Raw genomic sequence first — 288,358 nt, forward strand, 5'->3', positions numbered from 1 at the left:
GCCTTCAGAGAGATAGTGGAAATTGTACTATTCTTTATCACAATACTTGGGTGTGGGGTGGGCCAGGGAGGTTAGAATTAGGAAACGGGGATGGAATATATCAGTCATGGTTCAATCAGGGGAGCAGAACCTTTATGAGTTATGGGGTAAGGGATTTTATTATATAAATTAGACCTCATGCAAAGTCTTATATGATAATATATTTATTATATAAAAAAGACCTTATGTAGTTCCAGCTTAGCAGGTTGGCACAGTACAAACCAACACGTAGAACTGGTAGGAGGATGATCCAAGAGTAGAGCAGAAGTTGAAGGTTATAACTTGGTTCTACATGGGAGGAAAAGAGGCCTAATTACAGTGATTAGGGGGAGAACTGAAGGGATAAAGACCTAGGGTGTTGAGTATGAGAGGGTAACCATGAACATAGTGAACCCAGGTAATTGCCAAAGCACAAACTGTTTTTGATCAGTGGATATGATGTGCGTAGCCCTGGTGGAGAAGTCAGAATCTTATTGAATCCTACTTCCTATATGGACACTTCTTCCTCATCCTCTCTTTAAATGGTGGTGGCCTTAGGAGTTCTACCCATGGCCTACTGCTTTTCTTCCTCAAAACATTTTCACTGAGCCATTTCATTCATAGCCATGTGTTCACTTACCAAATTACTAATTTTCCTAAATTTATATTTCCAGATCTTTTTCCCTAGCGCTAGTGATAAGTTTACACCTGCTTACTAGGCTATATGTGCCATAGACGTTTTAAATCCAACGTATCTAAAATAGAACTCTATCTCTAGCAGCCACCTCTGTTGTCTCTGTATTAGCAGCTGACATCACCATGTATTCAGTTATCTAGGCCAGAAACTTGGGAAGTCATCTCTGATTCCTTCTTCATGTCTAATATCCCCCAGTGTGTCACATGGCTGTTATGTTGATCATGTCTCCTAAATATCTCTTCATTTATTTTCTGTCCATTCATATTGTCTTAGTTCAGTAATTCTGTATTTCTTGCCTGACTGTGGCAATGGTGGTCTTTGTTTTCCCTATAGTTGAAATCTTACTTTCTCTAACTTGTTTCACTTTTGAGTAATAATGATCATAATAGTAGTATTGTCCAAATTTATAAGTTTGTAAGTAGTAGAGCCATGATTTGAAATTTTTACTGTTATTGTGCTTCAAAGGCTATGGGTGAGTTTCTTTTTCTTTTTTTTTTTTTTATTGCGGTACGCGGGCCTCTCACTGTTGTAGCGTCTCCCGTTGCGGGGCACAGGCCCAGCGGCCATGGCTCACGGGCCCAGCCGCTCCGAGGCACGTGGGATCCTCCCGGACCGGGGCATGAACCCGCGTCCCCTGCATCGGCAGGCAGACTCTCAATCACTGCGCCACCAGGGAAGCCCATGTGGGTGAGTTTCTTGCCTCTCTGAGATTCAGGGTCTCCATCTATAAAATGGAGGTAATATTACTACCTACCTTGTAGGATTGTTATGAGGATTAAATGAACTCATACATGTCCTACAGGTGGTACATGACAAGTAGAGATAAGCAGGACTCAATCATGCTGGAATTTCAGCTGTATTAGAGCTGGAATTTGAACCCAGTCCTCCTGACTCTAGAGCTTGTACTCTGCCTGTTATGCTAATGTGCTCTGCTGCTGTTTCAGAAGTGGGAAGTGCTGCCAACAGTTTCACCTTTCTCAAAACAAATCTGATCGTATAATTTCCTTGTTTAAAAACCCTCAGCAATTCTTTAATTCCAGTAAGACACTCCTTCACATGGGCCACAGCCATCACGTTTTGGTCTGCTTATCTATATTACCTCATTTCTGCCCTCTTCTTATAATCCTAATGCATGGCAACCCCAGCATATTTTTAATATCTGGAAATTTCCATGCTCTTTCATACCTCAGCACTTTTGCACATGTGATTCCTTCTGCTTGAAATGTGTTGTCTTCACTCCTGGAGAGCTCCTGATTGCCCTTTGAGATTCAGCTTAAACATTACCTCTTTTGTAAAACCGTCCTGAACATATTCGATTTTGATGTGCCTGTCTCTATACTCTCAGAGCACCTACTGTGTTTTAATTATTTGCCAGTTTCCTATAGGCTGTGAACTTTTCAAAGGTACTCATCTTAGTGGTCTTAAATCCTAGCTCAGTACCTGGCACAAGTGCTCAATAATTCACATGGAACCATTGAATACATTTTAAAAGAGTATGTATTCTGTTCCCATGGTAGTCTCCTACTTTAGTCCGTGGTAATGACTGCCTCTTGGTGTCAGGATTCTGTTAGCATTTTCCTTCTCTACTTACTGATCTACCTACATCTGTGATTTGTAGAGTCAGGGTATCAGTGTTGAGTGTGACCTGAGAGGCAGTGTCTTCCAGTAGTCCATTAGCTTAATTTATATATTTTATCTTTAGCTGTGCATAGCCACATTTCCCATTGTGTCATACAGCCTCTCACCTTTCTTTTTGTGGGAACCTGTCTCTGTATCAGGCCAAGAAATCTCCCTTGATCTCCAGGAAAAGAAGTTCTTCCCTTTTTGTCAGTGACTTGCCAGGCTGTAGAGTATTAGGGAACCACGTTCCCAATACTGGCAGATTTTGTGGCCTTCATTCTTTCTAATATTGATCCTTCATGCTGAAGTGCTAGCTTATTTTTCTGTTTTCTCAAAATATTTGAACAAAAATGCTATTTTTTTTCTAAGTGAAATGTATCATTTAGGATCACTCTTCCTATAATCCAAAATCACATTTTCAATTTCCCTGTCACTTGGTTGGTTTTCAGCACACCCTCAGCTCCTGGCAGATTTGCATTGACCAGGCAATCATGGGGAAATTCTCACAGAAAGTTGTGTGTGTATACGTACATGTGGATGGTGGTGATGGAATGGGGAATAAGTGGCAAGATACAGGAGAAAGAAAACTGTTCTGTCCTGTTTACCCAACATGGGAGGCAGCATTATACGGAGAGAGAATTGGATTGTGGTTTTCTGCTCCCTAATTGTAACTTTCTTTTTCGTTTAATTTCAGGAAATTATATATACAATAGTGTAAAATTACAAAAAAGCTAACACAAAAAAGAAAGCCTCATTTCCATTCCTGACCCCTAGTTCCTTTGCTGTAGTAACCGCTCCATTTTCTTACATTTTGTTCAAGAGATATTCTATGTATATATAAGCTTAGTGGCATATCACTTAAAATATACAAATAATACTGCTTTTATGCTCTTAGATCTCTTGAACTTCAGCATTAACTTTTAAAAATTCCTAGATGAAAATACTAATACATACCCGACAGAACCCACAGGGATTTTGTTTGTGACAATCACTGAAGTAGTATTTGCGAACATGCTTGAAAATCATCAGGTATTTTACAAGTACAGGGTGGAGGGGAGGGATAGTGATGGAAGTAGTATTGTTCTGAGTGACGTGTGATCTGATTTGACAGAGCAGTTCTGAATTGGCAGCAGGTCTGTTGTGTCAGCAGCATCCTGCCTAACTTTGGGGCATGTTTCCCTGCCTACAGGTCCTGTCCCTCTTATGGCATGGTCTTGGGGTTTTGTGCATGGCTAATCAAGAGATTCCACTTGCGCTTTAATTGTCAGGTCTGTATTCACTTGAGATAAGCAGTGGAAGCTGCCAGAGTGTGGGACACCTCTGCCCCCCTCCTTCACCCCTCCCCTTTGCTTTCTCTTCATGTTCAGGGAGTTGGTGCTGGAACTTGGCTGATGCAACAGTTTGAATCACCATCCCTTCGTGCTGTGGGATCCATTCACTTTTAATTGGTAGTTGCTGGAATCATTTCTCCCTCCCTCATCCTAACTTCCTTTTTTAATTGGCTCTCAGGGGCCTCCAACTCCTGCTTTAATCAACCAAAGCAGAGCTGCTGCAGAGAGTCTTAAACTGGTGCCTGGGGACCCTAGGTTTTTCTGTTATGACTCTCCTTCAACTTTTTTTTCTAATATGTTAAAACAACTTATCTTTGGATTAGGCCTGGGGGTATAGGGACCCTTAGAGCATTGGTTTCACTGAGGCAGCTTGAACAGTGCCAACTTCTTCTAGATTTTACCAACTATTGTGTGTGGCCTGGAGCTTTTTGTTCCCGCTAGCAGAGAGGGAGCTTTCTGGCTGAGGTTCCAAAATGGGCCTGGTGAATGATGGGAGTAAATGAAAAACTTATCATTTGAGGAGTGTGAGCCTTGACATTTTGGTGCACAGACTCCTCTATAGCAAAAAGCCTTGTGGAAAACTTGCTGTGTCTGCTTCTGTTTGTCACTGCCCAAAGGGGAAAAAAACACTAGTTGTACAGTTTTTGACAATAATCATTATTGGGTTACATTTTTTTTAAGTATTTTTATTTTATTTATTTGGAAAAATTTTGTTTATTTATTTATTTATTTGGCTGCTTTGGGTCTTGGTTGCTGGGTGCGGGCTTTCTCGAGTTGTGGCAAGCGGGGGCTACTCTTCGTTGTAGTGCGCGGGCTTCTCATTGCGGTGGTTTCTCTTATTGTGGAGCACAGGCTCTAGGCATGTGGGCTTCAGTAGTTGTGGCACGCAGGCTCAGTAGTTGTGGTTTGCAGGCTGTAGAGCGCAGGCTCAGTAGTTGTGGCGCACGGGCTTAGTTGCTCCGTGGCATGTGGGATCTTCCCGGAACAGGGCTCGAACCTGTGTCCTCTGCACTGGCAGGCGGGTTCTTAACCACTGTGCCACCAGGGAAACCCTAAAAGTTTTTAATTAGGCTTTATTTTTTAGGGCAGTTTTAGGTTCACAGCAAGACTGAGTGGAAAGTACGGAGAGTTCCCATATACATTTTGCACACACACACACACACACACACACACACACACTTGCTCCTCCACCATCAACATCCTGCATCAGAAGGGTGCATTTGTTACAGTCAATGAACTCACATTGACACATCATTATCACCCAAATTCCACAGATTACATTAAGGTTCACTCTTGATGTTGTACATTCTATGGGTTTTGACAAATGTATGATGACTTGTATCCACCATTATAGTATCATACAGAGTAGTTTCACTGCCCTAAAAATCCTGTGTGCTCCACCTATTCATTCTTTCCTTCTCTCCTAGCCCTTGACAACCACTGATCTTTTTACTGTTTCCATAGTTTTGCCTTTTCCAGAAAGTCATATACTTGGAATCATAAGAGTATGTAGCCTTTTCAGGTTGGCTTCTTGGGTTATATTTTTAAATGACATTTAAAAATTATTTTTAGTACAGTTTTAAAGCTATGATAGAGAATAAATATATCTCTGGCAAACACAAGCACATTTGTGTGACCTCTTTTTTAACAAATGGATAATGCTAAAGGAAATTGTCCTTGTACAAGCTCACCTTTGGAGAAGCAATGCAGTAGTAGACTTGGCTTTGAGTGCCTTATTACCAACACTCTTTGACCACGCCACAATTATGGAACAGGTTGGAAAACACTTGTTTGAGGGTTGAATTGTGACTTTTATACTGAATGATAGGTAGCTGTTATCCTACAGATAAACTTGCTTACAAGGCTATGTCTTGAGACAAGACCAAGAAAGACACAGAAATCTGTCTATACTTTCAACAGTGTTCTTTGAGAACTGCATTCTAGATAAAGCAACCATATGTATATATTTGTTATCACTATGTAATATATAAGTGATTTGTAAATTATTATATATATCTCCCAAGAGATTGTGAACTCTTCTGTGTCTTTCTAGAATGTGTCCCTAACTCTACCATGGTGTCCACTTATAGTACACACTCAATAAATATTGAATGAGTAAACATTCTGATGTTGCTTACAATTCTCTGAACACATTTTGTTGTTGTCGTTTATATTTAGGAGATCAGGTTCTTACATGTTTGTTCATGTATTTTATGTGTTTATATGGATAGAGAAGGTAAACAAAATGACTATAGTCCTGCTTCTCTTTGGTCAGGGCAGGATGGCTGTAGAAGATGTTAACCAGAATTCCATCAGATGAAAGTAGAAGTAGATCCAGAATGCTGGGACTTGAGGGTATGGCCCCACTAGATGTGAGAGTATGTGGTTTACCAGTGTGGTCAGGGAAAACTACGCATCCCAGGGGATTATGAATCTTAGTCAGGGTGTAAGCCTACCAGTCTTTTCGCCCTGTCCAGCTTTGCTTCTCTTTGTGCTTCTTCCCTGGCGCAGGCCATTTCCTCTGCTCTGCCGGGTGGTTGAACAGTTGGGAGGGACGGCTATACCTTTTCTTTTATTTACTTGCTTATTGCTGTAGCCCAATTCATAATTTGGCAAGCAAAGAGGAGGTCTCTTTTACTTCTTCACTGGTTTCTGCTAGACTCAATTCCTGATTAAGTTCATAAATGTTGACTGAACACCTACTCTAGTATTGGATATAGCAATATGAGAGTTTTAAGATGAATAGGGTCATACAGCTAATGAATGGTAAATCTGGGCTTAATCTGGGTCTACTGACACGAAGTTTACTGCTTTTGACACTATACCAGGCTGTTTTGTGGGGTTCTTTTGTCAAAGTAAGAAAGTGAAAGGAATTATGTGTTCTTATTTAAACCCAGGAAGAGATAATGCAGGAAGGGCTAAAATTGTAATAGTTAAGGTTAGTGTGTAGAGTGCCTATTCTTCTTAGGTGTTTAGATTTAATTTTTAAATGTAGTTTTTCATATACTTAATGTTTATACTTGCCTGTTTTAAAGAAAAATGTATAATTGAGGATAAAACTGTGTTAATCCATTAATCCAAGTAAAGCACTTCTGTTAGATGTCTAGTTGCTCAGATACAAGGACATAACCAGTGTGATAGTTTATTTTAACATTAGTTATCCTCCAAGTCTCTAGGAAGAAATAAGAAGCCAAAGTCAAACCTTAAAATGAGGGCATACGTTATTATAAGAAATATGAGAAAAATATTATTAAACCGAGGAAGACATTGAGTTAGTGGTTATAGTAAGTACTGTTATCAAGGATAGAGAAGATTGCCTGGGAACAGTGTGTTTAAAGAGCTGAGGAGAGAAAAGAATTAGCATCATATTGACAGGTTGTATTGATGTAGAACCAACCTTCTAGAGTTCATAAAATTTCAAAGCTATAAATATATTCATCTTCTTGAACAATTCTGGGAGGAGGAACTAAATTAGAATAAGTAAATTTCCACAAGGTATTATGGAGAATTATTGGCTGAACAGATTTGCTGTCCCTTAAGGCAATGCTTAGAAAATGATACATAAGAAAATGATGTTTGTCTGACAGTAGAATAAACATGAAGGAATTTGGAGGCATCTCTATAGATTTTGGGAAAAAATTATTATTTTCTTTATGTTCTAAGAAAAATATGTAATATGATTAAAATTATAACAACTTAAAATATAGCAAATATTGAATTTCCGTAACATTTCTAAATAATATATTTTCCAAGTTTTAAATGAAAACTTTGAGTTTGTTTCTGTGTATGGAACTTTAAAATATGGAACTTTACAATATTAGTTTTTATTTATTTTTTTTGAAAGGAAGATGGGGAAGGTCATTTGATTTCATATTTATTTTTTCTCATTTAATGAACTAATATACTCTCACTTGTATTCAGTGTTGTATGGTCTTTTTTAACATTTATTTGAATTTTATTTTATTTATTTTTCTATAGAGCAGATTCTTATTAGTCATCCATTTTATACACATCAGTGTATACAGGTCAATCCCAATCTCCCAATTCATCACCCCCCGCCCGCGACTTTCCCCCCTTGTTGTCCATACGTTTGTTCTCTACATCTGTGTCTCAATTTCTGCCCTGCAAACCGGTTCATCTGTACAATTTTCCTAGGTTCCACATATATGCGTTAATATATGATATTTGTTTTTCTCTTTCTGACTTACTTCACTCTGTATGACAGTCTCTAGATCCATCCACGTCTCAACAAGTGACCCAATTTCATTCCTTTTTATGGCTGAGTAATATTCCATTGTATATATGTACCACATCTTCTTTGTCCATTCATCTGTCAAAGGGCATTTAGGTTCCTTCCATGACCTGGCTATTGTAAATAGTGCAGCAATGAACATTGGGGTACATGTGTCTTTTTGAATTATGGTTTTCTCTGGGTATAGGCCCAATAGTGGGATTTTTGGATCGTATGGTAATTCTATGTTTAGTTTTTTAAGGAATCTCCATACTGTTCTCCATAGTGGCTGTATCAATTTACATTCCCACCAACAGTGCAAGAGGGGTCCCTTTTCTCCACACCCTCTCCAGTATTTGTTGTTTGTAGATTTTCTGATGATGCGCATTCTAACTGGTGTGAGGTGATACCTCATTGTAGTTTTGATTTGCATTTCTCTAATAATTAGTGATGTTGAGCAGCTTTTCATGTGCTTCTCAGCCATCTGTATGTCCTCTTTGGAGAAATGTCTATTTAGGTCTTCTGCCCATTTTTTGATTGGGTTGTTTGTTTTTTTAATATTGAGCTGTTTATATATTTTGGAGATTAATCCTTAGTCCATTGATTCTTTTGCAAATATTTTCTCCCATGCTGAGGGTTGTCTTTTCGTCTTGTTTGTAGGTTCCTTTGCTTTGCAAAAGCTTTTAAGTTTCATTAGGTCCCATTTGTTTATTTTTGTTTTTATTTCCATTACTCTAGGAGGTGGATCAAAAAAGATCTTGCTCTGATTTATGTAAAAGAGTGTTCTTCCTATGTTTTCCTCTAAGAGTTTTATAGTGTCTGGTCTTACATTTAGGTCTCTAATCCATTTTGAGTTTATTTTTGTGTATGGTGTTAGGGGCTGTTCTACTTCCTTTTTTTTTTTTTTTTTTGCGGTACGCGGGCCTCTCACTGCTGTGGCCTCTCCCACCGCGGAGCACAGGCTCCGGACGCGCAGGCCCAGTGGCCATGGCTCACGGGCCCAGCTGCTCCAGGGCACGTGGGATCTTCCCGGACCGGGCCACGAACCCGTGTCCCCTGCATCGGCAGGCGGACTCTCAACCACTGCGCCACCAGGGAAGCCCCTCTACTTTCATTCTTTTACATGTAGCTATCCAGTTTGCCCAGCACCACTTATTGAAGAGACTGCCTTTTCTCCATTATATATCCTTGCCTCCCGTGTCATAGATTAGTGGACCATAGTTGCATGGGTTTATCTCTGGGCTTTCTATCCTGTTCCATTGATCTATATTTCTGTTTTTGTGCCAGTACCATATTGTCTTGATTACTGTAGCTTTGTAGTATAATCTGAAGTCAGGGAGTCTGATTCCTTCAGCTCCGTTTTTTTCCCCACAAGACTACGTTTGCTCTTTGGGGTCTTTTATGTCCCAATACAAATTTTAAGATTTTTTGTTCTATTTCTGTAAAAAATGCCATTGGTAATTTGATAGGGACTGCATTGAATCTGTAGATTGCTTTGGGCAGTAGAGTCATTTTCACAATGTTTATTCTTCCAATCCAAGAACATGGTATATCTCTCCATCTATTTGTATCATCTTTAATTTCTTTCATCAGTGTCTTATAATTTTCTACATATAGGTCTTTTGTCTCCTTAGGTAGGTTTATTCCTAGATATTTTATTCTTTTTGTTGCAGTGGTAAATGGGAGTGTTTTCTTGATTTCACTTTCAGATTTTTTCATCATTAGTATATAGAAATGCCAGAGATTTCTGTGCATTAATTTTGTATCCTGCTACTTTACCAAATTCATTGATTAGCTCTAGTAGTTTTCTGATAGCATCTTTAGGATTGTCTATGTATAGTATAATGTCATTTGCAAACAGTGACAGCTTTATTCTTCTTTTCCGATTTGGATTCCTTTTATTTCCTTTTCTTCTCTGATTGCTGTGGCTAAAACTTCCAGAACTATGTTGAATAAGAGTGGTGAGAGTGAGCAGCCTTGTCTTGTTCCTGATCTTAGTGGAAATGCTTTCAGTTTTTCACCACTGAGGACGATGTTGGCTGTGGGTTTGTCATATATGGCCTTTATTATGTTGAGGAAAGTTCCCTCTATGCCTACTTTATGGAGGGTTTTTTATCATAAATGGGTGTTGAATTTTGTCAAAAGCTTTCTCTGCATCTATTGAGATGACCATATGGGTTTTCTCCTTCAATTTGTTAATATGGTGTATCATGTTGATTGATTTGCGTATATTGAAGAATCCTTGCATTCCTGTGGTAAACCCCACTTGATCATGGTGTATGATCCTTTTAATGTGCAGTTGGATTCTGTTTTCTAGTATTTTGTTGAGTATTTTTGCATCTATGTTCATCAGTGATATTGGCCTGTAGTTTTCTTTCTTTGTGACATCCTTGTCTGGTTTCGGTATTAGGGTGATGGTGGTCTCGTAGAATGAGTTTGGGAGTGTTCCTCCCTCTGCTATATTTTGGAAGAGTTTGAGGAGGACAGGTGTTAGCTCTTCTCTAAATGTTTGATAGAATTCGCCTGCGAAGCCATCTGGTCCTGGGCTTTTGTTTGTTGGAAGATTTTTAATCACAGTTTCAATTTCAGTGCTTGTGATTGGTCTGTTCATATGTTCTATTTCTTCCTGATTCAGTCTTGGCAGGTTGTGCATTTCTAAGAATTTGTCCATTTCTTCCAGGTTGTCCATTTTATTGGCATAGAGTTGCTTGTAGTAATCTCTCATGATCTTTTGTATTTCTGCAGTGTCAGTTGGTACTTCTCCTTTTCATTTCTAATTCTATTGATTTGAGTCTTCTCCCTCGTTTTCTTGATGAGTCTGCCTAATGGTTTATCAATTTTGTTTATCTTCTCAAAGAACCAGCTTTTAGTTTTATTGATCTTTGCTATCGTTTCCTTCATTTTTTTTTCATTTATTTCTGATCTGATCTTTATGATTTATTTCCTTCTGCTAACTTTGGGGTTTTTTGTTCTTTTTCTCTAATTGCTTTAGGTGCAAGTGTAGGTTGTTTATTCGAGATGTTTCCTGTTTCTTAAGGTAGCATTGTATTGCTATAAACTTCCCTCTTAGAACTGCTTTTGCTGCATCCCATAGGTTTTGGGTTGTCGTGTCTCCATTGTCATTTGTTTCTAGGTATTTTCTGATTTCCTCTTTGATTTCTTCAGTGATCACTTTGTTATTAAATAGTGTATTGTTTAGCCCTCATGTGTTTGTATTTTTTACAGATCTTTTCCTGTAATTGATATCTAGTCTCATAGCATTGTGGTTGGAAAAGATACTTGATACAATTTCAATTTTCTTAAATTTACCAAGGCTTGATTTGTGAACCAAGATATGATCTATCCTGGAGAATGTTCCATGAGCACTTGAGAAAAATGTGTTTTCTGTTGTTTTTGGATGGAATGTCCTATAAATATCAATTAAGTCCATCTTGTTTAATGTATCATTTAAAGCTTGTGTTTCCTTATTTATTTTCATTTTGGATGATCTGTCCATTGGTGAAAGTGGGGTGTTAAAGTCCCCTACTATGAATGTGTTACTGTCGATTTCCCCTTTTATGGCTGTTAGTATTTGCCTTATGTATTGAGGTGCTCCTATGTTGGGTGCATAAACATTTACAATTGTTGTATCTTCTTCTTGGATCGATCGCTTGATCATTATGTAGTGTCCTTCTTTGTCTCTTCTAACAGTCTTTATTTTAAAGTCTATTTTGTCTGATATGAGATTTGCTACTCCAGCTTTCTTTTGGTTTCCATTTGCATGGAATATCTTTTTCCATCCCGTCACTTTCAGTCTGTATGTGTCTCTAGGTCTGAAGTGGGTCTCTTGTAGACAGCATATATATGGGTCTTGTTTTTGTATCCATTCAGCCAGTCTGTGTCTTTTGGGGGGAGCATTTAATCCATTTACATTTAAGGTAATTATCGATATGTATGTTCCTATTCCCATTTCCTTAATTGTTTTGGGTTTGTTATTGTAGGTCTTTTCCTTCTCTTGTGTTTCTTGCCTAGAGACGATCCTTTAGCATTTGTTGTAAAGCTGGTTTGGTGATGCTGAACTCTCTCAGCTTTTGCTTGTCTGTAAAGGTTTTAATTTCTCCATCAAATGTGAATGAGATCCTTGCTGGGTAGAGTAATCTTGGTTGTAGGTTTTTCTCCTTCAACACTTTAAATATGTCCTGCCAGTCCCTTCTGGCTTGCAGAGTTTCTGCTGAAAGATCAGCTGTTAACCTTATGGGGATTCCCTTATGTGTTATTTGTTGTTTTTCCCTTGCTGCTTTTAATATGTTTTCTTTGTATTTAATTTTTGACAGTTTGATTAATATGTGTCATGGCGTGTTTCTCCTTGGATTTATCCTGTATGGGACTCTCTGTGCTTCCTGGACTTGATTAACTATTTCCTTTCCCATATTAGGGAAGTTTTCAACTATAATCTCTTCAAATATTTTCTCAGTCCCTTTCTTTTTCTCTTCTTCTGGAACCCCTATAATTCGAATGTTGGTGCATTTAATGTTGTCCCAGAGGTCTCTGAGACTGTCCTCAGTTCTTTTCATTCTTTTTTCTTTATTCTGCTCTGCAGTAGTTATTGCCACTATTTTATCTTCCAGGTCACTTATCTGTTCTTCTGCCTCAGTTATTCTGCTGTTGATCCCATCTAGAGTATTTTTAATTTCATTTATTGTGTTGTTCATCATTGTTTGTTTCATCTTTAGTTCTTCTAGGTCCTTGTTAAATGTTTCTTGCATTTTGTCTATTCTATTTCCAAGATTTTGGATCATCTTTACTATCATTATTCTGAATTCGTTTTCAGGTAAACTGCCTATTTCCTCTTCATTTGTTAGGTGTGGTGGGTTTTTATCTTGCTCCTTCATCTGCTGTGTGTTTTTCTTTCTTCTCATTTTGCTTATCTTACTGTGTTTGGGGTCTCCTTTTTGCAGGCTGCAGGTTCGTAGTTCCCGTTGTCTTTGGTGTCTGTGCCCAGTGGCTAAAGTTGGTTCAGTGGGTCGTGTAGGCTTCCTGGTGGAGGGGACTAGTGCTTGTGTTCCGATGGATGAGGCTGGATCTTGTCTTTCTGGTGGGCAGGTCCACGTCTGGTGGTGTGTTTTGGGGTGTCTGTGGACTTATTATGATTTTAGGCAGCCTCTCTGCTAATGGGTGGGGTTGTGTTCCTGTCTTGCTAGTTGTTTGGCATAGGGTGTCCAGCACTGTAGCTTGCTGGTCGTTGAGTGAAGCTGGGTGTTGGTGTTGAGATGGAGATCTCTGGGAGATTTTCGCCATTTGATATCATGTGGAGCTGGGAGGTCTCTTGTGGACCAGTGTCCTGAAGTTGGCTCTCCCACCTCAGAGGCACAGCACTGACTCCTGGCTGTAGCACCAAGAGCCTTTCATCCACACGGCTCAGAATAAAAGGGAGAAAAAGTAGAAAGAAAGAAAGAAAGACGGACGGATAGAACCCTAGGACAAATGGTGAAAGCAAAGCTATACAGACAAAATCTCACACAGAAGCATACACATACACACTCTCAAAAAGAGGAAAAGGGGAAAAAAATCATAAATCTTGCTCTCAAAGTCCACCTCCTCAATTTGGGATGATTCGTTGTCTATTCAGGTATTCCACAGATGCAGGGCACATCAAGTTGATTGTGGAGCTTTAATCCGCTGCTCCTGAGGCTTCTGGGAGAGATTTCCCTTTCTCTTCTTTGTTCTCACAGCTCCCAGGGGCTCAGCTTTGGATTTGACCCCGCCTCTGCGTGTAGGTCACCGGAGGGCGTCTGTTCTTCGCTCAAACAGGACGGGGTTAAAGGAGCCGCTGATTCGGGGGCTCTGACTCACTCAGGCCGCGGGGAGGGAGGGGTACGGAGTGCAGGGCGAGCCTACGGCGGCAGAGGCTGGCCTGACGTTGCAGCAGCCTGAGGCGCGCCGTGCGTTCTCCCGGAGGAGTTGACCCTGGATCCCGCGACCCTGGCAGTGGCGGGCTGCACAGGCTCCCTGGATGGGGGCTGTGGATAGTGACCTGTGCTCGTGCACAGGCTTCTCGGTGGCGGCAGCAGCTGCCTTAGCGTCTCCTGCCCGTCTCTGGGGTCTGCGCTGTTAGCCGCGGCTCGCGCCCGTCTCTGGAGCTCCTTTAAGCAGCGCTCTTTATCCCCTCTCCTCGCGCACCAGGAAACAAAGAGGGAAGAAAAAGTCTCTTGCTTCTTCGGCAGCTGCAGAGTTTTCCCGGACTCCCTCCCGGGTAGCCGGGGCATTAACCCCCTGCAGGCTGTGTTCACGCCGCCAACCCCAGTCCTCTCCCTGCGCTTGACCAAAGCCCGAGCCTCAGCTCCCAGCCCCGCCCGCCCCGGCGGATGAGCAGACAAGCCTTTTGGGCTGGTAAGTGCTGGTCAGCACCGATCCTCTGTACGGGAATCTCTCCGCTTTGCCTTCCGCACCCATGTTGCTGTGCTCTCCTCCGCGGCTCCGAAGCCTTCCCCCTCCACCACCCGCAGTCTCCACCCGCGAAGGGGCTCCCTAGTGTGTGGAAACTTTTCCTCCTTCACAGCTCCCTCCCACTGGTGCAGGTGCCGTCCCTATTCTTTTGTCTCTGTTTATTCTTTTTTCTTTTGCCCTACCCAAGTACGTGGGGACTTTCTTGCCTTTTGGGAGGTCTGAGGTCTTCTGCCAGCGTTCAGTAGGTGTTCTGTAGGAGTTGTTCCACGTGTAGATGTATTTCTGGTGTGGGAGGAAGGTGATCTCCGCGTCTTAATCTTCCGCCATCCTCCCAATCCTACATTGGTTCTTATACTAATTCAAGCCTCTAGAAACTTGTTTTCCTCACTGCTCATAATTTTTGTGAATCAAGAGAAATTCCAAATTTTGTTTAATTATTATGTGATTGCTTCTTTACAATGAGTAAGTATTAAATAATTGATTTTAGAAGGATTATCACCACAATTTTGATCAGAATAAGAATGATGATGTTTGATCCTACGTATTATTAAGGTGAAGACATAGATAAAGGCATAAATTAGTGAATAGTAACTTAGATAAGTACAATTTTGTATATGAACTGTTTTATGTGAAGATTTTTGTATATTGATAAGGGCCTGGGAAAATGTGATCACTGGACTCTGTTGCCAAATGGAAGAAGTTCTTGGTAGATGCTATCTTTTGAACATGATCAGACTCTTTATAGACATGTTTCCAAACTTAAACAATGACCAATGAAAGCTTGCTTTTCAAATGAGCTTTTAAACAAAATAGTTAAAGCAGAATTGACGAGAGAGCTGAAAGAACCCTCTTCTCTCCCTGTGTCTTCCCTATTACTGTTTTGCATGGTGATTTTTGGATGCATGTATCCAGGTTGAAAACGAGGAGGAAAAAGCAGCCGTGGAAACCTAATTCATGGGAACTTCTTGAATGTACTCTCAGATGCCAATAAAATCCACTGAGCAATTTGACAGTCTTTCTTATATGCTCCTGTTATGATGATTAATTTTGTAAAGATCAGTGTACCTTTTTGTTGTGAATTATGTTTAATGCTATTAGTTATACTGTGAGGTAAATATGCACAACTTATGCTGGAGTTAGAAGGACCAACATCCGAATAAGTTTGGAACTGTGACATGGATCATGGGTTGATGTAGTCTGTCTGTATGATTGCTGGTATAACTTAATTGACATTTTATCTTTTTCTTTCTGATTTTTTTTTGTTAAATACATACATATATACATACACACATACATGCATCCCAACATCTTGCATTTACTAAAATATCATGTTTGTATTTTTATATTTTACTCTGGTAATTTACACTGCCAATGTAGGGAGAAGATGTATACAAATTTACATTTACTATCTCTTTAAAAGTTACTTTGTTATTAAAGAAAATGTTTAGGTCTAGAGGTTCCAGGTTTTTTCCCTTCCCTCATAGCCTTTTTGTGGCTACTAATCGCTAGCCTATTCTTGATTTGCCTAACTTTGTTTTTTGCCTTATAATTCTGCTAAGATTCTGAAGCCATCAATAAAAGTTTAACTTTTGCCTTTTACTCATCTACCACCACCAAAAGGAAGTTGAAAGGAGAAAGTGTATCTTAGACTGAAAATACTAGTGCTGGAAAGCACACTTAAATTAGGAATTTGTTTTTACATTATTATGTAACTATCTCTACTAACTTTTTCATCTTGTCAGCATATAATTATATTGATTGGCCTTCAACGAAGAAAACAGAAACCACTGAGTTTATTAAGCAGACTTAGCACAGTGCATTAGATGCTTACAAAATCATTGGAAGAGCTAGAGAAGTAGGACTTGGGGGCTACTACTGGAGTTTCTGGGTTCCAGAATAGACCCCAGCAGCAAGATTTTAAGGTGGAAAAGCCTCGATGCTACTGCCACTGCCTCATACCCTCAACAACCTCGAAGCTAGTGCATAGTCACTGGAATATGGGTCAGGCTGCCAAAATTACTTCTCCCTTGCATCTCATCATCTCTCATTTCACATAGGCTTTCACAAATGGAGAAAAATAAGTCTGCACTGAAGCAACTAAAATAATTATTGTGCAAAGAGATTACATGGCTTTTCCTTACTCTAAAGGAAAAGAAAGGAAATATATGAATATATTATGAACTAGCTCTCAAGTAAGGCAGATTGAGACTGGCCTTTCTTTGTGCCTGTTTTACCTAAATCTCATTAGTAAGGCACACATACCCAAAAAGAAAGGGGAAAGAAACATTTACACAGAAACATTTACTCAGGATTTTCCCTGAACCAGATCACCACTCCTTTATCTGTGGTCTAGGGGGATAGCTATTTCTGGCTAATTAGATAAGGCAATCTGCTCACATCACAGGTTTTGCCACTTGGACTGACAGTTCATTTCCTAGTTCACCTGCAATAAAAATATTTCACAATGAATTAAACTTTCAAACATTGATTCAGATTAATGTTCTAACCTGATTGCACTCTAAAAATGCCTGCTTTAAGAGGAAAAATGTTACCTTCTTCCTTTGAATGTATTAGTCAGCACTTCCAATTCACACAGCCATGCCTCCATCTTCTCTATAAACCATCTGCCAACAACAACAAAACAACAATGGTAATGTAAGCATTAATAAAAATGCCTACTTTTCACCTTTTTCTTAATTTCCAGTGACTATGCAGATTCTCTTAGCCTAAGCTGCTGTTTAAACACATTTTCTCAATAACTTACAAATCAACCAGTCCTCCAACAACTGTTGTAGAAAAAGATTTGCAAAAAGATTCATCTAAGGAACACCAACACCCCAAAATTAAATAGTGTGTGCTCTTTCTGGGAATTCATGTAACATTTACAAAAACATGATTAACATACAGGTCTTAGAGTCTCAATAAATACCAGAAACTCTATTATTATACAATGCATTATCTAATTACAATGCAATAAAAATATGAAATGATAAATAGTCCTCCCTTACCCAACCCTCTTCCCCTTCCAAAAAAAAAGAACCCTGTGTCTTTGGAAATAAGAAAAAGAGCTTTGTAAATAAGTCATGAGTTAAAAAAAACATAATGACAATGATAAAAACATTTAGAACTGAGTAATACAAATAAAGTACATACCAAACTTTCAAAGAACATTTTTTAGTCATAAATACCATGTTAAAATAAAGAAAAAATTGTAAGCTTAGTGTTCTACAAAAGAAATTAGGGAAAAACAACTGAAGAAGAATAAAAGAATAAAAGGATAAAAATTATAAAGAAGTAAAGGATAAAAATTAAAAGGGCAGAAACTAAAGAAATTTTCTCTGGCTTTCTCTGTGAATCTAGCTTAAAACCAATGAGGATACTAGAAGAAGGAGGGTTTTGGGACAATTTTGTTCTTGAACATAGCATATGTAACAGTTTGGATTTGGTAAGGGTAGCTGAACTACTAGGAGTGACATGGAATGAGGGATTAATTATAAAGATTAGACTTTATACAATAATGAGAATTAGTGAAGAATACTATGGAAGGTAGGTTGTTGCTTTCAAAGCTGGTGCTGAATCTGAAGTTGCTGCATGTCAGCAAGACTGATGGCTGAGAAGATGTGGAATCTAAAGTCTGTTGACGGCATAAAACTGACAGCATAAAATAGGATCTTCTATTTTTCTACTCTGATCATCTCTTCACTTTGTTTGGAGTGTTCAATTAACTTGCTTTTACTGCAACGATTGATATGGTACCTTGACAAGTTTGTGATTTGATTTCTATATGTCCCATGTCTGTCTTATCATGCTACTCCCTTAATGATGCAGTGCTTTCTTCCCAATAGCTTTTTACTTTTCTTAGGAGAAATTCAAAAACTATGTAATATTTCTTGTCTAGATAAATCCCATATACTCCAGGTTTAAGCCATATTACATTTCATTTAGTTCAATTCACACCTTCACCAAATTTTACCTCTTTAAGACACTGGTGCACTTTTTTTTTCTGATTAAAAATGTCTCTATCTATCAGCTAACCTGGCTAACTCTGGCTCATCCTTTATGTATCAGCTGAAACCTTGCATACATTTTTTATATAAGATTAAAACCTTCCATAATGTATTCATACCACTCTCTACTTCCTCTGTGGTAAAAGAGGTACAATTTTACTTTAGTTACTTGTTAAGGTAACTGCTTTCTGCCTTAGAACATATGTATATCCTGTGAAGTCAGGAACTATAGTATCATGTATTTCTAACTTCTAGTTTAGGAACTGGAAAATAATTAGTATTCAATGACCATCTGACAAAGGAATGTAGTAATATATTGTCATGAAATGATTTCAAATCAACGGGGACTTCGACTCAAGAAGCTTGTAATAGGACAACAAAATAAGCTGTACAATACAAAGAAGGTATAAATACAGTTAAAAGCAGAAGTCATTTTTGAACTTTTTAGTAATTGAACACTGAAGAAATGTACAAAAGATAAGAAAATGTCCACATGCTCCCCTCCACGCATTTACTACCCAGCTTCAACTCTTATCAATATATGTCTGTGTTTTTTCCCCCTATGCTTCTAAGTAAAATGGCTAAGTACAAGGGTCAATGGTGTGTATAATTTTACAGACACTGCTAACTGCACTTCTATAATAGTTGTTGCATTTTGCATTCTCACTTGCAGTATATGAGAGTGCCTCTAGTCTGGTCAAGAGAGTATGTTGTGAAATTTTGAATTCTTACCAATAAAATATATGAGAGATGATATTTCAGTGTAGTTCTACTTTTAAAACAGAAGTTCTTCAAATAAAAACAAGTAATTTAGTGCAGTTATCAGTGAAACCAAAATATAGTTCTTGGAGAGGCAAAAAAAAAAAAAAAAAGACAGGGGGCTTCCCTGGTGGTGCAGTGGTTGAGAATCTGCCTGCCAATGCAGGGGACACAGGTTCGAGCCCTGGTCTGGGAAGATCCCACATGCCGCAACTAGGAGCAACTAGGCCCGTGAGCCACAACTACTGAGACTGTGCGTCTGGAGCCTGTGCTCCGCAACAAGAGAGGCCACGATAGTGAGAGGCCCGCGCACCGCCATGAAGAGTGGCCCCCGCTTGCCGCAACTAGAGAAAGCGCTCGCACAGAAACGAAGACCCAACACAGGCAAAAATAAATAAATTAATTAATTAATTTTAAAAAATTCTTACTGTGTTTATCTATTCCCTAATTCAGTTAGCATTCGTATTACTAATGTTTTGAGCTCTTTATTTAGCAAATTATTTACTTGTTTCATTAGCTGTTTTTTTCAGGGGTTTTCTCTTGCTCTTTCAGTTGAGACAAATTCCTGTCTTCTCATTTTGCTTATCTTTCTCTGACTCTATGAAATTAGATGAAACAGTTAACTATGTTGGCCTTGAAGTGGGTCCTTATATAGGAGCAACACTATACAGTCTGTTTGTGCCCAGTGGCTTTGGTGGGAGAGCTGGATTTGACGTCACATCTTTCCTCAGGGTGTGCTGGCAGCTCTCACCTTGGCAGGAGGTGGGGCTGGACGTGGGAGGGCTAGGGCCTGAGCCAGGTGTGACGTGGTTCTTCCCCTCTGCTTTGTGGCTGTCACTGCCCTATTGGGGTGGAGTCAGGTCCCAAGTTTCTGGATTTGAAACCATGAGGATCTGGTCCTAGCTGGCTCTGATCTCTTTAAGTGTATGCTCTTCCCCCTCCCAACACCAGCACCCTCAGCCTCAGGGAGGAGCAGTGTTAGAGCAAGAGAGGGCAGTGTGGGTATTTGGTAAGAGTGGGCCATGGGGTATGGCGGTCTAGCCACCATCAGAGATGTGGTCTGGCTCTGATGTGCTTCCTGTGATCACCAGCAATTGTTGGCGCCTCCCTGTTCAGACTCTGCTTAGGGTTTGAGCCACCACAGCATCTCATGGCCAAGATTTTTCCTTGGTTATGGAAGCCCTCATTCCAGTGTGGAGCTGCAATGCAAGGCAAACGATGCTGGAGTGTTTAGTTGGCTCAGGCTGGGGTACATGCCAGGGCAGTCGCCAGGGAACCAGTCAGCCAGCCACATGGTCTCAATCTGTCCTTTCCACCTGCTTTGTTTTATTTTATTTCTTTGCCACACTGCATGGCTTGTGGGATCTTAGTTCCCCAACCAGTGATTGAACCCAGACCCTCAGCAGTGAAAGCAAGGAGTCTTAACCACTGGGCCACCAGGGAATTCCCCCACCCTGCTTTGGAAGCAAGCAAGCTTTCTGCTAGTTCCCAGTTAGTTTTCAGTAAGAATTGTTCCACATACAGATGGATTTTCTATGTGTTTGTGGGGGGAGGTGAGTTCTGTGTCCTCCTACCCTGCCATCTCCATTCCTACTCTGCTAATTCTTTGATCCTGTTTATATTCTATTTTATGTCTTCTGATTGTGAGCCAACGAGAATTTTGTGAACTCTGGCATAAAAAAGCAATAAATATTACTATGCATTTAGCCAACAATAATAATTATGAAGTACTTACTTTCTGCTAGACACTGTGCTAGGCCTAATGGAGATGATAATACTTGAATACATGCTTTGCTTTGCCTCTTTACACATTCCACCACCACCTCACACAGCCCCTAACCTAGTTCTCTCCCATAAATCACTGCTAATTCTTAGATAGTTCATCAAAATTTAAATGGTATTTCTTAGTGAAAAAGCAACAGAACTTTTTGGTTGTCACCAGAAAACTGGAAAGCTCAGGATGAAGAAATGGTAGAAGGGAGTGGCTGTGGGGGCAGCTAACATTAGACAGAGGGGACATGGGAAAGAATGGGTGGGTATATGCCCCAAGCAAAGGAGTTACTGGACAACAGTTCATGAACTATTTTGTGGTGCCAAATTCAAGACTGTTTACTTTATTCTGAACCAATCTCACTCTAGCAACTCAAATTCATACCATTATCTCCAGGAAGGATTAGTGCAAATATAATACCAAGGCTGGGGCTTCCCTGGTGGTGCAGTGGTTGAGAGTCCGCCTGCCGATGCAGGGGACACGGGTTCGTGCCCCAGTCCGGGAAGATCCCACGTGCCGCAGAACGGCTGGGTCCGTGAGCCATGGCCGCTGAGCCTGTGCGTCCGGAGCCTGTGCTCCGCGGCGGGAGAGGCCACAACAGTGAGAGGCCGGCGTACCGCAAAAAAAATAATAATTATCACATTGTACACATTAAATTTACATATATGTCAATAATATCTCAAAAAAGCTGGAAAAATAAATTAAATTTTAAAATTAAAGAGCCATGGAATCTTCTCTAAAAACTTTTAAGAAATAAATCTGACTAGGATATCCTTTTATTTCTCTGAATGCTGGCTGCTCTCTTAGGGATATAGGCAGGAATATAAGTGGGTAAATTATGGGGCAAGGAAGGAGGGAAGGGGGTCTAGATAGAAGTAAAGTGACTTCTGACTTTTGCCTGGTCCCCCTTCCAATAAAACATTAATGGTACCCAATGACCCAATAGCCCATTGATCTGCCATTGTTCCCATTACCCTCAGGAAATGGTGACTGACAGGGATGCAGAAGAGAGAAGTAAAACAAGGTGAACTAAAGGCAGCTTCTTTCCACAAGCAACGAGGCTCTTATCTCCTTTTTGTCACTATTTCTGATTGTGTTACTGGCTGTGGATCTCAAAGCTTAGCCAGTTCCCTGATCTCACCATGGCCTGACGACCAGGGTCTCACCAGTTTATGTGCTGTCTAGGACAGTTTGGAATTTGGGGATGAGGGGTATCACTTTGTCCTCTTACACACTGGAGCGAGGGAGAGAAAGAAACAGAAAGACAGAAAAAAGGGACTAGGAGGAAAAAGAGGGCTGCGTCCGGGGTCATCCCAGATTTTCAGGTTCGCACTGCCCGTCCAGGCCTGGTTGAGCCCTGGTAAATGGATGACCAGCGTCTTGATGGTTGCCGGTACCTCACTCCTTGATGGAGTCCTCACACCAGAACAGGGAGCCCTGTCTAGCTCAGGCAGGACGCGGATGCCGAGAGCTGTTAGGCACAATACGGCCGCCAGAGGGCGCGAGCGCCTCAAGTCCACGCGCGATGGCGTCGACCCAACCAGGAAGGAAAGGTGGTCGGCCTCCGAGAGGTGGTGGGCCCCGCCTCGGCCGCGAGCTGCCGGCCTCCGCGCACTGCGTGCCCGCCCTTCCATTCTCATCCGCCCGAGGGCCCCACCCCGATTTGTGCTTGACAGGGTGACCTCGACGCCCGGGCAGAGGCTGAGGGCGTTCTCAGCTCCACTCGCTCCTCGCCGCCCCAAACTCGCTCCGAGCCGGAGGCCTGCGGGGAGGTGCGGGCCGCGTTTTCCGAGAGGGACGCCCGGAGGGGCAGGCCCGGGGTCAGCCCGCAGGCAGGCGCCGCGCTCCAGCATCCGGCCGCCTCGTAACAATGGCCCGAGGGGCTGCGGACGCTGTGGCGAGCGCGGAGGAGAAGGGGCGCCGGGACGCTGGAAGCCCCGCCCCTCGGCCGGCTCCTTGACAACGCGGGCCCGACCGCGCAGCCTGCTCCCCGCCCCTCGGCGCCCCGCACCAGGCGGGGCCGGGGCTAGATCGCCGCCGCCGCCGCTGCTGCAGCTGCAGCTGCTGCTCTGCAAAGAGGGGCCCGGGGCCGGGCTGGGGTGCCCTCCCTCCCACGTTCTCCCGCCGCTATGAGCCAGGGAAGTCCGGGGGACTGGGCCTCCCTCTATCCCACCCCCGGACCCCCGGCGCCCCCCAACCCCTTCGTGCATGAGTTACACCTCTCCCGCCTCCAGAGGGTTAAGGTAAGGTATGGGCGGGGGGCGTCGGGAGGACTCGTGAGGATAGAAAAAGGAGGCCTTTTGGAGCCTTAATACAGATGGGGATCTGAAAAGGGGTCGAGCGGGGTGGGAGTCAGGGGGTGCGCACGTGGGGGCGGCAGGGGGTGGTCGAGGAGTCCTGGGGAGGACGCGGGCTTGGGCGACAGACAAGCTGAAGGTGTGTGAGAACTGACTAGGTGAGGATGGAGGATTGCAGGGGACCCACGGGTAGGGGAGGTGGAGGACGCGGGAGACTGCGGATTACATCCTGCGGAGGCCGATGGGCTAGGATGGAGGTAGAGGCCACGGATGGGGGGGGCGGGCAGGGGCGTGCTGAGTGCTTCTAGGAGGCTCTGACTTGGAAGAGGTTTCTGGGCCCCGGAGCCTGAACCCCCGTGCTCTTCCAGCAACCCCTCCTTTCCACTACCCACCCCACCCCGCATGCACTGCAGCACCTCCCGCTGGGGTGGGGGGAGGGAGGTGGAGAGGGGGGTTGGCTACAGGAAGTGGAGGGCTGCGCCGGCCTGGGGAGGCTGGGGAGTGGTATGAGAAGGGAGTGTCCGAGGTTTCTGTTGCCTTCACCTCCCCTGAGGCCGGCTCCTGGGGCTCGGTTTGTTTACCTGCACTCTCCCCAGGGCAGCCCATGGAGTCACCCTGGCTCCTGGCAACCCCTACCCTGTGGAGTAGGGCCGATCTCTTTTCTCGCCTTTCCCCCAGTACTGGGGAAGTGCTCCTGGGCAGAACTAGAGAATGGCCTGGGTCTGAAAAGTAGACCTCTCTGTGTTTCCCAACCCTCTGCCTCCCAGACCCGAAGTGGACAGGACGATGCACCTGGTTTCTGTTAGACGTAGGAGCTATTTATGGAAGGTGGTGGTGGGAGGAGGAACCATCTCTAGCCTACCCTACATCAAGCACAGTGCTGGGCGCTTTCACACTAGTTATCCTTGAATCCTCTTAACAGTCTTTCAGTTTTGTTGGTGTGATGGGCACCAGCTGAAAGACGGGAAAGTGAGGCCCCTGATCCCATTCATCTTTTATCCTCTTTCCCTCATTGGTGTCTTCATCCCACCTTGGGTTCCAGTCCCATCTCCTGTTCCCACACAACTCGTCTCCTGGTATACGGGGGTGATGGCCCTCTGCTCCTGGGTCCATCCTTGGGGGAGAGGGGAAGCCTGGGGGGAGCATCTCAACCCTGAAGTGGCCTCCTCTCCCACCCTCTGCAGTTCTGCCTCCTGGGGGCACTGCTGGCCCCCATCCGAGTGCTTCTGGCCTTTATCGTCCTCTTTCTCCTCTGGCCCTTTGCCTGGCTGCAAGTAGCTGGTCTTACTGAGGAGCAGCTTCAGGAGCCGATTACAGGATGGAGAAAGTAAGTGAGGAACCAGCCCCCGGAGACCCAGCTTCTCATTCCTCTTCCTTGCTATCCATTCTGCTCCCTCTTGAAGGAGAGGAGGAGGGAGGGTTCCGGAGCTCTCCTGCCCAGCCTGGGTAGGTGAGATGAGTCAGCCAGGCCCAGTCCCTGGTACCCAGGACCTCAACTCTAAATTTTGCACCCTGATATGTCCCAAAGTAACCAGAGACTTTAGCCCCTTTGCCAGGTAATAGAGGGCAAAAGAAGGACACCTGCTTTCCTTGGTGTCTGAGCCTGGGGGGTGAGTGAAGGTCAGGATCACGGTCTCCGCTGATGCCCAGCCTTGCCTTGCAGGACCGTGTGCCACAACGGGGTGCTGGGACTCAGCCGCCTACTCTTTTTCCTGCTCGGTTTCCTCCGGATTCGAGTTCGGGGCCAGCGGGCCTCCCGCCTTCAAGCTCCCGTCCTGGTTGCTGCCCCTCACTCTACGTTCTTTGACCCCATTGTTCTGCTGCCCTGTGACCTGCCCAAGGTTGTGTCTCGAGCTGAGAACCTTTCTGTTCCTGTCATTGGAGGTGAGAGATTAAGAGGAGTCAAGAGGGGAGATGACCACTCTGGGCGAAAGAGACAGGAATCAGAGACTCTGGAGAGAACTGGCCCCAAGGGGGGAGGGAGAAGTTAGAAGGGATATTGCCTGATGCTGGCAAATGAAATGCAAATTAACACCATTTGTGAAAAGCAACCTCTTCGACTCTGAGCTCTGTGCTTAGAAGAGAGCAGGGAGCTCTGGTCAGTTCCCTAAAAGGGATAACACACCAGGAAAGGAGGGTCCCCAGGGCAAAGAGATAACCGGGAAGCATCTCCTACCGTTGAGGAAGGGAAGGCTGCAGGTGTTACTACCCCTGGGGGAGAACCAAGTGACTCCTTGTATCCTCTCCGGACCCCAGCCCTTCTTCGCTTCAACCAAGCCATCCTAGTGTCCAGGCATGACCCAGCTTCTCGGCGCAGGGTGGTGGAGGAGGTCCGAAGGCGGGCTACCTCAGGAGGCAAGTGGCCCCAGGTGGGTAAAAGGGTCTTTAAACCTCCTCGCCTTTTATGTCCTCCTGAAGAGGCTTCTTTTTCCTCTCGTCCCCTTCCACCCACCGCATTCTGGTCTCTTGATTTTTTTTTTTTTTACCCAGGTACTATTCTTTCCTGAGGGTACCTGTTCCAACAAGAAGGCTTTGCTTAAATTCAAACCAGGTGAATAAAACAGCAGTGGATGGTAGGGCTGTAGGAAAAAGGAGTCCAGGGTTTGGAGAGGGACTCTGGAATAACCCAAGAAGTGGAGGGGTCGGGGGGTGGGAGGAAGACGGGGAGCCTCCTAGCTGACACTGAAGAGTCTCCGTGAGTCAGAGAAAATTATAAATGAAATGGAACAAGCCCAGATCTCATTGTAGAGCTGATCCAGATGCCTGTACTTCATGCCCTCTAGCTACCTCCATTCTCTAACCTCTGCCTGGGGGGTGGGGGTGGAAACGGGATCTAGGAGCCTTCATCGCGGGGGTGCCTGTGCAGCCTGTCCTCATCCGCTACCCCAACAGTCTGGTGAGTCTTAGTTCGAGAGGGGGGAGGGGGAGCACAAGTCCACCCTGAATGGGAATCAGTGAAAACCCCTAATGCCACCATGGGATGTGCATGTGGGGTGGGTCAGGGTCAGGGTCAGGGTCAGGGCCTCTGCTCCAAAAGGATTGGCCAGTTCCGGGGAAGAAAAATAATGCCTTTCTCCCCTCACCTCTGCTTACCACATAGGATACCACCAGCTGGGCATGGAGGGGCCCTGGAGTGTGAGTAGTGGTGTTCTTGGGGTGAGGGTGGGAAGTGGGGTCCCACGGAATTCCTGGTACATCTTCCACCTTCCAGACAAGGTGAATAGCCCTTCTTCGTCCTGGGACTGAGAGAACTCTAGCGAAGGGGAGGCCCCTGTCCCTCTGTTTTGTTCCCATCTCCTGCTGTGATCTGGAGTGCCTTTAAGCTGTCCCACCTAATCATTCCTGCTGTAATCACAGTGACTTCTGACTTACTTGCCTAGCTTTTCTCGCTCGGTGGTCCGCACCACCCGGCTTGCCTCTTTTCCTCTGCCGGTTACTGAAAACCCTCGCCCGCACGTCTTCCCCTGGCCTAGACCTGCAGCGTTCTCTCTCTTATGCTGCCGCCTTTCTGGCCCCTCTGCCTCCCAGCTGTGTACTCATCCAGCTGACTGTGTGGCTAGTGGTTTATTCTTACATCGGTGGACAGTACTTTGCCACTCCATCCTTGGGGTGCGGGGAGCCCGTAGTTAGAGATTGCTGAGCCTCTGAGGTCTCTTTTCTCTTAGACTCAAAGTCCTCTGGCTCACAGCCTCTCAGCCCTGCAGCATCGTGGATGTGGAGGTATGACCCCCGTGGGTTGGGTGGGAGAGTGGGCATCTGCTGAGCCCGGAAGCTTTGCGGAAAGAGGGTGGAAGTGGTCACCCCTAGGTTCGAGGTCCTGATGAGAGGTCTGTGTGTGTGTGTGTTTCAGTTCCTCCCTGTGTACCGCCCCAGCCCGGAGGAAAGCAGGGACCCCACCCTCTATGCCAACAACGTCCAGAGGGTTATGGCACAGTAAGTGTCCCACAGGGTATTTCCTAGAACAGATATACAGGGCAGAGGGACCACAGGAGGGGAAGGAGGGCTGGGGTTTTGAGGCACACATGTGGGGAGGGGAATGGCTAGGGCAGGGGGAAGGGCTATTGGACAGCTGAGGTGGGGGAGGGGAGAGTGAAAGGGGCCTGATCTCTCCGTAGTCGGCAGGCCAGAATCAGTAATGAACCCACAGGCGAATATTCTGCCTCATTTCCCCTGCTTTCCATCCCTCTTCATCCTGTAGGGCCCTGGGCATTCCAGCCACCGAGTGTGAGTTTGTAGGGAGCTTGCCGGTGATTGTGGTGGGCCGGCTGAAGGTGGCCTTGGAGCCGCAGCTCTGGGAACTGGGAAGGGTGCTTCGGAAGGCTGGGTAAGTGACCTTGAAGATGAGGGTATGGGCAAGAGAAAAAAAGAAGAAAAAAGAGAACGGGTAGGAGGAAGAAGAGTCTTGAAAAAGAAAAAGTGGGAAGACAGGAATTTTTTAAAAGATAATGGGGTAAAAGGAAGGAGGAAAAAAGAAAGATACGTAATAACCCCAGTGACAAAAGTAGGATTGGCTCTCCGGGGACTATGAGTCAGAGTACATCTTAGAAAAACACCACATGTACCCGCACTGAGGCCAGGATCCTGCTGGGTGATGCGTCCAGAAGGAAACTGAGTCAGCTCTGCACCTTCGACAATTCCCTTGTAGGCTGTCCCCTGGCTGTGTGGACACTGAGGCAGAGCCAGGCCGGAGTCGAATGATCAGCCAGGAAGAGTTTGCCAGGCAGCTACAGCTCTCTGACCCCCAGATGGTGGCTGGTGCCTTTAGCTACTTCCAGCAGGTAAAGGGGCTGGGATGCTCGAGATTTAAGTACAGTATCCGAGGGGCCGTGTGGATGGCCAATATGGAGTCTGGGCTGGACGCTCTAACAGCTATTGTTCGATGGACATCTTCTGAGGTCTGCTGGGAGATTCATTTTTTATATAGAGAGTGTCCAGTGCATAGCACAGCAATGTTTTACTCATTGTGGAGAAGAACAATTGAGAAATGATGGTCAATGAGGTCCATAAATTTCTGAGGCATTTTGGAGATCGGCAGAGATGGGGATCATATGACCTTGTGGGGCACTGGGGGAGGGTTAGGTGGGAAGGTGACATACAGAGGAGACAACATTGGACAGGTTAGACAGTTAAGGGTTTGAGACCCAGAAGTATGTGTAATACTTGGGCAGATTTTTAAACATATCCCAGAGCTTCTCTGGGGGATTCCTGAACCTTCTCAAGAATCTTGGTGAGCTGTATATTTCCTGGGATTTAACCAGGTTGTCTTGTCCAATTATAATAACCCCAGAAGGTTCATAATGTTTATGAACAGCTCCCAGTGGTCCCAAGGACTTCTTTTTGACCTAAGATGCAGACCATGGTTCTCAACATCCTCTCAGAGAACAGAGAGTGATCCAGGTGTGCTGAGTCCTTGGACTGGGGCAGACAGTCCCTGAAAGGAGCTTCCCATCATAGCCTGTAGAAGAACAGAACCAAAACCCAGGTGCCCCAGTCCCACATAGCTCTGACACAGCAGGTATCCTCAGGGAGTTTTTTGGTAAGGAATTATGCCAGTGGCCCCCTGTTAGTTTGTTGGACCCGTTCTCCCACATAGGCCAAGTCAGAAGAGAACCAGTTTTTCCAGCTTGGGGTCCAGAATGCCCTGATAGTATATCAGAAACTTGATGGTAACTTCAGCATACCTGAGGGATTCCATCGTTCCTAGGAGATCCCTTTATAGGAGAGCTTTGTCACCAGGCAAACCCATGCCCCGAGAGGACTGTCCGAGATCCCGGAGAGTTTAGGGCTCACGGTTCTGAGGGAAGTGGACACAGGCAGGGGTCCCCCCCAGGCCTGACGAGAAGAGGGAGGAGCTGAGATCCAGAGCAGGAAGGGGCACACAGGGTTGGTCCCTGCATCGCCCTGGTTTATCTTCCACCCTCCAGGATGCCAGGGGTTTGGTGGACTTCCGAGACGTGGCCCTTGCGTTGGCGGCTCTGGATGGGGGCAGGAGCCTGGAGGAGCTGACTCGCCTGGCCTTTGAGGTATCAGGACGTTGGGGTGGGAGGCACGTGGAGGCTGTGCTCACCCTGCCTGGAGGCCTGTGCGGTGTACAGTCTCAGGTGCCTCCAGACGGTAGGCGCTCGGTGTCCCAGGGCCACGCTGTCTGAACCGCAGAGCCCCAGCGTCTCTGCCGAGGCCTCGCTGGCAACGGGAAGAAGGCAGCAGCCGTGACGATTATATTTCGAAAGGGCCCGGGGTGGGAGGTGGGGGGCAGGAGGCCTGGGCTCCACACTCTTGGAAGAGGAGGAACCTGTCAGACAGACATGCGGGGCGACGGCACGAGGAGAGAGCTTGACCTGCGTCCCTTTCCCTCCCAGCTCTTTGCCGAGGAGAAAGAGAAGCAAGCCGAGGGGCCCGGCCGCCTGCTGTACAAAGACGGCTTCAGCACCATCCTGCACCTGCTGCTAGGCTCGCCCCACCCTGCTGCCAGGACCTTGCACGCCGAGCTGTGCCAGGCAGGAGCCCGCCAGGGCCTCTCCCTCTGTGAGTCATGGCCTCCCAGGCCCCTCGCGGGCACTCGGAGCGCCCCCGGCACTGGGCTGGGAGGGAACAGGACCGGCAGCCAGCCTGTGGGAACAGGACGTCCGAGGGGCAAGGCTGGGAGGAACCAGCTGGGGAGGCAGAGGATGTCAACTTGGATTTGAGACAGTGAGGCTGAGATGCGAGGAACAGGACATACCAGTTCTGAGAAGAGGGTTGGGGACCACTTCCTCTCCTCTTCAGGTCTTTACTTTCCCGTCTCGCTCTTGCCATGCAGGTGAGTTCCAGGACTTCTCCGTTCACCACCCGCTCCACGGGAAGCTCTTCGGCACCTACCTGCGCCCCTCGCAGACACCAAACGCCTCCTCCCCAGACAGCGTCCCTGCTCTGGCCAACGGGGCCGTGCAGGCCCCCAAGCAGAAGGGCGACTGAGCACCTCGACCTCCCCAGCTCGCACCCGCCCACAGACTCAGGGCAGCGCCAGAGGCCAACCCTGGCCCTCAAGCCCATCTCTGTCCTGCTTGACTTTTTGTTATCGTTGTTGGTTTTTTAAGTTGGTTTTCATTTTTTGTTCGTTTGGTCTTATTTTGTAAGAAACTATTTTATATATAAATATATATCTATATCTATTTAAAAAAAAAAAACGAAGCTCAGTCACATTGGCGGTATCATTAGCTGGGAAGGAAAGGGACTCATGATTGCAGACCGCCCATGGGAAGATCCCAGAGGTTCTCAAGGTCAGTCCTCTTGGCCACAGCCGATGAGTCCTCGTCACTTCCAGACGGAGCATGCAGATCTCATATCCTCCCTCCTGTTGTCATACCCTCTAACAAGCCTCCTCACAAACCTCTTTTCAGCTTATTCCCTCTTGTTCTGTCCTCATTAGAGGTTAAAAAATAGCTAATTACCATTTCATGTTTAATAATCCTACTGAGATTGGTTTCCACCCACCATAGTAGGGACAGAGACCTGTGTTTGGAACTAACCGTCCTGCCTGCAGCCCAGGGGGTTTCTGCCACAGGATGAATTGAGGACATATAAGTCCCTTCTGTCCAGCTGCTTTTCAAGGAAGAAGAAAAGGCCCCCCCCTAAAGAAGGTGCTGTGTCTAGGCACAATTATGGAAATTAGTTAGATTTAGAAAATAGATACCTATCCCAGAAATCTGACAGGTTAAAAAGAAGGGCTTTTCCATCTATGGACTTTTAAAGAGAAACAGATACTGGTAGGATATCCAGAGAAGCCCTCCGAACACCACATCCAGGCTTCTGATGCGGGAGGAATAAAGTAATCATGGGGGACCCTCAGCGCCAGGGCTTATCAGAGGGCCTAGATGAGGCTGGAAAGTCACCTGGACCCATCAAATCCGAGGCCGCCCTCACCTCCTTTCTTCTTTTCAGCATCTTACCACATCTAGAGCAAAGACGTGATACAAAGGGGCACACTGAAAGCATTTTCCAACAACAAAATCTTTATTTTTGTTTTTTTTTCCCCATACAACTTCCAAAGGTACTCCCCCCAACCTCTCACCAAGGGGACCACCTCTAGCCTAGCCCTTTCCCACGCTTGCCACTTTTGCAGAACAACAAAACAACTTAGGGCTGAGAACAACAGTTGGTGTGCCCCCAGGGTGAGATCTACTCTGGGCCCCCCAGCTGCAGGGACTGGCAGGTGGGACAGGATGGTCCCGCTGCCCCCTACTGGGTACGACATCGTTTCTTCCTCCTGCCTGTGAGGAAACCATCACGCCTTCTTTTACGAGGCTGTGCGGCCCGAACCACTCCCAGAGGCAGGGGTTTCTTCCCAGGTGCCCCAAGTTCAGCTCCCTGGAAGGGCCTCTTTTCAGCAGGGGCTGGGCCTCCAACTAGAGCGCGCTTCCCAGACTTGGCAACAGGATACGGAGGCTGGCTGAGGCCTCTTGCCTCAGCAACGAGGGAGTGGGATGCTCTCTGGGCCCCCCGACCCCCTGAAGAGAACAGGCCTGAGGCAGGGCGAAAACTGAGGGGAGGCCCCCTTGATGAGAGGCTAAGCTTAGAGGCCAAGAGGTGGGCAAAGTTGGAGAATTCCTCGTCCTCCTCGTCCCCCCACTCCTCGCCTTTGGCCCCATCTGCTGAGCTGCATGTTTCTTTGACAGGAGAGGCTTCTCTCAGAACTAATCTAGGGGAAGTGCTTCTAAGGCCCTGGTGGGGAGCCGTTGATTTGGGCGTCCCATGTGCGTAAGACTCTGGATCCCCTGGTAAGGGAGCAAGGTCTTTAGGCTCAGATAAATCAGTATCCTCCCTGCCTTCTCCTTGGGGGTCATAAGAATTAAAACTTAGTGGGCAGGTATCCTTACTGACCCCTAGCTGGAGGCCACCAGCATCCCTAACATCTAGTATGTTGACCTGATCTGTGGCTTCCACCAGGGGAGAAGTGGAATTGCCTCCGCTCCCTGCCTCTGGGCTGGCCTCAGGGAAGGAGGAGGTATCCTGGGTCTCCAGGATAAGGATGTTGCCTTGATTTGCAGGCGGGAGGGTTTCTTCAGAAGGCCCCAGTGTAGAGGCACCAATTCTGCTTTCTAGCAACGGGGGGCAACCTTCAACCCACAGATGCTTGGGATCCCACAGAGTCTCAGGGCTCTGCTCTCTATTTTCTTTAAGGCTTGAGGCCGGGCTGTTGGCCCTCAGAGGTCCTGACGAGCTGCAGTAGTTTCTCTTTTCTAGGGCAGCTGTGGCATCTGTGCCTCCACAGCTAACTATGCTGCTTCCCACATCCCCAGGTGCTGTGTTTTCTCCGGGACCCAGAGAAATGTTGCTTCTGGAGCCCAATGCCTGGCTGCCCTGCTGGTGCTCAGTGACACATTCCCAATCATGGAAGTTCTCTATGACCTCCTCGATCTGTAAGGGCATCTCCAAGCCTATGGCATCCATCTCACTGCTGAGCCAAACTCCCAGACTGAGGGAGGCCCCGTCCCCGCCCCTATCCCCACCTGCTCTAGGGGAAGGGTTCTGGTCGTAACTCTGAACCGTGGGAGGACCTCTGTCATCTCCCCACATGGCCCCTGGAGAGCCTTCCTGGGGCAGTGCTAATGGCTCCGTCTCCTGGGGAGCCACTCCAAGACCCCCTATCTGTCGTTCAGTCTGCAGCCCCAGGGCCTGCTTTTCTGACCCCTGTCCTTGCAGAGGAGCCAGCTCTGCAAGTCCAGCATCCAAACTGAGAACTATCTCGAACTGGGGGCCTTCCTGCCAGCAAAGGGGCAGAGCCTCGGAAGTCCTATCACCCACCAGGGAGCACCCGGGGGATTCAGCGCCTCCCAGGTGGCCATCCTGAAGTGGGGCTATCTGGTTTGTAACCTTCCCAGACCCTCTTCTCTCTATACGCAAGGGCCCTTGCGTTCCCTGTGGAGCTGCAAGTTCTAGCTGCAGGTCCCAGCCACTGGGGGATGGCAGAGTGTTCCCATCCCTGCACATCCCCCTCAGGCCATCTAAGTCCTGCTCCTGCCCAGCAGGCACTTCTCTTGCCCGCTTTCCCAGAGAAGCAGCCTTTCCAGCCACCCAAAGCCCAGGTGAGGGCCGAGGCCGCCCAGCCCCATCTTCATCCTCATCAGAAACAGAAGGACGCGAGTCCAATAGAGCTCCACTGCAGCTTGGAGGTGCCTCTGCGTCCTCCTCCTCTTCCAAGGGCAGGAGTCGCTCCTGGACCAGCTAGAAGGAGAATGGACAGATATTGTTCTATATGTGGTTGTGAGAAGGGGTGGCAGGCGGGGTGTTGAGTAGATGATACTTGGGCAGGGCAGGGAACACAAGCAAGTAACGGCCTCAAAGCCAGATAACCACAGCTCTTCTTTTCCACCTTCTGGGGTCTTATTCCCATGCTTTGAGCCCTTACGCTTCCCATTTCCATGGTCCCTTGCCTACTTGTTCTGCACCCAAAGCTGACTGCTGAAGCTGTTTGTCTCTAGGAGCGATACCATCCAAGACAGTGTAGGGTTAGGTAAAGCCACGGGAGCCTCTCATTCTGATATTCTCTACCTCCCAGGTTTACCTGGACAAGACCGAGTCCTTCTTCTTGTTCCAGCTCCTCAGTTAAGGCCAAGGGATCCCTCTGTTGTTCTGGGGACAGCAGATCTGCCAAAAATTGAGGGTGAATGACGGCCTCCACCTGCGGAAATGGAAGGAAAAGTGATGGGAGTTCTTGACAGGAGATAACGGGAGCCAAGAGGCTCTAGAGAAGCAGCCATGCACCTCCCTACTCACCACCCTCTCCCTGGGCTTTTAGAAAACACCAGCTTCATGCATCCACGTGTGTGCACCGATGCACACATATTCCTCAGCACGGAAGACAGTCGAGTCGCCCACTGCCTCGGGCAGAACCCTAGATTTTTTATTCCCTGGAGTTCCCACCCCAGGATCTGCTAGAAACCAGACACCCAGGGCCAGCCCACCTTGGAGACAAAGGCCTCCTGAGAACACAGCTCGTTGATGTAACTCAGGAGATCCGCATCTGGATACATCCCTTCCTCCTGCCGCTGCTGCTCCTCCTCTTCCTGTTTTCCATCCGACTCCTCGGTGGCCAGATGGCTCGCCAGCAGCCCTTCCATGATGTCGGTGTACTCCTTCACCGCCTCTGGTGGGATCTCCTTGGGTGCCTCAGGAGCCGGAGGCCTCTGGGTCTTGCGCTGCCGCCGGCGGGGCCCCCGCGCCTTGGAGGCCGCCTTCTTGGGAATGTACACTGAGGGGTGAAGCAGGAAGGAGAAATGGGAAGCGGCACCAAGGCCTCGGCTTCTGCCTCTCACCCGCATTTGTAATGGCAACCTGGGCACGTTGAGACAGTTCCAGACTGGAGCAGGCAGACCTGACACACGGTACCAGCCAGGGGAGGATATTTAGGAGCTGGAGGGTCTGAGAGAGAATCTGGATGAGGAATCTCAGAACCCCTGAAACTCCAAAGAGCCCCCTGATCCAGCCCCCATTTCTTGGGTGGATGAGGTATCGTGTGCCTCAATTACAGTCTCTGAGAGAGAGTAGTTGGTTTACTTAGCCAAGATCAATACCTAGCTTGGGACAAAGGGAACCTGAGAACTCAGTCTCCTATGTATGTCCTGTTTGGAACATCAAATGCCCCTGCCTGGAGGGAAACTGGTAGAAGCACAGGCAATGCCTCCCCTGATCCGTGACTGGTTTCTGCACACCTCCCTTTGAGCTTCTGGCCCACGGTTCCTGTTGGAATTGGGCGGCCTTACCTGCCTGCTGGCAAACCTCGGGGGCTGGGGTCCCTGGAGGATCAAGCTTCAGAGGGGCTTCAGGAGGCACGCCCTGGGACCCATTCATTAGCTGTGTGTTCTGAACCTGCATCTTCTCCACGGCCTCAAACTCCATGAACCTGCAGAGGATGCCGAAGGCCCAGGCAGTGCTGAGAAGACCAAGACCCATTTGAAACCCAGACACAAGACCCCGGGGTATCTACTCACAGAGGGCCGAATAACAGTTCTGGGGAAAACTCACAAGGTCTCCACATAGCCCCCCTACCTGCAATCGTCACTTAGGAAGCTTGTTAAGAACACAATCTAGAGCTTGTAAGCTTCACAGGACAGAGCCACGCATGGCTTTTTCATACGCTGTCTCACCCAGCCTCGGTGAGGGTATACAGCAGCGATTAATACAGGTTTGTTGAATTCAGTCAGGCCTATGCCACAACCTGGCAAGATCCCACACGTGGGCCGCTCCTCAAGGCCTCCTCTGCCCCTGCCTACAACCATAAAGGATGCCTGAAATCCCAAAGCAGGGCCTGGGTTGCAATTTAAGGCAGGTTCCCACCAGGAAGCAGTGCTGAGATCCAGGAGTCCTGAGGCTGGGACTGGGGTCCTGGAAGGGTAAATCTAGGAGGTATGGGTCCAGATTTGGGGGAGAAAGTGATAGTTAAGCTTGGAGGGAAGGGTTCATTTTCCTGAGTTACTTTTTTAACCGAGGAGATTATCATGGAGAAATGGGGGATATGAACCAGAAGACCACTCTGGGCATCCAGGACCTTGCCCTGACAAACCTCTTCAAGAACCAGCCCCTCCCTAAGATGACGGCCTAAACGCTTTCCAGAGGAGTGGTGGCCCCAAGGTCTGCATCAGTAGTCACTTGCTACCTGGTCAGCGAGACAGGAAAGAACCTGCCTAGTAGGGCTTACCTCCTCATTGCTAGGTTCCCTTCAGCATGGACTTTTGACACCAACCGGGCTCCAATCCCATCCTAAGGCCCCTATACAACTCAAGGTCTGGAGAAGGGAGAGCTTCCAAGAGGAGATAGGATAGAAAAGCCCAAGAGTCAAGATGGTGGAAGAAGCAGTGAGGATCCAGGAGACCCTATGCTAGTCTACACCTCTCCTCCAGCATCCCTTATAGTAACCATCCACAGCCCAGACCCAAGCCTCTCTTACCTGCTCCCACCCCTCAGCCACGCAGCCCCCCTGGGGAGGATGAGGGTTGGTGGGACTCACTTTTCTGCCATCTCATAAAAGATCATCCGGTCAAAGTTGCTGGTACGTTCCCACTCCTGCACAGCCCTTGGCAGTCCCTCCTCGATGGTCATAGTGGGCTTCCGCCTGGCCGGGGAATGAAGCACTGGGCTAAAACCCCCATTGGGTCAGTCACAGTCTACAAGTGTACCCCCCCTCCCAGCTGCCCTGACACCCACCTCAGTGTACACCCCCTGCCCCTCATCGGATCAAACATGCCCCACAGTCCCTGTCACATCCCACTGCTGATTAGATCCCAGACCCCCAACCTCACATCCATCCATTCACCACACTGGCCTTTCTTCCCAGTGAAATTTACAAACCTCGCACAAAATCAGACTGTTTGTCTCCCCACCCTTTAAAATCAACTACCCTGAATTCTCACAGTGCTGTCCTCAACAAAACATGAGGAAGAAAGCGCTCATGTTACTCAATTAATGGGATTCATTGTAAAGTAGGCTGAACCCTGCCCAATGGCTCTTACATTTTTAAAAAGGCACTCCCTAACCCAAATGAATCTAATTAAAGGCTGTGTGGTGTTTTTATTTGTTGGTTTTTAAGTGTTTTTTTGCCTCTGGGATACCCGTCACAGGCAGATATCAATACTCTTTGAGCTCTTTATGATGCATTTTTGCCTTTCTGACTTCCCATGAGTCCTCAATCATTATTGTGTAGAATCACCTGGGGAAGCTTGTTATAACCATGGATGCCAGCGCCCCAGAATCCCAGTTCTGAGCGTCTTACCAGCCTCCCGGGTGACTGTGGCAGAGGGTCTGGACTGCACTTTGGGGGAGACCCTGCCCAGAGCCCCTGAACGTGGAGAACAGAAATAGGCCAGGAGTTAGAAATTCAGCCTGCCAGCCTCCAAGAGAGAACCCAGAGCTGTCTGCAGAAAGCGGGAAGTCGGTACGGTGATCTACACCAAGGACTTTGGGGGAGCCTTTTGATTTATTCACTCCAGAGTCAGGATGGAAGGGGGGATTCCTTTAGGGGTTCAGCCACTGGAGGAACAACAGGTACAGTTGTTTTTTTTTTTTAAGTCCAGTAAGATGTGGCAGGCGTTATATGGTGGTTTACACAAAATGCTGAGAGTACAGTGCAGTTGAGAGAGACGGAGGGTCTTGGTGGGAAGAAAATTCCCCAGATGGTCAATGACTTTGCTTTATAAACATAACAGCCTATGACCTGGGCTCCCAGGCCAAGCATCCGCTCACACAGACATTTTGGCCCTTTGTGAGTTCTTCTCCTCTTCTAGATTGCCTTTTAATAATAACAATAGCAGCTACCACTTAATGAAGCATTCTCTGTGCCAGGCGCTCTGCTGAGCATTTCACATACATTAACTCATTTCATCTTTTCAGCAGCCCTCTGAGGTGGGTATAATCATCCCCTTTCTAGATGAGAAAACTGAGGGCAAAGAGAGTAAATGCCAGGGCCCAGGATGACAAATCTAGTGAGTGGTGGGGCCTTGGTCCTCGACCACTAAGCAAGCTCTACCATCTCCCTATTTCAACTTGAATTCTCCTGAATAAAACAGGGGGCAGTGTGGGGAATTCTCTGGCGGTCCAGTGGTTAGGACTCGGTGCTTTCACTGCCATGGGCCCGGGTTCGATCCCTGGTTGAGAAAATAAGATCCCGCAAGCCGCGAAGCGTGGCCAAAACAAAAAAAACAAATAAACGTGGGGCGGTAGAGAGGGTGGCACACAAGCTCCTCAGCCCGGCCGCGCACCACCCTCCCCTCCCAGCACTCCTCATCCTGGCCGGTTTGGACAGCTCAACTCCATGCCAAAAAGGTAGTAAAATAGAACGGGAGGGCCCTGGCACTCGGTATCAGAGACCCGAGTTCCAATCACTGCTCTGAGCTGCAGTCTTCTCATCCCTAAATGAGGATGACCATAAAAATGCCTGCCTGAACTCACAGGGTTGTGAAGATCACTTGAGAGGAGACACCTGAAAGCTCGTTATCATCTGGCACGTGGGTAAAGAGGCTTGTTATGGTTGTGGCCGTCGTCGTTATTATTTTCATTATCATAGCATCTCCAGCACCCTCATCACCTGCCCTCAAGTATTCCTAAATAGCCTAACCTCTTTTGTCCATCCCCAAATCCTTATTTAAAAGCCTCTAGAATAATGAATCTCAGGTCTCTCCACTTACATAAGAAAGCAGGACAGGGCCTCTGCATCAGGACTTTGGGATAAGTGCCTCCTTGCCAACGCTCTGTAGCGCTGCCAGCATTGGAAATTCTCATAAACACCCTTGGAGGTATAAGAGAGGTCATCCAGTGAGGGCTTGGATTGGGCAGCCGCAGGACCTCCTTGCCCAGTTGCCCCATGCGGCCCTGGCGAAGCCTTTTCTGGGGGCACGATGGGAGCCAGTTGGGCAGCTGGTAATGGAACCTGAGTAGGAAGGCCTGGGAGGCCCTCCTGGCTCACCCCAACTGCCTTCGGGGGCAGAAGGGTCTTCACATTAGAGGAATCCGGGGCAGGACTCTCAGGGCCCCCGAAGGGAGCGCCTGAGGCAGTCCAGTTGAGGGCGGCCTGAGTAAGGATAAAGTTCTGAGTTTGGGAGGGCTCAGCTGGCCCTCCTTCTGTCTTGACTTTGACAGTGACCTTGCCAGCTCCAGCTCCACTGGGGCCAGGGCCCCCATCCCCTGTCACCAACAACGGGCTGGGGGAAGCAGAGAGCACCAGAGGGTTGCCTGGAGAGAGTGCTGAAGGCATGGGGTGCTGCGAGGGCGGCCCCCAGGGTGGTTGGTCTGATGGGCCAGGACCAGGCTGGGGGAAGGGAAGTGCAGTGAAAGGAGACAGGGCAGCGCCAGGTTTCATGGTCATGTCGTGTCCTGGCAATGGAGACGCTGCAGAGACAAAGAAAATGAGGGACTGGAGTAGGAGAAGAGGAGACCAGAAGCTAGGTCATCTGAGTTCCACTCTAGTCCCTGAAGAATCAGAGCCCTGATTCTCAACAGGTGAGGGAGGGGGGACATGTATAGTTTGCAAATGTCCCCCAAGTGTTTCTGATGTCCCTTACTCCCTGCTGAGAATTAGTGCGCTAGGGAAGCAAGCTGCAAGGACCCTTGGGCCCACGAGTTCATACCCCGTAACACATGCCACCCAGCATACGGGTACATTCCAAACACCCTCACACCACCCGGATTCTGCTCTCAGCTGCTCTGTGGTCCCTGCCACCAGACGCAGAAGCACTGTTCCCAGGAAGGGGGTGTGTGTGCATTAGATGTTTTGTTCCCAGGAATTTTGTTACATAACAGCCAGGAATGACTAGAGATAAGAGCCAGGAAATGGGTAAGGGGAAGGCGGTGTGGGGAGGAGGTTTCCAGAGCTTTAAGGAGATGCGGGACCTATTAAAACGTTATCTGTGATCCTTCTGCTTGGAACACCTAATATCAGAAATTTAGGGTCCACTTTTGAACAAGGCACTGACAATGAAGTCTGAAACATAGTTCAGGGGCTATGTGGACTCTAGTCAAAGACACCAGGGATAAATACATAAAACGTGTACTTAATTAATCAGGATGTGTATCTCCTAGGACTTTATTTTTTTATGTTTTTTTATTTTTTAAGATGTTGGGGGTAGGAGTTTATTAATTAATTAATTTATTTATTTTTGCTGTGTTGGGTCTTCATTTCTGTGCCAGGGCTTTCTCTAGTTGTGGCAAGCGGGGGCCACTCTTCATCGCGGTGCGTGGGCCTCTCACTATCGCGGCCTCTCTTGTTGCGGAGCACAGGCTCCTGAAGCGCAGGCTCAGTAGTTGTGGCTCATGGGCCTAGCCGCTCCGCGGCATGTGGGATCCTCCCAGACCAGGGCTCGAAGCCGTGTACCCTGCATTAGCAGGCAGATTCTCAACCACTGCGCCACCAGGGAAGCCCAGGACTTTTAATAATAGTAGCAGAAGATCATCTGCCTAATTTCATGCTACTCTCCTCCCCCTCTTATAAAGAATATTCCACTGGCAAACTAACAACATTCAGCTTCCGCTGCTTCCTGACCATGAAGGAGACATGGAATACGAGCAAACCCTTCACCTCAACCACAGAGCAGAGGGCCAGGAATACTCCCCGAAGTATGGAACACAGTGAAATGGGTCTGAAGGCCTGAGTTCCACAAAAGGTAGAAAGACACAGCATCTCAGGGAAGCCCCAGTTCTCATCCCTGCTGGAGTGACTGACTTCCCCTGGCCCTGGGAAAGCAAGGAAAACTGCTCCCTGAACTAGAAGAGAAGCCCTCGCTGGGGCTGCAAGGAGCCAAGAGGCTCTAAGCAGAGGCACTTACAGCACCTTCTGGTCTAGCTTCCGAGAGGACATTTCTCTACAGACTTGGCAACAGATGACCCCACTGAACAGTTTTCTAGCAAAGGCTTCCGCTCCCCCACACCCGATAAGAGCGAGAGCAGCCCCAGCTCAGTTCTCTCAGGGCAAAATTCTAGAGCAGCCTCCAATTGCCTAAAGAAGACACCAGAACTGGGGTCTTCCCTTTGAAACCCTCTGTGTCCCTCGTAACACACACCCCTGCCCGTGCCACACAAACACATGTTGAAGGAATCCCTCTTCCAGAGAAGTAAGTTGCTAACTACCATCCCTTCTCTCTACTCAGCACTTTCCTCTGAGGTACTTTGATCTGCCACCCAGGAGGCCCTCTTCCTTCCCCAACCCATAGTCTTAATGGCACGATCTCCTTCCCCAGTCTCCCCAAGTGTGATGCCTTTGACGGGGTCTAGTGTTCTCACATCCCTCGAGGTCAGCCCAGAGAGCTGGTCCCCACGTAAAGTGTCAAGTTTTGAATCTCCAAGGGGGGAGCAGGTGGCAGGGACCTTCCCCCCACCTGCAGACTCACCTCCATCGGAAGACATCCTCTCAGGTTTGGGCACTAACCGCGGCTGTCTGGAAGCCTCCAGAATGAGACAGTCAGGTACAGGACCCAGAGAGTAACCTGGCTCCAGTAGATACACAAGGATCCAAGGAAGGGAGGGTAAAGATCAGATCAAAACAGAACTAGAATCTAGGACTCAAGGCATTCTGCAGTGGGGGAGGGGAGGGGGAACATAGGGTGAGGTTAGGGAGATATTCCATGAAGGGCTCTGGTATGTAGGCAGTAACCAGGAATTCCCTCCAAACCAGAGTATGGCAACCCAATTGTTGTGTATCTCTTTAGGACAACTTGCAAATTCTTTCTCAGATTCCCAACCGCATAGTTTTACATCCCTGTTCCCTATACAATTCTTTACCAATATATCTAGTTTTGTGCCTTTCAATTACACCCAGTTCTGGTACCTGACTTCCTATTAATAGCAGGTTGTGGCGAACTCTTGACAATTCAATGTTGGCTGTATTTTCTAAACCAAATTCAGAGTACCTAGTCTGTATATTTAAGAATCAAGGGAACAGAATGCTTAAAATTAGGGTTGTCTCAGAAGATCAAGGGTGTTGAATTACTGTATGCATATCATTTCCTTGGAAAGCTGTCCTGCAGTTCCCAAATAAACCACTACCATCAGCTCTGCAGTCCATAGAAGGCTTAGCCTTACCCTTGGCTGAAAAGCCTCCCCCACTCTATCAAAAACTGCCATTCAGCCTAAAATTTCAAGACCAAAATGTCCTTCTTTTCATCTGTTAAATAATTTTTGTTGTTTTAAATTTTTGTTAAATAATTTTTTTCTTTCTTTTTTTTTTTTTTTCCGTTACTTGGGCCTCTCACTGTTGTGGCCTCTCCCGTTGCGGAGCACAGGCTCCGGACGCGCAGGCTCAGCGGCCATGGCTCACGTGCCCAGCCGCTCCGTGGCATGTGGGATCTTCCCAGACCGGGGCACGAACCCGTGTCCCCTGCATCGGCAGGCGGACTCTCAACCACTGCGCCACCAGGGAAGCCCAATAATTTTAATTTTTTAAACGGGTAATAATACATCAGCACGGTTAAAAAGTCAAACTATGCAAAATGGCATACACAGCAAGTCTCCCTCCACTCCTTTCCTCTGGAACCGAGTTCTTTATCCCAGAGGAAACCAAATTTCTTCTGAATCCTTGCAGAGGTATTTTATGCAACTACAAGTAAACAGAAGCTATACTCTTAAAAAAAAAAAAAGCTTTCCGGTTTTTCTGTTAATAAAATTAATATATGTTACAATGTTTTTGCCGTTATAAATAGTACGGCAATGATCACCTTTCTAATGATATCTGGGTTCCAATTTTCATTTCTTTAAACTAGAGTCCTATAAGGAGAAATTGTACGTTCTTTTAAAAATTCGCAATACCTCTAGGAGGTGCATCTTATTATGCTATTATTAGCTACTCACCACTATAAGAAAGAACGTTGAATTTGTGGTAGAGACCTGAGTTTGAATCCTGGGTCGACCACTAAAACATACTTCACGAGTTTCATAAAATAACTTCACGCTTTCTTCGTACAGAATATTGAATACCCATCATGCACTCTTTGCCGCCAATACTTTGAAATAGGGCGAGGTAACCGGATGTAAAAACGGGGAGGGAAGAAAACCTTCTTCTTTCTTCCCTGAGGTAAAAGGGGCTCTGGATCCTGGAGTCCTGGTTTCTCCAGGTGCTAAAAACCCATTGCCTCTGAAATGGGTGTGAATTTTGAGATAAAGACAGGATTCTATTCATTAATGTTCAATCTGTGTCCATCCCCACCCCCCTCCAATGCCTAGAAGTGTCTGGCACACAGTGGGCACACTCCACGTGTCTTAGAACGCCCGCCCGCGAGGTTGCGACTGGGTTGCAACGGGCCAAGTCCTGCGCTAGTGCGCCCCCATTCTGGCCTGCTGGAGAAAGGCATAAACTGGACTACATTTCCCGGCGCGCTTTGAGAGCGAGACTTCCCGGCTATCCCGGAAGGAAATTGACACGTGAGGCCTTCAGTTAAGAGGCGCTGCAGACTGAGAAGCTCACGCTTCTGTGTGGTCATGTTTCTCCAGTATTACCTCAACGAGCAAGGAGACCGGGTCTACACGCTGAAGGTGAGAGGAGGAAACAGGTTGTATATGGACATGGCGAGAAATGTCGTTGGGAGGAACGGTCGAGACGAGCCCGTCAGTTGCCGAGGTGGGTGGGGGGACCGGAAAGCCCAGAAGCCTGGCGTGGTAGAGGCAGGAGTGTGTGGCTTCTTGATCTGAGCAGTCGCGGCTCCTGTCTTCATGTTTACTCTTTTCGCGCGGCCTCCTCCCCATCCCAGCCTCCATTTCCCTCACGACGCCAGTGATTGGGTTTTCCCACGACTCCAGTACTGAGATTATGTTCTGTCTTTCCTCCTCGAGCAGAAGCTTGACCCCATGGGACAGCAGACCTGCTCGGCCCACCCTGCTCGGTTCTCCCCAGACGACAAATACTCTCGACACCGAGTCACCATCAAGAAACGCTTCAAGGTGCTCATGACCCAGCAACCGCGCCCCGTCCTCTGAGGATCTCTTGAAATTTCACGTCTCTTCTGCCGCCTACTAGCCCTCAGGAGACTTTCTGAAACCAAGCTCTTCCATCTGTGAGCCTTGAAGTCTTGCTACGACCCTTGCTCCTTGCATCCGGTCTCATCCTTGCCTTTGATCATGCTTGTGGTGAGGCCATCATGGTAGCATCCCCTTTAAAGGGAAGATGTTTGAATCTTCTTTGCATACTTTGAATCACTGCCAGGTTATTAAAATGATTTGAAAGAGCTCTTATTTTGTGTGTTGTGGGAAGAAAGGAGTGGTTTAAAAACGAAAACGAGGGAGATGAGAGGGAAGAGTGCCCCAGGGGTACCAAAGACCACTTGGAAGAGAAACTTTGGTGGTTTCTGTAGCAGGAGCAGTGCTGTGCTTTGAGTCTTAGAAGCGTGCTGGGGATGGGGAAGAGAGCTTGAGAAAGACTCCTGTGCAGCTGTCAGCATCCACTGAAAAATACCCGTGTGCTCACTTAAGTAAGTTTTTTGTCCGTTGAAATGACATCTGACTGAAAATGGAAGAGTTGCTTGAAAAATAACAGCAGCTATATTGTAGAGAAAAGGCATTGAATTGGAAGCCAGGAGACCAGGATTCTCCCCTCTCTGTATACCTTTGAGAAAGTCAACCTGTTTAGTTCCATTTTTCTCATCATTTCTAATTGCTCTTCTAACTCTAATATTGATAGGGTTCAGTGGTGGAGCTTAATGTACCTACAGTGTTTGTCCAACCGTTGTGAATAGGAATGCCTTTATTTACCGCCCCTCTGGAAATATTCCCAGGCTTTTAGTTCTCTCTTCTTACATACACCTAACTTTATATTCTTTCTGGTAGCTAGCTGGTATGTGGAACTCTACATGGATTTTAATTTAGAAGATGAGGTATGAGAGATTCGAGCAGGGATTTTTGTTGTTTTTCAAGCTACTCTTGGGGGTTAATTTTTTTTTTTTTTTTTTAAATCCTGGAAGATTTCTTAGGACTTGAGCTTCTATTATGGGGCAACCATAAATTTTTAATCCAATTACTTCATATTAGGGGATGATGAGGCAGAATATCATATATAGGCATTCAAGAAATGCTAGCTTCTTCCTTTCCTTATCAAGTTAATCAAGTCAGTATTTCCCAATCTTCTCATTCATGGCCTTTGACATTGAATTTGAATGTTTGCTTAGTGCCACTGATTTTAAAATTGCTTTGTGAAGTTTGCATTCCAATGATACAATCTTCTTTTTCTACAATATCAAAGATTCTAGACTCCAGAAGCAGATGTAACTTAAATCAGCACAAATTTGATTTATCAAGACTGGCCCTGGAAAGGAGTAAATATGTTTCTCATGGACTCTGATGTCTGACTGTCCCAGCAGAAAAGTTCAGGATAGTTGTTGACTGCTGAGAAAAAAACATCTCTAGACTTGGGTCATAGTTAATAGAAGACATGATTTTCAATCAGTTACTTAAATTTATGAGAATGGTGAAATGAGATAATTATTTCCTGTCAAGCAATTTTTTATTTCTTAGCCTGTTCACTGAACAGGGTTCTTAGCATAGAATCTGAGGGATTTTAAAGAGTCGTCCTCTCCTATTAGGGGTTAATGATCGAAGAAATGTTAGAAATTCTGCAAATGACTAGGAAAAGTATCTGCTATGGAAGTTTTTTTAAGAACTAAAGTCAGGGGAGTTCCCTGGCAGTCCAGTGGTTAGGACTCTCAGCTTCCACTGTTGGGGGGTTCAGGTTCGATCCCTGGTCGGGGAGCTAAGACTGGCATGGCCAAAATAAAAAAGAAAAGAACCAAAGTCAGTAAACGAATGCTATCATTTTTTTAAATGTTGACTGTGATTCTGTCTTTATAAGTTACCCTCCCACCAAAAAAAGGATTAGCATTTTCCATGCTACTTACTGTGTAGACTGTAATGGAAAGGCAAATTGGTGTGAATATACCGAAAATTTTTTTCCTTAAGAGATCTCCTAGGTCTGAGCACATTGTGTGATGTGCTCAAAAATGGGAGAAGAGTCTTAAGAAGTATAGTATAAAGTGAATGAAAATACACTGTGGTATGAAACAAAATTCGATGTTGTAGAAATCCAGGATTTTTTTTTTAAATGAAGGGAAAGTCTGTAAGATTTGAATGAACAGCAGGCATGCCTGAGGAGAAAACTGATCCCTCAGTAAATTTCTTCCTTCCTCAAGTAAGAAAGCTGTAAGCCTGAATGAATAATCACAGGCTTTATAAAGAATCAAGCTTTGAGGAGATTTACATTTTAAATAGGAATTTAGTTTCCATTCTGTTACCTGGATCTTTTAAACCGGACATTGGACTTGGTGTGTCATTTGATAAAAGGGAATTTACTGGCTCACATCTTAAATACAGTTGTGATCTATTACTAGGGATGATCTTAAACATTTCCACTTGTGCTGAGCAAGGACCCAGACAAAGCCAGGGCCCAGACAAAGCCAGGGCCCAGACTGTTGAATTTAAATGTCTGGGTAAATAACAAGGTCCTGTGGTATAGCACAGGGAACGATATTCAACATCCTGTGATAAACTATAATGGAAAAGAATATTAAAAAAAGGATGTCTCTATGTGTATAACTGAGTCACTTTGCTGTACAGCAGAGATTGGCACAGCATTGTAAATCAACTGTACTTCAATGAAAAAATAAAATTAATGTCTTGATCAAAGCTCTAGGAAATAATTTTCAAACAAAACATTGATGAGTCAAATTTATTGAACACCTCTATTCATGCATTAAATAAACATTGTAAGAAAAATATTCTGGTGGCAGTAGTAGGGAAAACACTGAATGGAGTCAAGAGAAAGTATCTCAATGGCTTCTCCAGGTCTAAAATTAAAGACGCTTTCTTTAATGAAGCTTTCAGTCTGACTAGAAAATGAATACAGCATTTTTTTCCCCAGTTTTACTGAGGTAAAATTGACAAAACTATATTTAAGGTGTACAACTGTGATGATTTGATAGATGTATACATTGTAAAAAAAAACAGCACTTTTTTAAAGGACAAGAAAAAAAAGGTAGCCCAAACTATGTATAAATTTGAGCATACAATGCTTTATAATAGACCACTACGTAAAAACTCCAATGAGGGTCATACCCAATATATACCATATATTGGAGATATATGGTATTGAGAGGTTTGTAATTTTTAAAGAAATTATGAGTGGTATTTTCAGGGACACTCTTAGTAAAGAGAGATGGTTTCTGAGGGTCTGAGGGGCATCGCGTACCTCCAGAATGAGTTTGTGCAACACAGCAGGACCACAACTCAGCAGGACCAAGAGCGAAAAGCGTTTGTTTTCTCAGATGCAGGCAGCTCAGGACCCCACACCCAACTACAATTCCCGTCATGCTCCGGGCCTCCCACGCTCGGCCCCGCCCCTTGTCCGCCAGTCCCGCTGCGACCCGGGCGAGCGCATGCGCGGAGCCCTCTCCGCCACTTCGCGGGCTGCAGAGACTGGGCGGGGCTTTCGGGTGCTCGTGGGACTGTGACGCCCTCCGACCGCTCCCCCAGGTTTCTCTTCGGACCGTTAACCTCGAATGAGGAACGAGCGGGGAGGAAAGGGAGGGGCTGCGGCGCCGCCGGCACAGCCCGCCGGGCCCGGGGCCGGCGGCGGCGAGGTCACGTAACTGCTGCTCTGGCATCTGACCGGGGAGGAGGCTCCCTCCCCGGCAGCCCAAGCCCCCCGGCGCCCGCCGCGGCTCGGAAACAGTTACCCTCTGGTAAACAACAGCTGCGCGCGCATCCAAATCAGCTGGCGCCGGGATCCCGCACCTGCGACCTCCTCCTACCCTCATCCTCGCCGCTCCCTCCTGCTCAGCCAGGGCCAGCCTGCGAGGCCGTCTCCTCTTCTGTTAGGGCCCGAAGGAAGAACAGCGAAGGGGCTGACCTTGCGCCGGGGCCCTGGTAGGGGAGGAAAGCGTCTCCGGCAAAGGGGTGGCTCGTCCTGTCACACGCAGGAGAAACCCAGCAAACCGATCGGGGGCTCGATGGACTAGCAGCTACCTGCCACGACCCTGAACTGCAGTCCGCGGAGTCTCGATCCGCTAGCCGCCTCCTCCCAGATCCCAGGGACCTTTCTGCCAGAAGAGCGGGAGGGCCACCCCCGCAGACCTCTCGGAGGCAGAAATCCGCTTTGCCCCTGCAACCTCCTCTCCTCACCCTTGTCTCATTCTCCTCCATCCATAGTGTGCGATATTTTTCCCGTTATGCATGCTCACCTTTCCCACCAGACCCAAGTGGATTATCGGCCTCAAAAACATCGGGTGGCTCTACACACATCTCCTCCCAGCCAGACCTGTGGGGTATTCACCTGATACACAACAGGTGGTCGGGTGTACACCGTTTCGCAATCTGATCTATACTGTCTATATTCGCTTGATAAGGGTGGGCCTCTGCGCACTTTGCTCATCTAGCCGTGGGACATTTACAGATAAGGGACTAACTACCTCGGCAGAAACCTTAAGGTAAAGGAGAGAAAGGCTTCGTCACCTGCTTCTCTGAGACCATGGCTGTCTGCCCGCATCCCTGGACCAGGGGAGATGACTAAGATAGCTCTTCATTCTGAAGGAACGAAGTTACACGAGATTGTCATCGTTTGTCTTTTTTTTTTTTCCCTTAAATATTTTTCAGCTGCTGGTAGTGCACTTTTTAGGACAGGCGGCTTGAATTCTGAGTAGAAGGATTCTTATATATAGTGGCTTTTTGTGTGGTGTAAATCAAGGTAATTGAGAGGTTTTTTTTTTTTAAGTTATCTTTTCTATTTTTGCAACCAAAATTGCTAGCGTAGGAGGAAGGGTTTTGCAGGGTTTTTTCTTTTTTCTTTGTCCTTATAAAGGAAAAGAAAAAGAAAAATGCATCCTTCAGAAAACACCACCAAGATGGCTTCAGTTCGGTTCATGGTGACACCAACAAAGATCGATGACATTCCAGGTTTGTCAGACACCAGCCCGGACCTCAGTTCTCGATCCAGTTCCCGGGTAAGATTTAGCTCCCGGGAAAGTGTACCTGAAACAAGCCGTAGTGAGCCTATAAGTGAGATGTCTGGAGCCACCAGTTCACTGGCGACTGTTGCACTGGATCCAGCTAGTGACCGGACTTCTAACCCCCAGGATGTTACTGAGGGTAAGTAGAAACACAGACAACAAAATATTTCCGTTACTGGCTTATTTGTCCAGGATGACAATATACTGGGAAATCATTTTTCCATTGTAGAATAATCATCAGGAACCAAGGTACCTCTTTTTGAGATGCTTAGGAACCCTTTGGAATAATGGCTAGCATAGTGGATCTCTGCAATAGTAATTTGGTGTGTGCGAAGGTATATGACAAGAAGGAAAGTAGATGTATGTTTTGACTTCCTCATTCTTGTATTCTTAGAATTGAAATGGGTATTTTGGTTAAGGATGAATATCAAAGAATTTAACAATTTTCCAGCATGGAGAATCCTAAATTGTAAAATTTAGTGGAGAGTTGTCTTTGGGGCTCCAACTGTTACAGTTTGCTTTTAAGGCCAGTTATGAGGAGTAGTTATTGATCATATCTTAGTTACTGGCTTTCCTGTAAAGACTTCAGATACTGTATCACAAAATTCTTTTTAAAAAATTATATTTTACAGAGACAGTGGTTCGAGTAGCACAGCTCACTCAGGGTGAGGCTGAGTAGATCTGAGGGGGCTACCCTGTCAAATGGAGATTTCTGATTCCCACATAATTTCTTCACTTTGAAGTTTAGATGGAATGTACTGAGTGCTGAGACTTTGTAGTCAGGAAGTAGCACACAAGCTACTTCTGACTTATATTGACCACTGCAGATGTGCAGCTTCCTAAACCAATTTGTGTCTGCGGGCTTGGAGGTTTTCATTGGGTTTAGTGAGAAAGAGGTGATGAGATAAAACAGAGAGATCATAACATTTTTCGGATTCTGAAGTAGAAAAGTTTGAGAAGTGCCGTACTGCTTTATATATTTAGTTTTATGCTATGTTCTAACTAACGTAGATCTGTCAGGTAATGAAAACTTCTCTTAAGAATCTTCAAGGTTCTTACAATGATATTCTACCCACATTTGAAAACCGTAGCTTCAGCCACTGAATTGCCATTTTCCGGTGTCAGGAAATATTGTTCCTCCTAACCTAAAGCGTGCAGGAAACCAGAATGATTTTAGTTCCTTATTTCTGTTTTTTAATGTCTGGAGACAAGGTAGATTTGGTAAAGTTTATAGTCCTGGAATTCACTTATCCTTGACTAATCTTTTTTTTTATGAAGACATTACAGGTCGATTCTTGGACTTTTAACAATTTTCAACTTCTTGACAGACTTTACACTATGTACCATGGTGTTAAAATTACATTATGGAATAAAAAATAATTCATCATTTTCTCTTCTTACAAATTAATTCTAAATTGTAGTTTTAGTTTTTACACATCATACTCTATTTAGGTTGTAAAAATACCAGATAAGACTGTAAGTGTTAATTTTTTTAATGCTGTAATTGTCATTAGGTAATTTATAGTTAAATGTTGTTGGGTTTGTGACTTATATATTATGGAATTGTATTTTTATTCTGTTTTTAAAAGTGGACTTATTTCAGTAATGTGTTAGTTAGCCTTGCAGAAACGGGATCCTTGTCCAGGCTTCTGTCCTTATCTATAAGCATTCTTTAAGGTCTAGAGTGGTATTGCTTTACACCATAAGGTAAAACTGGGGACGTGTGTAGGTAAAATCTATCTCGTTTAGCTGGGTACAGAAGTTAAAGCTTGGTTCTCTACCTAACATCTTCCTTAATGTTTAAATAGTCTCTGGTACTAGAGAAAGGGAAATTAACAATCCAGCCATTAGATCGCACTTTTCTCTAGAGTATTCTTGGGAATCGAGTTTCCTACTTTCCCAATGACCTATTTTTCTCTTATTGTCTTTTAAAAAATTTCTTATGATGATCATCCTGTGATATAGTTTCCACACCATCAGAGGGAACTGGTTAGAAATGTAATTATTTCACCTTTGGCCTTGTAATATGCAGATACCCTTACTGGACTTAGATGTTGATCTTCAAAGGATGCTGTTGTCAAGAAAATCAAGGACGTGCTAATCTACATTTGTCTCTGGGTTGGATTTAGTATAGGAAAACAACTACTTCCTCTTCTACAGTGGACTCTAACTTTAAGTTCATAATGTATTTCAGAACTGTGTTTGCTATTTTACCATTTAGAATTTTGTGATTTTTTTTTTTTTGGTGGGGGGACCCTTTTTACATCCTTCAGTGGTTGTGACATTGGTATCATTCTCTCTCCTTTCCCCACAATTCCCATGCCTCCTACATTTCTTCCCACCTTAAGTTTCTTATCGTGTCATATACCTTTTATTCACATTACATTGCACAACCAAGGTGGGGTGACACACCAAATTTTAAATATTTATTTCTATCTGTGTTTTAATTTTTTTCTACTGTTGGCCTTTTGAGTAGTAATTATCTTTCTGCTATCAAAGTGTTTATAGTTCTTTTTCATTTTGTCAAGGTTCCATTAGAACTTATGGGACTGTCAAGTTGGTAAATAAAATCAGCGATCTTAGCACTGTACTTGCTTATGCGTGAAGAATGCCTTAAAGGTACAGAAGGAACTGCTGAGAGTGGATACCTCTGGACAGTTATGAAAATAGGGTGGAGACTGGGAATTTTCCTTTATCTAAACAATTCAGTAGGGCATGTACAATCTTTTATATTAAGAGTGTATCACTTTTGTAATTAAAAAAATTTTATGAGCCATAGCATGTTAGTTAGGGAACCTCAGATGATCAAGAATCGAATTCTGGTCAAAGCCCATTTTAATAAATGAGGAAACTAAGGCTTACAGAGATAGTTATTTGTAGATCATGAGTGGCAGAGCCAAGACTGAAATGCAGGCCTCCTGACTTCTGTCCAGGGCTTTCCATTACATCATTTTGCCTCTGCCATGATGAACATTGTTTACATTTGCCTCATAACCATTTGGTTAACTTAAATGATTGTTAAAATAATAATACCAAAATAGAGAAGAGAACATATTTTTATATGTCTTATACATTTTCTAATAACATTTCAACCTTTTACAATTCAACAAATGCTCCCTGAGGCTCTGATGTGTGTGAGGCCCTCCAGTAGGAACTATAGGAAATGCTCAGGTAAAATATAGGTTCTGCCTTTGGAGCGCTCATGGCAATAGTGGTGAAAATGACAAGAACACTTGCACCAACATTTACTGATGAATTATTATGGGCCAGGCTCTGTTCTGGGTGCTAAGGATGTAGGACTGAGAAAAAGAATCCAATTACTGTTCTAAGGAAAGTTATGATCTAATAGAGAAAGCAAACAAATTTTCATATAAATTATAATGCTGTATGATAAATGCAGGAATAGAAGTATACGTCAAAATACAAAAAAAAGAAAAATACAGCAAATTTTAGAATAATACAGTAGAAAAATATAGCTAAGGAAAATGATGAACTGAGGTAAAATGGAGACACCGAGAGACTGGAGGACTTGATGAGGTAAAAGTGATAGTGAATGATGTAGAGGGATTGAAGACTGTGATCAGATAGATGAATGTTAGGGTTAATGGATTCAGAGGTGGGGCAGTTCCAGTGTTAACATGATCGAGTGTGCAGCCTTGGGAGTGGGTTTCTGAAGTGGAGTAAAAATAAAAGCCAGTTGAGTCAGGACCTCTAAGTGTACCAACTTGGAGGCTGGCTGTCACCAAGTTTTACTGAGGGATGTTAGCTGGTAGAGATGCAAAAATTATTTAGATAAGCCCCTCCTTCATGGAGCCACCTCTGAAACCTTTTCTCATTCAACCCGACACCCAGATAGATCAGATCAGTTCTTTAAGTCCCTGTATCTCTTATACAGACTACTACTAGAGCACCTATTTCACTGAATTTTGGTTTTTTATTTGTTTGTTTACATATTATTTTCCTCGGTTAGGCTGTAGGTTCTTGAGGACAGGGACCTGAAGAGCATAATGCTGTCGACTGAAAAAAATGCACAACCTAAAAGTTGAGAATTACATTTTACTTGACAGACTTACTGAGGACTTAAACCCTCAGTAAGACAACCTCTCATACAGCTCTGAGGGACTGTTGTGAAGATGTAAGGGAGGAGCCAGGATATACAGGAGTTTTTGCAAAAAAACCCAAGTCGTGGAAACATCAAAAGATTACTGCTAATTAAAGAAAACCAGACATCTCAAGTTATTGAATTTAGTGCTGTTCTGTGTATGAGAAGATTCAGGACTCTGGGCTTATTGAAATTATTCCTTTGAGATGAGCCTTAGCTATCTAGGGCCAGTATCCTGTTTTTCTCCATCTTGAATCCCCTCAGGGTGCACCATTGGGGGTGGCTGCAGTGACTGATGGCTCGATGGCCTCAACGTCCTTTGTTCACTGATATGGCAGGCAACATTCTTTGTCCACAGTATTTAAAAGCTCTTCAGCCAGATTTGGAGACCATAGCTCAGAAGGGAAGAGGGATTAATCTTACATGCATGGGAAGAACTTTCCTACCTGAGGTGGGCTGCGAAGGGTAAGCAGAAGTTCACCAAGTGGACAAGGCCCAGCAGGCTTTTCCTTAAATGCCAGTAGGTCTTACAGAGTATTTATCTGCACTTGGTGCCATTATATTACACATGGACGTTTAGCCCACTCTGCTGGTCTACCAATTCTGTGTGTTATTCATAGGTCACATCAATCTCTCATGCTAGGGTTAAATAACGTTTGACTAAGAATCAGAATAGTGTTGCAAAGCTATCTTTTTATTTTTCATAAGAGCATGTTTCAAAGTACCAAGCAATCTTTTTATACTTTTGGAAAAAAATTCTAGTTTTTTGCCCCAAGCAAAAATAAATGAATTACATTGTATTGCCAATTGCAGGTGACTATTACCTTTCTTTTAAATATACCTTTCATATTATATGGTTATTGAATACTACCATTTCACTTTGACACACTAACAGAGAGCTGTAACTAACATTGTGTAACATAGTAAAATGGATAGTTTTGTAAAAACACATGGATTTGGCACCTTCTTAGCTTTCCTGATAGCATCCTCTGATAGATTTTTTTTTCCCAAGCTCGATTCCTCCCCCCACTTTTTTTTAAAGACAAGTAGCACTTGTGTGAAATGTTTTGGTTACAGACCACCTCTGTTTTTTCCCCCTCTCCTCCATACTGCAAAGCCAATGATTAAACTTTATAATATACTACTTTACACCACAAGTAGCAATCAGCTAAATCCAGAATGTGGGAAATTTTATTGAATAACTAGACTTTTCAACAAATAAATGGCATGGAGTGGAGGAGGAGAGAACAAAGGGGTGGGGGGGGAGCTGTTACAGATAAAAAGCTGTCAGCCAAATGCAATGTGTGGACTTTCTTTGGATCCAGATATGAACAAAACAACTGTAAAAAGCCACTTTTGAGAAAATCAGGGAAATTTGACCACGTACTTGGTGTTAAAAAATACTAAGGAATTATTGTGAATTTTCTTAGGTATATTTATGACATTGTGGTAATATAAAGCCCTTATCTGTAGAGATACATATTGACATATTTACAGGTGAAACGAAGTGTACTCCACCCTCCCTCCCCCCACGCCACAAAACAGTTGAGGAGAGATAGATACGATTGGCAAACATTTATAATTGGTTGAATTGGATTAATGAGGATTAATTTTACTGTTTTCTCTGACTTTGTGTATATTTGAAAATATCTGTAATACAAGCTTTTAAAAGGTTGGACTGCAATCCAGAAAGTTACGTTATTTATTTATTTAAATAAATTTTATTTATTTATTAATTTTTGGCTGCATTGGGTCTTTGTTGCTGCACGCCGGCTTTCGCTGATTGCAGCGAGCAGGGGCTACTCTTTGTTGCGGTGCGCGGGCTTCTCATTGAGGTGGCTTCTGTTGTTGCAGAGCATGGGCTCTAGGCGCGTGGGCTTCAGTAGTTGTGGCATGTGGGCTCAGTAGTTGTGGCTCGCGGGCTCTAGAGCGCAGGCTCAGTAGTTGTGGCGCACGGACTTAGTTGCTCCACGGCATGTGGGATCTTCCCGGACCGGGGCTCGAACCCGTGTTCCCTGCGTTGGCAGGTGGATTCTTAACCACTGCGCCACCAGGGAAGCCCCAGAAAGCTACTTTAATAGAAAGGACTTTCTTTTATAGATTCTGTCCTAGAATACTCTAGATATTTGATTAAATATTAGTGATTGGAAGAGTGATTGCTTCAACTTACTGTCTTTTATCTTGGGTGGTCTCTTCTGTATCCTCACTAATTCTTTCCGTGCGGGGCCTCATTCTTTTCCTGTCAGAGGCATGTTTCTTGATTCTAGATTCTCATAAACTTTGCTTTGATATTACCTGTACTGGAATGGAAAAGAAGGAAGAGGACACTCCTGGGTACCTAAGAATCTTATAAAAGTCATGCTTTTCTAATGTTAAGGCTCTTAGAATAAGGGGAATGTTTCTAATGCTGACGTTTAAGGCAATTTGTACTGACCTAGAAGGACGATATTTGCTGTAAACTTTTGAATCGTGGTGCTCCTTTTGCCTCCTCTGCGTAATAAATACTTCTGGACTAGCCAGACCCCTTGCAAGCTTCACTGGAGACGGGCAAACTGGATTTCAGTCCCCCCAACGCCCTTGCCCTTTCGGCCTGATGTAATCTGCACAGCTGCACTTGGTGGGCTTGTTGACTCAGAATAGTGCAGATTTTATGTGTTTAAGTTCTTGGTGATGTGTTTCTTAGCAGTAGGTATGAAAATTTGGAGAGCCGTATTGTAGGAATTATGAAAGCATTTTATTTTGTGATTGTGTAAAACAATGTATTATTTTAATGAAATTTTATAAGTAAATGGAAAACCAAGAAGATATTCCCCATTAAAACCCTGTTATTAATGCTTTGGTGTACTTTGTAGAATCCCTGCAATTATGTATAAAGATATGAGCACAAGACTGCAGAACATACAATACCACACACACACACACAGAGCACCTTGCTTTAACTGCAGAAGTTTAATAGTTGATTAATAGGAAATATTATTACCATATTTGCTCAGTTCTAAGGTGTACATTTGTCATATTTTTAACATTTCTGATATTCAAGTGCATTTTACTTTTGAAGAATTTTAAGCTACTGTTAAATCATGGGTGGAATTCACAGTTAACAAGATTTCAGAATCAAACCAATATTGTACAATTAATAAGTCAATCTGAGAGGCTATGCAAAACTTGAAAATTTGAAATTACCACTGGATGTTTTAACTGAAAAAATGTAAGGTCTAAAACTTTTTTTTGTTTTTCCTTAAAATTTAAGTTTTTGTACTTGGAAAGGACAGAAATAGAAAACAAAAGCTGTATTAAGTTGTTAGGAAATGGCAGGTATACTTAGGTCTTAATCCTAACTTTAGTTTTTTGTTTTTTTCTTTTTAAAATTTCGTATTATTTTAACTGAGAGCTGGGTTTCAGTCTTCTGCTTTGTATTTTTGTTACTGCATTGCTAAGCCTTATTACATTTCATATGGCCTTGAGAAATCCGTGCAAGATATTCAGTTGATAGCATTCATCTGTTTACAGTTGGAACCATTTGGTAGATAGCTTTAATTTTTGGCAAAGTGGCGCCTAAATTTCTTCCATTTTACCAGACAAGGCTGTTTTTCCTTTTGGGGTAAGGTTATTCATTTTTCATATTGCTAATTTTACAAAAAGAAAACACTAAGAAGTTTAAAACTCTTGTATACACATGTACATTTTCACTTCGAGGAGCTATGATAATTGAATCCAATTGAAATTTATCTTTATTTTGAGAGCATTTGCTTTTAATATTTAAGCTCGTTTTTTTATATCCAGAAATAATACTTATTTTCACAACAGTTAATTTACATCCCAAGGTGCATGTAAAAAATTCTGCTTTTGATTTTTATTTTTTTAAATAAATTTATTTATTTATTTGTTTTTTATTTTTGGCTGTGTTGGGTCTTTGTTCTGTGCGCCGGCTTTCTCTGGTTGCAGCGAGTGGTGTGCGGGCTTCTCATTGTCGTGGCTTCACTTGTTGCAGAGCACCGGCTCTAGGCGCGCGGGCTCAGTAGTTGTGGCACACGGGCTTAGTTGCTCCGCGGCATGTGGGAATCTTCCCAGGCCAGGGATCGAACCCGTGTCCGCTGCATTGGCAGGCAGATTCCCACCCACTGCGCCAGCAGGGAAGCCCCCTGATTTATTTTTTTTTCTAATTTAGCAGTGTTCTAATTTCCAAATAAAATTTTAGGAATTAATAGGAAATAGAGAACAGGCTTTCCTATTAGATGAGGTTAATTCTTTCCTTTGCTGAAAAATCATCAGTTCTGATACTTTTTCATTTAAAAAAAAAAGTCATTTTCTTCTGAGCTAAGGTGGATTTCTTCTCCAGGAAAAAGCTGAAGCTGATAAGGTTAAGTAACCTGCCCAGGGTCATACAAGTAATAAATTGAAGAATAGTGATTTGAACCCAGTGTTTGTGATTCTAACACCAGTATTATTGTCATTACACTTCCTCTGCTAATGGTGGCTGGCTCTGTTGAAACATTTATTCAGCTTCAAATGTATAATAGAGCAAGCATAAGGAAATGCAGTCTTTATCTTCTGGGTACATTTTTGCAATTATTTTGCCTGGGATTGGGGGCATGAAAGGAAATGGTTTTTTTAAAAAAGTAGTAAAATGACATGTTTCCAGAATAACTTAAGGTTCTGTGTTCCTAACAAGAAATCTGGCCTAACAATGTGTATTTTACTGTCTTTTACACAAATGATCTCAGATAACTAGGGCAGTATAATAGTGCTGAATTACATGAACAGTTACTGATTTAGTTACATTAGTCCATCTAAAGTTAATGAATATTCATATTTTGACCCCTGTCTCGGTAGATCTATTTTAAAATGGAGTTTTGTTTCAGGGGAGGAGGAAAGCAATAACTTATAAAAACACTTGTTCTCTGAGGTGAAAATTAACAAGGAAATTTTGTTTCAAATTATGTTTTCATTTTCCTTTCTTTACATTTTTAGAAATATGTCCTAAGTTTTGACAGTATGGTGCTTAACATCAGTTTTATTTTCTATACAGTATTGGTAGCCTTGACTAGAAGCCCATATAGCGTATTTCATAGTAAAAGAATGAAATGTCATACATCAGAAATGAGATTCTGAGTTACTGAGTAGTCCATGTTAGTAGCTGCCAGTGCTTACCTCTGGTTGGTGATTCTTGGGTCCTAGCATACCTAGGGTATGATGACATTGAGGTGAGCAGTCTTATACAGGGAATTGCAATATTGTGAAAAAGTTAACAGTAGAAGCTGAGGGCTCTAAGTACTCAGAGGCTTTTGATAATGCCTTCTTTAGAATTTGGATCAGTAACCAAAATGGAAGGCGTAGCTAGCAAATTAGCTAGCCATCAACTATCCTACTACATTCTTTCCTCTAGTGAAGACTCAACTTTAGGTCCCTGTAGAAGTAACTGGGCAAGGTAGTGCTATGTTGTGCTCTCAAGATTCTTTCTATGCTTATACTGTATTACAGTATATTGTTTTATATTGCCTTTTATTGTGTAGTTAATTGGATAACAAGACTGCGAACTCCTTGAGGGCAGGAGCAGTGTCTTGTTCTCCATTGTATTCCTGTTTCCTGGCACATAGTGAACACTTAAATATGTATTGAATAAATGCATGATTCCTTCAGCCTCAGTAAAGAATAGATTTTTCTGATGTTTTGATTTGGAGAACTCTTTGTCATCCTTACCCTACAATATTACAAATCCATCAGAAAGTAATGTCTTTTATGTATTTACTGTCTTTCAGTAGTTAGCCCCAAAATACATTATTCATCATTCATGCCATTTTATAAAAATCTATTCATAGACAATTTTATGTAATTTTGAGATTTAGAAGTTTTAAGTCCTTACTATCCATGATAGTTGGTCCTCATCAAAGTAATTGATTCATTTAAGTCTTTTTATAATTGTCTACATAGTAAGGCAAGATTTAGTTTGTGATCATTTTTATATTTTAAATTAATATTTACTGTCCCAGTGTCTGAAGGAGAAAAAGGTTTTGCTGAGTACGGTAAATAGGAAATTTGTATATACATAATGAGAATCTGTATACTTTTCAGACTCCAACTATATCTCTAAATTTAGGTAGTGAACTGCTCATTCTCTTCTAGCAGAATGTTTAGATAATTCTCTAACAGAGCCATTCAGAGTGTTGTATGCAGACGGTGCTGGACCATGAGCTATTTATTATGTCTGTGAGGAGATGAGTTCAGAAATTCAGAGTTTTTAGAAACTTGCATAGCAGTTTGTTAAAGCAGGTTTATGTCTATTGAATCTAATAATAAAAATTGGAATTTGTGTTTGTATATTTTTTATTTTCTAGTAATTTTTATTATTATTATTGGGGTTTTTTTCAAAATTTTTAGCCCACAATGAACTGGAAATTTAGAGGAAAATAGTCCTTTACCAGAGATAATTTGCAATGAGATTGTGTGGTTCTAGATAATTTGCATAACTTTTGTACAATACAGTTCTCAGTTTCTGCAAACCAAGAGGAAATACATATATGATTTGCTTTAAAATTGAATGGTTTTTAGTGATGGCATATAACAAAATAATAAAAACTGATAGAGAATCCTTATGTCGAAAATAATTTCCCACTGACTTTCCCTTGTTTCAGTCTTTTCACTGAACCTAATTTGATAAATGGGCTGAATAAAATAAAATGCTGGTTATCATGAATTGTTAGCCATGATGAAAAATTGAATTGTTAGCCATGATTAAAAATTCATAATAGAATAGTGTAGAATGGTAAATTTTACTTTCAAAATATTACCCAAAGTAGACACATTCTTTTAAAGAATGGGCATGCTTTTTTAAAAATACAGACATAATATAGTCACAAGTGTTTTACTGAAACTAATAAAATAAATATAATATGTATAATATTTAGCCTAATGTATAAAGCACTGTGGAAGTAATACCATAAGAAATGCCCTTTTTGCCGTAGCCTGGCCTTATATCTTACTGCTTCAAAATACCATAGATTTTTTAAAAAATTTATTTTATTTAAGTATAGCTGATTTACAATGTCGTGTTAATTTCTGCTGGACAGCAAAGTGATTCAGTTATATTATATATATATTCTTTTCCATGTTCTTTTCCATTATGGTTTATGACAGGATATTGAATATATTAATAGTTCCCTGTGCTACACAGTAGGACCTTGTTTATCCATTCTGTATATAGTAGTTTGCATCTGCTAATCCCAAACTCCCAGTCAACCCCTCCCTCACCCTCTCTCCCCACTGGCAAGCACAAGTCTGTTCTCCCATGGATATTGCTGTTGTGGTGGTGGGGTTTTTTGTTTTGGTTTTTGTTTTTGTTTGTTTCTTTGGCCATATGCCATGCAGGATCTCAGTTCTCGGACCAGGGATCGAACCTGGGAACCTGGGCCCCTGGCAGTAGAAGCGTGGAGTCCCAACCGCTGGACCGCGAGGGAATTCCTTGGGTTTTTTTTTTTTTTAATGTGAAACTATAAATATTTCAAGCCTGTATGATGACTCTCATTTCAAACAATATTCAACACTCTAGAATCAGGAAAAGCATTTATGCAGCTGCCTGAATTTTATGTGAAATGAAATTTGACCATAAGTGACTTGTTTTATACTCAGATCCAAAGTTTTTTAGATTTCAGTAAACTTCATTCAGTTCATTATATTTTTTTCTGACATTTTTTTAATGAAAAATTTCAAACATATACAGAAGTTGAAAGACTGTATGATGAACACCCATATCCATATCCTCCATATGCTACAATTAACATTGTGCAATATTTGTTTTTTTTTAAAAAAAAAACACATTTTAATTTATTTATTTAATTTATTTGGTTGCACCGGGTCTTAGTTTAGTTGCAGCCGGCGGGCTCCCTTAGTTGAGGCATGAATGTGGGATCTAGTTCCCTGACCAGGGATCATCGAACCCAGGCCCCCTGCATTGGGAGCACCACGTCTTAACCACTGCACCACCAGGGAAATCCATGCTATATTTGTTTTATCACATATTCATCCCTTCCATTGATCCATCCATTTTTGAAGCATTTCAAAATGAGTTGCAGACATCAATGTGCTTCACACCTAAACACTAAAGTGTGCATATAATTAATGTGTGATGTATAATTTCTAATGTTTTTGAGATTCAGCCATGTTGTTGAATGCATCAGTAGTTCATTCCTGGTTATTGTTGGGTAATAGTCTATTGTATGAATATACTATAGGTTGTTTATCTTGTGATAGATACCTAGGCTCTTTCCTGTTTGGGCTGTTATGAATAAAGCTGCTAAAAACATACATGTTCAAAAGTTTTTTTGTGGATTTAGCTTTTATTTCTCTTGGGTAGATACCTAGAAAAGGAATTGCTGGTGCTTCCCTGGTGGCGCAGTGGTTGAGAGTCCGCCTGCCGATGCAGGGGACGCGGGTTCGTGCTCCGGTCCGGGAAGATCCCACATGCTGTGGAGCGGCTGGGCCCGTGAGCCATGGCCGCTGAGTTCCGCTAACGGGAGAGGCCACAACAGTGAGAGGCCCACGTACCGCAAAAAACAAACAAAAAACAAGGAATTGCTGGGTCATAGGGTAAGTGTATGTTTAAACTTATTAAAAAACTGCCAGGGCTTCCCTGGTGGCGCAGTGGTTGAGAGTCCGCCTGCCGATGCAGGGGACGCAGGTTCATGCCCCGGTCCAGGAAGATCCCATATGCCGCGGAGCCGGTGGGCCCGTGAGCCATGGCCGCTGAGCCTGTGCATCCGGAGCCTGTGCTCCGCAACGGGAGAGGCCACAACAGTGAGAGGCCTGCGTACTGCAAAAAAACCCCCACAAAACTGCCAGACATTCTTCCAAAGTCATCACACCAACATTCACATCAACATTTGCTCTACATCCTTGCCAACAGTTTGTTTTTATAGATTTATTTATTTTATTTATTTATTTTTGGCTGTGTTGGGTCTTTGTTGCTGTGCGCAGGCTTTCTCTAGTGGTGGCAAGTGGGGGCCGCACTTCTTTGTGTTGCGTGGGCTTCTCATTGCAGTGGCTTCTCTTGTTGCGGAGCACGGGCTCTAGGCATGTGGGCTTCAGTAGTTGTAGCACGTGGAGTCAGTAGCTGTGGCTTGCCAACTCTAGAGCGCAGGCTCAGTAGTTATGGTGTATGGACTTATTTGCTTCACTGCATGTGGGATCTTCCCGGACCAGAGCTCGAACCCATGTCCCCTGCATTGGCAGGCGGATTCTTAACCACTGCACCACCAGGGAAGCCCCTTGCCAACAGTTTTAGTTGTGATTTTAATTTGCATTTCCTTGATGGCCACTGAGCAGTTTTTCAAGTGCTATTAGCCATGTGTATAGCTTCCTTTGTGAATTGTCTGTTTGAATCTTTTGTTCCTTTTCTTTTTTAAAAATTTATTTTATTTATTTATTTTTGGCTGCATTGGGTCTTCGTTGCTGCGCACAGGCTTTCTGTAGTTGTGGCGAGCAGGGGCTACTCTTTGTTGTGGTGTGCAGTCTTCTCACTGTGGTGGCTTCTCGTTGTGGAGCATGGGCTCTAGGTGCACGGGCTTCAGTAGTTGTGGCATGAGAGCTCAGTAGTTGTGGCCCCCAGGCTCAGTAGTTGTGGCCCATGGGCTCTAGATCTCAGGCTCATTAGTTGTGGTGCACGGGCTTAGTTGCTCCACGGCATGTGGGATCTTCCCGGACCAGGGCTCGAACCTGTGTCCCCTACATTGGCAGGCAGATTCTTAACCTCTGTTCCACCAGGGAAGCCCTTGCTCATTTTCTGTTGTCTTTTTATTATTAAGTTGTAGGGGATTTTTGTATACTCAAAATACAAGTCCTTTGTCAAGCATATGTTTTTTTGTTTTTTGTTTTTTTTTGCGGTACGCGGGCCTCTCACTGTTGTGGCCTCTCCCGTTGTGGAGCACAGGCTCTGGACGCACAGGCTCAGCGGACATGGCTCACGGGCCCAGCCGCTTCGCGGCATGTGGGATCTTCCTGGACCAGGGCACGAATCCGCATCCCCTGCATCGGCAGGCGGACTCTCAACCACTGCTCCACCAGGGAAGCCCAAGCATATGTTTTATGAATATTTTCTCCCAGTCTTTGACTTGCCTATTCATTTTCATAATGGTGTCAGTTTATTGTATTTTTTCAACATTTTATTGTGAAAAATTTCAAAAATACAGAAAATTGCAAGACTTAGAGTGAACACTTGTATACTCACCACCCAGAATCTATCATTAGTATTTTATAATACTTTTCCTGTCATATGTCTATCCATTTATCTTAGTATATACATTTCAAGGTTCAAATTGCAGATATCAGTTCATTTTTCCCAAATACTTCAAAATCAGATTGTTAGTTAGAATTCAGTATCTGTTTGCAGTTAAACTTTTCATACCATGAAATACACAAATTTTTTTTTTTTTTTTTTTTTTTGCGGTATGCGGGGCTCTCACTGTTGCAGCCTCTTCCGTTGCAGAGCACAGGCTCTGGACGCGCAGACCCAGCGGCCATGGCTCACGGGCCCAGCCGCTCCGTGGCATGTGGGATCTTCCCGGGCCGGGGCACGAACCCATGTCCCCTGCATCGGCAGGCGGACTCTCAACCACTGCGCCACCAGGGAAGCCCAAATACACAAATTTTAAGTGAAGATTGACTGAATTTTGACAAATGCATATACCTGTGGAACTTTAAACTCTATCAAGATGTGGAATATTACCATCACTCTGCGAAGTTCTCTCATGCCCCGTCTCCACTTCCATTCCCCCAAAGGCAACCATTGTCCTGTTGGTTTTGCACCACATTACTTTTGCCAGCTCTAAAACTTCCTATTAGTGGCTCCATATATTATGTACTCTTTTGTTTAAGTACTCTTAACAAAAAAAACATAAACAAAAACTTTTGTTTATGTACTCTTCTTTCACCTAGCATAATGTTTCTGAGATTCACCTATATTGTTGTAGGTATCACACTGGTTCATTCCTTTTTATAGCTGAATAGTAATCCTTTGTATGAATATATCAGAGTTTATCCATTCTCCTGTGGATATACACTTGGGTTTCCAGTTTTGGCCTATTGTTAATAAACTGCTGTGAACATTCTTATACTATTTTCATTCAGGGGGGTAAATACCGAGGAGTGCAATTGTTGGATTATAGGGGAAAGTACCAGACCCCTTTCCAAAGTGGGTGAACCAATTTACACTCCAGTAACAATGTATGAAAGTTCCTTTCATTCCACATTCTCACCAAAATTGTCAGTCTTACCAGTTTTAGCCATCATGGTGGCTGTGGAATGGTATACTCTTTGTGGTAGTTTGTTGTACTTTAAATAGCTGTTTCTTACATCCCACCTTCTCTGTCTAACCACCGTTCCTATATAGCACTTACACGTCTCTTCTTTGCCACTTTCCCCGCCCGCAACATTTTCTATATTACTTTAACCTTGCTTGAATATTTTATGCCCCTGCACTGTTATCTACCGTCCAGTCTAGGAGAGAACTATTGGTAAGTTAGCTCTCTCTCAAGTTGGTAAATAAATTACTCATCGTTTTAACAGGAATTTGTTACATTCCTACTTGTTTAGTTTGGGGTTTTTTTTTAGAGGGGAGAGGTGACAGGATAACATTCGTACATAGGCTTATGTGTACAAGCTGTACATAGATTTATAAACATGAGTCATTGTTTCTGTCCACTGACTATAAAAGATTAGCCACAGTTCAACTCTCTTAATAAATTAAATATGAAAAGTAAGATCCCATTGGAAATATCCAATGGCACTAAGGTATTAATAAATTTGGAACCTAGAATATAATGTTGAACTCTGACAATTTGGTAGTTCCTTTGAGTAAATCAGCAGAGTAGCTACCTGAGTTGTAAATATGGAAAAATCACCAAGGGCACTACCACACCTGATTTAGTTTCTATCAGAGATAAAAAGCAGTTTCAAAGCCTTCTCAAGTGACAAACGTTTCTCTTGTAGTATTGATAGTTCTCAACCTTGGCTGCCTGTTAGAACCACCTGAGGGAACTTTTACAGGTCCTTTTGCCCAGGTTCTACTCCAGAGGAATTATATCAGAATAGCTGGGATGGGACCAGGCATTAGTTGTTCTAAAATCTCCCCAGGTGATACCAATGGTGCTGCCAAGATTACAAACCAGTGTTAAACAGGAGCCCATGAAATAAAATGAGGTAAGTGTATATGAGTTTTCTTTCTATGAAACTTCTATGCTGCCTACCAACAAGAGTATTAGAGGTTTTTAAGTGGGGCTTCACCATTTACAAACTCTGTGACTTTGCGCAAGTTCCTAGCCTAATGTTTCTGTTGCTGTGATGATTAAATGAGATCATAACAGAAAGTTTCTAGTGCAATGCAGAGCACAGAGTAGGTCTTTAACAACTATTGGCTTCATTCTCTTTTAGAAGTGGTATATACTGGAATAAATGGGGATTATAAACCATCATTCTTCTTTAAATTTAGTGCAGTCTTGTTTGTCAGGTGTTACTAACAACAAAGCCCTCATATTACATCATTAATGGAAAATAGCACAGAGCTCAAGTTACTGAACTCCCTTGTCTAGGTGCAGAGATAGGGCCTTATACTCTGTAGTTAAAGTCATCAACTGAGAACACAGTTATCTGATAAAGTTAAGTATGTTATTTTAAGTGTGTGCTGAAGGAACTGTACACCTCTTAATCAGGGATTTTCTTGTTTTTTTTTCTTTAAAACACAATGTTTAAACTCTGTACAGTACAAAAAATTCTGAACTCTTCCCTTTAAAAATATTTTGCTCTTTTAAACAACTTGGACTTTCAGGAAAGTTAATGTCTCTTCTTGGATGTCCTTGTATACACTATAGCATCTAGAACTATATCTTGTATAAAATATATAGATATTCATTAAATACTTGCCAAGTGAATGTTCTTATCTGAAAGATAAGAAAAAACTTTTATTGATTTGTATGAGTAGTTTCAGTATGCTTTGAAATAAAGCAACAGAAGCTTACAAATAGTTTGATTTTCTAAATTAATGTAAGTGTAAGTCTTTCTTTAAAACGAAAAGTTTACAAAATGAACTGTTCCCTAATCTTTCTCCTGTGAGATATGAGAGCAGAGGTTGAGATCCCGACGTGCAAATAACTTAAGGAAACAGGAGGGTGAGCACACAGTGGGCGGAGTTCCATGCATTCTGCCCACTCTCCAGCCATTGGCAGCTCTGGGAAAGCAGCCTAAACAGTTCTTGGGATTCTTAGAGTTTAATAACAATAAGCAAGAGGTGGAGTGCTTAATCCTTTTAAGTGAATGGTAAACACTGTGGAAGGCGTGTCTTCTAGGTTCCACTCCCTTGGGGCTGTAGGTCACGTGAGCTGAAAGTACTTCCCGATTCCCAGGCTAGGTCTCCTGTGGGCAGTGATCAGAGTCGGAAAGGGCACAGCAAGGAAGAGGTAGGCAGGGAAGGTAGACTGGAAGGAAGCTTAAATATAGGGAGAGCACGGGTTCCTAACTACAGCAATGCCGCACTTCACCGTGACTAAGGTAGAGGATACAGAGGAGGGGGCAGCAGCATCGGTCTCCCAAGAGGGGGAGCCCAGCTTAGCAGAAATAAAAGCCCGGATTCAGCCTTCAGATGAATCAGGTGAGTACTCAATGTGGGAGCATTGGGAAACTGGGGGTTTTCGTGAAAGAAATAGTAACTAAAATATTCAAAATGCCTCTTTTAAGAATGGAGAAAAGGTATTGTGGTTAAAGTACTTTTCAATCAACTGTTTCACTCCCTTGTATATCTGATAACTTATCTTACTTTTTTCACATTCTGGTTTGTTTTTCCCCACAATGAGTTCTGTGTTCATTACCTACAGGTGAAACTGAATCGGTGGCAATGTATGAAAAGCGTTTTCAAGCAAAAAGAAAGGCACAGTTAGAGGCAATTTATGCGGAATTTAGAATTCATCTTTTGCTCAGTTTAAATTATATCTGGAAGAGTACATAAACAGGGAGGCTGGTTCAGTAGTTTTGTACAGTGGACTTTGCACTTGTGACTTTGCAAGTTATTCAGTATTTTGCCTCAGTTTACCAGTTAAACAGTAACTCAATAGTGAATGGTCTGAGAATTCTTTAATGAAAGAACAAAAGTACGGTAGGTCATTATGGTGACTAACATAGCTTCAGGTTAAATAAATTTGACAAATGTGATTATCCCTATTATTTTCTCTAAATGGTAATGGTTACATTTACTGGGGAGAATTGTGGTTTTGAATTTTTAACATGCCATTAAAATCTGAGTTAACATTATGGTATTAAATACAGCCATAGTTTGAAGCCCTTTATATTTTAAGTCTGTAAGTTTCATAAATTGTCGAAAACTCTTCTAGTGCGTGAATAAAGGTTAAGGGAATAAAAATCTCTTACAATTCCTTTGGATTTCATGATTGTAACTGTCCCCTGTAGCAAGTAACATCACAGTTCTTTGCTGTAAACTGCTGTTGACCCTCTCTTGTCCTAGCAAGCATTCATGAATTTTTAAAAATCTCTAACTTAAAGATAAAGCTTATCAAGAAAAGTTCCGTTTGTTTATCTTTTCCTTTTAGTGAGAGAATTTACTAGGGGAAGATAAGAAAGGTTTTGTGGAAACTCTTTGTCCACCAGGTTATTTTTTTTTCCCACCAGGTTATTTTTCATTTTGCTAAATAAATAGGGTGATAAGTTGAAAGTAAGGTTAACCTCAACAAGGACCTAAGGTGTAGCACAGAGAATTATACTCAATATTTTGTAATAACCTATAAGGGAAAAGAATCTGAAAAAGAATACATATAAAAGTGTGTGTGTATATATATATATATATATATATATATATATATATATATAAACTGAATCGTGCTGTACAGATGAAAATAACACATTGTAAATCAACTATACTTCAATTAAAAAAAAAGAAAAGAAGGTTAACCTACTTTGTACTTGAACCCGATTCTCTGCAAACTCTAGGTTAAAGAAGTTAGGTTCTCTTTTGTGATTGTGTGTTCGAAGCTGCACTTTCTTGATTGTTTGTGTTTGCTGTCCTTAGATTTTAATCCCATTAAGCTTTTGTTTTTGCTGTTGTCTCACTAATCCCACAAAACGCAAACAAGTGCATTCCTTATCACCTCTACTTTATTTTATTATTTCATCCTTACTGGTCCCATAATGTTTGGGGAAATCTGCTTTCTTCAGATTAGAACAGTGTTGAAATCATTTAATCTATTAGTAACCACCTAGAAAACTGGTAAAAAAAATGTTATAGCAACCAACATTGTAATAAGTGACAGTGCTAGGCTTAATTTATTTTCTTTCATAGTAATTGTTTTGGACAAGGAAGAAGTGACAGATATAATCTAACTCGAATTTAATAAGGCATTTTATTTTGGCGTTTTCCATGACAGCCCAGAAAGTATCCACTTGAATGAACTATTGTTTGGTAAGTGAACAACTGATGGAAATCCATTATCTAAATTGTATACCATTATTGTAGGGTTAAATTAGACGGGGAAAAAAGGAAGGAAACGTATATGGGGAAAACCTCAGTTTTTTTTGTTTGTGTTTTTTTTGTTTTTGTTTTGTTTGGTTTGGTTTTTGCTTAGTAAAATGTTCTTGAGGATAGATAGTGGTTTTGGAGCAGTTACTTGAGATGTGATAAGTTGTAGCCACTTGTTCTTCTGAGTGAAAATCCTAAATGGATTGTGGTTTTGTTGCAAGCACTTCTCATACTAGCCACTTATGGAACCAGTCCCTTTTTTTTATTGTTTCTCCTTTGTGAGGAGAGAAAAATATGATGTACTGTCATATAAATTGAACATATTTAGAAAGCAGATCATCCTTTGTGTTTTTTTAGAAGATGATATTTATTTGAACTAGACAGGTAATTTGAGATAAAATAGAAATATAAATGTAGACATAATCTAAACTAATTTTAAAAAGATGTACGTTGTGGTGATCCTTTTGTAATGTATAAAAATATCAAATCACTATGTTGTACACCTGAAACTAATATAATATTGTAAGTCAACTATACTTCAGTTTTAACAAAAAGTACATTCATCCCTGCCATGCCAGCTACTAGAATGCCAGTCTAGTAAAATCCTAGTTAATTTTGGTTTTGAAGGGAAAAGCAGAAACTCAGACTTAACCTAACATCTTTCTTGACTATATTCCTCCTCCCGTCCAGTTTAGGTGCCCTCTCCTATGTTTTCTCTGAAGCCTGTCCATAGAAATAGCACGTACCACACTGTATTGCAATCACCTGTTCACTAGTCTCTCTCCCAGATAGACTGACTGTAGGTTGCTTGAGGGTAGAGATCTTGTTGGATAATTTTGTACCTCCACGTCCAGGTGAATTACACACAATAGGCAATTCAGTGTACAGACTTGTTCTTTTCCTTTTTTTACTCACTAAACACATGTTCATGCCAGGTGTACTTTTTTCCTAAGGCTACAAAGGCAAAGGAAGTATAAGTTCCCCACCAAAGGCAGCAGAATGGCTTTGGAGCCATGCACCTGACTTTGAATCCCAGTCCTACTAATTATTACTAATTAGGAGCAGTGCTAATATGTATTAATTATTACTTGAGTGACTTTGGGCAAGTTATTTAACTTTTCTAAGCCTTACTTTACTCATTGATAAAGGGAATAACAGTACTACTTACTTCACAGGGTGGTTGTGAATTAATGGGAAAATGAACATAAAGCACTTAACATGTTACCATTTACTTATTATATTGTGATTAATGGTTTAATAAAAACAAAAAGAAACCGCTTTGGATCACAAATTCTGGAGAGGATTATAATATTGCCCAGAGGGGACCCTGGACAGGTATCTCAGAGGACAGGACACAACTGATTCTTGAAGGCAGGTCTAGACAAGGAGATTGCAAGCAGTAGGAACAATTAGAAGGAATAAGAGGAAGGTGTAGAGCAAGAGGGAAACAGAAGTTTAAAGTAGTTAGCACATTGGTCATGTGGTAAAAAGAGCTAAGGGATGATACTACTTAGTGAAGTGTTAATCAATTTTATCCTCTCCCCATTCTGTGGGATAGTGGGTGTTATTGCCTTTTTTTTTTTAAATCCCTGTTGTGGTGGTTTTATTTTTTTTAATATTTATTTTATTTATTTGGTTGTGCCGGCTGCAAGTGGCGGCATGAAGGCTTCTTAGTTGTGGCTCGCTGGCTCTTAGTTGCAGCATGCATGTGGAATCTAGTTCCCTGACCAGGGATCGAACCCGGGCCCTCTGCATTGGGAGCTGGGGAGTCTTAACCACTGCGCCACCAGGGAAGTCCCTTTTATTACGTTTTAAGAGATAACGAAACTGAGGCTGTTGACAGAAACTTGCCTAAAGCTACGTGGTGAGTAGTAGCAGAGCCTGTGTTCAAAATTACTAAATTTTATGTGCTTCCCATCTCACCATGATGCCAAGTCCTGGCTTTTGAAAAATAAGAGAAAGTTGCTTTATCTCTTAATGTGCATGGGTCATAGGGTTTGATGTAAACATTATGCAATCTGTGATTTTTTTTTTTTTTTTGCGGTACGCGGGCCTCTCGCTGTTGTGGCCTCTCCCATTGCGGAGCCCAGGCTCCGGACGCGCAGGCTCAGCGGCCATGGCTCACGTGCCCAGCCGCTCCGCGGCATGTGGGATCTTCCCGGACCGGGGCACGAACCTGTGTCCCCTGCATCGGCAGGCGGACTCTCAACCACTGCGCCACCAGGGAAGCCCTGTGATTTTTTTTTTACAGGAATAATGCAAGAGTTTTACTGTTTATTGCGTTTACTTAATCAGGTATAAATGTTACATTCATTCATTTATTTAAATATTTATTGAGCTTAAATATTTCTGTGTAATAATTGTTCCAGATCTCCCTCACTCATCAGATTTTTTTTTTTTTTTTTAACACCGCACTGTGCGGCTTCTGGGATTTTAGTCCCCCGACCAGGGGTTGAACCTGGGCCTCCGCAGTGAAAGTGCCGAGTCCTAACCACTAGACCACCAGGGAATTCCCTCATCAGATCTTATAGTGTCTATGGATTGGGCAGATTTTAACTGCTGGACTTGCCTTCACGTGATACAGATAGCAGATTGAAAGATTTATAAGGAAATTTTCAGAGACGAACCTGTAACAGAAAAGAAGGGAACTTTATATTGGTATTGAACAGCATCTCCAAACATTAACTCTTAGTAATCCAAATGGCATGAGTGCATATTATGGAGAGAGATTTCATGTTAAATGGAGTTTAAATTTTATTAAGAACCTTCAAGATGTTAAACTGTTACCTAAACATTAGTTCTGCTTGTTACCCGTGAAAGTTTATGTCCTAAGGAAGGTGATATGTCTACCTTTTTATTTACTAATATTAAAATAAGTTGAAATAGACAACTGAAGAGCTTCTTTGTATTGATAAAAAAATCTTTTCTGTAGTAAAGATTTAAAAGCTTTTTAACTATTCACATGGGTTTTTTTTTTTTTATCAACACAACTAACAGAAATTCAGATCTGCATATTTTAAAATCTCAGGGTCAAAAGTTTATCCTTAAACTCGGCTTCATGAGGCATGTTTTTCTGCCCCCTGCCCCGCCCCCCCAATATTCCATCATTGTCAGAAAGACTAACACCTCCCCAAATATCTTCCCAATTCTTCTCACCATGTTTTTTTTTTAAACTCTATCTAAGACCTTAATACAATACAAATTTGAGACTGATTGCCTTCAATTCTGTATATCGTAAAACTTTGTTTAGATCGTTAACCCTTCTTTGTCATATTCATGTTATGCACAGACAATGATAGTGACAACACTTTCGTTCCCCATTTCAATACTGTTGTCACCAATTTTTTGTTTTTTTAGGGTTTTTTGGTTGAAGTATAGTTGATGTACAATATTACATAAGTTGCAGGTGTACAATATAGTGATTCACAATTTATCACCGATTTTTTTAGAATCTCTCACTCCCCAGATTTTTCTTGCTTAACATACTGACCCTCTGTGTACTCAGCTACTTGTGCAGCATAGAAAATATACCAGGGATTTCCCTGGCGGCCCAGTGATTAACACTACATGCTTTTGAGCTGAAGTTCATCTTAGTCAGGCTGGATAAACCTTAATTATTTTCCTGTATTTTCAGAATAAATAGTTATGGAGTAGTGACCAAGGAGGGTTTTTGTTTTGTTTTAATTCTTCCTTGTTTTTGAGTATCATTATGGGTTTAAGGTTTTTATTTATGTTTTGTATTACAATTAGTTAGGATAATGATTATTTTCAATATTCAGATTGTTCCCAATTTGTCCAGTGGAAGACAAGAGGTTTTTGTTTTGTTTTTTTTAAAGAATGGGAGAAAATAAAAGTATGTTTGTATTCTTTTTTTTAAATAAATTTATTTATTTATTAAAAAAAAAAAGACTCCATGCTTTGCCTCACAGGAAATATACCAGGGACTTCCCTGGCAGTCCGCTGGTTAAGACTTCATACTTCCAATGCAAGGGGCGCGGTTTCCATCCCTGGTCAGGGAACTAAGATCCCACATGCAGTGTGGTGTGGCCAAAAAAAAAAAAAAAAAAAGGAAATATACCAGAGTAGAACTGGTTTAAATTGATAAAGATAAAATTTCTCCAAAATATATACACATACATATTGCTTAATATTTTTATATTCTATACTCAAAGCAACATTTAGTTTAGGATTATAAAAACTTCTTGAGTGTAATTTTAGCATATTGTAAAGTATTCAAAAGGTTTTCAAATTTCCAACTGAATTTGGACATACAGCATAGGTTACAAAATTGATTATAAGCTGGTAAGTTTAAAGACTGTAGCATCTCTTGATTTTGCCAGGTTGAAAGAGGAAACAAGTAAAAATGTCATCAGTACTATAGTAATAATTGTTGACCACCTACAGATGCTTTACAAATATTGGCTTATTTAATCCTCACAACAACCAGGACAGGTAACTATTATCATCATTTTAGAGATGAAGAAAGCGAAGTGCCAAGAAATTTAAGTAGTTTGTTTAAGTGGTAAATGTGGAATTCAAAGTAAGGTCTCTGTGACCTTAAAACAGTTTTTCTTGTCATCACACCACACTGTCTCTCTACTTTAAACACGCGTTTAAACATGTTATGTTTTCTGAAGAAGGCTGCTCTATTTTCTCAGTAGTTATTAATGCTTCTTAGGTTCTATTTCTTTTGTCTTCGTGGATTTTTCAAAATTAATTGAAAGTTACTTGTTGCTTCTAAGTTTCATGTGTTGGATTGCTTTTTTATTTGGTGTAGAATATTTCCAAATGTAGGATATTCTGTCAAACGATGCTAAAAATTGAGAGATATGAACAGGTAAGGAACCTGGCTCAATCTGACAGTCTTTTAGTAGCCCTCCACTCCTTGACTTTCAAGGGAGATGTACCTAAGGGTTATTGGTGGGGAGAAAAATGAGCATATGGAGTAAGTGAAAGAATTAAATTCTAATATAACTTTAAGAATAAATATGCTGCTAAAGGCATGAAAGATGTGTTTATTTTAGTGTATTAGAAAAAATTGTAGTATTTCATTTCGTGGATCTTATTTAGAATGAATCTAGGTAAAAACACAAGTCTGTTTAAAGAAAAATACTAATATAGGTAGAGCATAGACATGGCAAAGATTGAATGTGGTACATAAATGATTTTGATCCATTCCAAACCCTCATACACTGAACTGGATCTCATTTCCTTTCCTGTGTGTTCTTTACACTGCATCATATAACCTTTTTGTGACAAGAGATTTCCATGGTTGTATTAGAAATGGTGAACCGAGTCCTTTTCAGAAACTATCTTCATTTTCCACCACCACATTGCCTTTGTCCATATATTTTTCTTCATATGAACTCTCTTCTGCTTTCTGCTCCCTCTCTGCCATTAAAAAATTACACAAACCCACATTACCTCAAGGCTAGGCTCATACTCATTTCCTCCAGGATGACTTGCCTGATCCTCTACCCCAGCTTTGATCATTTCATCATTCAGTATTCATCACCACTCAAATATACGTTGCAGTGTGCTCCAAACGTGTGATAGCTTTGTAAGTATATTTGTATCTCTTCAATTGTATTGTGTATTGTATGAGGGTGAGGGACAGTGTTTTAATATTTTTTTGAAAATTATATGTATTTTTTATTATGGAAAATTTCAAACTCTCAAAAGCTCAGTAACTTTCTGTTCATTTCTCTTACCTGTTAGTGTTTTTCTTTATTTTTAGATTTTCTTTATATTTAGGGATATCAGCCCTTAGTGATGTAAATTACAAATGTTTTTCCCAGTCAGTACTTCTTTTGGGAATTCCCTGGTGGCCCAGTGGTTGGGACTCTGCGCTTCCACTGCAGGGAACACGGATTCGATCCCTGGTTGGGGAACTAAGATTCTGCAAGCCACAGGGCATGGCCAAAAAAAGCCCAAAAAACAAACAAACAAAAAAAACACTTCTTTTAAAGTTTTATTGAGGTATAATTGACATAAAATAAACTGCACATATTTAAAGTGTACAGTTTGATGAGGTTTAACATAACGCTCCTGTAACAATTATCATAGTCAAGATAACATTTTCATCACCTCCAGAAGTTTCCTCTTACCCTTTTATAACCCACTCACCTAATTCCCTGGCCCCCAGGCAACTACTGATCTGCTTTCTGTCACTATAGTACATTAGTTTTCATTTTCCATAATTTTATATGAATGGAATCATACAGTATGCACTTTCTTTTGTCTGATTGCTTTTATAAAACATAATTGAGATTCATCCATCTAGTCAATATCCTTTAAATCCAACTAACCTTAAGGTCTTCCTTATTTCTCAGAGTTTAACATTTAGGACAGTAGCTGAACATGATACAACCCTCTGGACCTCACAGAGGCTTTTTAAAATGTTGACTTCTTTGCCAAGATTTGAATGTTTTTAGGATTAGTCTGTAACCAGGACTTACTTTTCAGAGAGGGTTCTGGGAAGGTGAAATCTCCCTATCCTTCTGTTACTAATTCCAGCCTGTATCTGCCACTCTTGAGCCAGATGACCCCTGGACCTGATGAACAAGTGAGGCCTGAGCTCTGTGGGAGCTCTATCAGGGAGAGCTGACCCAGGGCTTGTTCCTCAAGGGCTGGAAGACCCTCAGAGTGAGGATAAGAATGGCAGATCCAGAAAAGAGCTTGGCTTGGTAGAGATCCATGGACTCCCCTAGTGGGGAAAAAGGGAAAGAGGCAGGGTCTGCTATCTCCCTATCCCTGAGGATGGGAGATGTAAGGAGACCTGAGAGCCGGGAGCCTTCCTCCTGGGCCTCCACAGGGCTGGCAGCTGGCCTGCTGCCCTGCCCATCTACAGGGGTAGAGGCTGCTTTGCCTTTCTGTTCTCTTGAGACTGCTCCTACCGGTGGTCCTCCAACAATGAAACCTAAGCCCCTCTGAAGTAACAAAGAAAAAGTAGTCATCTGGGGAAGCCAGGCAACCAGAAAGAGAAAAAGCACTTAAACAATGCAGTAGACCAACTAAATAGAAATGCCAGAGGAGACAGTAACTTGAATATGAAAATAATAAACAATAGGAGCACTTAAGGAAGTTCAAGTGAAGTACAAAAAAAAATTATGGAGCAAAAGCATGATTTCCCATCTAAATACTTATTACCACCTGACTTTCAATCCATGCACATACACTGAAAAAAAAAAATCTCCACTAAAATGTAAGCACAATAAGAGCAGGAATATTTTCTCTTGTATACCTGCTGACCTTTTGTCAATGCCCAATGTCTAGAACACAGTCTTGCACATGGTAAGCACCCAGTACATAATTATTGAATAAAGGAATGAATATGATCATTTAATGGCCTGGAAGAGTCGAAGCCCAGAGCCAAAAATACAAATAGATTGAAAAAAAGTAAGAGACTTGGAGAATAGATTCAGGACACCTAACGTGGCTAATATAATTTACAGAAAAAGGAACAAATGGAAGAGAAGCAGTAATTAAATAAATAAATAAATTTTTCCTGAGCTAAAAAACAGAGTTCATTATGCAGATTGATGTTCCAGGAAAGACCTCAGTGTTGGAAAAAACACACCTAGGCTTATCCTGGTAAAGTTTTTGAAGTCCAGGGATTCATTTTGGAGGCTTCCAGACAGAACATGGTATACCTATAAAGTATAAGGCTCACATCAGAATTCTAATCCACAACACTGGGAATTAGGAGACAGTGGAAGAGTATCCACAGATTACCAAGAGAAAAAGGCTATAATCAGAAATCCCTATTTCCAGTGAAGATATCATCCCCTCTACAAGGGGGAACTATATCATAAATGTAACTTTAGAGAGTGTATTACCCGCTTAACCTCTCTGAGAATATTTAAGAAAGGTTTTTAACCAAATAAAAATGAAAGGGATAGAAAAAGTGGAAAATGACAGACTCTTTGGGAATGTTATATGAATGCTAAGTAAGGACTCTAATTAAAAGGGACATACTTCAGGGAACAATTCAATAATATTTATGATGTAAAAGTACTAAATAAGTCAAAGCAAAACCTCAAAATTGTGGGAGAAAAAGAGGTAAGAGCTTTCCAAATGGGGATGAGAGGAAAAAGTGCCAGTAAGCACATTTAAGCACATTAGTCATCAGGGAAATGCACATCAAAACCACAATGAGGTGCCACTTCACATCCACTAGGATGGTTCTGATAAAAAAAATGGACAATAAAAAGTGTTGACAAGGATGTGGAAAAATTGAGACCCTTATATACTTAGGTGGGAACATAAAATGGTGCAACCACTTTGAAAAACAGTTTGGCAGTCCTTCAAGAAGTTAAATATAGAGTTACCATATGATCTTGCAGTTCCACTTCTAGGTATATACTCAAAATGAGAATATGTCCACACAAGAAATAGTACAGGAATGTTCCTTGCAGCATTATCCATGATAGCCCCAATGAAAGAAACAACCCAAATGTCCACTAAGTGATAAATAGATAAATAAAATGTGGTATATCCATATAATGGGGTATTATCTGGCAGTAAAAACAAATGAAATACAGATGCATTGCTACTATATAGAAGAACCTTGAAAATGTTATGCAAAATGAAAGAAGCCAGTCACAAAAGACCACATATGATTTCATTTATATGAAATGTCCAGAATAGGCAAATTTATGGAGACAAAAAAAGTAGATTCGTGGTTGCTGTGGACTGGGCAAGGTGGGAGTGAAATGGAGATTGACTGCTAATGGGTACAGGCATTCTTGGAAGGGGACAGGGGAACTAAAATGTAAAATTAGATTGTGGTGATAGTTGCACAACAATGTGAATATATTAAGAAACATTGAATTGAACACTAAGTTGGTGAATTATATGGTATGTAAAGTGTATCTCAATAAAATGTTTTTAAATAAAGGGACTAAGTACTGGTACATGAAACAACTTGCATGAATCTCCAAGGCCTTATGCTGAATGAAAGCAGCCAGTCTCAAAATAAAAGGTTACATACTGTAAGATTCCATATTTATATATATTTTTTAAATGATAGAAGATCATTACACATTTACTAATCAAAACACATATATGTATGTGTTCATGTGTATATTCACATACATACACACTAGAAACAGACTTTTTAAATTGCAGCATGTACAGTAGTTTCTATTTTAATTTCTCTGTATGTTTGAAAATCTAGAAAATGTTAAATTCAGCTTGCATTAAGCAGTTGTCCTTTTACCAATGACATAAAATCAATAAAGACTCTTAAAATATCAGAAATGTTTACCATATCCTCTTAGTCCCCATAATGCAAAGCTTCAGCTTCTTAATTCCTTAGCTCTGTAGCTCTTTAGAATTTGAATGTTTGGGTCAATTCCCTTCCCTTTTTGTTAAGGAGGTAGTCTATATGGTCAGGCCTTATTCTTCCAAAACCATCTTTTATTGTAAAATGAAGAAAACATGAAATATGTTTGTCTACAGGGCGTGAAAAATAATTTGGATCATCCATAAAGCCAAAGAAGGATGTGAGGTATCAACGATCTCTTGAATGTTTGCAACAATCCCCAAACAATCTTTTCCTCTTTGTACTTCGTGGTGAGGTTTTTCTATGATTTTTAACCCTCTTCTGTCATTTATACTTTTCTTGGCTAATCAGTTTGTGGATTTGGTCTAAGAAACTGTCTTTATCTTTATACTGTGAGCTTCATTAAATCTGCTTTTTGCTATTATTCTTGCTATCTTCCAAGTGTTTATAGACTGCATTAAAATCACAATCATGTTCATTTCACATGAGCTCTTCAACTTCCAGTGGATTTACTCCCATATATTTTAGAAGAGTTTTAACAAAACTTATTTGTTGAATTAATAGGTTTGTTAATTGAAAGACAATACAAGGCAGTATATACCCTAAGGAAGAAGAAGCATTTGAATTGAGCCTTTGAAAGATATAGCAGTCAGGTAAGTGGAGACAAAAGAGAGGGAAATTTTCAATGAAAAAGTGATACAAACAAAAATGCATGCGTCTAGAATCAAGGCTCAAAGCATTCCAGAGAGTGTGGAGCAGAGAGTTCATGACTAAAAACAGCAAATGATAAGGTTAGAGAGGAGTAAACTAGTGCTAGATTATAAAGGGACTTGAAAGCCAGGATTAGGTTTTTGGAGTTCATCCTATAAGCCAAGGGATTCAAACAAGTAAACCGGGATCTATTTATGGCTGTTTAAGCCATTAGCCTCTGCTACCACCACCATTACCACTACTACTCCCAGCCTGAAAACTGACAGTAGGAGCGGAGACAGAGCCTGCAAAGGCAACACTTTCCTTTCCGTGGAGGGACTTGAATCAGTACCCCACACATGATGTCACGATATATATAAACAAGAAGTGAGAATGATCGTCTCTTCACAAAATGGTTGGGCACTCCTGGCATTTTAACTTGGAGATCTTTGAAAGTGTTTATTTTTAAAACAATAAAGCAACCTGATAAAGGCAGAATTAATAGGGAGGAAAATGCAGGATTGTTTGACGATAGGAGAATCGGTGACAGGGAGAATAATTGACTATTTTAATGGTCCAAGGTGTGAAGAATGAGACTCTAAATGGTGGCAGGCTAATGGAAAGAAGAGTTGGTGTGGAAGCCACAATTGACTGGATTTGATGAATGAGAAAGGGGAAGAATCAAAAGTTGGAAGCATATATGCTGACTGGTTCTGCTTCTTATCTTACCCACTTTTTAAATCAATTTAAAAAATCTCCTTTCCTATCAATTAGGTATATATTATATGTTAGGTACAATACATTTATTTATATGTATGGTATTATAGACTAATATAACATTATATACTATTATATATTAGGTATAATATATACCTAATATTGTATACAGGTATATTATTATGTGTATATTTCCTATGTTATCTCCAGAACTTCTCAATTAGCTATGTCCTCATTGTCAATCCCTCTGACTAGAACGTCTCCCCTTGTCCATTTTCTCTCACCCATTCTGCTTTCTGATAAACTACCCATCCTTCAAGATTTAGCTCAGTTATCCCCTTGACATCATCCCTGATCACCACTTTATTTTGTTTAACTTCCTTTTTGATTCCCACAGTATTTGTACCTATACTATAACAATTATTTTTATTTTCATAATTATTTACATATTTCCTCTCGAAATTCTTGAGAACAAAGGGTTACTCTTTTGGTATCTGTAGTGCCTAGCACAGCACCTGACATAGAGTAGGCTTTCAGAGTATTGGTTGAACTAATACTAATAATAACAACCACCTAGAGACAGACCATGCTAGAGATGCGTGTTAGCACATGGAAAAACTACAGTGGCCTAGCAATGATCATGCCTGCTGATCTCTGATAAATCTGGAATTCATTTCATTTGCATATTACACTCTTATTTTCTTACCTAAAATACCACTTTTATTTTTAGACTTCCACACAGAGAATTTTAGTTGTTTTTCATCTCCCTTAGATGTCAAGACTTTTCCTGATAGGACCCAACCCTTCCAAGACGATCCCAGACATGTGCCGTGTTTATTCCTCTCTTATGATTTTGAGTTCTCCATGATTTTTAAGGTTTTTAAAAGTTTTACTTAAAGCTCCTACTGTCTCAGTCCATGTTACTCTTCTCCTTTGGACCCTTGCAGCACTAAAGGCAATACCACAGGTTATCAGCTCTACCACCTTGGGCAAATCATTTCCCTTTTCTGAGCTAGTTTCTTCTGGAACACGGGAATAATTCTTCCTCACAAGGTTGTTGTACAGGTTTGGTATGATGATAGTAGGAAAATTTCCCTAAATTGAGCCACTTAGAGACTATCTTTATAATCTTTCCATTTTTATGTATCATTTTTGCATTCTTTTTTTCCCTACACTGTTAGTGCTTTTCTGCTTTCCTTTATATAAGAAACTTTGTCACCAAATGAAATACCAGCAGTGCTTGCCACTCTATAAATAAAATATAAACTAAAAATAGATGTAATATAAATGATTTTAATCTTGCTAGATACTGTTGCCAAGCAGAGGCTCTGAGCCTGTTAAAAAAGAGATCATTCAGTTTTGAAGAGATGTTACAGATATTCTAGAACAGACATAAGAAAATTCTATTTGATAAACTGCTTCAACTCCCAGGTAACAGGGTTAATGGTAGGGGTGTAGGGAGAAGGTGGAATCACGTCCTGATAATCTAAAATCACAGTTATAAAAACTTACCAAGAGGGCTTCCTTGGTGGCGCAGTGGTTGAGAGTCCGCCTGCTGATGCAGGGGACACGGGTTCGTGCCCAGGTCTGGGAAGATCCCACATGGCCGCTGAGCCTGTGCGTCTGGAGCCTGTGCTCTGCAACGGGAGAGGCCACAACAGTGAGAGGCCCGCGTATCACAAAACAAACAAACAAAAAAAACCTGCCAAGATGTTTAGAACAAATGATTTTAATAAATTTTTAGTGTAAAATTATGATAAATATTTATGAATGCTTGTATTCTTACAGAAGTAATCAAAATATAAAAATAACGAAAGTGAAATAGTGTGGTTACTAAATGTTTTCAAATAGTAAAAATGGAACCATATTTACCATCCTAGGTAGGTGATCTTTATCTCTTCCTAATATCTCTACCCTTTCAGCCCTGACTCTGTACATAACTGCATGGGCTTCTCTTTACTTTCTCATGCCCAGAGTGGGGGAGGGGTTCTTTTATAGTATTTTTATTTAATTAATTAATTTATTTTTAGCTGTGTTGGGTCTTCCTTGCTGCACACGGGCTTTCTCTAGTTGTGGCGAGTGGGGGCTACTCTTCGTTGCAGTGCGCGGGCTTCTCATGGCGGTGGCTTCTCTTGTTACGGAGTGCAGACTCTACGTGTGCAGGCTTCAGTAGTTGTGGCATGAGGGCTCAGTAGTTGTGGCTCAGAGGCTCTTGAGTGCAGGCTCAGTAGTTGTGGTGCGCAGGCTTAGTTGCTCTACGGCATGTGGGATCTTCTTGGACTAGGGATCGAACCCATGTGCCCTGCATTGGCAGGCAGATTCTTAACCACTGTGCCACCAGGGAAGTCCCTCTTTCATAGTTTTTTATGTTGAATTTGACTCTTCCACCAGATTATGAGCGTCTTAATGTCAGGAAATATACTCATTCTTTTATTCCTCACAGTATCTAACAGTTTTAGGTATCTTTAAAACTTACTGAATTAAATTATTATTGTTTGAGTTGATGTCATTAATAAACTTGTATGGGGAATGTAGTACAGGCACTCTTGGATAATTACTATTGTACTTATCTAAAAATCTCAAATCATGTGTTAATGCATATTTAGTCCAACTATAAATGTATCAAATTTTGAAATAAGTTGGGTGAATCAAACGATTAATACCATGTGCCCATACAATTTTAAGCCAGTGAACCCAAGGGTTCACCCGCATTACTTCTATATTTTCCTCAGTACTATTGTACAATTGCAAAATGTTTAAAGTTCCAAGAAATACCTCCAGCTACCTAAATTCTGATTTTTACCATGATTATTTGCAGCATTACAATTTTTATTATTTCTCTTGAGGATCATTCCATGGCTCATCTCAGTTATCTTTATAGTTAGAATTTAATGCGTATCTACCGTCTCTAATCCTCACAGTAATTTTCTGTGGTGTAGTTTTATTCCTGTTGCATAGATAGTAAATTAAGGCTAAGAAATTATATCATTTTCCCAGAGTTACGTGAATAACATGTGGTAGAGCTGGGATCTCACCTGAGCTTTATCTGCTTCCAAATCCTGTGTTGTCTTTTCTTTATGCCTCGTGTTTTCTCCGGAACAGCTGCACAGCTATCACAGAGGACCTCCTTTCACCACCTGCATTCCTCCTCACCAGCACTGCTCTTCTCCCAGTCTTCCACAGCTCAGAAAATGGCATCTCTGTTCATCTAATTGCTTTGGAAAAAACTTTGACTCCTATCTTTCTCCTCTACCCCATATCCAATCCATCAGCATACTAATCTTGTGAATCCTTCCATTGAAACATACTCAGCATCTAATCACTTCTCAGCACCTCCACTACCACTGAGTTGATCCATGGTACCATTGTGAAAGCCTTCTAACTATTTTCTACCTCCTCACTTGCCTCCTGCAATCTATTCTCCAGACAGCAGCTAGAGTGGTCATATTAAAACATACATCAAAACCTTCCAGTGGCTTTTTAGCTCACTCAAAGGAAAATGGTAAGTCCCTACTATGTCCTACAAGGCCCCATATGATCTGTGCCCCTCCGCCAACACACACATTCATCTCTTATCCCACATCTTATCACTTTTATCTTGCTCTTCTGTTTGGTAACTTAGCTTCCTTGCTGTTTATTGAACAGGCCAACATGTACCTGCCCCAGGGTCTTTGCACTAACTGTTCCCTCTACCCGCAATGTTCTTCCTACAGATATTTGTATGGCTAGAGGCCTCACTTCAAGTTTCTGGTCAAATTATCACATGAGCTGAGAGATCTTTTTTAGATTCGGTGTCTAAACTATAAATAGGCACACAAACCATGCCCCCACTAATCCTCTGTCTTCTTACTCTGCTTTTCTTTTTCTGTTTTATAACTCTTATTACTCTTAACACATATGTTGTTTGTTTATTTTTGTCTCTTCCCCACTAGCATGTAAGTTCTTTGATGGCAGGGATATTGTTACTACATTTCTAGTAATTAGAACAGTGTTTCAAATGTAGAAGGTGCTCAAAAAATATTTATTGAGTAAAAAAATGAAAAGAACTACAAATTTTAAAGTAAAATGGATATTAGCTTCGAAGACTAACTCATGAGCTCTCGTTCCAGAAGATATCATCAACCTCTCAGCTTTCACCATCTTCACTACAGTCATGATCATATCTTTCTAAGATTTCTGCAGTAGACTCATGCTTGTTTCCCCCATTTCTGCTCTCGCTCCCTCCACAATCCACTCTTCAGCCAACAGTCTCCATCTTCTAAAAGGTTAATCAGACCTATCATACTGCTTTTGAAAACCTTCCAACTATTTCATATCATTTTTAGGATAAACTTCACACTCTTTACCATGGTCTGCAATACTGCAAGATGTATCTGTTACCTAATTTGCTAACCTTTCTTTCTTTCTTTTTTTTTAAAACCGCTTTCCTACTCACTGTGTTTTAGCCATGTTAATGTTTCCCAAACACGCCAAGCTTATTCCCATTCTAGGGCCTTTGTGTAGCTACTCTTATGCCCTGATCAGTCTCTGTCGAGATCCTCACATGTTTGTCTCCTTTATATACAAGTCTCATCTTAAAGGTTACCTCGTCAGAAAGATCTTCCCTGTGTACCCAATCCAAAATAGCCTTTCCAAAAAGAAAAAAATAAATAAACAAAATAGCCTCTCCATTCACTCTCCTTAATTTTGGACTAGTGTTATGAAGAAAATAATCTTGATTATTAATTTCCTTTTATTCTTTTTCTAAAATTAATTTTTATTGGCGTATAGTTGATTGAAATGTTGTTAGTTGCAGGTGTACAGCAAATTGAATCAGTTATATGTATACATATACCCACTCTTTTTTGGATTCTTTTCCCATACAGGTCATTGCAGAGTATTGAGTAGAGTTACCTGTGCTATACAGTAGGTTCTTATTAGTTATTTATTTTATATATAGTAGTGTGTCTATGTCAATCCCAAGCCCCCAATTTATCCCTCCCCCGCTTTCCCACTTGGTAACCGTAAGTTTGTTTTCTACATCTGTGACTCTATTTCTGTTTTGTAAATAAGTTCATTTTAATTTTCTTTTATACTTTATCTTCCCATATCTGCGTGAGAATAGGACATTTGTCTTTTTTTACTTACTGCTCTATCCCTAGCACATAGAACAATGCCTGGGACTTATTAATCACTCAAATATTTGAACTGATGGATGGTTGAATGAATGAATGAAGCTTTCTAATAGTCATCTGGGGCCCTTCATAAATCTGCAGAATCTCAGCCTCCTCCCATGAGATCAAGTCATTAGGGTTAGTTATGTGACCCAGGGATTTGTAGTTTAACAAATATTCTAGATGATTCTTTTAACTAGGCAAATCTGGAAAATACTGATTTAATGGGAGTATTACGGAGTGAATGAATGAGTAAATGGGAGTGATGGTTCAGGGAGTTCTATTTTTTTTTTTTTTTTTTTTTTGGCGGTACGTGGGCCTCTCACTGTTGTGGCCTCTCCCGTTGAGGAGCACAGGCTCCGGACGCGCAGGCTCAGTGGCCATGGTTCACGGGCCCAGCCGCTCCACCGCATGTGGGATCTTCTCGGACCAGGGCACGAACCCATGTCCCCTGCATCGGGAGGCGGACTCTCAACCACTGCGCCACCAGGGAAGCCCGGGAGTTCTCTTTTAACCTTAGTATATTGATATGAATTAGTTGAACATTTCCCAAAGTGTATACCATAGAACACTAATTACACAAGATTTTTGATGAAAAGCAGGGTATCTCTTCTGATATATTTAGGAATGATGAATATTATATTCTTCTTTGGAGATAGGTAGCCTTTAGCATATTGGAGGGTCTGAGAAATTAAACATAGAAATCTACTTGACTATTAAATAGATTTGCCAAATTTATTTAACATTCCTGCTCCAAATCATTTTCTCCCCAAACCCCTATTAATAATAAGGAATATGCACCATACATGAAGTACAGTCCATGGTTCAGTGCTGCTACCCCTGCTTATTCTCTCCATGGTTAGCTGTCTACACAAATCATTTACATGGCAGATAGTTTGGACTAAACTATAAATTCCAGCAGAAACTATCTTTTTTTGACAGATACTTCTAAATACCTTTTAAAAATTATATTCCTATTAAAAGTTCAAATAAGGATCTTTTGACTTTCCTTTATGGCGTAGGCTTGAAGCATAAATAACTAATGATTTAATAACTTTTTGTATGCAGTGCTTTACATTTCCTTCTTATTGCTTAATTACTTTGCCTCAAATTGCCTGATTTTTTTTTCACCCATATCTATTTACTTAAACCCAGCTACTCACATGTAAATTTTCTTAGGTCTGTCTAGTCTCATTGCAGTCAGTTCAAAATCTATGTAAAGAGGATAAGCTTTTCCGATTTTACCTTATTTCAACTTGTTTTCCCTCTTAAGTTTCCCACCAAAATTAAAACCTACTCATAATAGAGAGGCAGAATCTAATAAATGTGAATGTTAGAGTAATTGTCTTTCATTCCATCTTTAATCATCTTTGCCTAATTCCAAGTCACAGTGGCTTCTTATGATGATGCTGCTTTGGTTTTTTTTAAAAGTTGGAGTCCAGAAAATTAGAAATGTGTTAAGACTGGTGATTTCAGGTATTTGGTATCTTTATTTCTTTCTTTTAAAATTTTATTTATTTATTTATTTATTGGTTGTGTTGGTTCTTCGTTGCTGCATGCGGGCTTTCTCTAGTTGTGGCTCGCAGGCTCTAGAGCGCAGGCTTAGTAGTCTTGGCGCACCGGCTTATTTGCTCCACAGCATGTGGGATCTTTCCGGACCAGGGCTCAAACCCGTGTCCCCTGCATTGGCAGGTGGATTCTTAACCACTGCACCACCAGGGAAGACCTGGTATCTTTAAATAGTTTCTGTGGTATGTCTAGATAATATAGACAGTAGCATAATAAGCTAATTGTCCTGATGTATATGCCCTTGGTCATGCCTACTTCTTTTTCTAAATGTTTAGGCAACAGTTTCCACTATTGATTGCATTATTTTAATGAAATTACTGATCTATCTTTAATGAAGACTTAAACCTTTTACACTGAGTTTTAGATGCAAGATATAGGCTAACTTTATTTGCTTCAAATTCTCTGCCAAGAGTAGTAGATGAAGCGATTATCAAAGGAAATTCAGAAAAAGACTATTGCTATGGGGAAACTAAGGGAGATAATAAGGCTCTTCAGAAAAACTATTTATAGAGGCAGTTTTGCAAGTGAATACCACCCACAATCATTTTTTTCTCTCTGTGCTCCAAGGCACATGGCAAGAAATTAAATAAAATCTCCGTTCTTTACCATTTGCCCAGAATAAACTAAATATATTGAGCAAGTGCCCATTTTGTAAAACTACCATATCATTACTGTTACGAGGAAATAGTTTCAGTTCATTTTTCTGATGGCATTTACCTGTTGTGAAAAGGTATATGTTTCTATTTTTAATTTGAACTACCATTTTGCCTGTAGAGTATCACAGGCTTTTGTATATAATCTGGTTGTATTATGACCTAGGAGTGGCTTAATTTAGGAAGGCCATCAAAGGGTTAAAATAGTCACATTATTGGCCCATTGTTCCCATTACAGGAAGTAATTTGGTTAAAACAAGTATCCTTTTGAGTAATATTTAGGACAACACCCAGTATTGGGCAAACTTGGGTGTGCCCTCATTAGTGACACAGGCAGGAAAAATGTTAAATGGGAGAGTTCAAACATAGGACGATAGGGAGGTGCCCAGACACATCTCAGAGCACTGTTATCATGTTGAATACACAATTTGGATCGAGGCCCAGAAACGCCCTTCAACTTAAACCCATTTACCAATTGTGATTTTTTTACAGGCATGGCTAGTTTTATCCTGGTGGGTTCATGAGCTTAAATTTGCCCTTGTTTCAGCTTTTACATGTATTAATGAAGCATTTATTTGCAGGTCCTTGAGGTTAGTCTTCATATAACCAAATAAGTATCAGGTAAAGATTGCCCTGCGTTCCTTTAATTATAATAAATGAAAAAACTTGTGAGGAACTATACAGTAGACTTATTTCTACTCATCTCAAATACAGTCGCCCCTCGGAATCCAGGTGGGTTTGGTTCCAGGACCACCCCCCACCCTTGAATACCAAAATCCGCAGATGCTCAAATCCCTTATATAAAATGGCGTAGTACGGTAGGCCCTCCAAATCCATGGGTTCCACTTCCCCGGAAACAGAGGACTGACTGTATAGAAGGGTGTTCAAGGAAGAGTCCTGGCTTGACTAGAAAATGCACATACATCATGTATGCACAGCTCAGAAGGCAAGGAAATATACAGTAAAAAGGTGGTAATTCTGGGCTTCCGTGGTGGCGCAGTGGTTAAGAATCTGCCTGCCAATGCAGGGGACATGGGTTCGAACCCTGGTCCGGGAAGATCCCACATGCCACAGAGTAAGCCCATGTGCCACAACTACTGAGCTTGTGCTCTGGAGCCTGTGAGCCACAACTACTGAGCCCGCATGCCATGACTACTGAAGCCCATGCTCCTAGAGCCTGTGCTCTGCAACAAGAGAAGCCACCGCAATGAGAAGCCCGCGCGCCGCAACTAGAGAAAAGCCCTCGCGCAGTGATGAAGACCCAATGCAGCCAAAAATAAATAAACAAAAATTTTAAAAAAACAATAGCCCTGAAAAAGTTATTAAAAGAAAGAAAAAAAGAAGATGGTAATTCTTTTTAAGAAAAATAGTCATTTATATACCCCCCTCTAAAATCATACCTATTCTGTCTGAGTTATCTGAGATGTTTTTCTATTATTTTTCATTGATACATTCCCTGGCAATTCCAGATAACTTGTTTTAGGCTATTGTATTTTAGAGCAAGAAAAATTAGAATTACAGAGTATTGAGAAACACGAACATAGGTTCTCAAACATGAAGACTCTATCTCCAACCTTTCTCTTTTGTCAGTAGTGTGATATGTCTTTGGTCACTCATTAACCCAAGCATTCTTCTCAACTTTAGATGTTAAAATCCAAGGTTCTCAACTTTGTTCTGAAAGCACACCTGAGAGATAAAGGCATCCCCATTAGTGGCAGTATCTGGGAATCAGAATCTTGAGAAGGGTATAGTTTTAGGGAGAATAGATGATGCTGATAACTCTTCTGCAACTTTGCCTTTGGAATCACTGGAGTAGATCTAGATGGTGACCAAGTTTCTTCTGGTTCTGAAATTATATGATTCTTTCTGTGCTCTTCCTTTCATGTTATTATGTACCTGTTTCTCTATAATGATAGGGCCCAATTTTCCCCCTACATGAGGGGGCGGGGAGAGAGAGAGAGAGAGAGAGAGAGCGATCTAATACATTAACATGCTATAGAACTGTTAGTCCTACTTTTATCTTATGTACAAGAACAACCTATATTCTTTATTTAGATAGGAAATAAAACTAGTTTAAATTAAAAACTGGGAATTCACTTTCCTAGTATATTGGCAAAAATATCTTTAAAAATTTGGAATTTCTCTTTTTTAAAACCAAATTAAGATGAAGAAAATCTTCTAAAAATATATCATTAAATGTTCACATAGCATTTAAAACTTTAGTTATAGGAATCAGGTTTTTACCTTATTTCTTCCACTATAATATAGACTATATACATCAGAAATCAGAATTTGTTTAGTATTCTGATTGGTTCTTTCTGTCTGGGATGCTTAAAGTGTTAGATTTAATTATATATATTTATATATTTTATATTTAGAAACATCACGGAAAATGTTATTTGAATTTTGTTTCAAATAGTAATTTTTTATTTTATTTTATTTTATTTTTTTTTGTGGTACGCGGGCCTCTCACTGTTGTGGCCTCTCCCTTTGCGGAGCACAGGCTCCGGACATGCAGCCTCAGCGGCCATGGCTTACGGTCCCAGCCGCTCTGCGGCATATGGGATCTTCCCGGACCGGGGCACGAACCCGTGTCCCCTGCATCGGCAGGCGGACTCTCAACCACTGCGCCACCAGGGAAGCCCTCAAATAGTAATTTTTAATCTTTTTTATATTTTGGACCTCTTTGGCAGTCTTTAAACTTGCTTAAAGCTAGCAGCCCCTCTAATAACTACCATAATTTCAAAATAGTGTGGAACCTAAAAGATATTATGAGATATATGCAACAACTATAATGTGATAGGAAAATATCAGATATTTGTTGTTGACAAAATCACCGGTACTTTTATGTAATTTGTTGCCTACATCATATTTGGAGAAAATACTAAACTTCAATTAGAGGTTAGTGAAAATGAGAATGTAATTTTTTTTCTATTGTTCATAGACCCCCAGTCTAAAATTATTTTTATTCCTTAAACGCATTCAAGGAATCCAGATGTAATCCTCAGTATCTCAAGAGAGCTACTCTTTTTTAAAAAATTTATTTATTTATTCATTTATTTTTGGCTGCGTTGGGTCTTTGTTGCTGTGCATGGGCTTTCTCTAGTTGCGGCGAGTGGGGGCTACTCTTCGTTGCATTGCGTGGGCTTCTCATTACGGTCGTTCCTCTTGTTGAGGAACACGGGCTCTAGGCGTGCGGGTTTCAGTAGTTGTGGCACACGGGCTCAGTAGTTGTGGTTCACGGGCTGTAGAGCACAGGCTCAGTAGTTGTGGCGCACGGACTTAGCGGCTCCGTGGCATGTGGGATCTTCCCGGACCAGGGCTTGAACCGTGTCCCCTGCATTGGCAGGCAGATTCTTAACCACTGCGCCACCAGGGAAGACCGAGATTTACTCTTTGAGGAAAGTGCAGCTCAGAGTCTTTTCCATATTTAGCCCTTAATGGTTTCCAAGCCTTTAAAATAAGCAAGTGATTGGTCGTTAAATGGCGACTGTCAGTATCTCTTGGATTAGGAACTTGGTTTATTGTCACTAATTTTATTATAGATTGCTGAAGAAAGAGATATTTATAAAAGCCAGTTTAGTCATTTTATCTGAAAGTCAAATCATAACATATCTGCTAGTAGTAATTAATGCTTTACTTATGTCTTGACTTGCAACTGCTCTGGCCACATGTTCCTTTGTCATTAAAAACAAAATGTAATTCATGTCATAGGCCCTGAATCATCCTTCTACTTTATGGAACTAATATTGCTTGGCCAAATTTATGTGATTATTTGTTTAACTTTGTATTGTAATAAAATATATATAACACAAAATTTGCCATTTTAACCACTTTTTAGTGCACAATTCAGTGACAGTAATTATATTCACAATGTTGTACAACCATTACCACTATTTCCAAAATTTCTCATCACCCCAAACAGAAACTCTGTTCTCTGTTGACCTAAATAAAGAGGTAAACTGAGGCAAGCTGGAAAAGATGAATTTATTCAGGAATAGCAGAGGAATTGCAATTTGGGACAAGCAAACTGTAGCAAGCTACAGGTGAGTCCGGTGAAAGTTTGGGGTAGGTTGTATTTATGGGCAGGGAATGTAAAGAGGGGAGAGTTCAGTTTGAGTCAGTTAAAATCAAAAACAAACAGAGACCAGCCTTGAAAACTTCCTGAGCAGACAGAATCAGTCTAGTCACACAAATAAAGCTCATTTCAGCCCACTTTGTGAGACTAACCCAACCTGGGCCATCTCTTGTTCATGCTTCTGGCGAAACTTACCAAGTTTGATAGGAGGCAACCTCAGATCAGCCCCCCATCATCTGAGAAAATTTTGTTTCTATAAATCAGGCATTTATGGGAAATCAGCCTCTTAGTTCAATTTTGTCTTCCTGAGGGCACATGGATGAGACTCGCCATTTTATATCCTCCAGTTCTATTTGAGAAATTTTTTTACAACTTATTAAGCAATAACATCCCACTCCCCATTTCCCCCCCACACTCCCCAGCCCCTGGTAACCTCTAACCTACTTTCTGTCTCTATAAGTTTGCCCATTTGCCTTTTCTAGATATTTCATATAAATGGAATCATACAGTATTTGTTCTGCTTCTGGCTTATTTCCCGTAGTGTGATATTTTCAAGGTTTATGCATGTTGTAGCATGTATCTGAACTTGATTCCTTTTTATGGCTGAATAATATCCCATTGTATGTATATATAGATCTTCTTCGACTTACAGTAGGGTTACGTCCTGATAAACCCTTCCTAAATTGAAAATATTAAGTCGAAGTGCATTTACTATACGTAACCTACTGAACTTCATAGCTTAGTCTAGCCTACCTTAAACATGCTCAGAACACTTATATTAGCCTACAGTTGAGCAAAATCATCTAACACAAAGACTATTTTATAACAAAGTGTTGAATATCTCATGTAACTTATTGAATACTGAAATTAGAGAACAGGATGGTTGTATGGGTACAGAACGGTTGTAATGGTTGTTTATCCTCCTGATTGCGTGGCTGACTGGGAGCTGCGGCTCGCTGCGCTGCCCAGCATCACAAGAGAGTATTGTACTGCAAATCACTAACCTAGGAAAAGATCAAAATTCAAAATCCAGGGACTTCCCTGGTGGTTCAGTGATTAAGACTGCGCTTCCACTGCAGGGTGCAAGGGTTCGATCCCTGGTTGGAGAAATGAGATACCGCATGCTGTGCGGCACAGCCAAAAAAAAAAAAAGTATATATGTGTATATATATGTGTATACATATATATGTGTGTATATATATATACACACACATATATATGTGTGTATATATTCACAATCCAAAGTATGGTTTCAGCTGAATGCATATTGTTTTTTCACCATCATAAAACTGAAAAATCTTAAGTCAAACCATCATAAGTCAGAGACCATCTGTACCACATTTTGTTTATCCATTCATCTTTGGAGGACACTTGGATTATTTCCACCTTTTGACTATTGTGAATAATGCTGCTGTAAACATTGTTGTACAAGTATCTGAGTCCCTGTTAGCAATTCTTTTGGGTGTATACCATGGGTCACATGGTAATTCTGTTGTTTAATTTTTTGAGGAAGCTGTGGAATTATTTTTTATAATAGTCCTATTTTTAATATCCTTATGTTAATGTTTCTTGAGCATCATACTTTTTTTTTTTTTGCTTATTTCCTTGGTTGACTTTTGTTGCTGATTCTTAAGAAATTATTTGTTTTGGTCATTCATTTTTCTTTTCTTTTCAATTGTTTGTTTTTCAGACCCGAGTCAGAACTCCATCACAGGGGAACACAGCCAGCTGTTAGGTATAGTATTCCTGTGGGAACTGACTCTCTCTAAAGTCACCCTTTTCCTGCTTATACTAAGAGACATTACTCCCTTCTCTAATTCTATTTTCTGTACCCATTTTGTACTTTTCACTCCTCACCTTTTTTTCTTGCTGTTTCTATTCCCAACTTGGTAAGTTTTAGGAATCTACTTCTGCAGTTTATTGTGAAGATTCAATTTAGTTACATTAAAAAGTAATTTTACATGGTCTATGGCTTAAAAAAAGATCTGTAAGAGTTAGAGCTTCTTTTCTCCAGATAATTTTGAAAAGAAGATATAATATTCTATAATACCTTATGATCACCTTCGTTTTCATTCTTGAAAGTACTTCATAAACAGCACAACATTCAGCGAGCCAAAGAAATTGATGTTCCAGTCCTTATCTGTGAAATAAGTTATGGAAATGAATTGATTTCTTCTAGGTATCATTTATTTAAATTGCACTAAGCTTGTAATTTGACAAGAATTCCACATCTCAGAACTGATGAGTTTTTTAAATATAAAAATAAAACATACTCTGGTGAGGAATTCAGACAATACAAAAAGTACATATAAAAAAAAGGAAAGGTCTTCTAAAGTATGTCTTCTCCCCACGACCTCACTTCTACTCCCCCAAGGTACTTGCTATTGACACTTTTTTGTGAATTCTTATAGAAATTTTTTATTACACATTTTTATATTATATACTATGACTATCTTTCTTCCTTTTTCTATCAGTGGAGTTATACTATACAGACTGTTCTGTGATTTCCTTTTTTTTCACTTAATATTTTATCTTGGACATCCCATATCAGTACATAAAGATTTGCCTCATGTCTTTGTTTGTAGTAGAATAGAATTTCATTTATTCCTACACTGTGATTTTATTCATGAGCATTTAAGTTATTTCAAGGTGTTTTCCTGTTACAGATTATGTTGCAATGAACATCTTGTGCATATATCCTTGCATTCTCATTGCCAGTATATTTTTAGGATAAATTCCTAACAGTGGGATTCCCTGGTCAAAAGGTATATATATTTTCAAGAAGATATATCAACTTATACCCACCAATGAAGAATGTGGAAGCATACGCAGGTCCCTATCATCAAAAGTAGATATTATCAATCTTAAAATTTTTTCTTTAACTAGTAGGTGGAAATGGCATCTCTAGTTCTTATTTGTACCTCTTTAATTATGAGTGAATTAAGTACTTTTAAATATATTAACAGCTATTTTATGTGTCTGTCTTTTGATTTGAAGTTTATTTTGATTTATTCATTGTTGAACTTTTGACGGTTAGAATATATGCAAAGCAGCTGTGGGAAATATAAGGTATCAAAAAGTCCAAAATAGAGAAAGTACTTGACTTGTTTGCTTATTATAGGTTCAGAGTATTAGTTGAAGAAACTGGGATATTCCTTTTCTGCTCTTTGTATGTTAAGGACTTAAGTTTCTGGTCTTAATTCTCATTCCTTTGAGTGAGTTTATGTGCTGGAACACTGACACCTTAGGCACTCAATAAATATTTGTTAAGTAAATGGTTTGACATGAACATGTAGCTAGAATTGTGATCACCAGGGTCTTAGCTTTGTGGTATTGAGGCTGTCACTATTCTCTTTTTTATATTTTTATATTGGATAGTTTATTTAAACTGTTCAAAATTCGTCTTCTCTGTATAAAAATTTCATATTTGGACCAGGAATGGTTAAGATTTAATCGAAAGATTTTGGTAGATTTCCCCCTAAACTGTTAAATTGCTTCTGTCTCTGATACATGCCTGATAGGTAGAGATGTTTGGAGAGTGGTTCATCGTCTGAGCAGGAACATGTGTGTAATGGAGGGAGGGAAGGACTTAGTTAATGAATGGACAGTCAGGGGAGTTGGTACTGTTCCAGTGTTACTAAGCTGGGTTTTGTTTCCAATTAAGCACTTGTAGTAAAAGATAGTAGATTAACTAATTGTAGGCAAAAAGAAATAGTATGTGATCGTGAAGAATTCTCTCAGTCAGTATTAGCTAAAAACCCTAGTATTTACAAAAAGACTACTCCAGACATTAATCTCATTTGGCAACCTACAATTGCGTTCAATTTTAAATAAACCTGGGGATTTATCCAGTTTAGGTAAGTTCATCCTGCTACCCTGTCTGTCTCCTAGGTGCATTAAGTCAAATTATAGTCTTCTTTTTTCTCATGCTGTTAATAACTGTCATCCTCTGTCTCCCATCCTAAGTACATTTAACTACAGCCTCAAAATCCTTACTGGTTTATTTTTATTTTAATTAATTAATTTATTTTTGGCCACGCCACGCTGCTTGTGGGATCTTAGTTCCCCCACCAGGGGTTGAACCTGTGCCCTCAGCAATGAACATGAGGAGTCCTAACCACTGGAACTCCAGGGAATTCCCCTTACTGGTTTATTTTTAAAAATATGGAGTTTGCAAAAGAGTGAAAGATAATTTTTGTTATATTTTCTAATCATCTTATAGTTCCTCAGAAAAAGCTGTGGTAGCTTGAATTAAAATCTTGCCAGATTCTGTAAAAGCCTCATTTAGGATAATTTGGCCCAGTAGTTGAAAAACTGCTTCAGTTGCCTTGCCTGCTGAAGGGAGTTTATAATAGGATCTTTTAAACCTTCTAAATGCTTTTCTTTTCCTGTCAGCAGAGTGAAGTTATTTTAATGTATCTACTGTTCCCATTGACTCATCAGATCTCTTGCAAAACTCAGGGTCAGGCTGAGGAGATGTATAGAAGGGTGAAACTCAGTCAGGATAAAGAATTAAGCTGTAGGCTTATGATTTATGAACACTTATGTGTGTACGTGTGTATAATTTTCAATTTAAAACATTTTAGAAAGCAAGCAAGCAAATGAACAGTGGACCCTGGCATTTTTACAGTTTTTACCAGACATTCAAGGAAAAACCATTTCACTCTTCTACAGCTTCTCTCAAGGAACAGAAAAACAAGTAAACACTCCCCAACTCCGTTTGAGACTTGCATAACCTTGATACCAAAACTTAACAATGACAGTATGAGAACAGTATAGGCAAATTTTACTTATGAACACAGATACAAATATCCTAAATGAAATATTTGCAATTTGAATCAAGCAATATACAGTTGACCCTTACAATGTGGGTTTGAACTTCACTGGTCCTCTTATACTTGTTTTTTTTTTTTTTTGCGGTACGCGGGCCTCTCACTGTTGTGGCCTCTCCCGTTGCGGAGCACAGGCTCCGGACGCGCAGGCTCAGCGGCCATGGCTCACGGGCCTAGCCGCTCCGCGGCATGTGGGATCTTCCCAGACCTGGGCACGAACCCGTGTACCCTATATTGGCAGGCGGACTCTCAACCACTGCTCCACCAGGGAAGCCCATACTTGTATTTTTTTCAATAGTAAATCCTACAGTACTACACAGTCCCTGGTTGGTTGAACCTGCGGATGTAGAGAAGGAACCTCAGATACGGAGAGTCAACTATAAGTTATACTTCGATTAACCCCCAGCATTATTCAGGGGTCAACTGTATTTTTAAAAATTACTCCTGTGACCAGTTGGGTTTCTGCTAAAAATACATGGTTGGTTTATCATTAAAAATCAATTTAAAAAAATCAATTTATATAATTTAGTATATTAACATATTGAAGGAAAAACATCATATAAATATCTTAATAGATGCAGAAAAAGGATTTGATTTGAAACAATATCCAGTATTTAAATTCATGAGTTCATAAAATACTGGTCACCATTGGAGTATTCTAGTAAACCAATTTATTATTCTGAGAATCGGTCTAAAAGGAAAGAATGAAGTATTTATCTTGTTTTTAACTATACGAGTGGGTAACCAAATAGTAAATTAGAGGGAATGTCTCTTTATAAAAATATTTCAGCTAATAAATTAAGGAAGAATAACAGAATATCACCATTTTGTAACCCCTCATAAATTAATGAATCTAGGCATTAATCATCAACAGTTGCTAGTATCTCAAAAAGAAAGACAGCCTGATGACATGTACCTCCTGATGGAAGATCAAAATACCACTTTGAAGGTGTTTTCCTCCCTCCCCCATAAAAATACTGAATGTGGCTAAGCCTCTAGACCCAATTACAAATTTATAGGAAACAGAAGAAAACAGAGCAACATGTTAAACAACATCACATGGATGCTCATTAAAATGGAGACCATCAGAAACTTTACTGAACACATGACATAGGTTCTTCAACAAATAAATTGCAAAGAAAAAGAGAAAGCAGTAGACTTAATTGAGAGATACAGCAACCAGTTGTAACATGCCTCTTATTTGGCTTTTTAAAAAAATATATATATTTATTTATTTTTGGTTGCATTGGGTCTTCGTTGCTGCATGCGGGCTTTCTCTAGTTGCAGTGAGCGGGGGCTACTCTTTGTTGCGGTGCATGGGCTTCTCATTGCGGTGGCTTCTCTTGTTGCAGAGCACGGGCTCTAGGCACGCGGGCTTCAGTAGTTGTGGCGTGTGGGCTCAGTAGTTGTGGGTCATGGGCTCTAGAGCACAGGCTCAGCAGTTGTGGTGCACGGGCTTAGCTGCTCCGTGGCATGTGAGATCTTCCTGGACCAGGGCTTGAATCTGTGTCCCCTGCATTGGCGGGTGGATTCTTAACCACTGCACCACCAGGGTAGCCCTCTTATTTGGCTTTTGATCCAAACTAAAAATCAAAAACATAATTTATAACATTTGAGACAACCTTTCATGTTCACTTAGTCACATAGTTCAGACCCAAACCTGTGCCAAGGGAGATTAAGTACACTTACTGCTCTTGTTCTGCCTAGCTCAGACCAACAAAGGCCATTAGAGAAGCTCAGGAGTCTAAGGGAGGAATCTGAGGTTTATCTTAGCTAAGCCCAAGTTGTAGCATAAGTGGTAATTGAAAAAAAGCAACATTATAGAAATAATAGCACCACAACAATAAAATTCTTATAAAGAGCAAGACATTTGGTATACCCTTTTTCAGCTTGCAAAAAAAGTATGCCATAACAAATGGAAATCTGAAATGTTCAATAGAGCCAATGGAACTCCTATCAGGTTTCATTTGAATTGTACAGTGAAACACCAGTAAGTTTCCCAATAATATCAGCATTATATGGTTGGTAAAATGAGAAAAAAGAAGCACAATAGTGACCTGGTGGGCTGTTTAATTCAAAGCATTACTGAGGCCAGTCTCAGTAGGTATCCTCCAAAGGAATCTTAGGATTCTGCATAATTCTAAAACAGCCCTAGGATATGGGTTTGGTTTTTAGTTCTTGCAGAGTAAGGGTTATTTTCTATTCAGAAACCAGAATTTCCATTCCACTTGGGATTTCCTGGGGTCATAGTAGTGACCCAGACTTCTGAAGGCTGTACATCAGAAGCAGCGTGATTTCCAAGATATTCAGACCAAGAACTGATTCATGCCCTTCAGTATAACCACTGCTGATTTCATACCTGGTTGATCCATGCCTTTCTGTTGAGAGCTTTGCTCCTTGCCTAGAAAACCCTGACCTTTCCTAATTGAGCAGGAGCTCTGTTGGACCCTCCCATTCCAAAACACCACCACAAGTAGACCCTGGGTAAGACAATCTGGAGGGGATTACTGGTTTCATAAATGCATGCAAAATCTCCAGGGACATTCTTCCACCCCCCCACACCCCCCAAAATTAAGCAAGCAAGTGGAAGTTGGGCCAGAAACCTCCAGAACCAAAGTGTCTGAAAGTTAGGGTAGTTGCACCTGAAACCTGAGACTAGAGAAGTCCCAAACATAGAGGTGTAGGGGCTGCAGCAAGGGAAGTCAGAGCTGTGAGGAGGTGGCTTAGACCAGCAGGCAGTGGGATGGGGCAGGATGTTTATAAAGTCAGATTTTTATAACAACAATATTATAGTGCTACTGAACAGCAGGGAAGTAGTATGCTGAAGCTGGGCCTCCTTTCCTCCTGTAACCCTCGAGAGGGATGAAGTGCTGTTGAGTCTGGGATATAACACTATTAAATGTCTAAATCAGTGAAGGATGCAGGAAGATGAGCATGGTACTCAGGAATGAAAGACTGTTTAAAGCGAAGGAAAACAAATAGTTGCTGATATTTTAAAAATGAAGTCTTCGCGGCCCCACACGGGGCCGCAATGTCGTCCTGGACCGGGTGCGACGACTCGGGGGCTGGGGGCGCGCGGCGGCCGCAGGAGCCTCCAGAGCAGGAGCTGAGGTGGCGCCGGGAGCAGAAGCGGCGGCAGCTCAAGCACCTGGAGTCCTTTTATGAAAAACCTCCTCCTGGGCTTATCAAGGAAGATGAGACTAAGCCAGAAGACTGTATACCAGATGTCCCAGGCAATGAACATGCCAGGGAATTTGTGGCCCACGCACCAACCAAAGGACTTTGGATGCCACTGGGGAAAGAAGTCAAAGTCATGCAGTGTTGGTGCTGTAAACGATATGGTCACCAAACAGGCGACAAAGAATGCCCTTTTTTTAAATCAAAGGCAACCAAAAGTTAGAACAGTTCAGAGTAGCACATGAAGATCCCATGTATGACATCATAAAAGAGAATAAAAGACATGAAAAGGATGTAAGGATACAACAGTTAAAACAGTTACTGGAGGATTCAACATCAGATGAAGATGGGAGCAGCTCCAGTTCCTCAGAATGTGAAGAGAAACACAAGAAAAAGAAGAAAAAAAAGCATAAGAAAAAGAAGAAAAAACGAAAGCATAAGTCTAAGTCAAATGAGGGTTCAGACTCAGAATGACAAGAGCTTGGCTTGTTCAACACTCTCTTCCCAAAAATCAAACACTGTGGCCAAAGATCAGAGGACTGTGGAATCAGCGAGGAGTAGGAGAGAGAAATACCAAGAGAGGAGGAGATTTGGTGTCACAGGTGTGAATTCTCACCTACCTTCCAGTAAAGATGTGACCGCCACAGGAGAGTGAGTTGTATCTTGCCAGGTGCTAGCTCTGGACAGCGGCTGATTTCGGGCTGGAAAGCTTTTCTCATTGTTCTCCTCCCTGCAGATCACTGTGGGTCCTGATTCCTTAGAAATGCCTCTGGTAGGGTGGCCAGACTAAGGGAATCTCTGAGGAATCTCTTCCAGGTGCTGCAACAGCTTCTACCCTCCATGGTGCGGCTACTTAATGCCCTTAGACTTCAGGCTTGACTTCCCTCTGTTGCTAAGGATAAAAGCTCATTATTTTATTTATTTAAAAAATACTCATTTATTTTTGAATCATAATAATGTACTTACATGGTCCAAATTTAAAAGGTATATAAGGAGAATTCCTTGGCTGTCCAGTGGTTAGGACTCGGCGCTTTCACCGCTGTGGCCCAGGTTCAATCCCTGGTCGGGAACTGAGATCCTACAAGCCACGAGGTGCGGTCAAAAAAAAAATTATAAAAGGTATATAAGGTTTAATCATGAAAAACTTTCCTCTTCTCTTCCCCAGGTACTGAGTTCCCTTTCCCAATGGCTATCCAGTTTCTTGTCAAGTCATACAGAAACGTTTTGTGTATCACAAGCAAATGTTTTTTCTCTTTTTTAACACAAATACTAGCATACCATACACATTTGTCTGCATTGTTTTTTTCATTTTTTAAATCAGCAGTGTAAAGCATGTTGATCTTTGCTGCACACAGGAGTCTTTAGTTCATAAATCCCTGTCATGTTTGGTGGAGTTTTTTAGGGGGAAGGGCTACCCTATAATAACAATGAACAATCATGTCTTTAACTTCCTTAGCGATTATTGCCATTGTCCCATGATTATTATTATTCCCAGAATAAATTGATTCAGAAAACTTATAAGGGTACAGGAATTACTGTACTGGGTCAGCTACCCACATCCCCAAATCTATCCTCCTCCTGTTGGCTAAGCACAGCCTGCACGAGAACTTCTGGCTTTGACTGCTGCAGCTGAGGCAGTTCAGCAGGTTGGGATGGTGCCTGCATCTAGGAGAGGGCATCTGTTCTTGCTGAGCCAAAGTGGAGCCAGATTTTGCTCATGAGCAAGCGTCTTCCCTCTCCACCAGGGTCTCTTGCTGTTTTCATCACTCAGGGTCCCAGGAACTCACTGTCCCCACTTCCTGCCTTTTTTCCTAGGGGTTGGATTCCCCCCTCTTTAAAGAATAACTGATGCGGGCCAGGCTGACTCCTTCCCAGTTCTCCTCAGTAACAGCTCCTAGTCTTGGCCTTGGAAAGTTTATCTCAATAACACAATTGGCTGGAATGGCCCAGGACTTGTTCTTCCTGAAAACCCTAAGTCCATTTAATTCAAGCAATGCCTTACACTTATCCTTGGCATTTCTAGCTCAGCATGCAGCAGAAAATTCTCCTTCTAGGAATTTTCTTTCTCCTGCTGGAGTCCCATTCATGATAAACCTATTCTATTACAATATGGAAGAATAATATCAATGATTCTTGAGCTTATGGTGCATTAAAATGACCTGGAGTGCTTGTTAAAACAGATTCCCGTGCCCTACTCCTAGTTTCAGAATTTCTGATTTATTGTACTAATTCTGGAATGGACTGTGGAATTTGCCTTTCTAACAAGTTCCCAAATGATGCTGATGCTGTCAGTTTGGGGACCAGATTTGAAGAACCACTGATCTAAATGTTTAACCTCTTACTAAAGCCTTTCTCCACTTTCTGCTTTAATGAGAATCTCTCCATCCACTGTAGCCCCTGCAAGTTAACTCCTGTCCCTTCTCCCTCACTCCAGGTTTCTCTGTCTTCTATTTCTGGCCTACATTCTGTGGTCCATCAGTTAAGCCTGTTATCTCCCTTGACCTGTGGTTTTTCTGCCCAGCTTACCCAAAAGAACCTCAAACCAAACTCCTCCTCCTCTGCTCTAATTCCCAGAGTGCTGAGCCCATAACGCTGTCAATCAAATTCCTTCATCCTAAAACCTCTTTCCTCAAACTCAGTACTCTCTACTATTAAGGAAGTCAAAAGAAGCCACCAGACCTCCCTTTACCAAGGTATCTTATCAGCCTGCCATCATGGTTGTGGTAGGCGAAATTATAAAACAGCCCCAAGGTTTCCTACCAAACCTGTAGAACTGTTACTTTAAGGGATTTTACTCCCATGATTAGATTATGTTAAAAGATAGTTTGGCCTTTTAACGGTGACTGTTTGGATGATCTGAACCAAATCACATGAGATTTTTTTTAATATAAATTTGTTTTATTTTTATTTATTTTTGGCTGCATTGGGTCTTTGTTGCTGTGTGAGGGCTTTCTCTAATTGCAGCGAGCGGGGGCTGCTCTTCGTTGCGGTGCACGGACTTCTCATTGCGGTGGCTTCTCTTGTTGCGGAGCACGGGGTCTAGGCGCACGGGCTTCAGTAGTTGTGGCATGTGGGCTTCAGTAGTTGTGGCTCGTGGGCTGTAGAGCACAGGTTCAGTAGTTGTGGTGCACGGGCTTAGTTGCTCCGCGGCATGTGGGATCTTCCCGGACCAGGGCTCGAACCCGTGTCCCCTGCATTAGAAGGCGGATTCTTAACCACTGCGCTACCAGGGAAGCCCTCACATGAGAATTTTAAAACCAGAGCTTTTTTTCTGACAGGCAGCAAAGTATCCTACCCTGGCATTGGTTCCCACAGAGGTTTCTGCTCCGGTAAGTTTTGACTCTGTCTCTGCCCATCTCTCTAATTTTGGGGTCAGCGGTTTGCCCTGTGACCTCAATTCTCTGCTAGATTTAAGAAGATTTGATGATTAGTTTGTTCAGCTTTTTACTGGTTAGGACAGAGTGAAGACTTCTAATCTCTTTACATGCCAGACCAGAGACTGGAAGTTGATGGATATTGCTTTAAGCCACTACATTTGTGGTAATTAGTGCCTGCCCACGTCTGGAAGATTCTTGAGGGCAGAGACCATCTTGTTTCATGTTGTAGGCTCACCTTCTAACACAATGCGTCATGCATGATGGTGTTCAGTGGGATTTTATTAAAAGTATGGTTACATTTAAAAAAAAAAAAGGGGGCTTCCCTGGTGGCGCAGTGGTTAAGAATCCGCCTGCCAATGCAGGGGACACTGGTTCGTGCCCCAGTATGGGAAGATCCCACATGCCACGGAGCGGCTAGGCCCGTGAGCCATGGCCGCTGAGCCTGTGCGCGCGTCCGGAGCCTTTGCTCCGCAACGGGAGAGGCCACAACAGTGAGAGTCCCGCGTACTAAAAGAAAAAAAAAGGAGTTAAATAGTAGATTAGTAACAGGTGAAGGGTGTTTGTGAACAAAAAGAAAACTACACCTAGACGTATCTTAATGAAGCTGCAGGACACCTAAGAAAAGATCTTGAAAGCAGCAGAGAAAAAAAACAGATCATCAAAGGAACGACAGAATGATAGAATTCTCAAAAAACAGATAACAAAACTAATGTCTTAAAGTATTTGCAAAAATTTTATTATCCTAGAATTGTGTTTAGCAAGACACTTGGGATTAAGGGGAAAATACAGACAATTGTAGTTAAGTAAAGCCAACAACGCTTTTTACCGTGAGACTTGCTCTAAACTCTTGGTTTTCAACTAGGGACAATTTTGTCCCCCAAGGGATGTTTGGAGACAGTTTTGATTGTCACTATTGGAGATGCTACTGGCATCTAGTGACTAGAGGTCAAGGATGCCTTTAAACATCCTAAAATGCACTGGACAATCCCCCACAACAAATAATTATATTGTCTGAAATTTCACAGCACTGAGTTTGAGAAACCCTCCTCTAAAGGAATTCTAAAGAATGTACTTCAAGTAAAAGGAAAATGATCCCAGAAGACTAGTATTCTGAAATGGAACAAAGAATATTGAACAAATGAAATGGTAAATGTGGACCTTGACCCAAGTCAATGTTGTCAGTATGAAATAATTTCAGTGTCTTATTTGTGTAGTTAAAAAAGACTCCTGGAAATGTCAGATAGTAATATTATGTAAGTCAGGAGGAGAGAGTTGAAACTGACTAAAAGAATAGAAATAGAGTGTGGAAACTCCAAGAGAGGAGAGACAAGAAATGGAATAAGGGAAAACAAACCAGAAAATCCAGAGAGAAAATGAGAATGAATCATAGAGAAAGAAAGCCAAAGAGAAATAAAAATATGGTAGAGTTCAGTCTGTATATATCAATTGCTAAGGTCGATAGACTTGACTATTAAGAAGACAGATTGTCAAATTTGTAAAAACACAGCTACTTGCTGTTTACAAGAGATCCACCTAAGGCATAAGGACCCAGGAAAAATGGAAAGTTGAGAGACAGAAAAGGACATTTAACCAAAAGACAGCTGGTATAGTTATCATTATCTTTTTCCTTCTATTGTCTTAGGATTTATTCTCCTTTCTAGCCTCTTAAAATAGGTACATGGCTCATATAATTTTTATTCTTTTTACTTTGCTAATGTAAAATTTTAAAGCAATGACTTTCCTTTGAAGTGCTACTTTTGTTGCATCATACAAATCTCAATAGGTAGTGTTTTCATTGTTATTCAATTTTTAAGTATTTTAATCTTTGATCCTTGAATTGTTAAGCAGTGTGTGGGTTTTTTTTTAATTTCTAACTTGGCAACGTTTTTAAATTTATTTTTTTGTAATTAAATTCTAACTCGTTGTTATACACCAAGATCATGGCTTATATTATACCTGTTTGAAATTTGTTCAGTCTTTAAGATCTAGTACATGATAACTTTCCATATGTAAATTTTCCACGTCTGTTTGATTAAAATGTATAGTCTCTAATTTTGCATGCAGAATGCTATCTCCGTTAAGGCCAAGGTTATTCATTGTGTTATTCAGATTTCTTTACCTTTGCTATTTTGTCTGCTTCATCTATCAATTATTGAGAAAAGTATGCTAAAAATCTCCCTGTGTGATGGTAGATTTATTAATTTCTTGGTATAATTCTGTCCCTTTTGCCTCAAATATTTTGAGGCATGGATGGATTGGTGGGTGGACGAATGGATGGATGGGTGGATATGGTAGGCAGCCTTTTAGACTGACTCTGTTGATCCTTTCTTCCTGGTATTCATGCCCTGTGTAATCCTCTCTCCTTTGAGTGAGGGCTGGACTTTATGACTCCTTCTAATTATTAGAATATGGCAAAAGTGACGTCACTTTCAAAAAGACTGTGACATCTGTCTTGTAGTCCCTCTCTGGCTCTTTGATGGCTTGCTTTGAGGGAATCCAGCTGCCATGCTATAAGCTGCCCTATGGAAAGTCCCATGTGGCAAGGAACTGAGAAAGGCCCTTGACCAACAGCCTGAAAAAACTGATTCCTGCCAACTATGTAAGTAAGGTTGGACGAGGATCTTACCCAGGCCTTCCAATGAGACCACAGCCATGACAGGAGACTGAAGCAGAGGACCCTGCTAAGCCATGCGCATATTCCTAGCTCCCACTAACTGAGATGATAAGTATGTGTTGTTTAAGCCACTAAATTTAAGAGTAATTTGTTACACAGAAAGAGATAACTATAAACAATAGATGTATGTTTAAAATTTATATACTTTCTTGGTGAATTAAGTCTTCTGTTATATGGTTATCCTCTCATCCCTAATAAAGTTTTTCTCAAAGAAAAATTTATCTGCTAATAATAAAACTGTGTCAGCTTTATTTTGGTTAGTATTTGCCTGATATATCTCTTTCCTTTACTTTCAGCCTTTGTGTGTGCATATTATGTTTCTTGTAAACACTATATGCCTGGATTTTGTTGTTTAATCCAGTGTGTCAATCTTCATGTTTTAACTTGTAAATCTTGTCTGTTTGCCTTATTATAATTATTGGTATTATTGATATATTTGAACTATTCTGTCACCCTAAGTTGTTTGCAGTTTTTTCCACTTTTTGTTTCTTTTTTAATCCCTTACTTAAGAAAAAATGATGTCTATACCCCTGTCCCCCCCAATAAGGGAAATAACATTAATACACTCTCACATCACTCTCTCCTCGGCCCCAGCCCCCATGGTGGTGGTGTTATGTAGAATAGGTCGGTGGCAAAAGGAGGGACTACTCAATAAATGGATTCAGAAGAGCCATCCATTTGCTAACTACATGATCTGACTTCTTCCTATCTCTCCAACCACTCTGTCCTTTCCTAGCTCTATTTCAGCCATGTTATCTATTTTGTTTTATGAATCCATTAAGATTGTTTCTGCTTTAGGATCTTTTAAAATTGCTGTCCCTCTGCCTGAAAGGCAGGTTTTTCCTGACCACCCTGTGCCAAGGATATGCTGCAGCCCGCTAGCTCGTACCAGCTCATGAGAGCCAATTACATGCATCTCTCCCCAAAACCACGTTCAGTGACTTCACATTAGTAGTTTGAAATTAGCATGTGTAAGTATTTGCACCACAGAAATTGGCAAATACTATAAATCAGTATATATGTTTTTTAATTCTGGAGAGCCTGCTTACCAGCACCCTAAAGATCTTACCGAAAGTTGTCTGTTCTTCCCATCCCCAGTCATAATCTATCCCAGTACATGGTTCATTTTCTTCATGGAACTTATCACTTTTTTTTTTTTTTGCGGTACACGGGCCTCTCACAGTTGTGGCCTCACCCGTTGCGAAGCACAGGCTCCGGACGCGCAGGCTCAGCGGCCATGGCCCACGGGCCCAGCCACTCCCCGGCATGTGGGATCTTCCCGGACCGGGGCACGAACCCATGTCCCCTGCATTGGCAGGAGGACTCTCAACCACTCTGCCACCAGGGAAGCCAAATTATTCTTTTTTTTTTTCCACTTTTTTAAAAGTTATTTTCTGTCTTCTGTGACTTCAGTAAATGCACAATGAAAGTACAGTCTTTAACTACCTTGTCTACTGTTGTGGTGCCCAACATATGAGAATTTAATACTTATCGAATTAATTGAATAAATGAATTATTCAAAAGTGGTGATAATTTTTAGCTGTGCCATTCTCTTTAGAATTTTCTGGAAGCATTAGAGAGGAAAATAATTGCATTTCTTTTTATGGCTTTTTATTATGGGAATTACCAGAGGTACAGAAAAGTAAATAGAATAGCATAATAAACCTCCGTGAACCCACCACCCAGTTTCAGCAATGTTGCAGATCTGTTTTCAAGCCCCCACCAAATTTTTTCCCAGAATATTTTAAAGAAAATTCCAGACATCATATGATTTTACTTACCCATTTTTAAAAAAATAACCAGTCCATATTCATATTCCTCTGACTGCTTCCTGACGTTTGTTTTGAGTCAGGATTCTAACAAGTTTCACACCTTGCAATTGATGTGGTATGTCATCTTAAGTCTCTTAATTTATGAGTTTGCCTGTTTTCGTTTATGCCATTTATTTGTTGACAAAATCAGATTATTTGTCATGTGGAATCTTCCAGATTCTGAATTTGATGACCACATCTTTGTGGTGATGTTTAATATGTGCCTCCTTTTTTTTTCTGTGAACTGGTAGTTACATTTAGAGGCTTGGTGAGATTCAGCTTCCGTTCTTTGGGTAAGAGTACATCATAAGTTGCACAGTGTATTTTTCATTGTATTACATTAGAAGATTGTGTTGTCCCACTTTTAGTGATGTTAAGATTGATCAGTGAGTTCCAGGTTGATCAGTGGGTTCCAGATTGATTAGTGGGTTATGCCTCAGCTTTTCACCTAATGGTTTTAGCAACCATTGATGATCACGGCTCATAACCATTATTTTATTAGGGGTTGAAAATTGGTGATTTTTTTCTAATTATATCATTCCATCTGCATTTACTCGCCAGAATGTTTCTATAATGAAGAAAATTTCTTTAGTTACTGTGAAATACAGTTGGTACAGGAAAGACAGGATAATTACTTAATTCTTTACATTTATTATTTTTCAGACTTCGATGTTGTTTCCATAGCAACTCTGCCAAGGGGACTAGTTGTTTTTTTTTGCGGTACGCGGGCCTCTCACTGTTATGGCCTCTCCCCTTGCGGAGCACAGGCTCCGGACGCGCAGGCTCAGCGGCCATGGCTCACGGGCCCAGCCGCTCCCCGGTATGTGGGATCTTCCCGGACCAGGGCACGAACCCGTGTCCCCTGCATCGGCAGGCGGACTCTCAACCACTGCGCCACCAGGGAAGACCTCATTGCATTATATATTTTTAATGTTTACATTCCCATTTTTAGCCAGTGAGAACACCTTCAGATTGGCTGTTCTGTCCTTTGACATGACTCAGTTATTTTGATAGCTTGTTGGCTATTTCCCAAGCTCATCTTACATATTTAAGGTTATAGGACTTTAAATTAATTTCTTTAATTTTTGTATTGACCTCTGTCTCTTCAATACTTAAAATCTTAGGGTTTTGGTGAGGGTTTGTTTTTGGACCGCACCGCGCAGCATTCGGGATCTTAGTTCCCCGACCAGGGATCAAGCCCGTGCCCTCTACAGTGGAAGCGCGGAATCTTAACTGGTGTACCACCAGCGAGGTCCCTAAAATCTTAGTTTTTAATGACATTTACACAATTTTTAAAATTTTCTCTCTTTCTTTTCTGCCAGACAATTAGAACTATGTAACTTTTACAATAAAGAACCAAAGTTAAGAAAGCACTCAAACAACAGAAACTCTACTGTTTTAGGGAACCCAACCTCACTCTCTTTTTTTTTTTTCCCTCATAGCAGGTTCACCAAATTCTTGTAGGGTGCCTCTTTTAACATAAAAAGATAGGTGGCAAATGTTTGTACAAAAATGTCATTTATAAAAGGTCAGATAGCCCTGAAGGCAGAGGGCTTTTATTGCCATTATCCACAGCAACAGTGTGGAAAGTAGCCCTTGTCTAGCACAGTGTTGTACACTGAGCAGGTACTCAGTGACTATTATTTTTTCATCCTAGATTTGGGTGACATTATTAAGAGTAGGGTGTCTATAGGCTAGTATCTTAAACGAATAGTGTTTCTAGAGGTCTTCATATTGTTAAGAAAAGGAATGACCCATGTTTACTTCTTAGAAATTTGCTTTTGCTCCTGTTCAAGAGGGAGTCACATTCTCCAAGCAGTGCTGATTGAGTTCTGCCATTCTCAGATGAAAATCTGAATATAAAAATGGGTTCTGTTATTACAGGGGGAACATGCAGTTATTTGGTGCTGATGCTTCTTCAGTACCAATGAGAAACTAACTTGATTTACATTTTTTTCCAGATGATGGACATAAGAAAGCTCGAAATGCTTATCTTAACAATTCCAATTATGAAGAAGGAGATGAATATTTTGATAAAAATTTGGCACTCTTTGAGGTAATATTTGGGAGAAAACTAGGGCAGAGATTTCAGGAACAGAAATTTTAAGATCGCTGTTTTCCACCCCATTTAGTTTTAAAATAGTACAGGTTGGATAATTTAATAACTAACTGTTAAAATACAGTACTTACTATAGCTTGTCATTGTAGTTGATTTAATCTATATAATCTAATTATTGCTAATTAATGAATAACCATTTAGTCAAATTTCTATGAAATAAAGAGGAATGTTGACATCACAGGCATGTGGAGAACCTTGCTGTCTAATTTAACTAGTATTTAAATCTCTGTGTTGTAATAATCTACTAACTACAAAATTTTTCAACTCTGTGTTTGGGATGAATGTCATTTACCTTAGAACTACTAACCAAAAATAAGGGTAGGAAGCAGGCTGCTGGATTAAAAGGACCTGAATGTCTCATCTGACTAAGGTAGCATGGACTCTGAGGGGATCTGTGTCCTGGTTGTTGAAAGGAGCCTGGTTTAGTCCAGCACTGCATTGTCTTACATTGGACAGTGATTCAAGTGCCACTTTCCTCAGTGTTCCTACTTTTTAAATGATATTTGCTCTTAACTTTCTTCAAGAAAAGTTCTGAGGTGAATATTTGGTTCAGTCACAAAAGATTTGCATTGACCTGGCCATGCTTGGGGCTATAAGTAATAGCTATAAATGTTAGTAGACTGTTAGTAGTACTGTAGTTAAAGATTATGTTATCAGTGTTCTTTATGAGGTTACAATTGTCTGTAGGGGCCAGTGTGGTATTGTGTTTTCTGTAAAGTTAAGTTATTAGAAAGAATCATAAAGCTTTTCATTTAAGAATTTTATAAGAATGTGTGTAGCCCTGATTACATATTATAATATGGGGGGAGAATAAAGTCTCATTGATAAATTTTCTTAAAATGTTTACCTGTGAAATTTTTTCTTATTTACTTTGCAGTTTTCTGGTAGAGGGATCATTCTGATGCTTATTCCCAGTGTTCTTCAGTATTTCTTTCTTTCTTATTTCTGGCTCTATAGGAAGAAATGGACACCAGACCAAAGGTGTCTTCTCTCCTCAGCCGCTTGGCCAATTACACTAACCTGACACAAGGAGCAAAGGAACATGAAGAGGCAGAGAACATCACTGAAGGGAAAAAGAAGCCCACCAAGGTGAGGCCTTGGAATAACAAGGACAAATAAAAAGAGCCCCATATACAAGAAAGGAGGAAATGTCCAGGGCATCACTCTGTGCTTAAGAACTACTGAACGCTTGGGATATGCCAGGCACGTGAGGGCGTGAGCTGTGTAATTAGTAGCTGGGAGACAGGCATTCCGGGGAGAGGGAATAGCACTTCAAAAGAAAAGTGTCCACACCCATCTACTGATGTCATCTTTCTGTTGTGAAGCTGTTGGGTTTTTCAAAGACCAAATATCAGTTTTTCTCAACATGAAAATATGGAAGAATATTACAAGTAAGCTTTCTGGTTGTTCAGGAGTAAAACGACCCTCAGATGTATTTTATCAACTACGTTTACCAACGACTATGAAAGATTTATGCCAAATTCTGAAGGAATTCCATCAAATCATTATCCTTTTTTTTTTTTTTAAAGAAAAAGCTATTGGCCTGAAGAACAGAAAATTTTAAGTTGTTGGGGATGCACTTAAAAGTTTATCTATGATCAGATGCTTATGTAAAAATATGTGGAGAGCTATGTAAAGTTAAAATGTATATCTCTAGGAATAATAAAAAGTATGGTGATAAACATTTGTTAAGATGGAGATTTTATGTGCCTATTTAAAAATACTGCTTAAACATATCATCTCTGCTTTGCAATTAAAATGATAGTGTACAAGTTTTTATATAAAAGTAAAGGGATGAATCATCTCTTCTAGATGGCTACATGATTTTTTTCTTTTGTCAACATCTTTCTTTCCAGACCCCCCAGATGGGTACTTTCATGGGTGTTTACCTCCCATGTCTACAAAATATTTTTGGAGTGATCCTGTTTCTACGCCTTACATGGGTGGTGGGCACAGCTGGAGTTCTGCAGGCCTTTGCAATTGTCCTTATCTGCTGCTGTTGTGTAAGTCCTGAGTTGGCCCCTGAAGATCACCTGGAACATTGCAAGAGCTCAAGAGTATCATGCTTAACCTATTTGGGCATAAAAGAAAGAATACCTACTGGGGAAAGACTCATGATCTCAACAGGGGAGATTATTTTGATACTAAAATCTAAAGGATTTTCAGTTTTTTAGTGTCAGTTATTCACTGCTTATATCTGTAATATGATGTACTCAAAATTACAAGGAAAGACTTCTGTAGGAAGTAGAAGATACAGTCCCTGACTTCAAAAAATTCAGAATACAAACCATTTGAACTCGATAACACTAGTGTTGTGACAGAAAATATGTTAGAAAATGTGATGTGCTACTCCAGTGTGGTACCAATAAACAAAGCTGGTTGTTGTTTGGGGGTAAGAGGTATTCGTTTTGTTTTGCAGTCTCATCCATTATCCCTTCCCCAGAAACTGGGGTGTTCTTTCCAGCTCTTCTTTCCATTGTACTGAGAACGTTCTGGTCTTCCTTTAATTTAAACTCCTCTTATCTGTGTATCCCAGCCACATCTCTCAATTTTATTGTAAGTTGATAGATTATTATAAAAATTTTTATTTTATTATTAAGCCATCTACGGACCTCTTTTATTACTATCACCATTATACACTCCCTGTGCTCAACTGAGTGCCATGTAACGCAGGGTAAGCGGACATAATCCATATCATTAATAACTTAATGGTACCACCATTTTTTCCCCCCGTTTCTTAGTCTTGAAACTTCAGGGCCGTATTTGGCTCCTTGATTGCCTCTCATATCTCATCAGCTATCAAAGCCAGTCAGGTCTCCCTCTGAAATCTCTTTTGTTCAACGCTGTCTTTATATTCCCACTTCTACCACTGCAGTCCTTACCTCTCACTGAACTACCACAATAGCCTACTAACAAGTCACTCTGCCTCCATCTACTTCCTATCTTCAGTCCATTCTGTACTCTGCTGCTATCAGGTAATGTTTTTAAAATACAGTTCTCATGATCTCAGAAGTCTTCGGTGGTTCCCCTTCTTACTGAATATTATTCTTGTTATTGTAGGCAGTCTTTAGTCAGTTTCCAATCTGTTTACCAAGTTTTTAACTAGGAGACCAGGGTGAGATCAGTGGTTCTTAATAGCACCTAACCTACTGATTACGATGTAGGAGTGTTTTAACAGAGTACTCAAGACACCAGTAGTGTGACTAGTGTAGCGTGTTGAAGCACATCTCATTTGCATACCATTTGGTATGACAGGCAACTCCCTCCATAAAAGTAGGTAGAATTAAATATTTGATAAGTGCTCTGAGGTCCACAGATGGGAAAGTAGTACAGAAATGTCGTCTTTATACAGTAACAGTCTTCTCCTTTCTCTTTCTTTACAGACAATGTTGACTGCTATCTCCATGAGTGCCATTGCCACTAATGGAGTGGTGCCAGGTCAGTAGCTAAGGCTGGATTTCAGGGATTGTCATTGATTACTGTATATTTCTACTATAAAGCCAGAGGTGCAAACTTCCAAGGCACAGAATACTATTTAGTTAGTGGCCACAGGCACTAACACTATTTGACTTCAGAATACCTTCTTTTAAAACTCTCTGTATGTTTTAAGCTAGAATCCGTAATTTCTACTGCATTCTTAGCCTCTTTTACTTAGAATATATATTTTATTCATCTATCTCATGCCTGTAGTAAATATCCTCTGATATTTTTCTAAGTAATACTGACAAATTGTGCTGATTTATGTGGAACATTAGATGTGCAGTATGCAGGTTTCATCTTTTATTCCCTACCAGGAAATCTACTTTTTATCATATTCAGGGTTTTCAAAAAGCCTGAAACATTTATCCTTTTTTACGACTTGTTTACATTCCTGTTACTTACCTACGTTTTTTTTTATCCTGTTCACTTTCTGTTTTGCCTTTTAGCTGGGGGCTCATACTTTATGATTTCCCGAGCACTGGGCCCAGAGTTTGGTGGGGCTGTTGGCCTCTGCTTTTATCTTGGTACCACATTTGCAGCAGCCATGTATATCCTTGGTGCCATTGAAATTTTTCTGGTGAGTAATGACTTAATTGTGGTCTAAAGTATAGAAAAGATATAGATTTGGATTTATTTTGCCATTGGATATCAAAGCTTCTGAGAAATCAGCTACAGGAATCAATCAAGTGATTGACTGCTAACCTGTTATTGACCTTGTACTGTGAATATGAATGAGAAAGGTTGAGGGTATCTTTTGCCTGCCTACTCCTTCCCCTCCACCCAATCACCAGCACCCTGCCACCTCAACCAAACAGTTAAAGTCTCAGAGGCAAGACTTGGGCTAGTGGGGGAAAAGTAAAAGGAAGTTTATCTCTTTTGATGTCTTTATCCCAATGAAACAAAATGTTTTTCATTTATTTATTCACTAGGATATATTTCTTACTATTTAAAGTAACGATAGCAGAAGTAGGACTCAAGATAATCATTACAATTATTTTGTATAACACCTTAAATAAATTATTAACACATTCCTTGGTTTTCCATTTGGGAGTGTAAGTATTCAGAATGGCACATAGACTTTATTTTATTTATTTATTTATTTATTTATTTTTAAATTTTTGGCTGCGTTGGCTCTTCGTTGCAGTGCGCGGGCTTCTCATTGCGGTGGCTTCTCTTGTTGCGGGGCACAGGCTCTAGGCACGCGGGCTTCAGTAGTTGTGCCACGTGAGCTCAGTAGTTGTGGCTCCTGGACTCTGGAGCACAGGCTCGGTAGTTGTGGCGCACGGGCTTAGTTGCTCCACAGCATTTGGGATCTTCCCGGACCAGGGTTTGAACTCATGTCCCCTGCATTAGCAGGCGGATTCTTAACCACTGCACCACCAGGGAAGCCCTGGCATGTAGACTTTAAAAAAAATCCATGATATCTCATTTCTGTAGACATTTTAGATCAAAATATAAATTAGGCTATGTCTCCAGTCATTTTCTGTCTCAGTTTTGCTTTCCTTCGTGAAAGTAAATGCAAACTACAACAGCCCTTTTATTTGATTATTTTGAAATGACCTTATTTACTGCTTCTTTTGCCTAACAGGTATATATTGTCCCCCAAGCTGCCATCTTTCATAGTGATGATGCGCTCAAGGAGTCAGCAGCCATGCTAAATAACATGCGTGTCTACGGCACAGCCTTCTTGGTCCTCATGGTATTGGTGGTATTCATCGGTGTACGCTATGTGAACAAGTTTGCCTCACTCTTTCTGGCCTGTGTCATTGTGTCCATCTTGGCCATCTATGCTGGAGCCATCAAGTCTTCTTTTGCCCCTCCACACTTCCCGTACGTGTCTCTCTGACTAGCCATCATTATTTGGTAGTCATTAACAGTATCTGGTGATGTGATCATTTCAAGTCAGAATCTCACAGTTTCTCTGAGATTCCCCTCTTGGATAAGCCCAGTTAGCATCTGTGCGGGAAGCCTCCCAGCAAATTGTGTTGTGTTGATCCTCTTCTTTGTGTCCCAAGTATACAACTGGCAGCCATGGCAGTCGTTTGGATATAGATAGTGGGTTTTTCAAAACCTCCTGATAATGATTATGCATATTTGAACTATTCATAAAGGCCTTTTCAAACAGCGTAGTTTTGCCAGCAACCTTTACAAAGTATTTAAAGGTTAGATTCCTTTTATTGATGAAGAATCAAGAGATCAAGGAAACCTAGATTCCTACCTAAATATTTATAATTAAATTTTTTGTTCTGCTGTTAGTACAGTAATGGACTTTCTAGTCATAAAATAAAGGGAAATAAATGTCACATCTTTTGCATATATATCTTTCTCTCTATATATTATATTACATACCATAAGTAGTACAGGTACCTTAAGGTATATTTTTTCAATTAGCAATAATCGCGCCTCAGATAAACCTCATTGGCTACGATACTGCCACTGCGCAAAGCTAAGGTATATTTTTTGAAGTAGAAATGGATTTGTACAGATGCGTGACTCACAGGCTCACCTGTTTTCCCTTTGACTAGTGGCATAGGGACTAGACGGCACTGAGTGTTGTTTGTCACCTTATTACAGTGACTGTCTTTGAAGAGTCATCCTGATCACTCAGGGATCAAACTCATCAGTCTTATGTTGATTTAACCTGATTACAGAAAAATAGATTTTTGAAGATGAAAAAACAGGTCCATAGAGGTTAAATGACCTGCCCCAAAGTTAATAATTGTCAGAGCAAGAAAATGGATCCTGTGATTTCCTGATTCCCAGTTCAGTGTTTCTTCTGCTATGCTAAATGACGTCAGTAATAGATTCCATCATAAATTTTCAGTCTGCTTGTCTAGGGGCTGCCAAGCAACTGGAGACCCACTTGAAGGCTACATTCTGCCTGTATCTTAACTTGGGAAATTCCATTTTGCCTCAAGTTCTCCTTTGATGCTTTTCCTCTTTTATGGTGGGCAAAAGTTCATGATGTGTGGTATTTTCGTTAAAATATTTCAGCAGAACAAGCCAAAAAACCTAGAGGAATGCATGAAACAGTACTGGGAAATGTTGAGAGTTGTTGAAGCTGAGTAATGGGTACATGGCTTATTGCATATGTATGCTATCATTTTGCAGATTTGAAAAGTTGCTTTTTTCCTCCTGAGAGGTATTTTTAACTGTGGGTGTATTATTCCTTTATTCATATTTATATCTCTGGGTGAATGAAAAAAAATAAAATCAGCAGTTTGTATTTGTATTATCCTTAACTACCCTCACCCCTACTGGGTCTGGGCTTAAGTTCAAAAACAGTTTTTTATTAGGCCATAGACGGATGGCCTAATTCTAGCCAAGCTGTCTTCCTTGAAACAGAAGACAGAAGCTCTGACCTTTAGCATAACATTTTCAAGGGAGTTGTTATGAACATAAGGCTTTTTCTTAGGCCAAAGAGAAAGGGGTAGATGTGTGTGTGTGTGTGTGTGTGTGTGTGTGTGTGTGTGTGTGTGTATGGAAGAAGAACAAATGGACTCTAAGATTCTTTTAAGACCTAACAATTGGTTAATAACCTAAATATTCTGGAAGATGACTCAGCACAGCGTCTTCAGACAGTTCTTCTATTTGAATTCTGTCACTACTGCCTACCACCTGTATGACCTCGGGCAGACTCCTTTTTCTCCCTAAACTTCAGTTCCTCCATCCACAATGTAGAAATACTAGTACATATTTTGTGAGATCGCTGTAAGGATTACACTGGCAGAAAATGTAAGACACCATTCACAGAGCTAGTCATTATTAGTTCTTTAACCATCTATGACAGTAAAAACTCTTAGAGATGAGATTTTTTTTTTTTCTTGAGCATACCTATATACTAACCTGTTTCTAACCTATTTTCTTTTTTAAAATACTTTTTTCCCCTTGCTTCATCTTTCTCCTCCCTGTTTGTTTTCATTTAGGGTCTGCATGCTGGGCAACCGCACCCTTTCATCAAGGCACATTGATATTTGCTCGAAGACCAAGGAAATTAACAACATGACAGTACCGTCAAAGTTATGGGGCTTCTTCTGTAATTCAAGTCAGTTTTTCAATGCCACCTGTGATGAATACTTTGTTCACAATAATGTCACTTCAATCCAGGGCATCCCTGGATTGGCTAGCGGTGTCATTACAGGTGAGTTGGGAGGGTTGGGGACACATTTTTAAAATTTTTCTCTGAGGAGGGCTTTGCCATCTTGTTGAGCCTTTATTTTTATATTTTGGTCATGCCACGTGGCTTGTGGGATCTTAGTTCCCCAACCAGGCGTTGAACCCACACCCCCTGCGGAGACTTAACCACTGGACCTCCAGGGAAGTCCCGAGACTTTGCCATCTTAGACTCATCTATTGTCCATCAATACTGCCACGGTGCCACTTCCCTCCTTAAGTTCAGCACACAGCTCTTAATTCAGCATCTTTCTGCTTTTCTGTTAGTGATTTTATCCTTTTTCAGGACTCCCTTGCAGTGTTGTCTGCTAAAAGGTACTGCTCTTGAATGCAGAGCTGAGCAAATGACTTTTTAACTAAAGATAATAAAGTATTCTCTGTGTTATTATAAAATTGCCAATGTTTTCCCCACAGTGACAGCTAGAATTATTTTAATGTCATCACATCCACATGTGTGTTTTCCTAACTCATCTAAATTTTTGAAATTCTCCGTAAGTGACTCCTATTTTAACTGTTTGGCCCACAAATTTCTTTGCACGTAAGCAAGTTTACACTAAGGTGTTCAAAATAGCATTGATGCCAATTTTTTTTTTAAATAGGTTTTATAAGGCATTTAGCTTTAGTTCGCTTAACTTTTACTAATTTGCATTGGTAAACTTAGCTGCATTTGTATGTACCAAAGTATTTTGTCAAATTACATTTGAACCAGATGAGAAAAGGCATTAGGTTTTTATTTATGTGTGCTTTGTTATATGATATATATGAGCATATATCTGTGCTCATGTAGAAGCAAACATACCCTTAAAAGCTATATAAATGATGAATCTGACTTAGATTGTTGTTGGCTAGAACATTATCTAATTATGTCCTTTCCATAGTGCTGCTGCTTATATACCCTTTTCTCCCACTGCAGAGAATCTTTGGAGTAATTATATACCAAAGGGAGAGATTATTGAAAAGCCCTCAGCCAAATCTTCTGATGTCTTAGGCAGCTTAAACCATGAGTATGTCCTTGTTGACATTACCACCTCTTTCACTCTTCTGGTGGGGATCTTCTTTCCGTCTGTCACAGGTAAGCAGATGGGCTGTTGCCTATTTTACAAACAATCAGACCCAGGGAGTGATTTTTCTTACACAAAACTATATTCTCAGGATTCCCAGATTTGCCTGTAGTCTTTGATAGCAATGTGAATATCAAAAGTGTCCAGGAACTGAAGAAGTTAACTTGTTCTTTTTTCCTTTTCTAAAGGTATCATGGCTGGATCAAACAGATCTGGAGATCTGAAAGATGCTCAAAAGTCTATTCCCATTGGCACTATCCTCGCCATCCTGACTACCTCCTTTGTTTGTATCCTTTTGATGGATCCAGTCTGAGTCTTAGTCATAGGAACAGCCGTAGAACAAGGGTGATCAGTATTTTTATCCTGGTAATAAAGATATCTGCTTTCTACCACCTCACTTCACATCAGATAATCTACCCACCTCATCTCTAAAACTCAAGAAAGAATTTATGAGATAAGTGAATTTAGCCACTCATTTTACTGATAGAAGAAGTTTCCTGAGTGTTTATGTTCATATTAGAAGGTGAACATCAGTTTCCTTGACTCTCAATATCATAGATTTAAGCAATGTTGTCCTTTTTGGTGCATGTATTGAAGGTGTTGTTCTCAGAGACAAGTGAGTAGTTGATTTCTTTGTAACAATCGTGTGTCTATCTTCCATTATGTCTGATCATCCCAAACAGCCCCAAGACAGTTATAAACTCAAAACCCACCTGAGATATATATCACAACTAACAATTAGAAAATACATGTATATAGGTCCCCAAAAGGGAGCTGTATAATAAGGGCCAGTATGTTGTTGTATAAGATGCAGTGGATATAGGACTTCATAAAGCATTGAATTTGTCTGAATAATGAGGACTTTTCTGTACAGTAAAGAGAGCTGTTGGAAAACTAACAGTAAAGGAGGGCAAATAATAAAAAATAAAAATTTAAAAATTGTTTCTAGCATCTCCTCTATGAGACATAAGTGTCTCTGATTGGCATCCTAAATAAAATCTTGAAACTTACTTTCTTCATTTCCTTCATGAAGGCTGCTGAGTGTTTTTCCTTTCATCTGTGAATACAAAAAAAAAAAGAAATGTTTTGCAAGAGACTTCTAGAAAACTCTTCCTCCAAAACCTGCTATATCTCTTCCCTTTTTCCCCATCTTGAGGAGTTAATAGCCTTACCATTCATCCCTTTCTCAAAACAGAAACCTAGGTGTCATCCTAGACTTCTTCCATCAATTCCCTCATCCAGTTGGTTTCTAAGCCCTGTAAATTTCACCCTTCATTCTTACTAGATCTCATTCTTTCCACTATTTTTATCCCCATCACTCTGTACAGGCCTTCAGGATATTTTGCCTAGATTATTGTAATACTCTCCCTTTCAGTTTTACTACCTTCTAATCTTTCTTCTACACTGTCACCAGAATGATTTTTCTAAAACACAAAATTTGATCATAGGACCTTCCTGCTCAGAGCCTGCCAAAGCCCCTTAATGCTCATTACTTTGGTCTTGCCCTCTCTACCTCTTTCTGATCTCATCTCCCACCGTTCCCTCAAAAGCTCCCTAAGCTCCAGCCGTAACACAGAGTAAATATTGTTGTTTCAACTCTCCATCCAGCCACATATTTGTGGGTGCAATGTTATTTGCTTAGAATGGGTTACTCCCACCTGGCAGACTTATATTCATCCTTTAAGACTAGACTAAGTGTCCTTTATCCTGTGAAGCTTTCCCAGACTCACACAACAGATAACCGCTCCTCCCTTTGTTCAGCCACTCTACTGAACATATTGTATTATTGCACTTAAAATACTGTATGGCAGCTACTTGATTTCATATTTCTGTCCCCTATACTAGATTGAATTCTTTGAGGACAAGAACTCTAATAGATGCTATATAAATATTGTTAACAAAAATAAATAAGTAACACAGTTTATTATTTCTATATGATTGTGATTGAAAATGGGTTTATAGAGCTTTGGTAAATTATAATATAAAAATTATAGAAAGTGTAAATTAGAATACCACTTCAGAAAACTGTTGGACATTATCTCCTAAAGTTGAACATATGCATACCTGATGAACCAGCAATTCCACTACTAGGTATATCCAACACAAATGCATACATGTGTGCATTAAGAAGTGTGCACAAGTATTCTTTCAGTGGAATTGTTCTTACGAGGCAAAATCTGGAAATAGTCCAAATGTCCATCTGCAGTAGAATGAATAAATTATGTATTCATGTGATGGAAAACTATACAGCAGCGAAAATTAATGAACCATAGCTATGTACCAAAAGAAAAAAAGAAAAATTTCACAATGTTGAATCAAAGAAACCAAACACAAAACATATATACTGTTTCATTTATTTAAAGTTTAAAAACAGGTAAAACTATATAGCATTAAAAATTAGGAGAGTGGGGAGGGAGAAAGAGCTGGTGAGTGGGCATAAGAGAGGATTTTGGGTGCTGACAGTGTGTTCTGTTTCTTGACTGGATGTTTTACGTGGATGTTTGCTTTGTGAAAATTTATTGAAATATGCATTTAGTTTTTGCACATTTCTTTTGTGTGCGTGATACATTGTAAAAAATCATTAAAACCATAAATAATTAAACAATGAGATGCCATGTTTTACCCATCAAGTTAGCAGTGACTTAAAATTTTAATACTCAGAGCTGGTGTGAGATAGGTATGTGCCGTAAGACATGAACCTTCATCTACTTCCAGTGGGAATAAATCCAGTATACCCTTTCTGGAAAGCACTTTGGTAGTGCTTTGAAATATTTAACGATGTTGATCCCTTTTGTTGCAGTTATTCCCTCTTAGGAATCTACCATAAGGAAAAAAAATTTGAAATGTGAATGTGGATATGTGCATAAAGATGTCAATCACAGTATTTTCTGTAGTAGAAAATCAACACTAGAGGAATGGATAATGTAAATTACGATAATGTAAAGAAACGTGTAAAAATGTTTATTCATGAGTTTTTCATGACATAGGAAATTGCTTATAAGTTTAAAAAGAATACAGAAGGATAGGTGCAGTGTGGTCTCATCCATGTTTTTAAAAACATAGTAAACACTAAAATATGCAAGGTATGCAAAATGTTAGCAGTTACGTTATAATTATGGATTTCCTTCCTGATTTTTTTGTATTTTTCTATACTTTTACAGTTTTTCTGTAGAGTAGATATTTTGATAATTTGAGGGGGAAAGCTTTAATTAAAGCTTAGCTTATTTTCTGGCCCTACAGGTTATTTTCTTTCTTAATATAGGCTACTAGTGCCTTTTGATCAGATCTACCTACGTTTATATTTATTATTATTCATGTCTATCTCAATTTTGATTCTCTAAAAATTATAAATAGAAAAAATTAGGGGAATGTCAGTCTAGTTGTTTCGTCTAAAGTTATTTCCAGGCCAAATTTCCTCACTCTGATTTCTCTCCCAGGTTTGGGGATGCTGTGAAAGGTAATCTCGTGGTGGGTATCTTATCTTGGCCATCCCCGTGGGTGATTGTTATTGGCTCCTTCTTCTCCACGTGTGGGGCTGGACTTCAGAGTCTCACAGGTGCACCGAGGCTGCTACAGGCTATAGCCAAGGATAACATCATACCCTTTCTGAGGGTGAGTGACCCTGTCCTATGCCCTCTTCCTGTTTTCCCAGGTTTTACAAGAAACAGTGTGATCTTCATAAGGCTTAGGAATTACTGGATCATATAATATGAAGACGTGGGTTTTTAGCACAAGACCCTCTAAGTCTCTAGTATGAGTTTACATGTGAGTGGGGTAAAGGCATTTAAAAGCTACCACAGTTGTAATACTATTATTTTTCAGAGCTGTGAAACTATAGCATAGAGGAATCAGGGAGCATTGACTCAAACCCTCCCCACACTCCTGTGTCTGATATTTCCCTTCTATGTACAGGTGTTTGGCCACAGCAAAGCCAATGGGGAACCTACCTGGGCTTTACTTCTAACTGCTGTCATTGCAGAGCTGGGAATCCTTATTGCCTCCCTGGATCTTGTGGCCCCAATTCTTTCCATGTAAGAGCCAGTTATTCTTTTCACTTACTCTTGCTTATGTGATGTATAATACATGTTGATTTCCATCAGGCATGTGACAGTAGTGATAACAGAGAGAACCAAGTATAGGTGTAACTTCACCTAAATAATAAATATTCCTGAGACTTTTCATGTAAGGCTAACTTCATAAGTTGTCATGGTTTCTTTCTACCTGCATAACTTCAAAAGTTCTTTGCCTTCATTTCTGATTCGTTATCAACTGATTGTAGCTTTTACTACTAGTCATTCAACTTATTGACTTATTGATGACTTACTATCTCCCTGGCACTGGGCAGTATGCTGAGAATAAGCATAAGGTGGCTGAGGCACAACCTCAGAGAATTGGTGGTAGATAGATAAAGAAAGCAGTGATCCCTGTCTAGTGTGATGAGTACTGTGGTCAAGGTGAATACTGAGCACTATATGAGCTCCAAAGACTGAGACTCAGGAAAGGTTTTCTGGAAGAAGTGACACTGGTATCTTGAAGGATTGCTAATCAGTGAAGGGGTCAAAGAGATCCCAGGCAGGGAATGTGTGTGAAGGAACAGAGAGATGAAATAGTGCAGCACATCTGGAGAAGCGAAGGTTTGGCTTTGATCGAGTGGGAGGTTGCGGGTTGGAGAGGTGCAGAGCGGGGAAATAGGTAGAGCCAGATCACAAAGGACCTGGAACTTCTACCTGAAAGTAGTGGGTAATCCTTTGAGAACAAAATTATCATGTTTCTGTTTCATAATGATCAATTCAGTATAAAAGAGAGGTTAGAAGGAGGCCAAAATTGAGCTGGGAGTGCCAGCTGGAAGCTTATTTCACTAATCCAACAAAGAAGAAATGAGAGCCTCAACTATGCTCATAGAAGTAGAGGTGGAAAGGAGGGGGGAAACGTTTAGAGATTTGTAAATAGGTAGAATCCATAGGACTTGATAAGTGAATTTGGAACAAGGTTGACTAGTGAAGAGGAAACCGGGATTGTCCCAAGAAGAACTGGGTAAAGAGTGGTTGTGTCTTTCACTGAGAGAGAACTTCGGAGGTTGAGCAGGTTTGCGTGGAGGTTAAGTTCCTCTACACCCTAGTCTTAATTAAACGCTAGTGGCCTAGAACAAAGGCTTAAATATAGCGAATCTCTCTAGTTATCTAAAGTAACCTTTGAAGAATTATTTTACAGTAATAATCATTCCTCTTACTTATTTTATTCTGCCAGGTTTTTTCTCATGTGTTACCTCTTCGTGAACTTGGCATGTGCCTTGCAAACATTACTTCGAACACCCAATTGGAGACCCCGGTTCCGCTACTACCACTGGTGAGTCAGCTTTTTTTTCTTCTTCTTCCCCACATTTGGAGAGAACCCATCATTGAACTAGAAAACTAGGAGATTCTGAGTTCTTGATACAATTTTTTCTTGGTCACCCATTTCCTACTGTCTGTTGCAACTTCCAGTGCTCACATGAACTTCCACCATCCTACTGTGGTTTTTTTTTTATATATGGTTTTATAATAACTTATAATATCCACTTGAGAATAAAGATCAAAACTGTGAAATAAATACTTCCAGGCTGCTGTGTTCTTCAGGTTAAAACAACCTACCCTTTGCATATCTGATTGCCTGTTTCCCTCTTAGCTAAGCACTGGGCTTCATTTCTTTCCATTTATCCTCGTATTCGCATCAGTTTTCATCAGTTTTGATTCTCAGACTCCCTTCCTTAATGTGATTTCATTTAGTAGTTAAGAGCATGAGGGGACTTCCCTGGTGGTCCAGTGGTTAAGACTCCACACTCCCGATGCAGGGGGCCCAGGTTTGATCCCTGGTCGGGGAACTAAGATCCCACGCACCTCAACTATTGAGCCTGCGTGCTCTAGAGCCCATGTGCCGCAACTACAGAAGCCTGGGTGCCGCAACGAAGACCCAGCCCAGCCAAAATTAATTAATTGATTAATTTTTTTAAAAAAAATTTTAAAAAAAGGAGTATGAGCTATGGAGCCAGATGACCTGAGTTCAAGTGTCAGCTCTACTATTTCCTAGTTTGTAACTTTCAACAAAGCACATAACCACATAAAATTTCATTTTATTCATTTGTAAAATGGGACTAATAGTATTATCTATCTCATAGGGTTGTTTTGAGATAATGTAAAGTGCTGAGCACAGTGCCTGTACACTGTGCAGGTACACAGTAAAGCTCTCAATGAAATGTTGCTACAGCTGCTGCTGTTGTGTTCATGTCTCCTCAGTCCTAAAGGAGCCACCACGTTTTTAGCTACCATCCCATTTCTTTCTATTTCTTTTCTGTCACAGCTAGAGGTTCTTTAATATGCCCTGTATGTACCTGTTGCTACATTCCTCTTTGCTGACTTTTTCCTTGATCCCTTTCTAGTTTCACTTACCAGTGGTGGGTAGTGATGTAACCTTTATCTGGCACAAATTTAGATCTTCAACTGATCTTAACACCTTTAATCCTCTTTCTAGCTTTAACTTTAGTTAAAAGTTCATTATGGGGCTTCCCTGGTGGCGCAGTGGTTGAGAGTCCGCCTGCCGATGCAGGGGACGCGGGTTCGTGCCCCGGTCCAGGAGGATCCCGCATGCTGCGGAGCAGCTGGGCCCGTGAGCCATGGCCGCTGAGCCTGTGCGTCTGGAGCCTGTGCTCCGCAACGGGAGAGGCCACAACAGTGAGAGGCCCGTGTACTGCAAAAAAAAAAAAGTTCATTCTGAACTTTTTTTGTGTTACTATTTTGCTTTTGTTACTTTTTCTCTTTCTCTTTACACTCTATATTTTCATTCATTAGATCCTAATTTTCTCCAGATTAACAACTGTTCTATTTGTTCTTTGAAATTTGTCATACAACTAAGTTCATTCTGTACAGAAAACAACTTCAGTAAGCATAGTTGTCTACCGATTTGATCAAAACAAGAATTTCATTATTTTCTTCCAAGTTCCTCATGTAAAGTAAAGAAACTAATGGGAGATTTTTCCCAGTGGGTTCTGCAGTTGTGTTAATAAATGTTCATAAAGTTTTTAGTCATATTCACGTGAAATACTTTTTTAAAAAAGATCAAAGAGTTATTAATATTTTTGACTACACGTCCCATCTTTGCTTTCCCATGTAGGTATTAATTGTCCTCATAACTACAGATGACTTTCATAGCATCCCTCTTCATTTATATATTCTTCCAGCAATGGGAAACATCAGCACTAAGCGTGGTTCAGGACTCAGTGCAGATCTATTGATTGTTGCCAGTCCATGATAAGACAACTATAAAAACTGAGAAAAAGCATTTAGAAACTTTATAGCAATTTGACATTGTCACAACATCCAAGCATATAACAGTTTTTCTAGTAATTCATTTTTTCTTTTTTTTTTTTTTTTTTTTTTGCGGTACGCGGGCCTCTCACTGTTGTGGCCTCTCCCGTTGCGGAGCACGGGCTCCGGACGCGCAGGCTCAGCGGCCATAGCTCACGGGCCCAGCCGCTCCGCGGCATGAGGGATCCTCCCGGACCGGGGCACGAACCTGCGTCCCCTGCATCGGCAGGCGGACTCTCAACCACTGCACCACCAGGGAAGCCCTAGTAATTCATTTTTTATTGCATTTTACAGAAGTTCTATCTGCAACATATTGGAATTTTTAAAAATAATAATTTCTCACCAGTTTAAGAAGCACCTTTGGCACAGACTTCTTTTGCAGCTGCTTAGAAACACATTTAAAAAAATTCTTTTTGTTTTTAATTTTCTAGGGCCCTCTCTTTCATGGGAATGAGTATCTGTCTGGCTCTGATGTTTATTTCTTCCTGGTATTATGCCATCGTAGCTATGGTAATAGCTGGTATGATCTACAAGTACATCGAGTACCAAGGGTAAGTCTGGATATACAACCTTGATTGCTGCTAAAACTATCAAAACTGGCTAGTTTGGTTAGAGCCAGCCTGGTGAAAATTGCAGTAGGGATCCAGGAAACTTCATTCATCTGTACCCAAATTTTGTACCCCTAATTCTCTTAGTCACCTTACAGACATAAGCCATTGATCATAAAGGGAATCTGTTGAGAAAGTATGAATGGATCAGGGAAAAGATAACTAAAAGGATGTACTGAAATAGTAATGATAGTATTAAAGTATACTTTGCCATACAGCAGAAACTAATACAACATTGTAAATCAACTATACTCCAATAGAAATAAAAAAAAAATAAAATAACCAACAAGGACCTACTGTATAGCACAGGGAACTCTGCTCAATACTCATATATGTATAACTGAATCACTTTGCTGTACACCTGAAACTAACCCAACATTGTTATCAACTATACTCCAGTACAAAATTAAAATTAAAAAACAAAGTATAACACAAATATAAATATTCTTGCTTATCTCTTCAGGCAAGGAATTGTGTCTGAAATGGAAAATAAATTAGTCCTGAATTACTTTGTAACAACTAAGACTTCACTAACAACGTTCCAAAATTAGGAATAAATAACACTCTGATCTAGAAGATTACATTGAGTTTTGCTTTCTCTGCAATTATTTTTGAAATAATTTAAACTTGGGATCTGTAGTAATTTCCTAATCCAAATTGCTATTTTACATTATTGCTTTTGAATAGTTACATCGCAGGACAAGTTAAGTGACCCTTCCAGCCTTTATTCTGAATGGCTGTGTAGTGCAGTGTGTTGGTGAAGGGTAGTGTTGATCTGCTTACTGTGGGTTCATTATGTTAATAGAGATCATCATATAAATAATTAATATGAGCTTTAATATTCTACCTTGTGTGTATGTTACTTTTAGATAAAGAAAAAGTAAACTGTTTTTTGAGATTGTACTTATGGTTTAAATCTGTCTCTGCTCTTTTCTCCTCTCTCTCCCAGAGCTGAGAAAGAATGGGGTGATGGTATCCGCGGGCTGTCCCTCAGTGCAGCCCGATTTGCTTTGCTTCGGCTGGAAGAAGGACCTCCACACACTAAAAACTGGAGGTAAAAAAACCAACAGAGCTTAGTGGTGTTTGGCACAGAGTTACCACACAGAAAGGTGTGCTTCATTGATTACAGGATAAGAAAATCATGGGGCTCAAGGAATTCATGAAATGGACATGCTCTGACTGATTCTAAATTCTTGATCCTCTGTTCCCTTTTAATCATGTGCTATATGATCTAGACTTCTACCATTTTCATTCTTCCTTCAAGACTGATCAATTTGAGGTAATACTGGGAAAATTCAGAATAACTATGCAGCCGCACCCTATCATTTTCTCTAATCTCTTCCTTCTGTCAAAGTACGTGTTTTATACAGATCTCCTGAATTAAAGGGTAGACTTGTCATTCTGTCCCCAGACCCAGAGTGTTTTCTCATCCCACCCCCTTCCCCGCCAACCTCTTGACAGGCCTCAGTTGCTTGTACTGCTGAAACTAGATGAAGACCTACATGTCAAGCATCCTCGCCTCCTCACCTTTGCTTCACAGCTTAAGGCAGGAAAGGGTCTCACTATTGTGGGCTCTGTCATCGTGGGGAACTTCCTGGAGAACTACGGTGAAGCTTTAGCTGCTGAGCAGGTAAGAGTCAAGGCTTATTGACCTCGTGGAACTTAGCTTATGGTTTTGTGCTGTTGAGTCATAAGACCTCGGATTTCTAAATTAATCCCTTTCCTGAGTGATCTAGGAGGTGTCCTTCATAGTGCTGACTTGAATGGTCATATTCTCCCAAATACTACGATGAACCAGAAGATAATAATTTATTCTTCCCATTTAAAAAGCATTTCTAAACTATAAGATTATCAAGGCTAAGCACTATTTCCAAATAGACTCCAGACATTGACTCAGCCCTGAGAGAAGTCATGTAAATAAATCATCCCTTGAACTATAGTGATGGTTCCTCTCAATCTTGTGACAACAAGGAGCGATGAGCACATTTTCTTCCTCTTTGCTAATCTACATGGTGCTATGACCAAGATTCCTTTGCTACTTCTGATTAGCTTATGGGATATTAAAGTTCTTCCTGAAGAAGAAAGTAGATTTCACTCTATTATAAATGATAGAAATCACCCTGGAGAAATTTCAGTTACATTTCAAAAATTTTACTGGATTTCATTTTGGAATGCTTTGAAACCCTAGAACTAGAAATGCTGAAGAAACATTAGTCCAGAGTGATCACAAAAATAAATAAAAAGCACAGTATTGGAAATCAAGAGACCCTGATTATCCTAGCTACACCGCTGACTTAATCTGTGCCTTTGGGAAAATCATATCCATTTTCCACACCATTATTCTCTCTACCTTTCTACCAAGAGAGTGAAGTAAGACTAAATGAAATATTATCTCCAGACTGGCTTGAATAAATAAAAGAATAGTAAAACAAATACAAGTTTCGCAAGTAATCACCATTAAAATATCAAAAGGGATGTGGAAGTAGCAAAAACAAAAATAGAAAACATACCTGAGATAATTCTAAATTGAAACTGAATCGTCATATTGAATTTCTAGTAATATGAGTCAGGGCAAGACTGGGACTAAGGAAGGAAGGAGATTATGTTCACACTCACCCTGGGCAATTAAGAAGGAATATTGAATATTCACTTTGTGACGATCCCTATTCTCAATTTGTTTGGTATGTTAGAAAGAAAAGCAGAAGAGAGGAAAAGGTAGAGGAACTATCAGTACATGTAGACAACTACCTACATATGTAGTAAGCACTTAGCAAGTGAAAAAGGCAAAGGATAATAAAATTTCATTGGGATAAATTAAACTTTTTGAATTGTTCTGTAGATCTTATGCAGAGTTTGGAAGGGGGAGGGGAATATAATATGGAGAAGGAGTAAGAAGTTAAAAGACCCAGGATGAAGTAATTCAGTGTTGAGATTCTGTCTCTCTTTCAGACCATAAAGCATCTAATGGAGGCAGAGAAGGTGAAAGGATTCTCCCAGCTGGTGGTGGCCGCCAAGCTGAGAGAGGGCATTTCCCACCTCATCCAGTCATGTGGCCTTGGGGGCATGAAGCACAACACAGTGGTGATGGGGTGGCCAAATGGCTGGCGCCAGAGTGAAGATGCTCGAGCTTGGAAGACTTTTATTGGTACAAAACATTTCTCATACTATCCTGAGGGCTCAAATAGAGGATATACCCTAACCCCACCCCCCAGCCTCCTAAAGTAGAGACGATGTCCTTGCTGAAGCATAGTCTCATAAGGGCACCTAAATAACTACTACTAGTAATAACCTGATTCTCTTCACCCCCTCCAGCCTTACATAATGTTCATCAGTTGTTTATCTTGCCAAGTCTTACATTAGGAATTATCTCTGAAATTGCCATATTTCCATGTGTGATCTCCCACATTGACATTCTCACAGGAATTGGAAGAATTGTTCTTCAGCATCAAAATCTCCCCAATTCATGTATCCCCCACTTAGAAATGTAGTAATCAGAATACACCTAGTAATGTAAATCATAGTTCTCAGTCTAATTCTGTTAGCTATTCAAATTTTTCTTAATGATTTTCGTTACTTGATTTGGTATAGCCTACTGTGTAAATAGGACACCTTGCTCAAAGAACTGTCAATGGGCATTATCCTTTCTTTGCTGACATGGTAGGAAGCAAGGTAAGCCTAAGGATTCATCTCTGCTTATGCTGATTCTCTCTTTTTTCTCCCTAGGCACAGTTCGAGTGACAACTGCTGCCCATCTGGCCCTGCTGGTGGCTAAAAACATCTCCTTCTTTCCCAGCAATGTGGAGCAGTTTTCTGAGGGCAACATTGATGTGTGGTGGATCGTGCATGATGGGGGGATGCTCATGCTCTTACCGTTCCTACTGAAACAGCACAAGGTATTTTGACACCTTTTTAAAAAAGTCTTTCTCTCTTAACTTCTGTCCTGGTTCACTAGACAGAGAGTCTTCCTTTCATTCTATAGTGTTGGGGCTTAGAAAACTTGGGGATTATTCTTGGCTTTCCGTGATTCCAGATTCAACGTTATAAGAAATAGTTTTCTTTGTAGTTGATACCTATTTCCAAGGGAAATTCAGCAAATTAATAGAACTCCATATGAGCCCTTGGAAAAAAACATTAATAAGTAAATTAAAAAAAAAAAAAAAGACTGGGGCTTCCCTGGTGGCGCAGTGGTTGAGAGTCCGCCTGCCGATGCAGGGGACATGGGTTCGTGCCCCAGTCCGGGAAGATCCCACATGCCGTGGAGCAGCTGGGCCCATGAGCCATGGCCGCTGAGCCTGCGCGTCCGGAGCCTGTGCTCCACAACGGGAGAGGCCACAACAGTGAGAGGCCCGCGTACCGCAAAAACAAAAAAAGAAAAAGACGAAAATACTGGAAACCTAAGAGGGTGTGTGTGTATCTTATACATATTTATGTTCATCCTTTGGTAAGACTGAAATTTAAAATAGTAAATATTATAGTCTGCACAGTGTCATCAGTATGCTATCTGAGTAAAGCACCCTCTTAATGTATCATGTGCCATCTTTTCTGTTTTGCCAAGTTTTTTTCTTATCATGAAATAAGAACTCCTTTAAACTATATTTTATGTGTTCCTTGGTCAAGCTTTTGCCCTAACAATAATACAGCAAGTAAGTAAAATAAATAAATAAGTAAATAAATAATAATATGGCAAGTAAGAATCTAGGAACATATACCCTGAAACTGTACAAGATTGTTCTGGGCAAAAGTGCCATTTATTTTAAGCAATAACTCTTTTTTGCCTTCTTGCATTTAATTTTCCATGTATATGTGGTACTTTCTCAGGTGTGGCGAAAATGCAGCATACGGATCTTCACAGTAGCCCAACTAGAAGACAACAGTATTCAGATGAAGAAGGACCTGGCCACCTTCCTGTATCACCTTCGCATTGAGGCAGAGGTGGAAGTGGTGGAGATGGTGAGAAAGCTGAGTTCGAGATAAGAGAGACTACCCTGTCATTCTAGAACCTCTTCTGGTTTGGGAATTTCTTCAGCTGCAAATGTGGATTAATTCCTTAGTTCCAACAAAACTCTCATATGTTGATCTAGATAAGTACAATGCATATGTGATGTGTATTTAGTGGTAGTTTTTAATTTTTGCTTTCCTGTTTGTTTGTTCCATAGCCCTTATATTTCTGCTGGATTCTTATCTGCTTAATACAGTTTTATTAAGTTTCAGTTCATATATTCGTGCTAAAATCACACATAGCTTTTTTTAAAAAATAACTTGTAAGTATTAAAAAAAAATAAGACTGGGGTTTTTGTTTTTTGTTTCAAGGAAACACGTATGTCATGGTTAGATTGTGGAAAAGACTCAGGGCTCTGGATTTGATCTACAATCCACAATATTATTATATTTACGTAGCTCAATGGCTGAACAAAAACTAAAACCTAGGTTGATATTGTGATACTTTCTCTGGTGTAATTTAGTAAGTGGAAATGAAAATATATGGTTCTTTCTCTTTTGTGCTTATTGCCTACTCCGTGTGATATCTACGGCAGCATGACAGTGACATATCAGCTTATACTTACGAGCGCACCCTGATGATGGAGCAAAGGTCCCAGATGCTCCGGCACATGCGACTATCCAAAACAGAGCGCGACAGAGAGGTGAGACTTTGCTGCACTGACCTAATCCTGGCCCTGTGAAGTCTATCACTGAAAGGGATGATAGTATTGTTCTCAGCATGACAGATTCTTTCCTGATTGCTTTATTGGTTATTCCACTATAACCACATTTCAAAATAATTAAAGATGAAGCATGAGAGAAAATTGGGTATAGAGTCATAGCTATGTTGGGCCTTCCTCAGGCACAGCTGGTAAAAGATCGGAATTCAATGCTACGATTGACCAGCATTGGCTCTGATGAGGATGAAGAGACAGAGACCTATCAGGAGAAGGTGCACATGACCTGGACGAAAGACAAGTATATGGCATCCCGGGGGCAAAAGGCCAAGTCAATGGAAGGATTCCAGGACCTACTTAACATGCGTCCGTAAGTTTTCCTACTCACAAGCTTATCACTTAACATAGTATCCTAGTTAGTGCCACAGATGTGGCACTGCCTGAATACACAGGACAGAATCTAGTCTTCATTTCACCCCAAATCCAGCCATCTTTCTATTGTTTGCCTATGCCTATCAGCTACCAGTTAACACTGTACACAAGCTAACCATCTTTCTTCCTGTCCATACTGTGTTCCTGGTATAAAACAAGCAAATGTGGAATGAGAAAGCTATGATATCAATATTATAAGGCAGTCAATCATTTGTTCATTACATCAATCATAGTTAAAGCAAAAAATCTCTAAAATCTCAAGTTTTTTAAAGTTGACGATATGCCTAGTTTTCTCTTTGCCTTAACCCACCTGTTTCTTCCCCACCACGCTCCCCTTCCAGGGACCAGTCCAATGTGAGGCGGATGCATACAGCAGTGAAGCTCAATGAGGTTATAGTTAACAAGTCCCATGAAGCAAAGCTGGTTTTGTTGAATATGCCAGGGCCACCCCGAAACCCTGAGGGTGATGAAAACTGTATCCTTTCTGAGAGCAAAACTTCCAGTAGGGAAAATCTTAGCCTCTGTTTTTTTGGGTTTTTTAAAAATTATTTATTTATTTACTTATTTATTTATTTATTTATTTTATTTATTTATTTTTTTTGGCTGTACGCCGGCCTCTCACTGTTGTGGCCCCTCCCGTTGTGGAGCACAGGCTCCGGACGCGCAGGCTCAGCGGCCATGGCTCACGGGCCCAGCCGCTCCGCGGCATGTGGAATCCTCCCAGACCGGGGCACGAACCCGTGTCCCCTGCATCGGCAGGCGGACTCTCAAGCACTGCACCACCAGGGAAGCCCTTAGCCTGTGTTTTAGATGGGACACTAAGTAACTGTAAAAGTCATTGTCTATGACTTCCTCTCTTGAGGAGGGAAGACTGTTAAAAGTCTCAGGCAAGGATCCTTACTTAGTGATACTACTCTCCTTCAGGGGAGTTGGGTATAAGATGTTCTCTCTGAACCCTAAAGAGACTTTTTAGGTGGCATATTTGCAACATGACTTTCAACATTCAGTGTATAGAACCCTTTCTGACAGTCCTAGAGATGGAACACCCACAGCCCTTCTCCTTTCCAGGCTCTTCTCAGTTTGCAAAGCCTCTCTCTTTTGCATGGAGTTAGGGGAGAGGCAGCTGAAGTGGAAGTTCCCTCTGAGGGGGAAAGATAAGGTTCTTCTTCATACCCTAATTCCAGGATTGTTTTTATGGGACCCCTTCAGCACTGCAATGGCACAGACTGGTCCATTCCCACCAGTACCATTAAGGAAAAGAGGTTAAAAGAAAACAACGCGTAAATCAACTGTATTTGAAGAAAAAAAGAAAAAGAAACTGGCAGAAAAAATCTAACTTGAGCAGGTTCACTTGGAAATTACTGGGATTCTCTCCTGGAATCTTACAGGCTGCCCTGTTGTGGCTTTTTCTTCTTTCTGCCTTATTTGCTATATAGTAGTAACACATTACTTCTGGGTTTCCCCCATTTTAAAATAACATTTAGAAAAAAAATCTAACAAATGGGAGAGAGTCTTGTATTATTTATGCAAAGAGGCGAGATCCCCAGATTACTTCAGAGTTCGATTGACTCCAGAGTTCAGACTTCTCCAGTTCTGAATATATAATAATTAAAACAAGCATGTTGATTTTGCAGCTTTGTAGTCAGATAAACTCAGATTATCATGATGCCAGGTTTTAAGTTGTGCTCTTCTGCCTATTTGTCTCCTTGACAAATTCTGAAGACATGGAGTTCCTAGAAGTGCTCACTGAAGGACTAGAGCGAGTCCTTCTTGTCCGAGGTGGTGGCAGTGAAGTGATCACCATTTATTCATAATCTACCCGTGAATGACTCTGCTGGGCCTCACCTTTCCAAAAAGGCTTCCAACCTCCATGGAAGTGCCAGCTCTTTACTACCACTCCCATCAACTAGAGACCTGTGTTCTGTGTACATCACGCTGAACTCTTAATGAGCTGAGCCTCAAGTACTTGTGCAGAAAAGTACAAACAGACCTGCTCTTTGCTACCATATGACCTGCTGTCCTTAAAGAAGAAGCAGATATTCCCTCAACCTCAGAACAATGCTCAAGTCCTACAAGCCATGCCTGTACCAGATAAAGGCAAGTTAGAATTAACAAGCTAAACCAATAAAATGAATTGGCAAAAGGGATGCTAGAAATTCAACTGAAGACAAAAGTACACGTCTAACATTAAAGATGAGTCTCAGAAGTCATGATTCAATGATGACACCATGGGGGTAACAGCCAGAGAGACACAGCCTCATCATACTAAAGAATTCATGGCCAAGTACACAGGGAGCTAACATCTTTGTGGAGACATCCGTGGCAAGCCAAGATGACAATTTTCGTCAGTGTATCCACTGCTCTCCAGGACTCTAATTTTATATTAGGGTACTAATATATAAAAACGGAAACATGAAACTGCAGCCCCTACTTCCTCCAAAATAAAATTCCCCCAAAATATGTTTAAGTACACATACTGTGTTGTATATTTCAGCTGTTTCTCAAACCCATCCTGTGGTTAGGATTGTAAGACAGGCACTGTTACCACGGAAACTGTTTTTTAAAAGCTTGAGTAAAAATTCTTTCTTTCAGGTTCTTTGCAAATGGACAAACTAAGCGAACTCCAAAAGGTAGCTATCAAGATTTACATAAATGCAGTCTGTGGTTACCTATGAGACATGGGCAAAATATATAAGCTGTTATCTAAGAAATGCAGATGATGATGCATACTAACCAATAGGTTCTCCTTTCCTTCTCCCTTTTATGCCCTCCGGGTTATAGGCACAGATCAAAAATCATAAGAACAAACACACTAGGAAGACTGGCTAAAATCCTTTGCTAAAACCTTTGGATTATCCTTCAAAAGGAGAATCCAGCAGTGGAATTCGAAGTTTATAGCCATACTCCTTCCATAGTGCCAAAGTTACTGAGCTGCTGCTACTCTTCTTACCTACTTCACTGAAGTGGCATGCAATTGGCATTGGCCTGTTTCAAGAAACTTATTTCATTAGGAAACCTGTGGACTCATTCCCAAAGCCAGCCATAATGAAGACTTGAGGGCATGCAGCTCAGCACTAAGTATAAGCATTTTATTTTCTTTCAATTTTATTCATTTTGACTGCAGAAACTTGGATCTGAACTAAGAGATTATCCAAGGTAACAGTCTTCTATTTCAGTTTTGTTTTCAGAAAGCGCTAAATGTGTCAAGGAAATGCTTCTGCAAGCTTAGCTTTTTATTTGCTAACTTAATGATCACAAAACACCCGCTTTTCGAGCATAGGAAAACTGCCCTGTGTGACTGAGTGGTAATTTCATATATGTGAAATCTTCATTTATTGTACAGGATAGATAGGGTATTCCAAGAAACTATCTTGCCTGTATTCATGTCTGCTTTTGAATTTCATTTTATTAATGATAAATAGTACCACTCTTTCATTACCAGTAGGATATGGAGCAAGCTGACTTGCTCCATAGTCTGCAGACTATTCATCTGACCCTTATGGACAGAGGAGAAAAACCCTTCAATATGGCTTAAGAAACCGAGTCATTTTGGTTTATTCCCTTTGCTCTTCTCTCAGTGTCCCAGCCCAGTCAGGTAGCAAAGCAGACAAGATCTTTTAAGTCTTTTTTTTCTGCTGCTTCCTGCAGAGGGTAGAAGCATTGTTTACAGCTTTCACTGCAACACTCCATTGCTAAGTTGAGTCCAGCAGTAGTGGAACAGGTACCCTAGGACCCAAGCTATTAAAGACCCATGCTCTAAAGGTCAGCTTGCCCAGGAACTCCTTTACATTTACACAAAACCTCTGGCCAAATGGACAGAAAGTAAGGTTACTTTTAGAAGAGCTTTTTGTGGCTGGAGCTCTGTAAGAATCCTTTAAAGGGATAATGGAATTAGTGGCTACTAATATAGCCCCTACTTTAGGCCCTAAAACACAATCACTGTTACATGGGGAAGTGGTTATTAGGCCAGATTTAAACTCATCTCTGTCTAGAGCATTTCATGTCTATGTGTTGCTTATGTTGTCTGCAAACTGTCTTGTCTCTTTTAATCACTGCAAATAAAGCAATACCGAAAACTTGATGAGAGAATGCACCTTAGGGGAAGGGGCTTTGTGTTTCATGCAGGAAGAGAAAGGAAAGACCTCCTCCTGCCTTTTGAAGAGATCCAGCTTTTAAGTCTTAGCTATGACTTTACCAGGGCAGGTTATGACAATATTCATTTTCCAACTGCTGGCCCTCTGCCTTTTATAGCTATCTTAAAAGCTTAAGTTTGAGTTGCAGCATCTGTCTGACAGGTGCCAAGTTCCTTTTGGCAGGGCAAAGACCACTACTTTGTATCTTCCGTTGCCTCAGATTCCTGTGGCCCCTGAGATCCCGCGAATCCTCATTCTCCCTAAACATGCTAAAAATCCATTTTTGTGGATATTAAAGTAGCAATTACACTGTAAGCATTTTATGTGTTTTGGTCTGGTTTATTTTTCTTTTCATCATGTATAATCTGAATTCAGCATTAGTTTCTCACATTTCTCTAGTATCTCCAACAGAATTTTTATGTCCCAGCTTGTGTTAAATAGAAGTGAAATATATCAAGGAGGATAGATTTAAGGGAAACTTGTGCAACTTTTTTTTAAAGCACTGTTCTCAACCATTTAATTTATTAAAAGGAGATGCTGCTGTAGCTCTTGATTTATCAGCAACCACTCTTTTGTTTACAGAGTTATGGTTTCATTTGTTGTTTTGCTCTCTACTGGAAACATAAATAAAGTTTTCTACCTTATTTTCAGTCAAGAGTTGTGGTATAGTTTTTTTGTGTTTGTAGTGATATGTACATTGTCTTTCTAGGATCTGTCTCTTCACCATGGAGAAAAGAGACCTTTTGGTCCTTTTCAGTGAGTGATAATGTTAAAGATTGGTATGCTGAGGAGGAGCCACTGGGCATGAAGGTGGCTGTAAATGAGCTCCAGATACATAGGCACCACGTGCTTCTTTCTCAGGTTCACAAAAGCAGTCCTCCTCCACTGAACTCCATCCTCTGAAAAAAGAAAAAATGAATAAGTTAATGGTGAATGAGAAATAACTGAAATAACTTCCTGAATCAAGTACTTAATACTTTAATCATAAGCTCTACTTTGCTTTATCTTTAAAATATAACAATTTCCAAACTCCTAATGGATCTTATTTCTTAAGAAATGAGCTCTAAGAGCAACTGTGATCCCCCACCATCAAATGGATCAACTATTTACTGTACATTACATCTGCCCCAAATTTAACTTTCCTTTTGCCTTACCTCAGGTGGCTCAATGAAGGCTAACCAATCTGATGCATGTGTAGGCAAGAGTCCCATTGACTGGCACTTATAAACAGCCAATGCCAAACCCATAAGGTTCCCAATGAGATACACCAAGCCCTGAAGAAACTTCTGGCTTGAACTTTCTAGCATCTTGAAAGCTGTTGGGGTAACAGAAAGTGTCAAAAACCAAAAAAACTTTTTTTTTCAATATGAATCAGGCCATATATTAATATATATAACACAGACAGTCCAGTCCCATAGTAAGAGTACAAATAGAACCATTAAAGGTGAACAAAAACCCACAAGCACCATTTCCTCCTCCATGCCACCACCACTGCCATCACCACCCTGCACACACTCCTACTGCAACTAGCCAAGAGCTAGCTGTGCCAAAGACTTCCCATAATGGGTTCTGCCGAAGAATTTGCCTTTGATTCTTAAAGCTTAAGGAGGATTATTATTTCAAGAATACTTACTGGCTGAAATGGCCATAAGTGCTTGAATGGGTCGCCAAGCCATCATACACACCATCATAGTAGGGAAGATGGAGATAGTATTGCCTGCCATGTACATGATGAAGAGGTTCATGGGAATCTGTTTCAGGGGACCCAAGGCAATGTCCCAGCAGCGCTAAAACAAACACAGTTTTAACCTCTGATCACTATCCTCAGTCCTACGTTATATCACTGGTGTTAAAGTCAAATGAACACAATTCCTGACTTCGTGCTTCTGAGTAAGCTGACTCCTCAATTCCACCACCTCTGCCCTTCTCCCACTTTGCCACAGGAAGCTTGCTCTTCTAAAGATAAGGCATCTTCACCATTTCTGTTTTTCCCCATGGGTTTCCCAAATACCATTTTTCCCCAAGACTTGTGGTAAAGAGAAGACTTCCCTATTTTTGTTCTTATACTTCTGCATCTATCACTGGCCCATCTACAACTGAAGAACTAGATAAATCCACATAGTGGTAGATTAGCATACCTCAATAACTAATAGAACAAACAGACAAATCCAGATATAAAAGATCTGAATGATATTATTAACCCAATTGACAAATAGAACACTGCACCCAACAGGTGCAGAAATCACATTCTTTTCAAACACACATAGGACATTTACAAAAACTGACAACTTACTGAGCCATGGAGAAAGTGTCAATAACTCTCAAAGAACTCCAATCATACAAAGCATATTCTTTGATTATAATGCAATTAAGCTAGGAATCAATAACAAAAGGATAACTAGAAAATCCCCTATGTGTTAGAGTGAAAAAATGTGCTCTAAATGATCCACTAATCAAAGAAGAAATTTCAGTGGAAAACAAATATTGTTAACTGATAACAAATACCATATATTAAAACTGGGACACAGAGCTTTGAGAAGTTTACACCCTTAAATACATATTAGAAGACTAAATAAAAGTAAGCATCTATTTCAAGAAGTAAGAAAAAGAATAAATTAAACCCAAGGAAATGGAAAGGAAGGAAATCAAAATGAGAGCAGAAATTAATGAAATGTTCTTAAAATCAACAAAGCCAAAGGTTTTTTCGAAAAGATTAAGAAAATACTGGTGAGCCTGATGAATAAAAAGCAAAATATTCAACAGCAAGAATGAAAAAAGGGACATCTCTATAGGTCTTCCATATATTAAAGTGATCAATATTATGAATTTGGGGGAAATGGCTAAATTCCTAGAAAATATAACAACTTACCTAAATGGCATAAGAAGTTGGAAATTTAAATAGTCTTATAACTTTAAGAAACTCTATAATTAAGCCCAAATTCTTGGGCTTAATTCTTAACATTTGGCAAATTCTTAACATTTAAGGGAAAAATAAAGCCGATCTTATACAAACTCAGAGAAGAAAAAATGAATTCATTACTGTAATATGGGGCCTCATAAATACCAAAACCTGCCAATGACATTATGAGAAAAGTTTACAGACCAGTATCACTCATGAACCTAAATGCAAAAATCCTAGGGGCTTCCCTGGTGGCACAGTGGTTAAGAATCCGCCTGCCAATGCAGAGGACACGGGTTCGAGCCCTGGTCCGGGAAGATCCCACATGCCACAGAACAACTAAGCCATGCGCCACAACTACTGAGCCTGTGCTCTAGAGCCCGTGAGCCACAACTACTGAGCCCACGTGCCACAACTACTGAAGCCCGCATGCCTAGAGCCTGCGCTCCACAATGAGAGAAGCCACCATGATGAGATGCCTGCATGCCATAATGAAGAGTAGCCCCCCCCCCCCGCTGCAACTAGAGAAAGCCCGTGCACAGCAACCAAGACCCAACACAGCCAAAAAAAAAAAATCCTAAACAAAATATTTAAAGTAAATCTATCTATATAAACAGAATAATACACCCCTGTCCATTTGGGTTTATTCACATAAAGGAATAAATGGCCATGTGTAAACAGTTTCCTTATCTGTCATTTACATAGATCATTTATATGAGAGTTTATTTATAGAATTCTTGTTTTTTTTAAATTTTCTGGCCCTGCGGAGCAGCATGTGGGATCTTAGTTCCCTGACCAGGGATCAAACCTGTGCCCCCTGCTTTGGAAGCATGGAGTCTTTACCACTGGACCACCAGGGAAGTCCCTATTTGAGAGTTTAAATATCAAATCATCCATATAACAGAATTGCTCTAAAATACATATTTTATAATAATCTGCCTTTAAAATCACGCCATTTTAGTAATACCTTACTATCATGTATTATTCATATTATGCTTTGATGTACCAAGATGAAAAATGACAGGACACTTATCAAGAAAACCACTGACAACAGCTCTGTCATTTTCATGTTGTGAAAATCACTGCATTTCATGAATCAAAGTTCATTTAATATTGAACAATATTAAGGCTGAGAGGAAAGTGCCAGGCACTGTTCGAGGGACTTGGGAGACAAAATCTTGCTCTCATGGAGCTTACAAGAGTGAAAAGAGAGATAATAAAATAAGTAAACTATATATGAATGATATGGAGAAATATATATGAATGAAATGGAGAAATATAAAGTAAGAAAAGATAGGGAGTACCATGAGGGTAGACTTCACTAAGAAGGTAACATGTGAGAGACTGAAAGGAGATGAGACAGCAAATCATAAAGGTATCTGGGGGAAAAGGAAAGAACAAGTACAAAAAGCCTGAAATAGAAGCTTGCCTGGCATATTTAAGGAGCAGCAAGGAGGCCGTTCTGACTATAGGAGTGAACAAAGGGGAAAATGGTAGAAGATGAAGTGGCTTAGACCAGGATGATAGATGACAGCAATAAGAATTAAGATTTTGAATCTATTTTGAAGGTAAAAGCAACGGACTGTTCTGACAGGTTGGTTGTGTGGTATAAGGGAACTCCAGTAGAAAAAGATGACTTGAACTGGAACGCATTGCTACCAGTAGCTAATTTTCAACCTACTTCCTTATATCTTATGTTCAAACGTCTTTTATTTTTACAATTATTGAGCACTTTTGGATCTGATATGTCAACTAATGTAACATTAATCTCAAGCGGTTTAGCTATCAAATATTCGGGATAAGGGCCATCTACAGTAAGACATTCATGTGCTGCGTGGGAGAGGGTGGGTGTGTAGGTCAGGACTGGCCCAAGGACTATAGTGACATCTATACCTCTGTACCTTCTCCACTAGGATCCGATCTGTCTCTTGCACGCTGGTATCAGGCACTTGCTTGTCCAAGTAACCAACTGGGTACAGCGAGTCTCCCTGGCCACCGCCCCGGTCACTTCGGCTCCTAGAGACCAAAACCAAGCAACTAAGGTTGCAGCCTTCCACACTTCATATTCCACATTTCCCGTTCGAATCACAGGAATAAAGATCCTCAGATGCATCTACCCAGATTAGACCAGCCCTCTCGTGGGTTCGTCAGACCCTTGCCTGTAGGGAGGAATGAAATAAGCATCCTTTGGTCATAGAAACCTCTATGGCAGAGAAGCCGCTAGCTCCCCAGGAGTCGTTTCTGGGCCACCCATCCTTTTCACGGAGTTGGGCCTGAGGGTTCAGGTCCTATTCCTCTGGGGTAGTGCTGGGGTGGGAGCTCTGATGTCGAACCTTGCCCAGGCACCTCACCTGCTGCCTCCTCCAGGTCCGCTCAGCTCAATCGCCCACTTGAAGCGCCGGCCTCGGTTGGCCACCAGGCTCCCCTGGGCCGTCATGGCAACGGCCGCCTCCCAAAGCTGCAGAGCTCCCGACCAAACTTCAGCCAGGCCTCAAGCCCAACAGCATCCGCGACTTCTGGGGCTCACTCTGCAAGTCCACATCCGGCGCGTAACTATAGACGTCACTTCCGTCCCGGAAATTGTCAGGTGGCTGACCGAAGGGTGTGGTAGGAGCTACAGAAGGTGGGAGGGAAAAAAAGGAATGTAAAGGTACCTAAAGAGTCTTCCGCGCCTTCCCTCCTTTCTGAAGAAGGCCTGCAGGGTGTTCCCTCACCTCTGAGGTGCGTTTTATGGGACAAAGGGAAGTCCATACTGACTCTCCATTAGGGGTTGAAGCCCTGAAAAGCGTCTGGAGCTCTTACCCGTTCCCGGGAGCACAAGATTCAAATAATCTATTTAAATCCTGGCTTCACCACGGATTGTGTGACCTTGAGCGAGTTATTTAGTAGCTTCTGGGTGTTGAATGTCCACCGTGTACCAGGAACTTTATGTCTATTATTTCATTTAATTCTCACAGGAACCCTGCGACGTAGATAGTTCTGTCCCTGCTCCGCAGCAAACCTAGGAGGCAGTGTGGGCATGTTAAGGCTCTTGGGCTCAAGATTCAGACGGTCTCCGTTTGAATTCTGGCTTCGTTACTTAATTGCGTGATTTTGGGCAAGTTAGATTCTTTGTGTTTCAGACCTTTCCATATGTACCTGCTTTCGAGGCTTGTTCTGAGGTTGAATAGAGTGCTCGCCACAAGTGCATGACGTGTTTTTTAATGTCATTAATCTCCAACATTATTCGTGGCGATCGGGTTTTGTATTCAACTGTATACCTATATCATAATTAAACCTATCATTGGGTTTTTAAGTTGTTTACTGTTTTTTTCCCTTTTATAACCAATGTTGCTGTCACTGTCATTCAAATCATATATTCCTTCCCTTGTAAGGTACTCTCCTACTTGCTATAAAATTTTTTAAGCTATAACAAAGTTTCTTTGGTCGCAAGGGTACTCCAGGTCTTTTATTCCTTTGTTCTAGGAATCTTCATAGTGTTATTTGCGAAAAACGTGTTCCAGAGAACGTGAAGATGTTGAGACTGAACTGAGGAAAGGTTCCAAGGTCAGATAAGCTTGAGATATTGTATTCTGCACATACATCCCAGAGATTCTCGGTGCTACTGGTATAACATTAAAACCACAAGAAATAATTCAGTAAATAATCTCCTTTCATTTTGTTTCCCAATCTGCCTGAATAACAAGCCTCTTTTTTTTTTCTATCACATCTGTTAATGTCCAATGGAATCAATGTTCTATAGAACACAGAGGGCAACTTGCTATATATGTGCTAGAATTAAAGAGAAAGAAGAAGGCACTCTTTAAAGATCTGACTGATATTTTTTAAAGTTTGTTAGAATATCATTAGAAATAATAGATCCTTTATGGAAATGGAGTTTCAGATTGGAATTAAACTTCTTTTTTTAAGGTTTAAAAATCTATAAAAATGTGTTTTTTTAACATCTTTATTGGGGTATAATTGCTTTACAATGGTGTGTTAGTTTCTGCTTTATAACAAAGTGAATCAGTTATACATATACATATGTTCCCATATCTCTTCCCTCTTGCGTCTCCCTCCCACCCTCCCTATCCCACCCCTCTAGGTGGTCACAAAGCACCGAGCTGATCTCCCTGTGCCATGCGGCTGCTTCCTACTAGCTATCTACCTTACGTTTGGTAGTGTATATATGTCCATGCCTCTCTCTCGCTTTGTCACAGCTCACCCTTCCCCCTCCCCATATACTCAAGTCCGTTCTCCAGTAGGTCTGTGTCTTTATTCCTGTCTTACCCCTAGGTTCTTCATGACATTTTTTTTTCTTAAATGCCATATATATGTGTTAGCATACGGTATTTGTCTTTCTCTTTCTGACTTACTTCACTCTGTATGACAGACTCTAGGTCCATCCACCTCATTACAAATAGCTAAATTTCGTTTCTTTTTATGGCTCAGTAATATTCCATTGTATATATGTGCCACATCTTCTTTATCCATTCATCCGATGATGGGCACTTAGGTTGTTTCCATCTCCAGGCTATTGTAAATAGAGCTGCAATGAACATTTTGGTACATGACTCTTTTTGAATTTTGGTTTTCTCAGGGTATATGCCCAGTAGTGGGCTTGCTGGGTCATATGGTAGTTCTATTTGTAGTTTTTTAAGGAACCTCCATACTGTTCTCCATAGTGGCTGAACCAATTCACATTCTCACCAGCAGTGCAAGAGTGTTCCCTTTTCTCCACACCTTCTCCAGCATTTATTGTTTCTAGATTTTTTGATGATGGCCATTCTGACTGGTGTGAGATGATATCTCATTATAGTTTTGATTTGCATTTCTCTTGGAATTAAACTTTTGAGGATCCAAGTTTTTGCACAAAAATGTGTTTTGTAAGAAAAGTAAAGGGAAACATATAGTTTAATCCTGACTCCAAATGAACTCCTAAGAGAGGTAGGAACTCTCTTGGCCTACATTTCTTCATCTATAAAATAAGGGACTTGTACCAGATAACTTCTTAGGGTACCTTCTAGTTCTAAAATGTATTTTTTTGGAATACATATTTTGCATATTATTCTTTCATATGTGGTATATTCATAGAAAGAAGACAAATCATAAACACATTAAGGAATAATGGGATTTCACATCATTTTTTAAAATTGTGCTTTCCCATACTTTTAGTAATTCTCTGCATTATGCGGGTACCACTTTTGGATTTAGAGAAATATAAATGTTATTAATTATAATATGACATGATTCTAAACCTAGAAGTGGAAAGGTTCTGTCCTGGATTCAAAGGAGACTCATCTTGGGAGCCCTTAAAAAATACTGATGCCTTGGCCACACCCACAGAGATTCTAATTCATTTGCTTAGGGTGGAGCAAGGTCATCAGTATTTTTGTATGGCTCTCCAGGTGATTCTCCTTTGCAGCAAGGACTGAGAACCACTGACCTGGAGTGTTTGGTTGCTCTAAAATGACAAGGTTTGAATTTACACAAAGTAATTTAAGCAATCATTAGTTTTTAAGAGCCTCCTTTTATGCCTCCCACTGGGATAAACTTGAATTAGAAAATAATAGAAATACTGAAATTGTAAAAATAAATGTCAAACTTCCTTTACTTTGTGGCTTTGAGCAAATATGATTTTAATTAAAGAAACTGAGAAGGCAAACCATGATTCCACAGGTCATATGAGTTGCCTTGTTTGACTTTTATAATTTGTGCCACCTGCGCAGTTTTGGTATTTGTTTTTGTAACTATCTTCCCCGCCCCTCCCACCCCACCCCTCAACCTCTTTAGGAGTCTGAGAAGCTGACTCTTTCTAATACTTCATGCCATTCTCTTCAGAGCAGTTGCATTTGGATTGAAACTTGAACAAAGAAATTTATATTTCACACAACCAGATTTGCGAGAATGGATCCCTTTAAAGGAAAAAAAGCTTTACAGCTATGTCTTAAGTTTTTGGTCTCTGCCATTTTACAGTGTCCCTATAATAAACCTATTCGGCTATCCTCAGCCATCCAACCAGTTCCCCCAGCGTGCTCTAAAAGCTCCTAATCCTTTTGGCAGCTTAAATAAAATGGACTTCTATTGCAATCTCCATTTATTTGTGTTATTTAACTCTACTATCATTATTGCCTTCTGAAAAGGAACACCTTACTATTGCACCATTCGTGATGCAGTTTATTCCATGTCAGTAATGGGGTTTTAACAAGAGGAAACTTTTTCCTCTGTTTTGTCTGTTTGCATTTTCAAACCTCTTAGTAAGATCTTAGTAAGATCCTACCTTGCTAGCTCTTGGGTATCTGCACTATTTCTATGCAGATTACAAATTTTTCAATTTCTGGTTCATGGCTCTGCAGTGTCATGAAATGCTCCTGTCAGCAGTGACATGAATTAATATGGTGCTGGGAAAAGATGTTGGTTAGTAATACCATTCTTCATTAGTAATTACCTTTTTTTAATTTCAGGAAGACTGTTGTGCAATTCACATTTTACCTGCAGTTCACAGGTTCCCATTATAGCACTTCCCTCCAGCACTTGCTTAGGAAGCTGGGAGGATTGCCATTCCCACAGATCCCATTGAAAGCTAAGAATGACAACCATAGCATAAGTCATAATGATATATCACTGATAGCCTAACATGTTTCTTCAAACTTGGTTACTCTGGATTCATGCTGGTGATTAATTTCAGCTGTCTTGGAGGTGGGCTAAACTGTCTCTACACCAAGGATCTGAATGACTAATCCAGGTCCTCTGTGGCATTTTTTCTTATGTGCTAATTTTAAAAAGCCTCGATTGGTTCCGTTATAAAGCATTGTTTTATAGCCTGAGTTTTTTGTAAGGAGGATTGTCCTTGCAGAATTCATATGTTGAAGCCCTAACCCACAATGTATTTGGAGATGAGGCCTCTGGGGGGTAATTAGGGTTAGATGAGGTCATGAAGGTAGGGCTCTCATACTGGGATTGGTGTCCTTATAAGAAGAGACACAAGAGAACTTGCTGTGTCACTCTGCCATGTGAGGACACAATGAGAAGGTGGCTGTCTACAGCCAGAAAGAGAGGTCTCGCCAGGAGCTGAATCAGCCAGCACCTTGATCTTGGACCTCCCAGTCTCCAGAACTGTGAAAAATTAAATTTCTGTTGTTAAAGCCACCCAGTCTGTGGTATTTTGTTATGGTAGCCCAAGCAGACTAATAAAAGGATGAAGTGGGATTCAGAAGAATTGAAGGAGAACAATAAGTACCTTTTGTGTTTATTGAAGTGCTTTTGAAAGGTAGTCATCCGTTAAAACATAAAATAAATGTAGGATTGTTTCATTTGTAGAAGTTTATTACATAAGTGGAAACATATTAAACACTGTGCACTGACTTGTATTTTCACTTAATCCATCTTGGATGTCTTCCATGTCTGTCACTCAGATCTACCTCATTCTTTTTAAAGGCTACAGAGTATACGTGGCATGGATGTACGATAACTTAGTTAACCAGTCCCTAATCGATGGGCATTTAGGTTGTTCCCATTTGTCACCGTTACAAAAAAAATGTTACTATGAACATCCCCGGGTAATTTGTCAGCACAGTTCTGTAGGAGAGTCGTACAATTAAGATTGCTTACCACAGAGGTTATACAGTTACAATATTAATAAGTTAAAATAGGCCCTCCAAAATGTGCTAATTTACACTTTTAAGAGTTTGTGGACTAAATTATTTTTAGTCTTATAGTGAGTTATATAGTGTTCCCCCAAAATTCACATCCACCTGGAACCTCAGGATGTGACCTTAATTGGAAATAGGAACTTTGCAGGTGTAGTTAGTTTAGATACGTCATATTGGATTAGGGTGGGTTCTAAATGCAATAACTGATATCCTTATCAGAGGAGAGGGCACACAGATAGATACATGGGGTAAAAGTCCATGTGACAATGGAGGCAGATTGGAGTACTGCAGCTACAAGATGAGGATTGACAGAGCCACCAGAAGCTAGGAAGAGGCAAGGAAAGAAAGATTCTTGCCTAGAACCTGCAGAAAGATCATGGCCCTGCCAACACCTTGGTTTTGGTTTTCCAGCCTCTAGAACTGTGAGAGACTGTATTTCTGTTGTTTTAAGCCACCCAGTTTCTGGTACTTTGTTACTATGGTCCTAGGAAACTAATACAAGTTTCCTTCTGAAAGAGGAAATCATTCAAATGAATTAGGCTAACCAGGGTTAGCTTAAGTGGGAAATAATAGCAAATACTAAAATAATATTGCCAAGGCTGCCAAATCAAATCCTAAACTTTAAAACGTTTGCACAATTTTAATTTCCTAATTGCTGTAAATTAGTAAAGTGATTTTAAAAATTTATTTTTGGCTGCATTGGGTCTTCATTGCTGCATGCGGGCTTTTCTCTAGATGCAGCTAATGGTGGCTACTCTTCGTTGTGGTGCGCAGGCTTATTGCTGTGGCTTCTTGTTGCAGAGCATGGGCTTTAGGTGCACGGGCTTCGGTAGTTGTGGCACACGGGTTCAGTAGTTGTGGCTCATGGGCTCTAGAGTGCAGGCTTAGTAGTTGTGGCGCATGGACTTAGTTGCTCTGCGCGCGGCATGTGGGATCTTCCCAGACCAGGGCTGGAACCCGTATCCCCTGCATTGGCAGGTGGATTCTTAACCGCTGCGCCACCAGGGAAGCCCAGTAAAGTGATTTTTAAAAATTATTTTAATTAAAAAAGACATTTATTAGATAAAATGAAAAAATACAAATAAGTAGAAAAGAGAATTAACGAATCCTACCATGCAAAAAAGTAATAACAATAATAATTTTCATGGACATTTTGATTTAGAGTCTCCCAGATTTTTTGATTTATATTTTGACTTATTTAACATATGTTTTATAACACGCTCTTCCATGAAGGGCCATATTTTTATTTTTGTAAAAGGCAAAGGAAAAAGTCCGGCTGAATCTTTCAGTTTTCAAAAAAACTCTGATACTTCTGCCAGATGTTCAGTTTCTGTTGCTTTCATCCAGCTCTGGCCACAATCATGAGGCACCACCACGATGCCACTCACCAATTTCCGCAGTCCTCCCCAACCAGCCTACAACTGGAGCCACACCCCATTTCCCAGGACTGGAACTAGTCCTGCTACCCTTTGTAGATCAGATTATTTCTGTAGAATATGTGTGCTCTAGCCTTTAAAGGATTCAGAGTTTAGGTAAGTTTGGGCAGCACTGCTCTATCTTTCTATTTGTATTTATTTATTTACTTACCTACCTACCTCGCCACGCAGCTTGTGGGATCTTAGTTCCCCCCACTGGGGGTTGAACCCGAGCACTCGGCAGTGAAAGCGTGGAGTCCTAACCACTGGACCACCAGGGAATTCCCTTTCTTTTAGAGATTCACAATTATTGTTAGTATTTTAAAGACTGAGAAATGCTACAGTAAAGAAATATTTGTTTTATCCATCAGTTACTGAACTTCTTTGGCCAAGGAAGCCTTTTTTTCTTCTCCCTTTTCCCCTCTATTTTCAATGTATCAACATCTTGCAGAACGGGTGTTCTGAAGAACACAGCTAATTTTGGATAGCCAGTTTAGGGTCAGACTCAATTTTGTTACTGCCAGAGTAGTTTGACCGTGTGTCCGGCTCCAAGAAATGGACTTCAGTCTTAGTGATCTTCCTGTAGCTCCAGTCTCTTGAGGTTGTAGACCTCCTTTGCCCTTTCAAGCCCCCTTCCCAAGGACATTATCCTGCTTCTGATGCTTGTTGTCCTGCCCATTTCATTTCCTTCCTGCCTGCACCCTGCCCTTGAACTCCTCTCCGCTATGCCTGTTTGTTATGAGGGCCCCAGAGTATCAAACCCTCAAGCAACTGCATGACTGGACTTGTTTTGTGAAAGGTCATAACTTTCAGATACCCTATACTGATTACCAGGCTGTCGGCACCACAGCGAGTCTGTCTCCGCAGCATTGGCCCCCCTCCTGGAACTGGTCTAGTTCCAAGACTGCTTTTCCAAGGCAGCAGTCAACCAAATTGTGTTCTTCTCTATCTTAGAAAAATCACTGGACAGGTAAAGTTGGGGGTGGGGAATATTTTTCAGAGAGAGAGCCACAATCAGTGTGCTATATACTATTAGAGTGTTTTACATAGGTTACCCTGTTTCCCAACATCCCCTAAGAGAAGAGTTATCCTCCCTCTGCAGTTAAGGTAAAGATGGTGTAGAAGGGCCCAAAGGCAGTGATCAAGGCTTCTGATAGAGATGAGCCTTGCTCCAAAGCTAGTGTTCTTTCCGCTCTAACATGCTGCCCCCTACCATCTTCCAGGTGACAGTGTATGTAATTGCGGGAAATCTACTTGGGGAAGGAGGGAAACGGTCTCTTTGGCTTCACATTTGAAAATCTATAACAAATACCATCACCCGCTTTCCAGCTGTCGAAGTGCCACAGAGCTGCATCCAAAACAAACTGTTTTAAACAGGAGGATCCCCTACCACTCAACAGTCCCCCCCCAGCCCCCCACCCTCCACCTGCCAAACGAAATCTAGGAAGCTGCTGCGGCTTCCGCCACCAAGGCATCTGTACCGTGGTGGTATTTGAAACGACCGTGAATCTTGCAAACGGGGAGTGAGCTTTGCTCCTTTCCACTGCTACCGCCTTATCTGAAACTTTCCCTACTGCCATCCTTTCCTTCCACAGTCTGCACAGGAAGGTGGGGAAGGGAGGAGCAGAATAAAAGGGATTGACTTCTCACTTTGACTGCCAAAGTCAGCTGGAATTTTCCAAGGGCTCCGAGGCTGAGCAGTAGATGTAGTTAGCTATGGAATGGATGAGCTATTGTGTTTTACGTCTCTTCACGCTCGGTCCTCTACCAGGCCTGGCATCAGTCTGAGGGGATGAGAATGGCATCACCACAGTAAATGCTCTGGCTTCTTGAACCTCCGGCCCAAAGGACAACATTTTCATGCCTAAGGCTCATGGGCTCCCTCCCTTCCACTAGTCATCTTGCATCCTGATGATAGATTAATCCTCCTAAAGTACTGATTTAATTCTCATTTCCCCGCTCAATGCCTGTGCCTTGTTGTTTTGTGTCTTAAAGTTTCAACTGCCATTTATATTATTATGTGCATTTATAGTGATTGGCATTTCAATTAATATTATATGGATTGATCTATGTAATATGATATTTATCATAAAAATGCAGTTTACAAAGTTGTAAGGATATGATCTCATTTCTTAAATGTAGGTACATTTGCATAGTAAAATGTCTGAAAAAACATATGTTCAAATGGAGACAGTGCTTGTCTGTGAGTAATAGACTTTTAATGGTTTCTAGTAGTTTTTTTCCTTCCCAAACACCTTTGCTTGATTATTCCAGATCTTCACAACCTGTCAGGTGACAGTCTTTCCTCCTGCTACTCCCCAGAGCTCTCCCCACCCCACTCAAACCGCGATAGACGGCGGTCCTGGAATTTATTTTGTACTTCCCCGTCTGTCTGGAACACCCTGCCTGTCAAAATCCTGTCCAGCTTGTCAGGCCCGACTGCAGCCTTCCTGCATGATCCCTTCCTGACTCTCCACTCAGAAGCATACATACAACTTTGCATGAGAGTTCTTTTCTCACATGGGTGTTCATAGTCAGGGTTATTCTACACACCATCTCTGATGTCCATACCCCTGTGAGAGGGGGAATGTAGGGCAGAAAGGCTAATTCAGCTGCCTGTTCACTCAGGTGGAAGGAATATCTGAGGCAGTCAGAAGGAAGCAATGAGGGAGTGGCTAGAGGGGTGCACTCCCTTGGAGACTGTCCACTGTGAGGGCTGGCAGGGAACCACCTTTCTGTGAAGGGCTGGTGGTGCAGGCACAATAAAAATATGTATGGAATGCACTCTTTTTTAATCCCTTAACAACAACAACAAAATTTTGATTGCGCTCCAAGGGGAAAAAAAATTCTACTTTATTGACTGAAAAGTATCAATGAAGACAACTGACCTGCATTTCATCACTAAAATGGTATGTATTTCAAAAATAGCAATATGAAGGCAAATTTCTTTATTTTCACCTTAAGTTATGTTGACATTTGGCAGTCTCATGAGAACGATGGGCCAGAGACCTGTAAACCCCAGAACTAGAGTCTGAAGATGAACCTGCCTGAGACTCTTGCCCTAAGAAGCTCTAGAAATGAGAACATCAAGGTTCTCCTCTGGCCTTCAGACAACCTGGGACCTTGTTTGAGCTGAGATCCTTCTGTGTTAACACAGCAGATTCCCTGAGTCCTAGGACTCTGTTACTTGTCTTACCTCATCACCCAGCCTTCCTTGAGGGTAAGAACTGTTCCTTACACTCTTCACCCTCTTCTGGTGAGGGCCCAGCACAGTGCCTTTTGTATAGTGGGTCATCGACAAATTCCTGTTTGTGACAATGGTGATGAAGAAATAGTTGGAGAGAAAGTGACTTCACCCGTGTATGTTGAATTTTATTTTCTTTAAAACAGCACACCCACTTAGTGGAAGTTATACTCCGGGAGTGTTCTACGCTGCACACCACTGGAACCCAGGGCTTCTGCTCCCTTCACTCACTCACCCTGCTGGACTCTCTCAACAGTCCCCTCTGTTGACAGGTATGGCCCTGCACAGCGGCATGTGCCTGCTTGTGCTTGGTACAATCTGAGAAGCTCGCAAAGGCATTGCTTATGCAAAACATATCCTAAAAATATTTCTCCCGGGCTTCCCTGGTGGCACAGTGGTTGAGAGTCCGCCTGCCGATGCAGGGGACACGGGTTCATGCCCCGGTCCGGGAAGATCCCACATGCCGCGGAGCAGCTAGGCCCATGAGCCATGGCCACTGAGCCTGCGCGTCTGGAGCCTGTGCTCTGCAACGGGAGAGGTCACAACAGTGAGAGGCCCGCGTACCGCAAAAAAAAAAAAATTTCTCCCATCAATCTAAAGTAGTGCCTGAAATTTTCACCATTACTTAATTTTTTTGTATTAAGTAAGTAAGGACCTTGTTACTAGAGGGGAAAGATACATTGTTATTATTACCTAATGATATTTTAGCTCTGATTAGTTTATCTGCCAGGCCTCCCATTGCTCTGAACTCCCACAGCCTCTAGGATATACCTTTTTTCATTGCATTCACCACAGTGTATTGGAATGATCTCTTTCCCTGTTTGTCCAAGCCACTGTGAGCTTCCCCAGGCTACCTCCTGGTACAATGTCAGCCTGGCACATGATGGGCCCGCAAAAATATCGTTAAACCCAACTTAGGTAGCCCTGGGGAGTTCTGAACAGAGTGCCTAAAGCAGTGAGTCCAGGGATGTGGAGTCTTGCAGTGAGCAACTGTTAACACCAAATGCACTACTTGATAGGCTTCTGCAAGGGATGAGAGGCCCACCAGAGACAAACTTGCCCCTGTCACAATTTGGTTAATGTTGACCGGTAGCTTACCTGTGAAGATGGGTAGACTCTGTCTCCACTAAGATGAAGAGAATTAGCGTCAGTAATTAAAAGCATGTCAGGGACAGATCCAACCCTAACCTCATCCTCTAGTGTTCACCATCCCAAAGAAACTGAGCCTGCTTCCTGGGGACAGGGTCCACATCATGCATATTTCTTGTGGGTTTTGTGTTTTTTTTTTTTGCGGTACGCGGGCCTCTCACTGTTGTGGCCTCTCCTGTTGCGGAGCACAGGCTCCGGACGCGCAGGCTCAGCGGCCATGGCTCACGGGCCTAGCCGCTCCGCGGCATGTGGGATCTTCCTGGACTGGGGCTCGAACCCATGTCCCCTGCATTGGCAGGCAGACTCCCAACCACTGTGCCACCAGGGAAGCCCTCTTGTGTTCTTAACAGTCCAGAACAGAGTCTGGCAAATATCAGGAACTAACAAATAAGAGCTAACAATTATATAGTGCTTACCATGTGCCAGATACATTCCTCTAAGAATTTTATATGTGTTAACTCATGTAATCCTCATAACGATGAGGCAGATACCGTTAACATCCCCATTTTACACGTGGGGAAACCAAAGCTCATGGGAGTTTATATGACTTCCCCGAGGTCGCAGAGCTCCAGTCTACCCTTTTAAATATTTTGCCTTAGTGCACTTAAATAGGAGTGAATGAATAAGTCTCTCCCTGCACCATAATTTTTTAAAATAAATAAATTTATTTATTTGGCTGTGTTGGCTCTTCTCTCTAGTTGTAGTGCCCGGGCTTCTGATTGCGGTGGCTTCTCTTGTTGTGGAGCACGGGCTCTAGGTGAGTGGGCGTCAGTAGTTGTGGCACACAGGCTCAGTAGTTGTGACTCGCGGGCTCTAGAGCACAGGCTCAGTAGTTATGGTGCATGGGCTTAGTTGCTCCGCGGCATGTGGGATCTTCCTAGACCAGGGGTCAAACCCGTGTCCCCTGCCTTGGCAGGCAGATTCCTAACCACTGCGCTACCAGGGAAGTCCCATCCCTGCACCATATTTTTATAGCAGATTATAGCAGATATAGCACCTCCTGGTGCAATACTTAAAGCACGGTTTCACCCACTAGACTGTGACTAGCGCAGGGTTATTCTTTGACTCTTATCCACCCTCAGTTCCCCGAGCGGTATTACTTGCCCCATCGTAGCAGGACTACCATACGTACCTGTGTCCGCCAGGGGGCACTGTGTCCGCACCACCTCCTCCTCCCGCTCCCTGCGCCCCTGCGCAACCTGAGAGGGGCGGAGGCAGCGTTGGGCGGAGCCTCCGAGACGCCCTAGTAGGAGCTATCCCGGCGGGCCGCGCGTGCGGCCGCGTTTGAATGGCTCAGAGTGGGCTCGGCCGGGGACCTGAGGGATAGTCTGGGCTGCCGGGGCGCAGTCGGTCAGCGCCTGGGCTAGGCGGAGGCGCCGCGGTACCATGAGGCGCCGGTAAGTGACAACCGGGCCTGCGCCAACCTCGCGCCGGCGGTTGCCCTGCGGGGGCCAGGCTTCTCCTCGGGCCTGACCGCGCCCTGGGCCCACCTGCAGGCCCCGCGGCGGCCTCTGCTCGGCCCGGCCAGCGCAGGGCTGCAGGGGTCAGGGGTCGGGAGTCGGGGCGGCGGGGCCGCGGTCTCCCGTGGAGCTCCCTACCCGGCCGCGGCGAGGAGGGTCGGGGCGGCGGGCGCAGGAGCCCGCCCGGGTGGGCGCGAGGGGTCCGGGCCGGGAGAGGCGTGGACGGAACCTGCTGTCACTTATTTATTTGCGGATGGAGCCGACTTGTGCATCCCAGTGAGCGGGGAAGGACGCCGGCGTCTGAGGCGCTCTGTTTGAGGACAGGTTTTCCCGAGAGCCGCCTAGGCCCGGCTGTGGTATTTCCTTATTTTCTGTCGGGTCCTTGCTTCCCTGACACATAACCTTTTGTTCAGCAGGACAAAAACTTGACATAACTGCATAAGAATTGCTGATTGCAACTTTAAAAACCTCATTGTATTTTCTGAAAAGTTGTTCTGTAACAGTACCTAGGCTTTTACCAAGGTCTTAAATGGGCTTAAATATGGAGAAAACAAAGAGTTGATTTGTTTCCTTGTGGCTTGTAAAATTCCTTGAAAACAGAGGTTTCTATGTCAGTTTCTTTGAGATTTAAAAAAAAAAAAAAAGACTAACAGAATTTAGGTCTGTAATAATCACCAGTTAAGCACTGGCAAAGATTATGAGAAACTAGTCCACCTAATCGCTTAAATTTGTGTAGTTTGTCCTGTTGTGTTGTTTTTTAAACCAGCTTCAGACTTGAATCAGAACTTTATACGTTGAGGCTTTTACTTGGCTAATAACTAGCGTTGTAATCATAAGATTGGTTAATATTTATTTTGTGCTTTCTATATGCCAAGCACTCTTTTGAGAGCTTTGCTTTGGGACAGATACTATTATTATCCCCATTTTGACAAAGAGGAAACTGAGGCACAGAGACGTTAAGTAACTTGTACGCGGTTACACAGCTAATATAATTGGGACCCAAGCAGGCTGGCTCCATGCTTTTAGCTATGCTGCTCTAGTGCCTCATTTATATGTTGCTCTTTTTAGTTTACAAAGCAGTTTCATTTTATTTACTTCTCTCAGCTGGGGAGATAATATACGTGTGAGGTGCGTTTGTGTACATGCACACAGTACTAAATCGAGTTCTCTGCTCTTGTGGACGTAACTTTTGTGCATTGAGCAGCAAAATCCATTGGCTATTTTAAGATAAATAGAATTTATAAAGTTCATGTTTGTATTGTAGGTTATAGTTTTAATCCCTTTGTGTCATTTCCTAAAAGTGTAGAGAACAGTTTGAAACCTGTGTAATTCCTTAAAATATACCATTATATATTAATGATTCTTTCTGAAAACTTACTGAGTGGTTACTCTGTACTTGGAATGATTAACTAATAACTCCATGACAAGAAATAGGATTCAAAAGCAATTAAGAAATCAGTTTACACTTATTTACAGCCGAGCATTTAAATTTTTAATTTCATTCATCAGTTATCAAGCAATGTTAGGCCCAATTGGTTATACAAAAGAAATGTGCCGGGGCAACAAACTTGAGGAAAGTTAGTTTAGTTTGGGATATAAAATTAACAACAATCACCACCACAACCACCAAAAAAAAAAAAAAAAGAAAGAAAGATATATGAGATATTCTTTATTAGTGCAGTGGGTGTATGATGAATTGAACTGAATAGATCAGTAATGCTTCTGCAAAGAACCCAAACTGAAGCATGGATGTAGGGCATTGAATAGAAGTGTGAATGGGGAATTTTAGTGAGGAAACAGTGTGTTCAAAGACTTGAAATTGGGAATGAAAATGATTTTTCTAGGGAACAGTAAGTCTGGTCTATTTGGAAAGTTCCTGTTGAGAAAAATAAGATTATGGCAGACTATGAGGAATGTTATATAAGACATATGTCAAAGAAGTTTAGGTTTGACATATATATAAAAAGAGATATGATTTTAGAAGTTTAAAAACTTTTAAATCGGTGATTCTCAGCTGCTGGCAGTTTTGCCCCTCAGGGGACATTTGGCAGTGTCACGCCTTGCGGGGTGGGGTGCTATTGGCATCTAGTGGATAGAGGCCAGGAATGCTGCTAAACATCCTGCAATGGGTCAGCCCCTCCATGAGAAATAATTACCCCAAATGTCAGTGGTGATGAGGTTGAGAAATCCTCTTTTAAGTTGTTTGCTTATATGGCCAGCCTCTGTTTCCATGTGCTGTAGACAAATATGAATGATGAATTTTCAGAGCATGAGTACAAGCAATATTAAAGTTAAGGAGAAGCTGCCTCAGAGACCTCAAGAAGGCAGCTATTGTTGGAGTCCTGGGGGAAAGAAGCTATAAGGAATTAGGATAGGAGCACTGAGAGTGAACAAGTAGTGGTAAAAATGAGACAACTATTTAAATAATATTTTTTCCAAGTTTGAAAATAATGCATGTTCATTGTAGGAAATTTAGGAAATGTAGAGAAAGTGTAAAAAGAGCAAAAGCCGCTTATAAAATCCCCCAAGCAGAAAGAACAACTGTTAACATTTTCATGTGGTGTTTCCTTTCAAATCTTTTTCTATGTTGATACCTATTTTCCTTCATAAGACTAGGATTATACATTTTTCTCCTTGTGGCTTTGGGTTTTTTTTGTTTTTGTTATTTTGACTCAGCATATCATGAGTATTTCCCATTCTTAGAAAAATGTTCTTTTTCATGGTCAGTCTTCTTTGTTTTTTGTGTGTGTTCTTTTCAAGTTGGGGATTTTGCTTTGTATTCAAAAGACACATTTTGGAGGAAGAAATATTAGAACATGATGACTGATTAAATATAGGAAACAATAGGGGTAAAAGTGTATGGTATCTCCAAGGTTTTAAATCTAGGAAGCTAAAATAATGGTGCAGCTATTGAAATAAATTGGGATTCTCATAATACTTTTCATCTTAGGTATGGAAACTGCTGTTTACAGAGATACATAATGAGATTTTAATGAGGATCCTTGATGCCTATCAGCTTACATTTTTCCTAAAACCTCTATAATAATCTTCCTTTTCTTTTCTTTCTTTTTTTTTTTTAACTTTTTGTTTTTTGTACTAAGCTTATTTTTCAGTTCTTTCTTTGCAAGTCTTCCCCTTCTTGGAAAGGTTTTTTTGAAATATGTTTTCTATTAGGATACTAAGTAAGGCTCAAGTTTGTTGGTCATGAATCTTTACTTTGAAAGATTAAGTGACTAGTTCGAGTTTTTAAAATGTATAGATTGCTAAAGTTTATAAGCAAGAGGTGAGTATAACTCTTCCAGAGGAGGAGGAATTATCTTTAAAAATGCTTGCCCACTATGGGATGCGTCATTACATCACATCAGTCTATATTACATTGCTATTTTATCAGTCATTATACTTGTTGATCTCTATCAGTTAATTTGGTGCTTGTGGAAAATGTATTTAGGAAAGTAAATTTTAAAAAACCTTAAAGCTAATACAAATGGTACTTTTACTGGGACTATACGCTTTTCAAATTGGATAGGATATAATTTGACTTTTTTTTTCTACTGACTGTTTTAGTACTTCATGTTCATCCCCCACCCCCGGTATCTTCTCACTAATATCTAATATCCATTAACTTTGGGGAAGTTTTGTAATTTCTTTGTTCTTGGGACATGATGAGGGTAGAGATGGGAGGAAAGGGTCTTCTGAAAGTTCCCCCCAGTTTGCCTCCCCTATAATCACCTGTCTCTCCTTCAGTTTTACACACTGCCTAAAATTCCTGAACAAGTCACTCAGGAACCTACCACCTATGTATGAATCATGAATACCCATTCTGGCATCTCTTCTAACTAGTGTAATCTTAAAACAGGCAGCCTGGTTATATGGGAAAGGCTGTAACACTGGAAGTTACAGTTCTAAGCCTGGTTCTCCTATTAGTGGCTGAGTGTTCTTGGGCAAATGCCTTAATCTTATCTGTAAGTTGAAATTATCTCCAAGGTCCTTTCCAAATCTTAAGAGTCTGTGAATCTGTGAAGTATTTGCTTTTGTAATTACCATGGGGAGACTATTAGTCTTTTACATTTCAGCATGAATTAATCATAGATCATAAATGATTTCTTCCAAAGGCATTTGTAAAAGCTACTCCCATATCATAAGACTGGGGGAGGAATTTTAGAATGGAATTTAAATGGCACTAGAATACAAGCTCCAGGAAGGCAGGGAACTTTGTTTTGTTCACTTCTGTTTTCCCAGTGCCTAGAGTGGTAATTAGTATATAACATGTGTTAATATTTGTTGAATTAGTGAAGGAATGGGTTGTTTTTGAGGAAAGACAAGCTTGTTGGAGTACTGTACAGATCCTCTGAGTACCCTGAAAGAACTCAGAATACAAATCAACCAGATTACAACCCAATCATTCCTACAATATAAAAATACCTCCTAGTTGTTGTAAAGCATCCATTGTTCACTTGGCTGCTTTCAGAACTATTAAGTAATGACTGCCCTGACTGCCCTTCATGCTCACAGAGTGCAGTTTTGTCCATCACCAGATCTTACTTTAGTGCCAGCCTGATTTTTCAATGTGCCTTTTACTCTTATTTGCAAAAATCTATGCTCTGCCTATTCCCTATACCACTTAATATTATCATTAATAGTATGTTTAGTGTTATTGCAAAAATAAATTATATATATCGATTAAAAATTGGTCTTTCATCTATGGAGGATTCATGGCACAGCAGTTAGAAACTAGTACTCTTAGCCTTCCTATTCCAGTCATCCTAATTCTACAACTGCCATATAAAATAATCTTCAGGAATATTTTTAATCATATGATATACAAAGCTTCTAAGTAAGCCTGTTTTGTCTACAAACTAAAGTCCAAGATTCCGGACCTGGCATTCAGTGATTCTGCATTTTAGCCAGTCTACCTTTTTAGTCTATCCTAGTCTTTCCCCTGCAGTGACCTGGACTGTAACTTTTTTTTTTTTTTTTTTTTTTTGCCGTGCCATGCGGCTTGCAGGGTCTTAGTTCCTCGGGGGAATCTGGGCCCTTGGCAGTGAAAGCCCAGAGTCCTAACCACTGGACCACCAGGGAATTCCCTGGACTCTAACTATTTAATTATTGAATAGTTGTTGTAGATAATAATGAAACAAAAAACACAATTATTTTTACCTAGAAAGTATGTTTTCAGATAAGGAGAGGCTGACAGACTATTTCTCAAGAGGCCTTGTATTGGCTGGCATTGATTATTTGGCTGAATTATTAATTTACTGAAAAATAACATCAAGGAACAAGAATCCTTAAAACTCTACATAAACAATTTTTTCTCTCCTTGTTGGCAGATGTATCTGGAAATTAAGTATATGTATAGTATATATATTTAGTGGTATTAGTTGACTACTTAGTGAGACTGACTGTATAATTCTGTGCCCACAGCATTGTTTGGATGGTTTATCAGTCTGGATGGGCTCGGTTATTTTGCAGTAGCAAATAACCACCATATCTCAGTGGCTTAAAATAACAGAGGATTATTTCTTCTCAATTCATATTGCATGTGAGTTGTCTGGGGGCTCTACTCTGTGTTGTCCTTGCTCAGGAGTACTGAGCAAGTCATATGACCATGCCTAACTTCAAGATGATGGGCAAGTATAAACCTATCATGTATCTGAAAGGAGAACTGGAATATCATGGCACAGTTTTAATGTTTACCACAGTTGGGGCACCCATTGACTTTTTTTTTTTTTTTTTTTAAGTTAGAGAGGAAAGGTTGCTTTATTCAGGAGGCCGGCAGCCTGGAGAGAAGGTGGACTCATGTCCAAAAACCAACTCCCCCTTTGACATTTTTGAATGTATTGTTACTCTTCTCTCCTGTCTGACCGTTATCTTTCATGGTTGACATAATCTTTCTTTAGATATGTTCCTTCATTTATCAGCTCTTCATTAAGTATCCCCTATATGTCAGGTACTATCCTAGATACAATGAATGTGGTTCCTGGTCTCATGGAGTTCACAGTCTAGTGGGAGGACATGGACAATAAGCAAATAAGCAAGTTAATTTCAGACGGTGATAAGTGCTATGGAGGGGAAAAATAAGGTACTGCCATAGAGAATGGTTGGTGGTGAGGGTAGGGTTATCCTTGATTGGGTGGTCAGGGAAATCTTCTGGGGTGGGTGACATTTGAGCTGGGAAGCAGCAGCCCTGAGGGTATATGGGAGAAATATTTTAAGCAGAAGGAATGCCACAAAATGGAAATGAGCTCAACATGTTTAAAGACAGAAGACCAGTATGGCTGGAGCATTTAGGAGAAACTGATACTATAGTCCAAGGGAGAGATGATGGTAGTTTGCTCTAGGATGGTGGTAATATATTCCCAAACTATATTCTAGTTTGGGAATATATTATAAAGGCATAATCAATGTATTGGATATAGGGAGTTTAGGAAAAGAGAAATCGAGGGTGAATCCTCTGTTTTGGACTTGAGCAACTGGGAAGATGATGGTTCCATTTACTGAGTTAGGAACAGTTAGGAGGAGCAGCTTTGAGAGGGTGGATATTAAGGGTTCTATTTTCAATATATTAAGTTCAAGAATGATGACTCTTCGACACCCGAGTGGAACTGACTTGTAGGAAGTTGGAGATACAACTCCAGAGTTTAGAGGAAACATTGAGACAAATGATTTTTTTTATTAATGAGGCTAATATGTTAAATTTGGTTACAGTTAAGTCTTAGACCTGGAAGTCATTATATCTCCTTAAAGCAGTATGCAATTCCTCTGGAGAAGGGAGTATTCCCTAAGAGAAGGGGGCGTTTTCAAACTTCAGTATGGTCTGATTTCAGCCCAGGATAATGGTGGTAACAAACCTTGTAACTGATGGGATGTACGATAATCCTCACAAGCATTCTAGTGTAAGAAGCATTAAGAACCATTGCTATAAAAGGATGCTAGCATCATCTTCTGTTGATTTCTTCATTTGATTCTCAAAGGACAATCTACCCTAATATTTAGGGTCTTAGGGTATACTTCACTCTACTGATTTCAAAATTAGGAACATGAGGCTTCCCTGGTGGCACAGTGGTTGAGAGTCCGCCTGCTGATGCAGGGGACACGGGTTCGTGCCCCAGTCTGGGAGGATCCCACGTGCCGTGGAGCGGCTGGGCCTGTGAGCCATGGCCGCTGAGCCTGCGCATCTGGATCCTGTGCTCCGCAACAGGAGGGGCCACAACAGTGAGAGGCCCGCGTACCGCAAAAAAAAAAAAAAAAATTGTAAAAATTAGGAACATGTATTACAGCAGACTGGTAATCCTAGTCCAAATCATGAAGATAGGTTGTTAAAATTAGTTTATATCAGCTTGTCTTTTTTGAGTGTTATGTATCTTATTGGCATATCCTTTCACATATATAGAGTCTGTCTATCTTGAAAGCATCAGGAATAACTTTAGTAGCTAAACAAGGGGTCAAAAAGGATCCTTAAGATGATGGTGTTTTATATATATGTATATATATTTACATTTCTGAGTTTAAGAAGACAATTGGAAAGGATTAGAGTGGTTTTTCCTCCCTGTGACTATTTCCAGAAAAATAATGGAATGTTGTAACAGGGAGAGTAAGAGATATTCATCAGAACATGCTAAAATAATTATCTACGTGGCTTAAGAAACCCTAAGTCTTCCCAAAGATTCAGGTGTTTATATAGTCATAAGAAAAGAAATATATAATACATTTTAATTTAGTTAAAACATAATTAGAAGTTTGGGATTAACTCCTAATATATATACACACTACTATGTATAAAATAGATAAACAGCAAGGACCTACTGTATAGCACAGGGAACTATATTCAGTATCTTATAATGACCTATAATGGAAGAGAATATGTATGTGATATAACTGAATCACTTTGCTGTACACCTGAAACTAACACAACATTGTAAAATAACTATACTTCAATTTTTAAAAAATGGTTAAAAATGAAACATAATATTTGCATTTGATACAAAATTCAAAAAGTCCAAAAGGGAAGTCTCCCTTTCACCCCATCCCCCAGCCACACATATCCTCTCTCTAGAAATGACTTTTCTCCCCAGTTTCTTGTGTATCCTTCCAAAGATACTCAGTGAATATATAAGCAATCGCTCACGTACACTTTATTTTTCACTTAAGTAATAGCATACTGTTCTGTACCTTATCTCCCCGCCACCCGCCAACTTTTCAGTAAAAGGCATAAAGTCACTGAAAAAATTAAGTCTGTATGTCCAAAACTATTGATAAAGATGACGATAAACAAACACCTAGTTATCAGAATTGAACTTTGTTTTCCCATTATTAATCTCAATTCCTTAATGTAGAATACTCAGTGGACTTAATTATTACAACTGAGGAGTAGGGACTTGCCTGGTGGTGCCGTGGTTAAGAATCCACCTGCCAGTGCAGGAGACACAGGTTCAAGCCCTGGTCCAGGAAGATCTCACATGCCGCAGAGCAACTAAGCCCGTGCACCACAACTACTGAGCCTGTGCTGTAGAGCCCACGAGCCACAACTACTGAAGCCTGTGCTCCTAGAGCCCGTGGTCCACAACAAGAGAAGTCACTGCAATGAGAAGCCCATGCACCACACCCTCACTCGCCGCAACTAGAGATAGCCTGTGCACAGCAGCAAAGACCCAATGCAGCCAAAACTAAATATAAATAAATAAATAAATTTATTAAAAGAAAACAAACTGAGGAGTAGGTGGTGGGAATGGTAATTCCCACTTAGTATCAATTTTGTAATTTTTATTTCAGGGTGACTTAGTCATAAGAGAGTTGGAATTCAGTTTGGTCTAATTGATTGAAATGATGTATCATCATGTTGTACCCACTGAATTGCCAGAAATCTGTATTTTCACGCTTGACCCACCTTCCTGAATTTGACATTATCTCTCAAACCAGCCTTCCATGGGAAACTGAATTAAGAGAAGGTGATGTGTTGAATCATTTAGCAAATAAAAAAGCCCTTGGGGTTTACTCCAGGTACTAGGGGTTTGAGTTGTTAAGAACATGGAATCAGAATGATGGTACTTAAGTTTTATGATTTGACTGTTTAATGATATTGGGCCCTGATAACTTGGTAAATTGATTTCCTCAATAGGAATAAACCTAGAAATGTACTAGAAAATCTGGGTAACTTGATGGGGCAGTCTTTCCCTGGACAGTGCATGAATAAGCACCGGCTGTATTTGTTTCTGTGCTTCTCTTTTTCTTCTCCGTAATTGTTCACCTCCTCTCCCCCTGTCCCCAATCCATACCCCATCTAATTGACACGTTATTTCAAAATGTTAACCTTCAATCAGATTAGAATCTAGAAGGGATTAAAAGGCTCCAAACAAAATGAAACAAGTCAACACAATGTATCATTACTCTGCCACTGTAATAGTTTCTCATATAGTTTATGAAAAGCACAGTTAACATGCCATTCACTTCGTCACTTTGAGTAGTACAACTGTCTGCTGCCTTTGGAAACCACACCCCACCCACCCGCCCAAATATGCTAGATAAATCAGTGTCACAGTTAGGGGATCATGAAATCTTTTTTTGAAACTGGCTTGACATTAAAGTATGTTGTTTTAGTTCTTACGTGTGATAAGTTGTATCTGCTTTACACTGGGTCACATAGTCTGTTCAGGGCACCATTTGTGTTGAACGCCCTGTTGGAATAGTTATGAGAATACGTTTTACATGTTGATTAAAATTTAGTTAAACACTCATTGAGAGTCACTGGGTGAGTCCTACTGGCCTAAAAGCTATTGTTACTCTGTAAAATGACTCTCTAAATAGCTTTGCTTAAAACCATTCTATTTCATATTTTAACTCAAAGAGCAATTTTTCCCCATAAGCTCTTAGATAAATCATATCACTATGCTTAATGTATTATAATTGTTTGTGTTTCTCCCACTGTAAATCTTGTGGTGATGGTGAGAATTTTACAGTAGGAAAGTTTGGGAAGTTTACAGTTATAAGCAGGAATGAAGCAGAAAACTCCTAGTTACTATGATGTAGTTGTATGTAATACCAAGAATTCTTCTACCTAAAGTGATTCAAGTCATGAATTTTACAATTTTGTGTTGCTTTACATAACTTAGGAATTTATGTGTTTCGAGGCTTAAGAAACTTTATTTCTTATTACTGTATTGTCCTCTTATGTTTGAAAAAGAAAGTTAATTCTTCTATTTAAAATGTGAATTTTTTTACTGTAGAAAATTGAGACAGAAAAATAAGCCAAAGAAAATGGTTCAACCTTAATACTGTAGAAAAATAAATAGGAAAAAAAAAGGATTCAACTATAATAGCACTCTTTAGAAAGAACTTTTATCTTTTCAGTCTTTTTTCTTTTCCTGTGCTATGTGTGCACATATACAGAAACATATAACAAATTTAGGAACTGGTATTAAAATTTGCTGACACCACAAAACATGTTTCTCACACCAAAGGCAATTTTCTTCACTAGTGATGTTTATGTGTAACTTAATAAGAGCTAACATTTACAGTGATTAACCATGTGCTAGACATTGTGGTGGGTGGATTATTTTATTTAAACCTCACAACTCTACTCTGAAAATAGGAGGTTAAGTAACTTGCCTAATATCATATAACTAGTAAATGGTTAAAGCAGGACTGAAACCCAGGAAGTCTGACTCCAAGACTTGTGTTTGCCCCTTACCACATACCACCTAGTCCTTTCAGTTTAATCAGATAAGAAAAATACAACTTATATTAAATATTTCAAAAGCAAACTAAAAATACATACAAAACCCTAAAGATGCCACCAGAAAACTACTAGAGCTAATCAATGAATTTGGTAAAGTTGCAGGATACAAAATTAATGCACAGAAATCTCTTACATTCCTATACACTAATGATGAAAAATATGAAGGAGAAATTAAGGAAACACTCCCATTTACCATTGCAACAAAAAGAATAAAATACCTAGGAATAGGGAGACAAAAGACCTGTATGCAGAAAACTGTAAGACACTGATGAAACAAATTAAAGATGATACCAACAGATGGAGAGATACCATGTTCTTGGATTGGAAGAATCAATATCGTGAAAATGACTATACTACTCACAGCAGTCTACAGATTCAATGTGATCCCTATTAAATTACCAATGGCATTTTTTATAGAACTAGAGCAAAATATCTTAAAATTTACATGGAGACACACAAGACCCCGAATAGCCAAAGCAGTCTTGAGGGAAAAAAACGGAGCTGGAGGAATCAGGCTCCCTGACTTCAGACTATACTACTAAGCTACAGTAATCAAGACAATATGGTACTGGCACAAAAACAGAAACTGATCAATGGAACAAGATAGAAAGCCCAGAGATAAACCCACGCACCTATGGTCAACTAATCTATGACAAAGGAGGCAAGGATATACAGTGGAGAAAAGACAGTCTCTTCAATAAGTGGTGCTGGGAAAACTGGACAGCTACATGTAAAAGAATGAAATTAGAACACTCCCTAACACCATACAAAAATAAACTCAAAATGGATTAGAGACCTAAATGTAAGACCAGACACTATAAAACTCTTAGAGGAAAACATAGGAAGAACACTCTTTGACATAAATCACAGCAGGAAATTTTTTTTTTTTTAACATCTTTATTGGAGTATAATTGCTTTACAATGGTATGTTAGTTTCAGCTTCACAACAAAATGAATCAGTTATATATATACATATATTCCCATATCTCTTCCCGCTTGCGTCTCCCTCCCTCCCACCCTCCCTATCCCACCCCTCCAGGCGGTCACAAAGCACCGAGCTGATCTCCCTGTGCTATGCGGCTACAGCAGGAAATTTTTTGATCCACCTCCTAGAGTAATGGAAATAAAAACAAAAATAAACAAATGGGACCTAATGAAACTTCAAAGCTTTTGCACAGCAAAGGAAACCATAAACAAGACAAAAAGACAACCTTCAGAATGGGAGAAAATATTTGCAAATGAATCAACGGACAAAGGATTAATCTTCAAAATATATAAACAGCTCATGCAGCTCAATATTAAAGTAACAAACAACCCAATCCAAAAATAGGTAGAAGACCTAAATCGACATTTCTCCAAAGAAGACATACAGATTGCCAAGAAGCACATGAAAAGCTGCTCACCATCACTAATTATTAGAGAAATGCAAATCAAAACTACAATGAGGTATCACCTCACACCAGTTAGAATGGGCATCATCAGAAAATCTACAAACAACAAATACTGGAGAGGGTGTGGAGAAAAGGGAACCCTCTTGCACTGTTGGTGGGAATGTAAATTGATACAGCCACTATGGAGAACAGTATGGAGGTTCCTTAAAAAACTAAAAACAGAATTACCATATGATCCAGCAATCCCACTACTGGGCATATACCCAAAGAAAACCATAAATCAAAAAGACACATGCACCCCAATGTTCATTGCTGCACTATTTACAATAGCCAGGTCATGGAAGCAACCTAAATGCCCAATGACAGACGAATGGATAAAGAAGATGTGGTACGTATATACAGTGGAATATTACTCAGCCATAAAAAGGAACGAAATTGGGTCATTTGTTTAGAAGTGGATGGATCTAGAGACTGTCATACAGAGTGAAGTAAGTCAGAAAGAGAAAAACAAATATCGTATATTAACGCATGTATGTGGAACCTAGAAAAATGATACAGTTGAACTGGTTTGCAGGGCAGAAACTGAGACACAGATGTAGAGAACAAACATATGGACACCAAGGGAGGAAAGTGGCGGGGGGGTGGGGGGGGTGTGATGATTTGGGAGATTGGGATTGACCTGTATACCCTGATGTGTATAAAATGGATGACTAATAAGAACCTGCTGTGTAAAAAAATAAATAAAATTCAAAAATTCAAAAATAAAATAGAGAAAGAGGTTAACACTTCCCAATTAATTTTATAAAATCAGCAGAAAGTAATGCCAAAAATCTGACAAAGCCATTAAAAAAAAAAAAGGTAGTGACTTACAAGGAAGGTAAGCAGAGTACAGAATTCATGATTGGCAGTTTTACAATCAAAATGCCAAAATTCAAAATCAGCTCAGCAAATAAAGACCATGTGCATTTGGAAAAGTTTACAGTCTCTCTGTGGTAAAGTGATAAAGTGGTATGAAAATAATAATACCTACTTCACTGATTTGGAATTAAATGAGTAAACACGTGTGAAGGACTTAAGAGTTCCAGACATTTAGTAAACACTCAAGAAATGTTAGCCGTTAAAATTACCTAAGATCCCATAGCTAGATGGTGACAGAGTAGGGAATTCAACCTGTCTTACAGAGAACAAGGAAGAGGGTAGGTGTCATGCTACCCCGGGATATGTAAATAGCACGTGTGTGCTCTAACTCCCCAATAAGCAGAAGGAAATGTCAGAATATTGTAAATTGTAAAGTCCTATGAACATACAGCATGATACTCTAAAATACATGTGTAAAAATGTGATGCATCATCTTTATAATTAAATGTTGCTGTTTAAAAAAAAGCAAACTAAAACATGGTATTGTTTATTGTCAAATTTTCAAAGGGAAAAATTGATAATACAGAATCTTCTGTTATCCGGAGTGCTGGTAGTGTTCATTCTCTACCTCTTTCGGCAGGAGTCTGGATCTAGAGGATCTAGAGGGTAGCTGTCCATTTCTGCCCCATTTGCCAAGCTTACGTAGTTACCCAGTGTAGAAAATATAAAAATTTAAAATAGGAGTTTAAAAACATTGTTTCTATGAAAACTAATTGGAATAGTTTGGATAGACTGGATGAAGGCAGGTGACTCAAAAACTTGCTATCGAATGCAGTGTAGGTTAGAAAGCTGAAGGTAAGTGAAGAAAATCGAACAGCTTAGGATTTTGCACTGATAATGCTTTGTGAGTATCATTGAGTTCTTGAGCCACTTTAAAGAAATCCAAAGTAGAAATCATAGATGATGCTTATGCATTATTTTTAGATTTTAAATTAAAATGTTTAAGGTGTATGTGTACATCTGTCACTTTTTTTCATGAACCCTCATTTTAATTGATTTTTTTAAATCATTTTAAAAATAATTTTATTTATTTATATTTATTTTTGGCTGCGTTGGGTCTTTGCTGCTGTGCGCAGGCTTTCTCTAGTTGCGGTGAGCGGGGACTATTGTTTGTTGTGGTGCGCGGACTTCTCATTGCTGTGCCTTCTCTTGTCGTGGAGCACGGGCTCTAGCTGCGCGGGCTTCAGTAGTTGTGGCACATGGGCTCAGTAGTCGTGGCTTGCAGGCTCTAGAGCGCAGGCTCAGTAGTTGTGGCTCACGGGCTTAGTTGCTCCGTGGCATGTGGGATCTACCTGGACCAAGGCTCGAACCCATGTCCCCTGCATTGGCAGGCAGATTCCTAACCACTGCACCACAGGGAAGTCCCTTTTTAATCATGTTGAATGACCAACCATCACTCCCAGTCACATTATATGAAAGGGCTCTTACTATATATTTTAAGAGCTCGAAAACCATATTTTCAACCCAGTAATATGCTTATCCAAAGGAAGTAATCAAATGGGTACAAATATTTGTGTATACAGATATTCATCAAGTATTTTCTGTAATAGCAGAAATAAAAACAAACAGCATCCATGTGATAAAATATATATTAATTTAAATCATTTTCAAAGAAACGTTTTCATATGTAGGAAAGTATATGTTAATGACAAAATACAACATATAAAACTAACAGCGTGAGAGGAGAAGCACCAGAATATTATTGGTGGTTGAATTACTGGTAATTTTTTATTTTAATTTATTTTAAACTAAGTAACATTTGTAATGAAATGCAAAATTTGGTATAAAGGGGGTTTAAAGTAAAAAGTTTCTCAGCTGGTCCCCAGCTTTGCAGTTCACCTCTGTGGAAACATTCAGTGTTTGCTGGACTATTCTAAAGTGAGAGAGATAATTTTTATCAATGTTTATTTCTGATTTTTTTTCTTTTATGCAGCACACTTCCTTCTACTCCCAAATCCAAGGATGTGGAGTGAGGGAGGGAGGGACAAGACATAGTCTTCCTGTGCACAGTTGTTGTTTCTATCCCTTTCCCCCTCCCCTGCCTCTTTCACAGTACTGTTGTTGAGACAAAGCTGACTGCATCTACAGTCATTAGAGGAAATACCGCCTCTAGCCCAAAGAGCAAGGACATGGCATTTTAACTATATCTTTGATAACATTGCATATATATATATAGCTCACATATAAGCTTTGCTCACTGAAGTAGTCTAGTATCTTATCTAGTTCTTTTTTTTCTTCTTATTTTTTTAAGATTATATTTTGGCCATGCCTCGCGGTATGTGGAATCTTAATTCCCCAGCCAGGGATCGAACTTACGCTCCCTGCAGTGGAAGCACGGGGTCTTAACCACTGGACCACCAGGGAAGTTCCTCTTATCTAGTTCTTATAACATGTAAAATTTTAATCATGTAGAAAAATAGAGAGGATGGTATCATGAACATCCCAATTACCCAGCTTCAACAGTTACCAACATTTCTTGTTTTATTGATTTTCCCTTTATCTGTGCAAATCTTGTACATCATCTCTTGTACATCATCTGTATGATGTATGTATCTCTGAAAGACTCTCTTAAAAAAAAGACATCACAATACCATTCAACTAGAAATAATTAATAATAATTTCTTACTCTCATACACTGCTGTTGGGAATGTAAAATGGTACAGCTTTTAAAAGATTGGCAATTTTCTTAAAAAGTTAAACATAACACCTTCCCTATGACCTAGCCATTCCGTTCTTTAGGTATTTACCCAAGACAAATGAAAGTATCTGTTCATACTAAAACTTGTACATGATTATTCATAGCAGTTTTATTAGTAATAACCAAAACTGGAAACAACCCAGGGATCCATCAGCAGGTGAATAGATAAACAAATTGTGGTGCATCCATACAATAGAACACTGTATTGCTCTGCAATAAAAAGGCATGGACTATTGATACATGTAACAGTGTGTATGATTCTCAAAGTAATTATGTTGAGTGAAAGAAACCATCTCCCTCCAAAAAAAGAGAGTATGTACTATATGATTCCATTTATATAAATTCTAGAAAATGCAAAGTAGTCTGTAGTGACAGAAAGCAGATGAAGTGGTTGAAGAGAAATTAAAAAGGGGCACAGGAAATTTCTGGAGATGATGGGTAGGGTCACTATTGATTGTGTTAATGGTTTAATGGGTGTATATATATACATACACACACTTTAATTGTGTGCAGTTTTATTATATGTTAGTTATACTTTAGAGTTATAAACAAAAATTATCCTTAATATCACATATCCAGTTGATATTCAAGTTTCCCTGATTCTAACACATCTTAACAGGTTTTTTTTCACTAGGACACATACTATATTCAGTTGATACAGCCTTTTTTGATATGTAGGTTCCTCCTCTTCTTTTTTTTTTTCCTTGCAAAGTATTTGTTGAGGAAACTGAGTTTTTTGTCCCAAAGAATTTCTGTATTCTGGATTTTTTATAATTACATCCTCATGGTAGTGCTTAGCAGGTTCCTCTCTGTCTAGTGTATTTCTTTTAAACTGGTAGTTGGTAACAGGTAGTTGAGGCTTGATTATGTTCAGGTTAGATTTTTTGACAAGCATACTTAATAGTAGTGTTGTGTAGTATTTCCTATTGTATGTATCACATCATCACGAGGCATATAATGTCTGGTTGTCTCCTTCTTTGTAATGCTAAAGTTGGTTAGTGATTTGGATGTTGTCAGCCTGATCTATCCGTTATAAAGTTCCCCATCAGCTTCTGTATCTTTTTTTGCTTTCTATTCATGCTCAAATTGAACAGCCATTTCTGGAGAAGAACTGAAAATATGGAAACAAGGAAAGCTTTAGATTCTGATTTTTTGAGTACATAAGAGTTTTAATTTTTTTTACTATGGTTGCTTAATAGGAGCTTTCCTTCATTTCATTTTCACAATTTCCTGTTTATCTTCAGGACTCAGATCTAGTGTAACCTGAGATACATTTCTGGGTATTCCACTACCCCTCAAATTAGATGTACTGCTAATGCTTTTTTAGCAACGTGTACTGTTTCTCTTGTATAGCATTTATTGTTTTATATTTATTGGCTTTCTTTCCCACCAGGCTATGAGCTTCTTGAGAAATAAGGCATACACTTATTAAACTCTTGACACATAGTAGATGCTCAGTAAATGCATGCTGAATTAAATACATATGCTTTCTTTCCTTTAATCATCTAAAAAAATGAACCTTAAAATACTAGTATACTTTGATTGTGATGATATTCATATGCTCACTGTTGCCTTATTGATTTTGTCTGGATGATTTGTCCATTGATGTAAGTAGGGTGTTAAAGTCCCCTACTATTATTATTGTCAATTTCTCCCTTTATGTCTATTAATACTTGCTTTATATATTTACATGCTCCTATGTCTGCAAGTTTTTCTTATTCTTTTGGAGTAAGGCAGTAGTAAAACATCTTCACTTTTACAGATCAGTAAAATGAGGCTCTGATGTTCATGTAGTTGGTTAAGTGGGAAAGCTGAGAATTTGAACATGGGTCTGTTTGACTTAATCTTTTAGCTACACTAGCCTTTTAAGATTGGATGAGTCTCTAATTTTTCACCCAAATAATGAGTTGTGATTCCTACTGCATAGTGAGCAGAAAGATTTCTAGAGAGCTGAGTGAGACAGGAGGAGCCTTGAGGCCTTTGCAGAGTAAGCTTTTAACTCCCACTAGCCTCCAAGTGAGAGTACTCACCTCCCATTATCGCTCAGGGAGGGCACCGAGGGTATCTTGTGTCCTCAGGGCTGGACACAGCCCATATGGATTAGTAGAATAAAGAGAAAACCGGAAGGGGAGGCTTTAGTAATCATCTTTCAAAACAGATATATATATTCCAAATGCCTTGAGGAAGGTTTCTGGAACCTCTAGGCCTGAAGTGTGGATCTCAATATCTTGGAGAAAAAAGAATGGATGTGGGCCCCGAACCATATTCCTCAGTTCCATCAAGTGAGTTCTGGGTGTACAAGGAGGCTAGTGAAAAGCTATTAATGACATGTGCTCTGCACTCCAGTTTTTTAAAGTCAGGTTATTGAGGTATTATTTACGTGGGCTTCGACATATGCACAGTTGTATAGTAACTACCACAGTCAGGATATAGAACATGTCCTTCATCACAAAAAGTGCCCTCTTTTTCCTTTAGAGTCAACATCTTCTCCCAGACTCTGGCAAGAAACTGATATTTTTGTTTCCCTATAATTTTGCCTTTTCTAGAATGTCATAAAAACGAGGTATAGTATGTAACCTTTTGAATCTGGTTTCTCTCATTTAGCATAATATGTTTGAAACTTATTTGTGTTATCATGTTTTTCAATAATTTGTTCCTTTTTTTTGCTGAGTAGTTGATGCAGAAAATCAATCTAGGAAAGTAAACATTTTAACTGGGGCAGGTTGGGGGTGACAGTGCATCCCAATTTGCTTGGGATAAACCTGGTTTATGTCTGTTGACCCAGAGTAATTTTTAATAGTATTTCCTTTTACTCTCAAATATGTCCTAGTTTGGATGATAAATTATATGGCTGTTGTAAACTGAGTGACAAGATATGTTCATAGTTCATTGCTCTATAGTGTTGTCAGTTTTGCCTTCCAAAGTACCAGAGTTGTATATATTTATATTTCATATAAATATTTTGAATGGTAACTTGCATGTAATCTTATTTTGATCTTCACAAGTCTCATTTTGCATTTGAGAAAACTGATTCAGAATAGAATAAATGATTTGCCAAAAATCATGAGATTAAAAGTGATAAAACCTGCATTGTCTATCTACACATTTACCCTTAATATCTCATATTACTTGAGAGACAGTATAGTGTATTGGTTAAGAGTGGAGGCAATGGTGACAGAATGCCTGGGTTCCAGTCCTGACTCTTACCGCTTTTTTGCTGTCTGACCTTAGGCAAATTATGTAATCTTTCTGTGCCTTAATTTTCTCGTCTATAGAAAGGGCATAATATGATATAACTACAATGCCTATGGCTAGCATGTGGTAAGCTTTTGATAAAGGCTGCTGTTATTTTTAATGATATTACCGTTCTTTCATTAACACCATTGCAATAGAACCTCCCTCCCTCAACAAAAAACCTCCCTTTCCCCCATATAAAAAAATAGTATGGAATGTTTTGCTCAACTTCCTTTATAATTAAAAAAAATTATTAATCTCTGATAGCATGGTACCTGATTATGGAGGTCTTCGATATTTAGATAACTATTGATAGTTTAGTCTTGATGTAGTAAATCAATTCCACAAACTCTGTTCCTTGGTACATCTGCATCTTTCAAATTTTATATGTATTGGTCAAAATTTTTAAAATTTTTTAAAAGTAGGATGGTGGCTTAGTTTGGGAATCAGAGTTAAATAAAATTATGCAGGCTCCTCAGAGCCTTTTTAATGTATTTAATTTCCAAGAAGCAGATTTAACATCTAGCATATCTAAACTTACGTGAACAGAGTAAAACATCAATTAAAATCTATGTGGATACTCTAAACATAATTTGGGAAATTCTGTAGTAAACAGGAGGGACCTTTTAGAGATTTGGGGATTTTGCCATCAATACCATAGCTTGCAAAGGTTGATTTATAGGAACCAGGAAGAGACTGGAGGCAGGAAAATCAAATAATTCATATAGTAATTAGGCTTGAAGTAATAGGGCTATCATTTTGACACTGGGAAAGGAAAGGTCCAAATGGGTCCGTGAAATGTTTTGAAGAAAGATTCAAGAAGACTTAGTGATTGATTGGAAGGAAGGAGAGGGGAGTCAAAATAACTCTTAGGTTTCTAGTCTGAGAGAAATTTGATGGCAGTAATTTAAAATTTGGTAGCTAGGAGGGGCAGCTAGTTGTAGGAATGTAGGAAGAGATTGAAGAGGTTTGTTCTAGATGTGTTGACTTTGACCTAGCAGTGGCAGATCAAGAAGTCAGATGCATAGAAGTTAGAGGAGAGTCAGGGACTACAGAAATAACTGAAGCTATGAAAGCATATTTTTCCAATTTTAGTGTAGCGAGAAGAGAGTTGTTGAAGGAAAAGGAACCAAAAAGGAGAAAGGGAACAAGGAGAGTCAAGATAGTGCTGTGTCCTGTGATCAGAAAGATTGAGGGTGGGAAAGATGAAGGGATGAAAAAGCTAAATGGTGATGAAGAATGAGCAAAGTCTGTAGAGTTATCGTGGCTGACCTAAGTGGGCATCATCAATGCTCCAAAAGGCTCCCTCATAGCTTCAAGTAACTTTGAAGGTGCAATTTTTTCAGATGAGAGGGCAGAGTAAAAACAAGGTTATAAAGGGTTAAAGAGAAAATGGAAACTAAAAAGCACTCATTGTAGAAATTTGGCAGGAAAGAGAAGTAGAGAAAGAGTATAGAAGTTGAGAGGGGAAACCTGAGCAAGTTTGAAAGCAGAAGGAGAGGAATCAGTTCAAAGGGAGACATTGAAGATATAAAAGTGTGTGCGGGAGCTAAGTCCCAAGTGAGGTGAGAAGGTGAGAATTGAGAAAGTTAGATGGAGTTGCCCTAATTTTGGAAAAGTTAAAATAAATTCTTCCCTAGAAATGTTTCCTCTGTGTGGTGGCATTTACACCTTTCTCACTTTTTTACTATAAGGTAGTTATATAATTTAGCTGCCTTTTGTAAGATGGTGACTTCATTAAGTTAGAATAGTATTCATATTATGAAAATAGTTCATGTTCATTGTAGAAAATAGAGAAATGTGTAAATGAAGGAAAAAACCTACCTATAATTCCACCAGCAATAAATAACTTCTGCTAATTTTTTTTTTTTTTTTTTTTTTGTGTTACGCGGGCCCCTCTCACTGTTGTGGCGTCTCCCGTTGCGGAGCACATGCTACATTCGCACAGGCTCAGCGGCCATGGCTCACAGGCCCAGCCGCTCCGCGGCATGTGGGATCCTCCCAGACCGGGGCACGAACCCGTGTCCCCTGCATTGGCAGGTGGACTCTCAACCACTGCGCCACCAGGGAAGCCCGATAGCGCTCTTTTGAATGGATTGATTATATATATACATACAGCTTTTGAAACACCAGAATTATACTGTACATTCAATTTTCTATCCTGCTTTTTATAATACTGTTATTTTTTGAACTTTCTTCCACGTCACAAGACATTCTTTGAAAATAGTGTTTTTAATATTCCATTGTAAGCACTGATCCCATTTGAGTCAGCTTTGGCATTCTCAATTTCTTTTTTTATCACCCTGTTTTTTAACTTGATCCAAATTCCATTATTCATCTTAAGTGCTAGATAGCAAAGCATTTATTGAGAGGCTGGTAGCTGAATTTTGGAGGAAAGAATCAGTATCCCCAGGCCCTAAAGATTGCCCCAGAAAATCTCATCTTTACCTTCTGTTTTTCTCCCCTGCACTGAAATTCTTGAGAGAAAAAGTCCACGTTCATCCTTCCCTTTCATTTTTTGTGGGGCAGCTGTGTCATGGGGAAACTTATGATTTGTCCTTAAGCCCTATAAATTCCCTGATGGGCGCTAGAAAAGAAAAAGTTACCCTTATAGGACGAGGGAAAGTTGGAAAGTAGGGCTCCCTTATAGTTTACGTTCATTTGTCCCTGTCTTGTCATCTCCTCAGAAAAATTAGCACTCTCATCTTATTTGACTTTTTTGGCTATTCAGGATTGAAAATGTTCACTTTATTGTAGTTGGGAATGAATTGGATTCAATTAATGAAAACAGAGATGAGGTAGAATGGCATAGATTCTGTGCCGTACACTCTGTCACTAACCTAGTTAGTGTCTTTGGGCAAGTTACTTGATCTCTCAGGGTGAAAAAATTAGGCTGAAGCTTTAAATTCGAAAACCTCTTTTTTTACTTATATATTTTATTACTCTGCCATAGTGGTCAGTTTTCAGCCTCAAGACTCTTAGGGAATACAGTTCACGCCCTTTGTGATACTGAGAGTTGACTCTATGGTGGTGATTGGAAGAGAATCACTTATACCAGGAATACTAATTATTCAATATTATAATTCTTTGTATAACCATGCTTTGCTTTCCAAGGCAAGGAATGAAATTGCCTAGTGAAATTGCAGAGTTAAATACAGTGCAAATAATTGATGTACTGTAGTATATTGATGTAAAAAGAAAGCTTAAGTTAATTTGATCTTGAGCTGTAACTTACTAGAGACAAAAGTCCAGACATGTTTCATTTCTGTATGATGAGCTTTTCTCATTGTCGTGAGTAGATAGGGAGTATCTATCTAAGTAACACTTAGAACTATTTAATCTTTTGATTTGGTAGCCATTGTAATAGATGATGTCAATAGATCCCTTTTCACCTTTCTAGTAGGAGATAAGTATTATATAAAGGGAATTCATCCCTCCAACTCCTTCTACATGCCACTATTCTTCTACCTTCTCAAGAAAATACCCATAAGCAATCACTTTAATGTCTTGATTTAAGAAAATATGCACTATATCCAAATTCAGAATAGTTATCAGTTAGTACTTTTTTCTCTTCTCAATATCTCCTAGCCCTTGCTTTTATTCTCTTAACGCCCTGTTTTCTTTTATTCTTTTTTCATTTAAAGATTTGTCCTTTCCAGTTTCTGTAATCACTGCCTTCAACCACTCTTAATCCCACTGCAGATTATTCTCTTTGTGTGTATTATCAAGTGGCACTTAGAAAACACCTAGAAGCCTCAATAATTGCTTTAAACCATTTGAATAGCACTATCTTATGCTCTTGGGGAAAAGGATGTTATTGCCCAAGAAAGGTGCTACCAAATGCATAAGACATAAAGCAAAATGGAATTTGTAGTGTAAAAAATCCTTTGTAATGAGACTTTAACTATTAGAACTTTGATAATTTCCTTCTCTTTTTTAAGGCTTTACTCAAGTATAATTTACATACCATAAAATTCACCTTTTTTAAATGTACAATTCACTGTTTATAAGTATATACAGAATTGTGCCGTTATCAACCCAAATCTAATTTTAGAACATCTCCATCGCCCACCATAGAGCCTTGTGTCCATTGGTAGTTATTCCCACTCCCAACCCAGCCGTAGGCAACCACTAATCTACTTTCTGTCTTTATAGATTTTACTTGTATGGGCATTTCATATAAATGGAATCACATAATATGTGGTCTTTTGTGTTTGCCTTATTTCACTTAGCCCAACGTTCATGCATATTGTAACATGTATTAGTACTTCATACCTTTTTGTTACTGAGCAATGTTCCAGACAGATATACTACATTTTGTTTATTCATCCACTAGTTGATAAACATTTGAGTCCTTTCCACTTTTTGGCTATTCTGAATAATGTTGTATGAACATTTGCATACACGTCTTTGTGTAGATGTAAACTCTCATTTCTCATGAGTAAATACGTAGGAGTGGAATTGCCGGGTCATATGGTAAGTCTATATTTAACATTTTAAGAAACTGCCCAGCTGTACCGTTTTATATTCCCATGGTAACATGTGGGAGTGCCAGTTTCTCCACATCCTTCTCCACACTTGTCACTGTCTGTCATTTTTGTTGTAGCCATACTGGTGGTTGTGAAGTAATATCTCATTGTCATTTTGACTTGCATCTTGCTAATGATGTTAAATCCTTCGCTCTTAAAAAAATGCAACCTTGTTCTTTAATAAACTATTTTAGGGAGTTCCCTGGTGGTCTAGTGATTAGGATTCTAGGCTTTCACTGCCATGGTCCAGGTTCATCCCCTGGTTGGGGAAAGTGAGATCCCACAAGCTGTGCAGCACAACCAAAAAAAAAAAAAAACTGTTTTAGCCTATGAATAGATGAATATTTTTCCCATATGAAAGGGGGACAGCCTATCAATAAATAAATGCTGTCTTCTAGAGGAAAAAATATTCAAATCTACAGACTTAATACATATATACATACACACGTTTGTGTGTAATAAACAGGGTTAAATCTGTGGATAAAGGATTCTGGTAGTCTGCTATGAAAAAGTTAGGCTAAAGACTAAAGGTGAAAGTTGTTTCAATTAATTATCATTTTTACATAGTATAGAATGGAAATTTTACTAATTCATTCAGTATATACACATGGAGCACTTTCTATGTGTCAGGCAGTGTTTTAAGCCCAGGGAATATAGCAGTGAACCAGCAGGCAAGATCCCACTCCTCATGGAGCTTACATATTTTAGTGAAGAAGACGTATGATAAACAGACAAATAATATATGTCTAGTAGTGTAAATGTTATGAAGAAAAATAGGATAGGGTGAGAAGATAGAAGTGAAAGTAGGTGCTATTTGAGAGGAGAGGTCAGAGAAAGCACTCTGAGGAGGGCATATTGGAGCAAGAACCTAAAAATGTTGTAAGGAAGAAAGCCATAAGAATATATGAGGGGAAAGCATTCCTCAGATACAGAGTAGCAAACACACGGAGCCTTCTTTGAGATGAGAAATTCTGTAATCCATCATCCGCTGATTAGGCAAATTTAGGCCTCAGTAGACATAAAACAGCTTTGGTACATTAGACCAAGTTACTTACCTTCCCAAAACTTTATTTTTTTAAAAAAAATGAGGATTGTAATTTCTGCATCAGAGATTGTGCTGATGATTAAATGAGGTAACTCAATATAAAGCAGCCACAGTTCTATGATATAATGATAGTAAATTATTTTCTTGGAAATTGTTGTTATTGTCACACTACCCATTTTAAGCTTTCAAAATTAGTTTTCCAACTACTATTCTGTAGTAAATTTTTTTGTTTAAAAATTTTTAGGATCTTAAACCAGATACTACTGTCTTAGAAATGTCATAGTCTTAATGAAACAGGACTATTCCTCCCAGCTTACAACTATTATGCTTTCAATTATCATTCTACTATATTTATTTATTTTAAAAATATGAATGACATTGAGAACTCTCTCTTCCAATTACTTTAATTTCTTAAGGTTTGTTTGTGATAGAGACAACTCCAGGTTTATTGATGAGTTGGATTCCAAAAAGTTGACTTTTTATTGGTTGTTTAGTAATCAGATTACATCTTTGACAGAAACAAAGGCCTACTCTAATAGGTGATTAGTTTCCAAGCTTAGGCCTTAATAGCCTGTTTAGAGCTGATCCAGTAGTACTATTAATTGGATTTCTATGGGAAAATGTAACTTGAATCCAACTCAGGATGCTAAAAATACTTTCTTTAATTTAGCATCTTCTTATAAGAAAAAGATGGAGGGAGGCACCTTGTAATAAATGCCTGTTGTATATAGTGGATTTAAATTTATTCTTTGGATACCTATACTGGTAAATAACCAAGTTATTCCCACCTTGTAACCTTGTACAATATTGAGATATTTGGTATTTTTCCTTAAGCTCTCAGTTCCTCCTACCTGAATCCAATCTGTTATCAAAAGTCCAATTTAAGCCTTGCTTCTTCCCAAGCCTTTCCTGATCATGGTGGTTTTCAGAAATACGCTCTATCCCTCTTTGAACTCATGTAGAACTTAATTTTCTATAAGTTTAGTCTGTATGTTGTGTGAGGTATACAGCCTGGTAGAATTAGATAACTATCATGTGATTATGTCATGTGTCTCTAATAGAGTAAGTAAGTTTCTTAAGGGCAAGAACATCATCTTTGTTTTCCTTTCATCATTTTGCTTCATTGACTCAATTATTTGTTTTAAATACTATATTGACTGTTCAAAACTTGTAAGCAGAACTTTATTTTCCCATAAATCCAGACACTGTTCTTAATATATTTGTATCAGATTACAAATTAATTCTTTTTTAGTAAGTGGGTTTTAGAAATCTCTTCAAAGCAGTGCTCAGTTCTTTGCATACTGTTATTTTTTTTAATGTATGCCTAATTCGTATCTCTTAGAATAGAGAAAATGAATTAGCTAGTTCCTCTCATGTATTTTCTTCTAGTCTCTCCAGTTTCATGGAAACTTAAAGCAGTTTGACATTTATCTTCATCTTTTTGACTGTGTATCTTGCTCATTTTTACTCTGTTGAGAGGGAAAAGTTTTGACTACCATTGCAATTTCCCTAGATACCTAGTTTGAATTCAGAACTTTTTGGTGGGGGAGGGAGTGCTAAAGTAAATGGTAATGTATTTTTAATTTCAAATTGCACTTGCTCATCGATGATATATAGGAATGTGATTGACTTGTATTTTAACCTTGTATTCTGCATCCTTGGTGTGATCACTTACTAGTTCCAAAAGGTTTTGGGGTTTTTTTGTTTGTTTTGGTCTGTTCTTTCAGAGTTTCTACATAGATGATCATAGCATCTGTGAACAAAGTTTTTTTCCCCCTTTCCAATCTATATATCTTTTCTTTCCTTTTCTTATTGCATTAGCTAGAACTTCCAATATGATATTGAAAAGCCGTGATGAGAGGGGACACACTTGCCTTGTGCCTGATCTTAGCAGGAAAGCTTTGAGTTTCTCACCATTAAGAGTGACGTTAGCTGTAGGTTTTTTGTAGGTGCTCTTTATCAAGTTGAGGAAGTTTCCTTCTATTATTATTATTATTATTATTTCCCCCCCGGTACGCAGGCGTCTCAGTGCTGTGGCCTCTCCCGTTGCGGAGCACAGGCTCCGGACGCGTAGGCTCAGCGGCCGTGGCTCACGGACCCAGCCGCTCCGCGGCATGTGGGATCTTCCAAGACCGGGGCACGAACCCGTGTCCCCTGCATGGGCAGGCGGACTCTCAACCACTGCACCACCAGGGAAGCCCTCCTCTATTATTATTTTAATGAGAGTATTTATCATGAATGGGTGTTGAGTTTTGTCAAATACTTTTATGGCATCAATTGATATGATCATATGACTTTTCTTCTTTAGCTTGTTAATATCATGGGTTACATGGATTGATTTTCAAATATTGAACAAGCGTGTCCCTGGGACAAATGCCACTTGATTGTGGTGTATAATTCTTTTTTGTATTGTGAATTCCATTAGCTGATATTTTGTTAAGAGTTTTTATTTACAGCCTTGAGAGATATTGGTTTGTAATTTTCCCTTTTTTGTGCTTTTTTGTCATATTTTTGCATCAGGATAATACATATTAGCTTCATAAAGTGAATCGGGAAATCTTCCTTGCTCTTCTGTTTTCTTGAAAAGGTTGTGTAGAATTGGTGTTCAGTCTTAAACATTTGGTTGAATTTTCCATTAAAATCATCCAGGCTTGGAGATTTCTAGTTGGGGAGTTTTAAAATTATGAATTGTTTCCTTAATAATTACAGGGCTAGTCAAGTTGCTTATTTCATATTGAGTGAGTTGTGGTGTTTCTTGAGGAATTGGCCCACTTCTTTTAACTTGGCAAATTTATGTTTGTAGAGTTGGTTGTGGTATTTTCTTATCCTTTCAATGTCTGTAGCATCTATAGTGATATCTCCTTTTCATTCCTGGTATTGGTAATTTGTTTTTTTTCCTTTGTCAGTTTCCCTGGAGGTTTGAAAATTTTTTGACATTTCAATGAACTAGTTCTTTGTCTTGTTAATTTTTTCTGTTGTCTTTCTGTTTTCGGTTTTATTGATTTCTATTATTTATTATTTCCTTCCTCTGCTTGCTTTGGGTTTATTTTGCTCTTCTTTTTCTAGGTTCTTGATGTGGAAGCTTAGGTTATTGATTTGAGACTTTTCCTTTTTATGCATTTTAGTGCTAAAAATTTCCCTGAGCACTGTTTTAGCTGTGTCCCACAAATTTTAATATGTTAAATTTCCATTTTCATTTTGCACAGTGTATTTTATTGATTTCCCTTGAGACTTCCTCTTTAACCCATGAACTTTTTAGAAGTGCACTGTTTGGTTACTAGGCGTTTGGAGATTTTCCTGTTATTTTTCTTTTATTGATTTTTGGTTTGATTTCATTGTAGTTGGAGAACATGCTCTATATGATTTCGCTTATTTTTTTTTAATTTATTTTTTTAAGCAGAGGTCTTCTTAGAAGCCCATATGATTTAAATTTATTTATTTATTTATTTATGACTGTGTTGGGTCTTCGTTTCTGTGCGAGGGCTTTCTCTAGTTGTGGCAAGCAGGGGCCCCTCTTCATCGCGGTGCGCGGGCCTCTCACTATCGCGGCCTCTCTTGTTGCGGAGCACAGGCTCCAGATGCGCAGGCTCAGTAGTTGTGGCTCACGGGCCCAGTTGCTCCGCGGCATGTGGGATCTTCCCAGACCAGGGCTCGAACCCGTGTCCCCTGCATTGGCAGGCAGATTCTCAACCACTGTGCCACCAGGGAAGCCCTATTTTTTATTTTATTTTATTTTTTTTGGCATCTTGGAGTTTGATGTGTTTATATATATTTTTATTGAAGTATAGTTGATTTATAATATTGTGTTAGTTTCAGGTGTACAGCAAAGTGTTTCCATTATACATACATATATATCAATTTTTTTTTCAGATTGTTTTCCCTTACAGGTTATTACAAAATACTGAGTATAGTTCCCTGTGCTATACAGTAGGTCCTTGTTGGTTATCCATTTTATATATAGTAATATGTATATATTAATCTCAAACTCCTAATTTATCCCTTCCCCCACTTCCCCCTTTGGTAACCATGTCTTTTATGTCTATAGGTCTATTTCTGTTTTGTATATAAGTTCATTTGTATCTTTTTTTTTTAGATTCCACATATAAGTGATATCATGTGATATTTGTCTTTGACTTACTTCACTTAGTATGATAATTTCCAGGTCCATCCATGTTGCTGCAAATGACATTGTTTCATTCTTTTTTACAGCTGAGTAATATTCCATTGAATGAATATCCCACATCTTCTTTATCCTTTCCTCTGTCGATGAACATTTAGGTTGCTTCCATGTCTTGGTTATTGTAAATAGTGCTGCAATGAACATTGGGATGCATGTACCTTTTCAAATTGTAGTTTTCTCTAGATACATGCCCAGGAGTGGGATTGCAGGATCATATGATAACTCTACTTTTAGTGTTTTAAGAAACCTCCATACTGTTCTAGATAGTGTCTGCACCAATTTACATTCCAACCAACAGTATCAGAGGGTTCCCTTTTCTCCACACCCTCTCCAGCATTTATTATTTGTAGACTTTTTGATGATGGCCATTCTGACTGGTGTGAGGTGATACCTCATTGTAGTTTCGATTTGCATTTCTCTAATAATTACCAATACTGAGCATCATTTCAGTTATTTCAAATTGTTGTGGTTTGTTTTATAGCCTAAGATATAGCCTATCTTGGTATATGTTCTGTGGCATTTGAAAATAATTATTCTGCTGTTGTTGGTGGAGTGTTCTATAAATATTGATTTGATCCTATTGGTTGATGATGTTATAACTTTGCTGAATTTCTGTCTATTTGTCCTATCAGATGTTGAGAGGGGATATTGAAGTCTCCAAGATCATTGTGGATTTGTCTATTTCTCCATTCAGCCATGTCAGGTTTTTTTTAATAATTAAACTTTATTGAGCTCTAATTCACATACCATACAATTCACCCACTTAAAGTATATAATTCAATGACCTTTAGTATATTCACAGAGTTCTGCAGCCATCATAATCAATTTTAGAGCATTTTCATCACCTCCCGAAAGAAACCCCATACCCATTATAGCAGTGCTGGACAACCACTAATTGACTTTCTGTCTCTAAAGATATGCTTATTCTGAACATTTCATATAAATAGAATCATACAGTATGTGATCTTTCATTTCTGGCTTCTTTTCTTTCACTTAACATAGTGTTTTGAGGTTCATCTATGATTGACCATATATCAGGACAAAAATTCATTTTTATGGCTGGATGATATTCCATTGTATGGATTTTATTTATTTACCACATTTTATCCATTCATCAGTTGATGGATGTTTGGATAGTTTCCAATTTTTAGCTCTTACGAATAATGCTGCTGCTATGAACATTTGTGTACAAGTCTTTGTGACAAGTTTTATTTCTTTTGGATGTATATGGTCATATGGTAACTCTTTTTAAACTTTTGAGGAGCTGCCAAACTGTTCTCCAAGGTGACTGGATCCTCTTACATTCTCACCAACAGTATGATGTTATCTGGGCTTTTGCATTGATATTCATCAGTACAATTGGTCCATGGTTTTATTGTGCAATCTTTATTATATTTTAATAACACTGGTATACTGGCTTCTTAAAAGAATTTGGAAGCTTTTCTTATCTTTGGAACCACTCTAAGTTACTACCATAGTGCTACATTACAATAATTTTTACCCCCTTATTTTAGAAGTTATGATGAAATTGTATGAATTTGGATTTAGAATACTCTTTAGCCATATGTATAGACTTTAGTTCCAGGTACCAAATGTCTTTATTTTCAAAAGGGGAATTTAAAGAGGGTGCCACTCCAGAGAAGTAATAGTGGACCCAAAGACAGAACTGATTAAGAACATTCCCCACTGGATCACCAAGGGAAAGCAGCAACATCACAGATGAACCAAAACAATATTTCATTCATATGTATTCCTTCAAACAGATTATCTGACCAACCTTGTTGATTTTATCCTGAAATAAAATTAATTTACATTCTAGTCTAGGAATAAGGCTAGGAGAAAGGTGAGGGAGAAATAAAATTAGATCTCAATGAAATTTTTACCCCAGAAGATCTGTAAGATTGATCAACTACATACAGTTGAGAGTTGACTGTAGGTGAGATCCTATCCTTTCTTTGTAAGCACATATGTATATAAAATAAACAGAGAATACGGTGGATGGAACTGGCTTTAATGAATGGAAATCTGGATAACTTTAAAACAATGAGCACTACAGTATTTAATGAGAAACTTTCAGAGAGAACTCTAATTCAGTAGTTCCCAGGTGAGGTCTTCAGACCAGCAGCATGAGCATCACCCAAGTGCCTGTTAGAAATGCAGAGTCTCAGGCCCCACTTCAGTCTTTCAGGGGATGGGGCCCAACAATCTGTATCATAGGGAGGTCCACAAATGATTCCAATGCTAAAGTTTGAGAACTGCTGCTCCAGCTTATCACTTCTATGTTTCTAGGCTGACTTTAAAGCTGGTCCCATCCTCTGGCTCCATGTTTTTACCTGTAATTTAGCCGAAATAAACTTATTTCAGAGTCCAAAAGGAAGACATTTGCCTAATTTTAGGAGCCCCTGTGTTGGTGACCAGAATATTCTATACTGGTTAAGGAGGACTGGTAAACAGTTTTGAGACCTTGGAATGTAAGGTACTAATGAATTATTTTACTAATTATGTTTTCCATTTCAAATATCTCTGATTCTATGATTATGTAAGCTGATTAACTTACATAGTAGCAAAACAAAGTGACAATAAAAAAATTATGCTAATTTAATAGCAAATTACAACTATGTGCCTTTTGATATGAAATCATAAAATTAATTATTCTTGGTGTTTTCATTTACTTTTCTTCTTTTTTCTTTATTTTTCAAACTTATAAACTTGCAAGCATAGTGCATTTTAACAGAGGAATTTTGCTATTTCTTGCCAATTTCAAATTATAACTTCCAGCCTTGTCAGTTTTTGCTTCATGTATTTTTCACCTGTGTTGTTTGGTGTGTACATATTTAAGATTGCTATGTTTTCTTGATGGTTTGGCCCTTTTATTTTTTTATAAATTTTATTTATTTATTTTTGGCTGCATTGGGTCTTCGTCACTGCACATGGGCTTTCTCTAGTTGTGGTGAACAGGGGCTACTCTTTGTTGCAGCACATGGGCTTCTCATTGCCGTAGCTTCTCTTGTTGTGGAGCACGGGCTTTACGTGTGCAGGCTTCAGTAGTTGTGGCACGAGGGCTCAGTAGTTGTGGCTCGTGGGCTCTAGAGTGCAGGCTTAGTAGTTGTGGCGCAGGGGCTTAGTTGCTCCGCGGCATGTGGGATCTTCCCAGACCAGGGCTCAAACCCGTGTCCCCTGCATTGGCAGGTGGATTCTTAACCACTGTGCCACCAGGGAAGTCCTGGCTCTTTTAAATTAATATTTGCATGGTACATCTTTTTCTTCCTTTTACTACTTTCTTTTTTCTCCTGTGATGAGAACTTTTAAAGATCTATTAGGATCTTTCTTCTATGTTCTACTTTCCTTTATCATTATATTTGAAATGAATTTCTTATAGACAGAATATTGTTAGGTCATGTTTCTTAATGTACTCTGCCAATCTCTATTTTTTAACTGATATGTTTAGAGCATTCATATATAATGTAATTATTGATATGTTTCTGCCATTTTATTTTTTGTTTATGTTCTCTCCATTTTTTTGTTTCTTTTTTCTTGCCTTCCTATGAGTTATTTGTACACATTTTAAACATTACATCTCAATTTATCTATAGTAGTTTTTACTATGTTTCTTAATAAAACAGTAGCAGTAGCTTCTAGCAATGGTTCTAGGTATTATGTTACACATCTATAATTTATCACAGTCTACTGATGGCATCATTTTACAAGTTTGAGTAAAGTGTGGAAACTTTACCTCCCTTTATATATCCCTTTGCCCTTCCGCACTTACAACATAGTTGTCTTAAACATTCTTCTACATATATTTTGAACCACATCAGATAGTGTTATAATTTTTGCTTCAAACATCAAACATAATTTACCTTATAGTTTTCTTTTTGTCTCCTTGATGTTCTAATATTCCTTCTTTAATTTCCTTTTATTTGAGAATGTCTTGGTTTCTCCTTCATTCCTGAAGGATATTTCCTCCACATAGGAGATTCTGGGCTGACAGTTCTTTTCTTTTGTCACTTGAAACATGTGCCACTGCCTTGTGACTCCCTCAGTTCTCTCCATCTCCTCTCTAATGAGCCCCAGGTATTATAACTCAATTTCATTTATGTGACGACTTCTCCCTTCAGTCTGTTAACCTGCTCCAATTGTTGTCATGTACTCCTGGTGCACAGCCATCATCCTGGGATCTTTGTTCATAACCATCATGAGAATTCCCTTCTCATTTCTCTTGTTGGCTCTCCATTTCTTGTATTTCTCATTTTTATTATTTCTCAGATTGCTGCATGAAGAATTTTTTTTGGAACTTTGAATTTCTGAAGATTTTTTTTCCTACACTTGCACTCAGGTGGTAACTAGTCTGGATATAAAATTTCAAGTTTCCTAAGAATTTTGAAGGCATTGTTCTATGCCTTTATCATTTGTATGTGACTTAGTTTGGATTTTAGGGGGGGTTTGTTTATTTGTTTATTGTATGTTTTCCCCTTCTCTGGCTTCTCTGGTGCTCTGAAATGTGACGATGTGCCTTGTAGGTCTATTTTCATCTGCAGTGCTGACCCTCAATGTGCCCTTTCAGTTTGGGAATTCATGTCCTTCAACCGTGAACAGTTTTTAATTCTTTGCTTTCTTATTTGTTTTTTTCTGTACTCTTTCTGAAATTCTGTTTATTTGAATGTTGGTCTCTATAAACCAATCCAGGTTCTTTTAAAAAATCTTTTTACCCTACATTCTAGGAGATACCCTCAACTTTCTTTTCCAACTTCTATTGAGTTTTTCTGCTATCTTATTACATCCTATTTTTAATTTCCAAGAGTCTTTGTCAGCTTGTTTTTTTCTCATTTGTGTTTCATGGATGCAATTTGTTCTTATCTCTAGAGGATTTTTTGAAAGTTGGGTTTATTGAGATGTTTACATGCAAACAAAATAAAAATTCATGCTATTAGAGTTTTGACAGGTAACTACTACCATAATCAAGATATAAAAAGTTCTTTGGGGACTTCGACCATCACTGATGTCAGTATTTTTAGGAGTGTGTGTGTGTGTGTGTGTGTGTTTTCCTCTGGGACTGATCAGAGTTCCCAAAGAAGCATTTTCAGTACTCTTTCCCTGGAGTATTTAAGCCTGGCTACAAGCCTCTGTGAGGCATGTGGTAGAAAGAAGGTTAGAGGTCTTAACATTTAGTATGTAAACTTTCACTTGATCGCCCTGTTTAGAATATGTTCCTCTCACCCACATTTGTGCCTGGTGTTTCCCATCCCAAGGACTCTGTTTTAGATTTTCCATACAATAAAACTCCAGTTTTTTACTGAAATGGGGAAGGGGATCTAGGACTCTTAACTGTGTCTTAAATGGACATTCATTCATTGTACTTGTTCTTAAGCCCACCTTTATCCCACTTTTTGAGGTCCTTAGTATTGCCAATTTCTGAACCTTTGGAGGATTCTGCTTTTCACCTTTCCTCACTGATGCTTTAGGATTTTGCTTTCTCAGATCTGCTAAGTCATTTACCACTTATGCTTTGCAGTTTCCAAAATGTTGTTGCCATTGCCTCATCTTCTATTCTTTGCCCTTATGGGGTTTATGCCTTTAAAATCTTCTTTACTGTCATTGTAATAAGGTTTCAGGGAAAGGTAAAAGTAATTGCACGTGTTTAGTCCATTATCTTTAACTAAAAGTCCCCCTTTCTTTCAAAGACAAAACAAACAAACAAAAAAGCTTACCTTGTGCACAGAACCCTTTATGATCTAGCTTCTGCCTATCTCTCCAGCCTCATTTCTCACTCTGCTGCAGCACACCCCCAGCCTAAGCTCTAGTCACATGCATCTACTTAACACATTGCCAGGCAAATCATGTTGCTTCATGCCTTTCAGTTCTACACATGCTATTTTCTCAATGTGCTATTTGCCCTAGAAGACTTTTCCTCAGTGGAGATTTGCTGACTTGCATGGGTGCCCCTCTGTCAGAGTGCTTATTGTATTACTGCAATTATTTATTTACTTTTTTAAAAGTCTCCTCCTAGAGGTTTAGTAACCTGGGGGCACAAGTGGATGGGCTGTCCCTGAATTAGGCGCAAGAAATCGTAAAATATCCTGAAATTGATTGCAGAATTTCCTGTGTTCGTGTATATTTTTGGAAAATTCTCTAAGACAGATTTTTTTTTTTTTTTTTTTTTACTAAGAATGTGTATCAGAAAAACCTGTGGGGAGGGGCGGGGAGGGAGAGGGATGGACTGGGAGTTTGGTGTTGGTAGATACAAACTATTACATTTAGAATGGATAAACCACAAGGTCCTAATGTGTAGCACAGGGAACTATACTCAATATCCTGTGATAAACCATAATGGAAAAGAATATTAAAAAAGAATGTCTCTATGTTTGTAACTGAGTCAGTTTGCTGCACAACAGAGATTGCCACCACATGATAAATCAACTGTACTTCAATAAAAAATTTTTTTTAATGATAAAAATACCTGTGGGGCTTTTTAAAAATATAATTGCTTTGGGCTTTTTTCCTGATACCTGCTGAGTTATAGTCTGAAATTAGGGCCCAGAAAGATGTATTTTCAGAAAGCTTCCTAAATGATTCTTTAGAACAGGATCTCTGTCCGTCATCTACATTAACTCCAGGGCCTGGCATATAATGAATGCTCAATAAATGTTTAAAAGAAGAATGAGGGAGGGCTTCCCTGGTGGCGCAGTGGTTGAGAGTCCGCCTGCCGATGCAGGGGACACGGGTTCGTGCCCCGGTCCAGGAAGATCCCACATGCCGTGGAGCAGCTGGGCCCGTGAGCCATGGCCGCTGGGCCTGCGCATCCGGAGCCTGTGCTCCGCAACGGGAGAGGCCACAACAGTGAGAGGCCCGTGTACCGGAAAAAAAAAAAAAAAAAAAGAATGAGGGAGAAACTTGGTTTTCAGGGCATGACCTGAAGTAAATTTGCTATGTGAAACCTGAGTGCAAGTGGGAAAGTCACTAACATCCTCTGTTACATAAATGAAGTCACAGCATCTATTTTCTGCCCTTTGGATATAATTGGAGGAGCAAAAGAATGTGGGTTATATTTTTCAAAGAGGGAAGAAAGCTAGCTGCACGAATGAAAGAAAAATTTAAAGGTTGGGCATAAAACAAGTCAGATATATATAGTCTGATTTTGGTTCCCCTGACTGCTTATGGTTGTATACGACCCAGTGATTTGCTTCCAAAAATTTAGGCTTCCGTGCATTTGAATTTCAAGATACCACTACTATTAGACCTGATTTCATAAACTTTAATAATATATGGCTAGTGATATGGAAAATGGGGAGATTGACATGTTGTGTTGGCAAAAAGTACATGCCATATTATTGTAACTGGTTGCAACTTAAGAATGAGAACAGAAAGAACCTTACTGGAATCCCCTGCCTTGTGCTTCCTCTATGTTTAAGGCTTTTAAAAAATGTATAACTTAGAACTACATTCATACCTCAGAGATATTGCAGGTTTGGTTTCAGACCACCGTAATAAAGCAAGTCACACAAATTTTTTGGTTTCCCATTGCATATAAAAGTTATGTTTACACTATACTATATATAGTTTATTAGGTGTGCAGTAGCATTATGTTTAAACAAATGTACATACCTTAATTTAAAAATACTTTATTGCTAAAAATTGCTAGCCATCATCTGAGCCTTCAACAAGTCGTAATCTTTTTGCTGGTGGAAGGTCTTGCCTCAGTGTCGATGGCTGCTGACTGATCAGGGTGGTGGTTGCTAAAGTTGGGGTGGCTATGGCAGTTTCTTAAAATAAGACAGCAGTGAAGTTTGCTGCGTCAATTGACTCTTCCTTTCACAAATGATTTCTCTGTAGCATGCAATGCTGTTTGATAGCACTTTACCCACTGCAGAACTTCTTTCAAAATTGGAGTCAGTCCTCTCAAACCCTGCCGCTGCTTTATCAACTGAGTTTGGCAATATTCTATATAAATTCTTTCCTGTCATTTCAACAGTTTTCACAGCACCTTCACCAGGAGTGGATTCCATCTCAAGAATCCATCTTCTCTGCTCATCCAGAAAAGGCAGCTCCTCATCTGTTAAAGTTTTATCATGAAACTGCAGCAATTCAGTTACATCTTCCAGCTCCACTTCTAATTCCAGTCCTCTTGCTATTTCTACCACATCTGTAGTTACTTCCTCCACTGAAGTCTTGAACCCTTCAAAGTCATCCATTAGGGTTGGAATCAACTCTTCCAAAATCCTGTTAATGTTGATATTTTGACCTTTTCCCATGAGTCACAAATGTTTGTAATGACATCTAGAATGTTGAATCTGTTCCAGAAGTTTTTCAATTTACTCTGCTGTAGCCTTACAAAATATATTTCGTAAATAATAAGACTTGAAAGTCAAAATTACTCCTTGTTCCATGGGCTGAAGAATGGATGCTCTGTTAGCAGGCATAAAAACAACATGAATCTCATTGTACATCTTCTTCGGAGCTCTTGGGTGACCAGGTGCATTGTGAAAGAGCAGTAATATTTTGCAAGGAATCTTTTTTTCTGAGCATTAGGTCTCAACAGTGGGCTTAAAATCTTCAGTAAACCATATTGTAAACACATATGCTTTCATCCAGGCTTTGTTGTTTCATTTATAGAGTTCAAGTAGAGTTGATTTAGCATAGTTCTTAAGGGCCCTAGGATTTGGGGAATGGTAAGTGATCACTGGCTTCAACTTAAAGTCATCAGCCACATTAGCCCCTAAGAAGAGAGTCAGACTGTCCTTTGAAGCTTTGAAGCCAAGCTTTGACTTCTCTCTTAGCTATGAAAGTCCCAGATGGCATCTTCTTCCAACAGAAGGCCGTTTCATCTCCATTGAAAATCTGTTGTTCAGTGTAGCCACCTTCATTCATTATCTTAGCTAGATCTTCTGGATAACTTGCTACAACTTCTACATCAGCACATGCTGCTTCACTTTGTACTTTTATGTTATAGAAATGGCTTCTTTCCTTAAACCTCATGAGTTAACCTCTTAGCTTCAAACTTTTCTGCAGCTTCCTTACCTCTCTCAACCTTTATTAAAGAGAGTTAGGGCCTTGCTCTGGAATAGGTTTTGGCTTAAGGGAATGTTGTGGCTAGTTTGATCTTCTATCCAGATCACTAAAACTTTCACCATGTCGGCAATGAGGCTTTTTCGCCTTACCATTCATGTGTTCACTGGAATGGCACTTTTAATTTCCTTCAAGAACTTTTCCTTTGCGTTCACAACTTGCCTAACTGGTGCAAGAGGCCTAGCTTTCAGCCTTCTCTCTTTTGACATGCCTTCCTCACTACGCTTAATCATTTCTAGCTTTTGACTTAAAAGGAGAGACTTGCCACTGCTCCTTTCACTTGAACACTTAGAGGCCATGGTAGGGTTATTCATTGACCTAATTTCAATATTGTTGTGTCTTAGGGAATAGGGAGATCCGAGGAGAGGGAGAGAGCGGGGAATAGCCAGTCAGTGGAGCAGTCAGAACACACACATTTATCAGTTAAGTTCACCATCTTATGTGGACAAGGTTCATGGTGCTCAAAAGCAACTACAGTAGTAACATCAAAGATCCCTGATCACAAATCGTTATAACAAATATAATAATGGAGAAGTTTGAAATATTGTGAGAATTACCAAAATGTGACACAGACATGAAGTGAACAAATGCTGTTGGAAAAATGGTGCCAATAGACTTGCTTGATGCAGAGTTGCCACACACTTTCAATTTGTTAAAAAAAAAAAAAAAAAACACAATATCTGTGAAGTGCAATAAAATGAGGTATGCCCACATGTCCTTTGCTTTACTTGTAAGCCTCTTTTATATAGCGTAGAGCTGTTGTATTTTTATGTGTGTTAAGGAAAGGATCAGGCTCGTTTGCTTTTTGTATTTTCTATTTATTATTTTTATTTTTTGTCTAGGTATTTAAGAGATTATGGCATCTGAAACCCACAATGTTAAAAAACGCAACTTTTGTAATAATATTGAAGATCATTTCATTGATGTTCCTAGAAAAAGGGTCTCTAATTTCACTAATAAGAACATGAAGGAGGTAAGTAAGTCCATGGTTTCTAGGAATGGGTAAGACAGTATCTCAGTCTGTTTGGGCTGCTACACAAACAGAATACCATAGACTGTGTGGCTCATAAACAACAGAAATTTATTTCTCACAGTTTTGGAGGCTGAGAAGTCCAAGATCAAGGCCCTAGCAGAGTTGATATCCAGTGAGGGCCCACTTCCTGGTTCATAGATAGCTTTTCTCTACTTCCTCACATGATAGAAGGGGAGAGAGAGAATTCGCTGGGCTCTCTGTTATAAGGACACTAATCTTATTCATGGGGTTTTACTTTTATGACCTTATCACCTCCCAAAAGCCTTACTTCCTAATACCATCACTCTGGGGGTTAGGATTTCAACAGAGGAATTTTGGGGAGACACAGTCATTCAGTTTGACACAATTTAAACTGCTAAGTCTATAGATACTTCTGGTTATTAAAGTGTTTAAAAAATGGGAGGGTGACAGTTCTGCTCAATCTGCCAAAATTAAGTAGAATTAATAAAATAATTGAAATCTGTATTCCAAAAGCTCTGAAAACTTTTTGGCGTTATATTGTTTTGATATAGTATAATTTGAATATTTTAATTTAATTTTAGAGGAATCACAGAGATGCTTTTTGTTCACCATTGCAAGGCTCATTAGCACTGATATAATTTCTTAAAATCATATTAAAATTCAACTCATTTATTTAGCACTCTGTATATATAATACGTGACTAGTAGTGTGGAAACTAGCCAGATGGGTATGTTGCGTTGTTAAAAATACCTACATACAGTGTTGTTGTAACCGATGATTGAGAGTACAGCATCAGTACAGTAAGAGCTTTAATCTGAAAAATTTAATAGTTCAATTTCAGACTTGCTGACATTAATCACAAAGTTTACATAGCTTTGTTAAGGAACTTAAATATGCTGCAACTATCTACTTTTATTTTTCAGGTTAAGAAATCTCCAAAACAGTTGGCTGCTTACATAACTAGGTAAGAGCTTCTTTAAAGTTTGTGGGAAACAGCGAATATTGAAAACTGGGTAAGAGTGAAAATGGGGGGGGGGAAGTATTGTCTTTTAGTATAATAATACTAATTTATTGTCAAACAACTCCTTTGTGCCAGGTACTGTGCTAAACATATCAATATTAGATAGGTATCATTACCCCAAACAGTTTATGAGTAAAACTAAAGACTTGTGATTTCTTTAGGATTGTACATCCAGAAGGTGGTAAAAACGGCATTTACTGTCAGATCTGCCAAACTCCAAAGGCGCTTTCTACTAAACCACTGGTTCTCAAAGTGTGTGATCTGTGGACCCTGGAGGTCCCAAAGGCCTTTCAATGAGTTTGTGAGGTCAAAACTATCTTCATAACAATACTAAGACATTATTTACCTTCTTCATTTCCACTCTCTTACAAGTGTACAGTAGAGTTTTCCAGCAGCTACATGATATTTGATATCACAATATATGGAATGCAGAAGCAGATATGAGGATCCAGCTGTCTTCTGTTAAACCAGATATTAGAGATTTTGCACAAATGCAAAACAGTGCCATTCTTCTCACTATATTTTTTGTTTGTTTGTTTTGGAAAATAAAGGGTTTTAAAAAATATATTCTATGTAGTATGTAATGAGTTTATCTTTTTCTTTTTCTTTTTTTGTCTGTGCTCTGAGGCATGTGGGATCTTAGCCCTGACCAGGGATTGAACCCATGCCCTCAGCAGTGGAAGTGTGGAGTCTTAACCACTGGACCACCAGGAATTCCCTCGAGTTTATCATCTTTAAAATTGATTAACAAATTTTCTGTTTTAGTTTCTGATTCATCAAATATCAGTAGATATTGCCCACATAAAAAAAATTCTTTTTGAGACCTCAATAATTTTTAGGAGTGCAAAGCATCCTGAGGTCAAAACATTTGAGAACCATTATACTAAACCATGAGATGTGCTCAGTAGTATTTTATCTTATTCAAACAAATTAAATGTACTTCGGCTTAATCGAAATAAGTGTTCTTTTTTATATTAAAATATATATTCAGACTTGCCTGATTCAAATTAAAATATTCGAACTTGCTCACTTATTCTATCACTTGGTTAGAAAAAGATTAGGTGAATGGAAATTGTTAAAATTTTCATACTCCCTGAATGCCCTGTAGTATTTCATTTTAAAAGCATCTAGTTATTATGCTTCTTCATTTTTTTTTTTTCCTCTTTTGGTGTAAAGTACCATCCTTTTCATTGTTTTCCAGATGGTTTATAATTTCCCTTTTATTTTCCTCTTCAATCTAAGAGTTAAGATTTTAAAAAATTATTCTGCTTACTTCTAATTTTAGTGGATTGTGATCACAAAATGTGGCCTACTAAATCTTTCTCTTTAAAAACTTTTAAAGGTTTTCATATGGTTCTTTTTCATTTAAGAAAATCCATTCTTTTTACAGAACAGTTGGACAAGCTGTGAAAAGCCCAGATAAACTACGTAAGGTGATCTATCACAGAAAGAAAGTTCATCATCCTTTTCAAAATCCTTGCTACAGAAAAAAGCAGTCCCCCAACAGCGGGGGCTGTGACATGGCAAATAAAGAGAATGAGCTGGCTTGTGCAGGCCGCCTCCCTGAGCAAGTGCGGCAGGGTAGTCGACCATGTCTGGTTAGCCCCAGTGATTCTGGTTCTTCACAGACAGAAAGCCCATCATCAAAATATAGTGGGTTTTTTTCTGAGGTAAGTCATTTATATAAGCTTAACTTTATTCCTGTTTTAATACTGGCTTTTTCCTTTGCCATAGTCTACTAGCAAAATAGTTCACTGCTGATTAAATTCAGACTATTTGAGAGACTGTAACACCCTGAGACAATTTTCTAGATTAATTAAATTTGAATCAGTTGTTTATTCCATTTTTCCAAGTTAGTGATATCTGAGATGGAATGAAATGATTAACAAGCTGCTGTAAATATCCAGAATGGAAAGTTGGCCAGTAGAGACTTAAAAGGAAAAGAAGAAATCTTGCCTAACAAGTGAACCACGAAAGCCAGTTATCCAGGCACATTTTGCTGGGCTCTCAAAATTACCATTGGAAAGTTTTTTAAGGCAAACCTGCTTAGTTTTGCTGTTCTTCTGGCCCAGGCAAAGTTAGTTGTTTGAACAGGTTCACGGGAATTGTTTTGGATGATAGAAATGTTCTAAAACTGGACTGTGATGATGGTTGCACAACTCTGTAGATTTATTAAAAATCATTGAATTACGTATTTTAAATATGTGTGAGTTTTATGGTATGTAAATTATACCTCAGGAAAACCATTTTTTTAATGGTTATTTGAAAGAATGGTTTGTTAAAATTTATAAACACGAGTTTACAATAATAATTATTACATGTTTATTGTATATGTTATAGAAAATAAATCCAAAGGAAAAAATTATCTGTAATTTCAACATTTGTAAATAACAGTATTAAATTTTTGATGTGTATTTTTTCTCCATATTGTTTGATAATTTGATTTTTATGTTTAATAAATTTGAATATTTTTCCATGTAATTAAAATAACACTTCTACAATTTTTTCCCTTCCAGTTTTATTGAGATATAATTGACATACAGCATTTTAAAAGTTTAAGGTATACACATAATGGTTTGACTTAACTACATCATGAAATGATTACCACATTAAGTTTAGTGAACATCCATCATATATAGATACAAAATTTTAAAAATGGAAAAAAAATTTTTTCCTTGTAATGAGAACTCTTAGGATTTACTCTCTTAACAGCTTTTATATAAATACAGCAGTGTTAATTATATTTACCAAGTTGTACGTTACATCCCTAGCGCTTATTTATCTTATAGCTAGAAATTTGTACCTTTTGACTGTCTTCCTCCAATTTCCCCTCAGCCAAGCCACGTCCTGCCTCTGGTAACCACAAATCTGATCTCTTTTTTTGTGAGTTTGTTTATTTGTTTGTTTTGATGTGTAATAGACCTACAACACTATGTTAGTTCCTGGTGCACAGTGTAGTGATTTGATATTTCTGTACATTTCAAAATGATCACCGCAATAAGTCTAGTTACCATCTGTCACCATACAAAGATATTATATAATTAATAGATACATAACATTACATTGATTAAATTACCTTAATTTCTTTAACTATGACTTGGTAAACTTAGTATTGTTTCTATCTGGCATGACAGTTTGAAAAGCATTTTCTGTGGCATACAAGCAAAAAAAGAATCTTTTTATATTTAAATGGTCATAAGTATGTAGATGAATGAAAATGAGCATCATATGTAGGATAATAATTACAAGTAAATAATACAAAACAAAGGTAGAAAACAAAGTGTTATTAACTAAAACCATAATGAGATGATGCAAAGATTCCATTTGCCAGTGGAAGTGTTCCTGTGTAAATAAGATCCTGGGGGAGTTCCCTGGTGGTCCAGTGGTTAGGACTTGGCGCTTTTACTGATGTGGGACTAGGTTCGATCCCTGGTCAGGGAACTAAGATCCCGAAAGCTGCTCAGGGAGGCCAAAAGAAAAGATTCTGGAGTAATAGAAAGTTAGTAATGCTAGGAGAGATGAAGGAAGTGTGTATGGTATCTGTGAGAAAAGAGGGAGCAAGGAGAATTTAATAGTGAATTTTTTGAGCCCTGGAGAATAGGATACCTACAGGTACCTAAACCTTAGTGTTACAGAGGATCACTGTCATACTAAGTCATTCACAAATACTTATTGATTGCTCCCTGCTGTGCAGTGCATTCTGCAGGCTCTGAGAAATGGATTGGTGGGTGAAAAACAGACACTACCCCTACTTTCATGTAGTTATAGAAGTGATGAGGCCGACACAGATCAGAAAATCAAAGAAACTACATACCCTGGAGGAAAAGAACATGTGACTATATAGTCCAGAAATCTGGCCTAGATTGGGACCTAGGTTGGTTGTTCAGTTGAACTGAGGGAATAAACATTCTCAGTGAAAATGCCTTAAAGCTGCAGTTTCACATTTGTATTAGTGCCGCAGTGTGGCATTTTTTCAAGGGCTTCCTTTAACCTTGCTCCCATTTCACTACTTTTCACAAACCTGCATTAACCTCACACTTAACTAATGGGTTTATTGATTGTTCTTTTGTTGTTTCAGACGTTTTTTCCTGATTGACTAGTGCTTGCTCTAAAAACCTAAATTTAAAAGTGATGCTATATTATTTTGTCAAAGTTCAAATATACATAACCTTTTCACCCGACAGTTGCACTCCTAGGTATATACCCAGAGAATTGAAAACATAAGTCCACACAGATATTTATGAACAGATGCTTATAACATTTTATAATAGCCAAATGTCCATCAGTGGACTATGGGTAAATAAAGTGTCATATTCCATACAATAGAATATTATTTGATCATTAAAAAGGAGTAAAACACCAATACGCTACACTGTATATACATCTTGATCTTTCACACATCATGCTATATGAAAGAAGCCACACACAAAAAAAGGCCACATATTGTATGATTCAATTTATGTGAACCGTCCAAATTAGGTAAAGTCACAGGGACAGAAAGTAGATTAATCGTTGTGAGGAACTGTAGAGAGGGGAGAGTGGAGTCCAGAGTTTCTTTTGGGTGTGACGAAAAGGTTCTAAAATTCATTATGGTGGTGCTCGCACAACTCTGTGAATGTATATACTAAAAGTTACTGAATTGTACATTCAAAATGGGTATGTGAATTATATCTTAATCTGTTATTGAAAAAAATTGGATCTAGCTGTTCCAGTTCTAAAATTAATCCTACAGAAGGTTTTGTACAAGTGCACATATTTATATACATAAGGATGTTCATTGATGCACAGTTTTAATAGGGAAAACCTAGAATCAATCTAAAATTATGATACATAAAGACTGGAGAATATGTAATTGTTTTTTAAAAATGAGACTGATCTATGTTTTGACGTTGAAAAATCTTCATAATGTGTGTGGAAAAACAAGGTTTTCAAAAATATAGATATTAGAATATTTTAATTTTATATCTACCTAATCAGTCTTTGTCTAGAAAGTGGTTTGAAAGATACTTACCAGTCTGTTAACTGTGATTACTCCTGAGTAATGTTAGTTGTTTTTGTGGGCAAGTAGAGAATATTCACTTTTTATTTTATAAAGTTTTATGCTACTTGAACTTTTTACAACAGGAATATATTACCTTAATTATACAGAAAAAAATGAATGAATTTAAATACTTGTCACAAAACTTAATTTCTGTGGTTCCCTACTCATGCTATTCAGTTGGTAATGACTAGCCTATATGTTTACCTTTTTATTTAATACACATTATAAATTAAATCCTAGGTTTTTAGGTGAGTAAAAATAACTTATTCTATGAACTATTGAGATTTAAAAGGAAAATGGTAGCAAATAAGAAAAAGTATTGATAAAAAATAAACAGGTCCTAAATTTATTCAAATCATTTGTTTACTGTGTTCACTGCAATATTCCTTTTTGTGGGCCAGTAAAAGGAGTCATCTTTGCCTAATTTTAAAATATATCTACCAGAATAATTTAATTGAAAAAAATGGTTTCATGTCATATCTTAATTAGATTCCTGCCTTTCAGGTTTCTCAGGACCATGAAACAATGACACAGGTTTTGTTCAGCAGGAATTTGAGATTGAATGTAGCTTTAACTTTCTGGAGAAAGAGAAGTATAAGTGAACTTGTAGCTTATTTGGTGAGGTAAGTGTGACCCTTTATGGTTTTGTTCAGTAAAAGTAATTTCCAATGTATTATGTAGAAGTGCCTCTTCTTTTTTATGTTATACTGGCTAAAATTTTGAACTTCCTATGTTTAGCTTCAGTAGTAGCAGTATGGTTTAAATTACATTTATCTTCAGTCTAAGAGTAACCAAAATACAGAAAACCATCTGTTTTATCAGATTGAACAAAGCTGTTACCTTCTCTGATTAAGATTCTTATCTATAAAACTAAGAGATACCATTATGGGAAAACCACCCTTTCAAAAATCCCCTTTGAGTGAAAATTTTAACCATTACCTTCCTCACTGTATTTAAGTCTCCTCAAATGTTACCTTGGGGAGGCCTTCCTTGACTACCTTATTTAAAAATACGTATTTCTTCACTCCCTATCCTTCTTTCCCATTTTATTTTTCTCCATAGCCCTTACCACCATCAACATGCTTTATATATTTCACTTGTTTATTGTCTGTCCCTGCCCTCTCCACCTCCTCCCACACTCACACACATATTGAAATACAAGCCCTATTTCTTTGTTCACGGCTAACAACTGACTCTTCCCTAACAACTGACTCATCATAGACACTCAGATCAACAACTGACTCATCATAGACACTCAGATCATTTGTTGAATGAGTAAATTTCTCAAAAGCAGTGTGAAGGTTATAATATGAAAATAAATAAGGAAATCAGCTATCTAAGCAATTTTGTTCCCACAGGATAGAAGACCTTGGAGTTGTGGTGGATTGCCTTCCTGTGCTCACCAATAGGTATAAAGAATATTTTTCAGAAAAAAAGTACATTTAAAGAAGGACAAATGATGACCTGTTCATAATTTTATAACTTAGTATTTACTTACTTTAGTTTACAGGAGGAAAAACAATACATCTCACTTGGCTGCTGTGTAGACTTATTGCCTCTAGTAAAGTCACTACTTAAAAGCAAATTTGAAGAGTAAGTGCTAATCTGAATCTCAATTCTTTTTTCTCTTTCAGCATCCTTGATCTTGTGCCTTATAAGTGCATAGTGGTAGACTGAGCTCCATGAGACATACATGGTTTCTGTTTTCCAGGAGCTTATAGTCCAATTAGGAAAAGAATATGGAATGACTAGAGAACAATTATAAAACTGTCTATAAACATGCTACATAAAGTATAGTTTTGTGAAAGTAGTGAAATAAATTTTTTTAAAGGGAAAGATAAGTGTGTATGTGTTTTTTGAGGGGGGTAGAGTGTCATCTTTTCTAAAGGCTTCTTGGATGAAAACACTTGAATTTTGTAATGAAATGTCATTTCAGATATATAATAGTTGGTTTAAACTGGCTTCAAGCAGTCATAAAAAGGTGGTGGTCAGAACTATCATCCAAAACAGAAATTATAAATGATGGGTGAGTATACCTTTAAACTCACACTAATAAAGTTTTTTTCAGGAAAAGCAGCTTGATTAAGCTAGGTGAGAATTTTATTTCATGATTATCAGTATGTAATACTTATTCTCTTCATTTTCAGAGAAATATTAAATTGGGATACTGTTCATATGTGAAAAGTTGAATTCCAGAGCCCAGTAACCCCCTGTATATATTGTTCTGGCAGAATCCTACCCTTCATTTGGGGAGGCAAAAGCACAGCAGTGGTTTAACCCTTATATCCATTAGAAAGGAGTGAGAGAGAGAAAAAGAGATGGCTTTTAGTGGAATAAGATTGAGGCACAGGAATGGAGTCATCCTGTGGGGTCCTTTGGCTCCCAGACATTAACATGAGAGTCCAGTGTGGATGATTACACTTCTAAAAACTGTATTATAATCATAATTTGAGTATTGCCTTGATGTGAAAATGTATGGGTATTCTACCAAATGAGCCAGATTATCATGAAATTACAAAAAAAAAATCTCCCAACAGTTTCCTTTAAATCCATAATTTGCTTTCTAGGCTCTCAGAATTTTCCCACTTTCCCACTTCATACTCGATTGTCTGAATGTTCCAAATGCCTGTTGTTTTCTTCCTTCCTTTAACAACTAAGTAACCTTTAATTTTCATGATTGACATGTACTAGTTTAAAGATTTGCTTGACTTCAAATGGTATAATTGTGTCCTGAAAAATACTTGAAAATTTTAAAGCTGTTTTCATTAAGTGTATTTACTACCAAAGTCCATATCTTACTATATTTGCATTTTTTCTTCTTTTTTTCTCCTAGAAATATTCAGATTTTAAAACAACAATTAAGTGGATTGTGGGAACAGGAAAACCATCTTACTTTGGTTCCAGGATATACTGGTAATATAGCCAAGGTAATCTATATTTAAGCTTAATTAAAAATTAGACATAATGTAATAGTATTATACATTCATAAACGAACTCTTTCAAATGTCCAATTCAGTACTACTCTAATAACATCTAAAGTCAATTTCATATTTATAAACGCTTAAGGTCCTCTGGATATGAATATGACTTTGGCAAGGAATACAGGAATTAGTCATTGAATGTGTTTCAGATACAGCCACAGAAATAATGTGGTAGTAGGTATTTAATGACCTAGCTCCAATTAGAGGAAAATATTTGAAAAAAGGTTAAGAACCCAGGTTAAAAAGGCAACTGAAAAAACAGTGCTACTCAGAAGCAAGGGGTGAGGAACATAATCAGTTTGGGGGTATTTTTACTTGGCTTTTGCTAATGTCATGCTTTTTTGGGAAAGTTAAATTGCTCAAATCACAGTATGAATTTGACATCGTTCTTTATTGATTTGCTTGTCTCAAAGGAAAAGGTACATTGTTATTTTGGATTTTAATATTTAAACTCCAAAATAGTTTTGGTAGTTAAAACATAACTGCAGGAAAAAAAATCACTGTTAAGAAATATTTCCACCCTTGTATTGGGCATACTGCTATCATATAAATTGGTATTAGCCAGAAATATAAAAACTTTCTTTAGTTTAAAAAAATACAATATTTATATTTATGTCTTAGACTTACTTATAAAATTCTTCTTGGAATACCTTCATGAAAGGAAGCATAATGATGTCAATAAGAGGATTTATGTCTTGGACTTATAAAATTCTTCTTGAAATAACCTTCATGAGAGGAAGCATAATGATGTATCAAACAAGTGTGTTACCACTGTGTATAATTTTACTGTGTAGAATTCTTTTTTTTTTTTTTTTTTTTTTTGCGGTACGCGGGCCTCTCACTGTTGTGGCCTCTCCAGTTGCGGAGCACAGGCTCCGGACGCGCAGGCCCAGTGGCCATGGCCCACGGGCCCAGCCGCTCTGCGGCATGTGGGATCTTCCCGGACCGGGGCACGAACCTGTGTCCCCTGCATCGGCAGGTGGACTCTCAACCACTGCGCCACCAGGGAAGCCCTGTGTAGAATTCTTAATGATGAAAATGTTATGAACGGAAATCAATTTCCTGAAGTTTTTTTATTGTTACAATTTTAATTGTTCTTTTGATAATAGGAGGGAAATGAAGTAAAAGTTGATAGAAAATAGAATACGTGATATATCACCTTTTTCTGGAAGTGCCTTGTCTTCTTAGTAGTAGAACTGAAAAATTGTTTCCTTAGAAATTTGCTTTCAATTGTAATTTTTTATAAAGGGAGAAGCTTTATTGTGAACATAACCTTAAGATACTGTATTTATTATTGCAAACAATATTGAGTGATTAAAAGATCTATGAAGTTCCTTAAGCTGTGATAAAACCTCTTTTACAATATTAAACCCTCAATGCAATTTTTTGAGGGTAGAAATCAGAACGGCTATCCTCAAGCTGGTCTAGAGTTTATATAGCACTGAAGGAGTTGCTGTGAATGATGTAATGATCTTGCTTACTCTATAAAAGCAGAGTTGTTTGATCACAGAAACTAAAACATTCACTAAGCACTTTGCAAACACTTATTGAGCACATGCTGTGTGCTACAAAAGTGCAGATAAAATGTTGAGTAAGACAAATCTTTTGCCCTCAAAAGGTCACAAAGGGAAACAGGCAAAGCTAGTGACCAAAAGGGAGAAGAAAATGGGGTGTGTGTATGTGTTGTATTTACAGTACTGGCTAATGAAATGTTTCTGTTTTATTCTCTAAGGATGTAGATGCTTATTTATTACAGTTGCATTGAGAGACTTCATCTACTAAATAGCATTTGGTTATTCAAAACACCCCTGGACTATATGATTTCCCAAAAAATGTCTCAACTGAGAACTGTGAACTGTGGAAGAAATCAAAACCATTTTTTCCTTTAAAAAGCCACATAATGAAACCACTAATGAAACGCTAAGGATCTACTTCACATTGAAGTGGAAAAATATCCAAAAGGAGCAGCTTCAACTTCACTGAGGTGAAAGTGCACTATGAAGATTGTTCACCTTTGCTGCAATTTGGGATTTATTTGGTTATTTGGTAACATTGTTTAAGAACTACTGGGTCTTAATGCAATCCTGCATAAGAATATAATTTATACTATGTGAAAAATAAGACAGGACTTATTACTAGGAATTATAAAGACCAATCATCATTACTTTTTTTAAGATTGTGTTTTATAAGAAAACACTTAAATGTGTGCAGCTACTATTTTCTTATGTTGAAAAGACTTTGAAAGTTTAAACCATAGCAGATAATCAATACTAAAAGTTTTTTGTTCACACTGAGATACTGTGTATACAGAATGCCTTAATTATTAATAAGCCAATGTGTATGATACCAATATCTGTTTAAGAAAATTAAAACCAACCATGATTCTGGCATGATAAAATCATGGAATTAAATCAGGGGTTTCCATTCATGTAGAATGTTGTTGTTTAAACTTATTCCACACCATTCTTAAAACTCGAGAATATTTTTAGTATCTCTGATTTATTTTTTTTGCCAGAATCATCATGTCATATGTGTATGTGTTATCCCCATACATAAGAAAAAGGTGACTGCGTATTTGTATGAATGCTTAACTGGAAATGTCCATGGAGTTGGCTAATTTATATTCACTTTTTATTGTATATAGATTTCTAATATTTTCAGTTCTGTATCATTTAAGTTTTCTTCATTTGAGTAAATTCACTAAATATTTCTATTTTTTGCTTTTTTAAATTCTGATTTTATATGAATTCTGATTTTTTTTTCACTACATATGTTTAAAGAATTGCATACAATGCTTTAGAATTGTTTACACTTAGTGCTGACCTTGTATTTTAAATTCCAACACTTTACTACCTCCTCCAAAGTTTGGTATGAAATGCCAGCAGACTGTATGAGGTCTTTTTTTTTTTAATACCACTCTTAGTATCAGTGAATGTCTTAACATTCTGGAATGTCTTAACAGCTGTATGCATTATCTTGAAAGTGGCTGGGGTTAAATGCCACTCTTGGTGGTTCATACATCATCTCATCTTTAATAAGCCTGAGAGGCGTGCGTCTGAGCAAAGATTTTGAGTAATTGAATTTCTGTGCAGTAATCCTTCCAGCACTTGAATGTAAATCTTTAGCATTTATCCAATTAGCCACTACTGATAAGAATACAAAACAAGCATCTTTCTTGCTTTAAAACATGTTATTTTTTCACTGAGTTCTATTTTTGTGTAGCTATATTTTGTATAGCTATGTATTCCTTACAGTGAACATCGATTGTAGTAACTGGTTATTCTCTAAAGTTTTTAGATTAGAATAATTTCAGATTACTGCACTTCTGAGTTTTGAGAGTTATTTAAGAAGTCATTTTTCAGGAGATGGGAATTTGAATTGTAAACCTGCGTCATCTCTGTGAAACCTTAAGATGATGAAATACAACCCTCCTTTGTTCCTATTCCTTTTAGTTTGCACTCTCTTATCTAACAGTTTCAACCAGTCAGCGCAGTTGGTGCATGGTGCTAATGAGGCTAAGGACAAGAGTTCAATCCTTTTAGGTGTTTGTTAACTGTACACACATACACAGAACTATTCATGGCTACAGACTGCACCTTCTCTTAGGTATCTATCTCACAAATTCACTCTTGGTCACAAGGAAGATGGTGTGTATAGCATAACACAAACCCTTCACCTCAAATGGAAAGATAACTAATAATTGGCACATGGGATACTATAGACTTTAATATTTAAAATAATATTAAAAATAATGTAATATCTAAAATTCTGTGTCAATATAGTTTTCTCTGGGTAAGTTCAATGACTAAACATTGTCCTCTGAAAATCAAACTTAATCAAACTTCAGTAAAAATTAGGTACAAATACAAATGAAACATAGTAAAAAAAAAAAAAAAGGTATTATCCTGTTAATGCTGAGTTTGGGTTTGTTAAAGGAGAGTAGATAATACTTCTTTTTTACATACTCAGAGCCATACAAGGCAGCAGTCTTTAGCTCACAAATATTGTTCAATGGCACACACTCCCAATTTCTGTTCTTGGCCTTTGCAGTTTACCTTAGTACCTACCTCTCTCAGTTACTGAGTTATGATTAGTATTAGCTGATTTTAAGATTCTTGGATAAAAGGTGTTGGATAAGTAAATATTGATGAACTCTTAGGTTGTTATCAAGCCCTTCTCATGCTGTTTAATTAGAACAGTGTTGATCTCCAGAAAGAGCCAAAGAAAGTGTTTACAAAGTATTTTGGCTGTTGTATTGACCTAGATTAGGACAATTGCTGTCTGTCATCGCTCTTTTGTTGCTGTGTTGCTAAGCAGTATAACTGAAGGACTACCCAAGGTCTCTATGCCTTTCTACCTCTTCTACCTTCTTCAGCTTTCTGTTCATGACTTTCTAACTTTGCAAGTCCAGGGACAGGTAGTTTTTTGAGATGGTAGAGGGTTATAATCAAGTAATTTGCTTCTTCTAGAGATAAAGTAAATGGTTTTATAATGAGTGTTCAGAATAAAAGTTAAAAGTTAAGAAGCAAGCCTTGTCAGATGGTTTTTAAAACTAATCTTTTGGCAGTAATTTCAAAAGTAATTGACATACATTATTTACATGAATCCTGAGGTATGAGAATTTGGATATAAATATCTATATCTACTTTGAGGGATCATTAATATCAGCACTGAACTCTAAGGGCTACTGAGGAAGTAAATCCTAATGCCCCTAAACATACTTGGTACATGTCATGTCCTAACCTTAAAAATCCTTGTGTGGGTTCAAAGCTATATATCTGGACTTTGAAATAGTTTTCTCTCAAACTTAGAACATTTCTATATTTGGCAAGTTGTTGATATAATTACTATCAATGGAAAACTAATTTGAGTAATAATTATTAGCTATTAAATGCTGATAATAGAAATTATATCTAAATGTTTATTTAGTTACTTAAGTTAGTCAAGGAATTTGAAAAAACAAAATTTATGTTAATATTTTGGTGGGTCATTCCCAGTTATTTTTCTTCCTATTTAAGAACAAAATGGTAATGTCAATTGCCTTTGTTGATTTAAAGAAAAAAAAATAGAATCACAAGCAGCTGACTCAACTGGAGTGATCTATTTGGATACACTACTTATCTTTCAACACAGACTTTTATTTTCTAGATTATTTTCAGATGAAAATAGTATTGCTGGACATTTATTGGTAGGTATTTACTCCTATGTTATTCTTTCTCCCTTAATTTTTAATTCTTCTAGCTATGGAAATTGTCATAGAACTTTGTGACACACTATTCCCCCTCCTTTTTCATCTGTAACAGGCACATAGAATAAAAAGTTCATCCTTAAACACTGTATGGTTCTAATTTGTAATATAATTTGATTGATTCAATATATATATAACAATAAAAATAAATACTGCATATCATAAAACCAGGATGCTGAGTACATTTTCCAATGCTGTACTTAATATATAGAATATTGTAGTCATCATAATTTTCTCTGGGTCAGATCATTGACTTAACAGTAAATGCTAAAATCAAACCTCAGTAAAAATTAAGTACAAATACAAATATATACCACAGTATTTTCTCTTATAGACTATAATTAATCATAAAACATGAAAAGACATAGTTACTGTGTACCAGTAGTTCTATGAAAGGGCAGCCCCACAGCTGCCAGTATTTTTTATAGCAATGCTTATTATATATTCTTTGATATACAGAATTACTATTCTCTGAACTACGAAGAACTTTTCTGTTGGTAGATGCCATGAGTCTAGATAAGGAGTCAGCCCCCAAATGTACGTTGTGTTCAAGTTCTGTGCTTTACAGTGGTCTGTATTTTCAATCGGATTTAAACCAGGATTTTTTTTTTTAAAGGTCCTGGACCTGGCCAAGACGGTTGTGACACTATGGATTTATACAAAAGCTCAGAAGAGTTGATCCAGCTAGAGTGAGAGTCCTGGGATACACTGAATTGCTACAATTACTAGCTTCTAGAATTACTGTATTGCATTTATTAACCAAACTTGCAACATGGGGCCTGGATTGGAATTAGACTTCACTTTCCAGAAGTCAGGAGCAGAATTTGTATTCATTTACTTTTCTACTTTCATTTGAAAAAGAAAGGGGAAGGAGGAGAAAGAGAGAGAGAGAAATGTAGAAACTTCATTAGACCTCTGCATGAATTAGTTGAACCAGTGAATGAGGACCTGCGTCACCTCTCATTTGCCCTGCAGTAGCCCGCTGGTTCCTCTGTACACATGTAGCTTAGGCCCAACGACAGCAAGAGAAATGCAAGTTAACAACCTTCCTTTTAGGTAGGTTCCAAAGCTTACAAAAGGTTTAGAAGATGCTTATCTTTCCCCCCCTTTGCCATCCAGATTCCTTTCCCCTTACTTAGAATATAGGTGACAAGAAATCAGGGAAGGGGAGAAACCAGTTCACTTTTCAATCTCTTGAAAGCCCCCCCCACGCCCCGTCTCCCTTAGACATAGGTATTCTTCAAGGTTCTGTCTTAGGTTCTTTTCTCTTCTCCCTCTACCATTTCCCTGAAAAAAACATTGTTTATTCCCATGGCGTCCTTTATCATCCACATTAATTGTTCTCATTTGGGGAACAGAAGGGAGGTCATTTTTTGACTGATCAAATAGGCATGGATCTTTTTTTTTTTAAGGTTGAGAAAACACTGAATTGTATGTTTATCATTCTCAAATGTATATCTTGCTCTAAACCCAACTCAGCGCATACACTATATATCCAGTTGCCTACTGGAAACATCCACTGGGATTATCTTGTAGACATCCTAAATAAAGTGTATCCAGAATTGACCTCATTCTCCACCTCCACTCCCTTGCCCTGAACCTGCCCCCAACCGCCTCTCCTACCACCACTCAGGGAGATGAAAGTGTTGTGTCTGGGTGTTGGATTTCCATTCTCATTGAGTATTCCTAATATCAACAATTATCAAGCCACAACCCCATGAGTCATCTTTGAATCATCTCCAAATCGCTCATCACATCCTGTTGGTACAGCCCCCTAAATTTCTCTCATCTTGCTGTATCCCTCCACTTCTGCCATTACGTAGTCCACATTATTCCAGCAGCCTCCTGACTGCCCTCTCTGGCATTTGTCCCGCATCCCTACAACCTATTCTCCACACATGCTCCCCCAGAATAGTCTATAGAGCACAAATTTTTACCGTGTCACTCCTTAAGGCCACTTAGGAGAGATTCTAAACAGTATCGTTTACAATCTCGACAGTGCCACCTTTCTCCCTTCCCCTCCCGATGCTCTAGCTAGAATGAACTTGTTTCAGTTTCTGAAAAACATTACACTTCCTCTGCAAGGGTGGTTTGCCTGAACACTTCTCCCAAAGTTCACCCATTTATCATGTTCTTAGCCATCAGGTCTTAGCTTAAACACAGTATTTCTCGGAGACTTCTCTGAAGCCTCTTCAGCTGTTAGAGGACTCGGCCACAAGTCTTCCACCTCAACCCTGTTTTTAACTCTGTGTAGTGTATTGTAATTGCTTATTATCTGTCTTCCCAGGTAGACTGATAGCTTTATGAGGCCAGGGTCTGTGTTCTCTGTCATATCCCCAGTACCTAGCATTTACCTAGCCTACCAGTAGTAGGCATTTAATTCTTAGGAATAAAAATGCAAGGGTGTGACATCTTTGGGCATACGTGGGAGGAAGTAATTTAGTAGTCCAAAGCTATTGTGCGATAGCATAGCAGCTAAAAATGAGTAGTTATAGAATCAAAATATCCAATTTTCTTCTCTCACTTTTTTGTTTTATGAAATTGGTTTATAAATGTTCATGCTGCAACAAAATACAACCTTAGCTAAAATGTGTTTCTTTTTTTAATTATCTTTGGCTGTGTTGGGTCTTCGTTTCTGTGCAAGGGCTTTCTCTAGTTGCGGTGAGCGGGGGCTACTCTTCATCGCGGTACGCGGGCCTCTCACTGTCGCGGCCTCTCTTGTTACGGAGCACAGGCTCCAGACGCACAGGCTCAGTAATTGTGGCTCACGGGCCCAGTTGCTGCGCGGCATATGGGATCCTCCCAGACCAGGGCTCGAACCCGTGTCCCCTGCATTGGCAGGCAGACTCTCAACCACTGCACCACCAGGGAAGACCCATGTTTGATTCTTAAAAGATGTTACATTTATTTCTCTGTGGTATGGTTTTACACTCCACACAGGACCCACGCAAGTAAGGACCATCTATAAAGTTCAAAATTAAGGTATTTTCATGTAATGCGTAAAATACATAAATTTTCCTGGAATTGATGTTTTGTGTTTCTCTTCTGCTTTTATCTTAAAACAACTGAGAATCATGTGAGGTTTTTTTTCTATTAGTTCTTTTTTAAATTACAACAGTAGTTCATACTTACTTTTGAAAATAGAATAAGAAAAAGAAGAAAATTAACTACCCATAATCTCATCCACCTAGAGAGGAACCACTGTGTCTATCTTTCCAGATTTTATTCCATATGTATGCATATTTTTAATGCAAATGGATTCATACTCTACATACTGATGTTTGGTATATTGTTTCCTACTTTCCATATCCTGGAAAAGCTTGAAGGTAACTGAAAAACTTTTTTGCCTATTAAAGCTATGTGTTAAAAGCTATTAATTTCTTTGGGGAAATTGGAAGAGGTGAAAAAATATTTGAGAATTACCTTTGAAGAATTTTTAGTATGGGATTCTGTTTTGTTTGACCATTACTAATCATTACGTACTTTTTAAAAAATTTTAGGAAGAGAGTTTATAAGGAAAAAGAATATAATTTTCTGTATTTTGAAAAGAAACATAGGTTTGTTTAAATGATTCTAAGTATTTTGGAACAAAATTTCAACTTCTACTGTAGTGTATTTCCCCTAGCCATCAAACTTAATTTTCTGAATAAATAGTAGTTCAGTCCTTATTTATGAAACTGACGTAACATTAAGCAGTACTATAAATGTTGAGTCAGTATAGAACTAAGATTTGATATTTAAGATTCAGCCCTATCCAAATAATTCCAAATAACCTCTCTCTTAAAACATTTTCGACAAAGAGTCCATCTAATGAGGTGCTTCTAAGTGAATAATTTTCTCTTCTGCCTAAATAATTGTTCGTTAGATTCTGTATTCTTAAATAAAAAGTAATCATTGCACTCTGTCCAGGAAGAAAATCACTTCATGCTGGAAATGGAGAAAAAATTAATGGTGAATAGGAACAGAGGTAGGTAAAGCTAGTTAATTATACATACACATACACACATATATATATAATGTGAATATTACCCTATGCCTAGGGTCAACCATAAAGATTATTATATCTTTATGCAGAGTAAAGGGAGGGGGGTTTTCTTACAAATGGACACAAGTGACTTTTATTGAATGAACATTCTCCAGTAATGGTTTAGTGTGTTTACACTGCTAACTAGGTGAAATTCCTTAGTCTTCATCAACTCGCAAGATCACACTTTATATTGGCTTGCTTTCACAAAGAGCCATTTAAATGTTTGTTTTAAAGAACAGCAATAAAATTTTACTCTCCACATTATTTGAAAAGTTATTGGTGATTTAACCTAGTATACTTTTGAAAAGTTGTTGGTGATTTAACCTAGTATAGTTTTGTTTTCTTTCACTTGGCACTTTTAAAGCCAATTAACAGCAAAAGAGATCAATAGAAAGTTATTTAGTACGCTTCTAATAATTTTTGAACATTCGAATATAACTTATTTTGTCATTTATGAGCTTTTTAAAATAAAGACAATTTTTAAAGGTGACTGGATAGCAATTGAAACAAACCCAACATGTTAGGCTTTCAAGAATGTCTGATAATATTGATTCAGGGCCATGTTATTGTTGCCTTAGTCTAATAATTTAATCAGTAATTTCTGCTTAGTCAGAATGTAGTTAGATTATTGTGTATAATGACTTCATTCTACAAATCTTCAAAATATGAAATAGCAAAAGTTTGCTTTAAAAGTTTCTCATGATAACTAGAAATTATAGATTGGTCAAATTATTTAAAGTAATCTTCTGTAAATTTTATTATTTAAATATTGACATAAGTTTGGATTTAAATAGGGAAAACTATAGTTACAATAATCAACGTGTGTTTGTGTAGTCTTCAAGAGAGTAGCTAATGTTTTAGAAAAGTATGAAACCATATACTTAAGATTTTCTTGGACAAATGATACACTTTTGTAATTGGAACTAAATGAAAATAAAGACTTTCTTTTTCCGCTTTTATGAGGTAGTAGGACCTATTAATTCCTTGCAAATACAATTTGATACGGGAGGACTCAGTTATAAGATTTGTGTTTAAATGACACAGCTTAGTGCTTTTTTTTTACATGTTAATTCAGCTGTTGACTAGTGTATTTGAGGAACTGCATTATATCTTTGAAATCAAATACTTTAATTAAAAGATATTTATAAAATATACACAGCCTCCATGAGCTGCTTGTAGCAGCTGGCCCACCCCCATTTGTCAAATCACATGTGTGAGTTTCATGTCTGCTACTTTTACCTCTTGATCATTCTTTTCCACCTCTTCTTTTAGGTAAAAAGCAACAGCTGACTATATGGAAGGAATAGCTTCCTCAAATACAAACTAGTAATATTTATTAGTAGTGATCTAAGTAAATTGTAACACTGATAGTTTAGAAATATATGTATACAACCACTATAAACAAAATGTTTACAAATACCAAAGAAACATTTGGTTCAACGTTCAACAATTAAGTTGTTAACAAGTGTTTAAATTTTTATAAAGTAGAATCTGTGGAATATTTTTTTCCTCAAGAAAGACTAATACAATTTTTTTTCTCCTGTTCCTCATTCTGATTATACAGCTCCCTAAAAGTCATATTTCAAGTAAGTTTCCTAAAACTTTTATTGGAAAATTAAAAAGTTGGTTTTATGTCCCAATGGATGCTGACAGGTATGATTGAGGCTATGTCTAAAGTTCTCTGTTTACTATATGCCATTGCTTCCAGATGCTAAACAGAGGCTTTAAGCTGTCAGATACCCAGTGGGTAATAAGATGTCAGCTGATTGAGGTAGTGAGGCCATCCATAATCAACAGGTTACTTGCTATATGCTTGTTGATGTTAAGCAGAAAGGTTAGATACAGTCCCTGTCCTCAAAGAGTTGTTTTAAAATACTATATAAATGTACCATGATTCTAAAACCATACTATTGGGAAAGACTTTGAAAGATTTAGTTATTATCTATACGTTTTAGGGTGACTGACATGTAAGCAATTTCATACTCAAATGCATAAGGTAGTATATTGAACATTTTAGTGTTTTTTTCTTTATGTAGTGTATGTTACTTTTTACTAGATGACTAGCTGCAGAAGAGGGAAGCTATTTGCCCTGGTGTCAGTAGATGACTCAGACCTTTATAATCGAAACCCAACTAATGATTAAGCTTAAAAGAGAGTTTTGTATACCATGGCCATTCCTGTTTATTTCTAAGTTAGATGTATGATATTTATACTTATGTATTATTCTGCTGCTTTCAGCTGAATGCTCTGTATATATCAGTTAAATCCATTTGGTCTAATGTATAATTTAAGGCCAGTGTTTCTTTATTGATTTTCTGTCTGGATGATCTGTCCATTGATGTAAGTTGGGTGTTAAAGTCCTCTACTGTTATTGTGTTACTATTGATTTCTCCTTTTATGTCAGTTAATATTTGCCTTATATATTTAAGTGCTTCTATGTTGGGTGCATATATATTTACAATTGTTATATCTTCTTGAATTGATCCCTTGCTCATTATGTAGTGCCCTTCTTTGTCTCTTGTAACAGTCTTTATTCTAAAGTCTATTTTGTCTGATATAAGTATTGCTACTCTGACTTTCTTTTAATTTCCATTTGCATGGAATACCTTTTTCCATCCCCTTTCAGTCTGTCTGTTTCTTTTGAGGTGAGTCTCTTGTAGGCAGCATATGTATGGGTCTTGTTTTTGTATACATTCAGCCACTCTGTGTCTTTTAGCTGGAGCATTTAGTCCATTTACATTTAAGGCAATTATCAATATGTGTGCTCTTACCACTGTTAATTCTTTTGGATTTGTTTTTGTAGGTCTTTTTTCCCCCCTTCTTTTTTCTTCTTTTGTGATTCAATGACTATGTTTAGTGTTATAATTGATATATAGAGAGCATCTTATCCAAAAGCAGCAGAATATACATGGAATGTCCTCCAGGATAGATCACGTGCTAGGCCACAAAACAAGCCTCAGTAAATTTAAGAAAATGGAATCATATCAAGCATCTTTTCTGGCCACAATGATGTGAAACTAGAAATCAGCTACAGGGAAAAACTGCAAAAACATCCCCAAAACAAATATGTGTTGGCTGAGCAATATGCTACTAAAAAACCAATGGATCACTGAAGAAATCAAAGAGGAAATCAAAAAATCTAGAGACAAATGAAAATGAAAACATGACAATCCAAAACCTATGGGATGCAGCAGAAACAGTTCTATGAGGGAATTTTATAGCAGTACAAGCTTACCTCAGGAAACAAAATTTTCAAACCACCTAACCTTACACCTAAAGCATCTAGAGAAAGAAGAACAAAACCCAAAGTTAGTAGAAGGAAAGAAATCATAAAAATCAGAAATAAATGAAAGAGACTAAACAATAGAAAAGATCAATGAAACTAAAACCTGGTTCTTTGAAAAGATAAACAAAATTGATAAACCTTTAGCCAGACTCATCAAGAAAAAAAGGGAGAGGGCCCAAATGAATAAAATGAGAAATGAAAAAGAAGTTACAACTGACACAACAGAAATACAAAGGATCTTAAGAGACTACTGTGAGCAGCCATATGCCAATAAAATGGGCAACCTAGAAGAAATGGACAAATTCTTAGGCACAATCTCCCAATACTGAACCAAGAAGAAATAGAAAATATGAACAGACCAATCACAAGTACTGAAATTGAATCAGTAATTTTAAAACTTCCATCAAACAAAAGTCCAGGGTCAGATGGCTTCACAGGTGAATTCTACCAAACATTTGGAGAAGAGTTAACACCTATCCTTTTGAAACTATCCCAAAAAGTTGCAGAGGAAGGAACACTTCTGAACTCATTCTATGAGGCCAGCATCACCCTGATACCAAAACCTGACAAAGATATCATAGAAAAGAAAATTACAGGCCAATGTCACTGATGAACATAGATGCAAAAATCCTCAACAAAATACTAGCAAACTGACTCCAACAGTATATTAAAAGGATCATACACCATGATCGAGTGGGAATTATTTCAGAGATGCAAGGATTTTTCAATATCCACAAATTAACCAGTGTGATACACCACATTAACAAAAAATTAAAACCATATGATCATCTCAACAGATGCAGAAGAAGCTTTTGCTAAAATTCAACATCCATTTTTGATTAAAAAAAAAAAACCTCTTCAAAAAATAAGCATACAGGGAACATACCTCAACTTAATAAAGGCCATATATGACAGACCCACAGCTAACATCATACTCAATGATGAACAACTAAAAACATTTTCTCTAAGATAGGAACAAGAGAAGGATACCCACTCTCACTTTTATTCAACATAGTTTTGGAAGTCCTAGTCACAGCAGTCACAGAAGAAAAAGATAAAACAACAATCCAAATAGGAAGGGAAGAAGTAAAACTGTCTCTGTTTGCAGATGACACAATACCATACATAGAAAATCCTAAAGACACCACCCAGAAAACCACTAGGTCTCATCAATGACTTCAGTAAAGTTACAGGGTACAAAAATAATATACAGAAATCTGTTGCATTTCTATATACTAAACATGAGATATCAGAAAGAGAAATTAAGGAAATAATCCTATTTACCATCACATCAAAAAGGATAAAATACCTAGGAACAAATCTACCTAAGGAGGAAAAAACCTGCACTCAGAAAATTATCAGACACTGATGAAAGAAACTGAGGGCAACACAAACAAATGGAAAGATGTAACATGTTTTTGAATTTTAAAATGACCATACTGGGACTTCCCTGGTGATGCAAGCAGTTAGGAATCCGCCTGCCAGTGCAGGGTTCAAGCCCTGGTCTGGGAAGATCCCACATGCCGCAGAGCAGCTAAGCCTGTGTGCCACAGCTACTGAAGCCCGTGTGCCTAGACCCTGTGCTCCGCAACAAGAGAAACCACCGCAATGAGAAGCCTGCAAACCGCAATGAAGAGTTGTCCCCACACACTGCAACTAGAGAAAGCCCGTGTGCAGCAACGAAGACCCAACACAGCCATAAATAAATAAATAAAATAAATTTATATTTTAAGAAATGACCATACTACCCAAGACAACCTACAGATTCAGTGTAATCCCTATCATAATACCAATGGCATTTTTAAATAGAACTAGAACAAATAATTTAAAGATGTGTATGGAAACACAAAAGACCCCAAACAGCCAAAACAATCGACAACAAAGAATAGAGCTGGAGGAATCACACTCCTTGACTTTGGACTATACTACAAAGCTACAGTAATCAAAACAGTATGGTATTGGCACAGAAGCAGGCACATAGATCAATGGAACAGAATAGAGAGCCCAGAAATGAACCCACCTTTATATGATCAATTAATCTACAGCAAAGGAAGCAAGAACATACAATGGAGAAAAGACAGTCTCTTCAACAAGTTCTGGGAAAACTGGACAGCTACATGTAAAAGAATGAAATTAAAACATTCTCTAACACCATATACAAAAATAAAGTCAAAATGGATACTATAAAACTCCTTGAGAAAACATAGGCAGAACAATCTCACATAAATCACAGCAATGTAAAACCAGATAGTATAAAATTCCTATAGGAAAGCATGGGCAGATCACTCTTTGGCATAAATCACAGTGATATCTTTTTGGATCCATCTCCTAAAGCAAAGAAAATAAAAGCAAAAAAATAAACGGACCTAATTAAACTTAAAATCTTTTGCACAGCAAAGGAAACCATCGACAAAATGAAAAGACAGTCTACTGAATGGGAGAAAATATTCGCAAATAATGTGACCTATAAAGGGATTAATATCCAACATATATAAGCAACTCATACAACTTAACATCAAAAAAAAAAAAAATTAAAAAATGGGCAGAAGAACTGAATGGACATCTTTCCAAAGAGGAAATGCAGATGGCCAACAGGCACATGAAACAATGCTCAACGTTGCTGATCATAACAGAAATGTAAATCAAAACCATAATTAGATATCACCTCACACCTGTTAGGCTGTCATCAAAAAGAACACAAATGACAAATGTTGGAGAGGATGTGAGAAAAGGAATCCTTCACACACTTCTGGTGGGAATGTAAATTAGTGCAGCCACTGTGGAAAACTATGGAGGTTTCTCGAAACACTAAAAATGGAACTACCATATGACCCAGCACTTCCACTCCTGGATATATTGTATATCTGAAAAAAACAAAAACACTAATTTGAAACAATTCATGCAACCCAGTGTTTCTAGCAGCATTATTTACAATTGCCAAGATATGGAAGTAACCTAAGTGTCTATCAACAGATAAAAGGATAAAGAAGATATGGCATATATATACACACACATACATACACACACAATGGAATACTACTCAGCTACAAAAAAGAACTAAATTTTGCCATTTGTAGCAACATGGATGAACTTGGAGGGTATTATGCTAAGTGGCGTAAGTCATACAGAGAAAGACAAATACTGTATGATATCACTTATGTGGAGTCTAAAAAATAAAACCAACTAGTGAATATAACAAAAAAGAAGCAGACTCAGATATAGAGAACAAATTATTCGTTACCAGTGGGTAGAGGGAAGGAGGGAAGGGTAATGTAGGAGTAGGGGAGTAAGAGGTACAAACTATTGTGCATAAAATAAATTAGCTACAAGCATATATTGTATAACATGGAGAATATAGCTAATATTTTATAATAACTAAAGGAGTATAACCTTTAAAATTGTGAATTGCTGTATTGTACACCTGTGACGTACAATATTATTCAGCAAGTATACTTCAATTAAAATAACATATGCCTATGTATTAGTTAATTGTCCATATTGATGTTTTTGAGTACTGGCTTTGAGTACAGGTGAAGTACTGGCATCCAGTGGACTAAGGTACAACTTTAAAGGACATTTTGTCTTGGGTTCTTTCCACCCTTCCCTGCATACTATGACTTGTTTAATGAGTAGATGCTGGGACGTTTTCCTTACAAGAATTTGACCCAGAAGAACTCTTGATTACATTTCCAGATCATTTTTAAACTTATTTTAATTTTTTACATCTTTATTGAGGTATAATTGATATACCAAAACTGCACATATTTAATGCATACAATTTGATGTTTATCATACCACAATCAAAAAATAAGCATCCATGGGATTTCCCTGGAAGTCCAGTGGTTAAGACTTCACCTTCTAATGCAGGGGGTGCAGGTTTGATCACTGGTTAGGGAGCTAAGATCCCACATGCCTTGGGGCCAAAAAACATAAAACAGAAGCAATATTGTAACAAACTCAATAAAGACTTTAAAAATCATCCACATCAAAAAAAAATCTTAAAAAAAAGAAAAGCATCCATCACCTCCAAAAATTTCCTAGTGTCCTTTGTGTGTGTGTGTGTGTGCATGTGTGTGTGGCAAGAAAACTTACCACTAGGACTATCCTCTTATCAAAATTTTAAGTGCACAGGACTTCCCTGGTGGTGCAGTGCTTAAGAATCTGCCTGCTGGGCTTCCCTGGTGGCGCAATGGTTGAGAGTCTGCCTGCTGATGCAGGGGACACGAGTTCGTGCCCCGGTCCGGGAAGATCGCACATGCCGCGCGCGGAACGGCTAGGCCCGTGAGCCATGGCCGCTGCGCCTGTGCGTCCGGAGCCTGTGCTCCGCAATGGGAGAGCCCTCAACAGTGAGAGGCCCGTGTACTGCAAAAAAAAAAAAAAAAAAGAATCTGCCTGCTAATGCAAGGGACACAGGTTCGAGCCCTGGTCTGGGAAGATCCCACATGCTGTGGAGCAACTAAGCCCGTGTGCCACAATTGCTGAACCTGAGCTCTAGAGCCCACGAGCCGCAACTACTGAAGCCCGCATGCCTAAAGCCCGTGCTCCACAACCAGAGAAGCCACCACAATGAGAAGCCAGCGCACTGCAACAAAGTGTAGCCCCCGTTCGGCACAACTAGAGAAAGCCCATGTGCAGCAATGAAGACCCAACGCAACCAAAGTTAATTAATTAATTTTAAAAATATTTGAAGGGCACAGTACAGCATTATTCACAGTAACCAAGATAAGGAAGCAAGCCAAATGTGCACTGACAGATGAATTTGCTGTATACATACAATGGAATATTAACTCAGCCTTAAAAAAGAAGAAAATCCTACCTTTTGCAACAACATGGTTGGACCTGAAGACATGCTAGGTGAAATAACTCATTCTCAGAAAGACAAATACTACATGATGCCACTTCTATGAGGTATTTAAAATAACCAAACTTAAAGAAGAAGAAAATAATGATGGTTACCAGGGGATGGGGGGTAGGGGGGAAATGGAGACTAGTTGTTCAATGAGTGTAAAGTTACAGTTATACAAGATTAATATGTTCTAGAGGTCTGCTGTACAACATAGTGCCTATAGTTAACAATAATTGTCTCATTTAACCATTAATAGCTTTGGAAGCTGAGGAGAATGTGCCCTTAAAGAAACTAATTCAAATTTTTGCTAAAAATATTCTTTTCACCTTCCTTTTTGATATTTTGCTTTTTAATTTTTTTTCCACATGTCATGAACATCCTTGTTCATATTCATTTAGATTGTAAATTGCTAGGCTCCATGTGCCCTCAGTGCTTGTGTCCTGTATCATCTGAGTAAATGGCTACTTGGTAAATTCTAAGTATGTTTTTCGCTTTTTCTTTCCTGAATTGTTGTATCAACATTCTTTCTAAATGGCTACTTTTGGCTCTTCAGAGAATAGTCCCATTTTAATTATAAATGGTTTGTAAAAGCAAAACTGTAGCTCTCCTTTGGGTTTGTCATGCCATTATCTTTTATAGAAAGTTATGTATAAATTAGGTAAAATCATAGCCTTTAAGTATACCAACAACTCACCTCCTCCCTGAGATAACTATTTTAGCTAAAATACCATTGCCTCGTGAAACTGGCATTGTACAGTGGTTATGCAATGACTGCAGATTGCATTCCTAATGCACAAGATGAAGCCATATGCCAAAAGCACTCCCTCTGCAGGGGTGTGGTTAGCCTGAAATAAATACATTCCCTGAACTATCTCAAATGAAATTGCTGAACTTTTCATTCCAAAGTTGCTTATGTTCTGGGGAATTTGAGTTTTTCCTTTTAAGGATTCAAAAGGAAGCTGTTCCTTAGCACATGCAGAGTCACAAGTAGTGTGGCAGAGGGGAAAGAGTACTGGATTAGGATCAGGGGACCCTGAGTTTTAAACACTTGAAAACAGGCTCAGAGAGATTATCAGGTGAAGTAGTTTTCATTTATGTGGATTAGGAGAAATGGGTCTGACTTTATCTCAATACCCAAAATAGTAATTAACTCTGGTCCGTGACAATTAGTCCTCAGCATGCTATACAACTTCTGCTTTGGCTCCACAGAGAAAAAGTATCTTGATAAAGCTATGTCAAATTTGGTTTGGAAAGGCAGATTTACACACCGTTTTATATCAACTGAGACTTCTTTTTTAATATTTCTGAATGCTGTGCCAGAAAATGAGCTAAATCCTTAATAAGCTTAGCTCCTTCACTGTAGCCTGATCTTCCCATTTTTTGTATATTAAGATATTAAAGATCTCAATAAATACACAACAGCTAGCTGATTAGTTTTAAGTTTCTGTATTTATAGAAATATTACAACACTTTATTTGCAAGAGTACTCAATAAATGCATTGCCTTCTAACAGGATTTGCTGAGTCACTTGATTCGGTTTGTGATCCCTTCAGCCCTTTTAGGGACTGCGTTGGGTCACCGTTGCTGTGCGTGGGCTTTCTCTAGTTTGGGTGAGCGGGGGCTACTCTTTGTTGTGGTGCGTGGGCTTCTCATTCCGGTGGCTTCTCTTGTTGAGGAGCATGGGCTCTAGGCGCGCGGGCTTCTGTAGTAGTGGCACGTGGGCTCAGTAGTTGTGGCTCGCGGGCTCTAGAGCACAGGCTCAGTAGTTGTGGTGCACGGGCTTAGTTGCTCCACGGCATGTGGGATCTTCTCGGACCGGGGCTATGAACCTGTGTCCCCTGAATTAGCAGGCAGGTTCTTAACCACTGTGCCACCAGGGAAGTCCCTTGCAGCTTTACCTTAATAAACATTTTTCTAATCATTTGACTTCTTGTTGATATTGTGCATATTATGTCTTATTGAAGATCAGAAGTGATAATGCTAAGGAACACAAATATTTCACCCTTTTTAGAAGCCCTTGTTTTAATTGAAGGCCCTCAGAAGAAAAAGTTTCTGGAGATGATGATATCTAACACTTACTGAATACTAACTGTGTGCCAAGCAGTGATCTGAGCACTTTACATGTATTGATGTTAACTCATTTTGTCCTCACAGCCACCATATGGTAGGTTCTGTAATTGTCCTTATCAGGAAATGGAGGTACAGAGAGTTTAACTGACTTGCCCAAGACTACACAGCTTATAAGTAGCAAAGCAGGCAACTAGACTCTAGAGTCTGTGCTCTTAACCATAGAGCTATTTTCCTCTCCTAAAATAGTAAGAGAAAAGAGGTGGGGAAAAGGGGTGGAGGTGGGGCAGTCTAAGCAAAATTTGACATTTGAATATGGCATTTAATTAGGTATTACTATCATGCCTGACATATGTGAATTTTGTGATTCTTCAAAGAATGTTTTATTCTCCCAAAATATGTGTCTAATATTTTTATGATACATATTAATTACAGATGTTTTTGATCAGTTTCTGCTGTTTCAGTTGTTCTTAATAGCAGTCATTTCTCTATAAGATCTAAAATATATCTGTGTTCATACCTGTTATGTATACTTTTAACCATGTCTCTCTGCTACTGCAGCACTACACAACATCATTCCCATGGTGCTATGCCTTTTCAGTTATAGGTGGAGCAAGAAAATTTCCGTTTAAAATTTATTGTGCTAAATATAGCAAGAAATCAAAGGTGTTCCTGCTTATATTTTTCCTTAACTATGGAGGTTGTAGTAGACATCAAAACCTCCTTTGCATCAAAATTGGCAAGATCAGGTCTAATCTGTGGCTAAATTATAATCTACCAATACCCTAATAAATATAAGCAAAACTATTTAAGAAAATTGATGCTAAAATAACTCTAATAAGCCTGTGCATTGAGTTAAGGCAGAGAAAAGGAACAATTATGTTGCTATTATATCTAAAGTACTTTGTTTTTACCACAGTTTAATTTAGATAATTTGTCTCATTGTACATTCCTTGTGTATGTGAAACATATTCATTATTCAAATATAGCCATAAAGCAGAAAATCTGTAAAGAGTAATATGGAAAGTCCTTTTATCATTCATTCTGTTTCTAACTAGGACGCTGCATAGTAAGGGTCACAAAACGAAAACAAGGCTCCTAATTTACGAGTTATATCAGCCTGGATGGACTAAGGTAAAGTGTAAACAATCCAAATGCCCATCAACTAATAAATGAATAAATAAAATATGTATATCCATACAATGGAATATTATTTGATAATAAAAAAGAAATGACACACTAATATTTGCTACAACATTGATGAACCTTGAAAATATTATGCTAAGTAAATTAAGCCAGTCACAAAAAGCCACATTGTATGATCCCATTTGTATGAAATGTCCAGAACAGGCAAATCAATAGAGACAGAAAATAGATTATTGGTTTCCTAGGGAAGGGTTTTGGGGAAGGATTGGGAAATGATAGCTAAAGAGGAAGGATTGGGGGGAGTGGTAATGAAAATGTTCTAAAATTGATTATGCTGATGGACACACAGCTATGAATATGCTAAAAGCCACTGAATTGTACACTTTAAATGGGTGAATTTACATAGTATGTGAATTAGATCTCAAATAAAGCTGTTTTTAAAAAAAACACTTAGTGGCTTAAAACAAAACTATTTTATTACTCTCACAATTTTGGGAGTCAGGAATCTGGGCAGAGCACAGCAGGAACAGATTATATCTACTCTAACCATGACTGGATCATAAGTGGGGGTGAATCGACTGTCTTGAGTTGGTTGCTATGGCTCAACTGTGATCACATGCAATGGTATGCTGCAACCAGCTTGCACCAGCTTCTGGAATAGCCAGTTGTGCACATCCCAACTCCACCTTCCCTTCAGTGGCATGACATAATAATTGTCATTGGTCATGGTAAGAGTATTTATACCACAAATATTAGAAAATACTACAACTTAGGATTTCTTAATTTGGGTATTAGAGCTAAGTACAAAGAAAAAATGAAATGGAATGATATCAGAAGCCTCTCTAAAAGAAGCTTGCAATCATTTTGTGCTTTGTTTTTGTTTGTTTGTTTCTACCTAATATTTTAACATAAGAAATAAGTTGTTAATGTGTATCTCTCCCTAAGATGGCAGAATGAAAATTAAGCCTAGAACATTCTCATGTTGCAGTAGGCAGCCTTCTGCCAACCTCTGTCTTAGGTTTTCCATGTGACCTGCCCTTTCAGAAAAGTACAGGATAGTAGCCTAAGTCAGGAGTACCACAGAGCACCATGAAAAGCCCAGGAATCTATCATTTACTCTTCAAGGACAGCAATTATCATTTTGTTACCGAGTCAAACTTGGGTCTGCTCACCCATGTGCAGTACAGCCAATTTACTGACACCAGATTGTGGTGAAGGAAAGTGCAGCATTTTATTGCAAGGCCAAGCAAGGAGTACCGGCGTCTTGTGCTCAAAACACCCGAACTCCCTGATGGCTTTCAGGGAAAGGTTTTTAGAGACAGGGTGAGGGAGAGGGTTGCAGGATGTGTGACCAGCTTGTGGACATTCTTCTGATTGGTTGGTGGTGAGGTAGACGGGAGTCAACATTATCAACCTTCTAGTTCCAACTGGTCTGGGGTCTACGTGCTGGTGGTCAGCATGCAGTTAACTTTCCACCTCGTGGGGGTTTCAGTATTCACAAAATATGCTGGATATGGCCCAGAATATTATCCATAGCCCTTGAGGAGGAACTAAAGGTCCTTGACTTTGTTTAATGGCTTAAATATTATTTTGCCTTATTTGTTTCCTTTGTTTCTGCATTTTCTCACTTCTCTGATTAAATTTGCTCTTTGGAACTCAGGGAAGGCCTAGGAGGCTAAAGTTTTTCTACTAACAGGAGGCAGGCAGAGGACATGGAAGCCTCTTTCCCGGGAAGGCCCCATAGGGTCCGATTACTTTAGTTTGAAGGAATCTGGGAAACATGGGCTCTGTACTCAAATTGGCAATTTCAAGCAGTACATACCAAATAAAAATTTGTTCAGATGAAACCCTTATCAACTTACTGTGGATAGAAATTCTTTATGTGCTAATTGGAATAGTTTTATTACTGATGTCAACCAAACTGCTGTGTTCTTCATATTTTACAGTTGATTGGGATAGATGGGCTTGAGAAAGGTAAGGGGTGAACGCATCAACAGCTACAGTGGAAACAAAAATGCCTAACCCCCTTCAGTCTGGCTCAGAATCTGCTCAGATTTAATCACTTCAACTCAATGCTGCAACTGACCTCACTGGACCTTCCTGGCACCTTCACATGATTTTAGTAAATTTGAAAATACTAAGGTAAAGCTTTATGAACCTATTTGGCAAGTTGTCTTTGAGGGAGGAGATAAAGGAAATTACTAAATCTTCTCCCTTATCTTTTGTAGCAAATAGCTAGAGGGATCTTTCTAACACGCAAGAAGATCAAGATTTGAAATACTTAGTAGTTGTCCATTGCCTCAGGATAAAATACTTTGGCTTACTAGGTCCCTCATGTTCTTGGCTTTGCTTTCATCTCCAGCCTCATCTCATCTTGACATCATACCCCCACTGGGGGCCAGTTTTTTCTTCAGCTAGTTCATCTGACACACCCTGCAATTTCAATTCCAAGCTTTCAAACTCGCTGTTCCTTCAGCCAAGAACACTCCTCCCTCCCCCTCTGTTTTTTCCCTCCAACCACCCTCTCCACCTCCTCTGAAAATAACCCTTCCTTGAATCTTTGCTTCTTAGCTTACTCTTCACATTTTTGTTTGTTTGTTTGCGCCTTGTGGCTTGGAGGATCTTAGTTCCCCAACCAGGGATTGAACCCAGGCCCTCAGCAGTGAAAGCACAGAGTCCTAACCACTGGACCACTAGGGAATTCCCCCAATTTTTGTTTATGTCGGGTGATCCTCTGTCTGCTTGGAGGGTATTCTGCACTGCTCCTACCATGGTACATAAATATTGATATGATTGGCAATACTTCATTTTATTTACTTTCTTGTCAGTAGCTCTTAGGTAGTATCAGTCTGTTTAACTCACCATTGTATCCTCAGGAACCAGCTCCATGCATCCTAAATAAGAAGTGTGCAATACAAATCTGTTGACTAAATGAGTAAACAGAGGAACAAAGGGCTACTGGGTGTTTTTTACTGAACCAGAATATTCAGATAAGATCCAGGTGTCTGCACTTATCAGTCATCCATTCTTCTTGGCTCTAGCCGCCTAGCCGCCAACTCGCACCTGTTTTTCTATCAGGGACAATTCATTCAGTAACAGAATTCCTGTAACAGGACCCTGCCATGTTGTCATGAACACATCTGCAAACCCTCCTCTGTTACTGCCATTGGGATTTGCTGCCTAACACATGGATCATTAATTGTAAGACTGTATATTTTGTTGCAGAATTAATGTAAAGTGCTTGCTCAATAAGGTACCCAGCACATTACCCTTTACAGTTTCACTGTTTGGTAGATGCGTACTGATAATTAGGATAAAACCCAGGGGACCTCCAGCAGCTCATCCGTATTTCTACTAGTAGATCAGGCACGAATGTTGTTGGTCCCACCCTATCTGTTTCTCCTCTGACCAGTTCCCACACAGGGATGGGAGCAGGGAGCTCAGTAATTCTATTGTCAGCACTATCTACCTATGTTCAGGGACTTCACTGTTAGCTCCTGGGCCTTTTCTGGCCTCACCTCACACCCCCTCCTACCCATGCAAAATCATAGTGTCTGGAAATGAAAAGGTGTTCTTTTAGAAAAAGATTGGGGAGCTTTGAGAACCAGAGTTGGGTAAGTCTGGGATAGGGGAATTGAACTGCTCTATTGGAAATCTAGTTGCTGAAGACTGTCTGAAAATTGTGCATATTCATTTTAATGTAATGGGTCAGAGTACTCCAGCTGAAAGAACAATGATTAATGCTGTTTGCTGATTACTGTTATCAATTTTCTCTCTAGAATTAGGACATAAGCCTCTCACCACTGTAAGATTACTTTATTTTTTGTTTTAGAAAAGCATTCTGAATCTATAAAAATATTGAATCACTATGTTGTACACTTGAAACTAATATAATATTGTAAGTCAACTATACTTCAATTTAAAAAAGAAGTTAAATGCTTAATTTAAAAAAAAGACATTCTGGTTTTGAGGGAGAACTTTGGTCTGGGATATAAAATTAGTCTTCCAAATCTTGGATTTCCATAGCTTGTGTCTGCTGTGTGGCCTAGAATATCACACAGGTGGGCATTTTAGGATATTAATTTCTTTCTGTAAAATGATCTCCTTATGTAATTGTAAGGGAGTTTATTTCTAAGTGATACAAACAAATGAAGAATGGAAGGGATCTGATAAAATTACTTTAATATAGAGAAAACATTTGATTGTACTGTGTATAATGGAAACACATGTATGTTTCACCCTTCCCTGGAACAAATATATGGTCACAGAAAGCTCATTAAATTGATTCTATTTCTTATCCTGCATTAATCACAGCAAGGTCACACTGAAATCATCTAGGATTGGTCACCATAATAATAACAGTACTTCCATTTATTGACTAGCTGTCACTTCCATTATCTCATTTAATCCTCATAACAACCCTGTGAGACAAGTACCCTAATCCCTGTTTTTTGCATATGAAGAAATTGAGACTCAGCAAAGTGAAGCCACTCTACCAAGGTCTCACTGTTCGTAATTGACAGCCAATACTCAATCCCTACTTTGACTCTAAAGCCTGTGTGTGCATTTTTTTTTTTTTTTTTTTTTCCGGTATGCGGGCCTCTCAGTGGCCTCTCCCGTTGCGGAGCACAGGCTCCGGACACACAGGCTCAGCGGCCATGGCTCACGGACCCAGCCGCTCCGCGGCATGTGGGATCTTCCCGGACCGGGGCACAAACCCCTGTCCCCTGCATCGGCAGGCAGACTCTCAACCACTGCGCCACCAGGGAAGCCCTGTGTGTGCATTTTTAACCCCTAAAGTGTTTTTTTGTTTGTTTTTAACTTTATTTTTGGCTGCATTGGGTCTTCTTTGCTGCGCGCAGGCTTTCTCTAGTTGTGGCGAGCGGGGGCTACTCTTTGTTGTGGTGCGCGGGCTTCTCATTGCAGTGGCTTCTCTTGTTACAGAGCACGGGCTCTAGGCGCGCGGGGCTGCAGTAGTTGTGGCGCATGGGCTCAGTAGTTGTGGTTCACGGGCTCTAGAGTGCAGGCTCAGTAGTTGTGGTGCGTGGGCTTAGTTGCTCCGCAGCATGTGGGATCTTCCCGGACCAGGGCTCGAACCCGTGTCCCCTGCATTGGCAGGTGGATTCTTAACCACTGCGCCACCAGGGAAGCACCCCTGTGGTGTTGTAAGTGTTGAGTTGGAGCTGGAGAGAAATTAGTATCCTGATATATGGACATAATAATTTCTGCTTCTGGAAATTTGCTAATAATTAATAGCTGCATAGGAAGCATTCTGCTTAAAAGAATAAAGCTCAGCATTTATATTATACTTTGTTGTCTAAGAGCTTTACTAGACTACTTATTTAATGCAAATGCTTTCTCCTGAGATAGGTCAGCAGCTCTCAAACTTGAGGTGCATCAGAATCACCTGGGGAGCTTGTAAACGTGAAAATACCCAGGGTCCCATCCCAGACCCACTAAGTCAGAGTCTCTGTGGGTAGGGACTAGGCATCTGTTGTTTAAAAGGCTTCCCAAGTGATTCTGACACACATAGAAGTTTGAAAATCACTGATGTCTGTGAACAGTGGGAAGATTTGTTTAGGAATGATAATTCTCAGGTTTGTAAATTTACTTAGGGCCTCACAGTAGTTTGGGAATGGCTAAATTATAACTCATGAATTCCAAACCATCATCCTGTCTAAATTCAGATAATAATTGTTAATTGGCAATGTCTATGTTATGACCTATCATAATGGAACTGATTGTCATCTCATTCTTCTTCTTTCCTGTTTTCTTTTTTCCTGATTGTTTATTAGTGATAATAACTAGCACTCTGTTTTGTATGTGTTGAGTCTTTTTCACTTGGTATGTGAAAGGTATTTCCTGTAACCACTATTAATAAAATCTCAAGCAGTTTAAAACAACAACTGTTCAGACTCCAAATAAAGAATCACAAAATCCCGAGATTAAAGCCATCGTGTACAGCCATATGTTACTTGAATTCTCCTTTACGGCATCTCCACCAAGTGGCTAAGTGGCTTATTTCTGCTAGATAGCTGGTTCTTCCTGGGAACAGCCTGTTCTGACTTAGGAAAATTTTCCCTATAATGAAGTGAAATTGATTTCTCTAGGGCTTCCTACATTGGTCCTAGTTCTAACCCCCTTATCAGAACTTCTTAGTCAAATCAAATCAGCCAAAACAAAACCTTTGGTCAAGAAAGTCACTCCCTGATTGCTATTTTCTGAAAGTTCACAGGATGCCTCTCTGAGACTGTGTTTGTTCCATGGTCAGGTCATCATCTGTCAGACTATTTTCTGTAGAGTTGCACTTACAATTATAGGACTCATTACATTCATTGATTCATATTGGTTTTTTAAAAAATAACTTTTAGTAATTCTATATATGGGTATTTATTTATTGAAGTATAGTTGATTTACAATGTTGTGTTAGTTTTACGTGTACGCAAAGGGATTCAGTTAAATATATACATATACATATATATACACACATATATATACATATAATTTTTCAGATTCTTTTCCCATATGGGTTATTACAAAATAATGGGTATAGTTCTCTGTGCTATACAGTAGGTCCTTGTTGGTTATCTATTTTATATATAGTAGTTTGTATTGGGGGTATTTAAATATAGAGGCCCATATGACAGGAAAAGAAATGTGATCTTACATTTTGCTAAAGCATTCTAAGTGTTCCATTTTATGTTAATGTCATTAGCATGATATATAAGATGTAGTAGCCAGATTTAAAGTTTAACACGTTGTTTACTTTCTCTGTGAGTTGTTCAGAACCTTCTAAAAACCTGGTAGTTGTTAATACGTCTCTTCTAAACGAGAAATATACCGTACATCAAGTTCCTATGATTCATTTGTTCCTTTGAAGCTCAAAAGAAAAAGAACGTTTGTGTCCTCACTGCCCAAGAACTTCTGATTCTAACATTCCTTCTTTGAGATATACGTTTCCTTTTCACCATCCTTTCCCACAGACCAGAACGTGATCTGGAGCCCAAGAGAAAAACAGCGAATGCGTCACTAACCAGTGGTGCAGTTGCCACCAATGTTAACTTTTAATGGTCTGGATTCAATGAGAGTCAAATACAGGTAGAAGCTAAGATAGTAAGTTAGGTCAGTGTTGGGAAGAGACATTTTCCTGGGACTTCCTTCTGTAGGTACTCTTGGATATAAAGTCCAAATTTTAGGAGATAAGCAAGACCATTCAGATGGGCTGGCCAGGGTGAAAGAAACTTTAATAGACTAATCACAGATGGAAACAACACTCTATATTAGCATATACTAGCATAGAAAATCTGCAGTTCAATTACAATTTATGGTAAAGGTTAGCTGTGTCCAAGAGACAGTCCCTTCTCCAATATCCTTTTCCTGGGGCCAGAGTGAGAGGCCAGCATTCTCCTCTATCTCCCCTGATGCGTCCAGACTTTTGTCCTTCCATCATGGATCTTCTTTCCTGAAATTATTGTGATCTCTTTTTGTCACTTTTAACCAACCTATTCAAGATATTTTGCCACCACCTTTTTAGCATCTGGTTCTCTCTAGACTCCTACCATCATTGATGACATTTTCAACATTCAAGTTGATTCTTCAGATGTAAAACAAAGTACAAGAAAAACCATTTTGTCACTTGTATTTATTTTATGAGAGAAGAATATGAACTTATGGACAAGCTCTGACAACCGAAAATTTTACCGTGGGAAACTATACACCTGTTTAGCAAAAAGGGACTGAATGACATTTGAAATATAATAACATGTATCTTATCTTAAAGTCTGATTTTTGGAAAATTATAGGCAAAAATATATCGATTTGTATCATTAAACTTTCTAGGGTTAATTCCCACACAAACTAACAGATAAAGTGTACTAACAGTAATTTATTACAAGCAAAAAGTAGGATGAGCAACAATTGAAAATTATGACGAACGCACAGCACTGCTAATGTGTTTCAGACAGCATCCCGTCTGAAAATTGTAGGAATTCCAACTATCTGCCTCTGCTCATTAATTGTGGGAGCTCAACAATCTGCCAAGTATTGTATGGCTGCCAGTCTTCCTCATGGAATTCTAATTTAGAATCTATGGTAAACCAAGGCCAACTCATGTATTAGACACAGTAGACACAGTGCCTAGGGCCCAGGATACTCTTAAGAGCCCACAAAGGTCTTAATATCTTTTAAAATAGAAGAAAATAAACAAAACAATAATGATTCCACAATAATGAATCTTCCTGGATTATATCTGTCTTTATACCAATGCAGTCATAAAATAGAATTTAAAATTTTTTTATGGAGGAAGGGGTCTACAAAGGCAAGAGTGCCTAGGGTCCCCTAAAATCATGATAAGGCTCTGTCGTAAAGTCTAATGCTCTGCTAACGTTGCTCACGGATCCACATTTTAATGGCTCTTAATAACTCACAAAACATAGCAATTAATGCTATATGAAATTCTACGGAACTGCTTGTCACATGATAAGAATTAAAGAAAGAACTTGTACTTTAGCATCTGAATTGGAAGATTGTCATAGACAACCCATGAACAGAGGGCCATACTTTGATGGCCCTCCCCCACACCTTCCTACTCAAAGTGTAGTCCATAGGACAGCAACTTAGGCCCTACCCAGGACTTGCTAATCAGAATGTGCATTTTACAAATCCTCAGGTGATATGTATGCATGGGAAAATTGAGAAGCACTGTCAGTTTTAGAAGACTCTGTACCTAGGAAATATTCTGCATTCTAATAGGGAGGACTTCTCCAAAAGTAATACAATTGAGTTTAAAAAAAAATCCTTAATCAACAGCTCTACCCATCAAAAATGAGTAGTTTAGATTTTACAAGAAGCAGAGAAATCATCCAGAAAATGTGGAAGATGGCCAAAAAAGACAGTAATAAAACTCTTAGAAGAAAACACAAGGGAAAATCTTCATGACATTGGATTAGGACATCAAAGGACACTATCAACAGAATGAAAATGGAACTCATAGAATGGGAGAAAATATTTGTAAGTCATATATCTGATAAGGAGTTAATATCCAGTTATATGAAGAACTCCTACAACTCAACAACAAAAGAACAAGTCTCTTGAAAAATGGGCAAGGGATTTGAAAAACTTTTCTCCAGAGAAGATATGCAGATGGCTAACAAGCACTTGAAAAGATATTCAACATCACTAGTTGTCTTAGTCCCGCTATAACAAAGTTGCACAGACTGGGTAGCTTATAAACAACAGAAATTTATTTCTCACAGTTCTGGAGACTGGTTAGTCCAAGATCAAGGCACCAGCATGGTCTTGCTCTGAGGCAGTCCTGCTTCCTGGTTCATAGATTGGCCATCTTCTCACTGAGTCTTCACATGGGGGGAAGGGTTAGAGATCTCTGTGGGGTGTCCGTTGTAAGTACACTAATCCCATTCATGATGGCTCTATCCTCATGGCCAGATCACCTCCCAAAGGCCCCACCTCCTAATACCATCACCTTTGGGAGTTAGGATTTCAACATATGAATTTTGAGGTGACATTAACATACAGACCATAGCACTAGTCAAATCAAAACCACAATGAGATACTGCTTTTCATCCACTAGGATGGCTATTTAAAACAACAACAACAAAACAGAAAATAAGTGTTGTGGAGGATGCAGAGAAACTGGAACTTTTGTGCATTGCTAATGGGAATGTAAAATGATGCAGCTGCTAGGGAAAACAGTATTGTGCTTATTCAAAAAATTAAACGTATAATTACCATATAATCCATCAATCCTACTTCTGGGTATGTACTCAGAAGAAGTGAAAGCAGGGACTTGAATACATATTTGTACACCCATGTTCATGGCACCACTATTCACAATAGCTAAAAGGTGGAAGCAATCCAAAAGTCCATCAACAGTTGGGATTAAAAAGAAATGTAGTACATAAATACAATGGCATATTATTCAGTCTTAAAAAGGAAGAAAATTATGACATACTACAATAAGGATGAACCTTGAGGACATTATATGACGTAAAATAAACCAGTCACAAAAGACACATACTGTATGATTTCACTTACGTGAGCTATCTAGAGTAGTCAAATTCATAGAAACTGAAGGTAGAATGGTGGTTCCCGAGGCTTGGGCCTGGAGGAAATGGGGAATTATTTGATGGGTATAGAGTTTCAGTTTTGCATGTTCAAAAAGTTCTGGAGATTGGTTGTACAACAATGTAAATAATACACTTAACACTACTGAACTGTACACTTAAAAATGGTTAAGATGGACTTCTCCGGCAGTGAAGTGGTTAAGAATCCACCTGCCAATGCAGGGGACATGGGTTCGAGCCCTGGTCCAGGAAGATCCCACATGCCGCGGAGCAACTAAGCCCATGCACCACAACTACTGAGCCTGTGCTTTAGAGTCCGTGAGCCACAACTACTGAGCCCACGTGCTACAGCTACTGAAGCCTGCGCGCCTAGAGCCCGTGCTCCGCAACAGGAGAAGCCACTGCAATGAGAAGCCCGCACACTGCATCGAAGACCAAATGTGGCCAAAAATAAATAAATATATTTTAAAAAAATGGTTAAGATGGTAACTTTTATATTATTGTATTTTACCACAATTATTTTTTAAAAAGGCAGTTAGACTCAAATCAAGGCATGAAGACTATCCAACTTTCAGGCTTATTATGCACAGATGTAAATAGAAGGCTACTGCTTTGTAAGGGCTGGCACGTGAGGCAGGCAACACAGAGAAGGCACCAGGAAGACTTTGGGATGACTTGTTTGAGCCTAGAGTTCAACTACCATTACTTCTCAGGTACTGTGACTGGTCTTGGAGCCAATCCCTTAGCCTTGGTTCCTGTGGTGCATTGAACATTCCTACACTGCAGCCACAAGCCAGTGGGAAGTGGGTCTACCGGGCCTGAAGAACCCAAAAGCACAGAGGGCAGTAAGTGTTACATAACACCTTTATTCTAACACTTTGGCTTCATTTTCACTATTGTTCAAATACACTAACTAGCAGGATGTATATTTTAGCATTGACAAAACACTTTTGCTAGAACATCACGGGATGTTTAAATTTTTGCCTCTTTGCCTTTGCTTAATATTAAAGATGATTGTTTTCTCCTCATGTTTATAAGTTGTTTAGCGTATCTTCACACTTCCCTACTTTATTTTACTTATTTTTTCACAGAATTTGGTAGAAGGGATGAGAATTTAGGGTAAAACAAGAAAAGTGAAATCTTTCCATTGTAATTTATTTTTGTAGGACATTAAGGCAAGTTAGATGCCTCTTGAACTCCATCTAAGTCCATTTCAGAAGGCTTCCATAGGGAACTTGAGAAAGCCAAACCTCGGGTCCTAGTGGATGATAGGCATTTTTAAATTGGCTCCAGTTTACTTGAGTGAAAAAGATTAGCTAATCTACTTGAAGTAAATGAGGTTTGAAAACTCAAAGGGCAAAAATCACTTAAAGTAAGTAGCAGGGTATTTGGGGATTAGCACAGCTAAAGTTTCCCAAGCATTCAGGTAGTATTACTCTATTTTTAAAAATAAACCCACTGACTTAAATATAAGCAAAGCAGCTAAGGGTATGATCCCCATTACTTTGTCATCACACCTTATAACCTACTATGACAGCCAAAGTGTGAAGAATAGTTTGAAAAGCACCGTGACACTGAGAGATGCTGACAAGCAGAATACTGAGATGGGGAAAAAAGATCAAAATCATCACCAAAGATGCCACTTTAAGTGATCATCAAAACCCTAGATAAGAATGGCAACTGTTTTTTGGCTGATTCAAATTTTAAGAGTTCAAAGTAAATTCTATTATATATAGTTTAGCAATTTTAGCTTTTATTTTTAAAAATAGCTTTATATTTTAATAATTTATATATTTATAATATATTTATGATTATAAAAATATTTCAAAAAATCAGACACATAACTCTTTGAAAAAGAAAAGAAAGATTACCTGTAAAACCCAGAGTCAACCTCAGTTGGTATAATCCAACATTTATAAAAATTCCTTGTGTGGTTTTTTGAGTGTTGTCTCTGTCCCTATCCTTGCTCACCCCCTTGTAGCCATGATATGAAGAAGCCAGGGAGCAAAAAAGAAGAGAAAGCAAAAATCCTGAATGATAAACTGATCACCTCTCACTTTAACAATATTTTCCATAATTAAGATAACTAGGTCTGCCTGAAATCCACATGGGTCAGGACCTTTGAGGAAATAGATGGAAGACTTAAATGGTGATTGTAAATTATCCCTTCATTAAACTTTCTTGGAAGTATGGGCATTGGTAAGGGAAACTGAAAGGGATGTCCTACTCATACTTCCTATTGGCTGAACCCAACTGGAAGCACTCAGAAGGCAAAGGAACCAAGCTTTTGCAGTCCTTCAAGGTCCAGCCTTCCAGGGCACAATGCAGAGTGAAGGGTAGAAAGTGGATTTGACTGGGCAAACAGAGCAAGTCCAGTACAAAATCTTTCTAAAATATTTCATTATAATTATAGTTTCTTTCATAAGGAACGAGTCCAAGGGCTACTTTATGGAATAACTCTTGTATAATTTGGAGCTGAATATCTATGCAATTCCTGTGGTTTACCTGGAAAACACGAGAGATAACAGAATTTCACACCACCTGAAAACATTACTTAGGCTTCTCTCCTCCATCTAACGCTTCTGCGGAGGTATAAGCCTGGCAATTGAGGGGTCAAATCAGTGGATACTTTTGTATTAGAATGACTATAAGGTAGGGGCAGAAAGAGAAAGGCAGAAATGGGGATACAGAGGGTCCAGTTCCTGTGTGCTGCTGGTCCTCTCCCACCATTTGCCCCACAGAAAAAGTAAACTTCCCAGCTTCTACCTGGAGTATTAAGACCAACACTGATGACCTGTTAGTCAAACTGAACATGCGCCTTAGACACCAGCAAAGCAGTGTCACCAAAAATATGTGAAAGAAAATAAGAAAAATTTGGGATGAAGCTATTTCTATTTCTGTATATTTGTATCATTTTAGAAAAGTGAAATTTAACTTTATAATTTAGCATAGTTTTGACGGTTGGTGTTGATGGGGAGGGTTGTAGCACATGATCTTTTTTAGAGCATCCCTCCTCCTTCCAAAGATTAAATGTGAAGAAGTGGCCATCTTCAGAAGACTCGGGGAAAGTACCCCTAAAGCAGCAGATGCCGACGCTCAGAAGAGAGTATGGGGTGGTCCCCGAGGGCTGCGTCACTACCCCACGCCAGGGGTTCAGAGTCCTCGGCTCTTTTATCTTTTTTCAATTTTTGGTTACTCCTCTCTGGGAGGCTAACTCTAAGAGTGGCAATGTCTAAGGCCACCAGAAACCCTGGTCAAGCCACTTTCCTTTCTATCATCAAGAAATTTAAGGATTGGAGCAGATGTTCTCTGAAATCTTGGCTTAGCCCTCTTGATCAACATTGGCAGGTTCCCCCCACTCATCTGTTATCATGGTAAAGCATTCAAAACTGGACGAATGGTGGATTACAGATAAATAAATGCAGATAAATGTCCTCCAACTCCTTCCCTTTTCACCAGACGCAGCCCTTAGTAAACAGTTTACGTATTTTTCCAGCTATTTTTCTATGCAGAGGTGGTATCTCCTTCAAACACACGAGCGGGAGCCTTTTCATCTTATACGTCTTGGGGAATCTAGAAGCTTTTTAAACGCTCCCTTCCGGACTTCTTTCTAGCTAAGTCGGCGCCTCGTTTGCAAACGCTACTTAAGATCCTCGTTCCTCTCGGTTTTAATCATCTTTCACTCGCGTGAGGTCCTCAGCCCCCGGCGGCCACAGCAACACACACCTCACTTTCACCTTGTGGGCGGCCCCCTTAAGCGGCACTCTTCACACCGCACTCCAATCCGGAGCGCGCGGAGGTATCCGCAACTCTTCCGCCACGCAAGTGGATTAGCTAAGACTCCTGCGCTCGGGTTTGAGCCCACAGCTGGTGCCCGAAGCCGGCGCGCAGGGATGACGACATCAGCCTGCGGAGACGGCGACGGCGAGAGACGGGGAGGGCTTCCGGGGCTCCCGGCCTAACCGCCGAGAGCTGCAGTCATGGCGGCCGCAGTGTGGGGCTTCTTTTCCTTCCTTCTGCTGATGCTCTCAAGGGATGCCCAGAGCTCGGAGGTGTCTGGGGCTACCTCCGAGGCCTCAGGAGGGAGTGGGGTCAATATCGGAGATCGCTTCAAGATTGAGGGGCGTGCGGTTGTTCCTGGTGTGAAGCCCCAGGACTGGATCTCGGCGGCCCGAGTGCTGGTAGACGGAGAGGAGCACGTCGGCTTTCTTAAGTGAGCATCCTGAGGGCAGCGCGAAAGTGGTTGGGTTGGGAGCCGGGAGGGAATTCCCCGTAGTGGAGCTGAGTGTCAAGACCTGACGACGTCGCTGTCCGAGGGTGACCCTTGCGAGGCAGTCGACGCCTTCCCCTTCCCGGTCCCGTACCTCAGAAATGAGGATGGCTGGCGCTCGTCCCAGGGCCGGAGCAGTGGAGTCGGTTATCTTCAACTCCATTTTGGCCCTGAATGGGGACGACCACTCCTGGGCCCTGGGCACAGATGGACCCCTTATTTGTCTTTTGCTGAATTCTTTCTTTTGCATCTCATCTGGTTTCCCTGGAATCTGGCCCCTTTTTGCATCCATTTCAGTCTTTTGGTAACTTCATGTTGTGTAGAAAGATACTAAGCAAGTGAGAATTCTCAAAGCCCACAGGGCTTTTAGTGATGACACAGACTGGGAGGCTAATGTTGCTGCTTCTAAAATTAATGGGCCCTGAAGTCCCTAATCAAAGCACCTTTTTTGCCTGGAGGTGAGATTGTTCTTCTTTTTTACACTTGAATTCATCGAGGGATTTGCGACATCACTATTGTCATTTATGTGAGACTCTACAGTGCTTGCTTACTCCCTTCTGTCCTTTCTAGCTGTTAGTAGAAATAGGATTTGAGCCTATATTAAAAGACGTGGTAGATTTATTAGCAGTCCAGTTCTGCAGCAGCCTGCTTTTCAGATGTCTAGGCACAAGTATAATGTTTTAAATCTTTCAATTGCTGCTTGGAAAGTGAAACTTTGAACTGAAAATTCATTTGGTAAAGGAAGCGTTTCTCTGGTAGGTTTGTATACCAGCAAGTGGTATCTGAAAACCAGACAATTTAAGTGTGGACATTTAATTCTAAATCTGTTTTGGAAATATTCAGAGTATCCAGGTGCCTTTGAATGAGAATTTCAACCTCAGATTAATAAATAGTGACAAGCTTACAATCATTTTTAAAGTGCTGTATATTATTACAAATATGGCATTAGGGCATTCTTTAAGTTTTACCGTAATAAATGAACTTTTAATAATAAAACTCATTAAGCTTTAGAAAATTAGCCATAATTAACCATTTGACCTCTTTTTTTCTTCTGCAGTATACAGTTTTTTAAAATAAACATTATTTTTATTTGAAAATAATATATATGTGATATGTCTATTGAAGAAAATGTAAACAAAGTAGAGATAACAAGCCTTAGCATTTTATTGTATCTCTTTGGAATCCTATGACCTACGTTTTTAATAGTAATATACAATATACCGTGCTTTGTAACCTGCTTTTTTTCATTTAATATTTTGTGAGCAGCTTCTGATACCATTTCATGTTATTTCATTTGTATGTAGGAAGGTTAATTGAGAATTAATATGAAGAGCTTATGGTGGCAACCTTTTTGGAAGAGGGATAGGTAATTTGTCTTGTACCTGTTATGCATAAGTAACATGCAATTTTGACTATGTTTATGCTTGTTGGAGGTGGCTTGGGACTTGGCTAAATGGACATCAGGGGAGTTTCAACTGAGGACTCCCATGCCACTTCTTGCTCTCATCACTGTGTATGTAAACCATAATTTATTTATCTAGTCCTCTGTTTAGGGGCACTTAGGTAGTTTTCAGTTTTTTGAAATTATGTGCTATGCATTATGTACTATACGTAAGATTACATACTATAATTTTTTGAACTTTTTCTTATGGAAAATTACAGACATACACTAAAATAAACAGAATAGCTTAGGAACCCATCACAATTTACTGTTTGATTTTATATCTCCTCTGCACCTCATTAATTTCTTTCTGGAATATTTAAATATGATGATCTTAAACATAATATAATTTCACTTGTAAAAACACTACTATGTATCTCTGAAAGATAAGGGCTTAAAAAAAAACCCCACAGTACCGTTATGGATTTGACAAAAGAAATGATAATGCCATAATGTCATCTAATACCCAGTCCATTTTTATGTTTTCCCACTTATCTCAGAAATAGTTTTATGTGATTGTTCTTTCAAATCAGGGTCCAACAAGGTCATTGTATTGTAGAGTACATTTTAAAAGCCAAGTTTTAAAATTTCATTATACAATGTCTATGTTATCTTTTAAAGCAAAATATTTACCTTAGGAGGAAAAATATATTTGCTTTTTCTTTACACCATTAGTTCTGCTATTATTTGTGTTGTGCTGGAATTAATTCTCTTTTTTCTGGACCTAGGAAAATGTTTTGAAATTCATTAAGTTAGGATCCCATCAAGAAACTGAATAATTAGACTAATTCAAGGAAAGTTTAATGAAAGGATTAACCAGGGTAGTCATGGTGTAGGGAAACAACCAGATTATGCAGTACTCCAGAGTTTACAACCTCAAGGCTATTGTCACCTCTAAGCCTGAAGGGAGGCGGGGAAGTAAAGGTTACTGGAACCTAGAAAAGAGGAAAGAACTGCCTTGAAAGGAGCTGTGTCCCTTGACAAAGCCAGTTAGGGGCCTCTCACGGAGAGAGCTGGGGGGGAAAAGTATACTAAGCTCATTTTCTTCCCTTCCTGCTGTGGGGAGAGATGGGTGGAGAATGATCTGAAGGGCAAATAGAAGACATCCAGCTCAGGAAGAAATTAACTTGATGTTTGCACTTCGATTCTGTTTCGGCTCAGTGTGTACTTTGAAGTAGTAAGGAACTTTCTCCTCTTACTTTTTAGTAAACATTGTGGATGTGACAGAATCAGCTATTCCTTTAACTGTGAAAGAGCCTAATGATTTAAGGAGCATTATTTTAACATTATTGTGAGACTGGCAATCTCTGATAAAGTCAATCCCTTTAGAACCATTTGTTCTCCTGAAACAGAAACTTCTTTTTCCTCGGAATGGCAGTTTCTCATTAGCAAAACAAATTAATTTTGGTCTGTGAACATGAAATTATCAGTTCTTGATGGGGTGGTTTTCTAAGTCTAGAAGTTTAGAAGAAAGCAGTAAGGAAAAGGTGGATGGTTTTAACTACATAAACATTTTAAATTTCTACATACCCAAAAAGAAGTAACCAAGGTAGATGGGAACTATTTGTAACAAGTGGAACAAACAGTACTTAATTACCTTTTCCGTAAAAAAGAAAAAAAGGAAAGAAAACAAAATGCAAATTAAACCTAGGAAAAAAGGCCATTTTTAATTAAGAAATTGTTGGAGGGGATCTGCAGAATTGGACCCCTAAACTGGTAGGAATGACATATATTATTCATTCCCTTGAATAAAGACATGGCTTTAGAATTGGACCTGTGCTCCTGTCACCTGTCATCTCTATTTCACAGAAGGAATAGAAGTACTTTCTATGTCTCTGTGGAATGGTCTGGGGCGTTTTCAGAACTCGTGCAGTGTTAATTATGGAAGCTGAAATGTGGGACAATTCTTGCCAGTTTTGGGTGTTTTTTTTGCTAATTACTCTGACTGTCATTTTGGGAGGTGTTGGTTTGGGAGTTAACAGATGGTTTAAAACATAAGAAAAGAATAAGTTATTGATCAGAAGTGACTAAATATGATAATTTCATTGTTCCAGGACAGATGGGAGTTTTGTGGTTCATGATATACCTTCTGGATCTTATGTAGTGGAAGTTATTTCTCCAGCTTACAGGTTTGATCCTGTCCGAGTAGATATCACTTCAAAAGGCAAAATGAGGTGAGGACAACTGATTTAATTTTTACCAAAGGCTAGGCTACTGAATACCTCATTATATATATTCCTTTTAGAATTTATAGTTAACGTTGGAAAGTTTCCTATTTAAACTACAGGTATTCCTTAAAATATTTAAAACATCCTTATATTGTTCTAATCTGAGCATTGATAATATTGTACAGTTGAACTTTCTCCTGTTCTGGCTTAATATTTATTTTAAAGCTCCTAATATGATTATATAGAGAAGAGGTAAGGTTACTTACTATAGGAGCAAAAGCACTGTGAAAGTTTTAATTGAAATGTGATTATTAAAGTCGGAAATAATTTAAATTTTCTAAGTTGAAAATACTCATCATTGGGATATTTTGATGATACCTCTTAGTATATTTGATAGTATGTTGATCTAGAAATTTCTATAGTTTTTCCTGTCTGGAACATTTAGTGTGCAATGGAAATTTAGTATTTCTTTGGAAAACGGTAGATTACATCATGGAGTTTACTTCAAAGTGAGGATCATAATAAAAAAAAGAGAAGTACAGTATTAGAGGCTGGAAGACTAGGGAAAAGTTTCAGAAGTTCTAAGTAGATGAACGCATGCCTTGAAGTCGAGGTGAAAAGAATTTTGGACTAATTCAGGCTCTGATCCTGTAATACCACAAACCCATTTGAAGTTAGAATCAGTTGTGTAGATGTCCACAGTGTTCAGATTCAGCCTTATGCTCTTATAACCCCAATTTATTTATTTGTTATTAGTCTCATGCCAATAGTGCTCTCTTTAGTCTAATCTGACCAGGAAGTATAGGAAGCAGTTTTCTTGCTTGCTTTATTGAGGTGTAATTGACAAATACCAAACAATTTTAAATGGTAATGTCTCTTCTTTGTTTGAGCTATCATAGAATTACTTCATGTTGCAGTAATAACGAAGAGGTCATGCAAAAGCAAAAATAATTTGGAGGTTAGAGGAGCTGTATTTTACTACTGACCTTTTCGTTATGTGCCTAGCATATTTAGGTTGATTTGTAGAGACCCCAAATTGAGCTGACATAAGAGAGATGTTCGGTTAGTACTGTAATATTTATATTTGAGTTGGTGTTTACTCCTAAAATGCTTTCCCTCTTCCTTTGTTTTTTTTTGGTCATTGAAAGTTTTTAAAGCGTAATGTGTAAATATGCTATAATTAAAATAGTGAGTCATATATTGAGCTGCGTCATCCTTTAATATCAGCTGCATATTAGTCGAGTGAAGTCAGCTCCTGTTGACAGAGTTTTCTTTTTCCTCTTTTAGGATGTGTAGTGAACAGAGATGGTTATTCTGTGGTAATTTAAATTCTTGATATTATTACGAAACCAATACTGTGATGCTACTAAAAACACGTTCTTTAGAAACAAACTACTTTCCCCTCTATTTTTGAAATTAAATTGTCTTAGAATATTCTACTTTGTCCAGATGCTAATATTTCTTGCTATTGGCTATTGAGAGCAAGGTGGAGCATGAATTAACAGTAATACCTTGCAAATATGTTTATAAATATTTTTGATGTAATAAATGGATTGTTTCAAAGTAACTGAACCACGTTAGCTATTGACTTTCTCATGTCTTTTTAGAGGCATAAAAGTTTTTTAAAATATATGTATAAAACTCTAGTATGTTAAAATCTAAACTGTAAAGGACTTATCATGACTTTTTATGTATTTTAGAATTGCAAGCTTGGAGATGGGGGTGGTTTGTAGATTTACCATATGAACTTTATATAGGTTTAAAAGTTTTTTAAAAACACTGAAAATACTGGGAGTTCCTTGGGGTACAGTGGTTAGGACTCTGCACTTTCATTGCTGTGGGCCCGGGTTCAATCCCTGGTTGGGGAGCTAAGATCCCACAAGCCGCGTGGCCTGGCCCAAAAAAACAAAACAAACAAAACTGAATACTGGAGGGAATGAAAGTTGTTAAAGGGGGATACTTGTCGATTAAAAACTATAATTTATTTTTATTTATTCTTTTTACTTTGAATTTTGAATAAAGTAGTCTAAGCAATTAGAAATATTTTTCTAAATATAAAGTTTTATTTGCTTTTTCACTTTGGGTAAAGAGTACTTCCTGCTTTAGTATTTAAGGACTGGTTGCAGCAGTTGGATTCATGTTCTCAGATCCATCCCTGATAATTGGATGCCTGAAGCATAGGTAAAAAAAACAAGGCCCTTATCATTTTAATAATTGGGGAGGACAGAGTAGAGAACAAAGAGGGATCCATATAAGATACTAATATTCTTGACCAATATTTTGTATTCTTGACCAATATTTTGCATAAGTTAGTTTCAAATATATGTGAGACTTACATTTCTGACATTTTGTCAGAATGAAAAATTTTAGAAATGCTGGGTAAAGCATGATAAACATTTCCTTTTGAATGTATAGCTCCCAAAAAAGTAAGGGAAATCCTCAGAGGATAAACTGTAAACTACTTTCCTACCTGGGGGTTTTGTTATTCTCTCACCAAAAGCCTTAGATTTTATTAGCAGTGTGTAGGTGGGAGGCAAGTCTTGGGCATGCTTGGAGTCAGAATTAGATCTAAGACTTGGTTCCCCCTTTGACCCTTGGCCTGAAATCCAAAAGATCAGATTCCCTGGCTTTTGGAGGGAAAAATCAATCCTGAAAATTGATAGCCACACCCTCATTGAAATTTGGATGTGAATTTGTTCTTGCATGATCTAGAAACTTCCAATCTGAACAATTAATAAGATGGCCCCTGGTCGTAATCCCCCACTCCTGGCAGAGACAAATGCATAACTCTCTGTCCCAGTCCCATGCAAAAATAAAGTCTACTTAACTTATAAAATACCCAAGAAAACAATGTACGTGGAGTCAGCAGATGAATCAGACCTCTGAGAACTCTAGTTAGTAGGCTTATTGGATATAGACTATAAAATTGTTTAAAGTATATTTAAAATGCTTTAAACAAATGAAATGCTTTTACTATAATATCAAAATAAGCCATAGATATTTGAAAAAAGAATAAAATTGAACTTTTACACTCAGTATATGCTTTGGAATACAAAACTCAGTGGATGTGCTAAGCAACTAAACAGAGGTTTGATGAGCTGGAAGACAGATCAGAAAAATTACACAGAAAGCAATACAGATAAAGGAAAGGACACTGTGAAAGTGAGAATTTAACAAGATGTGGAGTAAAGAATGAAAAGGTCTAACATGTGTCTAATAGAAGTTCCAGAAGGAAATGATAGAAAAAATAGGGGAGGCAATTTTCAAAAAGTAAACTGGAATATGTCTGAACATGGCTGATTAAAATTACTGGCATGTCTGGTAAAAATGTAATGTTACCTATGGCACTGTTGCAGGACTTTCTTAAATCATTAAGTTTTTCTTGCAAAATACCCTTTAAAATTAGGTGCATGTTTCAGACAATCAAAAAAATTCCAGCATTTTTGTATATTTATAACAAAATAAATTTATTATTAAATAGAATCAAAGAGCTTTAGAGCTAGAAGAATTCCAGGGGAACTTCTGATATAACCAGAAAAGTTAAGAACTTAAGACCACAGGCCTAGGTAATAACAGAGCTATAGCTAGAAACTAGGTCTCTTGATTCCAAATCTAGTGTTCTCCCTCTACATTTTGCTAAGTATTTTAGACATACAGATAAAGCTACTTTGATCAGATTTTCAAGATCAAAAGTTTAGATGCCAAAGCATTTTGGAAAAAGCTAAAGGTAATTATAAGGCATTGCTAATATATTATAAGCATTTCTTTTAACTAGTAATGCTTTTAGTAGGATTACTGATGCTTTTTTCATGTTGCTTTATCAGAGCGAGATATGTGAATTACATCAAAACATCAGAAGTGGTCAGACTGCCCTATCCTCTCCAAATGAAATCTTCAGGCCCACCTTCTTACTTTATTAAAAGGGAATCTTGGGGCTGGACAGACTTTCTGATGAACCCAATGGTATGTATCAGGCTACAATAAAGTATCTTTACTAATCTGTAATTTGTTTCCAGGCAGTTGAAAAGTTCTAACCCCTGTGACAGGAAAGCTAGAGTCAGATTGTTGGATCAAAGGATTACTGTGAACAGTTCATGAATTTCATGAAAATAGTAGCTTTGGGAATACATAATGAAAAAGATAGTAGTGAGAATGGCACAGTAGATTTGACATTGAAATGTGCAGCAGAAATTAGATAAGTACTTACGTTTAAAATTAAAATAGAGTAAGAGTATGTGGTAAGTCACACATGGAGCTAGCTATCTCATCCTTCATACTACCTGAATATTAGTCCATTGGTGAATGTGCCATCAGTTAATAAATTTCCCCTCTTGATGGCACAAGTAAGGTTTTTACAAAGGCTTTTTTTTTTAATGTGTTATGAACAGAGAAGTTATTCTGTAGTAATTTAAGTACTTGGTATTTTCATGAAACGATTTTATGGTGTCCACTAATATAAAATACTAATAGCATATTTAGAAACAGCTTGACTTTTTTTTCTTTGCTGTTTTTGAAAGTTGAATTATTACCTTAGAATTATCTAAATGTTGATCATATTTCTTGCTGATAGCTATTTAGAACACAAATAGGGACGTTTCAGGCTGTACCTCCTTTGAGAGGAATAAATTAGTACCTGGAATCTGCAGTTAGGCATAAAGAGGCAGGAGGGTAGAGTGGATGGGTGAAGTTAGCAATGAGACTCCAAAGCTAATTGAGAAATATCTTCCATGTTCTCATTTCTGAAATTCCATGGGAACATGCAGTGGTAGAAGCTCCTAGGTCATTTTTTAAAACTTGTCTGCTATAGTAGTTGCCTAGTGGTATATTGTACATTAGAGGGGAGATGTGGTGTTTTCTCCAAGAACCACAAGTCATCTGGAAAGACTTGTGGATCCAACTGGCCATCAGGATCACCAATCTCAATGCCAGACTGCAGACTGAAGAAAGTGAATGAATAGTTCAGTTTGCAAACTATTTGTGTTAGATAAAACTCTAAACTCTGCAAAATGATAGGTAGCACAGACGTGAAGCAAGGTGTCTATATAAAGTCCACACACTTATAGGTAAGACTCTTATATTACAACAGTCAGATACTGAGGGGCACCTTGCTGTCACCAGGGCTTGTTCAGTAGAATTGAAGTGGTGGCTGCTAGTTTTATTCTGTTTACAATATTTAATTCCATCATTGGTTGTTAAGTGCAGATTTTGTTCTGCAGTTAAGTAGGAAAAACATTTTCTGAATTTTTTTCTTTCACAGGTTATGATGATGGTTCTTCCATTATTGATATTTGTGCTTCTGCCCAAAGTGGTCAACACAAGTGATCCTGACATGAGGCGGGTAAGATGACTGAACAATGTTCTGATGCCTGGTCTGTCCGTTGTGGCTGAATGGCTTGGGTTTGTTCAGCCTTATCCTAATTACCAAGCCAAATTCATCTACAGGTTGTGTTGATACAGCATTATGTTCCTGGCATTTAATTAATTGTTTCCACTGGACCAGATAAATTCAGTTGGTTCTGCCTGATAAAAGCCTGGATCTTTTCATATAGTTAAAACATTCTGCTTAGTACTTGCCTCTTTGCACCTCGCTTGTTTAATAGTTGAAAAGCATAATAATTCTGGTATACCTAATCCAAATATTTCGCAAAATGGTAGCTTCTTACAATCTATCTTTACTTTACAAAACTCTTCAAAGTACACATTTAGTTTATGTGTTCAGACACACAGAAGAAATTCGGATAGACCAAGGGAGAAAAATAGAATAGTGGTTTTCAAACTCTCTACCACAAGATCATACTGTTTGGCAAAGGGGAGAGGAGTTCCCAAGTAAGATGCTTCAAATTTTTAGTGCCACCACTTTGTCTCTTTTAAATATTTGCTTCCGTATAAAATCTTCAGAATTAAAAGAAAAAAAATTATCTATTCTTCCACCCAAAAACCATCAACAAATATCTCCTGAATTCCGGGTTTTTCTGTTGTATTTAATATATATGTATTTACACTTTATTCATCACTGAATAAACATTTATTAATCAATTTTTAGGTTCTGGATACAGGGGATACAAAAATGGATTATATGTCCTCCCTGTTGTCAACAAGCTCATAGTCCAGTTAAATGTAGGAAGTAGAATGGATTTATAAAGCACTCTTCTTGCCATCAGAGGATAGTGTTTGTGTGTATGTGCGCATGTGTGGGTTTAAATGGAAAAATAAGATATACATAAATAAAAAATGTTTGCTGAGGTACTAGGTGATTAAGTTCTGTAGAAGGTAAGACACTTATCCCAAGCTGGAATGGCAGAAAAAGCTTCATGAAAAAAGAAAACTTTATGATGTTTCAAAATGTATTATTGCTAAATTTTGGCATCTTTGCCTCAGTGTTGGTCAGAAAGTGTACATCCTATATCCTTGTATCTGTTAAGGCAGTTAACTCTCTGTGGTATCAATAGAAGGAAACATTAGAAGTCACATTGGATTAAAAATTCATTTCTTGCAAAATGCTTTGCATATGTAGTAAGCAGTGTAAAAAGTTGTTCATTCAAGAGCTTCAGAATTGAACAGCTTCAAAAATGGAGTTGATATATTTTTGCGGGGACTCAAGACCTGTTATATTTAAAATAAACATTTAATTCTTGATTGCTAGGGCATGTTAACATAATGTTTCTTTCCTGGCCATATTTGTAAAGGTGCTTTCTCCCTGAAAACTCATGTATATATTCTACATTTGGGGAGAAAGCCCAAGCTAATAATTAAACCAAAAATTCAATTTAAAGTAATAGATAATAGAGTATTTGCTATTTTTTTCATGTCCGAACTAATACAATTTTAAGTTCACTTTTGGAATGTCACATATAATTCAAATGAAGCAGACATTACATTAATATTGTCAAAAATGGAACAGTACTTTATAGATTGTTGGCTCAGTAAGGGGGAGGACAAGAACCTCAAAATAAAAGTGCCATGTCCTTAGGTCCTGCCAGTGACTGTTTGTAACATTTTAACATTGGTGTTGCTTGCTTTAGATGCTGTAACTGAGGTCACCCAAGTCATACAGTATTCATAGATTTACTACTAAGGCCCTTAAGAATCAAGTCTTGGAAATGCTACAGTTACCTTCCAGACTTTTCTGATACCTTGATACATGGTTAAAGATTGATGTTCTGGTTATATGCATCTAGAAAAAGCATGAGTTTAAGAAAACACTTGTTAAAACAATAAGAAAGCATTCTGATCAGAAAACAAAATAAGGTGGCAGGAATATGATCACATATGTCCATTATCCGAGAAAATGCCTTTTATATATATATATATATATATATATATATATATTCGGCTATATAAGCCGAATCAAACCCCAGGCAACACTTATCGGACATTTACTAAGGATTGAAATGCTTAGCGATATAAAGGAGGCATGAAACATGGTTTCTGAAATGCTGTTGGGTATGACATTACATCATTGCTCAGAACCAGTACCTTTTACCTGTTCTATTTCTCTCCTCCTTCCTTAAGGGAAGTGTTGTTAAATGACGTGTGCCTTTCATATCATTGTGCTTTGTCTTCCCACAGGAGATGGAGCAGTCAATGAATATGCTGAATTCCAATCATGAATTGCCTGATGTTTCTGAGTTCATGACAAGACTCTTCTCTTCAAAATCATCTGGCAAATCTAGCAGTGGCAGCAGTAAAACAGGCAAAAGTGGGGCTGGCAAAAGGAGGTAGTCAGGCAAGCCAGAGATGGCATTTGCACAAGCATGGCAACACTGGGTGACATCCAAGTCTTGAGGGAGAACCGTGTGAAGCAACTACTGTAAACTTGAGTCATCCTTAAAGTTGATCTCTTATAACTGTTGTATGTGATAACTCTTCAGCACATGTTTTGTATTTGGTACACAAGAAAACCCAGCTTTCATCCTTTGTCTGTATGAGGTCAATATTGATGTCACTGAATTAATTACAGTGTCCTATAGAAAATGACATTAATAAATTATATGAAGTACTATACATTATGTATATTAAAATAAGTCTTAATCCAGAGATAAAATTATCTTGTCATTTTTTTTCCACTTAATGTTTCCTTTATTTCTGACAATTTTCTTCTGTCTTTCATTATCTGAGGCTTGAAATTGATTTTTCCTGTTTAAAAAGAAGTGGTTGATATTTTTAGAGCAGCATGCACTGTGGGTTTTTGTGTAACTAGACCTTTCAAAATTCTTAGTCCTGCCCTGCCATTTAAGATTCCCTGATATTTGAAGTAGAACCACATGTTCCTGATGTAGTTTTAATTTTTATTATTACAGTTAGTTTCAGAGTGTGGATCTATGAATTAGGATAGGTGTTACCAATTTTTAAATTCTGGTTACCATCTCTGGTTTCATTTTACAATTATTGAATATCAGCTATGTGCTGTGATTCAAGGTAAGATACAGAGATGGATAGTATCCAGTGCCTGTCCTCCGTAGAGCTTATTATGTAGGGAGGAAGCACAAATAATAACAGGGAGTGAATGGCCAGGGGAAAGAAGTGCAGCAGTAGGAGAGCCTTGTAGAGTCTGAGGATGGAAAATCAACCTTAGAGCTCCATATTGTAATGTTGGTAGTATAGCAGAGGTAGCTTATAAATCCCCTCATCTTCCCCACTATCGATTCTCAGAGGTGTTGGAATATCCAATCAGGATATCTCATATATCAGGAGTGTCTCAAAACCTTTTTATTTCAGTAAGTTACAACACCTTTTCTTTTGGATTTTGGTTGGTTTTTTTTTTTTAGCAATCTTTTAAATATTTATTTATTTATTTATTTATTGGCTGCGTTGTGTCTTCGTTGCTGCACGCAGGCTTTCTCTAGTTGCCACGAGCGGGGGCTACTCTTCGTTGTGGTGCGCGGGCTTCTCATTGCAGTGGCTTCTCTTGTTGCGGAGCACAGGCTCTAGGTGTGCAGGCTCCAGTAGTTGTGGCTCACGGGCTCTAGAGTGCAGGCTCAGTAGTTGTGGCACACAGGCTTAGTTGCTCTGCAGCATGTGGGATCTTCCCGGACCAGGGCTCAAACCAGGGAAGCCCTGGATTGTTTTAATTAAAGAATGCTGAGGCTGCAGTATTGCTTCTATTAGGGCTCCTATCCTCTCCTATGTTAGAGAACTCCCCTGTTGCTTTCTTGGGGTTATTAAATCAGCAAAAAAAATCAACAACAAAAGATTGGTTCCAAACTCTTATTTTCCCTTTTATTATCCTATTATAGGTGCCATTTTTCATTTTGAAATGAGGTACATGAGTTTTCTTTTAAAGAAATGAGTTCAAAAAAAAAAAATCAAAGGGAATTCGGGACTTCCCTGGTGGTACAGTGGTTAAGAATCTGCCTGCCAACGCAGGGGGCACTGGTTCGATCCCTGGTCCGGGAAGATCCCACATGCCACGGAGCAGCTAAGCCCATGTGCCACAACTACTGAACCTGTGCTCTAGGGCCCATGCACCACAACTACTGAAGCCTGTGTGCCTAGAGCCCGTGCTCTGCAACAAGAGAAGCCACCGCAATGAGAAGCCTGCACACCACAACAAAGAGTAGCCCCCTCTTGCCACAACTAGAGAAAGCCCATGCACAGCAATGAAGACCGAACACAGCCAAAAATAAATAAATATTTTTTTAAAAAAGGGAATTCACTTGCGGTCCAGTGGTTAGGACTCTGGGCTTCCACTTCAGGGGGCACGGTTTCGATCCCTGGTGGGGGAACTACAATCTACAATCCTGCATGCTGTGTGGTGCTGCCAAAAAAGAAAAAAGAAAAAAATAAGTTCCAATGCAGGACATTTTAAAAGCTGTATCTCTGATTATATTACATACACTAAAGCTACCACGCTGGTTAAGCTATGAATGAATAAGGTGGGTAAACTGGTTAATGGTTAGAATCCTTTAAAATAGTTATTTACTGAAAATAACTAAAATATTAGAAAACAGATTGCATAAAAGTTGGAATTCAAAGCAGCCAGAATATAGTAAGAGTCATAGTTGTACAATCAGAAATCATATTAAAAAAGTTCAAAATTTGGATTGTCAAAATTTGCACATGGAATACGTAGTAAACTAGAAATTAGAAAGCACTTCCAAGGAAATTACCATTTCATTTGCTAATTAAAGAACTCGTTATTTTATGTAGGTTTTAACACTGAATATAATATAAACATATACCTTATTACAGAATGTTATTACATCAATTGTATATGAAAATCTTATCTTTGCACAGCTCCTTCATCAAATGCTTCGTGTATTTTCAGGTACAGAAAAGATTGTATATTATTAGACAATTTGGAGTTGAGTGCAAGCAGCCCGTTTAGTTGCTAACTTGCTTAGTGAATTTGGGCAAGTCACATTCCCTCTTTGGACCATGTCTTGTCTTGTTCATTGTTGTATTTCCAGCATTGAGCATGTAGGCACATAATAAATGTTGTTGAATGAATAAACAGGCCTCAAGTTTCATCATCTATAAATTGAGGGATTTGGATTAGACCTGTAAATCCCTTTTCAGATCCAAAATTCCAGTATAATTTTAACCCAATACTATTATTTCCTACCTTTGAGAACCATATGATTGGTGCCAAGTTTTTGAACTTCCTTGGGTTCTTTCTGCTATTCCTCTCTCAAGGACAAAGTGTTTTGCTCTTCCTTAGGGTATTTCTTAGATTCAGTTTACATGTATCTCCTTTTAAATGTAAGCTTTGTGGTTAAAATTTTTTCAGTTCTGCTAAATTAAACCTGAGTAGTAACTTTGTGCAAAACAGATCTTTGTGGCCCATTCTTGCCAGGAAGCCCTGAGTGCCTGGGATGGATCCATAGCTCCCAAGTTTCCAAGCATTTTTTTAGGAGTCAAATCCTCAGAACTCATCTCGAGACTGGTTAACATTTTGAAAAAAATGGGCATTTTACCTAACATGCCCAGAGTAGTAAAGTCTGTTATCATTTTTTTTCTTATGTTTCCTCTGACAAGAGAGAGGAAGCAACCATTCAGCATACTTTTCAGTAGCTGGAAGAGTTTCGAAGTCCTGATGGGGTCAATAATAAAGAAGACCTTTTTCATTTAAATAGTTACTCAAACTTTCAGAAAGTTTGGGGTTTTTTTTAAGTGTTCAACTAAAAATAATCTATTGAAAATATTTTTATTAAATATCCTAAAGAAAAAACTAAAACAACTATTTTCATTTTTTAGAATTGCCTTCCAGGTCAAAAATATAGTCATATTTTTGCATGGTTACAATCAGTTCTTTAAAAATTGGGCAAAAAGTTCACCTTTTAGGATGGTTTACATATGCATTTTGCATTTTAACCCAACAAAAATTCTGCTAAGCACTAACATTAGGGAACACAATAGAAGCTAGCGACCCAGTCCTTTAGTGTTGTTCAAAGAGTATGTTGAGGCAGGACCTAGTTGTGCTCTCCCCTTAGCATTTTAGGTGTGATTATTGTCGTCACAGTCAATTATTTTTTAATTTGAAAAGTATATGAGAATATCCAATTGGTACAAATGTTTATAATTATTTAGGAGAACTTGAGGGTAGGTTTTGCAAAATTCAGATGTTGCCTATAAATTATGAACATTGTTTTAATATTCCTGAAAAAAAGATGATGAAATACTAAAATAGCTATTTTAGATAAAAATCCCCCCTCCCCCAAATAGCACCATGTATTAGCTTATCTCCTTTCCCACAGTAACACAGCTTCATCATGGGAGCATAGGGGATTGAAGCTTTTCACAGCGGCTGCAGTCTGATAGCATTGAGCCAGCCTGGGCAAACCTGAGAAGAGGGAGGAGTAAATTAATAATGTCAAGTGGTAAACAGGAGGAATGGGTAGAGCCGTAAAAACTATCTGGGCACAGCATTTCCAATAGAAAACTTTGACAAGGCATTTAATTCCACTAAAATTTAATGAACTAGTAATGACTGAAGATTTGTATCTGTACCTCCTTAGTAAACAAAAATTTCCATATACATATGGAAAACATGTATATATAAAGTAATCCCACTCGAAGTAATCCGGCTCCTACTACATATATTTGGATATTTTAAAGCATATTTCTAAATAACTGTAGTAAAAAAAAATTAGAAAATCTTCAGAATTAAGTGATCATGAAAATTTGGCATGAAGATTAAGAAACGGAATCATTCTGAAAGTTTTATGAGGTGATTCATAAGGGACCATGAGAAGATATGTAAGAAAAGCTTCCTTGCAATCATTGCTGTCACGGTATCTTGTGCATTATACACAAGAAAGAAAAATTTCATTTTGCACTTGTCTCTTCACAGGCCTGGATGGACCTGCCTTCCCATCCACAGCTGGTTGGACTGAGGGTGGGACTTGAGCCAGTCAGTTGGGTGGTACTGTATCAGAGAAGGCGGTATGTTGATCCTGAGCCACAGGTAAGCAGAATCAACAGTCTAAGGAATCTGGCCCACAAGGAGAGTATGGCAGAGATGGGTGGAGCAAGTAGCTGCTGGACAACCTTTCAAGTCCATGGAGGTTCAGCTGCAATTCGTGCAGGGATTCAGTGAAAGCCTCTTGAATCCCTTCCCCCACCATCTCCAGCCTAGCCCCTTACCTATCATTTATCCTGATTTGGAGAGTACTGTGTTCAGTTTTAGCCTCTATAATAAGATATATAGAGCAGGTCTAGAGAAAAGCTGCCAGCGATTAATATTCATACTTTTCTATACAAATGATTCTACTGACCTCATGACTATATTAACTAGATATACTTTAAGAAGGATTAAAGTGGCTGTAATTTTTAGTTTGGTAAGGAGAATGCTGAGGGGATTTTTCAAAGGCTTGATAATCCCTTTAAAGCAAATTCTGATGAGCTGTGTACCACTCTGTGAAGTCTGAGAAAGGAAATGGACTTAAATACAGCAGAAGGAATTAGTTTCTTGTGAAGAGGAATTTCTCGGCATAGTAAACAAGATTGTGAGGTGCCAGTGACCGTGAGATATACTTTTCTTGGCGTTGTTAAAAAATTGGGCAGAAGTCACCTCTTAGGAGGTTTATATATGCACCTACCTGGTGGTCTCTCAAATTTCTTTCTATCCCCAAAAGTAAATTATTTTATTCCCAGAATGTGAGGAATGGTAGGATTGAATCTTTATGGAGGAGAAAATGAGATATATTAACACAATTGGAAAGTGGGGAAGGGCAGAGGAAAATCTAAACTCTGGCAATGAGAGCCTTCCTTCCTTTAATGTACATCTGTTGAGCTGTCGCCCAGCTTACCCCTGTAACTGGTTCTCCCCTGAGAAGGGGGTGCAAAGATGTTGTCCCAGCAACCGTGTTTGTGCTGTGCGGCTCTGCTTTTATGGGCATCTCATCCAGGTTAGGCCAAAGGCTGTTCCTGGGGAATTTAAAATGAAAACTCAGGGACTAAACGAGTAGATTGCAACATATAAACTTGCAAGATGTTCATGGCTCTTTATTCTACCATGTACACTACAGAAAAGGAGAAAACAGGTTCCAAGCTGAAGTGGAAGATGAAATCTGAGAACTGTACCTTCGTTCAAATCCTTTCCTGAGGTCGCTGCGTTCTTGCCCTTGCGTTCCACGGAGCACTGGTATATCCTCTAGTATAGTGTTTATGTGTTTTACTAAAGCTAGTTCCAGTAGGTGTCTATCACTTGAACCCAGTGTCCTAACTTATGCACTTATCCAGAACTGACCAAAATCATCTCCAACCTGCTGAAAGCCTTCTCTTTTCCCTCAGTCAATGCAAAATTGGCTGTGTTGCCTCCATATCCATCTTGAATGAATGGTTCAGAAGGAACTTTCTAAGTTAAGGGAGAAATTGGGTGAATACATGTCCTGGCTCCATCACTTACTAATTGTATGATCTTGGGAAAGAAACCTTTCTGAGCCTCAGTTTCATCATGAGAAAAATGGATCAAAGGTTCAGCTGTAAAATGGGGGAAATATCTACTTCATAAGTAGAACTGTTTAGAACACTTTACATGTATTATCATCCCCCTTAATATTAATACTAACCCTATTCATATAAGTGCTCAGTGAAAGCTCATAATTATTTTTTTTTAACATCTTTATTGGGGTATAATTGCTTTACAATGGTGTGTTAGTTTCTGCTTTATAACAAAGTGAATCAGTCATACATAAACATATGTTCCCATATGTCTTCCCTGTTGCGTCTCCCTCCCTCCCACCCTCCCTATCCCACCCCTCATAATTATTAATATTCTTACTTTTCAGATGAGGAAACAGAGGTTAAAATTTTCCCAAGCTCACCTGCTGGTAACCTAGAGCAAGTCCTGTTAACTACTTCCTACAGTGCTTCTCTCATAAGCTAAACTAAAAAAACTAAACATTCACATACCCATGATCAACACATAGCCATACATCTATTCACTTGCCCACCCTCTGCCTACAGCTGTTGGCATGATCTGGGGACTTGCCTCTCTCCTTCCAAACACTCCTCAGAAGGGGTGGTGTAGTCAAGAGAAACTGACTTCCAAGGCAAAGCAGTTCTAGTCCTAATGTCTGGTGCCTAGGGTTTCAGATACTGTAAACCTAAAGATCTTTCTAAAAGGCAAATCCGATAGGGTCATTCCCTTATTAAAAACCCTTTGTAGACTCTCCATAGACTTCAAAATATGGGACCCTGACCATGGTCCCTCCAGATTCACTTCTTGCCACTTTGATCGCACTTACATCTTGAGTTTTCCTCATTTCCCCACTCTTAAGTTCTATATGTTTGCTCACCTCTGGACCTTTTTGATTATTTCTTCCTCTCAACTCTCTACCCCACCCCCATCCCTTTCCCTTGTCTACCTCTTACATTTTCTTCAGGACTTAGTGTAGAAATCACCTTTGACAAAAATCTTCCAGATGCCCCAAAGGCTTGGATAAGAGCCTCTTTTTTGTCCCCTTTCGTGCCTGTGCTTACACCGTTATAGAATTTCATTTTATTGGATTACCTGTTTACTTCTCTGACTTTCCTCTCTGGACTCTAAGCTACCTGGACTGGAAAGCACTAGTAATACAACAGTCCTGTTCTCAAGGAAGGGTGGGAAGAGTCTTAATTTCTCCACTATAACAGTTCTGGGTGGCTGCCACATACAGCTTCATCATTTTTAGGGATCCCAACTCAAATCAGACAAAAATGGAGATCAGAGACTCGTGGTGAATTAAGCTACTTCTCAGGGAAGCACAAAGATACTAACCATGCTAGAAAAAGCCCACAAAACCCAGGAATCTTACCTTGCAACCATCGCTTATCTCAGGTATGCACTTACTGTTTAGTAAAGACTACATTGTGAAGCACCTATACTCTTGAATGTGCCAAAGGCTGTTAGGTGAGGGGGCACAATGATGAGCAAAATAGCATGACTCTGGCTTCAGAGCTTAGAGTTTAGTGGGAGAAATAGACATGAATAACCAAACAAATATATGTAATGAAAACCTTGATAGGTGCTCCACGGAAAAGTCCTGGGTGCCATAAAAGCTCATAACATGGGAATCTGGATGAGAGGGTAGAGGGCCAATGTAGGACCACTTTGCTGAGAAAGTGACCTGTGAGGTAAGACGAAAGACTACATAGGAATAAACTAGGCTGAGGCTGAGAAGGGATGAGAATGAGGGGCTTCCCAGTGTGAGCTGAGGTGGGAGGGAGGTCGGCCCCTGAAGGAACTGAGAGAGCCGTATAGCTGGACCACTTCTGGAAGAGGGGAGAGGAGAAGGCCTGGACAGGTAGGCAGAGGCTGCCTGGAGGCCTTGCAGGCCTGACTTCGCCTTATCTTCTCGAGGACACACCTCGCTCCTCTCAGGACAAACGGTAAGGGAAAATCCTGTGTATGGCGTTCCATGGTCACCTGGTGTGACTGACTACTGTTAACCAGTCTCTAAACTAACTGTGGTATATGAAAATCACTGCCCCAAAGCCTAGAGTCTTTAGTAGAAACCTCAGGTACCCAAAACCTTTGAGATAATATGTTAATGGAAGAAAAACAAGCTTTGCCTTCCCTCCTGACTTGCTCTCCGGCCCAACCTCACATCTTTAAATGATGTGGCCCAGCAGATGTCTGTGACGTAAAGCAGCTTCTCTTTCCCTTCATCTTCTTTGGGGCTGGTGGGGATTGGTTGGGAAGGAAGTTCCTGCTCTTCTTCAAGGCATCTCGAAGGACTCTGAGCTCCTGGTAGGCTCTCAGCCCTCCCACTCTGAACCAACTGCTTGAGGCTCTTTTCCATCCTCACTGCTTCAAGTTTTGTGTCTTTTTTTTTTTTTTTTTTTTTTTGCGGTACGCGGGCCTCTCACCGTTGTGGCCTCTCCCGTTGCGGAGCACAGGCTCCGGACGCGCAGGCTCAGCGGCCATGGCTCACGGGCCCAGCCACTCCGCGGCATGTGGGATCCTCCCGGACCAGGACACGAACTCCTGTCCCCTGCATCAGCAGGCGGACTCTCAACCACTGCGCCACCAGGGAAGCCCCTCACTGCTTCAAGTTTTATGTATGTAAATATGTGTGTGATTGTATGTATTTGATTTTGAAAGTGTCCTTGCAGAATCCTACTGACAACTTCTCCAATTTCTGCATTCCTACCTGACCTCTACCTTGAGAAGGGATTGGATTATGGAATAGGAAGGTTAGGCTGTATCCTGACAGGGCAAGACTCCTTTCTGAAAGGCCTGGGAACCAAACTGGATAAAAAAAAGACCAGAGGATTGCTTGTGAGAGCTTCTAAGTGGAATGTTGGATATAATCCACATTCATCTTATTACTCTTCACTCACTTTCTCTTTTCAATCATATAAGGGTTCTACCCTCTGCAGTTCAGATTTTGGTGCTAGTTTCCCCTTCTGCCAAAGAGCAGGGAAAAAAAGAGGCCTAGAGAAGGGAAATGTTTGTGCTTGGGGAGGAGGAGAGCTGGACGCCTCCAGCCATCACTGGAGTGATTCTCTTCGTACTGTTGTCCTGTCGCTTGTTCTGTTAGTCTGTGTTCTTGGAGGCTGGGACAGTGTCTCATTCCCCTCTGAAGTCACATGGTTCCCACAGAGATAAATAACTATCTGCTGAACAAATGAGTAACCAAACAAAGGAGTAGTCAGGTTGCCTGGATGGTGGTTCTTGGATCTAAGAAGATGGTGAAGGAAAGAGGGTACAAAGATTTGGGGCATTTGGAGAAGGTGGTGCCAGTGAAAAATAGAGGAAAGAAAAACAAAAACAAAATGACTGTGAGTAAAAATGAAACAAGGGTTACTGATTTTTTTTTTTAACATTTAAAAAAAATAAATGTATTTATTTTTGGCTGCATTGGGTCCTCGTTGCTGTGCATGGGCTTTTTCTAGTTGAGGCGAGCGGGGTTACTCTTCGTTGTGGTGCATAAGCTTCTCATCGTGGTGGCTTATCTTGTTGCGGAGCACGGGCTCTACGCACGCGGACTTCAGTAGTTGTGGTGCATGGGCTTAGCAGTTGTGGTTCATGGGCTCTAGAGCACAGGCTCAGTAGTTGTGGTGTGTGGGCTTAGTTGCTCCATGGCGTGTGGGATCTTCCCGGACCAGGGCTTGAACCTGTGTCCCCAGCATTGGCAGGCGGATTCTTAACCACTGCGCCACCAGGGAAGCCCCTGTTGTTTGAATTGCAGATGTCAATATAAACTCATTTTTTTTAGTAAGTATACACATATACATATTTTTTAGTTCCATCCACTGAAAGGGCCTAATAGCAATGAATACATCCTGATTCTAGAACTGAGTCAGGTACCATTCTCTACTTAATGAAACCAGGGCTCCTTGAAGAAATGGCTGATTCTTGGGTTGGGGTGGGGAGAGTGAAGATGAGCCTGGAATATCTTCTTGTACCAGAAATTAAGGGAGTGCTCAACAAATGTTTGAACTACGTCAAAGGGTCACAGGAATCATCTTGAAGGGGCTCTTACTGCATAAATTAGTGACAATTTTAACATTGAAATAATGACAGTAATGGGTTTTAACCAATTATTATGAGTTTGTGAGTCTATAATAGTAATAAATAAGTAAATAAATAGATAATAAAGAGGGAACAAGTCTTCCTTACAGTGGAATGCCAACCACTTGGCAATCATCATAGGAATAACTTGATGAGAATAATAAAGATATGCTACAATTATTGAGTGAAAACCTGATGACCCATAGGACATTTATAGAGGCTTAAAATCTCTTTCTCAAAATTATTAGTTGCAGAGGGAAAAATAGTAAATTTATAGTGGAGAAACGTGGAGGGGTGGATGGAAGGTACACTTTAACCAAGCGATCCATGTTAGCGTCACCACTACTGGGATAAAACATCATGTCTTGCTAATGTGAGGCACTGAGGACACAATATCACATTTGTGACATTCCTGCCCAAATCAAAACAAACAAACTGAATCTGATGTGAAACATCAGACAACCGCATACTGATGGAAATTCATTTTTTTTTTAAACTAACCCTTTAATTAATTAATTAATTTGGGGGGCTGTGTTGGGTCTTAGTTGCGGCATGCGGGATCTTTGTTGTGGTGCACGGGCTTCTCTCTAGTTGTGGCGTGTGGCTTTTTTTCTCTTCTTTATTTGTGGCGTGCATGCTTAAGGGCGCTTGAGCTCTGTAGTTGTGGCGTGTGGGCTCCAGAGCGCGTGGGCTCTGTAGTTTGCGGCACGGGAGCTCAGTAGTTGTGGTGCGAGGGCTTAGCTGCCCCGTGACGTGTGGGAACCTAGCTCCCCGACCAGGGATCGAACCTGAATCGCCTGCATTGGAAGGCAGATTCTTTACCACTGGACCACCAGGGAAGTCCCTGGAAATTCTTTTTTAAAAATTGGATTGAATGTACGCTAAAGAAATGACCATATCATAAAAGACGAAAGAAAGCTGAAGACCTTTTCCAAATTAAAAGAGTCCAAGAAACATGAAAACTAAATGCAGTGTGTGGTCCTGGATTAGATCCTAACTGGAAAAGAAATTCTTATAATGAACATTGTTTGAACAACTGGTAAAAGTTGAGTATGGACTGTATTATGTAATTATGATTCACATAATAATATTACTGCAATGTTGAATTTCCTGATTTTGTATTTGTATTGTGGTAATGTAAGATAATTTCCTTGTTCTTAAGAAATACCCACTGGAGTATTTAGAGGTCAGTGGATGTGATGTCTGCAACTTACTCCAAACGGTTGAGAAAAAAAAAAAAATGTGTACACACACACACACAGCACAAATGTGGCAAAATGTTAACAACTGGGGAATGTGGGAGAAGGATATCAGAGTTCTCTGTACTATTATTGCAGCTTTTTTTCTAAGTTTAAGATTATCCTCCCCCCCCAAAAAAGTTGTATGTTTTAAATAATTTTTCTTCTGGTTCCTTTCTGGATGCTTAAAAAACGTATTTCCCTTCCTCCTCACTCTCAATCTGGGGCTCTTATCGGAAAGAATTACATAATCTCAAACTTTACTGGTGATATGAGTGGGGGGAGATGGGAATTAGTATCCCTTACAATGGGAATGAAATGACTGGGGCACCAGCTCTTCGAGCAGTTGGAGAAGAAATGCTGCTGTTCTGGTTCGTTGCAGGGTCTGTATTGGCTAACGTGCCCTGGATTGAGGTCTGCCTCACCTCCCTCGTCCTGGAGGGTGATGGGATCATTTTAGCCACAGGAATCTTGTCATCATTATTTCATCTTAATTTGGTCATTTGGTAACTGAGAGGAAAGGGGAAAATCACAAAGGTGGCAAGAGGGACATGTATCTACATTGTGTATCAACCCCTACCCCCTTAAAAGGCCAGGCAATGCGAATGTGTGTGGAATCTGTAACATAGGTGGATCTGTCAAGCTCACTGAGACCATTTTCTTTCTTTTTTTTTTTTCAAATTTATTTATTTAATTTATTCATTTTTGGCTGCATTGGGTCCTCATTGCTGCATGGAGCCTTTCTCTAGTTGCGGTGAGCGGGGGCTACTCTTGGTTGCAGTGCGCGGGCTTCCCATTGAGGTGGCTTCTCTTGTTGCAAGAGCATGGGCTCTAGGCGCGCAGGCTTCAGTAGTTGTGGCACATGGGCTCAGTAGTTGTGGCTTGCAGGCTCTAGAGCACAGGCTCAGTAGTTGTGGCGCACGGGCTTTGTTGTTTCATGGCATGTGGGATCTTCCTGGACCAGGGCTCAAACCCGTGTCCCCTGCATTGGCAGGCAGATGCTTAACCACGGTGCCACCAGGGAAGCCCAAGACGATTTTCTTTCTTTTTTTTTTTTTTGCGGTACGCGGGCCTCTCACTGCTGTGGCCGCTCCCGTTGCGGAGCACAGGCTCCGGACGCGCAGGCTCAGCGGCCATGGCTCACGGGCCCAGCCGCTCCGCGGCACGTGGGATCCTCCCGGACCAGGTCACGAACCTGCGTCCCCTGCATCAGCAGGCGGACTCTCAACCACTGCGCCACCAGGGAAGCCCCAAGACGATTTTCTTATTTAAACACTTGGCGTTGGACTACTGTGTGGTTAAATTTCTTTAATATCTAGAACAATGCTAGTATGATACAGAAAAGCAGTCCAGTCCCCACATCCTTTGCTGTGATTCCAGTATTTACAGTAGACAATGGGATTTTTCTCTCCAGAGATTAGGTACAGATTTCACAACGACAAAGAGCCAAACATCAGCATCACCCTCAAAAGACATTCACCAGAGGAGCAAAGCAGAGACCAGGAATACTGACAAAATGCTTTAACCAAACATTGTACTGAAAACAGATTCCTCGACAAGCCATCAAATTCACAGCAAGGAGAAACAAACCACAATGTTAGCAACATAGCAGTATCCAACAGGCCACTAATCAAAGCTGCACGTAGTGTACCACGAAGAGAGCTTTGGAGACGGGGCATAAGAAGGCCTAAGATCCAAAGTCAGTCCACACCCTACCCATCCACCCATCAGGTCCCTGTAGTTTACAGTTGGATCTGTTCATTCTGAGGACCCCACCAAGGCCCTATTCTAAAGACGTCTCCTTTCCCCTAGTAGTTCGGGGCATTCTTTTTGTCTTTGTCAAGGGGCATAGGTAGTCTTCATAACTGGTTGCCCCCCAAAGCCCGTGATGTAGGAGGCATGGGCCTCTCAATGAATTTCACAAAAGACAAAAAAGTCCTAGTTCTAGGCAGCTGTGGAATGAGAAAAGTGTGCCTCCACCAGCCCACCCCCTCAGTTCTGTGTTCTTTTGTTTGAATTAGGTTGTATCTCTGTCTACTGTGAACAGTGAGTGAGCTCAAAGTGCTATTCTCTTGGAGGGATTTTCACTTTTGTCAAAGCCTTAAACTCAAAGAATCAACTGTTTATCCAGAGCTTATGAAGCCACATCCTGTTGGCATCTTGTAGACCTGGGAGTCTCTGTCTTGGGGAATTGAGCCAGTTAATATTCTCTACCAAATTCTTGGTGGGTGTCAACCTGCCCTTCATAAAGCCTCAGCAGCTACACTGCTTCAAAGATGTTCCATCTCAACATCAAGTCCCTACAGGGCTGGAGAGGCCTGGGTTTCCACTTCCCTGAAGCGTCCTTGGTACTCTGTAGAAGAGGCCAATTCACTCTTCAGCGGAAAGCTTGAAACTCTCCTATACTCAGGTACGTACCAAATTCCCAGGACAACTAAACCAGCTATTTTTACATCCCTTTAGCAAACGAGGCTGAAAAAGAACTGGCCCACATTAGGTGAAAAGAAGTCCAGAGATTTTTATATACAACTGTAGATGTAATTAACAGGTTAAATAATGAGTTTCTGTCTGACAGGAGTATTTCATCTTTAAAATCCTTGTTGTATGCTATACTGCTGCTTTCTTTGTGGACTGTTCATTAATTTTATGCATTATTGTATTGTTTTGATTTCTTGCACATTGGTTTATTTTCAGAATTATCAAAGAAACCTCTTAGATTTGGTCTGTTTATATATGCAGAGATTTCAGTTAAAATTTGGTTTTTGGATAATCCTGATATTTAAATGTATGTTGATAACTTTTATTTTTATACATTATTATGGCCTACATTTTGTTTTTAAAGAAAACATGATCATTTTTAATGACCATAGCCAGCATTACTGGACCTCAACTGTATTTTTCTGGGCTTCTCATTTTTGTGAATTTGGAGAGGAATGACTAAGTAAGTCGTTTTTTTAAAAAAATAAATGTATTTATTTATTTATTTTTGTCTGCATTGGGTCTTTGTTGCCGCCCACAGGCTTTCTCTAGTTGAGGTGAGCTTGTGCTACTCTTCGTTGCGGTGCACGGGCTTCTCATTATGGTGGTTTCTCTTGTGGAGCACGGGCTCTAGGTGCGCAGGCTCAGCAGTTGTGGCTCGCGGACTCTAGAGCGCAGGCTCAGTAGTTGTGGCACACGGGCTTAGTTGCTCCGCGGCATGTGGGATCTTCCCAGACCAGGACTCAAACCCATGTCCCCTGCATTGGTAGGCGGATTCTTAACCACTGTGCCACCAGGGAAGCCCAGTAAGTCATTTCTGAGCCATGATTTGGAGGACCTATTTTTTTTTGAAAGACCGTTTCCCCTGCTGTCCCTCTAAATAGCATTTCTGGCTGGAGGCAGCAAAGTGACCTGCTTGTGCCTGGGTGTGAATTGAGGGTCTGGATGAGGGCCTGCAAAAGGGCCTGGAAGAAGTTCAAAAGCATGGAGCGAAACCAGATTTGTTTTGCACATTTTGCCTCAGGTTTGCCTTGTGAAGAGATTAGAAAGTAAGACCTCTGAAAATAATTTAAGAGAACCATGATTAAACAGACTGGAGAAGGTCTTTACCCAGTGAAGAGCTGTCATACAATTAGTCTTCCTGAGGACAGAGCATAAATAAATGGGTTCAAAGGGCACAAACTACAATACATAATATTTGTTTACATAAAGGAAAAAATCCCCACTGGTAAAAACAAAATAAATGACTGTGGAGACCTGATTACCTTTATTAGCAGAATAGAGGCTTCTCTGTAGGACTGGGTGTGATCAGGTTCCAGTGTCCTTTCAGACCCAGGACTCTGAGAGGAAGGGTGGTTCTGTGGGGACCAGCCTGGCCTCAGTGGGTACCAGGAATTGGCATCAGTTGTGAAAAGGAAGAGCAAGAACTTTGCTCAGATGTAGGGACAGGGAAACATACCACAGTACAGAACACATAATAGCTGCGTAATAAATACTGATCAGTTCATAAAGAAATAGAATCTTAGAAGCCAGTTGAATATCACTCTTGTTAACAGGTGACACTGACTTACATTCTCCTCGTTCTCACTGAAATGAGACAACTTCACAGACACATACATACTGCACAAAACTCTGTGACAGGTTTCCACCGGTCCTGCTGTTGCCCACAGGTTGGACAGGAGCTCCCTCAGTTGTTGTTTGCTGTGACCAACTGCTCCTCCTCCTGTGAAGGGTCATGAGTCTGTCTCTTTACTTTGGTGGCAAACACTCCAGCAGCATCAGGCGACCCTGGTCATGGATAAGAATCATTCAATATGGCAGTAACTGTGGCAGCTGTGACTCTTTCCTTCTGGCGACGGACCTCGAGGCTTCCCATGTCCTCAGGGACTCAAAAGGTCTTTTTGAAAAGTAAAGCAGAATCAGCTCACCCGTCCTCAGAGGACCTTGACCTTGGTCATTCTTTTGAGGGGAGTCGTTACTTTTCAGGGGAGCTTGCTGTTCCCCTGCCAGTACAATTTCTCTTCCACTTTTTTCTTTTTCCATCGGCAGAGAAGCAGCATCTTAAAAGTCTTCCTGAAGGTTCTGTTGCAGAGGGCATAGCAAATGGGGTTGACAGTGCTATTGACATAACACAGCCAGTAGCCCAAGTGCCACAGGGTGACTGGGACACACTTGTCGCAGAAGGTGGAAACCAGGACCATGATGTTGTAAGGGGTCCACGTGATGATGAAAGCCAGGAGAATTGCACTCAGGGTCTGGGCTGCTTTCCTCTCTTTGACGAGGACCATCCTCTTTCGTTTGGTCATCTGATGGCTGAGGTTGGGATCAAGGCCTTTCATTGAAGGGTCCTTGGACACCGGGAAGGAGCAGGGCATGATTTTCACCTTACGACAGCCGTTGTTGGTATCCTGGGTCCCATCAGCTTTCACCACCAGTCGGAACTTATAGGCCATGCCCTTCTGACTCTTGGGTCGATGAGCAGCAGCTGGAGACAGGAAGTATTTTTGGGTGTCATAGTCATTTTTTTCAGTTTGAGCGTTCACAAAAGTTTCCTTGATCTCTTCAGCACTGAATTCTTCCCTTGGGCTTTCCTTGGCCTGACTCTTGTAGACCACTTGAAAGACAGGGTCAGTGGTGGGCTTGTCTTCATCTTCTGAGGAGGGGTAGCTGCTACAGGTGGTTAGCTGCTCAGCTTTGCCCCACTCAGTGCTCGGGCCAGTGGCTCGGGATGGCTTCCCAGTGACGGAGGTGCTCCTGCAGGAGGATGGCCAGGAGGCTTGGTTCCTTTCGCTCTGGGCCAGTGTGGGCTGGGGGCAGCAGCTAAAGCAGGACGTGAGCAGAGCCTCGTGAGCTGGCTTTCTCTTCTCAGTTTCAGCCACGCAGTCAGAGCCCTGGAGGTCGGCCAGGTCCTTGGTTCGCTTCTCTGTTTCCCGGTAGATCCGGCAGTAGAGGGTTGTCATCACAGAGACAGGGATGTAGAATGCAGCGATGGCAGTGCCAAAAGTGATGGTGGGCTCCGAGAGGAACTGGATCTGGCACTCATCTGGTGGGACCGTCCGCTCCCCAACCAAGTACTGCCAGCAGAGGATCGCTGGGGCCCAGAGGATGAAGGAGATCAGCCAGGCCAAGCCAATCATGATGCCAGCCCTCTTTGGGGTACGCTTGGCCCGATACGTCAGGGGTCTTGTGATAGAAAAGTATCGGTCAAAACTGATCACCAGAAGGTTCATGACAGAAGCATTGCTGGCCACGTAGTCCAGTGCGAGCCAAAGGTCACAAGCCAGACTCCCGAGAGCCCAGTGTCCCATGAGGATGTAGGTGGTGTAGAGGTTCATGGAGAAGATCCCAATGATGAGATCTGCACAGGCTAAGCTGAGCAGGTAATAGTTATTAACTGTCTTCAGCTGGCTGTTGACTTTGAAAGAGATCATGACTAAGACGTTGCCCACGACGGTGATCAGGCTCACCACAGCTGTCACAGCTGCGATGGTGATGACTTCCCACAACCTGTGGCGTTCCAAAGGCTGGTGATTCACTGGGGTGCCATTGACGGTAGTAGCATTGTGGTAAGATTCCCCTTCCATCCTGGTGCAAGAGTTTACATTAGGAGTAAGTCTTAGGTTCTAGACTGTTCTCTTTTCCATCTCATTTCTCTGGCCAGTTTCTGGAAGAGAGGGAAATACATTAGCTCCACTCGCCAGCATGAATTTCTTTTCCACTCATTGTTTATAATTTCTAACAGAACATTAAATGTGGTTCCACATCTATTCAGAGCAAGATGCTGAAATCTCTAAAGTTTTGATAACACTTTTTATAAAGGCATCTCCTCCCTTTGCTTTTTATGATTACCAATGCCTGAGAGCCTTTCTTGTACATGAGGCTGCTGCCCTCTTGTGGTTCTAATGGGCAATTTTAAAAAAAGGGCTGGGAAGATGACAAGGGCAAACAAAAAGAAAAGAATCAGGTTGCTGGAAAGCAGGGAAGAGGGGAAAACAGGTGATGTTAAGTTATCTTAGACTATGGCCTTGAGGTCAGACCCTCTGTTTTTTTTTTTTTTTTTTTTTTTGCGGTACGCTGAGCCTCTCATTTTTGTGGCCTCTCCCGTTGCAGAGCACAGGCTCAGTGGCCATGGCTCAAGGGCCCAGCCGCTCTGCGGCATGTGGGATCTTCCCGGACTGGGGCACGAACCCGTGTCCCCTGCATCGGCAGGCGGACTCTCAACCACTGCGCCACCAGGGAAGCCCCAGATCCTCTGTTTTTTAAAGCTCCTGGTGATAAGTATCTATTTTGTCATTCACTTGGGAAAAAGACAAGTTGTATCTACTTTATAGTCCAACTTTATTGAGTTTAATTATAAGTTCAGTTATTAAATATTACTGAGGCACTGTTGTGAGCCAAGGCTGTATTACAGCACTTCTCCCTGACTTAAGGCACACACTCCCCATGAGTACCTAGTTTTCATCTAGAGGGTTTAAAAGTTGCCCCAGCTGCTGAAGATGATGACCCTCCCTCCATTTTGGGGCTATTTGCGTTGTCACAAATGTTTTAAATTATCTTTTTTTTCTGATTATAAAGTAATATGCTCCTTGTAAAAGTTCAAACAATGTCAAAATATATAACTTAGAAAGCGAAAGTATCTTCTAATTCCATCTTGCCAGGGTAATCAATGCTAACAGGTGTATTTTGACAGCTTTTCCCTATGCATATACATGCTAACAGGTATTTAAACACATTTTTTTCTAATGGGTGGATTTTTAATGTTTACACTCTAAATTTTGTTTTTTACTTAAATAATCATCTTGGACATCTTTGGATCAGTACATCTTTTGGATCAAGGCTATCTTGTTTTCATTTTAATGACTGTACATTATCCCACTTAATGGATGTACTATAGTTTATTTAACCAACAGCCCATTGACAAATTCCAACTTTTAAAAATAAAATAAAAAAATTTCTTTTCTACATTAAAGATTTATGTACATGATAAAAAGCTTCAGTGGGTACAAAAGTATAAATGGTAAAAGATAGGTTTCCCTCCCACCTCTGACCTGCAATCTCCTAATCCCCCTTTTCCAGAGGTAACCACTGTTACCATGACTTATCTTTCCTTCCAGAGATATAATATGTGCATACAAATTATATGTGGTGATATACGAAAAGTACCATTTTAATTACATTTCAGGTACCTTGACATGATGACAGATCATGAAGGAGGAGAGTCTTTTTGATGACCCTCAAAGCACATCATATAGGCAATACCAGTTCTGCCTACTGGCCAGTTTTGACACTTCTCTGATAACAGTAATTGATATAAATAATTTGTGAAGGACTGTAGATCTTCTTGGCTTTGTTTTATATTTTCAGCTGTATTTTTAGATGCTTTCCTAATACCTCCAATTCAGTATGGAATTGATGATATTGTCTTGTACCAGAAATCAGATTCTCCCAGCTTCCTGATCTTGCACCCTTCTCCTTCACATCCCAATGAATGCAGTCCAAATTAGCCATGAAACATCCCTTTATGAGTCCCTTTCCATTCCTGCTGCTACCACCCTGGTGCAGCTTCTTGTTACTTTACACCGATAACTCCTTGGTGATATCAATGTCCAAATGACGGCAAAACAAAACCTCAGGATGCCAGGTCACTCGATAGAGACTCCCTAGCACCTGAAATGACCAAATTTGCTCTACCCCCTGCAGTTCCCTGGGCAAATTTCATCACAGACTGTTTCTAATAGTCACATCTCAGTCATGCAGTGCAAGATAGGCCCTACAGAAATTCCTTCCTTTTTCCTTCATTCCTCGTTTTCTTCCTTCCCCCAGTAAATATTTATTGAATGTCTTTTATGTGATACACTCTAACACTGGGGATACCATGCTGGGGATACCATTAGTGGGGATATAGATAAATAAACAGTACATATCAGGGGTTGGTACTGCATGCCATAGGGGTGCATGGGAAGGACATCTAACCCGGTCTGGTAGGGGCAGGGGCATTACCTGAGGAAAAGCTGTTTCAGCTGAGACTTAAGCATGACTGGGCTTTAACCAGGCAAAAGGGGTGTGTGTGTGTGGAGGGGTAGGGGGTTGAGGAAAGAATGCCGCAGACGGAAGAGCTTGTTTGCAAGCCCAGAGGCAAAAGGAGACATCAAGTCAGAGGAAGCCTGAGAAGTGACAGGTGAGACTGGAGAGGTTGAGGGGGTGAGTAGGAGGGACAGGAATGAACTTGAGAGTAAGTCCGCTTTTGGGGAGAAAAGTGTCAGCTATTTCCAGACTCCCCATCTGCTCTGAAAGTAGTCCCCACATCCAGCATGTGGGAACATTAGCCTGGAGAGAAGAAATAAAATGGACTGTTTGCTGAATTTTTCTAATCAAGTCTTCAAAATAAAAATAAATGGTGTTTTGGAGGGATTTAATTTTTCTACTTAATTGTATTAGAAGGTAGTGAGCAACTTATGAAAGGTTCTGCGAATGTGGGCATGCATGTTCTCCTGTGAACGCATGTGTATCACTGGGTGCCTATCCTCTCTGATCTGTTTTCTCATTTGCAAAATAAGGAAATTGGACTATGCAATCTAGGATACCTACGTTTTTTTAAATTTTTGTTTATTACATAGTGTGATGGTTAATTTTAAGTGTCAACTTGGCCAGGCTACAGTACCCAGCTGTTGGTCTAACACCTGAGTCTAGGTGTTGCCGTGAAGGCATTTTGTAGATGTGATAACATTTGAATCAGTACACTTTGGGTAAAGCAGATTGTCCTCCATAACGTGGGTGGGACTCGTCCAATCGGTTGAAATCCTTAAGGGAAAGGACTGAGGTCCCCAGAAGGAATTCTGCCTCCAGATTGCCTTCAGACTCAAGACTACAGCGTTGACTCCAGCTGGGATTTCCAGCCTGCTGGCCTGCGCTGCACACTGCAGACTTGTTAGCCCTCACAGTCCTTAAACATTTCTCCAAAAGCTCTCTCTCTGTCTCTATCTCTCTGTCTCTGTCTCTCTCTGATAAATGGAATACACTCTGATAAGTGGAAAAGATCATTTATAGTGGCAACATCATGTCATAATCACATAACTGAATCTGGCATTGGGCAGCTTTGGTTCAAAACCTAGTTCCACTACTTACTGTATGACTTTGGACATGCTACTTAACCTCTTTTAAGTCTCAGATTTTTAAACTTTAAAGTAGGGATACTAAGAGTCCTTACCTCATAGGATTGTTTTAAAGATTAAACAAGATTATCCGGGTAAGTGCTTTGCCTAGTGCCTGACACAGGGATTTGCTCATTACAAAGTAGCAAACCAGCAAGAAGGACATCACAATGACTTCCTATTGGGGGAATGGGTCTGAGGCACGGTCTATTAAGGGACAACGTGGAATAAAATGATGAGGCCATACTTTTGCAGCCTTGAGCTGACTGTTTTAGATGTTTTGTGGTGCTAATGATACTTTTCCCTTTAGGTATTATAGTTGGTGCCCTAATTCTGAGGGCATAACCTTGTTTCCAACCCCTCAAGCAGAGTAGCCTACAGTCCTCCTCAAGGTCTGCTTATTTGAATAGGACTATTTCAAGATTCTTGACTTAAAAAAAGTGGTTCCATAGTCAAATAAGTTCTGGAAATGCCATATATTACATAAAGCTCTCAGAGACTTGGAGGACACATGAGCCCAGTGAAGGCCGAGAAGTCGTGAGGTCAAGGACACTACTGAATTTGTTTTAACCCACATGTGGCTTAGTATATCTAACCTTTTTCAGTGGAACATCTGTTAGTATCTTGTGGAATCCCACAAGATGGATCATGCTTGGGAAATGCAATTTAGTGGGAAACATACTGAACTAGGAGCGTGGAGATCTGAGTTCTCATTTCAGCTAAAATTTGTGGTTTGAGACAAATCTCTGGGCCTCAGTTTTCCTCACATATAAAATTAAGAGATTGGCATTGGTGATTTATCCTTGAAAATGAGTTCAGGTTTTTCCTATAGACTCACAGTGGAAAACACTGGATGTTGTATTAACTTTAGACCTCAACTTTCCGCTATTCTCAACCAGGGAAATAGCAGTTATTTAGCTGCACCCTAAGTTAGTGTCGTGAAAGCAGCTCTCAGCTAATTTTCTTATCTGTTAAACAGGTGTAACGATATCTGCTGTATCTACCTTACAGAGTTGTTTTGAGGACTCCCAAATGAGATAATGTAGGGAAACCACCAAGTCCTATTCTAATGGCAGTTTGGGGTTTTAATTATTAAAAAATGAAGAGTTAGTCTAGGTAAATGGATCTCACCACTGGCCACTTGTTAGAGTCATCTGGGAGCTTTTGAAAAATCCTAATGTCTGGGCCCCACCCCAGACCTGTTAATTCCGAATCTATGTAGGAGAGACTCAGGCTCATGTTGTTTTGAAATTCCTCAGGTGATTCTCACTTGCAGCCAGGGTGGAAAGCCAGGGCCTTCTCTAGATCCTTGCTACTCAAGGTGCGGTTGATAGAGGGGCAGTGTCGGCATCACCTCAGAGCACATTAGAACTGAAGGATGACCAGGATCAGTGCTTCTCAAAATGCTCACGAATTACCTGGAGGATCTTGTTAAATTGCAGAAGGGCAGGGCTTGCAATTCCACATTTCTCAAAACCTCTCAATGCTGCTGAGCCATGAGCCATACTTTAAATAGCAAGGCTGGAGGTAATTTCTGAACTTCTTAGAAAAGGGGAACCATAGCTTACAATGTGCTGTTGAAACCAACTGAAATGTTCAGTAACAATTCGGATCCCCCTCTGCCTTCCAAGGACAGTTGAGGGACTTCCCTGGCGGTCCAGTGGTTAAGACTCCGTACTTCCAATGCAGGGGGTGTGGGTTCGATCCTTGATGGGGAAACTAACATCCCATATGCCGCGCAGCCAAAAAAAAAAAAAAATTACTTAATCACCAGGACAGTTGAGTTCTTCTTATTTGAAATTAATACATATTTCCTTTCCAGCTTTGCTTCCCTCTATTCTTTCCTTTTTTTCCCCTGCCTCATTTTTGTTTGTTTTTTTTGTTTGTTTGTTTTTTTGGCGGTACGCGGACCTCTCACTGCTGTGGCCTCTCCCGTTGCGGAGCACAGGTTCTGGACGCGCAGGCTCAGCGGCCATGGCTCACAGGCCCAGCCGCTCCGCGGCATGTGGGATCTTCCCGGACCGGGGCACGAACCCGTGTCCCCTGCATCGGCAGGCGGACTCTCAACCACTGCGCCACCAGGGAAGCCCCCCTGCCTCATTTTTGAGAGTGATTTTCCTGATTCCTAAACTGCTGGGAATGGACAGACTTTCCACAGACAAAGGCATCTGAGACATGAGGTAGGTTCCATGACTGAGGATTGATTTCTTTTTGTTCTGACAGCTGGATGATAGTTGAGGGTGAAAACTGAGTTTCAGGCATCTTAGTCTTCCATAATAAACTTTTGAATCATTAAAGTGTTTTTGACTGAAAGATTGTACTTATGGAGGGGAAACTCAATGTTTTTGTGTGTGTTATAGAGGCAAATGAAATAGAAGTGGTTATGGGGAGGAGTGAGAATTCTTCTGAGTTCTTATTTGGTCACTCAAACTTTAAAAGTTTCCATTTTTCACCATAGTGTGGAGAATATGTTTATTTCTAGGGTGCCTGCATCAGCAGAGAACAGATAATCATCCCTGGTTTATTTTCCACTACTGAACAGAAAACAAGAATCTCAGAGTAATAAAAGTGTCCTTGTTCCCAACCTTGGTAGATTGCTTCTTGCTTCTTTGTTGTCAAATTACAAATGGAGCAAAACAACATAAAAACCGAGAAAGGTAACACTGTGTACCAAATGAATTCCTTTCCTTGTGGAATGGCCTTGATGACTTCTGGGGCTTTGCTTTTCTGAAATACCTTTTCTCTGAGAAGCTTTATGCCCAAACCACTCTTCACTGTTTCCATAGCAACCACAGTGGAAACCGTTAACAGCATCTACAATCCAGTGATATCAGGACACCATCATCACCAGCTTGTGTTGTTATGCAGACTATTCATGTGCAGCTCCTCCTCTCCTTCATTTTCAAGGCTAAATCATAGAAAGTAAGCTTAGACTCATGGTACCATCGGGTTAGATATCAGGAAGAACTTCCAATGACACAATGTGTGAGTAAGGGAGGTTCTGGACTTGTCTTTTTTGGTTTCTACTTTCAAGTAAGATCTATCTAACCTTTGACTGATAGAACAGAATGCTGTCCAAAAACGTATGGCGATTAAGAAAGGACTTCTCGGCCACTCTCGCCTCCTGAGACAGACTGCATCTGCCTATGGGATGTGTATCTCTCTAAATAAACCTGCTTTCACATGAAAGAAAAAAAAAGACGATGTTGCTGAAGCAATAGTATCTGGCACAGAATTTTATTCTGACATATTTTAAAAAATATGTTCTGTGTTCACCACTGTGCTAGGTGCTGCAGGGCATGTAAGAGGGATATACAACAGGTCTTGAACTGAAGGAGTTAAACTTCTACAATTCTAAGAAAAAGAGTATATAAGAATTACTGAGCCTTTGCACCACGTTTATGCGACAGAGAAGTCTATGACCAAGGCCATCAGATGACTGTATTTTCATTGTAGCCCAAGAAAACAGAGGTGGGTTGCTTTACATGAAGGCATAAATTGGAGCCATTCAAAGCACGTGTTGTGACCCTCAGGCCTTGGAGTTGCCTAGGTGGGTTGTCTTCTGTTGGGGTCGGTCTTGTCTCCTTATCCCGAAGTACAGGGCAGGTGTTATCATCTTTTTACGTGTGCCTGGACATGAAAACGTCTGGGCGGTACCGCCACAAATGGATTTATGTGAGACTCTGGAAGTCCAGAAGCTCTTGACGGTGTTGTCCAAGTCTTCCTAACAGACTTGGCGGCATGGATCATATATTCATCTTTGAATTCCCAAGGATAGTGTGTCATTCTGGAAGCAACAAGGGAATGTTTCAAGGACGGGGGAGTGATCGATCAACTGTATCAAATGAAGCTGATAAAACAAGAAAGATTAAGACCGAGACCTGACTAATGGATGTAGTTACATGGAGAGAACGTAAGTCATGTTGGTAAAGTGGTGGGCATGAGAGCCCTGTGGGGTGACTTCAAGGCTGAATGGGAGGAGAAATGAGACAGTGCTGTAGATGACTCTTCTGAGGAGCTTTGCTGGAGAAAGGAGTAGAGAAATGGGGCAGAAGCTGGATTAGAAGGTGGGACCGAGTGTTTTAGTTTTTGTTTTTAAGAAAGGTGTAAATTATAGCATGTTTGCAGCCTGGTGGGAGCGATCCAGTCATTAGAAGAGAAGAACTGATGTGTAGGAGAGAGGAGGGGTAGTTGCTAGAGAGATGTCCTCCGATAGGTGAGCAAGGATAGGACCCAGCGCCGTACTAAAGGCACTGACCTCGCACTGGAGCAGAGGCCCCTCTCAGGAACAGGAGAGGAGGAAAGGTATATGTGTGCAGGCACAGGTAGGCTGGGAGTTGTAGTAATGGCAGTGGTGGAGAGTCTTTTCTGATTGCTCCCATTTCTCTGTGAAACAGAAAGCAGGAGTGGGAGTGAGGATGGAGGGAGAGAGGAGAAGGGATCAAGTCATGAATTCTGTATGTTCGGAGTTTGTTCCGTTCATTTTTGGGAGTTCTCTACCCCTGACACCAGTTCTGGAAGCCAAAGCACCATTGTGAGCTGACAGGCGGTTCACTTGCCCTCATCATCCCCAGGTTACAGGCTGGGGAACCTGGCCTGAAAGAGTGACTCCTGTCAGACTCCCTCCCCCTTCAGCCGGAGAGCACCCCTCACTGACGCATGCTGCTGTTCAAAACACAAAGTAAATAAACAGACATAAGAGACCTTATCAGTGTTTTCCAATTTGCATTGTTCATAGACGAAGCATCAACTAGACTGTAGAAAATCTGCCTGCCTATAAGGAGAAGAATCAGGAAGACGCTTTTTTTCCCCATAAGAATTCTATTTGCAAGGGCACAGTGCCTTTTAAAAAAAATCCTATCATAACAGCTACTTTCTGACAAATACCATATGATATCACTTATATGTGGCATCTAAAATATGGCACAAGCGAACCTATCTACAAAACAGAGACAGACTCGTAGACACAGAGAACAGACTTGTGGTTGCCAAGGGAGACGGGGGGAGGGAGAGGGATGGACTGGGAGTTTGAGGTTGGTAGATGCAAACTATTACATTTAGAATGGATACACAACAAGGTCCTACTCTATAGCACAGGGAACTATATTCAGTATCCTGGGATAAACCATAGTGGAAAAGAATATAAAAGAGAATGTCTATATGTGCATAACTGAGTCCCTTTTCTGTACAGCAGAGATGGGCACAACATGGTAAATCAACTGTACTTTAATAAAAAAAAGTTGAAAAAAAGAAGAAAAATAACATCTACTCTCATCAAACAGTGAGAGTTTATAAAATCTTGGACTAGGAATTAGGAGGTATTCTTGTGGTGTTTAAATGCCCAGTACTACCTTGAGATGGTGATTCTCAAACTTGGGCACGCATCACGATCACCTGATGGGTTTGTGAAACTCCTGATTGCTGGGCCTTATCCCCAGAGTTTCTGATTCTGGGGTGAGGCCTGAGAATTTGCATTTCTAATAAGTTCCCAGGTGATGCTATGCTGCTGGTCTACATTTTGAGAACTATTACCTTAAGGAATTGGCTTCATTTAAAAAAATTAGGTCATATATATTTTATTTTATTTACTTATTTTTGTTTTGCGGTACGCGGGCCTCTCACTGTTGTGGCCACTTCCATTGCGGAGCACAAGCTCCAGACGCACAGGCTCAGCGGCCACGGCTCACGGGCCCAGCCACTCCGCGGCATGTGGGATCCTCCCGGACCGGGTCATGAACCCGCGTCCCCTGCAATGGCAGGTGGACTCTCAACCACTGCGCCACCAGGGAAGCCCAGTCATATATATTTTAAAATATGCAACAAGTGCGGTTTATTTTTTTAGGAGTTACCTGTGTAATTCAGGACTTTGTTTTAGATATCTCATGAATACTACCTAAGGGAAAACTGAATTTTTTATTCATGCAATGGCGTATATTTAAAATCAGGACTATCATGTCAAAGCAGTTGCAGGAAATCCTCCTTCCCTTTGTTATTTATAAAACTAAAAGCTCTCTGTTTTTTTGTTTTGTTTTGTTTTGTTTTGTTTTGTTTGCAGTGCAGTAGGTACTTGTGTGCCATTTTCATCCTTGATGACACTTTTCCCATGTGGATCAGAACCAAATGAGGAAAGCATTCTCAACATACTGGTTAAAAGAATTTCTGTCAGTGATGTCCTCCAATTAGGAAGTGTTAGCAGGAGACCTTCAAATTCTCCATATCCTAAACACTCCTGGCTGAACTGAAAAAACCTTGAACTCATAGATGGGGAGGTCAGAGTAATGTAGTCCCTGGACTTCTGATGGCATCCGCAGCATAGACATAAGGGCACAGATTCTGAAACCAGACTGACCAGGTATGAATCTCAGTTTTGTCACTCATAGCTTGAGCAAATGATTGAACTCCTTTGTGACTCAGTTTTCTTATCTGTAAAATAGGAATAATAGTATTTACTTCATAGAAATATAAATGAAGATTAAATGCGTTAGTGTGTGTAAAGTGCTTGGAATTGTGCCAGGCACAAAGTAAATGTTAAATAAATGTTACCTGTTACTACCTACAAACAAGTCTCTCTGCTCGAACGAAGTTGGCTTAATCTGAAACCCACTGATCTTATTTCCCCGACCAGGGATTGAACCCACGTCCTCGGCAGTGAAAGTGTGGACCCCTAATCACTGGACTGCCAGGGAATTCCTGCTCCCCCCGCCCCCACTGATCTTTTCAATGTCATAATTTTGGAGGCTTCTTGAGAGATAGTTATACAGTTAAATCCATTTTTGCTGGTGGTTCTCATGCACGGTGATTTTGCCCCTTGGGATAAATGTCTGGAGACATTTTTGGTTGTCATAACTGGGGGGAGGGAGGGTCGCCAGTGGGTAGCACCTAGTGGCTGGAGGCTGGGGATGCTGTTAAATTCTACAATGCGCAGGACGAGCCACCACCACCACAAAAAATGACCAAGTCCTAAATGTGCCAGAGCTGAGAAGCCCCGATTTGTGCTGTCTGGTGTGAGATTAATATGTGGATCTTCATCTTGGTGACAGCCTGAATCTGTGGTGTGTTGATAAATATTTAACAACCTGTTTCCACCCCCACTGATTTGCAGAATTTTGCCAGTTTCTGTGGTGTAAAGATTCCCACTGTAACCCGTTTCAAGCAACCAACTTTATGTCACTGCACGTAGAATTAGGAAGAGATAACGCACCAGACCATTACAGTTCCTGGCCACATAGAGGATGGGGGCCCAGGCTGTCCAAGGGGTTCTCCTATTGGTTCCTTTATGGGGTGCAGAGAAAAGGATAACATTCTTGTTACTACTCCCATCTGCTTGTTTAGTGTTTCTCTAGGGGTGGGATTATGAATTTGAGCATGAGGATGAATAACTTAATTCTGAGTGCCATTGACAGTGTTAATTTCACACAAAAAGATAAGGTAGAAAAACAGAGAAATAGGATGTGGAGGAATAAAAAATGGGAAGAGTAGAGAGAGAAAAGAAAGAAAAATTGATGTACTGTGTGAGAAGTGACAGTGTCTATTGACAAAAATGTTAACTATTAAGACAATGAATAGAGAAAAATATATAATACAGTGTTAAAAAAATACTATTATCCTGACACATCTCCTCTCCCAACCCTGTATTTCCTCTCTTGACTAATAGTATCATTAGCTACCTGGTCACTCAAGCAAGAAACCTGGGCATCACCCCTAACTTCTCACCCTGACCTCTCCACTTAGAATTGGACATGAAGTCCTATCAGTTCTCCCATCTCCTATCTGTCCCATTATCTTCCTTCTTAGCTCTCAACTTAATTTAGGCCCTAATTATTTGTGGCTTGGACTCTTCCAGTAGTTTCCTGATGGCTGCCTGGAATTCTGATTCTCCTCTACAGAATGGTTTTCTGAGTACAGTGGTTAACAGCATAGAATCTGAAGCCAGACTGCCCTGGGTTCCAATCATTCCATTACTCACTAGCTGTGTGATTTGGAAGTTACTTTACGTTTCCGTCTTAGATCCCTCATCTGTGAAACAGGGATGACACTAGTAGCACCTCATAAGGCTGCTGTGAGGTCTAAAGGAAGTGCTATATGGGAAGTACTCAGAACTGTGCTCTGCGTTACTTTGTTCAAGATTGCAGTTTACAACCCTTCAGCAGTTCTCTAGTCCCACTTATCAACCAGGCAAACTCCTGATCAACCATCAGGATTTGGCTCCTGGGTCTGTTTCTCATGAAGCCCTGGGAGACTCATTTAGGCAGTTTAACTTTTCTTCCTTCCAGACTTCACCTGGAATCTCTCACTGCACTCAGCACAATAGTGCAATCACCTGCTTACAGAGTTATTATCTTCCTTCTGGGAAGTGAGCTATTCATACTTGAGAGCAAGGATTGTGGTTTTTCTTTCTTTTCTTTTTTTCTAAGTCTTCAAGACCAAGCACTGTGCCTAACACAGAGTAGATAATTAGAAGCAATGAGCAGTGTTAACTATGTATGAATGTAAGAAAGCGACAGAAAGGATTGGGAAAAAGACACCTGTTTCACCACACTGATTGGATGATGGATGTTTTAACCCTTCTCTGTATTATTTTCATGTGGTTTCTACAATACAAAGTTGTTTTAAAAAAATAATTTTATTTATTATTTTTGGCTGCATTGGGTCTTCGTTGCAGCGTACGGGCTTTCTCTAGTTGTGGCGAGTGCAGGCTTCTCATTGCTGTGGCTTCTCTTGTTGTGGAGCACGGGCTTTAGGGTGTGCAGGCTTCAGTAGCTGTGGCTCATGGGCTCTAGAGTGCAGGCTCAGTAGTAGTTGTGTCACACGGGCTTAGTTGCTCCATGGCATGTGGGATCTTCCCAGACCAGGGATCAAACCTGTGTCTCCTGCATTGGCAGGCAGATTCTTAACCACTGTGCCACCAGGGAAGTCCTGGTAATACAAAGTTAAAAATGGCTCCCGTGTAACAAAAGGCCCTTTTCCCCCTTGGTTAAAATAGACTGGATCCATAAAAGGAACTACTGCTTAGCCATAAAAAGGAACAAAATATTAAATCATAAGATATGGGTGAGTCCCCAAAACTGTCTACTAAGTGACACTGACACACAAACATGAATAGACTGAGCTTGCCTGAATTAGAATGTCATTTCCACCACTACCATAGCTGTGTCACATCAGACAAGTGGTTTAACTTCTCTAGGGGTATTTCCTTATCTGTAAAATAAGGATGACAGTAGTACCTACCTCACAGGGCTGACAGGAGAATTAAATGCTCATGTGCTCAGTAAGTGTGAGCTAAAGCAGCCATTTCTATAAAAATTCTTTTGACGTCCTGGGAGCCCCTTCTGTCCATGACAGGCTGCACTGTTCTCTCTACTCCCAGTGGCTTGTTGCAGGCCACACCTCTCACCTGAGGGCTGCCCCCCCCCCCCCCCCCCCCCCCGCTTCCTTCATACCTCCTCCTGAACCCAGAGGTATGAAGGAATTTTAATAATTACACCTATTCATTCTTGATGATGAGAAGACTAAATAGGAAAAAAAATGGAAAAATTAACTCACTGGAAGTCTCACCCCGCAGTTAACCACTAATGTAATAGGGAAGAACCTTCTATTCTATTACAAGTTAGTCACTAAAGGGCTGTTGCCTGTAAGCTTCAATTATACATAATGGCCCATCTCTGGGAACCTTGCCTCCCAGGTAGTGAGCATTAAGCTAAAATACCTTTTCTTAGCTCACAAGATAACATCCTGACCAGGCCCACCTGTGAATGACTGCAAGGAGGAAGAGGACATGTTTGACTTCGCCCGCCCTCTCCCGTTTTAGTATAAAAGAAGCCTGAGTTCCAACACAGGCAGCTGGTTCCTTGGGGGCAGAAGTCCACCCTCTTCTCGGTTTGCTGTCTCTCCAAGTAAGTCTTCACTCCTTGCCCCAACAAGTCATCTCTCGGATTCATTGGCCTGTCCTCTGCAGCGTGCACCAGGAGCTTGGACTCGGTAACACTAATGTTTTGGTATATACTTTTTAAGACCTTTTCTTAGGCAAATACACCGTATCAGTATGTCTTTCTTCTTTTAATTAAAAAACGAATTCATATTATATAAACTTTATTTTATAACCCATCCTTTTACTTATACTACGGCCCTTCCCCCAGAAACACCACTGTCTCCCACTTGCAGCTTCTACTGGTCAGGCCTTTCCTCTGAGCCCCCGGCCCTGCCGGAGACCAGGTTCCGGCCCCACCTGCCAGGCCCCGGGGCCGCCCCGCCCCCGCCGCGGCCAGCTTCATACCCGGCCCCGCACCCCGCGCTCGCTGTCACCGGGGGCCCGTCGCTCGCGGCTCCTCCGTGCGGCCCGTTTCCGGTGGGGCAAGGGCGTCTCCGCGGCGGCCCGGCTCCCGCGCGCTCAGCACCGCCGGCGGCGGCCAGATGCAGGCGGAGCGAGGAGCTCGGGGCGGCCGAGGACGCCGACCCGGCCGCGGCCGGCCTAGCGGGGATCGCGACCGCGAGCGGGCCGGCGCCCCGGCGGCGGCGGTGGCGAGAGGCGGCGGCGGGGATGGAGGCGGCCGCCGGGGCCGCGGCAGGGGCTTCCGGGGCAGCCGCGGAGGCCGAGGAGGAGGAGGTCCGCGAGGCGGCCGCCGAGAGCCACGAGGCTGGGGCGCCGGGGCCAGTGCGCCGGTAAGAGGCGACGGCTGGTGGGATCCTGGTCGGGGTCGGGGTCGCGGCCTCGTGGGACCGGGGCTGGTGTGGGTCCAGGCCCGGTGGGGGTCCGGGGCCCAGAGTCAGAAGCCGCGAGTGGCGTGCAGAGAATGCGCGAGCCGGACGGCGGCAGCGCCTGCGCAGGACGGGCGGAGGGCGGCGGGGGCGTGCGCCGGGGTGCACACGTGGCGTGGGGGGTGGGTGAGCGTCCCTTCCTCCCTCTCTGCTGGGCTACGCTGAGGTTCAAGGCCATGGGCTTCCCCAGCCTGCCCAAGAGGTCTTGGCCCAATTATTAAAGAACCCAGCGGCTGCGGCTGTGTCCGCAAGTCAAGGGGGCCGGTTGGGTTCGGGTGCGGGTGTCAGTGTGATTAACCCTTTTAGGGTAGGGATAACCAGGGCTTGGTCTCCCAGTGCCTAACCTCCCAGGGAGACATTCCTATTATTAAGAAGGGAGGGATTTGGGGGTCAGTTTTGTTCACTGCCTGTGCAATGCGTGGTACACAGTAGGCACATAATACAGTGAAAGAGTGACCCCGACGAGCTGGACTCTATAGTATTTGGGGGCGGGATCGGATGCATAGTTCTCTTTTTTTTAATAGCATAGTTCTCTTTCATTGTATATGTGTAGGAATCAGGGGGCGGTGGCCTTCGTCTATTTGAATTTTCTATCTGTAAATGTTTCAGCAGTCAGGTCTCAATTTTACTAGCAATATAATCGGCCATATTTACACATTCATAATTGGAAGTGTCCTAGAGCTTGGAGCAGGGAATGGTTTGGGGGCAAACTGTTACTCTACTGATACCCTAGCTAAAGGAGTTAAATTACTTTCTTTATGAGCTGTTCTGTTATTTTAACATTTGTAGTACAAAACTGTCTTTATATTTTGAATGCCCATGTGCATAGATTAAAAAATTATTATAGTTTTGGGTTGAGTTAAATTTCCTATTACTGAAGTATTGATATTTGTAACATCTTAAGGGCATAGTAGGTAGGATGTCCCTAAAGATAGGAGTTGTGTACAGAAGTAGAGTTGGAAAAAATACAAAACTTAAGTGTGCCACATTTAACCTTGTTAGGATTAAGGCAGGTAATAAGTAAAATTTGAGAGAGGTATGAAGAAATTCTTAGAGTCAGCTCACCAGGAAATGAAGGAAACTGACCAGTCTAGTGCACATTATATATCACATCTTGTTTTTATAACATTATTTACCTATATAACTTTATTACAACTTAATTTTTTTAGTAACTTGAAAGTTGTTTAAACAACTTGATAACAAATTTTTTATATGTATACTTTATAAAATCTTCATTTTTATAGGTTAATTGACTTGCCTAAGCTGTTGAAGCCAGTGGCACAGCTGGGATTTATACCCACCTGCCTTTGACTTGACTGTGTTTTATCTCTTACATTTTTGTGAACCAGTCACTGCTTTACTGAGAATAAAGGGGACACTCCTTGGTTGCAGGGATCATGTTTTAACAGTAATTGTAGTCATGGTACCTTTGGTATTTGGTCTCTGTTGAACTAAATTGAATGAAATGATGGTGTATCATTTAGAGATGAATAATGTATTTTTTGATTTATGCTAATATTGTAACCATTGTATTAAAACTTTAGGCTTTTATCCTTTTTTACAATGGTCTGAAAAATTCCATCTTGTGTTTTCTTTTAGGATTTTCTCACTTCACAGTTTAATGATTCAGTGTGTCAGTGAATGTAGATGCTTTGCACAGTGCCTGGGGCATAGCTGCAGCCACTGTTACTACCACCATCATATTTTTAGGCAGAGGTGATGGATGAAGAGTGGCTGGAAAGATTATTCCTTCATTTTGGTTTGGGTTGGTGGCCTGTAAGGTCACTTCCACATCTCAGATTCTGAAGTGCTCTTCCTATTTAGGCTTGCTAAGAATACCATTTCTTGGTGCCTAAAGACTAAGTGGGACAAGGTTGATTAAGGTGCCTGAGGCCTCCTTGCTCTCATATCCTGTGGTGCATTTGTGCCCCAAATGGAGATTAATTGAAATGATTAGAAAGAAAAAAAGTTCACAGTGGAGTTTTAGCTGTGTAAGGACCAGGTACCTAACTCCAGAATTGAATACTGTCTATTCCCTTTGCTACTGTTGTAGACTACTACGGATACATGGCTTATAAGTGGAAAACAGGCCAGAATAAAACTAAACCAAACAACTTCTTGATATGTAATACTCCAAGGTAACTTAGTTGAGTACATTGCATCTGCTAGTCTCTTGCTCTTAAATCATTTCCTCTATAGATGGTATGAACCCCAAGGCTATGGAGTTTGGGTAAGCATGTCATAAGGCTAATTATCTTCATTGAATACCCACTAGGTGTAATATTATACTTAATGCAATCATTAACTTAAAAAAAACCCAATACTAGGATTTGCTTAGTATTATATTAATATTTTTGATGAACTGTTAACAGAGAGGAAGTCAAGGCCTATTGGCAGTCCTTGGAAATTTTTTTCTTCCCTGTAATATTAATAGTAACTTACATTTATTGAGCACTTAGTATGAGGTGAGAAAACTGAGGCACAGTTAGATTACTCACAGTTAGGAGAGCTTAGGTGATTTACCCAATATCACTCAACCACCAAATTAAGGAGTCTGAATTTAACCCAGGCATTTCGGCTCCACAGCTGAATCTTTTAACTACTACCCCAAACTGCATCTGGAGTGATTCAGAGATGTGAAGAGCGGATGTATGGATGACTTGAGTGATACCTGTTTTCCTGATGTTTTGATAATGATTATAGGTTTTAAGGTAATACAGATACCATATTCAATTATTGTGGGTGTCAGATCTTTGCTTTGCTTTCTTGCTCCATGTTAATGTGTCAGCTGCTTTTATTCATTTTTTAAAAATAAATTTATTTTTTTTTTTTGGCTGTGTTGGGTCTTTGCTGTGTGCGGGCTGTCTCTGGTTGCGGCGAGCGGGGGCCACTCTTCGTTGCAGTGCGCAGGCTTCTCATTGCAGTGCTTCTCTTGTTGTGGAGCACGGGCTCTAGGCACACAGGCTTCAGTAGTTGTGGCTTGCGGGCTTCAGTAGTTGTGGCGCATGGGCTTAGTTGCTCCGCGGCATGTGGTATCTTCCCAGACCAGGGCTTGAACCCGTGTCCCCTGCGTTGGCAGGCGGACTCTTAACCACTGCGTCACCAGGGAAGTCTCTGTATTGACTTTTTAAATAGAAGTGTCACATCATTCTTATGCATGGTCTAAATACTATAGTCATTTAATATTCGCCATCATTATCTATTTTTCCACCTTTTGCTTTTTTCGATGTTATTTTTTAAAATTTTCTTTTCAAGGTTTTCTTTTTTTTAAAAAAAATTTAATTTTGGCTGTGTTGGGTCTTCATTGCTGCACACGGGCTTTCTCTAGTTGCGGCGAGTGGGGGCTACTCTTCGTTGCTGTGCATGGGCTTATTGTGGTGGTTTCTCTTGTTGCAGAGCACGGGCTCTAGGCACACAGGCTTCAGTAGTTGTGGCACAAGGGCTCAGTAGTTGTGGCGCACGGGCTTAGTTACTCTGAGGCATGTGGGATCTTCCCGGACCAGGGCTCTAACCCGTGTCCCCTGTATTGGCAGGCGGATTCTCAACCACTGCCACCAGGGAAGTCCCTCAATGTTATTTTTTCTTCCAGTTTGAGTTATAAATGATGTATAGCACTATATGAGTTTAAGGTGTACAGCATAATGGTTTGGTGTACATACATCATGAAATGATTATCACAATAAGTTTAGTGAGCAACTGTCATCTCATAGATGCAAAATTAAAAAAAATAGAAAAAATTTCCTTATGATGGGAACTCTTAGGATTTACTCTGACTTTCATATATAACATACATCTGTGTTAATTATATTGCTCATGTTTACATTACATCCCTAGTACTTATTTATCCTATAACTGGAAGTTTGTACACCACCATCCATTTAAGACTCACATTAATATTAACAGTGAGAAGACTTACATTATTCCTTATTCTTTTTAACTTGTTTTTTAATTCCACATCTCCCTTAGAGCTTGACCCAGTGTAATATATATATATATATATATATTTTTTTTTTTTTTTTTTTGTGGTACGTGGGCCTCTCACTGTTGTGGTCTCTCCCGTTGCGGAGCACAGGCTCCGGATGCACAGGCTCAGCGGCCATGGCTCACGGGCCCAGCCGCTCCGCGGCATGTGGGATCTTCCCGGACCAGGGCACGAACCCGTGTCCCCTGCATCGGCAGGCGGACTCTCAACCACCGTGCCACCAGGGAAGCCCGTAATATATTTTTGAACTTGAAAATCTTTTAGTGATTACCCTTTCTGCTTCCTTGTAACAACTTGTGATTTAAAAAAAAGTTCTGTAACCTTAAGGCTTGGGTATAAATTTTTCTTTTAGATTAAATTAAAATCACATTGATTTATATACAATCTATTTTAATTAGCCGTTGTTAAACATGTAAAATTTTATGTAAATTTTATGTAAAATTTTATGTAAAAAGATCATGTAAATGATCTTTTTCCCTAATGAGTTTAGTTGGGTATCCATGAATGAATATTACTTATTGCCTGAATGAGACAGGATTCACTGTCATTTCTCTTCTTAATTTTTCTTTTTATAGATGTAAGTACTGAGAAACATAGTTCTCATAAATTGGTAGATGGGACTGGTTGGAGTTTTGTCATGTAAGTGTCACTCAATTCTTTGAACACCTTTCTGATTATATGCTGAAATCATTACTGTAAAACATTTGAATGATCTGTCAGCTGACGACTAGATTAGGTCCTCCTTCAATTTTGTTGAAAACAAGGAATTGGAAACTACTGATTTGTGAAAGGGCTCAATACTTTCCCAGTATCTACACCTGTATTTCAAATTACCCTTTGCTTGGGCTTCGGGGAATGCACCACAGTCAGACTGAGAATGGCCGAGAAGGGGTTGCCTTGTCCTCAAGTGCTAAGTGTCCTGTATTTCTAAGATAGACTGCTCTTAGGAAAGACTATGGACATTGAATATCTGGAACTGGAACTTGATTCTTTTAAAAACGTGCTTGTTCAAAAACCCTTAGGAAAATCTGTATGACCCACCCCCCGCCCCCCAAGGCCTATGCCTGCTCCATCAGGCCTGCTGAGATCACATTACTTACGAGCTCTCCTTCCTATCAGGAGCCTGTGTAGAGCCCTGTGAAAAAGGGTAGTACCAGGGAAAAGAGGAAATCGATACGTGAAGGCTCTGCTAATTGCACTACTGTCAGAAGGCCCTGTTCAGGATCTCCTTCTTAGGGATGATTTCCCCTCATCTCCCCTCATCTCCTCGTGACCTGAACCCTCTCTCTCACTGAGTTCGGTGCCCCGTCTTTGAGCTGCCTTAGCCCTTGACTTTCTGCTTTGTCCTGGAGGACAGGAGCTTGTGTTGTTCACTGTTAAATTGAAAAAAAAAAAAATCACATTACTTACTTTTTTTTTTCTTTCCTTAGTAAGATAGTTTATTGCATGTATTCACCCAGAAGGTTGGAGCGTTTTTGTTTTTCTGGGTTTTTTTGGACGGGGGTTTCACACTATGCAGAGTATGGTTTCCAATTTTTTGTCATTCTTAGTAGTGTTACTGTCTCTGATTTAAACTACTGCTAGGATGGAAAATGGCAAGCTCATAATTCAACACGGCTACATTTCCTGGGGAATTACGTAGTAAGCCTTTTCTGCTTTTTCCTTTTTTCTTCAGAAAAAGTAGTGATCATGTTTCACAGTACCGGTCACTGTGCAGGTGACCTCTAGAGAGGCTGTGTAAGAAGTCATTTGGTCTTAGCCACACCACAGCATGACTGACAAGGCTTTTTTAAGAAATTAATTTAAGTGGTTGTAAAGGTGTTTTCAGATGTCGCTATTTCCTGATGCACTTTGAAATACCAAAGGGAGAAATAAAGACCATACTGACACAATTATTTCTATTTTATAGAAGCTCCCGATTAACTTATTAGGGCACTACATTCATTCACTTTAAAATTTCTTTTTCTTTTGTTAGAGCCATTTGTGCGTGTGTGTTGAGGTACCAAGAATAAATTCTTTAATACTTTTTCGTTTTGGATGGAAATAATCAACAACTTCGTTGGTCTGAATATTTTCTACAGAGTTTTCATGGGGCAGTGCATTGATAATTGTTATAGATAATATCACACTTTTGAGTGGATTTTGTCAAAGTGTGTTGAGAAATACAAATTGATATGCTTAGTTTTATCCTGATGTTGCTAGGATGCTGTTTTTAGAATTTGACTAACCTGATGTCTGTCAGCCTTAAATCACTTAAAAGACAATTTCTGTAAAGAACAGTACTCCCAAGGATGCCATTTCTACCATCCATGCACATCATTGGTATGTGCACATAGCATGACAATTAAAAAATTTGTAAGAGACTGATAGAATGAATTCCCCATTGTACATATTTAATTCGCCTTTTTTCTTCTTGCTATTAAGGACTGATACAAATACGTCTGATCCATATTTCTTTAGTACCAAGTCAAACCTATACTGAGGGATAGCAAACACATTTTAATATTAACCTAAGCAAAGTATTGGGGTGACAGGACTGTTGCCCCAAATTCATATATACTCTTGGATTATCAGTGCTGTGATCCCTCCATTTCTGTATTTAGCTGTGGGAAGTTACTAGCGCTGGGAGATTTTGTCAATGGATGTGTATTTTGTGAAATAATTAGTCGCCAAATTTAGATGTCTGTAGTCTCTGGCTTGAAAGGACCATTAACAGCTGCATTTTGGGAAAATGTAAAATACTTAGCCTTCTCTCTCAAAGTCTAATGCAGTGTGAATTTCATTTAAATCATGGGTTTGGCTCTGTGGTTCTATTATGAATCTAAAGTTCACCTCCCAGTAGCTGGCTTCACGATATTGAAGACTAGGATATTTCGCTCTCATTTTTTTTCTTTTACTACAATGCTGATGATAAAATAACATGTCTTTGTTTAATACTTGGACTAACTAACGCCTAGTCTTATTTTATACTACTGAAGAAGGCTTAATCCCTGTTGCAGATACACAAACTTCAGGTCCTTCTGAAGAACTTGTGAGTTCTCTGGGAGCAAAGCCTGATTAAGAAATGAGTATTTTTCTAAAGGCAAAGCTTGGCTTCCTATTTTCCCTTACTGTCCTTCACCCCACTCCCAGGTTGTATTTTGGTTTGCTGCTTCTTTTTTTATGTCAGTAGTATTATGATTTTGTAGAACAATTCCTATTAAGTTTCTCTTAATTTTTATTTTATATTGGAGTATATTTGATTTACAGTGTTGTCTTAGTTTCAGGTGTACAGCAAAGTGATCAGTTATACATATACATATATCCTTTTTCAGATTCTTTCCCCATACAGGTTGTTACAGAATATTGAGTGGAGTTCCCTATGCTATACAGTAGGTCCTTGTTTACCTATTAAGTTTTAAAAAGTATTTTTTTTCACAGTCAAGAGAATCATTGAATTAAGAGGTTAATAGAAAATGTTATTTTAAGAGCAATTATTTTATGTATATTGGAGGGGAAAATTAAGCAGATAAGTTGGTTTTTCATTTTTACCGTATGGAAGTAGACTTAAAATGGAGCGTTTCTAGACAGAATTGGCAGGGAGGGGAGCTTCAGGTTTGCACCTCATCTGTTTCCTGAGTGGCTTCGTGGGGGCAGGGAGGGGAGGGGAAAGTGCTGTTGGAGCCTGAGGATGGGTGTCCATGCTGGTGGGGGCATCATGGTGATCCCATGTGGGATGGGGTCTCTGAAAACTTAAGTATTAGAGTTGAAGCATTATGGACAAATAGGAATTATTGTTTCAAGGTGGTAGATAACAGGACTTGAGAGACAAATGAATAGTTAGGGTATAACTTCTCAAAACCCACCTAAGTTCTGCTTTTCGCCTGTCTCTCTTCCTTCCTTTCTCTCCTCCCCCCCAGCCCCCACCCATGTTTTTTGTTTTCTGTTTTTTCATTTTTCTTTCAGGGGCTATATCACATGGCGGTCAGTGATGTGTGTTTTGCAGTGTAGCCGACTGGTTAGAAACCTACCTTCCAAACCCCTACTTACTAGTTGTAAAACCTCAGGAAAGTTGCGTAAGCTTTCTGAAACTCAGTTCCCTTACCTGTAAAGGGTGACTAAGAGTGTCTACCTTACAAAGTTGTAAAGATTGAAATTAGATGAAGACAGTCAAAGGTGGTTCTTTTATCTACAGTCGTGCTGCTGTCCTCCCTCATGCAGAGTCTTAATCTTCTTAGAGTATGCAGGTCAAATGCAAAACTACACTTAGTCACACACAGGAACTTACAGATGTATAGAATATTTAGAATTTGTATTACTTATTGAATAAGGTATTATCTTTTTTCATTTAGAATTTCCTTAAAAGCTTTGAAGCAGTAAGTCTCCCAGCCTTTACTGAGAGGCTCTGTGCGTGTGTTTTTGGGTATGTTTTCAATGCTCTATCAGGAAATTTACAGCTCTGCCTTAACGTTCACTTCCTGCTTCTGCAGAGCCTCAAGGTTGGCCTGAGGGAAAAGATTAGGGCCTTCTCAGATCTTTCCTGGGCATGCCCACAGCTTTGCACATGTGCATGGCCTCCTAGATTCTCAGGAATATGTCAAAGCTTTACAGTGCCCTCTTGGGCATCTCATTCTCCAGTTTTACCTTATAAGTTTCAGCCTCTTTTGAGCCCACCTGGTATCACTGCCTCAAGTGGCTATGATTTTAAACTTTTGCTGCTGATTTTTTTTCTTTTTTACAAACTTCCTGGTTATATGACTGTTTACCCAGGGTGAGTTCTAAGTCTGCTCAAATAAAAACAAGATCTGAGGGCTCCCCTGGTGGCGTACTGGTTAAGAATCTGGTTGCCAATGCAGGGGACATGGGTTTGAGCCCTGGTCTGGGAAGATCCTGCATGCTGTGGAGCAACTAAGCATGTGTGCCACAACTACTGAGCCTGCGAGCCACAACTACTGAGCCCACACGCCTACAGCCCTTGCTCTGCAACAAGAGAAGCCCCTGCTCACTGCAACTAGAGAAAACCTGCGTGTAGCAATGAAGACCCAACACAGCCAAAATAAATAAATAAAATAAATTATTTTAAAAAAACAAGATCTGAGAATGGAGCTTTTCACAGAGCTTCCAGAAAAGTCAAATAGTGACAGCTCTCTGGGGATGGGACTTTGGCAAGCTCTTCTACCCTCTCCAGTGGCTGCAAGGCTGCTGGTTTTCACATTCACCATTGTAGTGAGGCTTTTTGTTTTCAGGGCCATTGTAGAGCTGGGCAGAGTGGGATTGGAATAAGCAAGTTGCTGTTCTTACAGAAATTTAGCTGTTTTCCTTGAATAAACACTCATTGGGTTGTTGCAAAGTTTTGGTTAATTTCCATAGTTCTGAAAGTGTTGGTTTTAACAATTTTT

The 288,358-nt window shown here is 40.0% G+C and overlaps 9 protein-coding genes and 1 pseudogene across 15 annotated transcripts in view; 7 read left to right on the forward strand and 3 right to left on the reverse strand.

The window, feature by feature from the left end:
* Nucleotides 1–22,989: 22,989 nt before the first annotated feature.
* On the forward strand, nt 22,990–30,111 carry LPCAT4 (lysophosphatidylcholine acyltransferase 4; the record flags this gene model as incomplete). The annotated part of the gene is made up of 14 exons (XM_082855623.1): nt 22,990–23,103; nt 24,342–24,484; nt 24,821–25,041; nt 25,414–25,526; nt 25,648–25,708; nt 25,995–26,053; nt 26,258–26,292; nt 26,823–26,877; nt 27,008–27,090; nt 27,356–27,481; nt 27,803–27,935; nt 29,082–29,180; nt 29,517–29,682; nt 29,957–30,111. The coding sequence occupies 14 exons, from the start codon at nt 22,990–22,992 to the stop codon at nt 30,109–30,111; spliced, it is 1,563 nt and encodes a 520-aa protein (XP_082711749.1).
* Nucleotides 30,112–31,374: 1,263 nt separating this feature from the next.
* On the reverse strand, nt 31,375–41,143 carry NUTM1 (NUT midline carcinoma family member 1; the record flags this gene model as incomplete). The annotated part of the gene is made up of 7 exons (XM_082835082.1): nt 41,010–41,143; nt 38,316–39,015; nt 36,143–36,271; nt 34,899–35,038; nt 34,101–34,387; nt 33,701–33,817; nt 31,375–33,360 (listed from the first exon to the last, which is right to left on the reverse strand). The coding sequence occupies exons 1-7, from the start codon at nt 41,023–41,025 to the stop codon at nt 31,375–31,377; spliced, it is 3,375 nt and encodes a 1,124-aa protein (XP_082691208.1). The 5' UTR covers nt 41,026–41,143.
* A 1,905-nt stretch (nt 41,144–43,048) lies between these two features.
* NOP10 (NOP10 ribonucleoprotein) lies at nt 43,049–46,237 on the forward strand. The gene is made up of 2 exons (XM_082834819.1): nt 43,049–43,146; nt 43,447–46,237. The coding sequence occupies exons 1-2, from the start codon at nt 43,093–43,095 to the stop codon at nt 43,585–43,587; spliced, it is 195 nt and encodes a 64-aa protein (XP_082690945.1). The 5' UTR covers nt 43,049–43,092; the 3' UTR covers nt 43,588–46,237.
* Nucleotides 46,238–47,246: 1,009 nt separating this feature from the next.
* SLC12A6 (solute carrier family 12 member 6) lies at nt 47,247–134,149 on the forward strand. Of its 2 annotated transcripts, none has more exons than XM_082852930.1 (25): nt 47,247–48,738; nt 92,046–92,090; nt 108,188–108,282; nt 109,303–109,434; nt 110,202–110,348; nt 111,729–111,783; nt 112,272–112,402; nt 113,414–113,655; nt 115,752–115,966; nt 116,912–117,070; nt 117,248–117,346; nt 117,618–117,675; nt 120,497–120,671; nt 120,972–121,090; nt 122,307–122,405; nt 124,831–124,950; nt 125,957–126,061; nt 126,469–126,637; nt 127,957–128,152; nt 128,731–128,900; nt 129,826–129,957; nt 130,542–130,649; nt 130,850–131,034; nt 131,438–131,571; nt 132,819–134,149. In XM_082852930.1, exons 1-25 carry the CDS (start codon nt 48,468–48,470, stop codon nt 132,908–132,910), a joined length of 3,453 nt encoding a protein of 1,150 aa, XP_082709056.1. In that variant the 5' UTR covers nt 47,247–48,467; the 3' UTR covers nt 132,911–134,149. The 2 variants fall into 2 exon arrangements, with proteins under 2 accessions (XP_082709056.1, XP_082709055.1); XM_082852929.1 differs by lacking the exon at nt 47,247–48,738 and adding an exon at nt 66,175–66,334.
* Nucleotides 98,179–99,193, forward strand: LOC309972236 (retinitis pigmentosa 9 protein-like; annotated as a pseudogene). The gene has a single exon. The product of its transcript is annotated as a retinitis pigmentosa 9 protein-like (transcript).
* Nucleotides 134,150–134,215: 66 nt separating the features above from the next.
* EMC4 (ER membrane protein complex subunit 4) lies at nt 134,216–140,655 on the reverse strand. Of its 2 annotated transcripts, XM_082842644.1 has the most exons (5): nt 140,480–140,655; nt 140,030–140,144; nt 136,863–137,016; nt 136,384–136,544; nt 134,216–136,128 (listed from the first exon to the last, which is right to left on the reverse strand). In XM_082842644.1, the coding sequence occupies exons 1-5, from the start codon at nt 140,563–140,565 to the stop codon at nt 136,093–136,095; spliced, it is 552 nt and encodes a 183-aa protein (XP_082698770.1). In that variant the 5' UTR covers nt 140,566–140,655; the 3' UTR covers nt 134,216–136,092. The 2 variants fall into 2 exon arrangements, with proteins under 2 accessions (XP_082698770.1, XP_082698771.1); XM_082842645.1 differs by lacking the exon at nt 136,384–136,544.
* An 80-nt stretch (nt 140,656–140,735) lies between these two features.
* KATNBL1 (katanin regulatory subunit B1 like 1) lies at nt 140,736–203,462 on the forward strand. 2 transcript variants are annotated; one of them, XM_082842619.1, is made up of 11 exons: nt 140,736–140,849; nt 150,565–150,690; nt 191,660–191,790; nt 192,735–192,775; nt 194,223–194,502; nt 198,378–198,496; nt 199,232–199,282; nt 199,377–199,466; nt 199,810–199,899; nt 200,707–200,800; nt 202,587–203,462. In XM_082842619.1, the coding sequence occupies exons 3-11, from the start codon at nt 191,674–191,676 to the stop codon at nt 202,617–202,619; spliced, it is 915 nt and encodes a 304-aa protein (XP_082698745.1). In that variant the 5' UTR covers nt 140,736–140,849; nt 150,565–150,690; nt 191,660–191,673; the 3' UTR covers nt 202,620–203,462. The 2 variants fall into 2 exon arrangements, with proteins under 2 accessions (XP_082698745.1, XP_082698746.1); XM_082842620.1 differs by lacking the exons at nt 140,736–140,849; nt 150,565–150,690 and adding an exon at nt 152,861–152,964.
* Nucleotides 203,463–235,497: 32,035 nt separating this feature from the next.
* EMC7 (ER membrane protein complex subunit 7) lies at nt 235,498–247,467 on the forward strand. Of its 2 annotated transcripts, XM_082833630.1 has the most exons (5): nt 235,498–235,769; nt 239,322–239,441; nt 243,260–243,398; nt 244,693–244,773; nt 247,005–247,467. In XM_082833630.1, exons 1-5 carry the CDS (start codon nt 235,537–235,539, stop codon nt 247,155–247,157), a joined length of 726 nt encoding a protein of 241 aa, XP_082689756.1. In that variant the 5' UTR covers nt 235,498–235,536; the 3' UTR covers nt 247,158–247,467. The 2 variants fall into 2 exon arrangements, with proteins under 2 accessions (XP_082689756.1, XP_082689757.1); XM_082833631.1 differs by lacking the exon at nt 239,322–239,441.
* A 15,607-nt stretch (nt 247,468–263,074) lies between these two features.
* Nucleotides 263,075–264,676, reverse strand: CHRM5 (cholinergic receptor muscarinic 5; the record flags this gene model as incomplete). Its single annotated transcript, XM_082836449.1, has 1 exon — nt 263,075–264,676. The coding sequence occupies one exon, from the start codon at nt 264,674–264,676 to the stop codon at nt 263,075–263,077; it is 1,602 nt and encodes a 533-aa protein (XP_082692575.1).
* A 13,936-nt stretch (nt 264,677–278,612) lies between these two features.
* AVEN (apoptosis and caspase activation inhibitor) overlaps nt 278,613–288,358 on the forward strand; it is a 192,656-nt gene continuing 182,910 nt past the window's right edge. For both annotated transcript variants that reach the window (XM_082835840.1, XM_082835841.1), the window contains exon 1: nt 278,613–278,902. In XM_082835840.1, coding sequence (XP_082691966.1) covers nt 278,654–278,902 — 249 coding nt within the window. In that variant the 5' untranslated portion in view covers nt 278,613–278,653. The remainder of the gene's footprint in view (nt 278,903–288,358) is intronic.

Source organism: Leucopleurus acutus (assembly GCF_964270905.1).
Source record: "Leucopleurus acutus genome assembly, chromosome: 1".
In the NCBI taxonomy this organism is placed as follows: Eukaryota; Metazoa; Chordata; class Mammalia; order Artiodactyla; family Delphinidae; genus Leucopleurus; species Leucopleurus acutus.

Excerpts from the sequence above, each read along its gene's own strand:
- KATNBL1 (XM_082842619.1), top strand. The coding sequence starts at position 191,674 with ATGGCATCTGAAACCCACAATGTTAAAAAACGCAACTTTTGTAATAAT. Across the intron at positions 194,503-198,377 it reads ATAGTGGGTTTTTTTCTGAG|GTTTCTCAGGACCATGAAAC; the intron begins GTAAGTCATTTA and ends CCTGCCTTTCAG. Across the intron at positions 199,283-199,376 it reads CTTCCTGTGCTCACCAATAG|TTTACAGGAGGAAAAACAAT; the intron begins GTATAAAGAATA and ends TACTTACTTTAG.
- SLC12A6 (XM_082852930.1), top strand. The coding sequence starts at position 48,468 with ATGCATCCTTCAGAAAACACCACCAAGATGGCTTCAGTTCGGTTCATG. Across the intron at positions 117,676-120,496 it reads GGTGTTGTTCTCAGAGACAA|GTTTGGGGATGCTGTGAAAG; the intron begins GTGAGTAGTTGA and ends TTTCTCTCCCAG. Across the intron at positions 126,638-127,956 it reads AAGCTTTAGCTGCTGAGCAG|ACCATAAAGCATCTAATGGA; the intron begins GTAAGAGTCAAG and ends TCTCTCTTTCAG.
- EMC4 (XM_082842644.1), bottom strand. The coding sequence starts at position 140,565 with ATGACGGCCCAGGGGAGCCTGGTGGCCAACCGAGGCCGGCGCTTCAAG. Across the intron at positions 136,545-136,862 it reads ACTTATGGCCATTTCAGCCA|CTTTCAAGATGCTAGAAAGT; the intron begins GTAAGTATTCTT and ends TTACCCCAACAG. Across the intron at positions 136,129-136,383 it reads CCTTCATTGAGCCACCTGAG|AGGATGGAGTTCAGTGGAGG; the intron begins GTAAGGCAAAAG and ends TTCTTTTTTCAG.
- NOP10 (XM_082834819.1), top strand. The coding sequence starts at position 43,093 with ATGTTTCTCCAGTATTACCTCAACGAGCAAGGAGACCGGGTCTACACG. Across the intron at positions 43,147-43,446 it reads ACCGGGTCTACACGCTGAAG|AAGCTTGACCCCATGGGACA; the intron begins GTGAGAGGAGGA and ends CTCCTCGAGCAG.
- EMC7 (XM_082833630.1), top strand. The coding sequence starts at position 235,537 with ATGGCGGCCGCAGTGTGGGGCTTCTTTTCCTTCCTTCTGCTGATGCTC. Across the intron at positions 235,770-239,321 it reads GAGCACGTCGGCTTTCTTAA|GACAGATGGGAGTTTTGTGG; the intron begins GTGAGCATCCTG and ends TCATTGTTCCAG. Across the intron at positions 244,774-247,004 it reads GTGATCCTGACATGAGGCGG|GAGATGGAGCAGTCAATGAA; the intron begins GTAAGATGACTG and ends GTCTTCCCACAG.